We start from the raw sequence: 288,358 nt of genomic DNA, 5'->3' as shown, positions 1-288,358 counted from the left end.
CTCCTTCATGTGTCTGTGGTCAGCTTCAGGCTGGTGAAGCAGCTCTGTCTGTCTTCCAGCTAGAACTCTCCCCCTGTGTCTTCTACCATCCAGCAGGCTAGCCTGGGCTGGTTCACAGGGCAGTGGTAGTTCCAAGAAAGCAAGAAACAGCACATGTGGCCTCTTGAGGTTTAGATTTGGAATGGTCAAAGATCACATCATATTAGCCACAGTAAGTCATGAAAGCAACCAGATACAAGGAGTGAGAAAAGAAACTCCATTTCTGATTATTGGAAGAGCTATATAAAGTCACATTGCAAACAAAGTGTGTGGATACAGGAATGTCATTAATTCGGGTAATCAGTGTAACCCGCCACATCTCCCCTCACTCCTGTGACTCAGAAATATCTCCTTCTTTCAGTTCCCTGAACATTTACCTTAATTCAAACCCTTACCACTTTTAATGTGGACAATAATAGTAACCACCTATGTGGTCTCCCTCTCTCATAAAATGTACCCGTTTGGTCTACACTTTTACAATATATAGCAAATCATGACACAGTCCTATATCAAAATTTTGATGACTTAGAGATGGAACCCACATTGCTTCCTGTGGCATTCAGAGTCCTTCACTGTCTTCTTTTCTATTCATGTTTCCAATCAATTTCACCCCCTCATATCCTGCACTGCAGCTCACTTGTAACCTCTAATCACCCCTCAGGTAAGCTGAGATGAATACCTTCAGATCATCTGCCCAGAACCCCTTTCCTAGGAAGTGGCTCACTTATTCCAGCAGGGATTATAAGAACTGTGTTGATGCAACTTGGACCAAGTCCTCTGGCCACAGCTGATGTGTTCAAAGATAAACATATATATCAAGACAGCCCAATGAGAGTCAGAGTCCCTTCCTTGAAATTTTTGGAATTTGGCCCGTAGGAAGAATTAAGTGAATCTGTAGTTTAGGCTGTAAATTGAGGGGCACTCTTACCATTGGAGTCTTTTGTTCAACTTATCCTGGAGCAGTTTCCCTGGCTTGGTTAGTAAACCATATATTTTGGATTTTATGAGACAATTTTTTCCCTCTTTATCTAACTTTATTTTTTCTTTTTTGGTCACTTTGTAATAAGAAGAGTACTGAGTGGTACTAAGATCCTATATTTTTGCCCTCTATTCTATGCCTTTGTTTTGTGTTTTTGTTGTTGTTGTTGTTTGTTTGTTTGTTTTTGAGACAGGGTCTCACACACTGTCACCCAGGCTAGAGTGCAATGATGCAATCTCGGTTCACTGTAATCTCCGCCTCCTGGTTGCAAGTGATTCTCCTCCCTCAGCCTCCCGAGTAGCTGGGATTACAGGCATGCACCACCATGCCCCACTAATTTTTGTATTTTTAGTAGAGATGAGGTTTTGCCATGTTGGCCAGGTTGGTCTTGAACTCCTGGCCTCATGTGATCTTCCCGCCTGGGCCTCCTGAGTGCTGTTTAATAAAATCCTCCTTGTGGAGTTCATGTGAGAATTAAAGAAATAACATGCAGAAAGTGTTACAGGCGTGAGCTACTGCTCCCGACCCCTCTATGCCTTTATTCAACTCAAAGAGGCTCCCTTCTCCCACCCTGCTGGTCTCACTCACTCTTCAGGGTCTGGTGCAGATGGCGGCTCCTCCATGACAACTCCCTGCTTTCCTAGCACAGCTGCACCATCGCTCCCTCTGCAAGACTCCAGAACTCTGCTGCTTCTGTTAGCGAGCTTCCCACTGTCTAGGTATAGAGTGTTAGCTGTATCTTTCTCCTCATCAATTATGTCATCCATTTATTACTTATTATACATCTTAGCTTAAGTTCCCACAGAAGGGAGAACCAAGACAAGGACCCTGTTGACGTAAATTTTTGGAAGGCAATCAGGTGGGAGGAAACACAAGAGTGAGAAAGGAGGAAAACCTGACAAGGACGTGTGGATGCGGGCACCACGGTGGGAAACAGATCGGATTTGTCTGCGGCCCGGGAGGAGCATTCAGACTACCTCCAGGAATTGTACCCCTGAGGCGGAGTGGGAGAAAAGCTTACGTAGGTGCATCTATATCCTGTTTGTGCCATCGTGCCTGTCAGTGAGTTTTTTCCAATATGCGCAGCACCAGAGAGATCCTGAAGTAGCAAATGGAAGAAATACTGTGCATTCTTGGGATATGAGTTACCAGTCTGAAGTAAGTAGAAGCTTGCAGGAAACTGTACACTACCATCAAAGCCAAAAGGAGAGGCCGAGAGAATGTGGGTCAAGACCTGAGCACTGTCTGGTACAGTCCACCTCATACAGCACTCAGATCTGTTTACTATGTTAAATCCAGTGCAGGACTGAGCCTGCAAGGTGATAGTCAGCTACGATCTTAGGAAAAGTCTTTGTACACCAACCTTAGTTGAACAAGCTAAAGGCCCCACTGCTAATGCTGGGTCTGAAGCCATAATTGATTTCTATTTTCTCCCCCATCTGCCACACATTACAGGCGCACTTTCAAATTCACCATTTCTGTTGCATGATGAAGGGGTGCTACTACTCCTGCTTACCTTAAGGCTTTCTGAATTTGACAATCCTGCTTCCTGATGGGCAGCTCCACTCACATGGTCATTTAAGTCCTGTGGTTAGTTTCTCAACCTCTAGTAGGTCCTAGTAGCACATCAGGAACTGCTTTTTCAAATGGCAAACAGTTCCTGACACAGGAGGCATGGTCTTGCTCAAGAACCTTAGTGGTCTGAGCTATGATTCTTGAACTGGGGCTTCCGAGAGACTTCAAATTATATGCCCTGGAAATGTCTAGTACCATTGAGTCTGCTGGATCACATGGCCTAATAAGAAATCTTACTCAATAATCTGGAACTGTTACACCACTTGAAACTAGGAGTTTCTGAGCCAGGCAATAAACAAGGCATTGCAGTCCTCACAAGTGTGGTCACTGCTGACTCCCAGTTTCAATGAGGGCTCCATAGGCTGGCGTACAATCCATATGCTTTCTTTCCAGAGACCTTACTAGTGGATTGAATGTGAGATAGATGGTAGGGAAGATTATCTCTGCATCCTTTATATTTTGATGGTAATATTAACACTGTAATTCGCCCAGAATTTGACATTGTTTCTGATTTATTCTTGTAGATACATAAAGGTTATGATTTCATGAACTTCCTCTTGGAGAGAAGTTTCAGGGGGTTCCAGTTCTGGGGGAAAATCTTAAGAGCATTCACTTCTCCATACAAAAAGAGAGAGGAAGCCATAGCCTCTGAGCATCATAAACAAAGGGGGAAGTGCAGCCTCCTTCTGATCTCATCCTACTTCTCATCTTGAACTCAGACCTATAGGCCAGTGCTTGGGAGGAGGTTCCATTTTGCAGAGACTATGATATGGGGGTAGGGACAAGAGGTATCTATATATTGAGCTTTGACTAAATCATTATCCTAAGCAATTCTCTCATTTCAAAGCTTCGGTAAATTATTTTTTACAAGAAGTGAACAATTGAATTCACCTTTGGAGCAGACCATTCTTTGTTGTAGGAAAAGTACCTTGCAGATGGGAAAAGAGGAGCATCGTCCTTCAGACTTGCCCTTCCTTGCTGCTCATAGGTATGCGTGCATAGAACAAAGGTCCCCTCTCAAGTGAAGAGTTTAAGATGCTCTGGATCCTAGCAGCTAACTGAATTTGTATGAAAAGCCACTTGTATTGAGGGCAGAGCTGAAAGTCTACAATGTGTGTTTCCTAGAGAGAATGTTCTTCTCTATATGGCTTTTAGAATTGAATTTTCTAATTTGTTCCTAGTGAGGTGTGTGTGTCTGTGTGTAATCTTTTCTTCATGTACATAAGGAACTGAGCCCCTGAAGATGCAGGAATGGCACGAGTGCCTGACCAGCAGCTCCAGGTATAATAGAATCTGCAATTTACCCATATTAGGTTGCTGATGCCCTATATATGGTAAAATAGAGTCAAGCAATTCCAAGATGAAGATCACCAGCTAGGAGCCTTGTACTGCTTTGGGACAACTAGATTCTGATGGGACTATCCTGCTGGAAGATGCAGTACAAAGCCAACCCACACGAGGAGGGGGATGCGGGGTTTCCAAGTGGCAGTGGGCTTTCTCTAGAAAGAGCAAATCTGAAAACAGGGGAGATATGTCTGCAGGCAGATCTTATAGCAGGAAAAAAGAACTTGACCCCATGGAGGGACAGAGATGTTCTCAATGTCTCTCTGAGATAATGTGGGAAAAAGCCTGACTTCTGCTTAGTGGCATGGGCCAGGAGTGGTCATAAGGCACTAAATACAGGACCAGTCCCTGGGGAGAGGCTCTGACAGCAGAATATGAAAGTGGCTTTATCCGGTGTAAATGCCTCTGAATTGCCATTCCTTTGTGTTATGCGCAAGCCTGCAGGCAGGTTCTGCTAAACCTCTCAGAATCACAGACTTGGGATGGTGGCAGAAAGAAGAACATCCTCCCTTCTCCCCAAGAGGCACTGACTAAGCAATGAGGGTGCATCTGGGACTGCAGTGTCCTATATTCACAAGCGATGAGGATGTGTCCGTAACTGCAATGTCCTATAGAGATGAGCAATGAGAGTGCCTCCGAAACTGCAGTGTCCTACAGGGACAAGCCATGAGGGTGCGTCTGGAACTGCAGTGTCCTATAGAGACGAGCAATAAGGGTGTGTCTGGACCTGCAGTGTCCTGTGGAGACAGGCAATGAGGGTGTTTCTGGAACTGCAGTGTCCTATAGAGACAAGCAATGAGGGTGCTTCTGAAAGTGCAGTGTCCTATAGAGACGCCATCACAACACCAGTGAGTGGGAGATGCTTACCCCAGTTGGGAATGAGATAGAGCTACAGTGGGAAAACACCCAGGGACTCTCAAACATACAGGAGGAAAGGACTCTGCAAAGAAGGGATGGGGCAGGAAGGAACTCCTCCATCCCTCCAGTGGGGCCACAGGAGCTGCAGGGATTGGATTTTCTTCTTTTCCCTTCGAAGTATTTAACAGTCCAACTCAATTCATTACCAGGCTGATCTCTCCTTTTAAGTCACCTGAAACACAGGAAGCCAGAAAATTCCTCCAGAGCTATCTGATGTGTGCTGTTACCATCTTTTAGTTGAAAAAGGAATAATGAAACCCACATCTTCATAAACTTAAGTCGTATTTTTCACCCTTTCCATCTCCCTTTACCCTGTTTACTAGAGAAATTGAATCTGAGCTGAGATTTTAATTAAAAATCTCATAATAACATACAAAATCCAGAAGATAAGGAAATTGAATTTTAAATATGGATTCTTTTTCTTTCTCTTCCTTTCCACATTTCCTGTTTGGCATGTACAAAGTTTATTAGAACAAAAGGAGACAGAAAAACTTTTGGCATAAAAATGAACGATGCTGCAGAAGGTTTATTTTGGTGTTGGGAATCTCATTGCCTTTAATTCAGCAACCGAGACCCAGACCAGGGGCTGGGCACCCCCTCCTAAACCTGGGAGTTTGGAGACCCCCAGGCCACTCACAGCTTGCTAAATAAATGACAGTCCATGCCAGAAGCTGAATACCTCAGAGGGTCGGGGAGGGTAGGGGTGTGACACGGGGATTAAATGGACTAAAGTCTTTAATAGAGAGGGAAAGAAAGAGATTCCAGGGAGGAGAAGCTCTTCTGACAAGTAAAAATTTTCCTCCATTCACCTTAAATCTGACAGACTAACAGTAACGTTGTTTGATTATGGGATGTACAATCCCCTTATTCCATGATAGGGAGTGTAAGACTGCAGTTGCAGAAGAAAGAATAAAAATAAATCTCCCATAATCCCAGCACGTTGGGAGACCAAGGTAGGAAGATTGCTTGGAGCCAGGACTTTGAGACCAGCTGGGGCAATAAATGGAGACCCTCTCTCTCTCTCTCAAAAAAATTAATAATAATTAAAATTGGCCAAGCATGGTAGCATGTGCCTATAGCTCCAGCTACTTGGGAGGCTAAGGATAGAGGATCACTTGAGCCCAGGAGTTTGAGACTGCAGTGAGCTATGATCATGCCACTCTGCTTGCTCCAGCCTTGGTGACAGAGCAAGATACCATCTCTTAAAAAATTTAAATTTTTAACGTTTATAAATGATGCTTATTACTTTGGTTACACAAAAATTTTTAAAAAGCAAAAATGATACTATATTTCAGTTTCATAGAAAATTCCAGTATATTATCAAATTATTGAGAATAAAAGACTCTTAATCCCTCATTTTACATCCATAGCTCAATAATTCCTTCAGGTATCTGGAACGAGAAGCCTTAGAAGTTGGGAACACTGACCTCCTGTTGACATTTTCTGGTGTTGTCATAAGCCAATTCATGGAGGGTATCGTCAGAAGATTTTAAAATCTCCAGTGGCAATCCCTGATATAAAGAACCATAAGAGTAGTACAGAAAACATTATTCAATAACATGTGTTAAAGCATGGTAAGGTAGACTTTATTCAGGACCTTCGCCATCGATATAGGGGCCACCTCAGTAGAATCTTGCAGTGAGGGATCTTGCAGTGGCTCAACTCTGAATACAGCGTAAGCAAGTGGGAATTTATAGAAAGGAACACTGTAGGGGCCAGTGGATAAAAAATTACTAAAAGGAAACATTGGGGTACAGGGATTCTGGCTAAACTGGATTCTTACTGAAGACATGTCAGAGTTTTCAGGTATCACCTGGGGGTTGGAGGAGGATGAGGAACCTGATCAGATATTGAAGATGATCACATATCAAGGACTGGGGTTGGGGTGGTATATTCTTGCTTAATTAAACAGGGTTCTCTGCTAAAATTGGATTTTACAAGGAAGTGAACAGATAGGCCTAGGAGAAGATTCAAAAGCCTGACTAATGTTTGGCCAAAGAATCTTTATCAGTAGGTTAGCATTTCCATGGGGTATTGAGAGGAAACAATAAGAAAAGCTGACAACATTTTAAAGCTTGATATTGTGAATTCAGAAGGACATGTTGGTGTGTGTTTGCTTAAACAACCTTGTTAGGAAAATAATTTGAGGAAGTTCTTACACAAAACACAGCAAGACAAAAAATAAAAATACATTTTAAAAACTGAGGCAAAGAGAAAATAGGCTGGAAGAAGAAGACGAAAACAAAATTTTAAAAAGTCATCAAGCAGAAAAGCATGCTGTGAAATTCTACATGATTATTCCAGTTGGGCCACAAACTTGCTTCTTAGCAGAATGCACTAATTTTGGGAAGGCATATAGGCCAGGCTTAAAATTAGCTTTTGGGTTCATTTCCATGCAATGGGTAAAGCTAGATGAAAACTTTATTCATTTGAGAAGCGATCTGTCCCTGGGAGAAAGAGCCACATATGTTTTTCCTTAAAAAATTTTTTTTTAACTTTAGTTTTTATTTGATCTGGGGGGTATCCATGAAAAAAACGTCTAAGCCAGTTTGATGTATTGTAGATGGAGCATTCATTATTCACTCAACAATGATGTGTTGAGCACCTATTATTTCCCAAGATCCAGGTCAGGTGCTGGGGGATAAACGCACAAATAGCCAAGCTCACTACCCACATGAAGCTAGGGGAGCCAGACAAGCCAAAGGCTGATGACTCAGCAGGGGTATTTCCCTACAGTCTGGTATGGGTGTGCGGAGTCAGGGCACCCTATAACGTGGGGAGGGGGATGTCTCCCTGCAGTGTGGTGTAAGTGTGCAGAGTTGGGGTACCCTGTAATGAGGGGAAGGGTGGCGGGGGAAAGGACAGTCCCAAAGAGGTAGAAACTGATATTCCTTTGGCCTCTGTGGATTTCATTCATTCATTCATTCTTTATTCATTCATTCAACAACACCAGAAAGTGACAGAGCCACAATTCCCTGAATCTCACAGTCAACTGACACATCTTGGCACTTCGTGCCTTTCTAATTCTTTCATGTCCTCATTCCCACTACACCTGCAATCACAGAGAAGTTGGCAGTCTTACATATTTCCATTCTAAGAGTGATTTTTATTAGATAATTTTTACTCCTCCAACAAAAGCAATTTTGCATCTGTCCCACTATCTGCTATTGTGGTATTACCATATACCATAAAGGGAAAAATGTCAGATTAGAAAGCGTCCTGGAACCTGCGAGCAGAGAATGTTCATTCAGGTCTTCCCCTAGGCCCTCCAACCATCAGCCCCCACTGAGTTCCTGGCTGACAGCCACACCCTCTGCTAAACATGTGAGTTGGCTGTCTTGGATATTCTAGCCTGGTTGAGCCCTCTTGTGACGGCAGCCCCAGCTGGCACCATGGAGAAGGACCATCCTGTTGAGTTCAGTCATACCATGGAATGTAGAGAGGGAATGAAATGGTTGTTTTAAGCCTCTGTGTTTTGGGGTGGTTACATCACACTAGATCATTGAAATAACTAGAGTTTGCCATGTTCTTTGTCTCCCACTTGTCCTTGTATAATGCTGGCAAAGACATTCAGAGAATTCCCATTGACCCTCCTAAGGACTTGAATGTCCATAGCAAGGGTTGGGTGCTGAGGATCCCAACCCTTCCAATGTTCTGCCTTCTGTGCAGAAGTAGAGGAAATACTACTGCCTTTGACACTGGGGCTCCATGGTAATTCTGCATCAACCCAGAGTCTCACCAAGTCAGTCTTACTCAGAGACTGCTTTCAACTCTCTCTCCAACAGGACTCAAAATTAGTCCAAGGGGATTGTAGTGGTTGCCGTCTGTGCCCTGCTGAATGTCTTGTGGCACATATGGCAAATTCCAACTGCCAATATGTGGGCAGATGGATTTTTCTAGGACTTCAGAAGGCTGTTCTGCCCAGTGCTTATTGGGGTTTGGTGCATAAATATCCCAGGTCCCTCTCCCCTAGAGTAAAATAATGCAGAAGCATATGTTCTGTATCATTTTCCAGAGCTTGCCCATGAGATTTAGCTCCAGTGCCTGCTATGGTATTTGGCTTTAAAATTCAGCCTTTAGTGGCTTGCTTCTCTTTGGAAACCCAAAGAAAGTCCCTCATGTGAGACAGATGCCATTCTGTTTCTGTCTAAAGCTTCTCCACACCTTAGCACACATAAATTGATTTAACTTTGAATAAACTAATAGATACTTACCTACACATAAGATACTTACCAGCTCAGTAAATTCAGCGACTGAATTCCAATTTCTTCATTTGTATAACGGATGCCTAAAGATATTTACCAGCTCAATAAAGCCTCTGTGTTTTGGGGTGGTTACATAGCAATAGATCATTGAAATAACTAGAGTTTATTAATAGCTATTATGCAAGCTATTCTGAGGTTACTTGTAAGCCTCCATTAAAGCCCCTAACACTCTCTCCACCATGTAGCAGGTGTTCAAAGAAAGGACTGTATATAGATTAAGTACTTACTATAGTACTAATGCATTGTGAGCATTATACATATATTAAGTCATTATCTTTATAACAGCCCTCCCAGGTAGATTTTTTTTTTTTTTTTTTTTTTTTTTTTTTTTTTGGAGACAGGGTCTTGCTTTGGCACACAGGCTGGGGTGCAGTGGTACAATCATGGCTCACCGCTCCCTCAACCTCCCAGGCTCAAACAATTCTCCCAATTATCCTCCCAAGTAGCTGGAACTACGGTCACGTGCCACTATGCCCAGCTAAATATTGAATTTTTTTTGTAGAGATGGGTTTTTGCCATGTTGCACAGGCTGATCTTGAACACCTGGGCTCGAGTGGTCTGGTTACTTTGGCCTCCAAAGTGCTAGGATTACAGGTGTAAGCCATTGCACCTGGATTAAGGTAGCTATTATTATCATCTCTGTTCCATAGATGAATAAGAGGAGGCTAAGAGAAATGATGTATCACCCCATGGCCACACAGCCAGTGGTAGAGCTGGGATATGAACCCAGGTTATATGACTCCAGAGCCCATTCAGGTAAGCACAGTGCCAAGCTACTGCTTACCACAGTGTAACTATTAGCTATTAAAAGAAATAAATGGACTCTAGGCTTTAAATGCACTTTAGATGCAGTCAAAATATTAAAATTCAAAAGTAAAAGGACAAACTACTGTTTTGTTAAATTGATCTATTATTTAGCTATCTAGCTATGTAAACTCATCCCAAAAATGACTTAGAGTCTTTTCTGAGTAAGCCCAAAAGCCAAGGATAGAAAGTGTGGAATGACAAACCTTGGGTCATTATATAGAAAAGCTTTCTAATGGTCAAAAATGTTCAACAACAAGACAAACTGCTTGAGCAATTTCTGGATCCCTAAGAGCATTCAAGCTGATGTTACAATCACTTCTCCTGATGTCGTGGAGGGGTTTTGTGCATCCAATCATGGTTAAACTAGGAGACATTTAAGGCCATTCCCCGAGATTCAGCAAGTCAAATTAGTTGGTACTTATTACTTTAGAGTAGGAAACTGTTTATTGTGTATTTTCATGAGATACTACCACCTCTAATGTGGATCTTATCTTTCTGCACATCTTCCTTCCACCCTCCCTTTCTTGCATGATTGTTATGAATAAGAAAAGATGCCTGTGACAGGCAAGTGTGGTGGGGCTAGCAGAGGGCAGCTGTTAGGACGAAACATGGATGCTCATTTCTATGTATTGACCACATAGTGGCCGATGGTGTGCTAAACCTTTGATGAATGATCCCTTTTGCTTTCTCCCAAGAGCCCTCTGAGGTAGGATTCTTATCCCGATGAGGTAAGAGCATTGAGGCCAAGAGAGGTGCCCAAAGTCATGTCAATGGTGGTGCCACATCTGCCCGATTTCAGAGCCCTTTCTCCTCCCTCTAGGAAGCCTCTCTCAACAGAGAACTGTTAGGCAGCATGAATTGATTGTTATCCACTGCTCACCACGATGCTGCACCTATTCTAAAATAATCTCTCCTGAGTTTTGCTAAGAACAACAGGAGTGACTTAATTGAAAGGAAGGGCATTTAGAGGTTAGAGAAGGTTGTCATTTTGTTCTTTGATTGTCAGCTCCTAAAACATACACACAATTAGTGAACTCACTAAAAGCATTGCTTCTTGGATTGTTTTTTTCCTGGATCCCACTGAAATTATGATTGTTTTACAATAACTGCTACTGTGACACAAATTACCTTTAGCAAACATCACACATGCTTAATACTTTAACCACGTGGAGGGGCTGCCTGTAGAACACCCCAACCAGGGGGAGGTTGCCAATCACAGCATGGGCTTCAAAAGTGAAGCAAACTCTTTCCCTTTGAGCATCAAGTACAGACTTACCCAGGTGAACTTCTCTTGAAATCAAACTATAGATTGACATGCAACTTAAAAATATTAGCTAGACAGGTTTTTTAAATATTTCATTTTTGTGAGGGTTGTTTTTGGTTTTGTTTTGTTTTGTTTGCGTTTTGCCAAAGAAGTCTTTGCTTTGTAAATGATTTTGCTTGATGTTCTTCAAATTGCAGCTCTGCAAAACAGTGCAAAAATTCTAGACTGAGATGTAGCAACACTAGTTGCCAAAGCTAACCTTATGCAAGGCATTTAACTTATTTGGACCTCATTTCTGAAGGAAAAAAGGGAGGAGGGGGAGAAGAGGAAGACAAGTGAAGAAGAGAGAGGAGTAAAGGAAGATGGAGACAAGGATATAAGGGGGGAGGAAGACGAAAAAGAAAGCGAAGGACAAGAAAAAGGAGAGAAAGAAGTGGAAGGTAAAAGGAAGAAAACATCAAGGAATTGACTATACACTATACACCTCAGGCCCTCCTACATCCAGAGGTCTGTGATTCTCTAATAGCATACAAGATTTATTTCCTGTATCCGATTGACACACACAATTTTAGGTGCCACATCTGTCATTGAACACAGGGTCATGCAAATGAGTCACATGGTAATATGGCTATCAACCTCAAAACTTGCTCCCATGTGGACCACAGCAGATCTATAATATCTGACCTAGAATTGTGGTAGCTGGAAGCAGTTGCATAGTATGTAAAACCAATGTAAAAACCTCCTGTTGCAAGGGCATCAGGCTTGGCCATGAGCTTGGCTGTGGGCAGTAGGACAAAGATGCAAGTGATGTCCACCACTGCTTTCTGAACCTCCTGGGCCTTGGCACCTGCTCCTTTCCTGCTGCCCAGGAATGACTGTCCCTTCATCCTGGTCCCAGAGCAAAGACGAAAGTAAGAGAGCAGCAGCCAGAACACGGTCTGAACTGACCCAGGAGGGACAGACTTCAAGAGTGAGAAACAAACCTTGTTGTTGTAAGCCACTCTGAGTGGGGCTTGTTTGTTTCTACAGACTTATGGTGTTATTCCAGGAACTACTAGTCACAGGGAACCTCAGGGCTGGGGGCAAGTGAGGAGAAATCACATGCTGTAAGAAGTGGCGGGATCCAATACTCCTCCAATCTCACTTCAATTGATGCCCAGCTTAGAGCTTCCAGCTCCCACTGAGCTGGTTCCTGCCTGCATACTCTTACTCTAGGTCTCTCTCTCTCTCTCTAAATAAGCTTGCCCAGCCTCCCCTTAGTTTCTGATCCTGCCAGCAGGGAGAAGCCAAACCGCACTTTCTCCCAGTGGCTCTGTTCTCAGTTCTAGACCTCTAAAGAATATAGAGGAGAACTTTCAGGTTGAACTGTGAACTCCTCTGTGGCACAAAGGACTTGCCTGAGCATTGTGCTGAGAGACTCAACTAAATTCCAGGCTGGCTTCCACATGCACTAAACCTAAACCGTGTCTTAAAGGTTTCAATTGAAACCAAGGTTTCTTGGCCATGCTGAGTCTTTACTCAAGAAAATGCAAGGCAGCCAAACCACAAGATGTACGTACGTTGTCCCAAAGCACATTGCCATACCATTTCCAGTATTTTTCCCACTAACCCTCCTTCTACAATCCTCTATTTACCCCCCACCCTTTTTTTTTTTTTTTTTTTTTTTTTTTTTGAGACAGAGTCTTACTCTGTCGCCCATGCTGAATTGCAGTGGCATGATCTCGGCTCACTGCAACCTCCAGTTCTGGGTTTCAGGTGATTGTCCTGCCTCAGCCTCCTGAGTAGCTGGAATTACAGGCACCCACCACCACGCCCAGCTAATTTTTGTATTTTTAGTAGAGATGGGGTTTCACTATTTTGGCCAGACTGGTCTCGAACTCCTGACCCCAGGTGATCCACCTCCTCAGCCTCCCAAAGTACTGGGATTGCAGGCATGAGCCACCATACCCGCCGATTCCCCTTTTTTTTTTTTTTTTTTTACTTTCCATAGCTGCTTTTTGTTCTCTTTTGTTCTCCCTTTACAAAGCTCAGTCACCTTTGTCTTAGTTGGACTTGAGCTCAGTTTATAGTAGAGTCTGTCTCTCCTACTGCAGTTATTTAAATAAAACCCATCTTTCCACCTTTAACAGCTGTCCAGTATGTTTCTCTTTGACATCAAAGACCCCTGATGGGCACCCCCATCGAGTATCTTCCATTTCTAGGAACTCACACTAGAAGTTTCCATTTCTTCCCTGAAAGTGTCTTCTTTCCATCAGTGTACACCACCGCCTGGCATGTGAACTCCTTCCTAAACTGGCCCCTCTGCTGACCTTCCTGACTCATTCCAACTGCCTGCCTTTGCATCTGACATGTTCTCTGCCTATGGCGCCCCTGTAGATGTGTAGCATCTAACCTGGTCTTGGAATCAAGGGTGTTAACCTGGGGAAGGAAACAACCAAGCTGAGCCTTAACACCTGACAAGGAACTAACTGTGGAATAGGTCAATGGAAGGAGATGCACGTATCCCAGGCAGAAGCAACAGCTGGAGGAAGGTCAGGAGGCAAGAAAACAATGCATGCAGGCAGGAAAATGTTAAGACATTCTAAGAGAGGCCAGGGAGGAAGTGAGACTGTAGGGTTGAGCTAGGCCAGAGCCACAGGAGGTCTTTAAGCAGGGAAAAGTCAGATGAGAGGTTTGGAAAGCTCAAAGGGCAGTGCGGAGGGAAACATTCATCTTATTTACTTCTCACTACCCAACACTTAGCGGAGTTCTTTTCCAGTTATTCCTTAGCTTGTTAGCAAATGTCTAAACACTAACATTTGACCAAGGGCTTAGTCCATGCCTCATACTTTGCTAGGTGCTCCATTAACACCTTATTTTATGTTCAAAATGAGCCTAAGGGAGAGTTATTGTACTTATCTTCATTCCACAGAGGAAAAGCTGATGCATAACTTGGTCCCCTAATCTACACAAGGTTGAAGAGTAAGAAAGTAGTAAAGCTGGGGTCAGACCAGCTGGGGTCCAGTTTAAAGCACGCACAGTCCCAAACACTGTTAAGAGCCTAGTGTTCTTCACACTCCCTGAATAAAAGTCACCTGGGGGCTTTGTTTAATTTACAGATTACCAGGAGGTCTCACCTGGGGTCCCAGCAGTCTGCCACTTTGTACTAGTCTGTTAGTTAGTGCAAGAGCTCCAGGTGATTCTTGTTAACAGGGAAGTTTGGAAAACATCGGGTAATAATATCTGTTGAAGTGAACCACCTGGGTGAGAAATGACAGTGCAGAGAAGGATTGAGGAGATGTGTGCGTCCTGGCAGAGGACAAGAGGAGAGCAGAGGGAAATTAGGACCTCTCTGAGTGTCGATGCAACCTCCCAGGCCCCTCCAGGATCTAAGAGGCAGGTAAGAGCTATCACGCCCAAGTCATTACCACAAACATCCAGAACCTCAGCCAGAAAGATGCGGTAAGACCTGGGTACCCCTCAGCAGCAAGGAGCCTTCTGAGACCCTTCCCTGGTGTACAGACCTCATGTAAGCTGAGCCATTTCTGCTGAGGCCATGCACTCTTAAGTTCTTCCTGGCATAATCAAGCTCACCACCCACAGCTATCGGGGGTGTTTCTCACATCTGGCCTGACCTTCTCCTGAAGGTAGCCCCAATCTTCCCCCACTGCATCATCCCTGGACATCAAAAAGCATCCTGAGATTGCTGGGAATTGACTGATTTCCAACCCAACCTCCAGCCCCCACCCCACCTGGGCTAGCAGCCCATTCTGCTTATTATTTCCATAGTAACTACCACCTACATAGCAATCATCTGCATCTCCTCACTGGATACAGAGCTCTCTGATGGCAGGAGCTGGATCTTCTAGCTTTCTCTTCCCAGCCACTGGTACATTTCGTACTAAGCTTTCAATTGGCATGTGTGGCATGAATTCAAGTAATGAATGAACGCAACCTACCTAGGTAGATAAAATTAAGTGTATCAAAGACCTAGAGCAGGTGTTGGCAAACTTGTACTGCGAGCAGCCAAATAGCAAACATTTTAGGCTTTGCCAGCCATATGGTCTCTGTCACAACTATTCAATTCTTCTGTTGTAATATGAAAGCAGCCGTAAATGATACACAGATGAATGGGTGTGTCAGGGTTCCAACAAAATTTACAAAACAGGCTGTGGGTTGGATCTGGTCCAAGGGCCATAGTTTGCCAACCCCCTGGCCTAACAATTGTCTCGTTAATTTGAACAAATTACCAACTTGTATGTTTTTGTGCAGTGTCCATCAGTTATGTTACTGAATTTATTAGACCTATAAGAATTACTGGATAGAGGATTAAATTAATTATCTCTAAAACAGGGACAAGGCCCATCCACTTCTACCTCTTAATTCAGCTTATGATACTTCTGCCTGAAAGAAAATGGTGTCACTCTATGCTTAACCAACATTGAGACTTCAGCCTTTCTCACAGACTTGGCCTTGGTTCACAGTTGAAGCTCTTAGCTTTCATCTCGACTCAGAAAAAAACCTTAGCCCAAGGCCTCAGCTCCAAGAAACCAAATCCCCTTTTCAACTCTAGCCCAGGCGCAGCCTACTCTCCATCACCATCAAAGGGGAGCTCAGGTGAATGTTGTCAAGAGGGGCAGACAGCAAATCTAAAGCACGAGCAGGGTGCCTGACACTGAAGGCTCTCCATTAATTTTCCCTTCCCTCCTTCTTTCTCCCACTGTCAGCTGGAGGAACATGTCACCTGCCGAGAAGATGGGCTGACTGGAGAGCAGCGGTGGCTGTTAGGCAAGGGCTCTTGGCATCCCTGGGAGAGTGACAAGGAATGTAACAAGCTCCAGATCGCACCTCCTTGTCCAACTGTTCCCACCAGATTGGCTTCTCTGAAAGATTCCCCAGGTAGGCAGCACAGGACAAAGAGATACCTCTGCGTTTTATTGCAATCATCCTCGGTCCTTGTCCTGCATTCTCCTCCTCCTGCATTCTCCTCATCGTTCCTTGTCCTGCATTCTCCTCCTCCTGCATTCTCCTCATCCTGCATTCTCATCTAACACTTGGCACTTCACACATTTTTCCTGGAGCCCTTTGACCTATTCCAGTGTTTCCAGATCCAGACCAATGCAGATCTGTGATGTTTCCACCAGTCCGAGGTGAAATGAAGGAATAAGAAAAGTGCCTGAGAGCCCTTTCCTATCGCCTCCTCCATTTAGTATATTCAATTCCAATTCTTGTCCTTCTGAGGACTTGTCAGAACCTTTAATTATATATTTATATTAATAGCTGTCTCCCTAGCAGTCTGCATTTTTCATGAAGAAAAGACCACGTTTGTTTTCATTTCTGAATGTCCAGTGTTAAGTGTGATTTTCACAATATATCCCAGCAGGCCTGGCATGGCAGGTCCCAATGATGGGGCATCACCATCGTGGTCAGCACACTGCACTGGTGTGTTCCAGCTGACTGTCAGCCTTGCCCAAAGCCAGGCATTGTGCTTGCTGTATACTAAGTGTAAAGTTTTTATGTATACTAAATATCAGCATCTTGGGGATGAATAAATGAATGTAGAAAGTTTTTCATAAAGCTTAGTCAATTTAAATAACTTTAAGACCATGTCCTTTCCACTTTCTGATGTGAAAATACTTTTCCTTTTAAAAATGACAGTAGTAATAGTTATTCTTTTAATATCCTATTTAGTAGAATAAAATTATTGGCAAATCATGTTGGTCCTAAAATCATTTTGATTCATCGCAAGTTCATCAAATCAAGGAGTCAGGAGCTTCTGCCTGACAATAGCTTTCATTATCATTATTATTAAGATACAATTCACATACCATGTATTCAAGGAGCTGCACAACCATCACCATTATTTAAATCTGGAACATTTACATCACCCCAGAAGAAACCTGGTACTATTAGTGATCAGTCCTGATTTCTACCCCTAACCCCTTCCTCTGACAACCACTAGTCTGTTTTCCGTCTCTTTAGATTTGTTTATTCTGGATATTTTATATAAATTGAATTATGTGCTACATGGCCTTTGTGTCTGGACTCTTTCAATTAGCAATATAAGTTTAAGGATCGTTCATGTTGTATCATGTACCAGTACTTTATTCCTTTTTACGGCTGGAAAATATTGCTTTTTATGGATATACCACATTTGTTTATCAATTGGGTTGTTTCAACCTTTCGGCTATTATGAACAATATTCTTGTGAACATTTATGCACAAGTTTTTATTAGAAGACTTATTCTAAATTCTTTTGAGTATATACCTAGAAATAGAATTGTTAGGTTATATGGTAATTGTATACTTAACAATTTGAAGAACTACCAAACTGTTTTCCAAAGTGGGTGCCCCACTTCACATTCCCACTAGCAATTAGGGAGTTCCAATTTCCCTACATTCTCGCTAGTACTTGTTATTGTCTGCCTATTTAGCCATCCTAGTGGGTGTGGGGTGCTATCACTGTGGTTTTGATTTACATTTCCCTAGTGGATACTGATGTTAAGTATCTTTTCACATGCTTGTTGACCATCAGTATATTTTCTTCAGAAAAAAATGTCTACTTAAATCATTTGCCCATTTTTTAACTGGGCTATTTGTCTCTCAGTTGTTGAGTTGTAAGAGTACGTTATGTATTCTGGATATTAGTCCCTTACCAAACCTGTGACTTGCAAATATCTTATTCCTTCCTATGGGTTATTTTTTAACCTTCTTGACAGTGTCCTTTGCACAAAAGTTTTTATGAAGTATAATTTACTGAGTTTTTTCTTTTTTCACTGTGTTTTTGGTACCATATCCAAAAATCGTTGCCTAATCCAAGATCACAAAGATTCGCACTTATGTCTTCATCTAAAAGTTTTATAGTTTTACATTTTGATCTGTGATTCATATTCAGTCTATGATGCATTTTGAGTTAATTTTTATATATGATGTGAGGTAGGAATTAAAATTTATTATTTTGTGTATAGATATTTAGTTATCCCTGCATCATTCATTTTTTGAAAAGACTATTATTTCCCCTATTGAATTATCTTGGCATTCTTGTCAAAAATTAATTGACCACAGATATGTAGGCTTATTGACATATTCTCAATTCTATTCCATTGATCTGTCTCTATCCTCATGCTAGGAAGGACCACATGGTCTTAACTACTATAGATTCATGGTAAGTTTTAAAGTCAAAATGTAAGTCCTTCAACTTTGTTTCTTTTCAAGATTGTTTTGGCTATTCTGGGAACATTGCATATCTTTGTGAATTTTAGGGTCAGCTCATCAATTTCTGAGACAATGATTCAGTCCATGATCTGTAGCAGTGTGTGAGGTAGCCTGACCAGAAGCCTGAGCTTGTCCCAAAGTCAGCTCATCTCTAGGAAAACTACAGGAAGGCTGGGGAAGCCTTAGCAAATGAAACCCCACACGGATAACATGGGGCTCCTAATCTTGAATTCCACTTTTTACAGAGCTTCTGATCCTTACATTTCCAGGGTTTCTACCCTTCCTGTGTCTTTGACCAAGGAAAAAATACCAGTGATTGTTAAAGAACCTTGCTACTATGGATACTCAGAGCATACCACGGTTGCCTATCCTGGCCCTCATTGTGCTATTATCATTGGTTAGTCTTTTTCTCATTTGGGAAACATGGCAGAGATAGAAACAAAGTTCTTTGTGGTGGTCATGACTGTTCTTCCCAAACAATGTTCTTCTCTGGGCTCTTGTAAATAGAAGTCACTCTGAATGTATGGTTGCATCCTCCCAAGGTCCCTGAATGCTTGTCTTCCTTCCAGGAGAATGAAAGACAGTTATGGCAAGGGTGGGGGTAGGGATGGGGGGAATCATGAATTCACCGAACATCAGCATTCAAAGATATTTTAAAAACTGGCCAGCTTGGGACTATAAATTGGGACAACTTAGACAGCCATTAACAATCTCTAATAAAGCATATGCATAAGCAATTCCTGGCCATCCACTTGTTAGTATACTTCCTGGAAAAAATGTTCCAATATAGACATAGAAGACACACACATAGAAGTTTATGGCTACAGGTTTTGTGAGAACACACGCATGAGAAGCTCTCTAACTGTCCTTCTATGAGGAAATATATCAGTGCCTTGTGGTCTTGTGGTGCAATGAAATACTACAAAGGTAAAACAAATGCACTGATACGCAAGTCAAGGCACAGGTATATTGAAGATGCACTGTTTAGAGAAAAACAGCAGATTACAGAAAAACACAGAAGAGGCTGTGCTGCTGACTTAGTTAGCTCAGCCTGCCCTAACAAAATACCATAGACTGGGTGACTTACACGGTAGAGATTTACTTTTTTCATGATTCAGGAAGCTGGAAGCACAAGTTCAGGGTGCCAGCATGGTCAGGTTCTGGTGAGGGCTGCCTTCCAGGCTTGCAGACAGCTGCCTTCTCACTGTGGGCTTACTTGGTCTTTCCTCAGTGTGTGTATGCAGAAAGAGAGAGAGAGCTATCAAAGTCTCTGGTGTCTCTTCTTATGAAGGCACTGATCCCATTCATGAGGGTTCCACCCTCATAACCAATCACTTCACAAAGGCCCCACCTCCTAATACCATCACAATGGGAATTTAGGCTTCAACATATGAATTTGGGGGGAAAACATGAAATCCATAACAATTGCCAATTCTGGCCTCCCACTAGGCAGAATGGAACCACGTGGGACTAAGGCACAGAGAAGGTCATTAGCTTGCCTATAGGCCCCAGTCAGCCTTCTCAACCCAGTCCAGTGCCTTCTCTGCCATATGCCATGTTGCTCTTCGCAGCCACATCCATTCCTGTCTGCCTCCATGATTATACTTATAAGAATCTGTGCTATTATAATTACTTTCTTCCATAGTGCCGCCCTCTACTCTCCCCACCCCAATTCTACTTGCTTTGGATTCCACCAGGATTTCTTTTACTCTGTATCTCCTATCTTATCCTCAGCAAGGAGACTTTCTTGGCCCTTGAGTTGTTTTTGAGTCCTTGTGTCTTCTCCAAAGAGCCGTTTACCCACATGTATTTATTTAGTCCACCAATGTGTGTTCAACATCTACTACATGCCAGATCCTCTGCCAGCTCTGGCCATTCATAAATAAGATGTGGTCTCAGCTCTAACAGTGTTTGAGGTTTAGTGGCAAGTAGATGTAAAACCCTTCCTATGTGCCAGACATTGCTATAAGTGCTTTCCAGAAACAAATTCAATTAATACATTATCAGTCCCATTTTATAGATAAGGCAACCAAGGCAACGAAGTTTAGGTAAACTCCTTGAGGTCACACAGCTATAAGTGGTACAGTCAGGATTTGAACACATGGAAGGTAGTGCCAGGGTCTAGACATGAAGAAAATAGGCATGTAAGCAAACAACGACAGGTCAGTGTGATGAAGACTGTGAGACCCACAGCTCAGTGGGCTATGGGAACCCAGAGAGGGAGAATGTTCAGGGAAGACCGCCTGGAGGAAGGGACCTTTGAGCTGAGTCATGAGGATGGTTAGAACTTAGCCAAGTGAATTAGACCATGTGTTTTCCAGACAAAAGAAAAACCACATGAAAACGTCACGGGATCCCTGTGGTGTTGCTCTTCCAGCTGGAAGCCTCTGTGGCCAGTGGTGTCTTTGCCCAAGTTTTGCTCAGGCCTACTGGGCTCAAGCCTGGCAGGCCCTGCTCAGCTTGTGCTACCACCCCAGATCCCACACATGCCAAGGACACAGAGCAGCAAGGGTTGCAGGAGCAAGCGAGTGTAGGGTCCAGCTACTGTGCACAGCCAGATGCACTGGCTGCTGTGGTGGGGCGGGCAGCTCCAGGTACCAGCACAGGCGCTGGCTCCATGCAAGGCTGCGGCTGGACCAGGGATACCAAAAATGGCTTACACTTCAGGTTCCAGGGAATGTGGTGGCACCCAAAAGTTTGAAGACATCAGGAACTGCAGAGCCCCAAAGTGGGTGTCACAGCTCTGGCTTGGGGAGACCCTAGGTCTGAGTTCCCAAAAGGGCCACAGCTCTTCTCTCCTTCTTGTTGCCTGTAACGTGGTGAGCAGGGAGGCATGTTTCAGCCCTATTTGTATTATAGCTCTTTCAGTCCTGCCATTTGAAAGGTCCTAAGTTCTTGTCCCACATCCAGGAAGAATGAGGTATATGGACAATTGGAGGATGAGCAAGGTGCAGAGATGCTTAGCTCTTTTCCACAGGCAGGTCATCCAGTGGAGTCTGCAGCCCTCAACAGAGACGATACCTGGAGTGGGTAGCGTCTATCCACAGGCAGGTCATCTTGACTTCTCTGCAGCTCTCAGCAGAGAGGAGACCTGAAGTGGGTAGCTCCTCTCTGCTGGCAGGTCGTCCTGGTAAGTGTATAGTTCTAAGCAGGGAGGAGACCCACCATGGGTAGCTCCTCTTTACAGGTTGTCCTATCATCTGTCCAAGGCTGGCTGAGTCCAGGGTTTTTGTGGGCTTCAGAAGAGAGGAAGTGCATGTTGATTGGCCCATGAGCAGCCATGGGCAGGCCAGAAAATAGCACCATAAGTTCTCACTCCAGTCTGTGGAACTGACAACCCAGTCCACAGGCGTCAGGCTGTCCCTGGCTTGAAAGTGGGGCTTCACTGGGGACCTACTCCTTTCTGCCTAGAAGGCTGTCTGCTTCCCGCCACCATCAACCTGCTGCCCATGGAGCCCAGGCTGTTCATACAGAGAGGCACCTGCAGGCCTGCACCAAACCGCCCTCAGCCCCACTCAGACCCCTCTCATGCTGGTCGGTGCCAAAGTCCAGAGAGAGCTGAGACAGCAGGGGACTGGCGTGTCTGCACTGCCCTGAGCGCACACACACCCAACTGGGTCATGACAGTGCTTGGGCTCAGCCTCAGCTTTGCTCCAAAATTAGAACAAGCACCAGAGCGGAAAGAGTTCAGGCAGTGAGAGCAGGCACTTACAAGCTTGCTGGGGGAGGTGAGGTTCCCGGGCCCCTGGGAGCACAGGGATGCCTGGGTCTGCAGCTGCGCCTGGGTGCCTGCAGCTGTGACTGGGAGGGTGGGACTCTTGACCCTTCAACTTGGAAGAGGGTGTGGCTCTCACCTGTTCCAGGCTTCCACCAGCTCCATGGAGCGTGCAGCCCTGGCTGTGCCTTCCCTACTACAACTGGAGTCTTCACAGAGGTCACTCCAGACAGGCTGCCACTGCCATCACAAAGAACCAGAGTGCCAAGGAGTAAGCTTGTTGGCGTCCTGTGAGATGTTTGGTGAGGCAAGACCAGGAGGATTGAGAGAAGAAACTGGTGGAGGGCAGACAGAAACCCAACATGTGATTGGTCCATTTCGTATCCTTGCCCTTCCTTTTTAAGGCAACATAATGTAGCTTAATGGCTAAGTGCCTGGGTTTTGAATCCAGAGATTGCTTGGGTTAAGATGTCAGCTCTAAAGCTTCTTTTTTTTTTTTTTTTTGCTGTTTTATTTTGCTTATTGATTTGTGGGAGTCTTTGATATATTTTGGAATCCCATTATTTTTCCTTTTTTTAATTTATTTTTTATTATTATTATACTTTAAGTTCTAGGGTACATGTGCATAACGTGCAGGTTTGTTACATATGTATACTTGTGCCATGTTGCTGTGCTGCACCCATCAACTCGTCAGCACCCATCAACTCGTCATTTACATCAGGTATAACTCCCAATGCAATCCCTCCCCCTTCCCCCCTCCCCATGATAGGCCCCAGTGTGTGATGTTCCCCTTCCCGAGTCCAAGTGATCTCATTGTTCAGTTCCCACCTATGAGTGAGAACATGAGGTGTTTAATTCGGATCTCATCATGTCTCGTTTCCTCATCTGTAAAATGAGAATAATGTTGTGCCTGCCTCACAGAATTGAGTTAAGAATTGAATAAGTTTGTACATATAAGTTAGTACACTGTCTTACAGCAGTGCTTTGGACCTGGTATGTGTTCTTTATCATCATCTTCATCATCATTATTTGTTCATTTATTTGTGGAGCACACTTACTGTGTTACAGGACCATGCAATTGGAGGATGGAGCTGTGGGGGGTAAGTCTTTAAGCTCATGCTTTCAGCTATTCTTGCCAGAAAGTGAACTCAAGGCTAGTGAGGGGGGACATGCTTCCAGCTTGTCACTTGGAGAAATGCGAAATGTCCCTACATGTCCCTTCCTGATGACAGCAGGCAAGGCCACTGCTGAAAGACAAGGACTTCTATTAACAAGAAGCACAAAGGAGCTCAGCATATTAACATTTGACTTTGCAGAAGGAAAGACAAGGGCATTGAGTGGGTCTCAGAGGCAGATACGACCTCAGAGGACCCTAGTGGGATCACAGCCAGTAGAGAGATGCTCTCCAGGGGCCTCTGGCAGCAGGCGACCCTGGGGCCCACAGAAAGGACCCCAGTGGTAATGATCAGAACATTATTATTATTGCTATTTTTGACAATTCGGTCCTAACTTACATACCTAGGATGTTTTACATTCAATGAGCACTTACATCTATTAGTTTATTTGAACATCACCATACCCATGCAAGTGAGCAGAAGCTGGTCTTATTTTTCCTATTTTATTGATTTGTAAACAGAGGGCCAGTTAAGTGAGGTGCTTAGTGGCAAACCTGGAATCCTAATCAAGACTCTCCACCTCTCAGGTCAAAGACCATTTTACCATAAATATATTCCTCCTCCTCACTGATTGTTACCGAAGAACCAGGCTAGTTTGGGGCCAACTTAAAGAGCAGAATGCACCATCCATGCCATTGACAGGAGCTGGCAGTGGCATGGCTGCTGCAGCCTGAGCACCCTCCCCTTGAGAGGCTGAAGGGAACAAGAAGTCCTACACACCACCACAGGAGGCGGCACTAGGTCGGGGGTTCCCAGACTTTGGAATCTGACGGATCAGTCCAATTTCAAAGAATATTCATAAGGTTCCCAAGTTTGTGTTTTGTAAGGTGAGAACACACACAAAGAAACAAATACTAAGAAAATCTCAACCATATAATATCCCAGAGAAAGAATATGTCAGCATTTCCTCCAAACCCCCCATAAAGGAGAAAGAATTCAATATGAGTTAAAGGATATTCCCTGCAAGATAGCAAAGTGAGGACCTTACACGGATGTACATCCCATTCATAGCTGCTATGTATGTTTGTACAGGTTGTGCACTGCACAACTCCAGTATTGGGGGTGCCATTCACTAGAATTCTCCCTATTTTGCCCTTTTTTTCCTCATTTTCCCATAGACCAGCAGAAATTCTTTTTTTTTTTTTTTTTTTTTTTTGAGAGATGGAGTCTTGCTCTGTCGCCCAGGTGAGAGTGCAGTGGTGTGATCTCAGCTCACTGCAACCTCCGCCTCCCAAGTTCGAGCAATTCTCCTTCCTCAGCCTCCCGAGTAGCTGGGACTACAGGAGCATGCCACCATGTCCGACTAATTTCTTTTGTATTTTAGTAGAGATGGGATTTCACTGTGTTGCCCAGGCTGGTCTCAAATTCCTGAGCTCAGGCAATCTGCCCAACTTGGCCTCCCACAGTGCTAGGATTACAGATGTGAGCCACCAAGCCCGGCCTGGAAATTCTTTTTAAGAGGTAAACTGGCAGGTTGGAATACCTTCTACCATGACAATTCTGTAATCTGCTATGCTCCAAGGGAATATAGAAACCATTTGGTCCAGAAACTTCAAGTTGTACTTCAAAAATCACAAGAGAATCCACCAGGTCTTTTCAGGGGCCACTTACTCTAAGTAGAGCACTAGTCCTTTTTGCCCGATAGCCTTGCACGCAAGCATTTGTTGAAGAAAGTATTTTGCAATAACACATTATTATTAACTGAAGTCCACATTTCACTCGATTTCCTTAGTTTTTACTTAATGACCTTTTTATCTTCCAGCATCCCCTTCACATCCTACCCTAGCCACATTTTAGTTGTCATGTCTCTTTATGCCCCGCTTGGCAGGACAGATTCTTAGACTTTCCCTGTTTGTAATGACCATGACAGTTTTGAAGAGTACTGGTCAGGCATTTTGTCCTTCAACTGGGACTTGTCTGATATTTTCCTCATGATTAGGCTGGTATTACGGGTTTTGAGGAGGAAGACTACAGAGGTAAACTGCCGTTTTCATCATGTGTCAGGGGTATATACTTTGAACATGACTTACCGCTGTCAATGCTGACCTTGATCACCTTGCTAAGGTAGTATTTGCCAGCTTTTTCCACTCTGGTCACTCTTTTTCCATACTTTCTTATTATACTCTTTGAAAGAAAGTCACTACGTGTAGTCTACACTTTAGAAGTGGGGTGTTACGCTCCATTTCCTTGAGGGCAGAATATCAATATAGATTACTTAGAATTCTCCTGCACTGAAAGTTTTTCTGTTCTCCCCCTATTTATTTATTTGTTTATTTATTTAATCATTTATTTTTATCAGTATGGACTCATTAATATTTACTTTATACTTTGGGTTATAATCCAGTAGTTTCTTCCTCCCTCCTTCTCTCTTTTCCTCCCTCGCTTCCTCCCCTCCTTCCTTTGCTTAAATTCTTCCAGCTTTGGTCACTGGGAACTCTTTCCGTGGGTTCCTGTGTCCCTTTGATAGATCCTCATCATTATGAACTCTTTTTTAACACTTTCTTGCTTTTTGTCATTGCAAAGTTTATATTGTATATTCACTGCCCAGTTGTGAATCAGCTGTTTCTCCAAGGAGCTCTGATTCCTTTTATTGGAGAATGGTGTTAGCAACCAAGATCTGGGCACTAGGTATGCTGTTGCAACCAGAGTGTTATTGCTTCTAGACCCTCTCAACTGACAAAAGGAATATATGTGTATATACATGTATATATAATATATATGTGTATGTGTATGTATACTGACCAATCTATATACACATATCCATAAATATTTCTAATATAGCCACCTGTATCTATATTAAACTAGACATGAGTTCATATGGATGTGTCCAACTTTATTCATCACTGCATCATTCTAGCCTCCAGTTATATTAATCTGTAACCTCCTACATCAACAGGGAAAAACTTGACTCCCTCTGCTCACCAGTCATTTACTTAATTGTTACATTCCAGTATTCATGATGGTGGTATCGGAATTGTGGACCTGTAACCTCATACGAAGTAACTTTACAACTAGAATTACAAACTACAAAATTACAACTAGAATATGATGTTTATGTGTAGTTGTTTTGCCTTTGGTCTTAACAGATTCCACTCATTTTTAAAGCATATTGGGTCACTAACTTTTTTCCCTGTCTCCTTCAGTGAGGTTGTCTCATATATTTGTGATACAGTTAGACTGTTTTGTCACATTCTTCCTTCCATCCTGTCATCTACTGACCTCCTGTTACTTGCATATATTAACGTTCACTTTTTGTGTGTTAAGTTCTGTGTGTTTTGACGAAAGCATAGTGTCATATATTCATCATTAAGATATCATACAGAATAGTTACACCACCCTTAAAAAAAACTCTCTGCTTTACCTATGCAACCCTCCCTTTTCCCTACCTTCCAAAACCCCAGGCAATCACTGATTCTTTAGCCTTCTCTGTAGATTTTCCTTTCCCAGAATGTCGTGTAATTGGAATCATAGAGTATATAGCCTTTCGGGCTGGCTTCATTCACAATATACATTTAAGCTTCCTCCATGTCATTCAAGCCTTGATGGTCTATTTCTTTTTATCACTAAATGATATTCCATTGTATGGCTCTATCACAGTTTGCTTATTCATCAACAAATGTCGTTCTATTGAAGAACAAGTTGACTGTTTCTAGCTTTTGTCAATCATGAATAAAGCTGCTACAAAGTTTCATGTGCAGGTTTTTAATGTGGATATATGTTTCCAGACAAATTGGGTTATTTTCCTAGGAGCACAGTTGCTAGATCAAATGGTAAGGTGAGATTGATCTTCACTTTATAAGAAACTGCCACAGTGGCCATATCATTTTGTATTCTCACTGGCAATGAGTGAGCCTTCTTGTTGCTCCACACCTTTGCCAGCCATTGGTATTGCCAACGTTTTTGGATTTTAAATAGACATGTAGAGCTCTCCATTGTTTGAATGTGTAATTCTCCAATGGTCAATGATGTTAAGCATCTTATCTTATGCTTCATTGCCATTTGTGTATCTTTTGATGAGGTGTATGTTTAGATCTTTTGCTTACTTTTTATTGTGGCAAAATATATGTAACATAAAATTACAATTCAATTATTTTAAGCGGACAGTTCACTGGCATTAAGTACATTCATAAAATTGTGCAACCATCACCAACATCCATCTCTAGTACATTTTCAATCTTCTAAAACTAAAACTGTGTCCAAGTGATCTCATTGTTCAGTTCCCACCTATGAGTGAGAACATGCGGTGTTTGGTTTTCTGTTCTTGTGATAGATTGCTAAGAATGATGGTTTCCAGCTGCATCCATGTCCCTACAAAGGACACAAACTCATCCTTTTTGATGGCTGCATAGTATTCCATGGTGTATATGTGCCACATTTTCTTAATCCAATCTGTCACTGATGGACTGAACAATGAGATCACTTGGACTCAGGAAGGGGAACATCACACACAGGGGCCTGTCATGGGGAGGGGGGAGGGGGGAGGGATTGCACTGGGAGTTATACCTGATGTAAATGACAAGTTGATGGGTGCAGCACACCAACATGGCACAAGTATACATATGTAACAAACCTGCACGTTATGCACATGTACCCTACAACTTAAAGTATAATAATAATAAATAAATTAAAAAAAAAAAAAAAAAAAACTAAAACTGTGTACTCATTTCACAATAACTCCCCACGTTCTCCTCACCATAGCATCTAGTAACCATGATTCTACTTTCTCTATGAATTTGACTACTCTATGAACTTCATATTAGTGGAATAATAAAATAATCTGTCACTCTGTGTCTGGCTCATTTCACTTAGCATATTGTCTTCAAAGTTCATGTTGTAGCACATGTCAGGATTTTCTTCCTTTTAAAGGCTTAATAATATTTTGTTAGATGTACAGAGCACATTTCGCTTTTTCACTCATTGTTCATAAACACTTGGGTTGCTTCTACATATTTGCTGTTGCAAATAATGCTACTGTGAACGTGGGTAGACAAATACCTCTCTGAGTGCCTGCCTTTTTTTTTTTTTTTTTTTTTTTTTTTGAGACGGAGTCTCACTCTGTAGCCCAGGCTGGAGTGCAGTGGCCGGATCTCGGTTCACTGCAAGCTCCACCTCCCGGGTTCACGCCATTCTCCTGCCTCAGCCTCCCGAGTAGCTGGGACGACAGGCGCCCGCCACCTCGCTCGGCTAATTTTTTGTATTTTTTAGTAGAGACGGGGTTTCACCGTGTTAGCCAGGATGGTCTCGATCTCCTGACCTCGTGATCCGCCCGTCTCGGCCTCCCAAAGTGCAGGGATTACAGGCTTGAGCCACCGCGCCCAGCCTGAGTGCCTGCTTTTAAATATTTTGAGTATATACCCAGAAGTGGAATTGCTGGATGATGTGGTAATTCTATATTTAATATTTGTGAGGAAGCATTATCCTGATTTCCGTAGTGGCTGTACCATTTTACATTCTCACCAATAGTATACAAGGTTTTTAATTTCTTCACATCCTTGCCAACACTTGTTATTTTCTGGTTTTATGGTTAGTAACCATCCCAATGGATGTGAGATAGTATCTCATTGTGGTTTTGATTTGAGTTTTTCTAATGATTAGTGATGCTGAGCATCTTTTCTTGTGCTTGTTAGCCAATTGCATGCTTTCTTTGAAGAAATATCTGTTTAAGTTCCTTACCCATGTTTTAACTGGGTTGGTTGGTTGTTGATGAATTGATTGCATATTTGTTTAAAAGTGCGTTGTTTTTATAATGGTGGCTTATAGAGTTCTTTGCATATTTTGGATATAAGTCGTTTATTAGATAGTGAGTTGTAAGTATTTTCTCCCGTTCTATGACTCGACTTTGGAATCTCTTAATAACTAACACAGAGCAGAATTATTTAATTTTAATAAAGTCCAGCTTATCAATTTATGTTCATGTATTATTCTTTTTGTATTGTATCTAAGAACACATCAACAAGCCCAAGTAAATGTAGATTTTCTCCAATGTTTTCTTCTAGAAATTTTATAGTTTTGCATTTATACTTCATTTTATTCTCCGTTTTGAATTTATTTTAGTGAAAGGTATAACATATGTCTAGGCTTATTTATTTTTTTATTTACTGGATATGAATACTCAATTCTTCCAGCACCATTGTTTGAAAAGACTGTCTTCTCTTCGTTGAATTGTCTCTACTCCTTTGTTGAAGATCAGTTGACTATATTTGTGTGATGCATTTCTGGACTCTATTCCTCTCTGTTGACTGATGTATCTCTTTCACCATTACCATGTTGTTTGATTAGTGTCACGCTATAGTATGTCTTGAAATTGGATTTTATTAGTCTTCCAACATTTTTTTCTTCTTTGTTATTTTGTTGACTATACTTGGTCAATGGCTTTCCATACATACTTTAGAATACTTTTATTGGTGTCTACAAAATACTTTGTTGGATTCTGATTAGACTCGAAATTATAGAACAAGTTGAGAAGAACTGACAGCTTAACAATATTGAATATTCCAATCTGGGAACACAAAATATCTCTCCATTTATGTAGACTTTTTTATTTCTTTCATAAATGTTTTGTCATTTTCCACATAGAGGTCTGGTACATTATACCTAAATATTTTAGTTTTGGGATGCTACTACAAATCATACTAATTTTAAATTTCAAAGTTCAATTGTTCAATATTGGTATATAAAAAAGCAGTTGACTTCTTGTGTTCATCTGTTTTCCAACAAACACAAACATGTTGTCTATGAATGAAAACAGTTTTGTTTATTTCTGCCCAAACTGCTATGTATTTTTTATTTATTTTCTTTTTTCTTTGGTTTTCCTTTCTTTGTTTGTTTTTCTTTGTCTTATTGCACTAGCTAGGATTTTTTGGTGTGATGTTGAGTAGAAGTGGTGAGAGAGGACGTCTTTGCCTGGTTTCTGATCTTAGGAGAAAACATCATTTCACTTCATTAAGTATGACGTTAGTTGTAGGCGTTTTGTGTGTTTCTTATTAAGTTGAATACATTTCCCTTTATTTCCAGTTTGCTGAGAGTATTATCATGAATGTGTATTGTCAAAAGGCTCTTCTGCATCAATTAATGTGATCATATTTTTCTTCTTTCACCTGTTGATATAGTGATTATATTGATTATTTTCAAATGTAGAGCCAGCTTTGCATATCTGGAATAAATCTCAGTTGGTCATGGCGTATAATTCTGTTTATCCGTTGTTGCATTTTATTTGCTAATATTTTGTTGAGAATTTTGTCATCTATGTTCATGAGAGATGTTAGTCTGTACTTCTCTTTTGTTGTACTTTCTTATTCTGGTTTTGGTATTAGGGCAATACCAATCTTATGGAATGAATTAGAAAATTTCTTTCTGTTTCTATTTTCTAGAAAATATCGTGAATAATTGGTATCATTTTTTCCTTAAACATTTATAGAAGTAACTGGTGAAATCATCCAATCCTGGTGCTTTTTTTTTTGAAAGTATATTAATTATTGACTCAAATTATCTAATAGATAAATATAGGCCTAGTCAGACTATCTATTTCTCTTTTGGTAGTTTCTGTCTTTTCAAGAAATTGGTCTATTTCACCTAAATCATCAAGAAAAGATTCATAATATTTGTTATCCTTTAGCATCAAATTAGTAGTGATGACTTTCCTTTCTTTCTGATATTGGTGATTTGTGTCTTCTCTCTTTTTCTAAAAACTTGGTTAACCTGGATAGAGGTTTATTGATTTTATTGATATTTTCAAATAACCAGCATTTTTTCTATTGTTTTCCTGCTTTCAATTTTATTGATTTTTGTTCTAATTTTTATTATTTACTTCATTCTGCTTTAAGCTTAAATTGCTCTTCTTTCTCTAGTTTCTTATGGTGGAGAACTTAGATTTTTTTAAATCTTAAATTTCTCTTTTTTTCTAATATATGCATATAATGTTATAAATTTCTCTTGCAGCACTGCTTTTACTGCACCAATTTCTGATAAGTTGTATTTTCATTTTTATTTAGTTCAACATATTCCTTTAAAATTTTTCTTCAGATTAGGAGAGCTCTCAAGGTGAGGGCATTCTAGGTTATGGGCACAGCCTGGCAAGGAGAAGTGAGAGAATGTGCCATGTTTATAAAACACAAATTTACTTTGTATGACAGCAATAAAATATGGGAGAGGTGCCCAACAAGGAGAAAGACTTCAGAAGTGAGAGGACAGATCATGAACACCCTCATGTATCATGATATAAAGTTCAGATTTTATCTCAGAAGTAATGGAGAACCAAACATCTACTTATTAGTTTTGAATGTAGATGCTACACTTTTATCAGAGCTCTATGTTGTCACGTATAATTTTTATCGTCCAGCATCTAATCAGTGTAGCTTATGAAGGACAATGGTCACAGTACCCTGGTATCAGGGAAATGTGGAATGCTAGTCCCTCATATACTACAGAAGCCTAAGCAAAGGAAACAGAATATGTTCCTCCTCCCCTAGACTATACCAGGTCGTCCAGCTATACACAGTCTACTCCAGAATTTCCCCTTACATAATGTGCATCAGCATTTTTTACATCTGTCTTCCCTCACTGAGAATTTGAATGAGAGTGCAGTGGATCCTGACTTTTCTTCTTTAGCATTTCCAATGACAGAGCAAAATTCTAATTGCCTGTATTAAATCCCTTCCTGCTCAGAATACCTGTAGGCATTTATCTTTTCTTGAAACACTTCTGGTTTCAGCATTTGATACAGCATTTGGCTCCAAGAAACAGGACATCTGATGTGAGTTAGATTTGAAGGTGGTAATGGCCCCATCTCCAGTGGAGAATCAAATGTTGGGAGTGTTTGGCTAATATTGGCTGTTTGACAAAGCATTACGAAAACAAATTGTGCTCAGGGGACCATTAGCTGGTTCATAAGCAAAAATAAAAGGGATAGGATACAGAAATATGGGACCTTGAAGGATCAGAAAACTTGATTTATTCTAAACAGGAATCAAATGGCAGAAAATATGATTGAGAAAATCTTTGATCTAAATAGGCAAACAAGAAAAGAAACCAAACTTTGCAACAAAGATCAGATTAAGAATGTGGCCTGTTCACATAACTCTTGATAGTCTCAGTGAACTATGAAGTTGAGAGAGAAAGGCACAGGGAGGAGGAAGCAAAGAAATAAGGTAAGCTTGAAAAATACATCCAGGAAAGATCTTTGGGTGTGGTGATTGGCACGTGGAACTGATTGGAAGCAGAAAGTTTAGAAGCTGACTAAGATTTGGGGAGGATTGTATTATCAAAGAAAACACAAATCTAGACAAAATAATCCTTAACAATGTGATAATTTAAAAACCATTAAAGCAAACCATTGAACCTCCAACCTTCCTTAAGCAAAGAGCAAGCTCCAAACATTATACAGCCCCCAAGAAGAGCTTCTTCTCAATAGCTGCTTCACATGTACTCCTGGAAGATAACAAGCAAGGAAAAAGCTCCTGGAGAGTTAAGTCAGGACCATTGAGGAGAACGAACATGGTAGTTCTACTGAAAGAGCAGAATAAAAGTCTAGGCAATCCACAATCTGCTAGGGCAAGAAAGCTTCACAATGTCTGCACTGCATTGCAGGATTTCCACCCTGCTATGGTCCAACGACTGATATAAGCCTTCTTTTCTCTCCTTTTATGAATGGAAGACTTCACTGTGTAATATCTATCTCTGTGGCATCGTTGTACATGAGGAGAAAGAAATAATTAGTAATTTTAGTTTATAAGTCCCCAGATCTTTAAGATCTTCTGTGTGGTCTTCCATGCTGTCTTTCTCTTTCCTACCTGCAGGCTGGAAGTTAACACCCGGGGTGCCCTTGAGAATCTCGCACTGCATGTGGCAGTACCCATTAACCTGGGTCCCTGAATGACCATGTGGAACAAAGCCTTCTGCTGATCTACACTACAGGTGATATGAGAGATAAATATTTATTGTTTTAGGATATAAAAATTATGAAGTTGTTTCTTACAGCAACTGGGGGTAATTACCCTGATTAATAAATACATTGAGCAACTATCTAAAGTCATGCAACAACTCAGAAAAACATAAGCCCTGAGCCCAGGTCTCTTGATCCTAGACCACTAAGTTTTCTACTCTTGGACTGTGTCTTGTGCTGAATCTAAAGTGACAGGGAGCTCACTCCCTCAAGGCCCATCTTTATTCACTAGAATAATGGCATGGTCCTGTTGTTTTTCAGCTGGCCAATCTTGTCTAGGTTAGTGAGCATGATGGAGGCATCGTCTGCTGACCCAATTTCTTTCCCTCTCCTGTGTTGGAAGATTTTATGAAGGACTGTAACTACACAATCACCCTCCTCCTTTATGAGCTTAGACAACATTTCCCCCTTTTTTTATTACATTGACAGTCCTTGCTTGCCAAGGCACTTTTATGACTGTGGGAGCGATTGCCTCACTCTTGAGAAACTCGGGAATATCCCTCAGTGCTTCATATACCTTGTCACAATATTTTTAACAGCAATTCTTCTTGTGTTTCTCTGTGAGAACCTCTCACCAGCATCTCCCCTGACAACACTGTAAGGGGCTGGAGGGCTCTGGCAGCCAGCATTGCCGTTCTTGCAGCAGCAGCAGCAGCAGCAGCAGCAGCAATAGCTATTTCCCAGGGCTGCATCCATACCCAGCCTCTCTGCTGTCTTAAACTTGCCACCCATGGTCTCCTCCTGAATGTAAAGGCTTGAGGTTGGAGTTTGGGGCTTTCTTTGCATGGGAAGGGAAAAGAAATGCATCATCCTGAAATAGAATGTGAGGTTCAGAGAAACAAGTACAAATGCACATCCTTCTATGGAGGTTACTAGTAGCCATTATATTAATAGCAAGCATTTGTTTCCAAAGTACTTTCATATGTAACCAATTTCTACCTGGTACAACAGTGTGGGGATGGGGACATTATAATTTGGTGCGTGATCTTCAAGACTCAGACCTTATTGGTCACCTGGGGAAGACTCTGCCACCTCCACCATCACCCCCACTTTATTTAGATGCCTTTTTCTCCCATAGTACCCAATGCTTATCTCTCTTACAATATGTATCTGTTTTGAGAACAAAGAAGCCATTCATCTCTAAATCTCAAACACCTTAACCAGTGTCCGACTCATAGAGAGCAATCAATATTCATTAATCCAACATTGATTGAGCACCTACTATATGCCAGGTTCTGAACCAGGCATGAATGATACAGGGTGAATAACACACACAAAGCACCTGATCTCAAGGAGGTTTAATTCATGGGGGAAGATATATAAGAAAGATGTTTTAAAAAGTAAACAAGAAGGAGCATGTCTAGGAGTGACAACTGTCATGGAGACAATATGATGGCAATGGTCAATGGTGAATGGGCAAGGAGGGGAAACTTGGTGGGTAAGGAGCCTCTTTAAGGGAAGATATGCGAACTGGACACAGAATGAAGGGAAAGAGGGAGCAGGAAAGATGTAGGTAAAGAAAAGTCCAGACAGAGGGAACAGCCAAAATCCTTGCTGCATTAGAGGAACAGCATGGACAATGTTGCCAGGTTGGAATGAGCCTCAGTAGATGAAGCTAGACAAGCAGCTGGGGACCAGGCCATGCCAGGAGCCATGAGCTATCATTCCGAGAACAAAAAGAAGCCATTGCAGGGTTCAAGCAGGGGAGCATCATGATTTGGCTCGTGTTTTTAGAATGATCCCTCTAGACTGCTGGATGGGGAGTGGAGGGCAGTGTTAAGAGTGGCCACAGGAACACCAGAGAGGAGTCTGTGGCTCCCAGCAGGTGCTGAGGGTTTGGATGAAGGTATGGGGTGGGACTGAGATGTGTTTTCAAGGCAGAGCTTCCCAGAGCACAGTATCCTGCTGAGATGGAGATAATCCAACCCCAAGCACTCGATGACATTTGTAAAGCATCTGCTACACGGCAAATGCTTTATATTCGTTATTTCATCCTTGCGTTTATATAACATTTATGGATCATCCTAGAGGTCAGGCACTGGGAAGTAGAAATTATTATCTCTATTTCAATACTTGGGAAACTCCGTGTCAGGCAGAGATGTAGCCAAAGCCCCTGAACTGGAAACAGGATACAGGTCTAGCTCCAGTGTCCATGCCATTTCAATTACACGAAACTATATTCCCTCCTACAGTTCTCAGGGAGGTAGAAACTCCCGGGGCCTTATCTCCTTCCTAAAATCACTATAACTATGAAGAGTAATCCTACCTGACATTCCCTGAACACTTACTATGTAGTGGGCTGTGCGCCCGGAGAATGAGGTACATCATCTCATTTAACTCTTGACAAGCCTGTGCCGAGAGGATGGAACTGAGGATCAGAGAGCTAATTAATTTGTCCAAGGTCACTCAGAAGTGACCTTGCAGAATAGTAACAATGCAGAATATTGGCTAGTAACACAGAAAATTACTTAGTAGTAGAAACAGATTTTAAAACCCAGCTCTGTTGGGCTCTTTGCCATCATGATTTTCTGTCTCCAGTGATACACAAATAGCATTTGTATTGCTCCCTGCTCTGTGGTGCTTTCTCAGAAATCACAGCAACTCCTGTAGGAGTTATTAAGGTTGATGCAAAAGTCATTGCGGTTTTTGCCATGACTTTTAATAGACTGTGGGCCAGCTCAGGCTCAGGCAACCAAAGGACCTAGAGACATGGGGAGGCAGGGCTGACACAGATGCCCACCCAGGCTCCCGCTTGTCCCTCTGTCTTGTTTTCAGAAGTAAAGCAGAAACACAGCCCAGGGTTTATCCATGTGGGTCAACTTTCAACAAGCACATCAAAGCACCTGAAAATATATCCCAGACAGATCTTTTCAGGCTTACATAGGAGAACCACCCCTGAAAATATTGACAACATTGCCAATGAAAGTGTCGAGCCACTTTTGCTAGTGACCCAGGACTAAAACTTTTTTTCTTCTTTGCCTAGAACGGCATCCCCTTCATCTGTCTTACATTGTAATCAGATACAACCTTGATAGAATGAAAGCAGAGGTCACACTGAACAAACTGCTACTTTACGTGCTCGGAAAAAGGCTCTTTTGTAACAGGGAAATTACAACATTTCTATAGAGGGATTTTTCTTAAAAGGACAGGCTGCTTTGTTCAAATGGTGCTGATTTCAGCACTCTGAAGAGATGGCCCTTCCAGACTGTCGACCTGCTGAAATTTGTGGGGTTCCTTTTGTTTGCAGAAACTTGCATATATTACAGGCAGTGTATTGAAACAGAAATTGTAAACCATTGTTAGGCAATGTTTTGATTGTCCAAAAAGTCAGATGAAATATAAACTGGTTCCCACTTTACAGTTTGCTTAGTGTCAGACATCATATGGGCATGTATAAAATAGAGATCAACAGATCTCTGTTGGTTCTGAGTTACACTTTTTGTCTGCAATCATGTTGATCCTCTTAAAAAGAGAGTCAATATTTTTAAGCAATAGTGTTTTAGATCATAGTATTAGACTTGCATTTAAAAGGAAAACAACAGGGTATATACCCAAAAAAAAGGAAATCAGTATATCAGAGAAATAGCTACATGCGTGTGTTTGTTGCTGCACTGTTTACAATAGCTAAGATTTAGAAGCAGCATAAGTATCCATTAAGAGATGATAGGACAAAAGAAATGTGGTACGCATACACAGTGGAGAGCTATCCAGTCATAAAAAAGAATGAGATCCAGCTATTTGCAACAACATATATGGAACTGGAGATCATTATGTTAAGCATAATAAGCTAGGCACAGAAAGACAAGCATCACGTGCTCTCACTTATTTGTGGGATCTAAAAATCAAAACAATTAGAGTTCATGAACATAGACAGTAGAAGGATGGTTTCCAGAGGCTGAGAAGGGTAGTGGGAGGCTGCAGGGGAGGTGGGGATGGTTAATGGGCACCAAAAAAAAAAAAAAAAAAAAAAAACTAAATAAGACCTACTATTTAATAGAACAATAGGATGACTAAAGTCAATAATAACTTAATTGCACATTTTAAAATAACTTAAAGAGTGTAATTGGATTGTTTGTAACTCAAAGGATAAATGCTTGAGGAGATGGACACCCCATTCTCCATGAAGGGCCTATGTCACATTGCATACCTGTATCAAAACTTCTCAGGTACCCCATAAATATATACACCTGCTAGGTACCCAGGACAATTAAAAATTAAAAACATAAATTAACACATGGTAAATAGGAACATTTAAAAATGTTTACAAAAGAAAAACAATAACAATAACAGCATAACCAAACTCCTGAGTAATGTGACGCTTCCTATTCTGTACAGGAGGAAGGGAAATGTAACTTAGAACTTTGCAATCAGCTGGAGCCAGGCCAACATTTGTGAAATCATATTGCAAATCCAAGTGTGAAAATGCGAGATGTGTTTGAGCTAAAAAACAAGGCTTTGTGTCAATCGAAATGCCACACATGTCATGTCTCAACATGTAACGCTATCAAAAATTAAGCAAAGTGTTTCATTTTCCCGGTGTCAATTTTAACACCTAAAAATATTTTTGGCATTGTAATTACTGTTTTCTTTCCATTAGACCTTCTGTGAGTAGGAATGTTTTGTCTACAATTCTAATAATCACTTACACTTTTCGTGAGCAGATTTATTGCTTCATTAAACCTAATTATTTATAGCTAATAATAAAAGTTTTACCAAACCTAGTAAACCTCACAATTTGTGCTTCGAAAGTGTTTGTTTCTCAGCCCCTTAATATGTTATGAATGAAATCAGTATTGTCATTTTTCACAGATTGACTATACGTGTGTTTAGGTAAAATGAGACTTCTAATCTCCTCTTGCAGGTATTAAAAAAGAGGGAATTCAACTATAATATTCTTTAATTTGATTTACGGTGCAGAATGTTTTGTAATGTAAGTCTAGGTGAGGAGGAGCTGCACTCTCTTTAGTTTCATTAGTCCATTGTATTACTTGCTAAGAAACAGGGTAAAAGTTTCATTAATAGAAAAATTATGAATGTCTTCTGTGCACCAGACCATAGTAAAGAGGACAGATTCAATCCTGGAGGTAGCAAGATGAGTTTGATCTCAGATCTGCCAGGAAAGACCTACCTATAGCCAAGAGAAAGAGCACCCCTACTACATCCACATTGCAATGCAGCCTGGATTTGCATGACGAATAAATGTGCATCATGTTAAGCCACTGAACTTTCTGGGTTTATGCATGACTGCAGCAGAGCCTAGCCTGTTCTAAGAGATACTTACTTCTCCAGGTTGTCATGTGTATCAAATGAGATACACACATAGAATGTCTAGGGCACTGCCCAACATCTTGTATGTGCTCCTCAAATGATTCTCCCCTTCATCTAACCCATACCTGAGTTGGGTCATAAGAATCGATGAAGATAGAAAGGCTCACCCGTGGCCCAAGTGGCATGTGCTTTTTGCCTTGCCTCTCTGAATGTCATGATAGCCCAGAAAATGTTACAGAGCCTACGTGGCCATATGCAAATGACATGAGACTGCCAGGTTTATAGCAAATTATAATAGACCTCTTGGGTTAACTAAGGTAGCCCTGGTCTGAAAGATTGGAGAGCATTTTGATGAATATATATGAAGAGATTTTTTTTTCTCTCCCTGTCAGGCCTTCTGTAGCTGAGATAATAAACATTTGAAGCTGCCTGGGCCATTAATCAGATATGACATTTAATGGAGTTGGGATCACAGGTCAGCCTGGTGCTGGCTGTGGGCAGAGACAGTCCATGAGTTCCTACGAGACCACTTGTTCAGAGTCAGGAGCTAATTCCAATTACCCCAGGAGGAAATCGATTGTTTATTTCTGGACACTAAGGGTAGAGTGCTGGATTCAAGTTCCTTTTCTGCCTTAACCAGCTGTGTCCTTTGGGAGGATCTCCTCTCTCTAGGACTCCCTTTCCTCCCTGGTACATAGGTGGATGGGAACAGAGAGCACTTTGTACGATTCATGCAGCAACAGCAGAATCCACTTTTCAAGCAAAATCATTATGCATAAATTTAACATAAAAAATGTAAAAGTAGAAATGTTTAGATTGAAATAGGAACAAGGATGGGGAGATACTCCCAACAGCCACCTCAACAGGCCCCAGGCAGCTCCACAGCAGCCCTTCCTCTGCAGGATTAGGTTTAAAAATTTCAGGCATGGATCATCTCTCGGGTTTTTTTGAGCTCTACTGCTCTGTGACTTTCGCTGTTTTTTTTCCACACCGTTTACTGCGAGGTTTCTGCCCACAGTGGGGGCCTTTCACAGTCTGCTCTCATGCTTCTCGCTTTGCAACAGTCTGTCTTGGGTTTTCCTCAAACCAAGTTGGGTTCCTTTTCTTTATGTTTTTGTTTTGTTTTGTTTTGTTTTTGTTTTTGTTTTTGTTTGTGTTTTTTTGTTTGTTTTTTTGACAGAGTCTTGCTCTGTCACCCAGGCTGGAGTGCAGAAGCACGATCCTGGCTCACTGCAACCTCCACCTCCCGGTTCAGGCAATTCTCCTGCCTCAGCCTCCGGAGTAGCAGGGAGTACAGGCGACCGCTACCATGGCCAGCTCATTTTTGTATTTTTAGTAGAGACGGGGTTTCATCATGTTGGCCAGGCTGGTCTCAAACTCCTGATCTCAGGTGATTCCCCCGCCCAACTCAACCTCCCAAGGGTTCCTTTTCTTTTAAGGAACTGGAAAGAGGTCGTTCAACAACTCTAAAGCCGCATGTATCCCTGAGGCTCTCCCCTTCTCTCTTTCCCTACCTTGGAGAAACAAAGAAGATAATAATATGAACCATTTCCTATGTGTTTACAGGACTGTGTTTTACGTAAATAATTTAAAAGTCTTTATTCAGCTTAAGAATATGGAAAATAACGAAGGCAGGTGAGCCCACCCCTCTTCACCTGCAAGAGGGTCCCCAGAAAACCCCCAGAGTGAACCCCCTCCAGGTGTCATCGCCAGCCTTTCTCTCTGAGCCCTCTCGCCTGCAGCCCGCCTGCATCCCCTCTCTCTCCTGCTGCTCCAAATCTGACTGCCTCCCTCTGGATGTTGCTTTAGCTGCAGTCGGCTTCGCTCTCACTTTCCACTTTGCTCTTCCAGCACTGGCTCTGCTCTGTATGGGGTGATTGCACCCCATGCCTGCAGAAAGCAGGAACCTGGTGTCCCGCTCCTCCTTGACACAGTAGGAGACTCTGACCCCACTCCAAACTCATCCTGGGCACCACATCAGTTGAGTATTCTTGTAGCACAGCCTCCAGGCCCCAAAACTCCATCCTGCTCTGAGCTCTCCCAGTTACAGAGCTGCCCCATCCTTCCTGTCTGGTAGGACATATATGCAGTCTCCACCTCCCCGACTTTGAACTCTGTATACAGTCAGTCTTTCTCATCCTCCACCTCTGATGATAAGCCTTTGAAAGTGTTCGATAACCCCCCTCCTCCAACTTCAACTGTAATACCTGAGGGGAAGCCCTTGCCTGGCTCTCCCTGATTCTGTCTAGAAGAAAGTGGGAGAATAGAAGGAAGAAGAGAACGTGGAAAAGGTGGCTTTAAAGTGTCTTGTAGCCCTTGAGATGTGAATCTTACACCCTCCTATTCCCCTAAAGGGAAATGGGAACAAAGAAGAGGACAAGTTAGTGGGTAAATAAAACAACAACAGTAATTCTAATAATTGCTAAAACATATAGTGTTTATTTTGTGCCAAGCATTCTAGTCTCACTTGTTTGCCATTGGATCCTTACGACATTGCAGAAAGCACTGCTGTGATTCCCAAAGACGTTATTTTTTTCAGTGTGATGTAGTGAGGTCTAGTGTGAGCAAAACATAGATTCAAATTCAGCTCTGTCATATTTTAGTCTTTTCACTGAAACAAGTCATTTCATTTCTCTAAGCCTCAGTTCTCTCACATGTACAATGGGAATAAGAATGGTGTGTGTCTCACAGGATAGCATGAGGGTCAAAGAAGATTTGCCCATAAATGCTTAGCACAGAACAGGACATAATCCCACCACACTGGCTTTTTTCTTTATTCAGAAGGTATTCAAAGTGAGCATTACAGCAATTAACACACCTAAGTGACAAGGTTAAAAGATAGGGGTTAAATGAAAAGCTCAATATTTTCTCCAAACCATATGGATCCCAATTCATTCATTCATTCATTCATGCATTCATTCATTCATGCATTCATTCATTCATGCATTCATTCATTCATGCATTAATTCATTCATTAAATAGATACTTTTTGAGCACCATCTGTGCTTTAAGCACTGTTTTAGGTAGGTTCTAGGAATACAACAATGAACAAGACAGTCAAGCCCCTACTTTTATGGTGCTTATATCTAGTAAGGTAAACTGATAATAAACAAGTAAAAAGAATATGTTAAGCATTTTGAAGTAGGTTCAGCAGGGACTATTTAATGTATCTCCATATGCCAATACACGCATGAGCACACATATACATGCACACACATGCACATAGCACATGTGCATTCCCAGTCACAGGCACACTTGGATGCAAACTCACACCCACACATCTTTGCCTGTGTGCTCTTTCAGTGCCTCCTTTTACATTATCTTTACTCTACTAGGCCGGAGAAATCCATTGCCTTAGGGAGGATTAGGAGACTTATAGCAGTAATACTGAGAAAGCATCTATATGGAACTTTTGATTTCCAAAATAGTCACCCAGAGTATGCAGAGACTGGAGATGTCAGGCAAGACTTCTCCCACCAGAGAAGAAGTGGGATACTTTCTATAGCGGAAGAAGGCAGAGAGCTCTGTGGGTCTTCATCCAGGAAGGAGATGCTACCTGGGTCTCTGAAAATCAGCCCCAACACTCAGTGCTGGAGCCTCAGCCATAAGATGGGGTGATGCTGCATAATCCCTGTGTCGGTGAGGGCTCCTCTTCTCTACCATGCTCACATTAAAGCTGGATTGGTAAGCAGCAGGAAAAGAGTGAAGCGTGTGGAGGGGTGGCCCTGAGATGCAGCTCCAATCTTCCCATTTCTAGGAGATGCAGAAGCTTCCATGTACCCTGGTGGAGGGACTGGACAGTGAGGTCCTGAGGGTACAGTGGACAGTCAGAGGCCTGAAGCTGGAAGGGGAGCCACTGAGAGCTGGGATATCATGGCTAGAGTAAAGGGTCGTCTCTACCTAGAGTGGAAAGTCACTGAAAGGTTCCAGTAAGGAAATTATATGATCCAACGCATATTTTTAAAAAGTTGCCTCTGGTGATGTGTAAATAATACTGTAGGGGAACAAGAGTGCAGTGGGGATTTGTCAGAAGGCACGCCTCATGCAAGGGGCGTGGCCATAGCCACACAGCTAACAGCTGAGGCTGGAGCAGCTGGAGGCCTTCGGGTGTCTCTGGCGCTGTGGAGTCTCTCCATATGTCTTTTCCAGCATGACAGCTTCAGGGTCACCAGGAATGTGTGTATCAGTCCAGTACTCCAGGTTGTGCCATAGGCGAGTAAGTCAGGTGGGAGTTGCATCACTTTTCTATCCTAGCCCTGGAAGCATCACTTCTGTTCTTCAGAAGCAAAGTATTAAGGCCAGCCCATATTCAAAGGGAGTGTCTTCATCCATTTGTGCTGCTATAACAAAACAGCTTAGACTGGGTAATTTATAAGCAATATAAATGTATTTCTTCCAGTTCTGGAAGCTGGGAAGTCCAAGATCAAGGCGCTGGCAGTGTCGGTGTCTGGTGAGGGCTTGTTCTCTACTTCCAAGATGGTGCCTCTTGCTGCATCCTCACATGGCCGGAGGGGCAACGCTGTGTCTCCTGTGGCAGAAGGGCAGAAGGACAAAAGGAGGCCTCGCTAGGTCTCTCCAGCCCTTTCATAATGTCCCTAGCTCTGTCCATGAGGACTGAGCCCTCACAGTCTCATCCCCTCCCAAAGGCTTCACCTCTTAATACTGCTGCATCGGGGATTAGGCTTCAACATGAACTTAGTAACAGGGAGATGCCACCTCTTGTGAAGTCTATAGAAGCAGCACATAGATATGGCCATGTGAGAACTTGGCTACCTTAAGACTGCCACGCTGGAGAGGCCAAGTATCGACATTCCAGTGAAGACGCTAGGTGAGCCCGGCTTCCAGCTATCCCACTGAGGCACCAGATGTGTGAACCCCCAGCCATCCTGGACCCTCTAGAACAGCCCGTCTACCAATGGAATGTACCAAAGTCATGTGGAAGACATATCAGCTGAGTCCTGCTCAAATTTCTGGGCCACAAAATTATAAAATTAAATGATGGTTGTTTTAAGTCATTAAGGTTTTGAATAGTCTGTTACACAAGAGATAACTGTAGTGCTGGGGAAAATCCATTATTTGGAGGCAAAGAATGGTTGGGAAGAGAGAATCAAGCATTCATTTGTAGAACTGTCAGGCTTGAAGTTAATGATATTGTCAACAAGGCAGTTGAAGAGGTGAGGCTGGAGCTGTAGGGAAAGGCTGTATAAGTGTCGGGGGCGGCTATGATTCAGTGGGGAAGCACTGACTTGCACACTTGATAGAAACTCTTGGATCCAGTTCAGTCACTCATTCATACATTCATTTACGGTGTAGACCTGGATGAGGTATTTCACCTTCTCATTCTCACTTTCCTCATTTGGAAAATGAAGAGTTCTTCTGCACATGTGAACCAATACTACCTGTATAAAAGCACTCAATAGACTGGGTACAGTGACTCATGGCTGGAATCCCAGCATTTCAGAGACCAAGGAAGGAGGATTGTTTGAGGTCAGGAGTTCAAGACCAGCCTTGGCAACATCATGAGACCACCTCCCCCACCACCACCATGACCCCATCTTTTTGAAAAATTAAAAAATCGCCTGTAATCCCAGCTTCTTGGGAGGCTGAGGCAGGAAAATCGCTTGAACCCAAGAGGTGGAGGTTGCAGTGAGCCAAGATCACGACACTGCATTCCAGCCTGGCGGCAGAGCTAGACTCTTGCTCAAAAAAAAAAAAAAAAAAAATTACTCAGGCATGGAGGTGACACATGCCTGCAGTCCCAGCTACTCAGGAGGCTGAGGCGGGAGGAACACGTGGGCTCAGGAGGTTGAGGCTACAGTGACCTGTGATCACACCACTGCACTCCAGCCTGGATGTCAAAGTGAGGCCTTGTCTCTAAAACAAACAAAGAAAAAGCACCCAAAAGAACCTCTTTCCCTAGGCCTTCCCTCTAAGACACAAGAAACAGCCTAAACCAAAGCCCTATATGAGGATGGAAACCCTCATATCCCCCTGTGGTATTAATGAAGTAGGAAATATGGCTATTTATATTGTCATTGTCCAGGATAATACCTTGAAAAGGACAATGTCTTAAAATAAAGTGTAATTTCTAAATAAAAAAAAAATTTAAACATCCAGGTCTCAGGTGACTCTCCCATCTCGTGAAAACAAGCAGGAAGCCCACGTTATTATTTTCTTCTTTACTCAAAACATCGAGAAAAAAGAAATCCTTCTTTTCCCTTTTTAGTCTTGAACCACATTCACATCCCTGCCTCCCTTGGAGACTTTTCTTCAGCTGCAATTTACAAATGTGAAAAGCTCCCCTCCAACCCCGATCCGAGACAGACTTTATTTAGGAATAAGAAGGAAGGAGGGCCCTGCTGTGTCCTCCTTTTGTCTCGGTCTTCTTTCCTCTCACTCGGGTGACACAGAAAGAGAAGGAAAATTACGCATCATCGAGGAAGGCCCTGAATGTAAGACAAAACAAACATACTACAACCAAAACTGGGGTCAGAGGCTTGCTTTCCAAATTGGGTCTTGGGGGTGGGTGGAAATCGAGGGAGCTGCTCTACTGAAATTTGCTCTGGCTTCTGGGAGCCACGTATCCTGTCTAACATCCCTGCCCCCCGCCACTCCCCACCACCAGACAAAAGAATTTCTCTTGTAGAAAAACAAGATCATAAGACCATAATTGTTTGATTTTTTTGTTGTTGTTTTCCCTAAGTAAAACATGGTAAGTGTATGTGAATGTATTTGGGGAAAGGGAGATTTGGCTGGAGGGTGCAGGAGTCTGGAGGTGTATGCTAATTGCATGTTCTCTATTAAATCCTCCAGGTCCCTAAAGCTCCCTCCTCCCTGGCAGAACATCACAGAGGTCTCAGAGGCTGCTTTGAGGCTTTTGCAGAGGCTGGAAGACAACCCTTTGGAGTTCAGGTATGATGATCACTGAGCTTTATTCTGGCCCCACTGTGATGGGCTATGCCACTCAGCCTGCCTTCTCCTGGAGAGAAAGGTGCTGATTACAGGCGGCAGGGTGGGGACAGCACGGCAGGTGGGCCAGAAGCTCTGGCCCGAGCTAGATTTGGACCTAGAGGGCTGCTCGCAAATGAGCTCAAGCCTTGCATGCGCCTCTCAGCTACCAGCGTGGACTGTTAGGGGCTTTTTGAAGTAAGACAAATATATCTCCTAGCAGCCTGGGATGGAGGAGACAAGGGAACAAAGACTGAAGTGACAAGGCACAAAGTGAACAGCTGCTCCTGCTGGTTTGGCAAAAGGAAGGGTGGAGAGGTTTAGGGAAAGATACGCTCTGAGCCTTAAAGACACCATCAGGGAGCGTGGTCTTCCCACAGCCATGGTTCACGGAGGTATGGCAGTGTAGGGTCGAAGGGACCTTCCAGGCAGCTTGCACAAGCCTCTCCTCCTCCAAGGATGGAATCTCCCTGCCACCCACACTGCCACGTCTCTGTTCAATTCCTTCATGAAGGGCAACAATGCCTCCCGGACACACACCCCATATTTCCAAGGCTCTGACAGTTTCGTCCTCCTCATGCACCCTTCAGACAGGCACCCTCCCGACAGGCACCCTCCCCACCTTCCTCCTGCCACTCTGTCGCTCCCGCCGACCACCATAATGCTATACCATGCTTGGTTTTGAGGGGTGAGCTGCTAATGGGAATGAGTGTGTCTTGTATCATGACTAGGAGGAAAGCATCCCCATGTGGTATCCAGAGGCTGGAGTTTAGCCCAGCTCCCCCCGGCTCTGCAACTATAGGAAAGTTGCTCCCCGGGTTTGAACCTTAGTTATCCATCTATAATGATGGGATGACCTGGGTGATCTTTGAGTGCCCTTGTCCCTCCAGCCCCAGTGATTCTGTCTCCCTGGTACCATGATCACAAACTGGATATTAGGCTGATGGGTTTGACCCAGAGTGACCCCTCTGATGCCGGTAGGCTTGGTGTTTAAGGCACATTTAAAGTATTACTCTAGGAGGGTGCAGCACATCATAGAGAAAATAGGAAGTAATTCATCAGAAAACAAAAGCTGTGAGCTCTGGAGACAGAGAGTAAGGGCTGTGTTCATTTCTTCTTGCTGCTATGACAAATAACCACAAACTTAGAGGCCTAAAACAACACGCCTTTACTCTCTTACAATTCTGGAGGTCAGAAGTCCAAAACGGGTCTCACTGGCCAAAGTCAAGCCATTGGCACGACTGTGTTCCTTCTGCGGGTTCTAGGGAAGCGACCATCTCATCCTTCCAGCTCCTCAAGAGGCCTCCTGCACACCTTGGCTCATAGCAGCTTCCCTCACCTTCAAACCAGCAGTGTGATACCTTCCAATTGCTCTCTGACTCGGACAATCACTCTCAGACCTCCCTCTCTACATTTAAAGGATCCTTGTGATTACATTGGGCCCTCCCAGATAATCCAAGATAACTTATTTATTTTAAGGTCAGGTGATTAGCAATCATGACTCACCAAGCCTCCACAATTGCATGAGCCAATTCCTTAAAATAAATCTCCAGATAGATAGATAGATAGATAGACAGACAGACAGACAGACAGGTAGGTAGGTAGGTAGGTAGGTAGATAGGTAGGTAGGTAGGTAGGTAGGTAGGTAGGTAGGTAGATAGATAGATAGATAGATAGATAGATAGATAGATAGATAGATAGATAAACAGGTAGGTAGATAGACAGACAGACAGACAGATAGATAAATAGATAGATAGATAAACAGGTAGATAGATAGACAGACAGACAGACAGATAGATAAACAGGTAGGTAGGTAGGTAGGTAGATAGATAGATAAACAGGTAGGTAGGTAGTTAGATAGATAGATAAACAGGTAGATAGATAGATAGATAGATAGATAGATAGATAGATAGATAGATAGATAGATACATAGATAAACAGATAGATAGATAGAGAGAGAGAGAGAGAGAGAGAGATAGATAGATAGATAGATAGATAGATAGATAGATAGATAGATAGATAGATAGAGATAGATAAACAGGTAGATAGATAGATAGATAGATAGATAGATAGATAGATAGATAGATACATAGATAAACAGATAGATAGATAGATAGAGAGAGAGAGAGAGAGAGAGATAGATAGATAGATAGATAGATAGATAGATAGATAGATAGATAGATAGATAGAGATAGATAAACAGGTAGATAGATAGATAGATAAACAGGTTGGTAGGTAGGTAGGTAGATAGATAGATAGATAGATAGATAGATAGATACACACACACGCACACACACACATACACACACACACCCTATTGGTTCTGCCTCTCTGGAGAGCACTGGCTAATAGAGACTCCCCCAAATGTATTATAATTCATTGTCTGATATCTGTATTCCTCATTAGATTGTAACTTCCATGTGGCAGAAAGCAGGGTCTGTTTTGCTCAGTCTGAAGCACACCGGCTACCAGTCAGCATCTGCCATGACTCACAGCTCCATGAGTTATGATGCTTTCTTCGATGCTGCAGGTTGGATGCAGGTTCACTCTTATATGTGTTTCCACATTTAAAGATCCAGACAATGGCAGAGATGTATAATCCTCTTACAGGGGAAAAAGCAAGTAATTGAGAAAAATACAATCTACACTATGTAGGATAGTGCCTGACATGAATATTATTTATTGAATAGTTGTATAGAAGAACTGCCTCTATAAAAGAGGAAGGAGTTGGGAAGGATTGGGTAGGCCCTGTATATTACCATCTCTTCTAATCTTCCTAACAAGTTTTCCAGGAAGGACTTGTAATTTCTATTTTGCAAACGAAGCAACTGTGGGCTAGAGTGAAAATTAAATCCAGTTCTCTCTGGCTCTAGCATCCAGACTCTTCATCTAATCTTTTTACCTGGAAGAATTATTAGGAGGATAAAGCATGGCAAAATGTTGTCTTAAAGGACTGACATTTACTATATAAGCACAAATTATCATTAGCAGTGGAAAGTTTGATTAATATGAATATGGACTACAAAAACAGTAAAAAGCTGATTGATTAAAATTTTCAGGTCCTTTATATCTTTTGAATGTAAAGAAATGTTTGAAGTGAGAGCTAGAATCCAGGTTTCTCCTCCATCCAGGTCCTTTCCTACCACATCTCTCTAGGCCAAAGCTTCTTTTTCCTATGGCAACATGGAGTAGTTGACATGTAACTGGCAAAAATTGCATTTGCTTTTCACTGTCTACTAGGATAAGAGAGGCAATGATCCAGTAATCCAATTGCCAAGTGCCAATTTCATTTGAGATAATTGCTGATAAAATCAGAAAGAAAACTTCAGCAAATCTGAAAACAGATTATGGCAGAATTCAGTGGCACAATGGGCTGATATTAAATATTGTTTTATTGCTTGGGATCAGACTTCATATTGAATCTAGATGAACACTGGGCCACAGGATTTGGATTAAAGTCAGGCAAAGCCAGGTCTCCTCTTATTTAGGTTATTTGGATTCTGAGTTGGAAGCAGATTCCTAAAGCAACCTTACCTGTTTCCACCTCAAGCTCACAACCATTACAGATTTGGATTCAAGAATAGCTTGGCCTGAAATTGCAGTAATCTCACTGTCTGTGCCACTTATGTACTCATGTCATCACTCCTAGCCTCATGTCCCAGGAGGTGGATTTTACTTTCTTCATATAACTGCTGAGAATTTGATTCTTGCTCAAGTTCACATTGATAGTAAGGGACAGAGCTAGAATTCAAACCTAGGTGGTTTTAAGGGACTTGATCTCCCCATTGGACCACACTGCCTCTTAATACGTCTGAATGATGGTAGTCGTATCATATAATTAAGGGTCAAAAATCTACCTTGGATAAGCCTATTTAGCTTTCTACTATGATTAGTTTAATTTTATTACTGCCACAGTCCGCTTCATAAATGCAGCACAGAAAAAGCCGAATGTAATTAAAATAACTAACTATTGAAACAGATGTGCATCTGCAAAGCTGAGCGCAAATTGAATTTTTAAGCAACATATCGTATTTTATATGCAAAAAATCTCCATTAATTTGTTCATTCAACAAACATTTATTAGTGTCTTGATGCCAGCAGTCACTTTAATAGACCCTGGGAACACAGAGATGAATGTGACTCTGTATCTGTTTTGAGAAGCAGATACTTAAGTGAAGGGTGATGACCAAAGAAATCACGTGATGACAAGCCTCCTCCTTAGTCACTCCTCTCCTTTCCACCCAACACCACCCCTCTCACTAAGGCTTCTATCCCAGGGCCATCTGCAGTTCTTTCCTGCTCTCTGGCTGTGCCCATCCACAGTCCTGAGACTGTGGCTCTGTGAGCTTATTCTTCTCCCCTCTGCAAGGGTCCAGGTTAATTCTAAGCATCAGTACTGGCTTCTCTGCTCACGTGACCCAGAGAGACCTGGATGCAGTAGAGTCAGACATATTTCTGCTACTTCCCTTGCCTCATGGAAATCCAGCACTTGCCTGTGCAATTTCTGCAAAGTCTAGGAGGCTCTCTTTCTCAGAGCTTCTTTAGCCTTTTAGGCTCTTATTTTATGCGCTGTTTCTGTCCTACATTATGCTGACTTCAACATGAAAGCAATCTCATTCCTAATTTCTGCATGCATGCACGCACATGCACACATGTGTACACACAGCACACCATATGCTCGCATTTGCACAAATACATGCACACACAAGCACACACACTATGATGGATACTTTTAGGTGTCAACTTGACTGGGCTAAAGGGTGCCCAGATAGTTGGTAAAACATTGTTTCTGGATATGTCTGTGGGAGTGTTTCTTAAAAAGATTAGCATTTGAACCAGTAGAGTGAGTAAAGAAGGTCTGCCCTCAATAATGTGGGTGGGCAACATGTAATTCATGGAAGCCACAGATAGAATAAAAAGGCAGAGGAGGCCGGGCACGGTGGCTCAAGCCTGTAATCCTAGCACTTTGGGAGGCCGAGATGGGCGGATCACAAGGTCAGGAGATCAAGACCATCCTGGCTAACACGGTGAAACCCCGTCTCTACTAAAAAAATACAAAAAACTAGCCGGGCGAGGTGGCGGGCGCCTGTAGTCCCAGCTACTTGGGAGGCTGAGGCAGGAAAATGGCGTAAACCCAGGAGGCGGAGCTTGCAGTGAGCTGAGATCCGGTCGCTGCACTCCAGCCTGGGTGACAGAGCGAGACTCCGTCTCAACAACAACAACAACAACAACAAAAAAGGCAGAGGAATGACAAATTACCTTTCTCTCTCCTTGTGCTGGGACAATCACCTTGTCCTACCATTGGACACTGGAGCTCTTCAGGACTTCAGACTCTGAGATTTCCACCAGTGGCTACCAGGTTCTCAGGCCTTTGGCTTCAGACTGAATTACACCATCAACTTCCCTGGGTTTCCAGCTTACAAATGTTATACATGAGACTTCTTGACCTCCATAATTGTGTAAGCCGATTCCCATAATCTATCTTCTCTTCTGTATCTCTCTGATACATTCTGTTGGTTCTGTTTCTCTGGAGAACCCTCACTAATAAATGCACACACACACACACACACACACACACACACACATCACTTACAATAAGCATTCATGAATTTGGTAAACTTTACTGAAGATTTGGTGCACAGGTACAGGAGGTGGGGATAGCATCGCACACCACAGAGCTCCCAGCTATCTTATTTTCCCACCTGTCCTCCTTCCTGCCATCTCTGCTCCCTACTATTCCCCCCAGGATTGTCTTGGGGTACTCCGGATTCTTCTTTCCTTTACACAAAATAATTCAGCTCCCATCACCTGCATGTCCTTACATACCTACCCTGTCAAACTCACCAAGCAGAGCAAAAGGCCTTCCGCGTAACGCTTTCACCTTCTATACACAGCTCTTGTAATTTTAGCTTAAAAAACTTGTTTTTCTACATGCTGCACTTGTGAATTCATTCACTTAGCAAATTCACTGAGCACTTACTCTGTGCTAACACTGTGCAGGGACAGTGAGATGCAGAAGTCAGAGGGCCACTCAGCACCTGCTTGCTCTCAAGGAGCCCATTGCCTGGCAATTACAGCACTCAACTGCCTTGGTTAGTTTATCACAGGAAGGGGCATTAGGCATCCCAGAACTTTCCACAACCAAGTTGCTGCCCTCATCACAGCCTGACCTTCAGCACAGCTTTCCCCCTACACTCCTCTTTCTGCTTCCGGGTGAAGGAGTCCTTGGGGGTCCTCAGAATGGCTGGCAGGTGCTCCAGACGTACACTGAGCAGGCTGAAGGTGGGGGCCAGAGGAAAGAAGAAGCAGACAAGTGTTGGCACCTGGAGGTTCTTCCCTAGACAATGAGACAGATTGGTGGAGAGAGTGACAGGGTATCCTGGAGGAGGCAGGGAGGCAGACAGCCTCAGGAAACCCATTACCAAGAAGCAGACCAAAGGCCACAGTGGAAGTATCAGGCAGCCCAGCCTTGGGAGAGGAAGGGAGGCAGAGGAGCAAGGGCCGCTGACTGGGTAGGGCTGAGCCACAAATCTGTGCACCTTCCCTCTGCATAGCACACAGGGCCTCTCCCATCATTCATGCTCATTCTTGGAACAGAGGAGGACTGCAGATGGCATTTCGTGGTTTTAAGGATACTTTGGGGAACCATTTGGAAAATAAATTAAGCATCGCAATGGGAAAAATCACTCCAGAATCAATTCGGATTTGGACCTTCCTAGAATGGACTTCTGAAAGGAGGACCTGAAGATTCTTTCTAAGAGGACAAAGCTGCTGTTTGTGAAGAGAGAAAACTTTAGGAAACTTCCAGGGGAGCCAGGTAGGAAGCAAGTCATGGCTTCTGGGCCCGGGGAGGAGAAAGCAGACTGAGTCATTGTCCTCCAGGAAGATGTAAACCTGCACACACTGATCCCTGCATGTAGGGATGGAGAGCAATGTTAACGGCCAACTTAGCGACTGTTAGCACACCTTCTGTGAATTAACCCATTTAATACCCACAGCAACCTATAAGACAGGCCTGGGGTCATGGTACAAAGGGAGACCCTTACCCCTTTTTCATCCTTACTCTGTCTCTATCATGAGGGGGCAGACACTCAATGCATGGACTGTCTAGTCACAAGTCGAAGCTCAGTCCAGAAACCTGTCACAATCAGCAGCCCCTTGGACACCTTGCAGGCCTAGGAGTGTCATGGCACTGTCTGCCCTGCGAAGGACAGGCCAGGGAAGAAACCGTGTGGGCCCTACAAGGCCATGGGTTAGAGGCTACTTAGGCCAGAAATTCCCAAGTTCCTCACACCTACAACGTGGTGTGGCAGCGGGTATGGAGGATGCCAGTGAAATGTGCCCCCAGTCCCCAGAGAAGGGTGTGGCTGGAGGAGGCCAGAACAAAGCTCTCCAGAACATGGCCTAGGCTGCCCTGATCTAAGGCAGTACAGCTTGTTATCATTAGCTCCATTCTCACAGATGAAGAAACCAAGGCCCCAGAAGGTCAAATAACTTGTGCAAGGTGAGGGAGCTACGAGGAGGCAGAGGTAGGATTTGAATGCAGGCGGTCTGACTGACTCTTACAGATGGCTCCCCCTGCCTCCCCAAACCTCAAGGCTCACGATAAGTGTGTGTGTTTTATTAATTTTGGGGGTTACATAGTAGGTGTAGATATTTATGGGGTACGTGAGATATTTTGATACAGGCTTTTAATGCATAATAATCACATCGAGGTAAGTGGAGTATCCATCACCTCAAGTATTTGTCCTTTCTTTGCATTAAAAACAATCAATTAGACTTTTTTAGTTATTTTAAAATGTACAATAAATTATCGTTGACTGTAGCCACCTGTTGTGCTATCAAATAGTAGGTCTTGCTCATTCTTTCTAGATTTTTGTACCTATGCACCATCCCTCCTTCCCCCCAACCCACTATCCTTTCCAGCCTCAAATAACCATCCTTCTACTCTCTATATCCATGAGTTCAATTGCTTTAATTTTTGCCTCCCACAAATAAGTGAGAACACGTGAAATTTGTCTCCTTGTGCCTGGTTTATTTCACTTAACATAATCATCTCCAGTTTTATCCAGGTTGTTGCAAATGACAGAATCTCATTATATTTTATGGCTGCATAGTTCTCCATTGTGTATCTATACCACATTTTACTTATCTGTTCACCTGTTGATGGACACTTAGATTGCTTCCAAATCTTGAATATTGTGAATAGTGCTGAAATAAGCATGGGAGTGCCGATTTCTCTTTAATGTATTGATTTTGCCTCTTTTGGGTATATACTCAGCAGTGTGATTGCTGAATCTTACGGTAGCTCTATTTTTAGTTTTTTGAGGATCCTCCAACTGTTCTGCATAGGGGTTATATGCACTTACATTCCCACCAACGGTGCATGAAGGTTCTCTTTTCTTCACATTCTGGCCAGCATTTGTTTTTGCCTGACATTTGGATGAAAGCCATCTTAACTGGGGTGAGATGATACGGCATGGTAGTTTTGATTTGCATTTCCCTGATGATCAATGATGTTAAGCACCTTCTTATATACCTGTTGGCCATTTGTACGTCTTCTTTCGAGAAATGTCTGAACCGAAACCACCCACCAAAGTGAAAATGTCTTTGAAATGTCAAGTTTTATTTAAAAAACGTAAAGTTTGCACACTAGACCAAAATATCCCAGTGTTTGCTTTAACTTAACAATTATGTGACATTCATTAATATTGAACACAACCCATACTCCAGGATGGCTTTCTGTGCTGTGCTGTGTCCTGCCCAACTTGCTGCTAAGCTCTCCCAGTTGAGAGAATCACAATGAGTGACGGAGGTCCACTGAGGGTGTAGGGCAACTTGATTAGACGTCTCTTTTGAATTAAAAATTTTTTTCTCTTGGATTATCTACACTGATAAAATTAGCCATCAACTTCCTCTGTTTTGAGGAGCATACACCAATTGGCTTTTGCCCACAAATTTTTATTCTTCAGTCCTTTATGAGGCCACCTCAATGAGCTATGGCATGAAACATTTGAGCATCAAGATTTCCTGGGAGGTCACTGTATTTGTTTGACTCTATCCCTTACCACTTTACCAACTAATGGAAGTAAAGCCTAAGGCAAGTGGCCTGGAGGCCTAGGAACCCAGTCCCCTCCTGTCTCCGATATTCATGGTGACCTCAATCTGAATCCATTTCCTCTCATGCCCTTCCTTGACCCACTTCCTTAACCTAGAGCTGAGATATATTTCCATCTAGAATCCTGAATCTCCAATGTTACCCCTCTCCCTGGGTTTTAGGACCTAGTCTGTGCCAGGACACCTTTCCTGATTTCTTTGTCAACCCAGAAACAGCTGTTGTGGTGGATGGTCTTCAGGACGATCTCCATCAGTGTCCTTCCCCCATATGTGCGTGCAGCTTCTCACATCAAGCGATGCTGTTTCATACCCATCTTCTTGAATGTAGCCGGTGGTGCTGCCATGAACATGGGTGCATAATACCTGTTAGAGTCCCTGCTTTCAACTCTTGGGGTTATTACCCAGAGGTAGAATTGCTGGATCATATGTTACTGACAGGTTGTTTCTATACGAAATTAAAAACAGTAATAATGTAGTCAATCATTTTAAATATAGTCCTTCCACAGGACTGAGAGGCTGCAGCAGGGGCTTGACTCTCATCAGCCAGTGAGGGTCCCTCTCCTGTCCAAGGAAGTCCCTGATCCCTTAGGGTGGAATATTAGACAGCTATTACCTACAATGTTTACGTAGTCTTTAGTGATACAGGAAAATGCTTATTCTCCATAAAGTATAAAAAACAATAAAAACTGTGTGCATTTGGCCTGACTGGGACAGGAATCTCTCTTATGCCCACCTGTTTTTCAGGGAGGGTGTCCCACTCATTGGTCAGATTCCAGGCAGGTGATTCACTGCACCCTGCAGGTCAGGACATGAGTGTGACCCTGTTTCTTCTCTCTCTCTCTTTCTCTCTCTCTCTCTGTCTAAATGGGCTCTTGCTCCCTCTCCTCTTTTACATCCACAGTAGAAGCAGTAAGAGGTGCTCTTTCCTGGACTTACAGGTGATGGTCAAGAGGTGATAAGATTGGCAGTCTGGTTTGGGGGTGGGGTGGTAGAAACCCATTAGACTCCTACTTGAGGCCACCTGGCTTAGCTTATTTTATCAGAGTGCTTTGCTTTGGGGGCTGGAGCCTACATCACCGGGCAATCAAATCTCACATTTAGTTTTGCCTCACACTGTTTCCTATGTGTATGTCTCCCTGTGGATTTTGTGTATATGTCTTGTGTTTCTCGTGTATATGTCTCCCTGTGGATCTCACTGGAAGGATGCCTCTGGCCTGGACTAAGATTCCAATGTGCCTGTACTCCTCAGCCATAATATCATCTTAGTGCCTTGGAAAAGCACCCCAAGCCCAGCCTTATTCCTTTATGCAAAAACATGTGTATTGAGCACTTACCATGTGACAAGTGCTGGGAATGCATCAGAGAACAAAGGTGAAAACTGCTAGCCTCATTTTAGGGGAGAGGGAAGACACTTGATGGCAAGATGAAAAGGTAAATTATATATTATGTTATAAGGTGAAAAACGCTAGTAGGTGTGATGAAAATAAAGCAGGGCAGCGGGACAGGGTTCAGTTTTAACTGGAGTGTCCAGGAATGGCATGACCCGGAAGATGACATTTCAGCAAAGATTCAAAAGAGGTAAGCCCAGGCCAAATGAGCTGTGGCTAAGAATCCCTGAGGACAGAAGGCAGGTTCTGTGCAAATGCGGGGAGCAGGACAGTGCCAGATGTCTGGGCCAGGAAGAGAATGGAGGGCCAGGCCAGGAAGGGCCCGCAGGTTTTTTTCAGGACTGTGGCCTTGACTCCCAGTGAGGTGGGACCCATTGGAAGCGAACCCAGTCTGAGGTCTGTTTGCAAAGGTGCCCCCTGGCTTGCAGAGTTGAAGAAATGATCCGGGGAGCAAGGTGAAGAGCAGAACAGTTCAGAGACCAGCAATTCCTGAGAGTCTACAGTGAGGTCATGAGGCATAGTTGACTCTAGATTAATTTTGAAAGTAAAGGCAACATGGTTTTTGATGCATTCGGTGTGGAGTGTGAGAGAAAAAGAGTTTTCAGCCTGTGCAATGGAAAATGGACTCATCCTTGAACTGAGATGGAAAGAATTGTGAAGGGGCAGGGTTAGAGGGCAATTCCCTCATACTTCATCCTAAATAACGTCATTGTTATTTACAGGGGTACTGTTTTGGAATTGGAATTGGGCTCTGCCTGTTAGTAATGGTATAAGCATGGTCAAATCATGTAACCTCTTGAGGCTCCGTTTCCTCACCCCTCACCGGTACAATGGCAATAATAGTAACTACCTTACAGGCTTGTTATGCAGACTGGCCGTCACTTGGTAAAGTACCTTGCGTGGTGCCTAACACACAGGGCATGTTTGATTGATGTTAGCTGAATGAACGCTTGAATAAAAGAATGAGTGAATGAGTGAAATGCCTATGGACATGATAATTAAGTAGGAAAGGCGAGAATGTGAAAATTAAGCAGGAAAGGCCAGAATTATGTACACTGTGTGTTCATTCATTGCTTTTTCTACTGTGCATTTAAAAACACAAGAAATTTGTAGGCAGCTGTGATTCCTACTTCGGCCAGCATTCTGCAAAAAGGTGCACTGCTTTGGTGGTAGATTTTAAAACCTGTAAGAAAATGGGAAAGCAGTTGGGGACTTTCTCGTCCTACCTTATTTGGCGATGAGCCAGGAAGACAAGGCAGCAATTGTTTTTTTATTTCTTAACCAATGTTCCAGACAGAGAAAGCAGGCTGTTGGATTCAAGTGTTTTACTCTTCTTCTCATTGGCATCCTGGGCAGTCTGCAGCTGGTCCAGTTTGTTACCAAATAATGAGATGGATTAAATTATCTACTGGAACATAACAGGTTACTTGCTTAAGGGACAGAGCCCTGTTTTTAGTTTTTTCTTCTATCCCACATAGCAGCAAACCTGAGCAGGTAGAGTAGGTGCTTAACAAATACACACATGGACTTTGGTTCATTTAGCAACCACATGTCAGGGAACAATGCCAAGCCTTGGAGTTATAACTCAGAATGTCACCCTCCAGGCGGTGGAGGTGTTAATGTTCTTTCTGATTGTAAACAGGTAATGGGCACCTGTTACGTGTCTGACCCTACAGGAGACCTGATTATGATGTCATCTCAAACCTTCACAGCAATCCAATGAAGTATTATTATTAATTTATTTTTAGGATGAAGAGACAGAGGCTATGAGAATTAGATGATTTGCCCACAGTCCCACCATGGCTGTGAATCGAAGTCAGTATATGAACTTATGCCAGCCTGACAATTTTCATGATATCATGAAAAGAAAAGCCTCACGCCCCCTTGAATAAATATTTAATCACCAGCCTGATGAGTACAGTGGGACCAGGCTCAAATTCCTTAGTTCTCATCTAGCAAGTCTGGGTTTAGTTCAGTTCAATTGGCTTTCTTATTTAAGCAACTAGAGGGCACCAGGAGCTGTTCCATGCACTGTGCACACACGAGGAAGAGAATAAGCCCCATCTATGGCTGATGTCGTGTCTGGGTGAGTGGGAACCCCAGTGTCAAGCTGAGTCCCGCAGGGGCTCTGCCAGCTCCGAGTGGTACAGAAGAGACAGAGGTGGCGATGGTTTGCCAGGCTCCCTATTCCCATTTCCGCCAAAAATGTTGAGATGTTTTGATATTTTGGGTGAGAGGGAAATGGATAGAAAAATGAAGAGACAGAGGGAAGAAAAGAAGAAACGAACAATAAAAGGAAGGAAGGAAGAAGGGAAGGAAGAAGGAAGGAAGGAAGAAGGGAATGAAAGAAGGAAGAAGGAAGGAAGAAGGAAGGAAAGAAGGAAAGAAGGAAGGAAGGAAGCAAGGAGGAAGGGAAGGGAAGGAAAGAAGGAAGGAAGGGAGAGAGGAAGGGAGGGAGCAAGGAACAAACGAGGGAAGGAAGGAGGGAAGGAAAGAAAGAACACAGGAAAGAAGGAAGGAAGAAGGGAAGGAAAGAAGGAACAAAGGAAAGAAGGAAGGGAGGGAGGGAAGAAGGAAGGAAGGAAGGAAGGAAGGAAGGAAGGAAGGAAGGAAGGAAAAATGTGAGTTACTTCTATCAGATAATTTCTGTTCAATTTAAAACAAAACCTTAGGTACAAAGAACAAAACCACCACGGTGAAAACTCAGAGAACAGTTAGAAGAGGAAGACTGTATTCAGGGATTTGAGACACATTCCAGAGATAACTAAAATTGTATTACGAGGACTCTGCCTGTTTTAAAGATTTCTTCGCAGCCATGTACCATAGAGGGGAAAAAAATGGGATCAGATGCAGGATGGGAAAGCACTTTGTATTAGAAAAATAATGATGTTGATACTCTTCAACAGATCTTTAAGCAATTTGTTTCTTTGCTTAATTAATTGTAGATTGCAGAGAACTCATTCTGTGACAAGACTGTTCAATTGACATGAATACCTAAGGAAATATAGATTATTTTATACAATTTCAGAAATGTCATCTATTAGATGTTGATTATATAGATATTAAAACAAGTGTGGATTATTTGGCCATATTTTTCTTTCCTTGAAATTTTATCCTCATGGTCTTCAATCAATTGTTTTGTTCTGTGTTTCTACCTGGTAACACAAAACTCCTTTTCAAAGTTAAATTATGCTGTGGAAGAAGAATGCAGTTTTCAAATATTATAACAAAACATATGTGAGCTAAATAAATATGTATGTATTTAGAATAAAAATAATTCCCAATTGTTTTTGGGATAGTGAATGAAATCACCATCGTTTTTTGTCAATGATTCATAATGGAATCAGAATAAAGGAAAATATTCAGAGGGTGTCTATTTTAACAGATTTAATAAAATAAGCTCATAGACTGTTGGAGGTAGGAAGACCTTAGAAATAACCTTATTCCATATTCCATCGTTTTGAAGATGAAGCAATTAAGCAAGAGAGGCCCGTGACAATGAGTCACAAGGTCTTAGGCCTCCAGTGAGGTAGGTGGAGGACTCACGACAAAGGGTTCTCCCTCTAGCCTGTCCCTTTCCTGAGCATCTGAGTTAAATGGGCCACCCACTGTTCTTCATTCGGAGTATTTATCACCACTTCTCATTTCCATCTTGATGTGTGAGATTATTTGTTTCATCTATGTCTTCCTTAGGGAGAAGCACTGGGAGGATTGCATGAAGCCACAGCCATTTCCCTGTTGCTCCTCAGGCCAGGCACATGGTGCTCAATGATTGTTGAAGAGATAATTGAATGAATGACTGAGACACATTCTGATCATAGTAGAGGCAGAGATGATAACCTGAATTTTCTGAATACCAGTTATGGGAAGAAGAAAAATAACAGCTTTTTGGCTCCACATAGATTTCACTTTTATTCAAATGGACATGATTTTTTTTTTTTTTTTTTTACATAATTGGTTTTCTAGATCTGACACATAACAAACTATTAAGTACTTTCACATTCTCTTTCACACTTGGAGCTGCAAAAGCTCTGAAACTTGATCCTTCTCATGAGTACAGGAAAGTATACCATGTATTTAAAGCCTTCCCCACCTCCACCACCTTAAAAATTCTCCAGATAATAGCTATAGGCATTTTTTTTCTAAATGCTAAAACTGATTATTCATAACTAGTTTCTCTTTTCTTTTGCATTTTAAACTACCACAGCTCAGAACAAATCAGCCCAGTATGAATTTGTTGGACATGAAATGCAGGCAGATGGCTTAAGTCACTTATATTAAAATGTATTTTTTGAACCTATTAATGGAAATACTTGCCACAAATTCAAGGCTACAACAGTGATGAGTCATTTGTTCATCTGTTCAGCTAACAGTTACTGAGAGCATCTGGGCTCTGGCCTCCAGGAAAGGACAGCCCAGTAAAGGCGATGGTTGAGTGAGCAGCAGGCGGCCATGCCATGAGGAAGCCCAAAGCTCTGGCAGCCCAGTGGAGGGGCACTGCCTCCAGGAAGGGCATGGCAACAAGAGGAGGAACAAGTACAAGTGTGAGGGAGCCACAGGAGGGAGGAGGGGAGTGTGGTGTCTCTTGGGGGACAGGAAAAATGAACCTTTAGAAGGGAGAACAAGGGCAGAAAAATGTGGCTGTCCCAGACCCTGGAGTACAAGCATGAAGCAGACAAGCTATAAATGCGGCTATATTAGTCTGTTTTCACGCGGCTGATAAAGACATACCCGAGACTGGGTACTTAATAAAGAAAAAGAGGTTTAATGGACTCACAATTCCACGTGACTGGGGAGGACTCACAATCACAGTGGAAGGCGAAGGGAGAACAAAGGCACATCTTACACGGCAGCATGTGAAGAGAGAATGAGAGCCAAGAGAAAGGAGAAACCCCTTATAAGATCATCAGATCTCATGAGACTTATTCATACCACGAGAACAGTATGAGGGAAACTGCCCTCATGATTCAATGATCTCCCACTGGGTCCCTCCCACAACATGTGGGAGTTATAGGAGCTACAATTCAAGGTGAGATTTGGGTGGGGACACAGCCAAACCATATCAGTAACTCATAGTCCAGGGGCTAAGAGACAAGTCAACAGACAATTACATTATAATAAGATGAAAGCTTTGTCTGGGGAATTTCAGGGAATTAGCCCATATCTAGGAGGGGCTCCATGGAGTGATGAGGAGAGGTCATGGTCATACATAGACCCTGCTCAAATGAGCAGTTACGTGAACTCAGGAAGTCTTACGATGGGCCTGGGAAGACAGGCTATGAATACATATAGGGGTAATTCTCAGAAGGAAAAGTTTCACCATTTAGTGCAATGCCTCATTGACTGAGAAGCTGAAAAAGCTTTGGGTTCAATTTCTTTATCTGTGAAACAGGAATGATAATATCCTTTGAAAGACGCTACACAAAAATCTTATTTCCAGTACTGTCCCAGACCCCAGCCCAACCCCAACATTCCTAATGTTTTGGCCTCTTGACATCTTCTCAGCTTTCTTCTCAGAAATGTGTCTTAATTCTTGTTTCAGAAAACATGTCTTCTTCAGGAGAAGTACTGTTTTAGCTCAGAGGTTATTCAGGTATTACTTCCAGCTGTGAGGAATCAGTGCAATGCACTTGTGCTGGAATCACTGGAATTGTCTCTCCTCCTCTCCCTTGCCTCTCATGCAGTGTCATCAGGACTTGACAATTTACCAAGTCCCCAGACCTGTACAATGCACAGAGGGAGATAAAGGAAAAAGAATAAAAGAGGAGGGAAAAAGGAAAAGGACAGAAGGGAAGGGAAGGAGGGAGGGAGGCAGGTGCAATTTCAGTCCCTTGAACAGGTAAATCTTTCATAAATTAATAAAAAGAGATCTAAGACTAAGAGTGGCTAAGGTCACTTTCAGATCACTTCAGATTTCTGTGGCCTGGAGCAATCCAGTACTTTTCTGAAAGAAGTGAAAACTAATCAAGAATAAGATTGAGCACAGTATGTGTAGGAGACTGAGCACATAGGAGAATGCCCTCTCCTGAAGGAGTCCATGCATGGGCCAGGGACACAGGAAACAGGCTGGGACACTCTGGGCAACCAACTCCTCAGGGATGCATGGGCAGCCCCATCACTGAACAAGTTAGCGCAGGCTCAGGTCTCAGAAAAGAACGGAATGGAGAAAAACAGAATCCTCTTTACTGAGATATTGTGAGAACATTCATGAAAAAGGCCTGGGTTAGAAGAAGTGGTCCACCCACTTGTTAGCTACTGTGATGATTCTGGATTTGACTGGTGAAGTGGGCAGGACCCAGGGTTTGGTGTTAGATCTGCATGGCTCTGAAGCCCCTTGACTTACTGGTTATGTGTGTGGTCTCAGGAGGCAATCGTTAATTTTGGAGAATGCTTAGCATAGAAGAGCAGATGGACAGATAGAGAGCACCCCATGATTTGTTAAATGCCTACTGTGTGAGAGACTTGGTGCTTGGTGACTTATATGAGTTATTTTATTTAAAATCTTCTACATTGATAATGTTCTCTCTGTTATTGCTATCCCTCATTTTTATATAATGAACACTGTAGTTTTCATTTTGTAGATGAGGAAACTGAGCCTCAGAGAGGTGACATGACTGGCTGGAGGACACACAGTCAGAGAGCTGCAGAGGTGTTGGAACCAGAACTGTCTGTCCCGGAGACCGACTTTGCTCTGCCACATCTCAGACTTTTCCCTCGCCCTCTGCTGGCCATCATGGTCAATTCCTTCACATCTTAATGGTTCCCTCGTCAGAGGGCCTTTTCCTCAGCACTCCACCTAATTTTGAGATGTTCCCTGAATCATCTTTATCACTGCACTTGGTCTTTCCCTTTCAAAGAACTTATTACAATCAACAACTCTACATTCCTTTGTTACCATAATAAAAATATGAAACTAGTATTTATTAAAGATGGATATCATCCTATTATTCTAAGCACTTTTCTTTTTTTTTTTTTTTTTTTTTTTTTTGAGACGGAGTCTCGCTCGGTCGCCCAGGCTGGAGTGCAGTGGCGCGATCTCGGCTCACTGCAAGCTCCGCCTCCCGGGTTCACGCCATTCTCCTGCCTCAGCCTCCCGAGTAGCTGGGACTACAGGCGCCCACAAACCGCGCCCGGCTAATTTTTTGTATTTTTAGTAGAGACGGGGTTTCACCGTGGTCTCGATCTCCTGACCTTGTGATCCGCCCGCCTCGGCCTCCCAAAGTGCTGGGATTACAGGCGTGAGCCACCGCGCCCGGCTAAGCACTTTTCTTGTATTATCTCCTTATATTTCACATCAGTCTTATGAGGCGAGCTCTTAGCAACTGAAATGTTAGTTTATTTCATTCCATAACAATGCTGTGAAGATGACACTGATATTTTCATTTTTAAGATAATGGACCTGGGACACAAGAGGCTAAGTAACTCCCTCAAGGCCATGAAGCTAGTAAGTAGTAGGTATGCCCCTCCACTAGATTCTATGCTTTTTGAGGGCAGGAACCCTGTTCCAAAGCCTGAAATAGTAGCAGGCACATCACAGACAGTCAGTAAACACTGGAGTCAATACAGAGATGAGTACCAAGGGAAAAGAACACAAAAGTTACGACGCTAGCGATGAGATTTTTTCTAGTGCTCAGAAACAGTTGCTGTATCTCTGACTACACTGATTTATTACACTGATTTACTGAGCTTTGTAAGTGCCCAGGTACTGGCTTAGGTGCTGCAATCTGGGGAGCAGTGTAGGTGTGTGTACTTGTGTGCATGTGCACATGTACTCATGTATGTGTATCTGTGTGTAAATGCATGCATGCATGCATGCATGTGCATGTATGATAGGCTGATAGGTTAAGGTTGTGGAATATATGTTGACTCTTAGGTCAAACATTTTGAAGTTCTGACAGAGGGACCAGAACTTGAAACTATATAAGCCTGTGCTGCCCCCCAGGAGAGAGACCAGCCAAGGAAGGCACTGTTTTCCTGGTGCAAAGAAGAGAGTTATGTGGCAGAAGGAAATGATGGAAATGGGTTAATAGCCAGAGTCAGAGGAATATTAAATTTTAATGCTATGAGCAGAAGGGAGCCATTCCAGGCTATGGAGCATCCATTCAATTCATTTATGATACATTCCCCCAAACCCAAAGATCTATGTGGCTAGAGTAATATTAGAAGAAATTGTCAAAGTAGGCAGGACCAAATCGCACAGGGCCTTCCTGGCTCAATAAAGAGTTTGGTCTTCATCTAAACCAACAGCACTGGAGACCCCGGGAGGGTTTTAAGTGAGGATGAAATAACCAGACTTGCATTTTTAAAGATCAGTCTTGGTACAGTGTAGATAACAGACAAGAGGGAGGCCAGAGGGCATGAGACCAGTGAGAGGACTGTGGAGAAGAGAGAGTAGGGAGAGAGAAGTGCAATGAATCCCAAAATATTTAGAAGGAAAAGCAACAGGAAATGTTGACAGTCACCTTGGGGGTGAAGGGGAGGGAGTGGTATTCAGGTTTCTGGAATAATGGAGAGGCCATTCATTGAGATAGAGAACACTGAAAGAGAATAAGAGTTGGAGACTAGGGGAAGAAGAATAACAGCTATTTGTAAGAGGATGGATAACTATTTTATGAAAGGTAGAGATACAAAAGCAAAAACAAGACCACAGCAATCCTTTAATCAGGGATTTTGTTTGTTCTAAGGGGTCTAAGGCTAAATGGAGGGGCTTGTTATAAGAGCAAACTTGACATCTTGGAGAAACGATTCAATGACTGACCATGACAGCTCTCCCCACACAGCCTCAGGTTCTCGGCTAATTTTAAAAGTCTGTCTAGAAGCAAATTTTCCAGAATTAGGTGTATCTCTGTGGCCTTTGCTTGAAGTAAATTGTTCTCATGTCATTAAAACTTAACAGCTTCTTCAATAGAAGTGGCATTATTTCTTCGGAACATAACGTTTTATTCCTCCCTATGTTTTAGAAAATCTAGAAAATAAATCAGTGCAAGAGCAATTTCTGGAGATTTTTTTCTTTACCTACTTTATACAGTCTGTTTGATTTGATGAGAAGCTTAATTTTATTCAAGGGGATATGAGCTTACAGGCAATCCCAATATTTTTGTGAAGTCGATATTCACCATTGAGGAAACTGAGGCTTAGAAAAGTTGTCACTTGCTAAAGGTTATCACATGACTTGGCATTGAAAAGCTGAGCTCCAAAGTCTGCATTTCCTGGTATGCCTCCGAGGAAGCGGCCCTTTTGTTCAAAGTAGAGCAGTAGAGACTTCTTTCTGATTAGCACAGGAAGGAAACACTGCCGCACATTGCTTGGTTAGGAAAACAAACAAACCCTGACGCATGTTTGGCTTCGAACTTGTTGGTGCTTGACTAACTGATGCCTTCTGTGAAATTCAGTCTCCAAAATTAGATGTTTTTTAGACTTTCTCCATATTCATAGACGTTCAAAGATGAAAGGTAGAAGGAAACCACTCCCATTTACTAAGTAACTGCTATATGCCTATAGGAATATTTGACTAGGAATTATTATCCCCATTTTATAGATGAGAAAATGGAGGCCCAAAGAAATGTGGAATAACTTGACCAAGTCATACAAACAAGCCAGTAAAGAGGGAGCAAGAATTTCATTCCAGTTGGCTAATTCTATTATCCCTTGATCAGGAAATATTGGCAAGGCTTTGTTTTGTCTATGAGAGTTTTAAAAAATCAAATTATTCTCAGGCTATAGAATGCTAACAGTGGATTTGAGTGACTCGTATCAATGTATGGCCTCTTGATTTTGCTGACTTAAGCATTTTCTATCTTTATCCTGGACAGACAAGCACAGTTTTTGTTTGATCTCAGCACCCAAGAAAGGACAGTACTCAGACCAGCACTGAACACTAGGGAAATCAATTGGACAAAATTTGTTTACTGAACTGAGATTTCTCTATTCATGTAATAAATCTTTGTACAGCATTTACTATATGGCTTGTCCTGTTTCGAGCACTTTCAAACATACTAAATTCATCTTCACTGAGGATGAGGTAGGTGCCATTGTAATCCTCTTTGTACAGGTGAGGAAACTGAGGCACAGAGATGTTAGGTAACTAGCTCAAAATCACACCGCTAGAGTGAAGCTGGCTCCTTAGTTAGGATCTTAACTGCTATGCTAGGCAGCCCTATACTTGGATGAAACCCAGTTATTTCTTGGGCAGAGGCGTCGGGGCTGCAGCTTTTGTGCTTTCCCTCATCTGAGGACTGTGCGCCACCATCCATGGGCCCTACTGTATCCTTTGTTCCTGCTCCGATGCCCCAAACACTTGCTTGTATTGGATCTAACAGGGCAAAGGAAGAAGTTCTCTCAGAGTTCAACAGGGCGCTGTCCATGTGCTCAGTGCTGATCAGGCCTCACATTTCCCTTAAAGGAAAGAGGAAGGGAGTTCAACAGGTATTGAGCACACACTGCGTGCAGCTCGGTGCTTTACATGTAACTGGGGACATTGAGTGTTGGCCAGTGCCACACACTGTCCCAATTACTTGTCATGTCATTGAACATTTAATTCTCACAATCATGTTACATGGTGAGGACAATTTCTCTTTGTTTTGTGGATAAGGAAACTGAGATACAAAAGATTAAGTAATTAGCCCAAGGACACAGAGCCTAAAAATGGCAGAGCTGGGATTTGAACCCACAAATGCTACCTTGAGAACATGAGCTCCTAGCCATTATGCCTACAGCTTCCACAGGGTTTCAGAGGCATAGAAAACACATCACTTTAATGTTCACAACTACCTAGCGAGGTGACCACTTTTCCTCCTGTAATACTGATTGGAGAGCTTGGTTCAGAGTGGCCTGTTAACCTGTCTTAGCTCACATGATGAGTTAATGAGAGAGGCATGGAGTGAAATTCCGGGACAGCCCAGAACCTGTGATCTGTCTGTGGCACCAGGATGCCTCTCTGTCTCTGGCTTCTCAACCAGAAGCCACGTGTATGCATAACCTGAAAGAGGATATCAAACACTGCAGGGAGAAAACATAATTAACCAGAGTAGAAATCCAGTAAGCCAGTGCCAGATATTTAAGGTAAAATTATTTATTACAGCACATTGCAAAGGGGTTTGGTCTTCTTTGCCTCCTCTAGATCTACTCTCCACCTTTTTCAACTTCAGTCTCTACCCTGAGAGGTTTACCTTTACGGAATAGATCAGTTGGGCTCCCCAATCCCTGACTTCAGTTCCAACTCAGCCAGTGGGAGGCATTCGCAGGAGATCAGAGGATAGAAGAGTGAGGTCAGGGTGTTTAGTGCCTTGGCTCCTTCCTGGATCTGCCCCTGTTCAACAGGGCTAGTGTCTTCCATATTCAGCTACAGTTCCTGCTGGAGGCCTGCTCCCACCTCCACAGCTCTCTCAGGTTCTGACATCTGCTCTTTCCTGGCCTCTTCAGGCACAGGATGAGAAGGTCTCCCACTGGCGGCCTAGACGGCCAAACTCTTTCCTTTGTATCTCTTTGCCCTGCCCACACCTTATAAATAGCTGTTTATGAAACTTTCTTTAATGACTCCTTTTGAGTGCACCATTTCCTTCCTGCCAAGATTCTGACCAATATATGAAATAATAGGATACAGGAAAGAAAACACAAAACTCACTGTAGCATGATAAGAAAAAACCCAGAGGCCAGGCACAGTGGCTCACATCTGTAATCCCAGCACTTTGGGAGGCCGAGGCAGGCAGATCACGAAGTGAAGAGATTGAGACCATCCTGGCCAACATGGTGAAATCCCGTCTCTACTAAAAACACAAAAATTAGCTTGGTGTGGTGGCAGGTGCCTGTAGTCCCAGCAACTGGGGAGGCTGGGGCAGGAGAATCGCTTGAACCCAGGAGGTGGAGGTTGCAGTGAGCCGAGATCACGCCACTGCACTCCAGCCTGGTGACTGGGTGAGATGCTGTCTCAAAAAAAAAAAAAAAAGAAAACCCTCAGAAAAGTTTTTTTGGAAACTATGTGCTGGGGGAAACTAAGCATTTTGCGTGCATTCGTTCATCTTACCCTCACAACTGGCCTATGAAATGGTCATAATATTGATCCCGCTGTGAGGCTTAGGTTTTCAGTAACTCTCCAAAAGGAAACAAGACCATATCTAGGTGATACTGAGGTTCATAGTGCATCTGTTCCTGCTCATCAATGAGCAGAGGCATAGTGGGGAGACGAGAGCACAGGAAGTCAGCATCGCAAGACAGACCTCCAAGCTACAGCTGAGCGCATGGAAACATCTTTGGTGTCTGTAAGAAACGAAGGGCCACAACAGGGGGCGCACACCTGCCTTCCATCTAGTCTCCCTCCTGGTTGCTTACAGCTAGTCCCCATCCAGCACTAACTTGAGCCACAGCTTCTCCCTCAGCGCCACAAAGGAGGGACTTCCTGCTCACGCCACACCTTGTTCTGCCTAGAAGACTCTACTTCTTCCTAGTATCCAGAGTCCACTCAGAAAGGCAGTCCAGTCCTCCTGCCCTCCCTTTCCTGTCTGTTCTGATTCCCTGGATCACACCTGGCTGAACTGTAAGATGCGATGCAGGAAAGGGAGTTTTGTTTCCTTCAACCAGCAAAAAAATGCACAACCCTACTGTTTTATTTCTTTAAAGATTGTTTGTGAGTGCCTCCTCCAGATCATCTGAGAGTTTGATGGTAGTTGTGTAGTAATAGAGCCAGGAGTTGAAGTGGTCATGATAATTGCAGATGCCACCTCCGATAGAGGCTGTCAGTTGCTTCCTAAACATCAATTATCCTCTATTCCTTACTGAGGAACGCTGCTTTTGTTGGAGGATGTGATGTGCCCAGGGAAAACACCATAGTGACCAGTTCTGCCCCTTGCAAATAAGGGTGTTCATGTGTGATATAGTTTGGTTAATGATACTTAAGCAAAAGCCATTTGATGAGGCTTCCAACAAAGCATCCTATCAGCTGCACAGACTCAACAGGTGCTGAGAATTTTCCCTTTAGCTCTTTCCCTTTTCCTTACTCCTGCCTGGAATCAGGTCATGATGCCCAGGGTGGAATGAACACAGCCCATTTTGGCCCCCTAAGGTTGATGAAGCAGAAAGATTGCAGCGGCCTGGCATACTTAGGACATCTTGTAGCTGCTGCCCCAGGCCTGGGCAGCCTACTCTGGGACTTCATGGGGAGGAAGCTAAGACAAGGGTGAGCCTACTTGGTTAAGTACTTACAGCTGGGGTTTCTAATCCACCTCCCAGAATATCTTCTTCTGACTCTGTACTGCCCAATCCCACAGCCACCAGCCACATGTGGCTAATGAGCATTTGGATTGGGGCTGTCACTAGTGAATAACTGGTTTTCATGTTATTTTAATTAATTAAAGTTAAATTTTAAAATGGAAGCAGTGGAAGAATTTTTTTTTTCACACAATTTTATAGTTTGGATAAAATTTAGGTGTCGAAAATGTTACACTGGATTGACATGTACTGTAGGTGCAAACTACACATCAGATTTCAAAGACTTAGTCAATATAAGCAAGAATGTAAAATATCATTAATATTTTAAAGTTATTGATCACATATTGAAACAGCATTCTGGATATATTGGATTAAATAACCTTATTGAAACTAACTTCATCTGTTTCTTTTCACATTGCCAACTGGCTTCTAGAAAATTTAAATTTACACGTGTGGCCCACATTATTTTTGGACAGTGCTGCTCTACTGATGCTGCACCCGTTCTGTGCCCCTGGAGTGTCAGGCTCTGTGATGAACACTTTAAACACGTTCAGCTCATGGAGGTCCTAAAGTAACTGTTTGCACGGGAGGGGGTAATATTGCCTTCATTTCGCAAGTGCAGAAAGAGAGGCCCAAAGAGGCTGCCTTGCCCCAAAGCTCCCAGATCATTAGGGGCAGGCCCACGGCGGTGTCAGACTCCTTAACTTGTGGGCTCAACCGCACAAGGGTAACTTACTCTTGAACTGTGCCCAGATCATGATAATTTCTACATCTAAGTTGCTGCTGCTTGCAGACCAACAAGTATGGCTACAAAGACTGAGAATTTGCTCTCAGGATAAGATTTGCCAGAGGAAGCTGGAGCATTCCACATGCCAGCTGTCATCAGAGGCATGATAAAGTCGATCGAGGTTGCCCAGGTATAACCAGTAACCCCTATCTCTCCAGTAACAACAAGCAATAGATTTTGAGGCATTCTGTGTCACCTTGGTATAAATCCAGACATGGTGGTGGATGAGGGCTGATATTAGTGGAAAGGCTAGTGCTACACTAGAGAGATGCCAAAGAATGAAATTCACGGACCTGTTCAGCAAGTCTGCAGTTGAGTCACCAACAAAAGTCAACTTTAATTTTGAGAAAAAAATGTTTCTCTTGTAATTCAATGATCTAACTTAAGTCCACAATCTCAGCTTTATGTCCATTCTTTTTCCATAGCCCATTTGTAAGTTTGTTTCTTCCTTTCTTAAGAAAAACAGAAGCCCAAGCTGGCATTTTTATATGAGACCTGGATGTCTTCACATTTGCAGTGGACACTAAACACTTTATCACCCCCTCGGTAGCTGTTCGGACACGAAGGCTAACTTGCCACTGACAGAAATATTTTGTTTCTGATTATTTTGCCAAACTGAGGTATGTGTGGTTTTGCTGTAAAACATTCTACTAACGTGGACAGAATTGTTTTGTGTGTATCTCTATGCATCTTGACGAGAAATAGTGGGCTAGGAGATGGACACAGATATTTTTACTACTGTGGCAATAATGTTTTACATTTCGACAACGCTTTCCAAATCACAGCATCTTCCAAAGCACTAGAGGTGGTGATAACTTGATGCATTGTTGAAATACAGCAAGTACTTTGGCACTCCAGCATCACATATAACCTTTTAGACCAGGAAGCAAAGGATGGAGGGTTTCTGTTGCATTGAGAAAAATAATAAAACACATTTCTGTGATGGTTATGTCCAAGAGCTTAGAGCACTTTTCAGGGTTTTCTCTGCAAATCTTTATTGTTCTCATCAGACCTCAATAAAATAGGAAAGAACAACTGCTATTAGCTACCCTTTACAAGCTCAGAAATAGGGACAGAGAAAGCTTTGGATTCTGAAAAGATTACCCAGTCAGGCAGTGATGGGGTCAGATATGGACCCTGTCACCACCTCCTGTATACAGGATGGCCAGCTGACCCTGGACACACCAATTCATGTTATTTTCCATTATTACTTTTTGTAGTTATATTTGAAACAGAGAAAGACTTCACATTGAGAAACATCCCTCCTTTAAGCTTGTCTTATTGTTTTCTCTCTGTCCTCCCATACATCTTTCTTTAATCTTCCGTTTTTTCTCTTGCCTTCTTTTTCTCCATCACACTTTTCTTTCTCCCCCACCTTTTCTTTGTCTTTTTCCTTTTTCACTGTCTTCCACATAAGATCATCTTTCACCATCCTCCTTCCTAGGATGGAGTTGCAGTCCTATCTGGGGTTTTCTTCTCAAACCCAAGCGGTTATCAATCCCAACGCACACTTTGTAGGGCATGTGTTTCCACATGTGGCCACTAGGGGGTGTGTGCACAATATCTGTGTGTGTGGTTTATTTTTATTAAAAAAAAAATTTTTTTTTTAAGCTGCAGAAAGATAGCCAGGATGGCTCGATTCTCTTGTCAAAGAAGACAGCTGGCGAGAGAAATTGAAGTTTCCATCCACCAAATACTAAGAGGAGGGTATAGATTTGCAGGGCAGATGGATATAGACAGAAAAACAGGTGTCTTCAGATATGTGAGTGGGATTGAAGGTCTGATTCTACCCATTCTCACACTGGGTGGAGTGTGTGTGTGTGTGTGTGTGTGTGTGTGTGTGTGTATACGCATGCAAGCATGTGTCCAATTCTCCACTTACTACCTCTGGGTCACTTAAACCTTCTGAGTAACAGTTTCCTCATCTCTAAAAAGTGGTGGCTTGTGACTACCTGAATGCAGGAGGATTTTGGAGCTTGTTTGAGTAAAATACAAGAGAGCCACTCACAGACCAACTAGTCCTTGGTGAAGGCACTCCAGATCCACACTGGGCTTTGAACTGTGTGAAGCCTCCAAACTTTGAAGAGTTGCTTTGTGTCCTCCCCAACTTGTGTCAAGGCTTTTCAGCCACAGTTACAAGGTTTGAAAAAGTATTTCCTGCTGTAACTGACTGGAGTCAGGGCTCAGAGTGAACACTCTTGGTGTCTTTCTCCCTGATACATAAAGGACTGATTTCTAGGTAAGGATGTGCCATCTTTTGGTGCCTGTCTTACATGACAAATGCACTGGCCTCAGATGGCTGGGTAGCAGTGCTGTTCCGGGACTGCATTTTAGGAGACACAGATCCAGAATGAATGCTGAGTGCTTGCTGTGAACTGACCTCTGGACCAGGCACTGGGGCTGGGCAGCTGAGCAGGCTCTGGGGACAGTGTGAAGGTAAAGGGGTCCACAGATGACCAGGACCAGATGTCAAGTGTGAACAGGAGCACAAACAATGCTACTGGAGCGGAGAGGATGGAGAATGGAAAAGCTTTAAAATGCATGTGGTGCCTATGTGAGCTTAATCCTTCAGTTTCAACCTCAAAATGATCTTGTGAGGAGGACAGTAAGCAGGGCAGCTGGGGCCGAGCTGAGGTCTCTCTGGCCTTTGGTGCAGTTGGATTAGGACTTCACAGAACGGCATTGCAGAGGTCTGGAGTAACTGGGACAGGATTCACCCTTCTTAAACAAAAGGAAGAGGAAGCTTGTAGTGTGAGCAGCTGTCCTGTGCAAATATGAAAACTTCCTCATAGACACGCTCCCTACATTTTTTGTCACCTCTGATGACATTGAGTTGCTGCAGCTGTCTGACTTATTGCAGTTAGTGTCATAAAGGCCAGGGACTTGTCTGTCTCTCCCCAGGAGTCAGTAAGTGGGGGAAGAGGAGGCAGGTGTGGATTCTGGCAGACAGTGCCATGGTGGTGGGCTGGGACTACAGGGACTTGCTGTGTTTTCTGAGATGGCCCAGTGTCACTGGGTGGGGTGGGTTTGGGAAGTACCCTTGTGTCTCTGGGGCTGAGAGGCTAGTCCCAGACCTGGACGGGAGAAGAAAGAGCAGCCACAGTTCCTCATTGCAGTGCGGGGCTTCCAGTCCAGACCTGGGCGTCTGGTCAGTCTAACCACAGACTCTGCAGATGGAGTACGCAGCCCCAGTGCCCTGGCCTTACAGGCCTTTGGAGAAGTCTGTTCTGTCCATGGCTATGTCCCCGGTACCCAGAGCAGTCTCTGCCCATAGTATGTGTTCAGTGAGTACTGGTGTATTCTAGAGAGACCTTCCTACGGCCTGGAAGCCGAAAGACCTGAGTGTGAGTACCACCTGCAGCTGCTTGTGGGAAAATCACCACCTTTCCCAAGACCTGATTTCTCCTTTTCAAAAGGGTCAGAGGGTTAGTGCCTGCAGGGCGGTGATCACATGAAGATCAGCAGAGTGTGCAGCACGGCGTGGAGGTGCCCCACAGCCAGGTTGGTGGGTGGGGACAATTTCCTGAGCATCTCACAGAGACATTCATCTCCCTCCTCCCTGGAGGACCCCGCATGGGCACTCACAGCGCTTGGCACCTGCCCTCTTGGAAGCTTCTCGGAGAAGGAGGGTCTGGAGCAGAAGATTCAGTGCCCTTGCTGTCAGTTTCCCAGTGCATAGCCCTCCTCCACAGCTGTTGGCGGACTGACTCTGCCAGCTCAGATCAGGGAGGGAGGAAGAGCCAGTCGGGAGTGTCCCAGATTGCTACCTGGGAAGGCAGAACCAGGAAGGGAGAGAAAGAAGGGTCAGAGAGTCAGGTGGGCCTGGGATCCCCGCTGACAGCTGTGGAGCCTTAAGCAAGGTAGTATTAAACTGCCCCAGGCCTCAGTTTCCTTCTTTGTAAGTGGTGATAAATAGAATTTTCCTTACAGGGTGTTGAGAGAACCATAGCGAATCCGAAGTCGTAAACACAGGGCTGGCACTTAATAAAAACAGTGACTCCTCAAGGTCTGGACTGTCACCGGGGCAGATGGTCTGAATGGAAGACGCAGAGTGAGAAGAGCTGTTGAGAAGAGAGAGTCTAAGTGTTCCGATGAAGCTGCTGGACATCCAGGCCCCATTCTCCTCTTCTAGCCTCATCCCAGACATTCTCCGTCCCCTTTTGCCCCTTTACAAGCAGCTGTCAGGGAACCCTACCATAGAATGTAAGTCCTATGACACAGGAATATAAGCCAGAGGTGTATGCTTCCCTTCAGTTGTAAAAGGAAAAGACATTGTCCTATGAGTCCCTCCTGTTGCCCTGCAGGACTACTGGCATAACCCTGGTTTTGGGGGTGTGGACTGGGAAGCTCAGGTTCCAAGTTAATTAACCAAGCGGCATAGTGAGGCAGGTAGCAGCCAGGATGCAGCCATCCACACTCCTGCCCTTCTGGGTGAGGGTGGTTTGGGAAGTGCCCTTTTTGTCTCTGGGGCTGAGAGGCCAGTCACAGACCTGGAATTGAGAAGAGCAGCCACAAGCAGCCTACAAGTCTGATGCTGGGACCAAGTCAGAAACAGAGGTGCGACGGTCACAGGTCCTTCACTCAGTTGGCCGGGCTGGGGCGAAGCACCATGTCCAGCAGCGAGGAGTCCACAGATGGGTGTTTGCCCAGCGTCCCTGGAGTTACAGTTGAAGCGAAGGCGAGGGAGGCTCAGAAGGCCCAGAGGATAGCCCTGCAGCAGGGAAAAACCCAAAGCAAAGATCAGCTCAGCATTTCTGATACACGGGATGCTGTTTTGGGTATTTCATTATGAGTTAACATATTTGTTCTCACGAACTTCTTACGAAATAGGTTCTGTTGTCATCTCCACTTGACAGATGAGGACCCTGAGGTGAAGAAACTTGCCCAAGGTCACAGCTAGTGAGCAGCACAGCCATGATTCCAAATCCAGGCTGTTTAATCCCAGAGGCCTTGCTTTTAACTGTGTCATTTTTCTGCTTCTTGCAAGTTGAGACTAAAGAGAGACATGAGGAAGACTCTTACTGGGGACTCTGAAAAGGCACCTTACCCGGGGAGGGGAGGAGTGGGGCCTTGAGAGTGAGGGCAATTGAGTACTGGGGCTGGGACTTAGAGCTTCCAAGATTTCTACCACCTCCCACTCCCTTCGAGGTTTGTAAAGCCGCCTCCATTTGCACTGGGAGGGCGGGGGCTGCCTGGGGGAGTGTGGGGATTGTCCTCAGGCCATTGGCTGAAAGTGGCATGCCACTGACTTACTCCTCCAAGAGACATTTCCAGTACCCTCCATCCCTGCCCCCTGTATGACACGCTGGGGACGTTCCCCCTCAAAAACAAAACTCAAGCTCTGTCCCTGATGTTCATGGTCTACTGAAAACAGAATTACAGCTGACTGTGAATGACCTCTGACCGAACTGGGGGGGACACAGAGAAGTGACTTGCTTTGCCAGGGAGGTCCTGATAGGCTGTCCAGGGAAGGTGACATTGAGGCTGGGACTTGAGCTGGGTGTTTGAAGGCAGGAAAAACGTCAGGGCAAGGACTGAAGTCCTTGGCCTTCCTGGGGGACGTTTATTCCACATGCCTCGGGAAATATGAAATGGCCTGGGAGCGCATTTGCTGGGGGTTGGGGGTGGGCGGAAGGGGACAGAGGGCATTGCCACCGACAGGCGGGGCGTCCCAGGGCCTCTCCCCGGGAGCGGATGAGCTCAGACGCGGCTCACTCAGCTGTGTCCAGGCACAGCCGGTTTATGACCTAAGAGAATGACAACCCAGGAGCAAGTCGGGATGACAAAGACGCCCAGAAGGACACGCGCTTTTATGTAACAGACCTCTGAGCTGGCGGATCGCAGGAGGTTGGCCCTCTGAGCTCAGGAGAGGAGAAAGTACGGCGCCCCTGCCTTACTCTCTTGTGAATACGAGGGGACAGCAACGCGACATAACTTAAAGAAGTCCACGGAGCTTTAGAGAGCAGGACGGTCCCGCTGCTTTTCCTCAGAGCGCGGCTGGGGCGAACTGGGGCGCCCTTCCCAGCTCCAGCTCGACCCTTGTCCCCTCTTCCCAGGATCACTCGCTGGGTGACCTTGGGCGAGCCACTTGACCTCTCTGAGCCCCAGTTTCCCAGTCCGTGCATCTGGAAGGCTGTAAGAGGGTCGTGGGGCTCCCCACTCGACCCTCAGGGCCAAAGGTGGGCGCCAGGCAAGCGGGAGAGGCCCTTGAAGCACCCCTTCTCGCAGACGCCCGGTTAGTCCCGACGGGCGCGCAGCCGAGAGCGGCCCCAGGAGGCGGCGCGCGGTGGGGCGGTGGGCGCCAGTGCGCAGGCGCGGGGCGGCGGGGCGGGGCAGGGCGGCGGGCGTGGGGCGGGGCCGGGCGGGGGCGGAGCCGGGCGGGGCGGGCGGGGCGGGGCGGGGCGGGGCGGCGGCAGGCGCTGGGCGCTCGGCGCGGCGGCTCAGAGTGCGCGGGGAGGCGCGCGGCGTGTAGGTCGCAGCTGTGGCTCGGGCGCTGGCAGGTGCTGGCGGGACTGGCGGGGATCTTCGTGGACTGCCTCAGGGGCGCCGAGCGCGCCGCCAGCCCGACCCGAGGGCCCGCCTAACCGCGCCGCCCGCGCCCGCTCCTCCTTGGCCCGCGCCCGGAGCGCGGGGGCCGCCGGCGCTGGGCACTCGGCGGCCACCGGGGATCGGGGCTCAGCGGCCGGTTCCCGCCCCCGTGCCGCCGCCGCCGCCTCCTCCCAGCCGACTGCCCGGCTTGGCCGCAGCCGCCGCGTCTGGCCCCCGGGTCCGCGCCGCTGGGGGCGCGGGCGGAGTCGGGGGTTGCCTGGCGCCGCCGCCCGTGCGCCTGGAGTCCACGTCCCGGGCCCGGCGGCCGGCGAGCATGGAGGAGAAGTACCTACCCGAGCTGATGGCGGAGAAGGACTCCCTGGACCCCTCCTTCACGCACGCCCTGCGCCTGGTGAACCAAGGTGAGGCGCCGGCCGTTAACTGCCGGCCGGCGGCGGTTGGGGGCCGGGTGGAAACGCGGGGGCCCGGGGGGCGCCTCCGTGCGCTCTGCTGTCAGCGGACGCGGCGGAGACGGAGGCCCGAATGGCCCCCGGGGGCGTTTGCACGGGGACCTGGGAGGCTGTGGGACACCTAGGGGAAGACCCCGATGTGAATTTTGGGGACTCGGAAAGGAAGGAGAAGGCTGGGGCGCGTGGGTGAGACTTGAAGGAAATCTTTGGGGACTCGGAGACACCCAGGGGAAACTTCTGGGTAGGGGACAGCGACCATCTGGGGGCTTTGTTGGGGACGAGGTTGAATTATCTCATGGGAGGGGAGCGTGTTAGACTCGGGAAGTAGGGTGTTTGGATTGTCTGAGGTACTGGAGAAAAAGCTGGAGGAAAATGGAAGGACTTGAGGGACTGAAATGCAGAAGAGGCGAAGGGAACAGGTGCTTGGATTGTTAGCGAAGTTTGGGGACCTTGGAAGAGGGTTGGGGTCAGACCCCAGCACCTGAGAGGAGAGACGCTCCGTGGTCCCAGGGGAGGAGCCCAGTTCACCCTCCCAGCCCTTTGTCTCTCGTGTGTCCAGGCTCCAGCAGCCCTGGCGGGGCAGTCAGCCCTCCCCGGGGTGGGGTGGGCAGCCCATGCCAAGCCTTGCAGGCTGGCCCTTGGAGAAGTCAGTAGGGGAGAGGAGGCCGGCAAAAGAGCACCCTTCTGGGGGGCGTTGGGTTGGGTGGCCCTCATTGGTGGCTGGCTTGAGGTTTGGAACGGTGGTGAAGGGAGTCCTTGCCGTTTTCACACGACTCTAGCCAGCTCAGGGTATGAAGGGTCCTAGGAAGTACTGCCAGACAGGGATACAGGGGTATCTGGAGGCACGCCTACCCGGGACCCTGTTCCCCTGGCTTTCTCCTCCTGTGGCTTCCTGAATCATCTGCTGGGATGCACGGTAAATTAAGCCTTCCTTCCCGGGAGCAGTCTCCTACTTTTCCTGGAATATGTATTTCAGATGAAGATGGGTGTGGGGGCAATTGGTCTGTCTTTTCTCTGGGAAATGGCAGCAACATGATCTGGTCAGATCTGTTACCTTTTGCAGGAATTACTGTGCACTGATAGTCTGTGGTTCCCTGGATGAATCGGATCTGCTGCTCTCAGTGCTCGCCCTGGCTCTTTTATTGTTGGAAGTGAAAGATGAGGCAGACATATTCTATTTGTATATAGATACCTATATTTTAAAACAGTGACCTCCACTATTTGCCTGTTTCAGCCAGTTCTTCAGAGTAGGGTGTGTGTGTAGTCGACCGATGGTGGTAGAGAGACTCTTACGGTCTCCAAGAATTTAAGAATATTTGAATTGATGAACAGAAATAGGCTTATGGAGCTCCCCCATTTTATTTTAATTGCAGGCTTATTTTTATTTCTTTAATAAAATGGGCTTGTGAAAAAGTAATGGGCATGCATTACTAAATAAAAGAAAAGAATTTCCTAAGTTTGATTTCTGTGCCCTCTGAACAGTTCTGCAGTTGAGTTTGTACTCCTTGCGCCTGATGATTTACATGTATCTTTTATTGCCTGCTGGGCTGTCGTCTCTGTGAAAGAAATTTCTTTGTACATTGCATGAGATCCGTGGAATTGGAAATATTCTGGACTGTGGACTCAAGTGCATTTTTCCTAATAGAGAGGCCGAATCAAAGTTAGGTTGTACTTAATTAAGGAACAGTTAAACTAAAAGTGTAGTGTGTTATCTTATTTTTAAAAGTCAGAATGATTTTCTCTGTCATGTTGCCATAGTATTGTGTTGCTAAAACGTCCAAAATTCTTTTGGATTCTGTGTTTTTACTAGTGTTAATGGCTTCCAGTTACTTGAAGCAGATATTTACTGGGGATATGTTGCCATTTAGTGTTTTTTAGATGTTAAACTTGATAAACTTACTTTTCGTAAAAGTAATTCTTGTAAGAAGTATATTTCTCACACGTGAAGGAAGGAGGAGGTGCTGCTCAGAAGCTTGTCTTACTGTTAGATTACTTCAGACTGAAACATTTTTCTCTTAAATCACAGGCTGATACTCAGAATGTAAAGCTTTATCACTTAAAACATTAATTACACTCTTACGTAGGTCCAAAATTACAAGTGTTTTAAATCTGAAGCTACATGATTGTGAGGAAGCTTTGATTTTAAATCCAACCATCTTGTTATGGGCTATATGAAAGCGTTTTTTCTTAATTTCGTTGTATTTGTGTTTGCCTCTAATGCAACTGTGTTTTCAGCAGTTATTCACATTGAAGTTGGTATTTCGGCACTAAATTGTAGAGTAGGCCAGCATGGGGAACCGTAGCGTGCCATGTAATAGATACATTTTATGATATCTCTAAACTCTAACAAGGCCTTATGTTTGCATAGTATTTTAAAGTTTCCAAGGCACTAGTTTCGTCCTCACACTTGCATTCCAGTAAGGCAGATGTTCATGTTTTCTCTTTTCAGGGAGGGAACTGAGGATCCCAGCCATCTAAGCTTGTGGGCAACTGAGATTTAATTTGAACTCTCAGGTCTTCTGTCTCTGAAGATATTGTTCTTTCTTATTTTGCCTTCCTAAAATGTTGAAATGAAATACTTCTCACTTGCTAACTTCAAACCCTGCAGAAATCAATATGATTAGTATGATTGTTTCCAACTGACAATGTATAGGAAATAATATATATCCTTTAGGAAGTTTATCCTGATTTTTCCAAAAAGTTTCTGTCTGCACTTGCCTTCTTTGCAGAAGCAAACATTTATGGTAGATTTATCTTCCAGGATTTTGATGCTGAGGCCAAGAGGCACTTTTGAATTAAAGCCCTCCTGTGACCATTATATTAGTTTAATAATCAATGCATTATGATAATGAAACAGTTTATAGATGAGGTGTAGTCGTCCTTTAAAAATTCAATATTCGTAAAGATTGATCAACTTCCTAACTGAATTACTCTTTTTCTTTGTTGAGCTAGAATGACAATAAGAGATATACTCCTGTCTGGTATACATTGGCTTTTATGTTTTTTCCAGACTTGTGTTTCATGGTGGGCACTGATTGCTGATTTTATTTTCATTTTACAAGGATAACTGGTTCTCCTCCTCCACCTCCTAAATGAATTCGTTTCCCGAATATTTATTTATTTATTTTTTTGAGACGAAGTCTCACTCTGTTGCCCAGGCTGGAGTGCAGTGATGTGATCTAGGCTCCCCGCAACCTCTGCCTCCTGGGTTCATGTGATTCTTCTGCCTCAGCCTCCCAAGTAGCTGGGACTACAGGTGCTTGCTACCTTGCCTGGTTAATTTTTGTATTTTTAGTAGAGACAGGGTTTCACTGTGTTGGCTAGGCTGGTCTCGAACTCCTGACCTCATGATCTGCCTGCCTCAGCCTCCCAAAGTGCTGGGATTACAGATGTAAGCCACCGCTTGTGGCCTCTGAATTTGTTTCTCTAACAAAATTAGTGGTTAATGTTTATTTGATGTTAAAACTCAGTCAAAGAAAATAGGCTTTGGGATCCCACTCCGGACCCCCACTTAGTGCCTGTAGGGTGAATTGACATTGCAGTTCTTGCCAAGCAGAGGTTAATTGGAGATGAAAGTAGTGCTGCATGTTTTATATTTGCTAGTAGGGGATGTGCTGACTCTTACTAAAGAAACATCTTTAGAAATGTCTTATGCATTATAATTTAATCCAAGTCTCTGATATTAGTTTGGATGGTTTTCAATACAAGCCAAGTAACCATTAAATAAGATTACATAATGCTGTATTTTTAATTATCTGATATAATGTATGGATTGGTGGCTGGCTCACTGCCAAGTTACATTTAGTTGTCGTTGATTGCAAGAGAAAGTGGAGCAGAGGATTCAAGATTAAGGTGGTCCAGATTTGTGTCTAGGTTGATAAAAGTTTTTTGTTCGTATGTCAAAATGTTTTTTATATCAATTTCTCAAATATTACAACTCTTAGCATTACTTAGAATAAATGTGGGGGATAAAAATACATTAAGGAAGGATTATTACTTTACTCTTTATACACCTCTTTGTAATCCACAAAACCCAGTGGCTTAAAACTTGATTTTTGGGGACCTGTTTTGGAAAACATTTCGGATTTGCTTGAATGTCACAGACTTGTAAAGTGAGAGAGTAAGAATGAGAATTGCAGAATTGTATTTAGGTATGGTGCCTTCATGCTGTAGTTTGTGATTTTCTGTTTTCTCCAAAGGAGGTTGTGATTATTTAGTTTTTAGTTTTGTATTGTTTTTCTTTGTGTTATCAGGTTTTTTTTGTTTTGTTTTATAAGAAAATGCAATCCCTCAGTATTAGATATGCCATGTCTTGAGTTTTATGCAGTGTATTGTGATTAAAAGTGACCCAGTGATTGGGAGGTGCAGGGTTTTGGTACTGGACATTAGTAACAGGCTTCTAGAGAACCTGCCATGCCGGTTATCTGTGTTGGGTCCTAGGGGTAGGGAGGAAAAACAGTCTGCACTGGTGGGAAGCTCCTGCTCTCCTCTGTGTGCGTTTGAGAATGAGTTTTCAGTTTGTAGATGCCCTCTTTGCTAAGGGACATCCTAGTCCTTCAAATATGCTGAACTATTTAGTGATTGGATGGCTTAGATTTACTATTAATAAATCAGCCTGTGGACATTTTTGAGGCACTTGTTGGTACTGGGTCATGTTTGTAATCTTGATACTACTAACAGCTCAGAGATGGAGAGGTTATTAGCCCAGGTTTTCAGTTGTAGAAACCAAGATTCTGACAACTAAAGTGACTTGCCCATGGTGACATGCTTCCGGTAATAAAATGTCAGAGTGAAGGGTCAAGCTTTGTTCTTTTACAAGTTCGTTGTTCTTTTTACCATGTCCTACTGACTCTCAGAGGTCTAAAGGGCTAAGTTACTGGTCAACCTGTGGTGGTATAATTAGTGAATGACAGGAGGAGAATGAAAACCCTGGCTTTTTTAATGTGCAGTTTGTTTTTTCTCTAGCCTGTGCTGAATGGAAAGATAAATTATATAGCATCCATTTTCATACTTCATTCTTCACATTCCTGCCCTAAGATAAATCCTCTGACCTTTTTCAAAATGGGTTGGATTGCCTATTTTCTGGTGTCACTTAACACCTGGTGCTCTTAGGGTGTGATCCTCGTCACACTGCTTTGTTTGGATCTTTGTCTTTCCTGGTAAAGAGTGAGTTCCTCGGAAGGCAGGGCCTGGCCTTTCCTCTGTATCTTCAGCACCTAGCATAAGTCTCAGCACGGGGCCCTGGAAACTCCTGTCTTAATTTCAGTGTCATGTGTTAATTATCATTAAGGGGAGCAGAATCAGAAAGTATATTTGGAATTTAGCAGTCAGTAAAGAGCTTTGCTGCTATGGCTTTAGAGGACCTGAATTGGAGGTGGGGATGAAGTCATCAGTTCTGCCCGTATCAATGAAAGAAGGTTCTAAGTGAAATGCAGGGTTGAACAAGCAGAAAAACATCCCAGTGCTCTTTAAATGTGGTTGCACAGTAGGGATCCTTCTCTAACAGATAATGAAAAGATGTTGTCAGATCTGCTTTGAATCAGATGTTTGTTTACTTTTATTCTTCAGGAAGTTATGAAATCACTGCACTCTCATCAATTCGCTCTCCTTCTCTAAACTCCTAATGATATTTCTGATGACAGATTAAAAACAGAATTTTGGAAGCCCTAGTCACATGCCAAAGAAGGTTTCTTACCTGAGAGAGTTATTCTGCAGTTTCAGATGCCGAAGGGAAACTCAGAAAGCCAGAGGAGCGATTGAAATCGCAAATTGAACGCCAGCAGCAACTTTGATATCAAAAGCCCCATTTGCCTGTTGTCACCAGTCCCACTGAGTGAAGATAGAATGACTTGTATCTTCTACCAGAACAATAGAAGGAGAGTGTTTCTTGGCATTGGGGATGATGGTTATTGTAAAAGCCACCAAATTGAGAGCTCTTCTGTGCCAGCTGCTTTCTGTGCATTCTCTCTCATCCCCACAAGATCTTGCAAGGTAGGAGGTTTTATTCCCTGCATGCCTCCTTTATTTTTTTTTCAAATGAGGCCTCTAAGGCTCAAAAACACTAAGTAACTTGCCCAGTCAAGGTGCACAGCTTGTAAGTAGTCAGGCTGAAATTTTAAATCAAGTCTGCAGTGTTTTGATAAGATACTTTAAGAAAAGAGATAAAAGGACAGAATTCAACATTGTTGTTTTTAAATAAAAGTTTCATTATAGCAGAAGCCTCTTAGGAATTTCCCTTGGTGATGAATTTTTAAAAGAGGTTGCTGAAAATGTGTTTTACCAAAAAGGCGAGCTCCCTTTTTTCCCTCCTGTGCTCTCCGGCAGTGTTTTCCAGTCTTCAGCAGGCGTTCAAAGTAAGGATCTTTAAATATGTATCTATTTCCGTGACCAAAAAGAAAATAGAAAAGCATTCCGTATAGAAAGCAAGTGAAATTCTTGCTGAAGTTCTGTCTCTTGAAGGCGCCTCCTAGAGGTGCAGTGCTCTTTGTATTTTAATACTTTGTTTATCACAAAAACAGTTGAGAGTATGATATCAGGGATTTATAGTCAGTCTACGGTATACTTGTGAATTCTTCATTCTCTAAAAATAAGTTCATAAAAGAAAAAAAGGTATTCCCACAGATACTGCTTTTTGACTTTCTGGAAGGGGGGCATATGTTTAAATATACTTGCCCTGCAATTGCTAATAATAGTAGCTACCATTTATCAAGAGCCTTTTCTGGTTTACATGCTTTATGTATGTTATTGCATTGAATTCGTTTAACAGTCTTAAAAGAGTAAGTCATTTTACCTTATTTTATAGATGAGAGAACTGAGGTCAGGAAGGTCACTTAATTTGCCTAAATAGCTAGTAACTGGTCAATCAGGATTCAGATCCTTGTCTGCCCAACACTATGACACTATGTAGGGCACCTGTTAGCACCAGATAGAGGTGGAAGCTTTGATTATGTCTTGTTTTTCATGTTTTACTTTTGTGGGGAATTTGGATTATGCAGCTCTTCAAATTAAATGCCTAGTATTGGACCTGGGCGAGCAGGGCAGGTTGCATACCATACAGAGGGCACACAGGGGCATGGCAAAATGGCATAGGAACTTTCTGACCAGTGGTAACATCTGGTGGGTGGCATTTACTTGGGAAACAGTGTTATTCAACAAGGAATGAGCTGGTGCAGAAAGAGCCGTGTGATTAGGAGAAGTGACAGCTTTCTAGTCTGTAACCCCCTGCAAGTTACTTTATTTCTCACAGCCTAAGTTTCCCCATCTGTGAAATTGGGGACCTTATGCCTTCTTTGTAGGGTTGCTATTGTAGACATGAGTACAGTGTCTAACACATAGTAGGTGCTTAATAAACGTTACTTGCTATTTTTATAAAATGTTCTGAGACAGATGTTTGAGTATTGGCGTCACTTTTCAGATATATTGTATATAATAAAAATTAAATACATAAATCATCTACTTTCATTTCTTAGGGTAATTTTATGTTGTTAGAATTATTTTAGTTTTCCAATCCAGGAAATATTGAAGGAGAAATTCAGTCTTTAGGAAGCTTCTTTCATTAATATCATGCACAAAATTAGCAGCAGCTCTGATTGATTTTTATTATGCTATTCAAGACACAGCACCTGAAGCTTAAATTAACAAATGAAGCTTCCATAAACAGTTTTATGACTGCATATCTTAAAACATGTCTGGACACCTAGCAGCCTCTCTCCACAAGCACAAGGTACCTTACTCTGAATTGGTAAGCTGTAAATTTCCATAATTTTTTTTACATTTCCATAATTTTTCACCAATCAGCCCCTGCTGCTATTTTAAGGATTTTAAAAGGTGTTCCTAGCATATTATTGATGTTCTTCCTTGGTATGATAAAGGGCAAGAGTATGTGAGGGAACCCTTTTAAATGTCTCTTTTCGATATATAGCTTACACTTGGGGTCACTGTTGATTTGAGCTCCCATGGGAGAAAATATAGAAATTATGACAAAGATAAGGGGCAGTTTTCATTTTCATCATTTTTCCTTGTTCTTTCTCTACTTCGTTTGTGCGGTTTGTGCTCTGCTTTTTTTCCACTAGATGGCGCTCCACATAGCGAGGTTACCCACTTTCTTTCACACTGGTAGCTATTTCTGAACTGAAATGAGTCTTGATCAATAAACGTGCATTGCTTTTGATTTTCATGCATTGGCATTTTTCATATTCCTAATATCTTAAGAGGCATACTTGCTAATCAATATTTGCAGAAAGCCATGCCTTTTTTTTGTAGCCACTGTTGCTGAAATGCCTAAAGGTATGCCTGGCACTGTAGCTAGGTTCTTCACACATTTCTTCATTTAATCCGTGATTACCACATGAATATAGTTTTGTTGTTCTCATTTTACAGGTAAGAAATGGAGGTTAGAGGGATTTATAACTTGTTCAAGGTCACAAAGCTAACTTACATTATAGGGTCAGTGGACCCTAAAGAAAAATATACTCCAAAAGCATTAAATTGAAAGCTTTTGTCAAATAACTTGTTAGGGTAGTCTGACTTATTGTTACTGGCCATTGTAATATGTTTATTTTGGGGAAAAATTAGACTCACGGTTAATTTGCTTTGGAGTATATAAATCAAATTCCCAATCTAATTTGTATAAGAAAGCACACAATAGTAACAAGAGATTTGTCAGTCGGTGTGGAAATTTCTGCTTCCTCTTGCCTTCTGTTTACTGACTTGAGTGGCTGAGACTTGATGAGTACTAGGTATAAAATATGGGAAGAATTTTGGACAAAGCCAGGCTTCCTGTTTTAGTAACTTTTAGGAGGGCTGAATACTGTTAACGAGTCCCCAGTACTTAAAAAATTTATACTTTCATTTTATGCATTTATTCAACACATATTTGTTGAATTGCTAAGTTGACCTGTGTGTTCTGGACCATGACTTTACCTCACTGAGCCTCTATTCTCTCATCTGCACATGGCAGGCAGGATGCCACCTCAGCGGTTGTCATACATTTTAAAATAACTAAAAGAGTATACTTAGATTGTTTGTAACAGAAAGGATAAATGCTTGAGGTGATGGCTACTCCATTTCCCTGATGTGATTATTATGCATTGCATGCCTGTATCAGACTGTCTCATGTACCCCATAAATATGTACACCTACTGTGTGCCCCCGCAATTAAAAATAAAAATTAAAAAAGATTGAATGACAATGGTTTTGTATTTGATTATTTTCACTCTAATTTTTTAACATAGAATATATTCGTTGTATCTAAGATGAGATTATTACACATATATTTCTGTTACTCTTGTATCATCTTTTACAAATGAATACTTAAATACCTTGGCATGTATTGACTAAAAATAAGGACTTTCCCTTTCATAACTGTCGTACAATGATCCAAATTAGGAAGTTTAACAACCACACAGTGCTGTTATCTCATCTACAGTTCACATGCTGATGGCACCAGTTGTTCTGGTTTTGTCTTTTACAGGACCCAAGTCAAGATCACACATTGTGTAGTGTCAGGCCTCTTTAGTGTTTCAGTTCGCAGTAGCTGCGTTGTCTGCCTTTGCCTTTCGTGATAGGCTTTTTGGAAAACTTTATGTTTTTGGAAAACAAAAAACTCTACAAGGCCAGTTTTTTGTAGAATGCGTCTCCATTTAGGTTGTCTGATGTTTCCTTAAAATTAGATTTGTGTCACACACTGTCTTGGCAGGAATGCCACCGAAGTGATGGTGGGTCTTCTCAGTCCCTCGTACCCGGGCACACAATGTCTGTGTCATTATTGGTGAAAAGTTCGATCCTTGGTTAAGGTGGTGCCAGTTTTCTCCTCTGTAAAGTTACTACTTTCATTTGGTCATTAATTAATACTTCTGTGCGGAGATACTTTGAGACTATGTAAATAAATATCCTGCTCCTCATTAAACTCTCCCTCACAAATTTTAGATCCATTAACATTTTTTACCTGAATTATTACTATGATGGTTGTAAAATGGTAATTTTCTCACAGTCATTCCATCTACATTTTTTGGTTGATATTCTACTGAAAAGGAATCTTTTCTGCTCCTTCTTTCTCCCTCTTTCTCTTTTTCAGTTGCTCTCTTCCTCTTATTCAGTCGTATCTGTCTTCTAAATTCATGCATTTTTCTTTAATTTGGTGGGTTATAATCCTTTACTATCACTGTGTAAATTGAAGCTCAAATTGTTTAAGATTTGGCCTTTGGGAGCCCTTTGCTCTGGCTCCTGGGTCCATTTGAGAGGATCATCCTCTAGGTTGGCTTAGTATTTTTTTCATCTCTGTAACAGCAACTTGTTCCATGCTCATCTTGTTCTTGCTCTGCCCTAGCCCTCAAATGAGCCATTTTCCCCAAAGGTGCCCTGGTTTCTTTTAGTGTGGAATGTTGTTTAGAAGCCAAGATCTGGAGTGCTGGTGGTCATTGCTCTCAGGCTCTTTCAGCGGACAGCTGGGAAGTAGATACCTGTCTGTGGCTGTACCTTCATTGTCTTTATGCTAAACTCTACGCCTAGGGCCGCAAACTTTTTCTGTAAAGGCTAAAGAGTCAATAGTTTGTGGGCTGTGCATTCTGCTCAACCTCTGCTGTTGTAGCAGAAAGGCAGCCATAGACAGTATGTACATGAGTGAGAATAGTTGTGTTATGATAAAACTTTATTTATAAAAACAGGCAGTGTGCTGGATTTGGCCACGGGCTGTGGTCTGCTTACCCTTCCCTGCTCTCAGCAGAGAAACTAGGGGACCGGCTTTATTACCAAATTTGGTAAAATTCATTTGTACCCGTGCTTTCCAAAATAGGGGCACAATAAAAGTTATTTGCATGAATTAATTAATGAAAATTGTGGGCTCTTTCTATTGCAAACCTCTCATGGCTCTTTTGGACATCAGTGTCTTATGACTTGTCAATTTGTTCAGGTCCTTATTTAAAGATGAGAGGCTTTTAAAAACATAATGTGCACAATATGCAAAGTAATACTGAGAAAAATGATTTTATAAACTCGTGAGGGTATTTTTCTTGTCATGATGAAATAGTTACCTTTCCTTAATGAAAGCATATATCAAGGCATAGCCATACTGCACACAGAGCACATGTGGCCCCTGCTTTGGTCTGGCATCGCTGCATTCTGCGTAGGCTAAGCTGAGAGGCAAGACTCCAGCACCAATCAATTGGGTGAAAAATTTCAAAATTATACCCCTTTTATTGTCTCAGAATAGATTTGTTTCTTCACAGTTTTCTTTTGTAATTTATTGCTCTAATTCATTCAGAAAAGGATTTGATTACAGCAGTGACAAATCAGGGAGTGATCTCTGATCATTCTCAGAGGAGAGTATGCCATTAGGAAGGACCACCTATTGTTTTTTGTTATTTTTTGCGGTGAGTCTCGCTTTTTCGCCCAGGCTGGAATGCAATGGTGCGATCTTGGCTCACTGCAACGTCTGCCTCCCGGGTTCAAGCAGTTCTCCTTCCTCAGCCTCCCCAGTGGGCGGGATTACAGGCATGTGCCACCATTCCCGGCTAATTTTTGTATTTTTAGTAGAGACAGGGTTTTACCCTGTTGGCCAGGCTGGTCTCAAACTCCTGACCTCAAGTGATCCACCTGCCTTTGGCCTCCCAAAATACTGGGATTACAGGCGTGAGCCCCTGCGCCCAGCCAGGACCACCTATTGTTAGTGCACAGAGACAGCCATCAAGGTGATGTTTGACACTGGAAAGAAACCAAGCGCTAGAGTACATCACAGCCGATAGCAGCAGCTTGAGCATAAAGATGGAGGTTCATTCAATTTAAAGTGTCTCTGATGACTCTAAAATAAATTAAGCTTTAATTACTGCTTAAATTTTTATTTAATTTCAAAAATTCAAAAGTCGATTTTAAAGCTGTTGGTGCGTAGCTTCTTTGGTGTTCAGCAGGCGATTCGTCTTACTCTCCGTGAGAAGCAGCATGAGGTTCTGCTTGCTCCTTTCTCTGGAATCCAAAGGAGTGGTTTAACGTTCTGGGTCACAGAACAATCCTGGGATCTGTGGAGCGTCCTAGTGTGCTGATAAAGGAAACCGAGCAGGCTTCTTTCCTCCCGTGGCTTTTATCTTCTGCGTCTTGAAGTGCCTTATAAGGTTTTGATTAAACAAGTTTTACTGTTTTTTTTTTTTTTTTGTTGTTTCAACGTGAAAAGTGCTAAAGTGTCTCTTTCTCTCTTAGACTCATGAGGCATGTCTTGTTTTTGACATGCCGCCCATCGTTTGGTGTACCACCCATTCAGAACCAACAGCGATAATCCCCTGCCCTGTGTTACGCGGTTTCTAATAGCTTCAGAGAATAAGGAGACAAAAAAAGAAAGTCATGCCATTAACAGTTGATTGATTGTATTCTGGATTGTATTTTTCTCATCCCTTTTTCCCCCTTGGTCAGGGTTTTGCTGCTTCTTGTTTTTCTTTTTTCCCCCCGAGACAGATTCTTGCTCTGTCACCCAGGCTGGAGTGCGATGATGTGATCTCGGCTCACTGCAACCTCCACCTCCCAAGTTCAAGTGATTCTCCTGCCTCAGCCTCCCAAGTAGCTGGGATTACCGGTGCCCACCAGCACGCCCAGCTAATTTTTGTAGTTTTAGTAGAGACGAAGTTTCACCATGTTGGCCAGACTGGTCTTGAACTCCTGAGCTCAAGTGATCTGCCTGCCTCGGCCTCTGAAAGTGCTGGGATTACAGGCATAAGCCACCCCGCCCAGCTGGGTTTTGCTTCTTAAATGGGTAAAGGATGTGCTGCTACCCGTGGAAATAGTTGACTTGAATAGCTTCAGTTTCTTCATCTGTAAAATGGTCATGAGAGAGTCTGTGTAGCATGTCTGGTGTATCTGTAGGTACTCAAAAGTTAATTAGGCGAGCAGGACAAGTTTCTTGTTTTCTTCCTTCATGGAGCCCAGCATGGAATACTAGGCGCAGAGTTGACACTTACTGTGTACTCCTTGAAATGTTAACTGAGAAGATGCATGTGAATTCTTGGCTCACCTGTCTTAGGTCGGCACCATGTTACTTCTAATAAAAGGTCCATGGCAGAAAGTAGTCTTTTAGGTTTGGAGAGTGAACATTAAGGCAAAAGAGTAGCATAATGTATTCAGGCTTCAGACTTTTAGACCCTTTCAGGAAATCACTATTTAGACTTTTGGGGGAAACACCCCTAAGAGAAGACTGGTTGGGTGTCTGTTTCTCCACAGTCTTTCCCACTGGATTGGAGGAGTTGCTGTTATTTCTCCCCTTACTCAGTAAGGATCACATACTTAGACTGGGCTAAGTGCTGGGATGCAGAGCAAGGTAATACTTTATTCCTGCTTAAAGAGTGTTCAGCTCAGTGGGGAAGTGGCCAAATTAAAAGACATTTATACTGTGGGGTGGAAGGGCTGTAATAAAGACAAGTGCACACGGCACTATGGTGCTGCATAGCAGCTGTTATTCCAATTTAGTGAAGGAGTGGGGACTTGTGTGTGACTCCTCACGTAGTGGTAGAAACATCCTGGGCTCCAGACTGTGATGGAACTAATGCAAGTTTGCTTCTCAGAGTCTCTCCGTTTAGTGTTAAACCATGGCATCTCTGAGCTCTCAGGGCTCCCTGTCTGGCTTACAGTGTACAGTGAATGCATTCCTGTTCTCTTCGCTCGCTCTCTGTGTGCCAGCTCCTAGTGTAGTACCGTCCTCTGTGCATGCAACATTGCATTTATCACTCTGCGATCGTGATGATTGGGTGGGAGTTCTTTCTCCATGAGAATCCAACCGCCTTACAAGCAGGGAATCTGACTCATTACCTTTGATTCCTTCTCCAGTGCTCGCTGCGCGGTGCCTGGGAGATAGTGGGCACTCAGTAAGTGTGTGTAGAATGAATAGCCGGTTGGTCGCAGCTTCCTCATTATGGATGACAGCAATGAATTCATTCTTTCAGAATGCAAGTGAAAGAAGATTGAAAAAGTGTTTTCTCTTTATTAGAGCTTCTGGATACTGATTTTGAGAAGAGATCTGCCATTTTTCAGATAGGTGTACCAGGAGTGTTCACTCTATGGCAGTGTAGGCACTAGCCTTGACTCTGGGACTCAGAGTTAATTGGAGGTACCCCTCTGTCATGGGAGTTATTAGGCCCAGGTACATACCTTCACCGCTCTAAACTCCAAGTGTTTACTTTGTAAAACAGGCACGATTCTACCTCCCAGACACATGGTGAGGATTAGTGACCTGCGACAAGATGGTGCCTCCTAGACTCCAGACTCTAGAGAGCTGGGGCATTTATCCTTGCTGGGCCTCCAGTGCCCAGAGCTGTGTCTGAAATGCAATAGACACACTGTGTTTGTTGAATGGATGAGGTAGGTGAAAGCTCTTCCTAGCAGTCTTATTTGGAGGATAAGGCAAGTGCAGGAATTTGTGGAGAAATGGGACTAGAGGATTAGATAGGGACTAGAATGAAGGGCCTCACACATAGCTAAGGAGTACGGATTTTTAAGGTTCTGGATCACAGTTGAAGGATGTCATGCAGGAGAATGGCGTGCTTAACTCTGTTTTAGATGGATCATTTGTGGGTACTGAACAGAGAGGTTGAAACGTTTTGTATTATGTGAGTTCAGAATTGCATGTGGTCTTTCTGGACATGAGCCTTACTAAAATGCATTGCCGTGTATTTGAAGTTGTGGCTGAGGATGGGATCACTCAGGGAGTGTGTGTAATCAAAAGGGAAAGGACAGGGGAGGGATCCTTGTGGCTGTATCACTATTGAAAGGTTGGCCAAAGGAAAAGAATCCCTCAGTTCTTCCTTTCCTTGCTTACTTAGGGTGACTAACTTAATAAAAAGTTTACTGAATTGTGTAAATTACACTTAAAATTGTTTATTTGAAAAGCTTTTTTTTTTTTTGTGATGCATTTTTTAAGTAGGAATCTTAAAACTCATTACTGTCAGTGATGCTTACCTATATGCTTCCTGAGCCCTAAGCTGATTGACAATTTGGAGGAGAGACCTTTGGTACAGACAGCTCAGCAAGTGTGGTGGAGTAGCTGGTGTGTCACAGGCTCCTCCGTCCAGAAAGCTTCCTGGCTGCTCTTCATTGGTGACCATGTGGCTTCCAAATTGTCTTCGACTTGGTTCACACTTTCCCAGCACATTTTCCATTTAGGTGATGCGCTTTGTGTCTTCCCATCCGTACCAGCATATGCATGCTGAAATTGCTGTTTTTGTTCTGAATGTTTTTGGTTAGTCTTGCTACTTCTTCTTGTAGTGGTTAGATTTAGATCTTCATGTTCTGAATATGAATCCTGTCACTTGATAGGGTCTAGGTCATGCCTCGGGGATACTCTGAGGATATATGTGGAGTGCAGAGACAGCATTCTAGACAGGTACACACTTTTTTTATTAATGACCTTTGGCCACAACCTTTGATGTATAAATTGCTAGATTTCCCTAGCTCCTTTCATTGGGGATTTGGACAGGAGCAGTCTCACTTCTCTGCTTCAGGCTGCCTTTCTCTTGGGTTGCACTTCAGTTCTTATTTATTTACTGTTTTTGAGTGGACCATAGGGGCCTCATCCAAAATGGGTAGAGCTCAGGGACTTTCTTATTGCAATGGCCACATGGTAAAAATGGGCTGAAAAAAGAGAGTTCCAGAAGAAAAGCCCAGAAAAGGTCCCCTCTTCAGAAGACAGCCTTTAAGCCTCTTGCTTACTGCATGGAAGCTCCACCTTCTTTTTTTTTTTTTTTTTTTTTTTTTTTAATTTTTATACTTTAAGTTCTAGGGTACATGTGCATAACGTGCAGGTTTGTTACATATGTGTACTTGTGCCATGTTGGTGTGCTGCACCCATCAACTCATCAGCACCCATCAACTCGTCATTTACATCAGATATAACTCCCAATGCAATCCCTCTCCCCTCCCCCCTCCCCATAATAGGCCCCGGTGTGTGATGTTCCCCTTCCCGAGTCCAAGTGATCTCATTGTTCAGTTCCCACCTCTGAGTGAGCAGTGTTTGGTTTTCTGCTCTTGTGATAGTTTGCTGAGAATGATGGTTTCCAGCTGCATCCATGTCCCTACAAAGGACACGAACTCATCCTTTTTTATGGCTGCATAGTATTCCATGGTGTATATGTGCCACATTTTCTTAATCCAATCTGTCACTGATGGACATTTGGGTCAATTCCAAGTCTTTGCTATTGTGAATAGTGCTGCAATGAGCATACGTGTGCATGTGTGTTTATAGCAGCATGATTTATAATCCTTTGGGTATATACCCAGCAATGGGATGGCTGGGTCATATGGTACATCTAGTTCTAGACCCTTGAGGAATCGCCATACTGTTTTCCATAATGGTTGAACTAGTTTACAATCCCACCAACAGTGTAAAAGTGTTCCTATTTCTCCACATCCTCTCCAGCACCTGTTGTTTCCTGACTTTTTAATGATTGCCATTCTAACTGGTGTGAGATAGTATCTCATTGTGGTTTTGATTTGCATTTCTCTGATGGCCAGTGATGACAAGCATTTTTTCATGTGTCTATTGGCTGTATGCATGTCTTCTTTTGAGAAATGTCTGTTCATATCCTTTGCCCACTTTTTGATGGGGTTGTTTGTTTTTTTCTTGTAAATTTGTTTGAGTTCTTTGTAGGTTCTGGATATTAGCCCTTTGTCAGATGAGTAGATTGCAAAAATTTTCTCCCATTCTGTAGATTGCCTGTTCACTCTGATGGTAGTTTCTTTTGCTGTGCAGAAGCTCTTTGGTTTAATTAGATCCCATTTGTCTATTTTGGCCTTTGTTACTGCTGCTTTTGGTGTTTTAGACATGAAGTTCTTGCCCATGCCTATGTCCTGAATGGTGTTACCTAGGTTTTCTTCTAGGGTTTTTATGGTTTTAGGTCTAACATTTAAGTCTTTAATCCATCTTGAATTAATTTTCGTATAAGGAGTAAGGAAAGGATCCAGTTTCAGCTTTCTACTTATGGCTAGCCAATTTTCCCAGCACCATTTATTAAATAGGGAATCCTTTCCCCATTTCTTGTTTTTGTCAGGTTTGTCAAAGATCAGATGGTGGCCGGGCGCGGTGGCTCAAGCCTGTAATCCCAGCACTTTGGGAGGCCGAGACGGGCGGATCACGAGGTCAGGAGATCGAGACCATCCTGGTTAACACGGTGAAACCCCGTCTCTACTAAAAAATACAAAAAACTAGCCGGGCGAGGTGGCGGGCGCCTGTAGTCCCAGCTACTCGGGAGGCTGAGGCAGGAGAATGGCGTGAACCCGGGAGGTGGAGCTTGCAGTGAGCTGAGATCCGGCCACTGCACTCCAGCCTGGGTGACAGAGCGAGACTCCGTCTCAAAAAAAAAAAAAAAAAGATCAGATGGCTGTAGATGTGTGGTGTTATTTCTGAGGGCTCTGTTCTGTTCCATTGGTCTATATCTCTGTTTTGGTACCAGTACCATGCTGTTTTGGTTACTGTAACCTTGTAGTATAGTTTGAAGTCAGGTAGCGTGGTGCCTCCAGCTTTGTTTTGTTGACTTAGGATTGTCTTGGCAATGCGAGCTCGTTTTTGGTTCCATATGAACTTTAAAGTAGTTTTTTCCAATTTTGTGAAGAAAGTCATTGGTAGCTTGATGGGGATGGCATTGAATCTATAAATTACCTTGGGCAGTATGGCCATTTTCACGATATTGATTCTTCCTATCCATGAACATGGTATGTTCTTCCATTTGTTTGTGTCCTCTTTTATTTCACTGAGCAGTGGTTTGTAGTTCTCCTTGAAGAGGTCCTTTACATCCCTTGTAAGTTGAATTCCTAGGTATTTTATTCTCTTTGAAGCAATTGTGAATGGAAGTTCATTCCTGATTTGGCTCTCTGTTTGTCTGTTACTGGTGTATAAGAATGCTTGTGATTTTTGCACATTAATTTTGTATCCTGAGACTTTGCTGAAGTTGCTTACCAGCTTAAGGAGATTTTGTGCTGAGATGATGGGATTTTCTAAATATACAATCATGTCATCTGCAAACAGGGACAATTTGACTTCTTCTTTTCCTAACTGAATACCTTTGATTTCTTTCTCTTGCCTGATTGCCCTAGCCAGAACTTCCAACACTATGTTGAATAGAAGTGGTGAGAGAGGGCATTCCTGTCTTGTGCCAGTTTTCAAAGGGAATGCTTCCAGTTTTTGCCCATTCAGTATGATATTGGCTGTGGGTTTGTCATAAATAGCTCTTATTATTTTGAGATACGTCCCATCAATACCGAGTTTATTGAGAGTTTTTAGCATGAAGGGCTGTTGAATTTTGTCAAAGGCCTTTTCTGCATCTATTGAGATAATCATGTGGTTTTTGTCTTTGGTTCTGTTTATATGCTGGATTAAGTTTATTGATTTGCATATGTTGAACCAGCCTTGCATCCCAGGGATGAAGCCCACTTGATCATGGTGGATAAGCTTTTTGATGTGCTGCTGGATTCGGTTTGCCAGTATTTTACTGAGGATTTTTGCATCAATGTTCATCAGGGATATTGGTCTAAAATTCTCTTTTTTTGTTGTGTCTCTGCCAGGCTTTGGTATCAGGATGATGTTGGCCTCATAAAATGAGTTAGGGAGGATTCCCTCTTTTTCTATTGATTGGAATAGTTTCAGAAGGAATGGTACCAACTCCTCCTTGTACCTCTGGTAGAATTCAGCTGTGAATCCATCTGGTCCTGGACTTTTTCTGGTTGGTAGGCTATTAATTATTGCCTTAATTTCAGAGGCTGTTATTGGTCTATTCAGGGATTCAACTTCTTCCTGGTTTAGTCTTGGGAGAGTGTAAGTGTCCAGGAAATTATCCATTTCTTCTAGATTTTCTAGTTTGTTTGCGTAGAGGTGTTTATAGTATTCTCTGATGGTAGTTTGTATTTCTGTGGGATCGGTGGTGATATCCCCTTTATCATTTTTTATTGTGTCTATTTGATTCTTCTCTCTTCTTTATTAGTCTTGTTAGCGGTCTGTCAATTTTGTTGATCTTTTCAAAAAACCAACTCCTGGATTCATTGATTTTTTTGGAGGGTTTTTTGTGTCTCTATCTCCTTCAGTTCTGTTCTGATCTTAGTTATTTCTTGCCTTCTGCTAGGAAACTATACCTTCTAGGACTCAGGCCCGGTCTGATCTTCCGGAGGAGTCGGAGGAGTCCATGAGAATGGGCACCATTTTGCTCGCTGCTGTTGATGTTGCAGTTTTGAGAGAACAGCAGGATCCTTGTTGTCCTCTAGAGACTTGAGTCTATCACTGACATTTTTTCCGTTCCTTTGCTCATAGACCATACCAGAAATTAGTGATGTGTCCGTTCATCGTTCACAGTCTCATAGTTCATTTCATTCACTTTAAAGACAATTTCTGTGTTAGTAACCTGTAAAAGACCCCTTTCCAGAAAAGTTTTGCCATCTGTTTGAAAAAAAAAAAAAAAAAAAAACTTTATAAACTTTCCCAAGTATCTGGGTTTGGATTCCTTATTTGGACAGAAAATGTTGGCCCCAACTCATATCATATTTACATAAAGAAAGCAGTATTTCTTCTGATTAAACCCAATCCTAATATTCACAAGAGATTTCATATCACAGACTTTGCCTTGAAGCCTGACACATGCAGTATGCCTCAATTGAACCAGATGCCCGGTGGAAGTATGTAGTATGTCTTATTTAGTTTCTAAGGATGCAGATTTCATTTGAGTTGACTGATTCTCCTAAACTCAGGTACTTCTATGCTATTTGCTATCTCTTATTTAATACTATTGCCCAAAATGTTAATGAGCCAGTTTATATTGTTTAATATTCTCTAAATTCTTTATGGCCAGGCCTTGAAATCAAGTACTCTTAAGAAGATCACTCATTCAATTTAGTCTAATAAGAAGTGATATTCTTAAGAGATTTTATTTTAGGATGAGGTGTATCTGTGTAGAAAAAAAATGCCTTTTGTTTTTTCAAGTTTCAGATTCAAATGTTCTTTGAGATCTATTTGAAATAAGATGGAAAAATGAAATGAGAGTATATTGGTTTTCTATGACTGCCATAACAAATTGTTACAAATTTGGTGGCTTTATGACCACAGGGTCCTGGAGCTCAGAAGTCCACATGGCTCCCACTGGGCTCACGTGAAGGTATGGGCGCTGCTGTGCTTTTTTCTGGAGGCCTCAGGAGAGTGTGCCCAAGCTTTTCCAGCTCTGGAGGCTGCTCATATTCCTCAGCTTGTGGCCCCTTCCTCTGACTTCATAGCCAGCAACTCAAGGCTGAATGTTTCCACTCTGCCATCTCTCCGCTCCTCTCTGTTCCACCTTTCTTTTCCATTTGTAAGGTCCTTTGTGCTGACATCGGACTTACCCGGATAATCCTGGATAGTCTCCCTATCTTAAGGCTGGGTGGTTACCTGCCTTAGCTCCATCTGCAGCCCTAATTCCCCTTTGCTGTGCAACTTAACATTTACAGCTTCTGGAGGTTAGTATATGGATGTCTGTGGGCAGCCATTATTCTGCCTACCACAGAGGTATGACTGTGTGTGGCAAAAAACTGATGTTTATCAAGTACCTAGTGTATCTTCAGCCTGTTTTGTTTTGTTTTGTTTTGTTTTGTTTGAGATGGGAGTTCTGCTCTTTTGCCCAGGCTGGAATGAAGTAGTGTGATCTCGGCTCACTGCAACTTCCACCCCCTGGGGTCAAGCAATTCTCCTGCCCCAGCCTCCTGAGTAGCTCAGATTACAGGAGGCCACCTCCACGCCTGGCTAATTTTTGTATTTTTAGTAGAGGCAGGGTTTCACTATGTTGGCCAGGCTGATCTGGAACTCCTGACCGCAAATGATCCACCCTCCTCAGGCTCCCAAAGTGCTAGGATTACAGGCATGAGCCACCACGCCCGGCCTTCAGCCTGGTTTTAAATCTCAAATTATACATCAGGGGTCCTAGAGACATTAAGTGACTTGTCATTGTCACATAATTATTAATAATAATGATCTGTGATTTGTTGAGTTCTTGCTAAGTGTCAGATTCTATGCCAAGAGATTTACAGGCCATATTTTTCGCAACCTCAGTATACCCCTCTTAGATGCATGACATAAATTCCATTTTATAAGTGAGAATGCAGGCTCTTCGGGAAGTTGTGACTGATGCAGTGTCACATGGCTAGCTGATAACTGAAAGCTTTGGACTTCATCAGTCTGATTCCCAAACCCATGCTGTTTCTACTAAATTACAGTAGATTAAAATGCAAGGGGCTTATGGAGTTACTTTGTCTTGCCTCCCACATCACAGTACAGTCTTATCTGGATGATCTGTGTAGTATTCAGAGTGCCTGTCAGGGTATTTGTCAGGTTATTTGGTGTCATATGTCAAAATGACCAGGTAGTTAATTAATTGACTTGACAAATTTTCTTTGTGTTCCTTCCATCTTCCTACTTTTTTTTTTTTTTTTTTTTTTTTTTTTGAGACAGTCTCTCACTCTGTCACCCAGGCTGGAGTGCAGTGGTGCGATCTAGGCTCGCTGCAACCTCTGCCTCCTGGGTTCAAGAGATTCTTCTGCTTCAGCCCCCTAAGTAGCTGGGATTACAGGTGCACACCACCATGCCCAGCTAATTTTTGTATTTTCAGTAGAGATGGGATTTCACCATGTTGGTTAAGCTGGTCTTGAACTCCTGACCTCGTGATCCACCTGCCTTGGCCTCCCAAAGTGCTGGGATTACAGGCATGAGCCACCGTGCCTGGCCCCCGTTTTTATGAATGAGAATGTTTTGTGTTCCTCTTTAACTGCCGCATTTGTTTTTCCCCCAAACAGTGTCTTCTGATCTTAATACACTGCAGTTTGGGAAATGGAAATCAGTGTCCTTGCACTTGCTTTTCCTTCTGCCTTTTCTGTGCTAGGTGCCTTATATTAGCTAATGCTCCTTTTAGGTAATAACACTATTACCATTGAGTAGATGGGGAAACTGAGCATCAGAAAGGCTAACTAACTCTCAGAGTTATGTAGTATGTGGTGAAGCAAGAACTTCAGTTTGTGTCCATTTGGTTTCAAGGCTCCATAGCTCATGGCCTCAAAAACTTTTCACATTAGGTGGATGAAAAATATATAAAAATAGACAGGATAAAAAAGGTAAATGACATTGAAAGATGGGAATAGAGGAAATGTTGAAAGCATAGTAGCTATTTGCCAAGTGAATTATACCAGCAATTGATATAGTAGAAGTTTAGAAGAGAAAGATTATTTTAGACTGTGGTCATTGTTGATGGCTTATGAAAGAGATTATTAATTTCCATAAAATTTATTCTGGAATATTCATAATCAGAAATAAAATATGTAATAATGACAGTGATAACTACTATTTATTGCACATGCAATTCCAGAATCTATTTTCCAGATCTTTTCATACATTATTGAATCTTTGCAATAATGTATATATGTTATATATATAGATAAATAGATACAGCCATATATATAGATAATAATTATCTTAGAGATAGATTTTGTTTCATAGATAATGAAACTAAGCCTTAGAAGTTAAACCTTAGTGTTTACTAATATGTAGCAGAGCAAGATTAAAACTGAGCTCTTTTTTATTTTTATTTTTTATTATACTTTAAGTTCTAGGGTATGTGTGCACAACGTGCAGATTTGTTACACATGTATACATGTGCCATGTTGGTGTGCTGCACCCATTAACTCAGCCATTTACATTAGGTGTATCTCCTAACGCTATCCCCCCTGCCCCCACCCCACGACAGGCTCCAGTGTCTAATGTTCCCCACCATGTGTCCAAGTGTTCTTATTGTTCAGTTCCCACCTATGAGTGAGAACACGTGGTGTTTGGTTTTCTGTCGTTGCGATAGTGTGCTCAGAATGATGGTTTCCAGCTTCATCCATGTCACTACAAAGGACATGAGCTCACCCTTTTTTATGGCTGCATAGTATTCCATGGTGTATATGTGCCACATTTTCTTAATCCAGTCTGTCATTGATGGACATTTGTGTTGGTTCCAAGTCTTCGCTATTGTGCATAGTGCTGCAATAAACATACGTGTGCATGTGTCTTTATAGCAGCATGATTTATAATCCTTTGGGTATATACCCAGTAATGGGATGGCTGAGTCAAATGGTATTTCTGGTTCTAGATCCTTGAGGAATCACCACACTGTCTTCCGCAATGGTTGAACTGGTTTACAGCCCCACCAACAGTGTAAAAGTGTTCCTATTTCTCCACATCCTCTCCAGCACCTGTTGTTTCCTGGCTTTTTAATGATCGCTATTCTAACTGGTGTGAGATGGTATCTCATTGTGGTTTTTTGATTTGCATTTATTTGATGGCCAGTGATGATGAGCATTTTTTTCATGTATCTGTTGGCTGCATAAATGTCTTCTTTTGACAAGTGTCTGTTCATATCCTTAGCCCACTTTTTGGTGAGGTTGTTTGATTTTTCTTGTAAATTTGTTTAAGTTCTTTGTAGATTCTGGATATTAGCCCTTTGTCAGATGGGTAGATTGTAAAAATTTTCTCCCATTCTGTAGGTTGCCTGTTCACTCTGATGGTAGTTTCTTTCACTGTGCAGAAGCTCTTCAGTTTAATTAGATCTCATTTGTCAACTTTGGCTTTTGTTGCCATTGCTTTTGGTGTTTTAGTCGTGAAGTCTTTGCCCATACCTATGTCCTGAATGGCATTGCCTAGGTTTTCTTCTAGGGTTTTTATGGTTTTAGGTCTAGCATTTAAGTCTTTAATCCATCTAGGCCTTCGACAAAATTCAACAGCCCTTCATGCTAAAAACTTTCAATGAACCAGGTATTGATGGGATGTATCTCAAAATAATAAGAGCTATTTATGACAGACTCACAACCAATATCATAATAAATGGGCAAAAACTGGAAGCATTCCCTTTGAAAACTGGCACAAGACAGGAATGCCCTCTCTCACCACTCCTATTCAACATACTGTTGGAAGTTCTGGCCAGGGCAATCAGGCAGGAGAAAGAAATAAAGGATATTCAATTAGGAAAAGAGGAAGTCAAATTGTCCTTGTTTGCAGATGACATGATCGTATGTTTAGAAAACCCCATCGTCTCAACCCAAAATCTCAAGCTGATAAGCAACTTCAGCAGTCTCAGGAAACAAAATCAATGTGCAAGAATCACAAGCATTCCTATACACCAATAACAGACAAACAGAGAGCCAAATCATGAGTGAACTCCCATTCACAATTGCTTCAAAGAGAATAAAATACCTAGGAATCCAACTTACAAGGGATATAAAGGACCTCTTCAAGGAGAACTACAAACCGCTGCTTAACGAAATAAAAGAGGACACAAACAAATGGAAGAACATTCCATGCTCATGGATAAGAAGAATCAATATCGTGAAAATGGCCATACTGTCCAAGGTAATTTATAGATTCAATGCCATTCCCATCAAGCTACCAGTGATTTTCTTCACAAAATTGGAAAAAACTACTTTCAAGTTCATATGGAACTGAAAAAGAACCTGCATTGCCAAGACAAACCTAAACCAAAAGAACGAAGCTGGGGGCATCATGCTACCTGACTTCGAAGTATGCTACAAGGCTACAGTAATCAAAACAGCATGGTACTGGTACCAAAACAGAGATATAGACCAATGGAACAGAACAGAACTCTCAGAAATAACACCACGCATCTACGACCATGTGATCTTTGACAAACCTGACAAAAACCAGAAATGGGGAAAGGATTCCCTATTTAATGAATGGTACAGGGAAAACTGGCTAGCCATATGTAGGAAGCTGAAACTGTATCCCTTCCTTACGCCTGAGCTCTGTTTTTACTTCAAACCCTGTGCTCTTTTTGCTGTGCTGTAAAAGATGTAGTTTATTTACAGATTTTTGCTTCAGTTCTGAATATTCAACGTGGTCACTTGAAATAATTTCATAAAATAATGGAAAAATATAGAGAAAGAAACAAAGTTTCTGACATAAATAAACAGATGTAAAGAATGCTCAGAGAACACAAATATACATATTTAAAAGTAAGGCTAAAATGTTCTTGCCTAATAATGAACCTGATCAGCTTAGTGACATGAAACGAACTAGGACTTGATTCAGTGATTGTTTCCATTGATGTCTGCAGTAGGATGAATTATGGCCCCTAAACATGTCCTTATCCATTCCCCACAGTTTGTGAGTGTTACTTTACATGGTACAAGGTGCTTTGCAGAAATGATGAAAAATCTTGAGATCAAGAGATTATCCTGGATCATTTGGATGGACCTGTTATCACAGTGGTCTTTATAAGAAGGATGTGCGGGAGTCAGAGTCAGACAGAAGGCAGTATCACAACAAAAACAGATGGGTATGATATGGCCACAAGCCATGGATGCTGCCATTTTCAGAACAGGGATACCCTGTTCTGATGTGTCCTCAGTATCTGTCCATGGCTTGTAAGGAACCTGGTGCACAGCAGGAGGGGAGCAGCTGGTGAGTGAGCATTACCACCTGAGCGCTGCCTCCTGTCAGATCAGCACCAGCATTAGAGTCTCTTAGGAGTGCAAACCCTGTTGTGAACTGCACGTGAGGGATCTAGGTTGCATACTCCTTATGAGAATCTAATCCCCCTGCACTCCTGTCTATGGAAAAATTGTCTTCCATAAAACTGATCCCAGACACCAAAAAAGGTTGGGAACTGCTGTTCTAGGAGATGGGAAGGACAAGGAAAAGGATTGGAGCCTCTAGAAGGAATGCTGCCTTACATACCCATTTTAGATTTCTGGCCTCCAGAACTGTAAGATAATAAATACATTTTTCTTATTGTGTTAAACCACTAAATTTGTAATAATTTGTTACAGTGACAACAGGAAGCTAACAGAATGACCTTAAATAATTATGAACTTTTTAATAATATGGTTGGAGACTTCAGTGCCCCACTTTGAATAATGTATACAACAACTAGGAGACTTCAATGCCCCACTTTGAATAATGTATACAACAACTAGGTAGAAAATTAGTAAGGAAATAGTAGACTTGAATAACATTGTAAGCCAACTAGACTCAACAGACACCTGTAGAATCTGCCCCCCGGTAACCACAGGAAGTGCATTTTTCTCAAGTGCACATGAGGTGTTCTCCAGGATGGACCACATGCCAGTTCATAGAACAAGCCTTGGTGAGTTTTAAAGGATTGAAATGATGCAAAAGATATTTTCCAACTACAGTAGAATGGGATTAAGAATCAATAACAGTGGCCGGGCGCGGTGGCTCAAGCCTGTAATCCCAGCACTTTGGGAGGCCGAGACGGGCGGATCACGAGGTCAGGAGATCGAGACCATCCTGGCTAACACGGTGAAACCCCGTCTCTACTAAAAAATACAAAAAACTAGCCGGGCGAGGTGGCGGGCGCCTGTAGTCCCAGCTACTCGGGAGGCTGAGGCAGGAGGATGGCGTAAACCCGGGAGGCAGAGCTTGTAGTGAGCCGAGATCCGGCCACTGCACTCCAGCCTGGGAGACACAGCGAGACTCTGTCTCAAAAAAAAAAAAAAAAAAAAAGAAAAAGGAATCAATAACAAAGACATTTGGGAAATTCAAAAATATGTGGAAATTAACAAACTCCAAAATAACCAGTGAGCCAAAAAAGAACTCATAAGTGAAATTAGAAAATATTTCGACATAAATGAAAATGAAGACACTACATGTCAAGACTTAAGAGATGCAGCAAAGCAGTACTTAGAGGAAAAGCCATATATTAAAAATAAAGGTAAATCTCAAATCAGTTACCTAACCTTCCATCTTAAGACACTGGAGAGTAAATGTGAAATAAGTAGAATGAAGGAAATAACACAGGTTAGAATGGAAATTAATCAAATAAAAGAAATAGAAAATTAATAGAGAAAAGTCAACAAACCGAAAGTTGGTTCTTTGAAAAGATCAACGAAATTAACAAAACTTTAGCTACACTGACTAAAAAGAAAAGAGAGAAGACTTATGTTCTGTAGATGTCTGTTAAGTGTGAAATTAGGAATGAAAACAGAGGATATTCCTACTGACCTGATGGATACAGAAAAGATTGTAAGGAATACTATGCACAATTATATGCTTATAAATTAGATACCTTAGATGAAATGGACAGATTTCTTGAAAGAAATAACTGAAACTTGAAAATCTGAATATACTGGTTTATAAATTGAATTGATAAACAACAAAAAACCTACTCACTGGAGCCGGGATCCAGGTGCTTCACTGGTCAGTCCTAGCAAACATTTAAGGAATAATTCTTAATTCTTCACAAACTCGTTCAAAAATCACAAGAGGAGGGATTGCTTCTGTCTTAGTCCTTTGGCATGCTATACCAAAATTTATTAGACTGAGTAATTCATAAGCAACAAAAATGTATTGCTCAGAGTTCTGGAGGGTGCAAAGTCCGAGATTAAGGTGCTGAGAAATTGTGTCTGGGGAGTTCCTCTTCCTCATGAATGGCGCCTTCTGTGTGTCCTCGCATGGTAGAAGAGTGAAAGGGCAAACAGATGCTCACAAGCCTCTGTTGGCACTAATCCCATTCATAAGGGCAGAGCCCTTCTGACTTAATCACCTCTGAAAGGCCCTACCTCTTTATACCATCACCTTGCGAGTCAAGTTTCAACATATGAATTTTGGGGGGACACGAACTTTTAGATCAAAGAAGCTTCCCAACTCATTCTTTGAGGCCATTATAACCCTGGGTCCCAAGTCAGAAAAAGACATCACAAGAAAACTACACATCAGTATCTCTTATGAATTTAGATGACATCATCTTCAAAAAAATATAAGCAAACCAAATCTCAGGACACATAAAAAGGGAGGATTATGCACCATGATCATGTGGAATTTATCCTTGGAATGCAAGGTTGGGTTAGTATTCAAAAATCAATTAATAGAATACCTCATATCAAAAGAATAAAGGACATAAACCTCATAATCGTTTCAGTGGATAAAGAAAAAATTCTGATCCCTTTCATGATTAAAAAAAAAAAAAAAAAAAAACCCAACAAATTAGGAATAGAAAGGAACTCCTAAAAGCTGATAAAGTACAATATATGAAAACCCACAAGTAACATTATATTTGTGAAAGGATCAGGAAGAAAGCAAAGATGTTGTCTTTACCACTTCTATTCCACATTGTTTTGGAGAGTCTAGTCAGGGCAGTTGGGCAAGAAAATAAAAGGCATACAGATTGGAAAGGAAGAGGTAAAACTAAGTATTTGTAGATGGTAATCTTGTGTGTAGAAAACAAGGAATCCACTAAAAAAACTACTCAAAACTCATTAATTTTAGGACATTTCTTCTTCCCCCTCCCCTTTGTATTTAAATTTAAAAGGGAATATTTCTTCTTATCAATAATAAATGTAGTATATACTTTACTGGCTTATAAGTTTCCAAGATTCTTGTCTGTTTTGTAGAACCCTGTATAAATACCATCTATATAAATGCCTAGTATATAGAAGACACTCTTTTCATACTTGAATCAATGCTTATTATAGAAAAAAAAAAGTGGAAGATGTAAAAAAAGTAGAAAGGAAAAGAGAAATGTTCTCCCCGTAAAGCAATCAATTGAGATAACTATTGATTATATTTTAGACAGTTTTCTTCAGTTTCATTCTCCATATGGAATTTTGTATTTTTTAAGTTTAATATTCTGTCATAGTCATTTTCTTAAGTTGTCAGAAAGTTGTGAATACTGTTTTTCATAACGGTGTAGTAATCCATGTTACATATGTCATCATATTGTTAACTGATTCTTCACTAATGAGCATTTCCAGTTTGAGAATGATTAATAATCCTGATTTGTCTGTCATCTTTGCACTCTGTCCATCTCTGTTCTTCACTGGCTTCCTAACTACCAGCATTCTTCTTCTTCCTTTTTAGATTTGCAGTTTAAAAGGTAGCAATGCAACAAGCAAATCCAAATAAGTCATTCTTTTGTTTAAAAATTTTTCGTTGGGTTGTCGGATTAGATCTTCAAGATAATTGTTTTAGGATGGTATTCACTGCCCTGCTTACCTGTCCAGTCTTATTTCTGCCACTCCTCTCTGACCCTGAGGTTACAGTCATGCTGGATTATTTGTCTGATTCATGAAAGCCAGGATATGTATATATTTTTTTTAATGTAAGGCTTCTGTGTACTGTTTTTTTATTTGTTTGTTTAAAATCACAGGTGCTTTTTTATCTTATGTGCATAATATCAACTCATATTCTTATAGACTCAGTTCAGGTGTCATCACCTACAGGAAACTACTTTGTCAACCACTTTAAATGATGGCTTGGGTATTCACTTCTGATCTCTTAGAGCATGCTGCATACCTCTGTCATAGCCTCTGTCACACTGGATTGGAATCTTCTTTATGTCTCCCCTGTAGACGGTATGCTTTGGGAAGGCAGGGACGGTGTATCCACGGTGCTTGAAACAAAATAGGTCTTCCATAAACATGTATTCAGTAAACGCTGCAGCGAAGCTCTTTGTACACAAGTCTACTGGGCAAATAATTTCTTTAGGAGAGCTTTTTAGAAGTTGAATAACTAGGTCAAAGTTAATCAACATTTTAAAGGTTCTTGACTTACATCGTCAACTAATGTTGTCAAATTGATTTATAGATGAGTTGTACTAGTTACACTCTGCCATCATTGCATGTGAGCACTTAAGTGGCGCCTTCTAAATCATATTTTGTGGTAAGATCTGTTACGGTAATTGGTGCTGTCACTGCTTGGGCCATGGCTGTTTAGGAAGATACCAAGTAGAAAGCATTTGGCAGGCTCGCAGCCTGTCACCGTTTATGAGTGCTTGATAATGGGAACAAAATGTGCCAAACTAGAAAACTGAAGGCTTGGTTTTCCATTTCCCATCCTGGTGTTTGGTTGCCTTTCAAATATAATTTGTTGTTCCTTGATACCGTTAAATGGGCAGAGAGCTTTCTTTGGCACTCAGCATAATGATCTAAACAGTAATAGGCACACTGCCAGAATAAATGCTTTTCAGAACTTGGAAAAGCTGTTGGAGAAGCACTTCTTTCTGGTTTTCTTCTGGGGTTTGCGAAGTTAATAAAAGATGTCATGAATGTCACTGGAAAGTATATTTATGTATAACCTCAGAGTTGCTGATTGGGCTGATGAGCTTACAGTGGCTAAAGTTGTCTATAGGCAGAAAGAAAAAGAATTCACAATGATGTATGCAGTCTTTGGATTTGCATTTGATAAAACCTGGAGTAGGATTACAGAGCATTTCCCAGTGTTGCCCTGGGAAATGGTAAATGGTTGGTTTTTTTCTTTTTTAAGCCTTAGTACTAGAAAAGAGTGGGAGGGTAGAATGAGCTCTTGGTTACCAGACTGGTTTCTAGAAGAAACCTCATGTCCTCTGACATAGTTCTTTATCAGTTACATGCTCAGATTGTCCTTATGCTTCTGCAGACCCAAATGTACCTACATGTCATCTTTTTTCCCAGTCTCCATTTACTTTCTGGAGTTTTTGGACATGCGTGTATGCTGGGGTGGGTGAGAGATGGCATTAGAGACAGGAAGTTTGCTGTTTGAGATTATGATTTCATTGTTTGGACAAGGGGTCTGATAGAGTGGATATAAAATGGGCTCTGCAGCTATTAACTGTGAGGATTTGGGCAAGTTAGTCTACCTCTGCAGCACTTTGCACCTCTGAAAAGTTGACTAACATCACCTAGTAGGTAGTAGGGATGTTGGGAGGTGCGTGTGAACGTCAGTGGCAGTAAATGAAGTATTTGTGAAGCACCTTATGAAATTAGCGCCTGGCCAGTAGTAAGTTTCCAACAAATGTTAATTCCTTTATTTTTCGTAAGGCTATTTCCATCAGAACATCTAGGAAGTAAGTATGTGCATTAAATAACAGGTAGTGCTTTGTTGTTCTCATGCTTATTCCTGGAGACAGTATCATTATTTGTTTTTTGTCATTCTCCCTTAGCATTTCTAGACATCAAGTATCTTTTTTCCCTGCCCCACTCCTCTCTCTGTATCTCTTTTGCAGTATAAAGAAAGGTCAAAACTGAAGGGTTTTCTCTGTCGAATTGTATTTATTAATTAAATACTCTTTGCAACTGGCTGATATTTGAAAGTTGCTGATTATATTTATGGACTCTTTTCTTTTACATTAAACATGTGGCACAATGGTCTGACCTGTCTGAAAATATCTTCTTCTCAAACCAGTAATTATTACAGTTGCATTGTTGTGTGCACTGAACCCAAAGCATGATGGATTGTGGCAAGTAAATCCATTCTGCTGCCGTTAGTGGTGTGTTGTTGTTTGTAACTACCCATGCTGGCTGTCATCGCCATCAGATTGGGTGTAGTAAGATGTTGTCATGGTGGCTGTGGAGAAAATGGAGGGAATGTCCTGCACTTCGGAATCTGAAGCTAATTAGTCTTTGGAACTAAATAGTATAAAGCATAGACTTCAGATTCGTACTCTGAGTTTGCATTATTCTTTACTTTTCCTTTATGAACAGAGGAGGACATTCATGTCATGAGGGTATCATATCCTTATGATAGAGGATATTTGTGTGATGAGGGCATCAGCCTTAGGTGCCTGGTTCTGTCCCTTGCCTGGCTTTCTGCTCCCCATCTGCTGTCTCTTGCCGGGCTGAGCTTACTCTTCCAGATTTGGAGATACTTGGAGTATTTGATGCTTGAACCTGTCATGACCTGCTCTTTCTCTCTCCCTATCTAGGGCTGTTGGGACTGTCTGTTTCTGGGCCTGGACAGGACATTTTTAGATATGTTTAGAGCATAAATGAAGAATTCCCATTGGTTTTGATGTAAGATGACTTTGAATGTTCACTATTTTTGGAAGACAGGATTGCATGGTGATGAAGGTGAGGCCGCTGGAATTGGACCGCTTAGGTTTGGGTTTGTCTTATCCCTGTGGCTTACTAGCTGTAGGTCTTGGGGGAAGTAATTTAACCCCTCACTACCTAAATTTCCTCAGTAAATTAGAGTTAAAATGTGGAATAGGTAAAAAATAACCACTGCAAAGAGTTAATGTGAAGTAATATGCTAACATATGTAAAGCACTGAGAAATAAAAATAAAACCCTAAGCCACCTACCTGACTGAGCAGACCTCTCTTGGCCAAGGGGACCCTAGAAAAACTTCAAAAACTAAGTTTCCCAGCCAAGATAAGATGGAAGGCTGATCATGCCTTAGTACACTCCCTTCCTCACCATCGCTGGACCTTCTTCCCTGAGAGTTAAACAGGAACCAGCCCTGGAAAATGAAGAGTGGAAGACTTTGGCCGACCCACTGCCTGACACCTGGGCTAGGCTGCTCCTCTCCGCCAGCTGGGTCTGGCAGCTACCTGGTTGTGGTTACAGAGCTTCCCTCCTGAGACCTGACCGTTGCCATGAACTGGCTCTGGCCAGTTTCCAGAGGTTGCACACAACCTGCCTCTGTGTCTAAAATTTCACCTTTGGACATTTAGAGCCTAATTTTACTGCATTTTAATGTTAAGTCTCTACCGCAAAGTGAACATGGCATTTATGTAACGTGTATGTTTGTTCATTACACATATGTGACTCCCTTTTCATGAATATTCACAGCTCCTCCTATAAGCTGTTAAATGTGTATGTTTGGCCAACTTGCTTAGCATAAAACTTCTGTCATTGCCTCTCTTCTTCAAAGTCCTGCTTTAGATTTCAGCCAGAGGCTCAGCCTGCAGGTTGCAACCCTTAGAAAGTTCTCCTTTCCAAATTTATATATTTTAAGTTGACAATATTTATTGCCTGAGAGGTAGTAACATTTATTAAATGCTAGCTATTATTATTATGATTATTTTATAGATGTTATTTTTCAAGTGCTGTGCCAACTGGGGAGCACACGAAGGTAAGAAATAGCTCCTGGCTTCAGAAACTGCAGTTGATCAGGATGTGTACAGTGGCACTGTGCACAGTGTAATAAATGCTGTGTACAGAAAAACGCTCTCTCTCTATCTCAATTATCCTCCTTACTCCGTTCAGTTTTCTTCAGTGCGCTCCTTTGCCATCTGACACATGATCCATTTATCATGTCTGTCCCCACTACAATATCAACTCTGTATAAACAGCACTTTGTTTATTGCTATATCCTAGCACCTACAGCGGTGACTGACATGAAAGAGACATTCAATACAAGATATTGAATGAATGCATATTGAAAGTGCTCTGGGAAGAGAAAACAATACATTAATGAGGATGAGACAAGAAAAAGGACAGAGAATGGTAGTTTTTAAGTTAGGCCTTACAGGCTGAGTAAGAGTTTGCCAGGTATCTACGTGGGGGAGAAGGACGTTCAGCCAGAAGAGCTAAGGTTTAGAGATCAAGTGTGACAGTCTTTGGCATGAGTGAGGGGAACGGGGCACACATGTTGTCACATCAGATCATTTGAGGGCTGGTTTTCCTGGATATTCATTTTTCTATTTGATTCCTTTTTGTCAATCCCATGTTCTCATCTAAGTTCTTGCTTATTGCAGGAATTTTTTTTATATGATAGCTTTATTTTTCTATGTGAAGTTAGTTTGCAAAATACCAGCTATTCCTCAGTGATATAATCAAGCACAAATAGGACTAAATAATGATGATAAAGATAATGGTGATGATGATGATGATGGCGTTTGCAAAGTCCTTCACAGTGCCTTCACCCAAGCATTTTCACCTGTTACTTCATTTTAGCCTCCTAGTAGCACTGTGAGGTATGCAGGATTGATTGGCATCCCAAGTTTTTATATATATATACATATATTTTATTTTTCTGGGGCCTCAAAATACAATGTTTACAAAGATACACCAGGTAAGAATCCTTTTAATACTACCGAGGGCCTTCGCTCCCGTCTGGTGTCTTTGTTGTTGGTGTTGGGCAGTAAAGCAGTCTGGACCAGAGGCACAGAGCACCATGCCAGAGACTCCATTTGGGTTCCCACTCAGCTTTCTGAGAGTGGCTGTCTGCCCCGGCCATGAGGTAGTAGTTCTTGTGGATACCATAGTACTAGATAGTTGTCTCAAGGAAAGTATCAAATAGAATGCTGATAATTATTTGGCAAAATTCAGGGATCCCTATGATACAGTAATATAAGATAATGGATATGAAAGTACTTTAGGTAGTAGATTATGCTGATTAGATACACAGCATTATTAGCGCTAGGTATGTGGATTGTAGTACTTAGCTCTGTTTTTTATTTTCTTAGCTGAACTTTGTGTTTCTTAAAATGCATTTCACATTTACTTTATGATAGTAATTCAAATACTTATATATCTGTGGAACTAATCAAGATAGTGACAGGTTTATGTCTGGAGAAAGAGGTAAGATATGTTAAAGAAATCGGGAAGCAAAAAATGAATATTGAGATATGTGTTCTACTTCCAAGTTAATCTTTGTATATGGTGAGGATCAAAATTCATATACACACACACACACACACACATTCATTTAACAAATGGTTTCCTCTAAGACCATTTGCTAAATGAATGTATTTTCTCCACTGAATGCCTCTCTGTCAAAAATCGATTGACCATGAGTGTGGGTCTAATTCTGAACACCATTCTGTTCTGTTCCTCTGTTTGTTTTTCCTTAAGCCAGTACCAAGTTATATTGATTATTAGAGCATCTTAGTAAGTTCTTGAAATCAAGTGGTGCAGGTTCTTCAAGTTCGTTTTTGTTTTTCAAAATTTTCCTCCCTGTTTACATAAGCACCTTGTATGCAGGATCCTTTTGCACATGTATATGTGTTTTAGTATCAGCTTACTGATTTCTGCAAAAACAGTCTACTATGCTTTTGATAGGGATTGTATTAAATTTATAAATCAGTTTTGGAAGAAATGATATCTTAACAATATTGAGTCTTCTGATCCATGGACAGAATGTCTTTATTATTTACATCTTTTTAAATTTCTACCAGCAATGTTTTGTGGTTTTCAATGCATAGGTCTTACACACATTTTATTAAATTTATCCCTATTTCATATTTTTTGATGCTATTGGAATTTTTTTTTTTTTTTTTTTTTTTTTTTTTTTGAGATGGAGTCTCGCTCTGTCGCCCAGGCTGGAGTGCAGTGGCGCGATCTCGGCTCACTGCAAGCTCCTCCTCCTGGGTTCACGCCATTCTTCTGCCTCAGCCTCCCGAGTAGCTGGGACTATGGGTTTGTTGTAGACTCCTTGGGATTTTCTAGATAATTTTGTCTGTGAATAGAGACAGGGTTTTTTTTTTTCTCTCCCAAATCTGAATTACTTTTATATTTCTCTTTCTTCTCTTATCATACTGGCTAGGACCCTATTACAGTGTAGAGTAGATATGGTAAAAGAAGACATTCTTTCTTTTTTTCTGATCACAGGGAAAAATCATCCAATCTTTCATCATTAATTGTGATATGTGTAGGTTTTTCATAGATGTTCTTTATTAGGTTGAAGAAGTTTCTTTTTATTCCTGTTTTGCTGCACGTTTTTATGATAATAGTTGTTTAATATTTTAAAATACTTTGCTGCATCTCTTCAGTTGATGATATAGTTTTATTGGTCTGTTAATGTAGTGAATTACATTGAATATTGTTCAGTGTTCAGTCAGTCACCTACTTGGGGTGAGCCACAGTAGGTGATCATGTATTATCCTGTTTAAATATTGCTAGATTTCAATTTGTTAAAAACTTAGTAATAACTTTTTCATCTTTATGAGGAATGGTGGTATGTAGTTTTCTTTTTCTTGTAAAACTTTTGTGATTTTGGTATTAGGCTAATAAATTGAGTTGGGAAGTATTCACTCTTTATTCTGGAAAAGTTTGTGTACAGTTGTTATCATTCTACCTTACATGTGTGATAGAGTTCACCAGTGAAGCCATTGGGCCTAGAGTTTTCTTTGAGAAAAGCTTTTAAGCTATGAATTTAGTTTCTCATATATAGAAGGCCTATTCATGCTATTTTTTCCTTTTTGAGTGAGCTTTGGTAGTTTAAGGAAATAATCTCATGTGAATTATCATATTTATTGGTGCATAGCTATTAATAATATTCTCTTATTCTTACAATGAATGTAGGATCTGTGGTGGTGTCACTGTTATTCCTGATACTATTAATTATTTACTCTTTTTTTTCTTAATCGGTCTGGCCAGAGGCTTATCAATTTTATTGAGCTTTCCAAAGGATCAACTTTTGGTTTTCTTATTTTTTCCAATATTTTGTATTTGTAATTTCATTGTTATCTGCTTGTTATTTTTTCCTCCTGTTTCTTGAGCTTGATATACTGGTTTCTTCAGTTGACAGCTTAGATCATTGAACTGAACCATTTGTATCAATGCAGGATCCTCAGCAAGCTGGTTTTCTGCCCTTCCTCCAGAGGCAGATAACCTTTAGTGTTGGTGCCGTATGTGTGTGTAGGCTAAGTTTTAAAATCTTCCACAGTGGGTTCAAGAGAATGTCTTCTCATCCCCTCCACCATCACCATTCTCTCACCCAGGTGACCTATGGCTTTGGTTCCAACCGTTTGGCTGGAACCTGTGGAGGTGGAGGAAGGCATTGATTGTGAGGGTTACTTACTTTGCCCTGGGGGTAGATGGTGTTTGCTTTGTTTGAGAGAGGGTCTGTGATAATGCAAGCAGAGTTTTTTGTTGTTTTTTTATCTAACCTCCACTTGTACCACCTAGAGGAACTCAATCTTAAGTCCCCTTCTCCCCTAGTCTTGCTTGTGAGCATCCAAGTGGAATTCTGTGGAAAATGCTGGAGAATGACTGTTTTCTCCCTGGTGTTTTAAACTATTTACAGGAGCCCACATTTAGCCTCTGAGGATTTGATAAAAATTTGATTGTTCTTCCTGCTTTCTTTTGTAGCTGCCACTTCTGTGCTCTGCTACAGATGAAGCATTTCTTAGGTCTCATCTCTCTTTGGAGGGGCTTTAGAATTGAACTCACCTGTTTTTGTGACTGTAGCTCTCTGATGAGCTCAAGAATTATTTTGTCAATTATCCAACTTTTTGTCATTATTATGGGGCAAGCTATGTTCTCTTGCTGTTTTCTAAATCCTAAGGAGAAGTTGAATCAGCCTGCTAGGCTTTTAAATGCAAGCAGTTAATTACCTTTAGGACTCAGAGGAATAGCTGAATTAGAGGTAGAGGAAATATATCATGACAAGAATTAATTATATCAGGCAGAACATGATATCAGTGAGAAGATGATGTTTTCTCCTTCATGAATTTGTGCCAGGAAACTGCACCTTTACTCCCACTTCACCCTAGTTTCTGTTGGTCCTTTGCAATTTCTTATTTCACTTACCGTATTCCACCATGATTTTTTTCTTTACAAGTTTGTTGAAGCTACCCCAAATCTGAATTCCTAAAGGTTAGGGGCTTATTTTAATCATTGTTTCCCTAGCTGCAGTTTAGTGCCAGATCTATGGGCCATCACTGGATGGATAGGTAGATAACCGGAGTGAGAAGAGCAGTGAAGAGTAGAGGTGAGTTAGGAGTGGATAGGAAGAGCTGATCTTGGCCTCTCCGGAGGTGGTTAGAGAATTGGGGGAATGAATCTCTGAGATGGAAGTAGTTACTTGGGTTTTAAGTGTAGATATGTGGCATTTTTAATATTTTAGAAAGTGTAGTTTAGGCAAGTAAATATTCCTTTTGAAATGTAAATACGTGCTACAGAGATATGTGTTCCCTTCTAGGGAAGTAAAAGTAGACTCTGCAGATGAGCCAAGGGCTGTGTTGGAGATAGAGCACACTGAATCCTTGAGCTGAGGGGCACATTTAACTACAGCTGGAGAGATATATGGGCACGGATCTAGTATGAGAAAGCAGAAGTAGGAAGGAAAACTGTAGAGAGAGGGAAAGGTCATGCAAAAAAAAAAAATAGCAAAAGATAATCAGTGACTTGAAGAAAACTCTTCAGAAGCATTTTTTTTTTTTTTTTTTTTTGAGACAGAGTCTTGCTCTGATGCGCAGGCTGGAGTGCAATGGTATGATCTCGGCTCACTGCAGCCTCTGCCTCCTGGGTTCCAGCAATTCTCCTGCCTCAACCTCCCAAGTAGCTGGGATTATAGGTGCATGCCTTCTCGCCCAGCTAATTTTTGTGTTTTCAGTAGAGATGGGTTTTCGCCATGTTGGCCAGGCTGGTCTCGAACTGCTGACCTCAGGCGACCCTCCTGCCTTGGCCTCCCAAAGTACTAGGGTTACAGGTGTGAACCACCACACCCGGCACAAGCATTTTTTAAGATAAGTAATAGGGGTTTGAAAAAAAAAAAATCTGTAAATATCCACGAGGCTGAACATGAAGGAGACTACTTAATAGGCAGGTGGCTGCCTTGGCAATTTCTTAACTTAAACTTCCATATCCTGATATATATATATTTATTGCTATGTGATCAACTACCTCAAACAAAGTGGTTTAAAACAGTGTGGTGTTAACCCAACTGGGCCGGATACTCAGCATGGCTCATCCTATGGCTGCTTGTCAGCTGGTAGACAGTGGCTGGGAACCCAACTGGGAGCTTAGCTGGAGTTCTTGGCTGGCTAGCTTGCCTATTGCTTGCCCGTAGCTTGCCCATAGCCTTATCATGGCTTGGGCTTCTTAGAGCACAGGGGCACAGTTCACAGAGGGACTGTTCCAAGGTGAGCAATCAAGACGCTAAGACAGAATCGAAATGCATCTTATGACCTAGATAAGGAAGCCCCAGAATGCTACTTCTTTTGGTTTGGTCAGTCAGTAAAGTCAGCCCAGACTGAAGAGGAAGTGAATTAGACACCTCTGTCCTTGGGAGGAGTAACAGTGGGAAGTTGGGACCATCTTTGTCATTTGAATGGTGATGAGTGCAAACAAGATTTCACTCTTTCACAAGGCATGCTGGCCTTGAGAGCCCAGTGGTATTGTCCAGTTTGAATATCGCCACTTCATTCCTGGACAGCTCTGAGTGCCAGTTGAGTCAGAAAATCAGCTATGCTGTTAACAGTGGATATGTCGGAAATGCTCTGGCCGTCCTAAAGGCAGGTTTAGAAGAGTATTTCTGACGAGGAGATTGTGTCTTACGACCTCAGCAGCCCCTGCTTGCATGTCTTTTTTGCCTCTTCATCGCTACATTTTAATGGCTGTTTCCAAGGCCTTTAGGGTTTGTAAATGTTTCTTTTCTGCATGAATTCAGCCTTATTACCTTTTATCACAAGCATCCCAAGCATCTCTTGTGGTCTCTTACTAATAGGAAGTGGCATACCAGAAAACTCTTTTCTTGGGTATGAAGGGGAGTCACAGGCACAATTTATAAGGTTATTAGGACAAAAAAGGAATATATCAAAATAAGTTGATAATGTTTTACTATAAATGCCTAAAACAGGAGACATTTATTCATGTCTTCCATATATCAAGCACTGTGCTTAGGAGGTGCTCTTTATGCACTTAAGTTATTTAATTTTTTTCAGTAACCATGGTATGTAAATAATATTTTCCCTTTTACAAATGAATAAAGTGTTAACCAAGTGAGTAAGTTACCTATCTGAGGTCATAAAAAGCTAGAAATTGGACATTCTGTTTGTATTATTCCATTTGACTTCTCAAAAATACATTCTTATTCTGTTAATAATTGGGCCACTGTTAGAGGATTTACATGTGATAATGGGAAGCAGTGCTATCCTTTTACACTTAATCACCGTGGCATTATTGTGCCTTCCTTCCTTGATGCTGCCCTGTGAACCTAGGTTGGTGGCTTGATTCTTAAGCTAATGTGTTCATTAAAGGATGATGCATGACTCTATATGAAGGGGATGTACGGGTTAGAAGATGTTCTCAACCTCAGAGATGAAAAAATATACAGTTGTATCTATATTGCACTGCTCCAAGGAATTGAAGCTTTAATACATAAAACACACTTTCCTTGGGGATTCTTTTGGGGACGATAAATAAGAGAGCTTTTTAGCTTTAATTAAAGAATGCCTCAGCAGCAGTCTTCTAAGTGGTTCAACCACCGTACTGCATTACTTCTCACGAGGCAAGCCATCCTCCCTAGGGTGGCCAGAATGATCTTTTATCAACCAGACCTGATCACATAATTCTTGTGTTGAAAACTTTTCAAGAGATCTTAGTTTACATATCCTTTCTTCGATGTGAAGTGGACTGAATTGAGCCCGTCTGCTGATAGATTTCATAGCCTTGCCTACGCACCTGTCAGAACATTCATTAACCTTTGCTGTAATTGTCTCCCTAATGGCGTCCTTCCCTGCCTGCTTTGTTTCTTGAGCATCAAAACTTTGTTTTTCTTGTTTCTGGAAGAATTCTGCAGCCAGTATATAGTCTCCAAAATGTTAGAGGCATTCAGTAAATAAATGAATGAAAATGATTTCAAGTAATGGTGAAAAGTTGTTTTTTCTTCTTTTTTTTTTAAAAAATATAATTACGTATGCATAGATTAATCATTTGTCATCTAAAATATGTTAAATATATGCTCTGAAATATGGAGGATGCAGAATTAAGAAAGCCATTGTTCTGGCCCCCATGCACACAATCAAGTGTGGAGACAGCACTAATACCTGTGGTAAGCGTTGTGGAAGCATTGCGCAAATGTACCTGTCATGGACAGAACTGGGTATTGTTTTAAACAAATCTGCATTACTGTACATTTGAGTTAGATCCATTTCAGAGTGGTTTTGCTCATTTTATATACCCTTAGAATTGACTGACTTAATATTTCTCATACCCTGCAACCACAGGTCAGTTTTGGTGCCTATTCTAGTGGGCAGGGACCTGATTATACAGGTAAAAGAGGTGGAACATGGCAAAGAACATGAGAGAGTGCAGTTGTGGTTGGGAAGGGTAGATATTTTCAGTGTCTTTTTTTGGTGTCATTGTGATGTGCATACGGGAAATATAATGACAATAAATATAGGTAATAGTATCTACTGACTATCAGGCATTGTTTATATTTGTTTTCTGTTTTAGCTCCTTACAACAGTCCTGCATGTTAAGCATATTATTATGTATATTTTGCCAATAAAGAAACAGAATGTCAGAAATTAATTTTGCTAAACTTCCGTGGCTGCTAAGTGGTGAAGCTGTAATTTAAATCCTCTTCTGCCTATTCTTGAGTCAGTCTTTCTCCTCATCCACCTTAATGCTAATAAAACTCCTGATAGACTTGGCTATGTGTGTGTATGTTCTTTTATCTATACAAAATGCAAATTGCAACCCTTTTCTTATCTGGAACTTGGTCTCTCATTTTAATTTCCTCTTTTTGGAGATATAAAATCTTAGATATGGGATATAACCCGCAGGCAGCCTTTTTGTATGACACATTATCTACACCTCTCAGTTTGTTCTTTCACTGCATTTTTTAAGTTATTCATTTTCACTCTAGAAACATCAGAATGTTTGAAAGGTATTTATCTTATTTACTTTCTCTTCCTGAGTTTTTAACCCTGCCAGGAGGAAGGAGGTTGCTCTGAATTTTTATTTGATCAACGAGACTTTTTATATCATGTAACAATGAAAACTATTTTTAAGCAATTCCATTTTTCCATTATCTGGTCATTCCTGTGCCAGAATTCTTACCCCCTTCTAACCCCACAAAATTAAAAATAAAATATAAAATTGTTTTGTGACATTTAAAATAAAGTTTCCAGTTGTTAGCCTGTAACAGTTACAGTTACAGTTTACAGTTGCAAGTTTATAGGAGTTAAAACTATATAATGGCTACAGTTACCTTCAGGACTTTAAAATGGAAAATCATGTTTTTCTGTTTAGTGATTTTTCATCTCATTAATTATTTGAAGAAAGTATATCACTCATCCCAGAAAATCACTGCAACTGCTGATAGACTTAGCCTCAAAAACATGGATTTCAAGAGGAGAAGAAAGTTTAGCACAGAGGTCAGAGGTCAGCGAGAGAAAATTTAGTTCATTATGAGGTGCCATAAACCAGGATTTGGTAGTTTGGTTCTTTATTTTTTTAACTAAAGTGGTTAGAAGTAATAGAGTGGAGCACATACTGTGCTTCATACTGTTTCTTTTAAAGTTTTTTGTTTCCAAAGAATAGAAACTGACTTTGGCCAAATAACAAAACAAATTTATCAGAAGGATTTGAGGAAGTCCTAGGGCTGATGGAAGATGGTGGAAGTAGGTTTTTAAATGGGCGAGAACAGAGGCCACTCTGAAGAGGAATTATATGGAAAGGAAGCGGAAGTTCACCGTACTCTCTTAACGGAAGGCGGTTAGGCAGTTAGCTCTTAACTATAGGCCTTGGCTGGGCTGGGTAGGAAGAGGCAGGGAGCTCTGAAGATACTTCCTAGAAGAAATGAAAAATAAAACTCAGAAAACTTGTGGTTTAGTTAAGGTCACTCAACTAGTTTATGCCAAAACCAAAAGAGATCTCACATCTGCTGATGGTTTTAAGATTCTTTTATGTTTTCATTTCTTCATCCGGTACTTGCCACGCTCCAGGCGCTCTGCTGAGGGCTGGCATTTTAGCCACAAGTAAGACAGATCTAAACAATTTATGGTAAATGCTACTTTTGAAAGATGAGTAAAATGATGAACTAGGAATTAATGGAACCTTATATTTATCGTGCTTGAATTAAATATTCTCACTATTCTCACTAAAGAATGTGGTGACCATTGCTTTAGCCAAAAACATGAAGCTTTAATCAGATACAGATTCAGTACCTACTTGTTCCACTTAATTTGATAGGGAAAAAAGACCCTCTTGCATTTGTCTCCCTCCTTTGAAGACTAATTAAGATGGTATATTGAAAATTGCCTCAACTGTTTGCTGTTTGGTAGGCTCTCAATAAATGCTGGTTCCCATCTCCTCCTGTCTTTAAACCATAGCCAGAACAGTTTATGATTGAAAGAGATTTAACTTATAAAAACAAACAGAAGCAAACTAGCTGAATTCTGAGCTCTTTTTCTTTATTCTGTTATGTTTTCTTGGAATTTAAGGTCTTCGAACATATCCAGTTGGCGGCCCTTCAGCATGCATAAAGGCGGGATGCTTTGGCGTTCAGACTTTTAAAAGGCTGTGTAAAATACCAGTCATGATATGGTTCATGTTTTAGACAGTTTTTTTTCTTTTAGCATATTGTTTCTATGAGCTGCAAAAATTATTTCCTGAAGAATCAAATGTAGCTATTTGTCTGACAAGCAAGAAACTTAAAAGGTATCAAAGAATGCTTAACATATCTGAATACATTTGAAAGAACATGAATTAATTCAACAGATTTGAGCTGAAAGTAAGATTAGAGAAAAAGAAACATAAAGTCATACCATATTTTTTACTCATTCTTTAGTAAGATTTATAACTTTTACCAGTTATCCGAAAATGTAGCTTATCAATTTTTTTTCTCTATCTTGCAGAAAAGTTTGAGCGTAGGGATTTTTTGTTGTTCTTCTTCTTTCATAGATATCATATAGTAGAATTTTCTTTAATGTTTTACATTTAGTCTCAGAGAAGTCTTGTCCTTGCAAAATGACCTTGTAATCACAAGAAGACGTTTTCAGATGTTATTGCATAGTAATTCTTACTTTTTGCACTCTTCAGTCCTTGGCCTTATAATGTATGAATTCTTTCACTGAATTCACACTGTCACATCTTACACTCTTTGCACGCATTATTGAAGCCTTTTAATTTGCCTCACTCTGCTAGCATCGGTAATTGCAAGACCTGTAGAAGATTTTAAAACCACTTTAAAAAATACATATATTTTTATTCCTGAATAGTCTTGTTGTGATATTGTTGTTTGTTAAAGTTGTTTAACCTTAATAATATTAATAGCATTTGACACTAAGTCATCAGAACAGAACAGTCATGGGGCATTGCTGTTAGGTGCAGTTTTGTCTCTTTTGGAGCTATGAATCTTCCTGCTACTGCCCTATATAAATGTCTCCCTAGACTTCCCAGTTCTATCATAAAGGAACTTAGCATAGCATTAAAAGTCCTTCCCAATCTGTCTACCTTTTCAGCTTTATCACCAGATACTCTCCCCTTGTACCTTTATGTTTTTGTCACACTGCTGTTCTGTATTCTTTGAGAACATGGATATATCTATGAAGTTTTGCCAATGCTGTTCCCTATGCATAGGATACCCCTCCACGTATCCAAGCCCATTTGTTTGGGCTCTACTAAAATACTACTCATTCTGGAGTTTCCCTTGATTTTTTGACCTAGAAGTGTTTGTCTTCTATATATAGTAATATTTTATTTGTACTTTTTATAAAGTGCTTATGATTTATACTTTACGTTGTGAGTATCCACATGCAGTCTTTATTAAATCTATGTTTCTTGAGAATAGGGTCGGCATCATATTACACAGTAGCATAACTACCATTTATTGAGCTCAGGGATGCCTGTCTCCAAAGTCCATGTGTGCTTTTTCCATCCCATCGAGCTGCTGCTTAGAATTATTATGTATCAGGGAACATTGACAGCATGTGGTAGGCACTCAATAAATTCTGTTCAATGACAGAATAAATGTCTCAATTTCGGTGGCATCTTTTTCACTTCCTTTTTGGTTTTTAGGTATATTCCAGATGTATTCTGTAGTAACCTCTAGCCACATGAGGCAATTTAGGTTTAAATTAATCACAATGAAGTAAAACTAAGAATTCAGGTCTTCGGTCACACTAGCCACCTTTCAAGAGCTCACTGGCAGTGCATGTGGCCAGTGGCTGCTATATTTGGCTGCACAGAAATAGAGCATTTCTGTGATCATAGAAAGTTATTTCGGACAGTGCTGGTCTTCATGTGTTGATCGCCATGACGGTCATCACTGCACATCTGTGGTATGACTGTGTGATGTACTTTTAGGACAGGAATAACATAGTAGACAAAAGCATCATACAGAAATATACCTGTATATAATATCATAAAACATTTTCAATGTTAGGTTGTTCCAGAAGTACATTTTTCTGTAGACCTTGGGCACATGCACAGTTCTGTTAACTGCTTTAGGGAAACTGCTTTATCCAGTTGCTACTGTCACGGCACTGTGGAGGGAAGCCAATATATTTTTTCCCTGAAGCTTTGAGCTCTCTTAAGCTAGCCAGACTACAAAAGGCCTAACTCTATAGCCCTGGTTTAGTTGGAAAGCTTCCCGGTAATGACCCTTGTTCTGTAACTGACATCTGAGGATTAGACGTGGCCTCCTGGGTTGGAATTGCCTTGGGACCTTTGAAATGGCCACACTGATGTAGGAGTAGCTCTTTCAGGTTCTGAAAGGTTAGGTTGTTTCTTTTCCCCTATGTTCCCATTTAGTGCCACCTCAGCTAGTGAGGTAGTAGGTGATCTTCACGTTACCGATGCAAAACTGAGTCTCGGAGAGGTTAAGTAACTCACCCAAATAAACCCAAAGTATAAGTTATGATAGAAGAGTTCTGGAACCTCCAACTTGTTACCATGTCCATACCCTTCTCAATGGTAGGACTGCCACAATTGATTGGTTTTCTGAGTCAAGAGAATTTGAAGTTACTATAGTGATACTTTAATCTTTTTTGTGATCAGCATATTTAATTCTAGTTATATTCATATTTAAATTTTTATTACCTCTTATTAACTCTCATAAATATGCAGAAGTGGAGGGGGCAGTAAGTTAGAGTTTGTTATATGTGGTTTCCAGACATGACACTTGAGGTGTGCTGTTAATCACAACTCTAGAGGTAGACCTCAGTCTGCCTGAGTGATAGTCAAGAGGACCGAGAGCCTTCTGACTAGCTTTTTGCTTTTTTTCTCAGTGTCATACTGTATGTAAGTGCTGACTTGTGATTTGAACTTATGTTTTTATTAGTTTTTATTACTTCAAGTCTCACTAAATTAAGCTCCTCTTTCCATATCATTATTAATTTCAACTCTTGTACTGCAGGTGTCAAAAGCTAGACAGTTGTGCTTGTCTGGAGGCTGTAGGTTAATATGCTTTTCTGGGAGTGCCATAAGCAAAAACAGGTGACAAAATAGCTCGATTAAACAGTCACTTAGGGCTATTTTTGTGTTTTCCTCTAAGGAACATAATTTTACATTCATTTTATGCCTCCTGTTTTGGCTTCATTTGTTCCCAAGCTTGAAATCATGCAATTTAAAGAACTTGGCTGGTTGTAGCATTTGTATGTAATACCTGTAATACAGTTTCTTTGTCAGAGGCATAATTAACAATATGATTTGTACATCTACTGCCTTCTGGTATTCACAACACAGTTTGTAAACTTAATTAGTTCTTGGAATAGCAAATGTTTTGAAGATGATAAACACTTTCCCTCTGAATAATGTGTTGAATGGTTATATATTCATAGAAATTTACTCTGTGCTACTCAGATTAGAATGCGGATAGGTATGCTTCTTCAGGTAAACATCACCTGCAGTTGCATATTCCCAGATTAGATTGTCTTCCTGTACTTTTCACAGGGGAAATCAGACATTTAGCTCGGATAATTTAGCCTCCAGGAATATTCATTATGGCTTCATTGTATAGAGAACATCTATGCTAATGTCATTACATAGATGCCATTTTCTCAAACTTTGATGGTGATCATGATGATATATAGTAGGGGAGGAGTGGGTAATAACCAGGCACACCATTATAGCAGTACGTCACTTATTCTCTGTTCTCAGCTCTTCAAGATGTAGTTGAGACCAAAGAAGTAAGCAAGAAAGCAGTCTCAGCAGCTCAGAGATGCTGCAAAACAAATATGCTGATGCCCAGGAAAGCTTGTCTCGCGTTTTCTTTAGGACCTTATTACCATCAGTACATCACAGTTCTGAAAAAGTTTAGCTATTTGGTTTTCCAAAAAGCAATATTGAAGTAGAGGGAACAAATTAGAAAGACCTCAGTGCCATTATATTAGTGATTTTCAACCCTAGGAGTTGGGGATGGGTTATACATGCCTGCGTTTTACCCCGTTTTTATGCATAGAGGAACTAGAGCTCAGTGAGGCCAAGTGATTTGCCAGAGGTTCTCTAGTGCTGAGGCTTGGTCTGTCCTCCAAAACCTTGGTGTGTCTACCACTTCCCTGCCCTGCTTGTGGTCCCTTGGGACCCTTGAGGGATCTCCTTCAGGCCTAGCATACTAACTGGCACGTTGTACTTAAGACCTCCCACCTGCTATGATTCCCAGGTACTTTCCACTAGACTTCAGAAATTTACCAAGAGGGTATATCTATCAGGTAAACAGAAATCATGCCAGGTATTTTAGCAGAGAAGATTGAATAGCAGGAATGGGTTAGACACGTTCTGGTTGACCCAAAAAGCAAATGGGGAGTACTGAAGCAACACAGAAATAGTAAAGAAAGGTTAGCAACAAGCCATCACCCTCGAGGCTGGAAGAGCAAAATAAGTAATTTGGAGGAAGTGGGACCGAGACCCTTTTAGTATTGTTACCTCAGGAGCTTGAAGAGGGTCCTCACAGGGCTGGGACTCAGACCTCTGAGAAATGGGTCCTGGCTTGCTGAGGGAGGTATGGTAAGCATGGTTCTGGGAATGCAGGGTAAAAAAATCGCTGTAACTGCTAGACTTTAGAACCATCACTGGTCTGCTGCCAGGAACTGGAAACACAGTGGGAAGGAATAAGCCCCCTACCTCACATGCCCAATTGGCAGACCTTATAGGTTCTGCCACTGGCAGAGGAGAAATGAGGTCTTCAGAATCTCTACCCAGCATTCCAGGACAGCGTATAGGCAGGTAGGTGTGGAGCTAAGAGACCATAGCTTAATAACTGGCATAGATGGCTTGTTTGTGGAAATGAAAGATGACTTCCACTTTTGTTAATTCAAACCTTGGATATTCTTAAACATTCATCAAGTCTCACCATGCTTTTTCATGAAGAATATCATTTATTCACTTGTATTCATTCAACAAAAATTTCAGAATGTGTGTTCTATTCAAGGTGCAGAACTAGCGACTGGGGATAAGATGATGAATAACTGTGTTAGTCATCATCTAGTCTAAGAAGCTAGTCTAAGATAGTCAGCAGGACAGATGATAAAAATGTGTGTAACTCTCAGGGTTGAAAGGAACCTCCAAGTCCAACCTTCCATCAGATGATTGGATCCTTCGTTCTGTAACGTTCCTTTTTTTTTTTTTTTTTTTTTTTGAGATGGTGTCTCACTCTGTCACCCAGGCTGGAGTGCAATGGCGCTATCTCAGCTCACTGCAACCTCTGCCTCCCAGGTTCAAGCAATTCTCCTGCCTCAGCCTCCCAAGTAGCTGGGACTACAGGCGCCTGCCACCACACCTGGCTAATTTTTGTATTTTTTGTGGAAACGGGGTTTCACCATATTGGCCAGACTGGTCTCGAACTCCTGACCTTGTGATCCACCCACCTCGGCCTCCCGAAGTGCTCTAATTACAGGCGTGAGCCACCGTGCCCAGCTGAACTTATAAATATTTTAAAGACGGTTCGTTCCATCTTTGGTCAAATTTATTGTTAGAATCTTCAACTCAGTAATTTGTACTGGACCTCTTTTCTCTATAATTTCTATCTTTGGTCCTAATTGTACCATTGGTTTTTTTTTTACTGACAGATCTAACTCTTTCTTTTATGTAATATACAAAACTATTTGTATTATAAGTTTTATTCTTTCCTGAATCATCTATCCTGTAGGATAAACATTTTCATTTGTTTTAGCTGGCTTTCCTAGGCAGTGCTCTTCAACTTTTTTCTATTATTACCTCTCTTGTGGAGTCTTTGTAGACATCTTTGTTCCTAATTATCTGCCCACCCCAAATAAATAGTGAGACTGCAGATATATTCTGTATTTGTTTAGGTATCATGGACCTTTGGTGAGCTGGCAACCATAGTTCCCGTAATTACTGGCAAATTCTTCAAACGAATCTAATGGAATACTTTTCTAGATTCCTGGCCATGTTATCAGTCTTAGTGTTACTATCTGAGCTACTCATGTGTAATATAGATCATCAAATTATTCCACCTCCTATTTTTAAGATGAGAATAGAAGACAGTCAGATATCCATCTAAGATACTTTCTGTTAGTTTTAGTCAAAGTAAAGGTCTGTATTTATTCTTTGATTCTGTCTCATTTGCCCAGACAGGCCGTGTGAAATGACTAGTAATCTGTAAATTTAGCCTTAAAGTAGATCAGTCAGTTTTCAGTAGATTTGGCAAGTGGAACCCTCTAAATGCGTAATTTTTTAACTAAACACTTTATGGTCAAAGGACAAAATGAAAACAAATGCCATTGACCGGCCGTGGTGTACTTACTTATTTTTTTAACGAAATACCTACATATTTTTAATGTGTAACTTGCTTCAGAATGTGAATGTCTATATTTAACTTGACAACAACATCCCTTAAAGGAAACCCCCAGTGGGAATGTCCACTGTGAAGAGAGAGCATCTGACTCCAGGCGGAGCAATATGTAACATGTGACTGAAGAGTGACCTAGTATGCATAACACTCCCTGTCTTTAAACTGGCATGAGAAGACAGGTCTCATTTTCAGTAATTCTATGGCTCTATGCTGAGTTACTTCATTTCCACAGAGGCTGTGACTATTAAAGTCAGTGCAAATTGATTTTTCATCAGTGTCTTAATTTCCTATCATGATTAAATCTGAGTGACAGGATGTATATTTCTGCTGTAATTGTATTTTGCCTTTAAAAAGTGTTTTATGCCTGTTTGGCCGTTTTCAGGTGGCTTAGAAAAACACTGAGTATGAGTAGAATTCTTTATATAAAATTGACCCCCTTTTAATGTCATCATACGAAAAATATGATTTAATGTCTTAAGGTTCTTTTCCCACCCTCAATTTACTCTGAGCCTTTACTGTGTAAGTAGGGACTGGTTTAGAAACTGATGTAAAAATGTATGGACATAGAATGATAAATCCTACTTTGAATTTATTTTAAATAGTGTCAGTGTATTATTGTAAATCTAACCAATAGAAAATATTCATTTGTAGTTCTATCAGATTTGAAAGTAATAGAGAATAAGATGCTTGTATTATATGGTTGTTATAGAATATCATTAGTACAGTCATATTTCTATCTCAAAGTGTGATAATGCCAGCGGGATAAATGAGAAAGACATTGAATCTTCACACAAAGGAAACGGGTTTTATAATGAGTGCGGTCTGAACAGAACTAATCTCTTTCTTGGATCATTACTTCACCTAATCATAAAACCTTTTTTAATTCAAATCCTTGCAGGATTCTAATTGGTGACCTCTGGAGCCTGATAATTGTTTAAGGTAGCTGGTCTTTTGAAGTATACTTAATGATGTTTGCAATTAAAAGTGAGAAATGTGATTTAACCCATAGGTGTAACTAAAAATGTAGATTTTCCTTTTTCAATCTTTAATAGTTATTCCCCTCCCCTCCTTCCCAAAGTTAGTGACTTAAGTCATTACTAACTTGAATTAGTCCAGTGCACTGGTTACCTCATTTATTCTATGGATTTATTGTTTATTTGATAAATGCATTGGGTTATATTAAGAGTAATCCTCAATTATTCAGAATAGCTAAGGGACTGGTGTGTTTGGGAAGACAGGAACTCCTAGTCTCTTTTTTTCTATGTTATATACCTTCCTCCTTGTCATTTTTGATTTAAGTAAAAACTTAGCCAGTCTTTCTAGCCAGTTTCAGTAAATATTTATTTCAGAACTTTCCTGACTACCAGATAAAAATGAGTCATTAGAAGAGAAATTCACCAGTATTCACCACTGGGACCAATAAATCTGTAGGTGAACCTCAATCTCAGTCATTTGTCATCCTCACCACTGTACATGATAGCATGATATAATTTAGTTTGTACTATTGTACATTTATGATGTTTTTGAGTTCCTCTTTTACATATCTTAGTAAATGGAGTCATTAAATGAATACAGTTGGCTATCCCGATAGAATTCCGTATATTTATTGGAGGTCAAACTTAATTTGTTTCATTGACTTGTTTCTTGGAGGATTTCATTTTGTTTTGAAGCCAGCATTTTGTAATTTGGTATCTGGGGAAACAAGCAAAACCTTTGAGAGTTGGACAGTGCTGGAACTGAACTTTAGTTCTGCCATTTATTAGGTGTGGGAAAAAGGAAGTGGTAATTTCTGTCCCAGCACTCTGAGAAGTTATGAGGACTGAATGTTTATAAAGCCTCCAGTATAGTGTCTAAATATGATAATGATTCAACTTGTTAGATTCCTTCCACCAGTTTTAGGGAACATCCCATCTTCAATTTCTACTCTTTGGTCCTTATTGTTTTACAATTTTAACAAACCTATGAAATTTATGAATTTGTTTAAAATTGTTAGAATACAGTACCAAAATCCAATAACCTACTCACTTGTGAAGACCTTTGAGTACTTCCCCTTGTTTAAGGGATACATTTTTATCTCCTTGAGGCATTGAATGACTATGTCTTGTCTTTGTGTTTCTCTTCCATGTCATCATGCCTTTCATTTCGTGAATGACTACATATAATTAAGGAGAAATTAATATGACAAATGCTACACTGGTAGCATTTGTTTTCTTAAGAATTTTATAAAATGTTAATTCTGAGTAGCGTTTGGAATTTTTAAATGTATCTAGATTTGGTTCTCTGGAATCATTTTGGTGTCACAAATTTTTCTTGAAATCCATTCTATAAGGTAAGAGCTGTTGAGAGATAAACTTAGGTACACTGAAATTTTCTTTTTCCTGTTTTTTTGTTTGTTTCTTTCTTTTTTGTTTTGTTTTGTTTTTTGTTTTCCTTGAAGACCTGAGTCTCTCTCTTTGTCCAGGCTGGAGCGCAGTGGTGCAGGCATAGGTCACTACAGCCTTGACCTTCTGGGCTCAAACAATTCTCCTGCCTCAGCTTCCAGAGTAGCTGGGACTACAGGCATGCCTAATTATTTGTATTTTTTGTAGAGACATTGTCCAGGCCATCTTGAACTCCTGGGATCAAGTGCTTCTCTTTCCTTAGTCTCTCCAAGTACCGTCATTACAGGTGTTAGCCACAGGGCCTGGCTCGGCACAGTCAAACTGTAATACCTTTATTTGAGCAGACGTGAATTGGGCAGCATCGGAGCTCAAGTGGTTCAGGGTTTCACCAAAGGAGAGTGAGGGCAGAACTTTCATAAAATGTTTGTAGAAGCAAGACAAAGAAAATATTTGGTTGGTTAAAGTGGAAAGTCCTTAGTTAGAGGATAGTTGATGGTGCTTTTTTTGAGACAGAGTCTCGCTCTGTTGCCCAGGCTGGAGTGTAGTGGCATAATCTCGGGTCACTGCAACCTCCACCTCCTGGGTTCAAGTGATTCTCCTGCCTCAGCCTCCTGAGTAGCTGGGACTACAGGCACCTGCCATCACGCCCAGCTAATTTTTGTATTTTTAGTAGAGACGGGATTTCACTATGTTGGCCAAGATGGTCTCGATCTCCTGACCTAATGACCCACCCGCCTTGTCCTCCCATAGTTCTGGGATTACAAGCTTGAGCCACTGCACCTGGCCAGTTGATGGTTTTTGATTGGTAGTCTCTAGTTCCAGGTTAGTTGGTGGTTTCTCATTGGTTAAGCTTAAGTATTCTCTTCCTAGTCTGTGGTCATTCACTCTGAGTTGGGTTTCAGTTTGCTTCCATATGAACCCAAGGCTCTGGAGCCATCTCAGTGTACTGGGTTCTCCTCCCCCCTGCCCCACGTTTTTTTTTTTTTTTTTTAACAGTATAAATAAACCATCACAAATTAGGAATTGTATTTTAAATAGACCTATATTTGCTTTGTGTGTTGTAGTTTCAAAGTACTTTCATAGACATTTGTTTTGATACCTGTAATAACTTGGTGAGTTTCCCCAAAATGTAATAATCCAAAATGTTTTTTCTCACTCCAAATCAAGATCTCTCTGCTACAGTAATACTAAGAAAGTAGAGGAAGTATGGACATAGGAATCAGATAACCTGGGGCTGGAATCCTGAATCTCTTGTTGGATGTGGGACTCTAGCTCAGTCACTGGATGTCTATAAATAGTCATCTCCTTTCTGTAAAAGAACATTGTATCTACTTTGCAGCAGTGTTACACATTGACTACTTGGAAGATAGTCATTACATAAATTCCAGCTGCTGCTATCATGGTAATATTTTCGTTAATTAGCCGTGGTGGGTAGAATTAATTAATTTATCCTCCCCTCCATCCTCATTATTATTCTTTCTTTTCCTCCTGTCTTCCTTTTTGGAAATTTGACTGTCATTTTCTCGTGTGTATGTTTTAATCTTATGTGTTGTATGTATATTTAAGGACATTTTACATACAAATATTTGCTTTGTGCTTATAAAAATCAGTTTTCCAAGCATTTGTAATATTTAGAGTATCGAGTGGTTTCTTTCTCTCTAGATGGTATGTTTATGTGTATTTATGATGAGCTTATTTGTCCTTATTAGACAGTGATATGTATCTACTCTGCTGTGTCATTTGTTTATGGACTATTTGCAAGATTAGGCGCTGTATGAATCAATCTCGTTTGGGTAGTTACAGTGTGTTCAACTCTGGTTTGAATGTAACGGGTATTCAGTTAGGTTTGGATTGCTTAAATAAAACAATTCTTTAGTGAAAACATTCATCATGTTGAAGGTTAAAAAATTGCTTTTCAGATTAGCAGCTACAGTAACATTTTAGTAATTTGTCCAATAGAATTTACAATGGCTGTAATTACTCTTTATATTTCTTTTAAAAACAATTCAGATACTCCAGCTGGACTGTTGTACTACTTTGAAATAGATTTCTGAATGTTGAGCATCTTATATGAGCTTCTCATTTTATTATAGATTCAGGCCAATGCCTGTCCTGTAATTAAACTTTACACAAGAGTTAAGATGTTTGGAAAAGTGGGTGGGGGATAACTCTATTAACTTTATTAATTTCCACACCAGTACGTCATTGTGCAGGCTGATTTGAATTATTCAGCTATTTTCTGACCGTTTTGTGAACTTCTATTAATAGCTCTTAAAAACAAGTTACAGTTTTTAGAAGAGCACTTTTCAGCAGTGACTGCTAGCTAGCTCTTTACACACTCATTATACTCCTTTAAATTATTTTAAACATTCATTCATTCTTTCATTTAGTCAACCATTTAGTAACCTTTTGTGCAGCCCTTATCCTAAGTCACTATACTAGAGTGTTAGGACATAACAAAAATGAATAAATAGATGTTCTTAACCTTCCATGAGCTTACCATTTTGTTGTCGGGCACAGAAAGTGTGAACAATGAGTATATGAAAATCTATTCTGTTGTGGTACAAGTTTTATACAGCAAAACAGGTCATTGTGAAGGATGTTATCAATTCATCTGTGGGGTGAAGGGAATGTTGATGTTTTCATTAAGAGCTGGACACAGACTTGCATTTCTGGGTTGCTTCATAAAGTTAAATTAGATAAAATCTCACCCCTCAAGAACCTACTGTCTAGTATAGGCATGTGCAGTATTTGGCAAATGCCTATATAGAACTTAACTGGACTAGGTATTGTTGTTCTTTGCAAATATTAAATTATTTAATCCTCATAAAAACCCTATGGGGCAGGTGCTGTTATTTCTACATTTCTTTGATGAGGAAATTGTGACTTAGATTAAGTTACTTTCTGACAGCCAATATAATTAAGTACCATAGCAGGGATTCAAACTCAAGCAGTTGGAATCTGGCTGCATTATTTCCAAGACTCTTACTCTCTGAGGTTTTATGTTTTAGGTTTTTTACTGACAAAGTTCTTCTTATTACTTAGCAGTTAAGAACTCAACAATCAGCAGTGTTCAAAAGGTGCCTTGCATGCAGAAAGTGGACCCCTTTGCCATTATTTTTATCACTTCAGTTTTTGGGGCCAGAGCATCAATTTTTACCTTAACTTAAAACCATGGAAATTGACCAGTTACATTAACCATGCAAGACCTTAGAGTATTTTTTTATTTAATCATCTTAGGCTTCAGCAACTAAAGAGCTACAGTCATGTCTCCTCTTCCCCTCTTTTTTTTTTTTTTTCTTCATCTACTTTATGCAAAGATAGCTTCTGTTTGACTCCTTTGTACTCACTTAACTCTGTAATTTGCTTATTTTGACATTAGTGGAATTTATATTTTCATTTGGATTTGGACCTAGAACTGTCCCTGATGTCACACAAAATTCCTTCAGCTATTCCTTTAAGTCCACTTTGAGAGTTCACTAAAGATCACCAGTACTGACGTTCTGAAAGTTCAAGCTGTTCTCTATACATCGAAGCAGTGCTTCCCACAGGATCACTTGGCTGTGGGAGAATAAAGTGAAGGGGTAAGCAGATGTGGCTACATTAAGAACATCCAGTGCTGGTGATTTACAGCTTTAGAACATTTTCACATCTCACTTCAGGAAAGAAGGAAAAAAGAGATTAAAGGGTATAGTCTTTACTTATTCACAATAGCTAAGAGGTGGAAACACTCCAAATGTCTGTCAACCAATGAATGGATAAACAAAATGTGTTATATAGCTACAGTGGAATGTTATTCCGCCTTAAAAAGTAAGAAAATACTGCCACGTGCTGCCCCATGGATGAACCTTGAGGGCATTATGCTAAGTGAAATAAGCCAAGCATGGAAAGACAAATACTGTATGATTCCTCTTATATGACACAGCTAAGCAGTCACATTTATATAAACAAAATAGAATGGTGGTTACCAAGGGCTGGAGGGGAGGGAAAATGGGGAGTAGTTTAATGTGCATAGGGTTTCGCTTGTGTGAGACAGAAAAGTTCTGGACATCTGTTGCACAACAGTGTGGATGGACTGAACAGCACACTTAAAAATGGTTAAGACTATAAAGTTTGTGTTTTTTATAACAATTTAAAAAAAAAAGTCAGATATATCTAGATTTGAATTCTGACTGTGCTAATTAGCTCTCTAACCTTTGCAAACTTCTTAACCATTTCAGTCCTCAGGATCTCACTCTGTAAAATGCAGGCGACAGATCATATATTTGTTAGGATAAAGAGATAATTTAAGTCAAACACACAACCCTGTACTTCACGAGTCATCAACAAAATAATAATTATTATTTAATTACTACTGGTATAAGTGACCTCTAAAATAATTTTCATTCTTTTTCAATATTTTGCTGTGTAAATTTATGTGTGGTGAGCTCAGATGGGTACTTTTGTATGTAATGGAAGTATTAGAAACTCCTTTTAAAGATTCCTTGTGTTTACTAAAGATGAAGGGTTGGAGTTTTGTTGTTTTGTTGTTGTTGTTTTTGCCTTATCAGGTCCTCCTTCCACCCTTCGCTACTCTGCTCTGTGCCCAGAGGCTGATAAGCGTGGTACAAAGCCAGTATCATAGATATATTTACCCTCTGGCTTTGAGCTGGGTTAAGAGCTATCCACTAGTGGTCAGTAGCAGAAGCTTGGCAGGAGGGAGAAGTGAGCTCAGAGTATATATTTGCTTTGGCCCTTCCTGCTGTGTCACCACAAATTAACCGCTTTCCTGTGTGCAGTCTGTAGCCCCATCAGGCTACCCTATTAGTCTCTTTTCCTTGTCCTTTCCTGTCCCCTGCATGCCATTTTAGATGGGTAAAATGTTCACATGCTTCAGAGATTTAAAGCAATGCAAGAAGAGATGCAATGAAAAGTATTTCTGTATCCCGTCTACTTTGTTCTCTCCATGCCAAATAGATAACTAGTTTCTTATACCATCTTTTGTTGCTTAACCACAGGGATTTGTGTTCTGAGAAATGCATCCTTAGATGATTTTGTTGTTGCGGACCATCATAGATAGCTCTTACACACACCTAGATGGTGCAGCCTGCTGTACACATAGGCTAGGTGATATAGCCTGTTGCTACTAGGCTACAAACCTAGACAGCATGTTGCAAAGCCAGAGTATATGTTACCATACTGAGTACTGTAAGCAGTTGTAACACAGTGGTAAGTATTTTGTGTATCTAAACACAGAAAAAGCACAATAAAAATACAGTACAAAAGATAAAACATGGAATACTTGCATAGGACACTTACCATGAGTGGAGCTTGTGGATCTGAAAGTTGCTCTGGGTGAGTCAGTGGTTGAGTGATGAGTGAATATGAAGGACTGGATCATTACTGCACCCTTTTATATATCTGGCAGCATGGAAGGTTTGTTTACACTATCATTGCCACAGACATGTAATGCTTTGTGCTGTGAGGTTACCACAGCTGAACCATTACTAGGCAGTAGGAATTTTTCAGCTTCATTGTAATCTTACAAGACCACTGTCATATATGTTGACTGTAACGTCGTCACATGGTGTGTAACTGTTTATCAATAGGGAGATATTTTCTTTGTGCATATAAGTAAATTAAACATTTTTTTCCTTACATTGTGTGTGTTTGTGTGTAAGTAAACAGCGCATTTGGTACCGATATTTGACTATCAGAACATGAAGTTTCCTCATTTTGTGCAGTAACTACATGCTATTTTATTCTAGGGTGTGCTCTAACCTACTTACCCAGCTCCTGCTGATAGGCATTTAGGTGGTTCCCAGTGTTTTGATACTAAAGACAATGCTGTAGTGGATAATTTTGTGTGTAATATTCCGCATCTATCTAAGTATATACGTAGGTTAAATTTCTAGAAATGAAGTTGCTAGAACAAAGGAAAAATAATAATCTGTGTGTTTGATTATATGAGAGAAATGAAGCTACTTTAAAAATTTTACATTACTAAAATGTTTATATTGGAAACTTTACTCATTTAAATCCAGAGATTTTTAAGCTATTTTTAGAAGATTAGTGGACTTTAGTATATCTTGTACATTAAAAAGGAAAAGAGGCCATTGCTTAGGAAGTTCTGTACTAGACCAAAGCAAAACAAATGAACAAACAAAAACAATATAGATATTATTACTGAAAACAAGAATTCTTCAGTGAGAGAAGTTTGGTGTGTATGGTTTGAAAACATAGCATTTTAATCCCCTACATTATCTAAAACCTTAATCACACATTTGCTTATTATTTCTGAGCTAGGAGATGGTATTGGTACATTAAGCTGTTTGGTACCAAATGTAATCTGGGGATTAGTGAAAGTCAAATCCCCTATGCATTTGTCCTTGAAAATCTGATTGGGTTTTCTCTATTGGTGGCCTCTCTTTGCTACAGTTAACTAGAGGGTCACATCCATCTTGGTGGCTCTCAAGCATCTTTCCTCCCTCAGGGAGGATGAGAGGGGAGGTAGCAGAGGTTTTTGAATATGCAACTCGCAGTTAGGGACAAGCATAAATCCTTGAGACAGCTGTCTCAAGATTTCATGGATAATTTTGTACAATTCTCCATTTTTGTGCATTATGTACAATTCTCCATTTTGTGTACTTCTGGATTTCAAAGAAAACATTAAGCTACTTATAATCCTCAAGTAGAAAATAAAAATTGTTGATTGAACAGCATCTACTGAAAACAGTAAAAGTTTCAACCAGTTTTGAGTTATATATTGGAAGGCACCAGGGCCTGAGGAAAGTACAGCAGTCATGATTTAAACCAGGTCTGTTTGACTCTAGCGATGGGCTCAGGGCTCTTTGTGTTGTTGTGTGGTGCTTTAGGCCCATTAAATGCAAACCTACATGCTTCTGATATGGCATCAGGCTTAAAAAATTTTTAAAAAAACCTTAAACAGTAAAATATTCCAACACCATTCAAAATTTGAGATAGAAACAGTGTGTTCTAGCAACTTAAGATTTGTAGGACGCCGTGTATATGTAGAGAGGAAATTAGATATTTTATATAGATTTTCTTTCATTTTCCTTTTTAAAATCATCAATGATCTTAAACTGTAATATGTGATAAAATACATAATTCCTGATTTTTAAAAACTTATCTATATGATTTTCTTACGTCAAAATGTTAAATAACACTGATACAAGGAAGAACGTGGAATTCTGAATTTGTGGATTTAAATATTGTGCATCTGGTATGAGTTTTCAACAATTACTAAACTGCTTTGTTATTCGAAAAGAAAGGAGACAGTTGAATCTATTTTGACACACATACACATACCTTACAAAAAAAATATTTTAGGACGTTTCAGTGTACCTGATTTTGTTGAATCTTCTAACTATGCCAAAGGTATTTCTAATTATTGCATAAATAGATAATGAAAGATGGGATTTATTTTCTTCTAATTAAAGTTGAAGTCATGAATTGTTATACTCGGAGCAGCTGATGTGAGACTTACTGCTCTTTACTGAAGAAAACAAAACCAATGTAGCTCATTTATACCATTGGTGCTACAATTTTCAAACTGTGTGTGTGTGTGTCTATTCTTAGAAAATTTCTGAAAGAGTATATAAAAATAGTTGATTATAATTATTTCTGGAGTTGAAGTGATAGGAGAAACCTTAAAAAAATTTTATATCTTGTCATATTGTTTTAAATTTTTGTTTTAAATTTTTACCATGTGCATGTATTATTTTTATAGAAAAAAATCAATAAAAATTAAAGGTACCCTTGTATTTCTGTGTTTATTTTCCATTACAGATTCCACTTAGAATTAATTTTTCAGGATCAAAACATAGTGTAGTACAAGAAAGCAAACAAAATGACTAATTCATTTATTTGGTGACTTAGTCTTTTTCTCTTCTTGGAAGCTTTGATTAGAAGCTGCAGATATAATTTGCTGTTTTCTCTTAGCCATCCTTTTCTTATCTTCAGTTTCTACCCTGCTTCCTTCCGTCTCCCCCACCACATCACTGTTAATCTCTATTGTATAGTGTCTTCATATACTAACCAATTCTCTGATGCCAGCTGTGTATCCAATAATTCAATTCTGAAGCTAACTGCAGGGGTTAGCATCAGGCCTCCTCCCCTCCCCACAGATCAAGGACTTAATCCCATAAGACTGCCCCCACTTCAGATGCCAGCCACAGTATAATGCCCAGGCTACCCAGATTTCTGCCTGACTACAAATTTGGAGGTTCCAGGAGCCTCCCTCAGGTTTGATAATTTGCTATAATGACTCACAGAACTCAGGAAAGCACCTTGCTTACTATTAGTGACCAAAGTTTCATCAAGGAGTGAGAGGCTTTGTCAGCATTTGTAAGTCACACAAGATCCTAAGGTTTTAGAACCGAATCATTGGATATTCTAGTTCCCTTTTCTCATTTTAAACATGAAGAACCCGCATCCTAACTGATGTACCTTTTTCTAATGGCAAAGACAGTTATTAGCAGATCTGAATGAGAGTCTTAGAATTTTTATGTCCCATTTAGTGTCCTTTAAATTGTAATAATTCTTTGTTGCTCATTCAAAACCTTTGTTTAATAGACAATAATTTAGTTAGAAATGGGAGGCTGCATGGCATGATGGAGTGAAAGCTCCTCAGTGGAATTATGAAGCCCATTGGCTGCTTCAGGCCCGAAGCTTCCAGCTTTAAATAAATCTTTCATTTATCCCAAGATACTGTGAACATCTTTCTTACTTTTGGTTCGATATGACATACAAAGTGGTGGGAGAGACTGTACAGGCACCTTGTCTTTGGAGTCGAACAAACCTGAGGGTGAATCTTACCTTTGCCATTTATTGTGAAGTCACCTCTTTGAAACTCCACTTTGTCATCTGTTTTGAGGATTGAATTATGTAATGAATGTGAGTTATCTTGTCCAGGGATGGCATATTAATATGTGCCATCTTAAATGTTAAGATGAAATCATCATAACGAGTAGAGCAAAGAGCATTAGTAAAGACATTAGCATGTAGTTGATATGTGTCATATGAACATTCTGAAGTGTTCCTAGCTTAAGCAAAATGGATAAATATGTGTATTCCTTTGTACAACTGATGCTGTCTTTGATACCTTCTCCAGACTGCTGTTTATCCTTCTCTGAACCTGGGTGTCTATTGGTTGGTCCCTAGAGGTGACAGTTCACGTACTCATTCATTCATCAGTCATGCAAGCGCCTAATTTTGTATCTCTTGTACAACCAAATACTGTGCGCCGTAGGGTGAATTAAACTTTATGCTAAAATTTTCTAGGATCTGGAACTTGCTTAGTTGAAGATGTTTATGAGTGAATAAATAGATTTTACCTGAGAGAAATGTATGTTCTAATGGGAGAGGTAGCACATTTTTTTTTCCGTCTAAGGGTGGTAGTAGAGTTGCACGTAAAGTGCTTTGTGAGTATCAAGGTGAGAGTGATTGATTCTTCTGTTCTTGCCACCCCATTGAGGAAACACTTGCACAGAAAATGAGATTTAATGTGGTTGAGTCTCGAAAGGAGATGAAGATGAAATCATCGTAACAAGTAGAGCAAAGAGCATTAGTAAAGACTTTGACATATAGTTGATATGTGTCATATGTAAGGAGGGAAGATTTGACTGGGGAGGTGGGCTACTGGAAGGTTGTGTAGGGTGTTTAATGCCATCACAGAATCAGTTCGTAGTTGTAGAAGCCTTGAAAAGCCAGGCAAGATTGATAAATAGGGATGTTTCAGCGCTTTGCATCACTGAACTGTGAATACTTATGGCTTTTCTTCTTTATTTGATCAGCCTTATCTAGGGATCCAGAAGACCCGAAGTAACGTATTTTTGTGTTTGTTATCTGGTCTATTGTTCTCCTCTGTTGGTATGAGCAGTTGAGATTTGACTTTGTGGAGCCATCATACAGCATCTATTCCATTTATGAAGAATCACTGATAAAACAGGAAATGTACTTGAAAACAGTTGCCACAATTTAATAGTCCATACTTCAGTAGTAGTTGATTTCATGCCACAACAGAGCTAACCAGAACACCCAACCCCTGCATTTCAGAGTAATACACTTCATGGTTATCTTTTTGCCTCCACAGAAATAGAAAAGTTTCAAAAAGGAGAAGGCAAGGATGAAGAAAAGTACATCGATGTGGTGATTAATAAGAACATGAAGCTGGGACAGAAAGTGTTAATTCCTGTAAAACAGTTCCCTAAGGTAAGACAGTGAGGTCTACACTGCTGATATTTTAACCTGAATCAAAGGGGAGCAGGTGTTTAATTTGTATCCCGTTTGGTGTTTTTAGAGATGTGTTTCCTCTTAGCATCCCCCTACACACACTTTTAAAGTTAATTAAACACTTAGTAAATTTAGTTATTCTATCTTTTCCCTTTAACTTTAGTGTGAGTTACAGAGTCCTGAAAATCTATCCTTTTGAGTCAAACTAGCAGTGTGACTTTGGCAAACCTGGTCAGCTTTTTTCCACTTCAGTTTCCGCATTTGTAATATGAGGTTGGATGATTTAAAATTAAATGAGATAATCTGTGTTAAATGCTTGGTACATAAAGGTCCCACAATATCATTGTTTATATTTTATTTAAATCCTATTTTTCCTTTGTTTTTCTTCTGAATGTTCATGTACCTGATTCTTGCATGCTGTTGTGTATATTAGGAGTTCATTTCTTCTTATTGATGAATAATAATCTGTTACCTGAATATATCATTGTTGTTTATCCGTATGTCCAGGCACTTTTAATTTTTCGGTTATTATAAATTAAATTGCTGTGAACACTTTTATACACGTGGTTTCTTTTTTTTTTTTTTTTTTTTTTTTCTTTTTTTTTTAACGTTGTATTTTGTTTTAAGTTCCGGGATACATGTGTAGGACTTGCAGGTTTATTACATAGGGAAATGTGTGCCATGATGGTTTGCCCCATCTCCTGGGTATTAAGCCCCACATGCATTAGCTGTTATTCCTGTTGCTCTCCCTCCCCCCACCCCCACGACAGGCCCCAGTGTGTGTTGTTCCCCTCCTTGTGTCCATGTGTTCTCATTGTTTAGCTCCCACTTATAAGTGAGAATATGTGGTGTTTGCTTTTCTGTTCCTGTGTTAGTTTTCTGAGGATAATGGCTTTCAGCTCCATCCATGTCCCTGCAAAGGACATGATCTCGTTCCTCTTTAGGGCTGCATAGTATTCCATAGTGTATATGTACCACATTTTCTTTATCCAGCCTGTCCTTGATAGGGATTTGGGTTGATTCCATGTCTTTGCTATTTGTACAAGTTGTTTCATAACCAGATATGTTTGTAACTCTTTATTAAATACCCAGTACTGAAAATTGTTGTATATTTAGTATTATAAGAAATTATCATACTTTTTTCCAAAACACTTATACTTTGTAACATTTCTACAAACAATGTATGCAGGTTGTGGTTGTGGCCGCCTCATACCCCCATCAGTATTTGGTGCTGTCAGCCTTTTTTATTTTAGCTATTTTGATGGTATATTGGTATCTTCCTGTGGTATGAAGTTGCATTTCCCTTATGATTGATGATTTTGTGCAATTTTTCATATCCTTACTGGCTATTCGTGTATTTGAATCTTGAAATCTTTGCCAACTTCAAGAAAATGTTAGAGTTCTTTATAAGTTATAAAGATACTCTTCTGTATTTTCTCTAAAAGTGTTATTGTAGCTTTTACTTTTAGGTCTATGATGTATCTCAAATGCATTTTTGTATATGGTATGAGAGAGAGGCTCAAGTTCATCTTTTTTCCCATATGGTTATCTAGTTTTTCTTGCACTATTTGTTGAAAGATGTTTCTCTCCACTGATTCTTTTGGTGCCTTTGATGAGAAAATCAGGTGAGCATATAAATGGGGGTATATTTCTAAGCTTTCAGTTCACTTCATTTAATGTATTTATGGATCCTTATGCCAGTACCACACTGTCTTGATTACTATAGGTTTTTACATAGTGAGACATGAGTTTAGGTAATATAGTTCCTTCGCCTTTGTCCTTCTTTTTCAGGATTACTTAGATATTTTAGATCCTTTACAATTACATATAAATTTAAGAATTTCTTTGTTAATTACTACAAAGCCATCTGCTGGGATTAGAATTGCAATTGCATTGCATCTGTTGAGCAATTTGTGGGAGATTTGACATCTTAACGATATTGAGTCTTCCATTTAATTTCTATCAACAGCATTTTGTACTTTTTAAGGTAGGAGTTTTGTATATCTTTTGTTAAACTTATTCCTAAATATTTTGTGTTTTTTTTTGACACTATCGTAAATTGAGTATTTTTAAATTTCTATTTTCCAGTTTTTTTCTAATATAAAATTTTGTATACTAACCATGACTTCTGCTACCTTGCTAAATTTAAATTCACTTTTTCTAGTAAGTTGTTTTGTAGATTTCTTAGGATTTGTCATACACATCATTATATCGCTTAAACAGTTTACTTCTCCCTTTCCAGTTTTTATGCATCTTATTATTTTACTTGCATTATTTTGGCTAATATCTCCAGTATAATGCTGAAGGCAAATGAGCAGAGTAGAAATTATTCCTGTTTCTAATCAAGGAGGAAAACATGCAGTTATTTTAGCATTAAGAGCAATATTAGTTACAAGGTTTTTTTGGTAGATTTCATTTGTTGGGTAGAGGAAGTTCCCTTCTACTTCAGTTTTACTCAGAGTTCTGATCCTCAGTGGGTGGTAAATTTTTTTCAATGCTCTTTCTACATCTATTGAAATAAACACAAGGTGTTTCTCTACACTGTTTATATGGTAGATTTTAATGATCGATTTTGAAAACTAAAACCTTCTTTGTATTCTTGGGTTAAACCCTACTTAATAGTGATACATTATCTGTTTTATATAGTGCTGGATTCAGTTGCATCTTATGTTAATGAGTGATACTGACCTATACCTTTTTTTTTGAGGCAGAGTCTCGCTCTGTTGCCCAGGCTGTAGTGCAGTCACGCAATCTTGACTTACTGCAACCTCCACCTCCTCGGTTCAAGTGATTCTCATGCCCCAGTCTCCCGAGTAGCTGGGATTACAGGCATGCACCACCACGCCTGTCTAACATTTGTATTTTTGGTAGAGATGAGGTTTCTCCATGTTGACCAGGCTGGCCTCATGTGATTTGCCTGTCTCTACCTCCCAAAGTGCTGGGATTACAGGCAGGAGCCAGCACTCCCAGCCTGACCTGTACATTTTTTAGAGTAATAGTTTTGTCAGATTTTAGTGTTAGTCTTATGCTGGTTTCATAAAATGACTGGATAAGTGTTTCTTTCCATTTTCTCAGAGAACATATATCAGATTAGTGTTACTTATTCGTAAATATTTGATAGAAGTCACCAGTGAAGCAATCTGGGCCTGGAGTTTGATGATGAATTCAATATCTTTGATAAGACACTAGACAGATTTCCTATGACATCTTTTGTGAAAAATTTGTTTTTAAAAGGACTTGTACATTTTATCATAATATTTCAGTTACTACTTCAATCATTTTTCTGATCCTTTCTCCTCTCATTCTTTTGAGATTTCTGTTACACATATGTTCAGCCTTTTGTCACTCTCACAAAGGTTTCTGTGGCTCTGTTTTTTTTTTTTCCCTGTCCTTCAGATTTTATAACTTTTACTGGTGTATCTTAAATTCATGATTCATTTCTGTCTTCATTTTGCTGTTAACCCACCAAGTAATTTTTTTATATCAGGAATCGTAATCATCTGTTGGAATCATATACACATGTATGTGTGTAAAAATATTTTTTTCTCTGTTGGAATTTTCTATTTTTTAATTCATTGCAAGTATTATTTTCCTCTGTCACTGAGTATGGTTAAATAGGTCCTTGAACATCTCTGTCTACTAATTTCTGAGTCTTCTAAATCTTGGCCATCTTAGATTTATTTTGCACTGGGAGTCTTTTATCTTGATGAAGAGTCATATTGCTTCAGTCCTCTGCATCTTGAGTAATTTTGGATTGTATGCTGGCTATTGTGAATGTACGTTGTAGAAACCTTGGATTCTGTTTCTTTCTTTGGAAGAATGTTGATATTTTTGTTTTAGCAGCTAATTAACTTGGTTGGATTTAGGGTATAAACTGTGTGTCTATTGGGCAGGAGTTCAAGTCTTAGTTTGCCTTTTTGTGTTTAATTTCTGTCATATGATTCAGGGGCCAGCCAGAGATTTTGGAAGATTTTATACATAGTATTTGGTGATCTGCAACTCTGATTGTCTTTTCTAGTATTCCTCCCTCACTTTTCAGCGCTATAGTTTTCTCAATCTCTGCCACTAAGGCCAAAAGCTCTAAAATGAGTAAATTCACCCCAGGGTATTTCCTTTGCTGAAGTCATAGCTTTCTTTCAGAATCCGCCTGTTTTCGATCAGTCTTCAGCGCTTCAGATAGTTAACTTTTATATTTTGCTGTGAGTTTAGGAGTTTACAGTTGATATTTATAGGTGGGCAGCCTGTTAGGAATGTACTCAGCCATACCTGCAGAACTCGGGGAAATATATGTGTCTTGTAAACAGAAAATTACATTATGAACATTTCATAGACAGGCTTATTACTCAAACATGACTGGTGGAAATCTTTGTATATTGATTCTTTATGATCCATATGGCCTGTATACTTAATATGCAATAGATACAAAGTTGACCAGATTATAGACCCTGTCTTTAAGTAGTTCATAGTCTAGTTGATGATGATTAACCTGAAACTAATACTTTGTTGTCTCCAAGTTTGTAAATGAAATAAAATAAAGTGCAGTCATGTGCTGCATAGTGATTTCAGTCAATGATGGACTGCATATATGATGGTGGTCCCATAAGATTATAGTACTGTATTTTTGCTGTATCTTTTCGATGTTTAGAAATACAAATATTTACCATTGTGTGACAATTGCTTATAGTACTTAGTACAGTAGCGTGAGGAACAGGTTTGTAGCCTAGGAACAATATGCTATACCATATAGCCTAGGTATACAGTAAGATATGCCATCTAGGTTTGTGTAAGTATACTCTTTGATGTTTGCACAATGAGGAAATCATCTGACAATGCATTTCTCAGAACGTGTTCACATCATTATTGACTCATAACATCAATAAAGTATATGAAATAAAATCTCAAATATTGTTTTTCACTGTCGGCTTTGAGGTAATGAAAGAAAAATTATAATTTCTGTGTTTGAGATTAGAGTCTATTTCAAGTACTTAATAATGTCTGAAGTAGACCATTTAGAAGTCTACTGCTTTCAGGATACTGAAAAACAGTATTTCTGCTTAGCATAATGGAGCATACAAGTTTAAAGCCAGCCCTGTTTCAAGCTAATGTAGCACTGCAATCAATCCTAAGAAGTTTTCATGCTTGTGTCAGTTAATAGAATGAACTGGAGGAAACGAACAGGATATACCCCTCTGTAATAGCTGTGAGTAGAGAACAGTGTAGTGTGGAATTAATGCTGATGGTACACTTCCAGCTTATGGGGCAAGAGAGAACTACTGTTTGTGAAACTCCATCTGATAAAGTGATTTCTATTAATTGAATAATATCTATTCCCTTAATGAACCATTTTCAACACTCTTTCAATGACACAGCATTGGACACATGAATCATTTAGTGTTCAGACCTTAATGTATATTCACTCTCTTGAGTTATGTATCTGAGCATGTAAAGGGTGAAATTCTAAATGCTGTTTTATGAATTTTTTGGAAGTTTTTTTAAGAAGCTATGGAAATTGTTCTCCATGGGTTTTTTGCAGATAAACCTTAACCTCTGGTGCTGATCAGTGCCAGCTTGGAACATGGCGGATGCAGCTGGAAACCATCATTCTTAGCAAACTATCACAAGAACAGAAAACCAAACACCGCATGTTCTCACTCATAGGTGGGAACTGAACAATGAGATCACTTGGACTCGGGAAGGGGAACATCACACACCGGGACCTATCATGGGGAGGGGGGAGGGGGGAGGGGGGAGGGATTGCATTGGGAGTGATACCTGATGTAAATGACGAGTTGATGGGTGCTGACGAGTTGATGAGTGCAGCACAGCAACATGGCACAAGTATACATATGTAACAAACCTGCACGTTATGCACATGTACCCTAGAACTTAAAGTATAATAATAATTTAAAAATAAATAAATAAAAAAAATAAAAATAAATGCCAAATCAACATTGGAACAAGGTACCCTGTCTTTGAGGACCTACAGATACATTACGGTTTAGGGTTTACATTTATTTTTTTTCCACTGGTTCATCCGACAGTGGATCCGCTCTGTCTATACCTAGCATTTATTGAGGGTCTTCTCTGAGCCAGACATTGTTCTGGGAAAATAGAAGTGATTAAGTCATGGTCTTTGGGCTCAAAAAACTGCCAGTTTTTTGGTGAATGCAGATGAATAAGTTAATATTAATAAAACAGGGGGCGCTGAAAGGACAGAGAGGAGGGTCCTGGTGATAGGCTCAGAGAAGGCTGCTCTAAGGAGGTTGTCACTAATGAGGCTGGCTGGCTGGGGTCAGAAGTGAGACAGTGAAATTGAAGGGTGGCGACTGAGGAGCACTATATTGAAGCACAGAAGGCATTTGGGAAATTCCAAGCCAATTTATTTGACTAGACAGATTTTTATAGAAGACATAAATTAAGTGGTAAGGGAGCAGAATGTGGATGGCATTGGCCAAAGGTCCTGTGAAGTTAAAGTAGAGAATGACATTTGAACTGTTGTAGACGATGAGGCTCCTCCAGGTGCTTAATGATGGCAGACTATTTCAGGAGAGGGAATGCCACATGCATAGTCATGCTGGGGTGAAAGAATGCTTATGGACCATTTTAAAAAGTGAGTTGGAATATGACATTAAATACATTATATCTCTATGCATAATGCTGTGTTTTAAGTGTCTATGCTATATTATTAAGTGAAAAAAGAAAAGAAGATACAGAAAATACAGGATCCAAGTTGGAGAATTATTTGGAAAAAGCGAACCAGAATCTTAATAGCAGTTATTTTCTGGAGGATAGGTTTTTGTGATATTTTTCTACTTTACATGTTTCTGTACGTGAATGTTTTAATAACTTAGTGTAACCTTTATTAAGATAAAAAAGATTTCAATTTTTTGGGGAAAAATGTGCCTGAGATTTTTACTCAGGAGGTATTTTTGTACTGTGATTGTGATTTTCGAGGTTTGGTGTGCTATGTTATGTCTATAAGTTTAAATTAGGTTTATTAAATTTATTAATTTGATAATTGTTCTTTTAGCCTCTAAGCATTCAAATCTGTATACATACTATTTGCAGTAACTTTGTCTTAACCAGCAAAAGTTTCTAACGTTAAAAGTTTTTCTATAATCTGAATGTTGGGAATGTGATGTATTTGTTCTCCTCATATAAATGGTTAAGTTAAGGATCTTTGAGATATAAAACACGTCTGTTCCTGAAGTTTCAGGGAAACTGCCTTTTTTGAAGTGGGCTTGCATTTTTTCCTTGTACTATAGTATGTCATAGACAATTTAAAACCCCTTAAATTACCACTTGGTAGAAGCCTGTTCCATGGAAATCATCATGGATTTACAGATTTCCTAGGATAGTAAATATTTTACAGTCATAGACATATGTTAAATGTTGCCATTTTTGTTGCTCCTGATTGATTTTCAGAGACATAATATTTTTTCAGATAATTTGTGTGAAAATGATTTTTGATGTTCATTTGATAATTTACCTCTAGAAATAAAGTGATAATGTACATGTATGCTAGTTTTTTGTATCCACAGTGCCAAAACTAATCTGGTTGTCTTAGACCATTGCGCTGCTATAGCAAAATACTGAGACTGGGTCATTTATAAAGAACAGAAATTTATTTCTTACATTTCTGGAGGCTGGGAAATCTAAGATCAAGCCACTTGCATTTGGTGTGTGGTGGGGGCCCTCTTGCTGCCTCCTAGCACCGTAGAAGGCAGAAGAGCAAAAAGAACCTCAGCTAATTACCTTAGCCCTTTTAAAAGGCTTGAATCCATTCATGGGGGCAGAGTCCTCATGACTTCAGCACTTCCCAAAAGGCTCTACCTCTTAATTACCCCCAAAGGGGCCATTTTCAACATGAATTGGAGGGGAAACATTCAAACCATAGCAGCTGGCTAGTTGGGATTTTGAATCTTGTTGACGTCAAGGCAGCCTGATATTAAAAATAATCACGTAAGGATACATTTATTTACTGTGAGTCACTCCTGGTATTCATTAAATCTTGGGCCTATGATAAAGTAGAAAGGCCACTATGGATTATATAAATGTAGAGAAACTGATTGGCCCATAATGGCCATTGTTTTATGATGGATGGTTCCCTTCTACTTTCTCATTTTGTCAACCCACGTCTTGTAGTGGGAACTGGAAGGAAAAGAACCGGTAAGCGGCAGCAGGAAGAGTAAATCTTCAGAAGGTACGTTTGTCCTGTTCTCACAGGCTCTGGACTTGGGTCTTGCGACACAGCCCCTGTCTGTGAGAATTGGGAAGTTATTTAGGTTGGTATTTACAAATATGACAGCATTTCAGACATATTGTGGAGGGAATTTAAATCTTAACGTTTGCTCTCCTTACAGTGCTTGATTATTGAGGCAGAAAGCAACACTTGAACTTAAATTTGATAAGTGAAATCCAAAAACAGCCAGGCATATACTGAGGGGTTCCTGAAATAATGTAGTGATATTGTTTGGGGGCATATTATTATCATTGGTGTTATTTTCCTGAGCCAATGAATAATTAAAAATTTGATTATAATCCTTATATATAAGCCCCTGAAATTTTTATTACATTTAAAAGACTAGAAACAGTCTATTACATGTTATTACATGTACGTTGGTCACAAAGCAGTAAATTTAGAAATTAAAGTGTGTGATGAATTTTGTTATATTTAACTCTTTAATTACGTCTCTGCTTACTTTGAGGTACATCATAGAAGATACATCTCTATGCCTATTGCTGAGCCAAAAAGTAAAAATATTGTTAGTGCTTTAGCAATGTACTGCTGGGCTTATGTATCTTGGATATTACTATACTGATTATTTTGGCTCTGGGCTCCATAAGGATCACCAAATTGTACCAACTTGAACATTGCGTGACTGTACTGGTACTGGAGATAGGAAATGTGAACAGAACATAATCCCTCTTTTCTAGGATGCAGTCTTTTGGAGGAAAATATTCATGCTGAGGCAAAAATTCATGCTGTAGACTGAACTATAAATTTCCATTAAAAGAAATAATATGTAATTACATGAAAAATGGACACATAATACAAAGGCAGACTGAGAATCATGATTATAGAGAAAGAAATCAGGCTTATGAGCTAGCCCGACCTGTGCTTTCTGGCACTGGGTGTGTCACCTGTCTCTGTTCCCGACTGTTAGACCAAATGGCCACAGGACACTTCCACTTGGATATCCCACAGACATCTTAGAGATTTGCCATGTCCATATCTCAACTTCATACCTCCTCTTCTTGGCCAACCTTGACTTTTTCCTGTGTTCTTTACTTGAGTAAATGACAGACAGCACATGTATTTGAGTGCCCATTACAGATACCAGAACATAATTTTTGCCTACACACTTCTCCCTCATTGACCTGCTTGCCTCCATCCTTCAGATACCATTCATTTACTTTCTAAATGAATTACCATCTATCTCTCTTTACATTTCATTTCACTCCTTAATTAGAACACTGTTACCCCTTACCCTATCTATTGCAATAGATTATTTGCTGTATCAGTTTCTTGCCTTTGATTTTAAATCTTCCATTTAATTCTCCCACTTGCAGCCTGACTTTTGCAGTCTGGGATTTTCTGGATTAACGATTTCATGTTTATGGGCTTCATAGCTTGTCCTCCACACACTTCCTCCTGGAATATCCAACCTTGAGCAAATGCAGATAGCAAGTGTGTAAGATAGCTTATTTCAGATTGTATATTACTTGTGTGTGCCTGTGGGTGTATGTCTATGTTTATTTTGCTCATATTATATTCTGGAAAAGTCGCTTGTACACTTCATTGATCTTTAGCATTACTAACATCTAAATAAATTGGGCTGTTTATCATTTAGAAATAGATATTAGGTTAAAATTACAGTCAATGGAGCAACACCAAATAATCTCAACCACTACTAATAATACCTAGTGATCTATAGTTGGAAAATTAATATATTTAAGTAATAGTATTTATAACTGTAATATATTGTAATATCTGCAACAACAACAAAAAATCAATAAAAACCTTATTGAATAGTGCCATTCAATCTGGAGGAAAATAAGCTTTAACTCCACAAGTATTTATTGAGAAACCATTATATAGGAAAAATGATTAATTAAATGTGGGGTCCTACTTACTCTCCAGTAATTCATAATCTAATAGGGGAAATGATAAATTTTACTAAATAATACAGGATAAAGATTGATTTAATATTATAAAAGTAGAGGCACAGCATGGAATTTAAAGAAGTGATGGAGAGTTATTTCTAGAGAAATAATTATGGATGAAATTAAATTTAGTCTTTAAGAATAAATTCAGGACATTAACAGACATGAGGAAGAAGGGTAGAATAACTGTCGGGCTAGAATGACTTCATTATGGGAAATAGTGGATCATAACATTTGTTTAAATCATAAGGAATATATTCTGGAATGCCTTCAGTGCTTTACTTGGGCATGGAATTGTATATATCTAGATGAGAACCCTGAAATATTTGTGATATTGAAATAAACAAACACCTAAACACAAGTTTGGAATGACTTACTCTTAGGACGTTAAAATGCCCATGTAAAAAGTGATTGTTATTTTCAGGGGTGATTATCAGAATCTTGAAAATGATTTTGCAATGCTAAGCTCAACTCAGCAACTATGCTAAGAAACAAGGGTTTTGTTTCTGAGGAGGCTACTCCATTTCATGTGAATGCCATGGTGCGAAGTCCATTGTTAGGTTTACTATTGTTTAGAGTTTGGCATTTACTACACTGATATAATTCAAATGAGATCAGAATCCTGAATACCAAGAATGGTAATTTATTTAAGTAATCATTATGTTAGTGGTCAAGATTAAACTTAAAATGTCCCATTGAGCTAATAAAGGTATTGATCTGTTCTTTCATTTCAAGAGAATAAAGGGAAAATAAACCTTGTTTGTTCTCCCTTTGTATTTTTGTCCTTGGGCAGAAAACAGGTAAGTGTAGATTACACACTAAAGATGTTCTTTGACAGTTTTTGTTCTCCCCAGTAAAGTATAGAAAGCGAGTCCTTGGGTGGTGTTCTCCAAAGAGGGGTGCATGCTTTCTAATACAATTAGGTGCTGGGAAAATACAGTAGAACTTCTATTTACGTGTAGACTTCTGTTTATGTGTGTGTACACACACGGAATGGTTTTCTGTGTGCGAGACATTATTCTAAGCACTTTACTATTAACTTATTTAATCTTTATAATGTGGGATAGACATTATTATTTCCTGTTAACATATGAAAAACATGGAAGAACGCAGAAGAGAAGTTGAGTAACTTGCTAAAAGTTACTACGTAGCAGGTACTTGAATCCTAGAAGTCTGACTCCAGAGCGTATGCTCTTCAGAAATTAAACTTTATTAATATTTAGTGCAGGGATTAATACAGTACCCTTACATGACTCATCTAAGTCGAGTTATATGCACTTTGAGACAGTATCCTGAAGTGAAAGGGGGTATTCCACAATGGATCTCACAAGGATATTAGTATTAGATAAACAATATAAATGTATTTTGCTAGATGAGGGTCTGAAGTAGAATGTAAAAAGGAGGATATAAAGAATTTTCTAAAAAAAAATTTAGAGACAGTATAAGATACAGACAGTTCTCGACTTACATTGGTTCAACTTAGGATTTTTTCACTTTATGATGATGTGAAAACAAAACACCATTTAGTAATTCATTTGCTTCGAGTGTACTGGGGCATACAGCTATTCATATGTGCCTGGTTGCAGGTTTATGGGTTATATTAGCTAGGTTTAATTAAACATGTCCTCCAGTGGGCAAATATTACTGCAAAAGACACTGTTAATTAAAGGTTGTTGATAAATACAATCTAAATTAGTGAGAAAACCACAGAGCTGATACTTCTTTTGTGCCTAGTACAACTCAGCCTTATAAAAAAATTAAAAACAACTATGATCCAGTTGGATATGACAAGAACAGTCTTCTCAATCGGAACTATTTCTCTATGTATAGTAGTGTTAATGATGAATCTCTTGGCCTAGGTAAGTATTGCAGTATTAACCAGTGATAGGACAAGCATATGATTTTTAGATAGATAAATATGTGTGTGTATACACACACGGTACCCACTGAAGGAGCAAAGGTGTAAATGTGGGTGGGGATAATTCTTACATTGCCTAACTTAACTTTACTGTGGAATATTTGAGGTAATAACCTATAGGTAGTGTTTACATTTGCTGTCACCATGGGATGTACTGATGGACCTGCTTTCTGGCCTTCTTCCTTTCTCACAGTTTCTTAGCTGTTAAACTGATTTGCGATATATACCGATCCTCAGCTTACAGTGGGGTTTTTGCCCAATAAGCCCCTTGTAGGTTAAAAATATTATAAGTCAAAAATATATTTGACACACCTAAGCTACTGAACATCAAAGCTTAGCCTAGCCTGCCTTAAATATGCTGGGAACACTCAACATTAGTCCTATAGTTGGGCAAAATCATTTAACACAAAGCCTATTTTATAATAAAGTCTTGGATATCTCATGTAATTTATCAAATACTGAACTGAAATTGAAAAACCAGAATGGTTGTATGGATACTGGAAATAAAGTTTCCTACTGCACATGTTTTGTTTTCACACTGTCATAAAGTCAAAAAAATCCTAAGTTGAACCATTGTAAGTCGAGAACTGTCTGTATCTTGTACTGTATCCAAACTGTTTTTTAAAAAATTCTCTATATCCTCCTTTTTACTTTCTACTTTAGACCCACCTCTAGAGAAATAAATTTACATTGTTTATCTAATACTAATATCCTTTATTTTACAGTTCTTCTCGGGTGTCTTTTTAAACATTTTTAAATAAACACTTAGAACTTAAGCTCAATTACAAGTCCTTGTTGGCCAGTTAGACCCCATATACCAAACATGTGCTTCCTTTCGTTTCTGCCTGTGTAGTATATTCTAGGTTTTGTTTTAATTAACGTCTTGGGTAGTGATTAATACTTTTTGGGCATTAATTTCAGTTGGCATTTGTCATTCACTTCTGTATGCATGAAATACCTCTTGCCTGTCGTAAGTTAGTGCTGTTCTAGACAGTCATTGAGGCACAAAGGTGAGTAAGACAGGGTTTCTGCGCTCAGAGAAATCACCACCTTGCTTCCCAACTTAGGAAAAAGAAGGTGGCAGGCAGGTAGCTCGCCAGGCCTTAGAAAAGACCGTAATGTTTGAGGGTATTAAAATTTGACTTTTTGATCAGTGATGCTTTGTCATTTTTATCAGTGGTGTAGTGTACATATTGTGCTCTGCCCCCATGACCACACATGCAAGCTTTCAGGCCCTGCGTGGTGCCCTTCCTGGAGTTTGTCTGACTCTGCATCTCGCTTACCTGATTGCACGCAGCAGAACTGACACAATGCCAGTTCCAAGCCTGAGCTTTAAGAAAGACTTCTAGCTTCTGCTTTTCTCATCTTGGAAATCAGACACCATGGACAAACCTATCATGCTGAGGCTACCATGGTAAGCGGAAGCTTAAGATACTTAGGTGAAGAGTCAGGCAAACCAGCAGGAATCGAGTCTCCCCTGACAGCCACCACTAACTCATGAGCCTGTCTGCCCCCAACAGTGCCGAAGTTGATGAATTGTGAGCAAATAAATAAGACAGTTATTTTTCAAGATCATTCAATTTGGAAGTAGTTTCTTATGTAGTAGTGGATAACCAAGATAGCCTTAAAGTGGAACTTTTCTGTCCCTAATATTCTCATTGCCAAGTCAGTTAAGGTTGTGTGAAAATCATGTAGTTTATACCTGTTACTTGCAAATAGGGACTCATAATTTCTGTAGAATATAGTTTGTTCTGAAAAAAGTTTTGATGTCTTTAATTGAATATAACATTATGGTCTTTATGGGATAGAATATTTATTATATATTTGTATGTGTGTTAGGCCAAGAAGTTTAACTCAATTGCAAAATACTGTATTAGAAATTTTCTTTTTTTATCCTATGGGTCACTTAATTTTGCAGAATGTGACTTTTCTTTTTAAATACCAGAAGGTATCCGAGTCCATTTGTGCTGCTGCCATAAAATACTTGAGACTGGGGAATGTATAAAGCACATAAATTTATGTTCTCACAGTTCTGGAGGCTGGGAAGTTCAAGGTCAAGGCACTGGCAGGTTTACTGTGTGGCGAGGGCATGGTCTCTGCTTCTAAGATGGTGCCTTCAACACCGATTCCTCCTGAAGATTAGGCTTTTGTTCAGGAGAAGGATATAGGATAGGTGGGTCTGGGCGGATTTCACCAATCCCTTATCCCCCACTGGCTCCCCAGAGGAAGTGGTTTCTTTATTCTCTTTGACTTTCTCTGTGAGTGCCTGGGGGCTAGGAGGGATTTTTTGCAGAAAAAGCTTTTAAGAAGGTTTCAACTTTTCTAATTGGGTGGTTTCCAGGGCTTCATACTCTCATGTTAGCCCACCCCAGATGAGCAAATGCTTGAGTTTTATTCCTCCCTGTAGATGCCTGGACAGAGATACCTACAGGGAGAAATAATTTTTGCCCAGGGACTTCAGTGTTAATTTGCTTTCTGTCCAGGTTTTTTTTTTTTTTTTTATAATTGTTTAAAGGGTGGATATGACGTTCCTTCCAACTCTGTACGTCTGAACTGAATGTGCAGTTCTTGGAGCGCAGCAGTTTTGAGAAGCTGAAAAAAATCCCGAATGGCTAAAATTAAAAGCAGAAATGTGTTGAGGCTAGAGAGGTGAGCCAGAGCTTGCTCCGGGAGGGCTTTTCACAGCAGTAGCAAAACATTGGCACTCAGGTTCACAGGACAGTCACATCGTTGTATTTTAAGCAGAGATGTAATATGGGCAACTTGTGTTTTAAAAAGACCTTTCTGTTGATTGAAGGAAATGGAAGTGGATACAGAGAAAAGACTCTGCAGTGGTCCAGGGAGAGGAGATGAGGGCCTAGACTAGGGTGGTTGTGGTAGGACTGAAGAAAATGGACAAGTTTAAGAGATGTTTCGGAGGTAAAATCATTAACATATAACTAATTAGATCATTAAGATGTATTAAACGCCCTCTCTCTTCATGTTGGAGAGAGAAAGCAGTGAACACACAGGCCTAGTCAGCGCCTTCATGCAGTAGGTGGCAGGCTTCAGGCCTGAGTGCTGCAAAGACGGTGGCTCCATTTGCTGGGCTAAGGGACTCTGGAAGAAGAGCATGTTTGAAGCTTTGGTGGCGGAGTTTCCAAATTCAGTGTTGAGTGTTGTGTTAGAGGTCAGTAAAATAGCCCTTTATTATACTAATCAACTTTTTGGTGAGCACTCAGTTACAGGAAACCTTTTAATGGGGACCATGACATGTTCTTGAGATTTAGTTGTTTATGAAATGACAGCTTAACTGTAATTGCTCCCCACGGAACAGTGTCATGTCACAAATATAGTTTAGATCAATTAAAGCCAGTTCGGAAAGGCATTAGGTCTTTGCCAGTGAATAATATAATTAATGTAGCTTATACATCATGCAGTGAAACTCAAATATAGTTACTATATGTTGTTATACCATCTTCATAATCACTCAAAAACCAACTCAGGGTATGTGACTTTTCCTGATTAGTGGAAACAAGCAGTTCAGCTAATCTTTAATGGAGAAAATAATGGGACTTTGGATGGTTTGTGTTTAAAAATGTAACATTTGTGTGTCTGTGAGAGATACAATAATTGACATCCGGAGAAAAATTATTAGGAATTATAATTTGCAAATTAGTAAAATGATAATTTCCATGTAAGTGAACAAATAAAATTATTAATAAATGAATATTTATTAATATTAATAATGAATATGTATTAATGGACAAATTAGATTATTTATACAAATGAATGTTAAAATGTATTTTCTTATTTCTTACTGTCTTGCAGATATAGTTTTAAAATAAAAAGCAAATCAGGACATGGATAAGGAGAGACTATTTGAAAAGGTGATTGCAAGAGCACAGAAAGAGACTATGGGCAATAGGGAGAGGGGTTATTAAAAAGGGAGAAAGACCTGACCGTGAAAACTGTAAGTTACATCTCAGGAATCAGGCAGAAAAGGGCTTTCCTTTCTTGGGTGAAGTGCTTGAGGCCAGAACAGTGTGGGGCAGTGGGATGAATGGGTGGCAGTCGCAGGATGGGACGGTGATCAGACAACACTACCCCTTTGGCTTTTTTTCCAAAAGGTCCTTCAGGTAGAGCTTGTCTGCTGGTTCAGACTGAAGATGGGTCAAAGTTCAGGGGTCTGAAGAAAGGAGAGAAGTGGAAGCAAAGTTTAACTAACTCAGGATATGTCTTTTTCTGATTGATCAGTGGAAACAAACAGTTCAGCTAATTTTTGAGGGCAAAATAATGGAAATGTTGAGGGTTTGTGTCTGTTCTTGCTGTAGGTAAATAAAGGATCATCTGTGAGTCTTATCTAAGTCATGTGGGTAAGAGTGGTCCTTTGCAACAAGCACTTTCCAGAAACACAAAAGGGTGGGAAGATTTCTTAATCATCACTGTTTTTAGGTGCACAGGGCTGCTCAGGTAAAATTCAACATTGTCACAGCGCTTAGCACTTTATCTGATATTTTAATCTTCATAATAACCCTGAAATGTAGTGACTTTTATAAGCCACACCTGGAAATTATGAAACTGAAGGCTAGAAATGCTAAGAAACCACTGTGTTCACATTGCTGATAAGATGGGGGCACTGTGTGATGACACCCCTTCAGAACCCATAGCAAGTGGACATCAGGAGGTGTTATGGGACTAATGGCAAATAAGAGAACTGTGCTGCTTTCATTGTTTATTGTTTGTGTCATCCAGAAAGTCCAAAATACATACTCAGTCCATCTGTTGGTGAGGCCTTTTCTTGTTGCGAGTACTGTGACTAGCTTGAAGGATTTTTTCTTAAAAAAACAAGAAGCAACAACAAATAAAACCTACCTTAGGGTATCATATGGAATGCATGGAGGAATTGAACTTGCAAATGGAGAAGATAGTAATAAGGACTTTAAGCCTAGGAAATTGTCTGTGGCTTTTCCCTCTAGCAGTATTTCTTACCCGGGCCACAACTGACATTTTAAACAGGACACTTCTGTGAAGGGCGGGACCATCTATTTCTGATGTCCGACATTATAGGCCTTTGCCCGTAAGTCCCAGTAGTGACCCTAGCCATTGTGACAACCGAATAAACATGCTAAATATTTCCACATGTCCCACAGGAAGGTGATGCAACATCTGCAGTTTGAGAACCTGACGGAGCAACCAAGCACATTACCACTATTGTGACTCAGCTCTCAGGACGTTCAGTAGCCACATAATTAGTTCTAAATTTCAGAATCTCTTGACTTCCGGTCAAAGACCAATTCTGTGGCTGATCTGGGTGGCCTGGGCCAGGTCATGCCATTTTCAGTGTGGTGGCTCCCTTGGTAGCCTTGTCCCACTTGCCATAGGTTCTGAAGGGGCGGCAGTTCCAGAGAAGGTGGGTCTTGTTCAGATAAAATTGTATATATCCACAACAGTTAAATTCATCTATTTATTACTTACTAATTTGGCATCAAGTATACACAATCTGCTGGCTGCTCTCGTGGGTGATTTTCATATACTTTCTTATTTAATTCATGCAACCTGCACCCGCAGTAGGTAGTATGATCTGTGTTTTGTGGATGAAAAGTCTGAGATTCGGGAGGGTTAATTTGACTGGGGAGATTGAACTAACTTGACAGGGAGATAATGGTTGAACCAACCGAGTTAAGAGGAAAAAGAAGGGAAAATAAAAGTGTTTCTGGTTGTCACAGTATTCATTTATATGCTTTTTGTGAACAAAACACTAACAGAAGTGGAAAAAATAAACCCCTAAAGGTATATAAAAGTCATATAAAATGCTTTTTCTTTTTGCCTAGAATGCTGTCAAGTGACCTTTAATCAATCATATCTCTCTGTGGACTTCAGATTCTTCCATATAAAATTAGATGTTTGGATTGATTTCTAAAGCCTCTTAATTTTTATCACTTGGGAACTATTTGACCACTTAAGATGCAAGATAATTATGACTATCTGACTATCAAAATTTATTTTTGCTCCCTTTTTGAAACCTCTTAAAATAAATATAAATGAAATAAAAAGGCATAAATTTATGAAGATCACAAGAATGGGAGAGTGAGACAATAGGCAAATGATGTCTATAAAATTTTGGTGCTTGCAAAATAGATAGATAAATGGTAATGGAGACCAGAGAAAGCAGAACCCTGAGCTGGCAGGCGGAGAAGAATTCAACCAGAAACATGTTCATTACTGTGGGAAAACTCAAGAGCCCTCAGGAATTGTAGATAGCAATTATGGTAAAGGTGGATTTATGGAGTAGAGCTGACAAGAGTAGACTTGGTTGAAAGGTATAAGAAGTAGTTAGATCACAAGATGTTCTCATCTTATAAAACCAGGCATCTGCCCCTCCACACTCTAGCAAAAGACCAGAGGTTTCTTGAAGAGGTCGAATTGGAGAACTGTGAGGCTCTAAGACACAGACAGATACAACTGAGGATGAGGGTGAGATGTCACACTGAAAATGAGGGAATTGTTTCCTTTAAAAGTATGTGTGCTTAGTGATGGGATTCCCAGTATTCTGGCAGCTGGACTTAACACCTCCTCTTAAAAGGTTGAGGAGTCTCTCTTCAGGGAAGTGCCTCACCCAAGTGAAAAGAAATATAGATACTGATATTTCAGTAGCTCTTGATAAAATAACTCAGCTGCCATATTTACAGTGAAGACTACTCTTGCCAAGTCCCATGTATGAAAACAGAACTTCCAGTCAGCAATCCTGAATTTTCAAGAACAGATAGTAGAGGATTACCAGACATCTGATAAAATCCCATAAAAGAGAAAGGGACCAGCTCACAAAATGAGGAAGGGGAGACTCTTGGAAGAAGCAGGTACTTTAAACTCCAAGGTGGGGACAGGCTGCTGTCATTAATATCTTCAGAAAGGATGAGAAATGTCATTGTTTCCACAAAATATAAACAAAACACCATAAAGAAGAAACAGCTATAAGACAGTCTTATTCATAGTTAAACATTTGATAGCAAAAATGAAGGAATCAATAGGTATATAGGAAATGTAGTTAAATTCTCCAGAAAGTAAAACAGACACAAATAATAAAAAAGAAATTTAGAGATAGCAATCCATCTCAGGATGTCCAAGGTCCAAATAATAGAATTGTCAGAAAGATAATAAAAGTGAATGGGGATCTAGAATCAGGTGGGATTATATGGTCAGTACCCAGTCCCACGTGATTCTTGCTCCCATTTACTCCACTTTTTCCACCCTGTAGTAGTATTCGACTTTGTAAACTCTGCAAGTATAACTTTTATATTTAAAAATATTTTACTGAAAATGACATTTTAATAAGCAAAAAATAATTACATGCAAAGATTAAAAATATATATTTGAGTTTTGGTTGAAGACCAATAAAATTAAAAGTGGGAAGGAAAAAATACCATTTAGATTTTTTAAAATGATAAGTACTTTTTTCAGGAAAATTACTTCAATTGCCATAGTTAGGTAAATTGAGGAACAATTTTCTCTTAGAAACAGCAGCGCAGCAGTGGCATGGATCGCAGAAGAAGTGGCTGCTCTGTGAGTTTGTAATCAAGCATCTTGCCAAGGCGAACAGCTTCCTCCCTGCTGATTTTCTATTTGGAAGCAAGAAGTAGTCATGATTTACCTTAATTATAGCAAGGCTTTTAAAAATTGTGTGAAATTCCTGATTATTTATTTATTTTTTTATTCAAGATGTATGTATTGAGTGTCTGTTATCTGGCAAGCATTGTTTTAAACAGTGTTTATATTGACTGACTTAATCATCAGAACAGCCCTATGAAGTCAGGTCTTGTTGTCATTCCTGTTTTACAGATGAAGAAACTGAGGTATAGACAGGTTAGGTAACTTGCCCAGGGTCACTCAGCTGGCAAACAGAAAAGGCTAGGTTTTAAATCATGGTAGTCTGGTTACAGAAGGCATACCCTTAATTAATTCACTACTATTCTGCTTGTTGAATAAGGAACCCCAGACACCTAAGGTTAAATAAATGGCCCACATTACCCATAGCTAGTTATTTTAGAAGCAATAAATTTTGTTGTAAAGCTTCCATTAGCCACCAAATGCTTAAGAACTCATCTAGGCCAGTCCTCTCACTGATTGAGTAACCAGATCTAAGGGCTGACCAGGTAGAAGAACCAGGTATTCCACAGTGACCGGTGTAGTGCATTTAGAGACACCTGCTGTCATTTTTTCTCACCTATGTTCTCATCCTGTAAGTGTTCATTCATGGTGATATTCAACGTGTGCTGAAACAGGATAGCAACCAAGGAATTCTGGGAAATTAGCTTCATTCACAGTTGTGGAATGTAGCCATCACTGAAATAAATATAAAGAAATATATCAGGGTTTTTTATTTTACGTTTAGCCCCGTTTTATGTGGTTTGTGGGAAACATATTTTGATGCATATAGCAGGAACTTCAAATATTTGCCATTAATCAGTGATGTGTAGAACACTACAGTGTTTCTTAATGTTCAAGATTAGGAAATTTCCTTCAGATATAAATGCTACAAATTTGGTCGTTTATTTTTCCTAGTTCAACTTTGTGGGGAAACTTCTGGGTCCACGTGGCAATTCTCTGAAGCGTTTACAAGAAGAAACCTTGACAAAAATGTCCATCCTTGGGAAAGGTTCCATGAGAGACAAGGCCAAGGTAATATTAATTATAGAAAATGGCTAAGTTGTGAGTTATGTTATATTATGTACTCTTATATTGTCCACTGTATTCATATATAGTTACATAAGGGGATTTATTTGTGATACTGTTTAGAAAATTGGGTCCCTCTGGTCAGCTTCAGAATATGTAGTAACTTAAACCTGCATCTATAACATTTATAGTCATACATTAAATAAAAGCATAATACTTAAAGTTTTGATTGCAGTTGTAATATGTCACCTTGTAGGAAGTAAGATAACATTAAAATTATCGTGAAAAGAAATAAAAGCTATCTATAGTCTCATCGTTACTGTTTGCATTTTAGATTAGTGTTTTTGGAGTCTTTTTTTCTGTGCAGACATTACATATAGTTGAGTTTATAATGTATATACTTTTATTATTTTTGCTTTTTATTTGATATTGTATGCATTTTAGAATGTTATTAAAATTGATTTTAAGTGTTTTAGTAATTGCTTATTGTTCTAACACATAATTGTTCTACTTAGATGTATTCACATTAATAGTCATTTTTTTAACCAGCTAAAAATACTATTATTTTTATTGATCATTTTCTTAAATATGCCAATTCTGAAAGGAATTTTCTCATATCATAATGTGTGTCACTTACATTGTTTTCTAAAGACACATGTTGTTTTCTCATTATTAAAAGATTTACTGAGAATCAGATCCACATTGAGCGATCATATACCGTGAAATGTTGAACAGTGATTTTTTTAAACACAGATGATTTCAACGCAATCCAACATCCTCACAAAAAGACTATCTAAATAATAGCTTTTATAATAAAAATGGCCAGTATTTGTTTATTGAACTGCCACTGTGAGTCAGGCACTGTGTGAAACATTTTACATGTGTTCCTTCATGTTATCCTTGGAAAAATGGTGGGAGATAATATTTTCCTCATTTTACCTGTAAGGAAACTGAGATTCAGAGAATTTGAGTGTATTATCTGGGTTAACTTGAGAAATTTTTTGTTTTCGACTAACATACCCATGGTTTTCTGATACCAGCACCCATATATTTTCGACAGCAATGGAAAACATGACATGTATCAGATTTTTATGGGGTACTGTTTAAAAATACAGATTCCCCTACCTCTACTTGTTTAGGGTAGAGCCTCAAAATGAATTTCAGTAGGTGTTTGAAATGATTCCAGTGCATGGCCTGGTTTTTTTAATTACTCACTAAATATTACTGTCTTAAATTATGACTTCAATTCCCTGACTCATCTATTCTGGCAGTAGGAGAAAATGAAAACATATATTTGGCCAGTTGGTCAGAAATTACATGTGTATTTTGCAGGAAAGTTCTCTACCCTTGCTGATATCTTAGTTCATGCTCTAATAAGGCCACCTGGTAATGCACGATATGAGCAGTGAAACCCACAAGCAGGATTCCAGTGTCCCACTTACTTAGTTTGTTACTAAGGGGGTTGGTCGGAACCACTGCTTGGTCAGAAGCAGTGTTTTGTAGCATACAGTGGTAGTAATCAGGGCATCCACCAAGAATTTTACAGGTAGAAGGGAAACAAGGCAAAGCTTTATCTGGATTGTATGCCCAAGTTAGCAGCAAGTGCCTGACTACCCATATAATAAAAGGGATCCTAAATATTATCAGCTTGGTGTCAAGGCTTGGTGGGCCTTCCAGATTATATTGTCATATCAAGGTTCTCTGTTGTTGGCATATTGGACACACAGCATGTCAATAGCCAGTCATCCTTTTTGACGGGATCTGTATTATGAAGTAATGCAACTTCCCTCCCAGCCACCGTGGCCATTTTGCTGATGAGCACCTTGAGTTGCATGGAGACTACTGGGGAATAAGGTGCTCTAGCATCTGCTGCAATGAGTCCTCTTGACTACCTGGCTGAATGCCTGCTCTGCATTTGCATGGGACACCCTGTTTTTACATGTTTGGCCCGCTTTTCCAGATCATTTATCACCTATTCACTGATTCTTTCATTTTTATGTCTTTGGGAATCAATATGGTGATTCTGCAAGTGGCTGATTGTGTATATTTTATCAAGATCCTCGGGAACCAGGGAGGGGAGTAGCATACATTGTGGATTTAGAATCCACTGAACCCACTGTCAGTGCACTGGCACCACAAGTCTCCTTACCTTCTAATCTTGTAAGCCCCACTCTGCTTGGTGGCCCTCAGGGGAGTGGCGTTAGGTCAGAATCAGTTCTGTTAATTCTCAAACTGGCTAAGTGTTTCCTCTCCTTGGTGTAAAGTCACTCTAGTAAAATGTCCCTGATGCTTGCTGGGATCTGAGATTCAGAGAATTTGAATATATTATCTGGGTTTATTAGAGAAATTCATTGTTTTGGGAGGACTAGGAGGAAGCTCACACACTAGGAAATATAGTTACTGTATGCAAGCAGCCTTTTCCCTGGGTTTAACATAGCTCTCTTGTTCTCTGCATGTTTGATTAAGCAGAGATTGATCGTAGGCCAGGAGATGATAAGGAGGAGGAGTAGTGAAGTGTGAGAATTGTCATTTCCCTTCAAGGAACTACCTCAGCTGTGTAAGCAACATGGGAAAAGGATCACCAGACAGGCTTTTGCCTTGTGGAAGGCTCTGTGGCATTTCACTATTGGAGTACTCAAAGTTGTATGAATCCTCTCAAATGTCAGTTTGTTCTCAGGTTTAATTTATTCTTAGGTTTTTGCTGTTATCCAGACAGTGTCCTGAGTCTCACATAAGAGATGGCTGGGCATCTGCATTTTTATTCAGCTGCACACGGACTTGAACTCTGCATCTGTTTGTTGACCCCATCAACCTGTGGCTGCAAACAGTGCACTCTAGCTTGCTTCTGGCTCTTTGGGCCTGAACTGATAACAGTGTAAAGCCCCCAGTCTGTCATTTTCTCTCTCAACTCTTTTCCATCAGCTTTGTCTACCTCTTGCCTACCTGTACTCCCCTCCCCATTTTGTCCCATACTGTGCTGTAGCCTCTGTCACGTGATCCATCAGTCATTCTTTAAAAGCATTTTACTGAGGGTGACCACAGATCATCATTTAAGTGACAGGTTTGCAACTTAAATGGATACTGGCCAGTCACGGTGGCTCACGCCTGCAATCCCACCACTTTGGGAGGCCAAGGCGGGGGGATCACCTGAGGTCAGGAGTTCGAGACCAGCCTGGCCAACATGGTGAAACCCCATCTTTACTAAAAATATAAAAATTAGCCAGGCATGGTGGTACACGCCTGTAATCTCAGCCACTCCAGAGGCTGAGACAGGAGAATTGCTTGAACCCAGGAAGCGGAGGTTGCAGTTAGCCGAGATTGAGCCATTGCACTCAAACCTGGGTGAAAAAGCGAGACTCTGTCTCCAAAACCAAAACAACAACAACAACAACAACAAAAAAAACAAGATTATACTAGTATCCCATCTGCTGTATTATCGTCACTGCCTGAATTCTTGAATATTGATTTCAGTTGATCCTTTTTACTAGTTTTAGTTTTCAGAAGTTATCTGTTAATATGTTTATTTCTAAAGAGATTCCCTTATTATTTTAATCTCATCCTTTCAGATTTTAAAAGTGTTCACTATTTAAAATCTAATGTGAATATAATTTATCTTCTGCATTTATTCGCTACGTTTATGAAATTATGGGGGTCATTACTGATGTATATCAGTTGGTTACATAGCATAATAATCATGACAATGCTCTGGTCTGTTGAGCCTTCAGTTTGTGCCAAACTTCGTGCGGGATGTTTTGCCTACATCGTCTATGCTATACAATAATAGAATAAATAAAATGATAGTTATATAATAATTATCATTACTACATTTATCATTTACTGAGTGCTTATTAGGTGCAAGGCTTCATCCTAAAGACGTTTTGTTTGCTAACTCCTTTATTACCATAACAGCCTTCTGAGATAAGTACTATACTGTTATTTTCCCCACTTAAAAATCACCCCTTTAAGATGAGGGTAATGTAACCTGCCCAAGTCATACAATAAATGTTGGATTAGGGGTTTAATGCAGAATTTCAGCATCTATGTGTTTCTCCAAATAACACATTGCCTCTCATCATTAATCTGTAGAGTGGTTTGGTAATAACTCCTCTGTCTGTGGAATTGTGCCATGGCTACAGCTATGATAAGAAAGCCTCCCTGTCCAGCTTAAGTTTGTGATAGAAATAAAAATGCTTGAATAAGAATGAACAATTAAAATCATTATTTTGGTACTCTATTAGAAAAGGATAAATGTTTGTTTCAATAATTTGTGCTTTCAGAGATGAATCGCTGTACGTAGAATCCAATTTTTAAAACTTGAGCCATGAGAGAGATTCAGATCAGATGGTTGAAATATTCTGATTAGAACAATGAAGAGTTGGCGTAAGATAATGGTTTTTATAGTCAAAACAAATTTCAAAGGAAATTTATAGACTATTGTGGCAGCTTATATTTACATACATTCCCTTATGTTTTTTCCTTTCATTCAGTTTCTGGCATACTTCTATTAATATGATGGAAGCTAGCATGTATTGGTGCCTACTGTATGTTAGGCAGTGTACTAGGTAGTGTATACACTGTCTCCTTTCACCAGCATTTGTATAAAGCTGTCCCTTGTGTTCTCAGTAGTTCTGCATTAACATACATGTGCTACCAATAAACAGATTTTGCAAATTAAGTATTGGATTACATAGAGTCTGTCTAAACTCACATGGCTAGGACCAGCATAGCTGAGATGAAAGTGTAGCTGAGTAAATCCCATGCTCATCTCCGGCTCTGTCTATTAGTCTTTCTTTTCTTCGTAAGAGTTCAAATAGTCAAGTCACAGAAGTTGAATCCTTCAAGGGTGAAGTCAAGGCTTATGTGCCTCTAGCATTTCATCATTGGCCTCTTGCTTAGTTGTGAAATTAAAAGGTGGTATTGCCAGGAATTCCTGGGGTTCCCTTGGTTATGGGATAGCCTTTTTGAGAGACTAGAAAGATTTCTTATCTTTTGGAAATTAGTCTCAGATTTCTGTTAATCTTAATCTGTCTGATATTAACATTGGAAACAAAGATTAATGGAAGACCCAGATTCTGAAATGAGGACCTAACATTGAAGGTTAGTTAGGAAAAGGGAGAGGAGCAAAATCAGGAGTTCCTTAACAATCTGTTTTTTCTCCTCCTAGTTTTCCTCCTACATTTCATTATGGAAACAAAGATTAAAAACTTTTGTCATAATTGTGTAAAATAATGTAATAAAGTCTTTCATTTTGTTTTATTCACTGTTTTATTCTCAGAATATAGTGCTTGGTATGTAGAAATGTTTTTTGAATGAATATGTGAACGAGCAAATTGACATAGCAATGAATGAATGTTTAATCATTCATTCAACAAATCTTTGTTGAACATCTGTATACCAAGCACTTTTCTAGACATGGAAAATGCATCACTAAGCAAAGCAGTCACAGTGTCTGCTCCATGGTAATCACTTTTTACTAAGAGAAAATAGACATGTTTTTTAAAATAAGATATTTCAGATAGTGGTAAGTGCCTTGTACCAGCATCACAGACACACATAGCCAGTGTAGAAGTGAGCACGTGAGCTCAGCCAGGTTGAGCAGCACAAAGGAAGCATGGGCAGCTGCTGCTGAGGGCTGAGCCAAGGAGACTGGAGAAGGTGAAGACAGCCTAGCAGTGGAAGTGAGCAGATGATGGAGCTCCTACAAGTCAGCATCTGGAGTGGGATGTTATTCCAGCAGCAGGAGGAAGCCTTTGGAGTGTGTGTAAAAGCCTGGGAATATCAGGATCACATTTGTAGCTTAAACCTTCTTTTCTAGAGTGGTGTCTACTGTTTTGTGAATTTTCTGTGACAACCGCACGCCAAATGGATTGTTTTTATTTTGGGGGATTAGTTTTTATTTACTTATTTTTTTATTTTTTCATTTCTTACAATGACACATTTTTGAATGTGATTTCTTTTTTCTTTTTTCCAGGAAGAAGAGTTGAGGAAAAGTGGAGAAGCAAAGTACTTCCATCTCAATGATGATCTCCATGTTCTCATTGAAGTGTTTGCCCCACCTGCAGAAGCTTATGCCAGGATGGGACATGCTTTGGAAGAAATCAAAAAGTTCCTCATCCCTGTTAGTACAATTTTTCTTGATTGTTAACTTGTACTTTAAAGTCTTTGCTTTAATCCTTGATAATTCTTGTCTGTAACTGTTATTTGCGTAGCTCCTTTTCCGCTGAAAAGCTGTATGGGCATCACCTCACGTAGACCTTACAGTGTCCCTGTGAATTACTGGGCATCATTCCTTCTTTATATATGAGGTGTTGGAATTTCAGGAAGATTCAATAATATGGCCAAGGTTACATAGCTAAAAAACTTGCATAGCACAATCCCTAGTTCAGGTTTTGAAACACTTTTCCTACGATTTTATGTGACACTTTGCAAATTTTTTGTTCTCCAACACAAAACCGTTAGTGCCTTCTGCGTGCCATGCACGGTGCTTGGTGTTGGCATGCAGACTTGAATAAAAGCAGTCCCTGCCCTCGTTTAGTATAATATATTATGTAATTTAGAGGGAAAGAGAAACATCAATAGATGATTTCAGTACAACATGATAAATATAGTAACAGACATAACCATAATGAGCACAGAGGGCATGGGCTATTTAGCTAGCTTCTGCCAAGTATTTTGGATGTTTTGTTAAAAATTGACTATCTGTTTTAACCCTTGCAGACACCTTGACATTGCTAAGGATGTGACAATTTAAAGGGAATACATCTCTACCTCTGTTACAAAAATTGATTTAAGTCTTTTGTGTGATTTGTATGCTCTTGATAAAAGGACTTTTTATGTCATTTGCATGCTCTTGGTAAAAAGAATCATAAAGTATTCAACACTTTGGCGCTGCAGACTATTTTAGAGAAACTGACACATCTGTCAAATAGTTCTCTGGATAAGACTGTCTTTGGTCATCCTAGGCTAGTTTGGTGGATTGACTTACATACTACAGCACTTGTACTGTGATTATACTATGTGTGAGGAAAACAATTGTTATATTTATAGGCAAAGGATATTTAAATCACTTTTGCCTTTAAAAAGCCAGGACATGGAATTGCATTAAGTATGTAATAACCTGGGAACTGAAATGGCTAGTATTTTCTTTAGTTCCTATGAGCAAATATGACAATCTATTTCTTCATTTAGTTTAAAAACAAAATTTCTAAGGGCTTCGCTATGTGATAGGCAGGTGTGAACTAATAAAATACATGATCTCTCATGGAGTTTCATGGCAAAGTCAGATATGAATCAGTTTTTCATACAAATGACTACGAAACTGAAACCCTGACAAGACCACAGCTAAGGAGAGGTGTATGTTTTGGTGATGATGCAGTGTGGCGCAGGCAGTGCGTCTCTAGCCAGGTGAGACAGATTCTCTTTTCCACAGATGGCTGCAGTAGCACCTTTTATCCCGTGACCCCTACAGTCCTTCCCCGGGGTAGACTCTAATTTCCCTCACACCGAATCTGGGCTGGCCAAAAGAATCTTCACCTACTGAAGGTCACCAAGATTTTCTGTTTTCTTTAAATGTTTTTCAGTATTCTCTCACTTAAAATCCATTTTGAGTTAATTTGTTTATTTCAGGTCTCTAAATTTATGTTTTTCTGGATGAATATCCAGTTTTCCTAGCACCATATGTTGAAAAGACAATCATTTCCTCATTCAGTACCTTAGTACCATTGTTGAAAATTTACTAAACATAAATGTAAAGGTTTATTTCTGCACTCTCAAATTCTTTTTCATTGATTTGTATGCCTACTCTTAATGCCAGTAGCATGCTCTTAATTACTTTAGCTTTAAGTAAATCTGGAAATCTAGGTTGTGTAAATTGTCCAACTTTGTTCTTTTTCAAACATTTTTTTTACTTTTCTGGCTTCTTAGCATTTTTATATATGTTTTAGGATCAGCTTCTTAATTTCTGTTTAAAAAAAAAAAAAGCTGGCTGGGATTTGATACATATTATATTGAATCTATAGATCAGTTTGGGGATAATTTTCATCTTAACAATTTTGAGTTTTCCAATCCAGGAACATGAAATGTTTCTTCACTTTTAAAAAAGATATTACAAAATGTTTCTCAATAGTGTTTTATCGTTTTCAGGGTATCAGCCTTTTCCTTTCCTTTGCAAAATTGATTTGTAAATATTGTATACTTTTTGATACTATTGTGAGTGCAATTTTTAAAATTTCATTTTCAGATGGTTACTAGTGTATAGAAATACACTTGAGTTCTGTATATTGATTTTGTATCTTGTGATCTTGCCGTGTTCATTAGTTACAGTGTGGTGTTTTTAAATAGAATCATTACAATGATTAAGTGGAATCCTAATTAGTGGAATACAGGAGCATGTCATCTGTGAATAAAGACGACTTAACTAGCTCCTTTCCAATATGGATGCCTTTAATTTTTTTTAATGTAATGTTGTTATTCTCTTCTATTCCATTCCACTCCATTCCGTTCCTTATCACACTGACTAGAACCATCAGTGCAGTGTTGTTTCTAAAACTAGGGGGGAAAGCATTCAGCCTTTCACCGTTGGCTGTAGGTTTTTTTATTGCTGCTCTTTGTCATGTTGAGGAAGTTCTCTTATATTTCTCATTATTGAGAGTTTTTATCCTGAATAAATGTATAAATATGGGTATTGAATTTTGCAAATGTTTTTCCTCCTGAGATGATTGTGTGGTTTTATTCTCCTTTATTTTGTGAATAATAGTGTATTACGTTAGTTGATTTCAGATTTGAAGCCACATTTGCATTCCAAGGATAATTCCCACTTGGTCATAGCATGTAGTATTCTTTATGTGTTGCTAGATACGGTTTACTAATAGTTTGTTAAGGATTTTTGCATCTGTAATTATGAGGGACATTAGTTTGTAGCACAGTATTTTTCTGGAGTCTTTTATATTAACTTACACTATTTTGGGTGCCCTTCATTTCTTCCTGTGGATAGAGTTGCCATATGGTGTTATTTCTTTTCAGCCTGAAGGCTTTTCTTTAGACTTTCCTGTAACCTAGGTCTGCTAGCAAAAAGTCTTTTGTTTTTCTGGGAATGTCTTTATTTCACCTACATCCAAAAAAAATAGATAATATAATTATTGATTGATAGTTTTTGTTTTTTGTTTCTCCAGCACTTTGAATATGCTGCTTTGGTACCTTCTGACCTCTGTTATTTTTGATGAGAAGAGTCATTAATCATTTTACTGTTCTCCTGTGTATAATCTGTTGTTTTTCTCTTGCTGCTGTCAAGATTTTTTTCTGCCTCTGGTTGTCAGCAATTTGGGTGTGATGTACACGTTTATCCTATTTGTTGGCTAAGCTTTGTGCATCTATAGGTTTATGTTTTTCATTAAATGTGGAAAGTTTTCAGCTATTTAAACTTTTTCTGCCTTTCTACCCCCCACCACACCCCCTAATTATAGTTACATGTATGTTGATACACATGCTGGTGTCTCATGGATTTCTGACATTCAAGATTTTTCATCCTTTTTTCTCCATGTACCTCACTCTGGATAATTTTAATGGACCAGTCTTCAAGTTAACTAATTCTTCTGCCAGCTCATAGCTGTTATTGAACTCCTCTAGTGAATTTTTCATTGCGGGTAATATGCTTTTTAAATTTTCTTGTGTTGCAAGTCCAACATCTGGGCCCTCTCCAATACAGTTTCTTTGTACTGCTTTTCTCCCCCGAGTATGGGTCACGTTTTCCTGTTTCTTTGCATGTTTCTTAGTTTTTTGCTGAAAAGTCTATATTTTCAATAACATATTATAGCAAACCTGTAATCTGATTCGTTTTCTTCCCAGAGGGGTTTTTGTTGCAGACAGTTTTGTGTGTGTGTGTGTTCTATTTCCTTAATAATTTAGTTGGAATAAATTTGCAGCCTGTCTTCCTCATAGTTACAGCTAATAATATCTCTGTTAATGTGTTTTGTTGTTGTTGTTTTGTTTTGTTGCTTTTATTTTTAAACCTGGCCTGCTAGGGATGTTGTCTGTGTCAGCACTGCTTAGTGGACAGCCAATGGGAGCTCATGTTCACACAACTGTGTTAGTGAGGTTTCCATCCTCTAATGATGGAGCTGTGCATGTACATAGGGGAGTGGATCCAAGAAGACTCTCGTCATGTCCACCCTGGCTTATCTGTTGCTCTGGGATTCCTCCTGTCTCCCCTGCATATATGTGTACTCGCCTTCAGGAAAGGTTGTATGGAGAGCTTTGCCTCATTCTCTTCTTGCTGCCCATGCACATAGCCTTCCATCCAGCCAGAGGAGTGTGGCGAGCTTTTCAAGACTGTCTCATTTCCTGAATCTCTGTCCAATTTCTGGCTAGCCTGATGGTCAGTTTCTTGACGCCACCCAAGACGGCAATACTAGATGCATCCTTTGGCAAGCCGGCCAGACTCATTTTTCTTACTTGAAATGTAGCACTTTTTAATGAATAAATACATTGTATTTTCAGTTTACTGTGTACCTTTAGTCAGTTTTCAACTCCTAAAATGGTTACTTTGAACCATTTCCTCAGTTTTTATTTTGCTTTTTGTGGGAGAGGCTTTGCTGAGCTCCTCCCTTAGCTGTACCAGAAGTGGCATGTCCTATTAGTACCTTTTGTTTTTAACTTAGGTGATTTTGGACCTTGTTCCTATGAGCATATGCAGTTTTATTTCATTCTTTTTAATGTCTGCATAATATTTTGTTATATGCATGTTCCAGAGTTTATTTAATTGGCCCTCAAATAATGAACATTGAGGTTACTTCTTATAGATCACAATACAAACAGTGATCCTAGGATTAACCTTGGACATAACTGTTGGCATATTTTGGCAAATATATCTGAAGAGTAAATTCCTAACAGAGAACCCACTGAATTTCTATGAGTTACTTTTAATCACTTCATTTAAAAACTTTTTCTCCGTTCTTCAGGCTAACATATATTTGAATAGATTCTAAGCTCACTGGATAGTCAAGTCCTGCTTACACATATTTAATCAAAATTTTAATGGCTTTTCCGCTCTTTACAATTCATGATGGTGTTAATATTAATGTTGTAATAGTTTCACTTTTCAGATGGGGAGTTAAAAATGATAATTTAAAATGCAAAATTACAAAAATAAGTTAGTCTGTAAGCTACTATGAATGATTTGCATTCTCTACTAATTTAAAAGCATTTTTTCAAAGACCAAGAAAATTCTAACTATAATGGTAATATCAGCAGGGTCCATTTGACACCAGGAGAAAGTCACCTAGAATTTTAAAAAATTGTCTAAAATCACATAGCTGTTAAGTTCAGTTGGTTAAATTTAGGCTTAACCTCAGATGTGATTGATTCAAATTCCATATTTCTTAAATGTAGTTTTTCAAAGATGGTATTTTAAATGGACGTTATAGTTTTTGTGATACTGTTATAATCACCTAACCTTACTTAGAACAATATTTTTTAATGTTGTTTCTGAATAGGGCTTCGACTGTGTTCTTTTTGCATGAATCTATTTTTAACTTCATACAATTTAGTATTACACCTCCTAACTTTTCAGCAGGTCAAATATTTACCATTTACATAGCACATTATATTTAGAGCTTTACAAATCACTTATTTAGAATGTGCTTTACAAAGTATGTGTTAATCTTCACACATTTTCATTAAAATGGCTGGTAACATACTAATAGGCTTATTTTAGAGAGGTCGAAATAATGATGGAAAGAACCAGATGCTTCCCCTGAGGTCACAATACCTGAAATAAGTCAGGGAAGTAATTTATATTTACAGTAAAGTATTGACTCCATTCTTAATTTTCCCTGTCAATCACAGTGACTTGTATTGGTCGTCATTTGCCTTCTCTTCTTCCTGCTTTGCAAGTGTTAGCTGATTATGATTTTAACTTTCTTTTTGACTGATGTTCATATTTTTTTTAATTCCAGAATGCCTTCTACTACAAGTTTCAAGTCATTTTTTTGCATTCTGCTTTTGAAAAGAGGTAGTATTTTTAAAATAAATTTCCTGAATTTCTTTCAGGTTTTTAATTCTAAATAATAAATAATGCAGGAATCTGTCTCCTCTAAATCTTCTATTTACACTCTTATTTGCTCATGTTTCTTCTGTCTTAAAATCCTCTGCTCCTCCCTGAAAACTATGATCTTCTCTCTTATTTTCATTGTGCCCATACAGCTGGAAGCAGCTGCCTGCCTTTACTTCTCTGGCTTACTGCTGTTTATTATTTATTCCACTGAAACGGATTCCATCTCTACCTTTCACCCAAACCACTGTTTCTGACAGTAGTGGCTTTACTGTTAATGAATCCCATGAAATTAGGACTTCTGAGAAGTGTCTGTTCATATCCTTTGCCCATTTTTTGATGGGGTTGTTCGCTTTTTTCTTGTAAGTTTGTTTAAGTTCTTTGTAGATTTTGGATATTAGCCCTTTAGTTCTCATCCTGAGGCAGCACTTCTTGTAATGAACTTACTATTTCCTTTTTGATCCTTTAGACCTGAACTTTCCCTTCTTTGTAAAATAGATTACGTTTACATTTACCCATGTCTTAGTTGATGATTGTTGAATGGAGTTCAGGGTGCTAAGGAAGCAGGAGAAATCAAGGATGACCCCTAGAGTTTCTTAGTTGAATCTTTGGATGATAATGTAAGATGAAAGGAGAAGAGCAAATTTTCAGGAATAAGATTATGTGTTCAATTCTGAAAATGTTGAATTTCACAACTTGTATAATTTTCTATTGGAAATGTGCAAAAAGCCTGTGTCCTGTGGTTCTTAAGTACATGAAGGCTATCCTGTTGTACGTATATATATCCTTCATCTTTGCTAGATTGAAGTCCCTGGGTGCTGGGCTATTGCTTAATTCCTCTTTGTTTCTCTGTTACTTGGTTCATTATAGGTAATCAATACCTGCTAGTTGAATTGAGTTGCAAATAACAACACCTATATATCAGTTTTATGATATTTTAATTTTATTATAAATGTCTCAGTTGCGAAGTATGCCCAGAGAAAGGTTAGTGGCTGATTATAGAAAATTTTAGCTTGAGGAAAAAATGCTATAGTTTTTTTTTCTTCCTTTTTTACAAAAATTTATTATCACATTTTTATTTTAGCAATTTTTATTTTATTGTTTTGTAAATTGATTCAACTATTTTCCTAACCCTTTTTTTCTATTAAGAATTACTTGCTTTTTGTTCTAAATATTTTTGTATTTCTAATATGAAGTGAATTTTGCTATCTTCTGTCTTTTGTGTAGGACTATAATGATGAGATCAGGCAAGCACAGCTCCAGGAATTAACATATTTGAATGGTGGTTCAGAAAATGCAGATGTTCCAGTGGTTCGAGGGAAACCCACCTTGCGTACAAGAGGTGTACCAGCCCCAGCAATAACCAGGTAAGCGTAATTTGTTTTTAGGTTAACATACCGTTGCAGCAGTTTTAATATTTTCTTTATTAGTAGCCAAAAACAGTTCTATCTGAATAAAACTTGTATTCATGTGGGCATAGTGGCACATGCCTGTAGTCCCAGCTACTCGGGAATCTGAGGCTGGGAGTTCAAGGCCATGGTATGCTATGATAGTGCCTGTGAATAGCTGCTGCACTCCAACGTGGGCAATGTGGTGAGACCCCCATCACTTTAAAAATCATAATCATAACTTTTTTAAGTCTATAGTCAAACAATGTGATGTCATATTAAGGGGATTTACTTTGGAGTGAGATGTTCCTGGGCTTAAATATAACCTGTGACATTTATTATCTGATGATTCTAGGTGAATATTATTATTCACTATAATATTAATTTTTTTAAATGAGACTTGTTTTTTATGTAAGTAATGGCATTGATACGAAGATTGGGCCAGTAGTCACTTGTGTTTTGCCATTGAGTAAACCATCAGGCTACTTCACTGCCACATCACCAATCCTAAGCACAGTGTCAGACACCAAGTCAGTGTCCACATGCTTGTTGCCATTTTATTCACTCTAAATGCTCTGTGGTATCTGTAAATTCCTGAGCTGGTCTAGGCACACACATTTTTTATTTCTGTCCTTGGATTGGTGATTAATGTTAATGGGAAAAATGTTTTAAAGAAATCGTAAATCTGACATGACTATCTCAAATTTAATTGAGAATTATTTTTAATTTTTCAATCTTTGAAGTCAGTGGAAAGAAGTAATGCAGATTTTTCAATTAAACTAATGACTGTGGATAAATTTTTATTTTAGATAGAATTCTGCATGAAATAATTTAAAATAGCATCTTGTACATCTCTAAGTTTATTTGGGAGAATAAAAGTCACTTCCTCAATTTGCATTGCTGATCAGAGCAATGTCAGAGCAGTTATGCAAGAAACATAGGTAGGGAGATGATCTCTACTAATTAAAAGAGCTAATAGTAATAGGGTTGCTACTGATGATTTTATGAGATAATTTATGTAGGTACTCAGTAAATGGTAAATCTCTTTCATTTCTATTTTTTATACCATTAAATTTACTTGAAATCTTAAGAACTTACTTACCTGCTTCATTAGTTTCATGTGGCTGCTGTGACAAATTACCACAGATTTTTCTTGGCTGAAAGTGATAGAAATATAGTCTCTGATCGTTTTGGAGGCCAGATACCAAAATCACTGTCACTAGGCCAAAGTCAAGGTGTTGGCAAAGTCGTTCTCCCTCTGGAGGCTCTAGGGGAGATTCCTTTCCTTGTCTCTTCCAGTTTCTGATGACTACAACATTCCTTGATTTGTAGGCACATCGCTTTAGCCTCTCCATCCTCACACGGCCTTCTCCTCTTATATCTATAATCTCCTTCTGCCTGCCTTTTACAAGGAGACATGTGATTATATTTAGAGCACACCAGGGTAATCCCATCTCAAGATCTAAATCACATCTGTAAAATTTATTTTTATAGATAAGGTAACGTAACTAGATAAGGTAACCTTATTTAGAAATTTTTTTTCTAAATAAGGTTCCTGGGATTAGGACAGGATAATTTTGAGTGGCCTACTAGTCTAGTTAGTTTTATCTTTGTTGTGATGGGAGCTTGTACATTTACAAGCCAAATACAACAAAATTTATTTTATTTTGTTTATTTATTTATTTTTTGAGATGGAGTGTTGCCCTGTCACCCAGGCTGGAGTGCAGTGGCACTATCTTGGCTTACTGCAGCCTCCGCCTCCTGGGTTCAAGTAATTATCCTGCCTCAACCTCCCAAGCAGCTGGGATTACAGGCATCTGCCACCACTCCTGGCTTTTTTTTTTTTTTTTTTTTTTTTGTATTTTTAATAGAGACGGGGTTTCACTGTGTTGGCCAGGCTGGTCTCTAACTCCTGACCTCGTGATCTGCCTGCCTTGGCCTCCCAAAGTGCTGGGATTACAGGCGTGACCCACCGCACCCGGCCAACAAAATACATTTTTAAAACTCTTCTGAAAGTCTCCAAACTTATTACATTACTGGTTTATGTTTGTTTGTTTATTTGTAGATGCAGGTAAATAGTATGGTTCATAGTGGCCAGGTGCATTATTGGTGCCATAGCAGATAGCAAACCTCCCAATCAAGGCATTGTCTCTTAGCTCTTTGAAATAATAGAGACTGAAGCATCTGTCCTCAAATCTCACCCAAAAAGTGAACAGAAAATACATATAGATAAGTAAAAAGAGAAACAGACCAGGCACAGTGGCTCATGCCTGTGATCCCAGTGCTTTGGGAGACCAAGGCCAGAGGATTGATTGATGACAGGAGTTTAAGAGCAGCCTGGGCAACATAGCCAGACCCCATCTCTACAAAAATAAAAATAAGCTAAAAAGAGAAACAGAAGTCTCCCAGAAATGACATTTATATGTCAGCATTCCAGTCTTCTTAGTGAAATGTAGATAAAAAGATTTCTCTGTATATATATATATACACACACACACTTTATTTTTAGTGATATATATATATATGTATCTATATATATAACTATGAACACTATATGTAGTATTCATCATAAGAAATTATTTACCTGGTATATTAGTTTCCTGTGGCTGCTGTATATAACTTTATACAAGTAAGATTAGTACACAGAAAAGTGCATGTTGCATTTATTTTATATATATATACATATCTTTATATATGTGTGTATGTAATAAAATTAACCCAGTGATATTTCACTTAAGATTAAATTACTCTTACATATACCTTTTTGCAGAATACCAGCACAGAATGAATATCCCCTCCAGAATAGAGTGTAGAGAATCGAGCATACCCACTGCTGTTGTTTAGGGGGTATTGCATTCCTTACACTAGATCTGCCATTTTTACTGAATATGATTTATAATTCAGTTGTCAGTTTCTAAATTAAGTTGTTGAAAATGTTATGAACAGATGAGGAAGACAGAAGCGTTTTTTTGTTGATTTTGAATGCAATACCTGGACAGATACTTCCATCTGCACAGATGAAAACCCATCCCTTGTGATTACAGTATATGCATTGCTTGTCATTTAATGCTGTTTTAATGTCTTGATGGTTAATATTCTGTGATAGCATTATTTTTCAGTTCAAATTTTAGACCCTGGTTTCAGTTCGTGGTGGAGTAATGGCTGGTTCAGTGTCAGAGTTAAATGCCTTTATTTGTGTACTTATGGTTGCCACCTGTGTACTTGAAATCATAAGCAGCTCATATGCTAGGCACCAGCAGGGCACTGAACACACAACCCACTTTCTTCCCTTCATGTGATTATGGTCTTCCTCGGTCCCAAATCCTTTAAACACCTTGTTTCTACAGTACAATGTTTATATTCATACAGCAGGAATTCAAAGCCTTCTCGTACATTTTTTCCTCAAATCTTTTCTACAGTTTAGTCTTTACTGATTATTTTGCCATATTTCCTGTGCATTTAACCAACCCTGTACATTTAACAACCTACCCTTTATGAAACAAAGGGTAGAAGCTTTGTTTCATAAAGTTGGTGCTTGTATTTTTCTATATCTTTGCTCACTTGTTTCTCTGCCTTGCCTTTTTAAAATCATTATTACCTTCAAGTCCGAATTGACAACTAATTTTAACAAACACTTATGTTGCTGCTACTATTGATTGAGTACTTTTCTAAGCACTTTAGAGATATCAACTAAGTTATGCCTCATCACAGTCCGACGTGGTGGGCACTGTTTTGTTAACATCACCATTTTAAAAATGAGGACAGTGAGACCAGGGAGGTAAATTATTTGCCCAAAGTCATGCAGCTAGTGATTGGTAGAGCCGGGTGGAATCCAGGCCATCTGCTTTCATACTCCAAACCTCCTCTGTGATTGGTCCTTCCCTTGTGTTTTGATCCGAATAAATAATAAGTTTTTTTTTTCCCCCATTCCCTTACTGTAATTCTCCCAGATAATTTTCATTCTAGCACTTCTATTGTGTTTTCATTATGGCTCATGATCACACTTTTAATACAAGATGAAAAGACTTAAATAGTCATGCACCACGAAATGACGTTTTTGGTCAAGGATGGACTGGATATGTAACAGTGGTCCCATAAGATTATAATAGAACTGAAAAGTCCCCATTGCCTAGTGACGGTGATGATCTTGATTCTGTGTAGTCCTAGGCTATGGGCTAATGTGTGTTTGTATCTTAATTGCATACAAAAACAGCTTAAAAATAATAAAAAAAAAAAAAAAGTTAACAGAAGAATACTGATAGAATAAAGATATAAAGAAAATATTTTTGTACCGATTCACAGTGTTTGTGTTTTAAGCCAAGTGTTGCTAGAAAAGAGGCAAAAAGTTAAAAAAAAAATTAAAGTTGACAAATTTTTAAAAATACAGTAAGCTAAGCGTAATTTATTATTGAAGAAAGGAAAACATTTTAAAAATAAATTTTGTATAGTCCAAGTTTATAATGTTTATAAAGTCTACGGTAGTGTCCTAGGCCTTCACATTCACTTGTCACTCACTCACTGACTCACCCAGACCAACTTCCAGTCCTGCAAGTTCCACTCATGGTAAGTGCCCTATCTAGGTGTACCATTCTCCATCTTTTATATTGTCATGTCTCCATCTTTTATTGTGTCTCCACTGTACCTTTTCTGTGTTTAGATATGTGCAGATACACAAACACCTATCACTGTGTCGTAGTCACAGACAGTATTCAGTATAATAACATACTGAACAAGTCTGTAGCCAAGGAGCAGTAGGCTGTATCATATAGCCTAGGCATGGAGTAGGCTATGCCACCTAGGTTTGTGTAAGTGCACTCTGTGATGTTTGTACGATGATGAGATCACCTAAGGAGCTGTTCCTTAGAAGGTATCCTCATAGCTGAGCGACTATATTTATTTACTCCTTTTTTTCGTGAAATCACATGCGGTAACTAACGATAGGTGGTAACTAATGCCAAACTAATATAGTGCATAGAATAAAACTAAGGTAAAAATAAATTGATGAGCAAATTAGGGTAGAAAATTACAAAAACCCAAGGGTAAGGTCAGTATACAAAAACGTACGTATTACAACATTCCATAGTGTTGGCAGAATTGGTCTTGAAATGATACTTTGAGTTGCCTTGTGGCTAAAGATGAGGGAAATATGGCTACAGAATCCAGTGTCTAAATGTCCAAAACCAGTCACAATACATACAAAAGAAAAACATACTTGTTGCAGCCTACGAATTTCTACTTAAGACTTGTGAGAAAAATCTCCAATGAATAGCCATAAATTGGCCTTCATATGATGTGATAATATCTTTAATGGCATTCCTTTTTGCCATGTTCAGTTCTTTAGTACATCATTTTTATTTTGCCTTTAAATCCTCAAGTCATTTTTTTCTTTAATCATCTCTGCCGTCCTTCCTAGTCTAATCCACACTACTCTTCCATTTTCAGTCCCAATGACTTTTTCAAATTAAATGTGATCTTATGTTTTCCATCCTTAAAATCCTTCAGTGACTCCTTTCCAGTTAGAAAAGAATCCACACTTCCTCACATGCACTTACCTGATCCAGCACTTGGCACTCTCCTCCCCTTTCTTTTTTTTTTTTTTTTTTTTTTTTTTTTGTTGTTGTTGTTGTTGTTGTTGAGACGGAGTCTCGCTCTGTCACCCAGGCTGGAGGGCAGTGGCCGGATTTCAGCTCACTGCAAGCTCCGCCTCCCAGGTTCACGCCATTCTCCTGCCTCAGCCTCTGGAGTAGCTGGGACTACAGGCGCCCGCCACCTCGCCCGGCTAGTTTTTTGTATTTTTTTTAGTAGAGACGGGGTTTCACCGGGTTAGCCAGGATGGTCTCGATCTCCTGACCTTGTGATCCGCCCATCTCGGCCTCCCAAAGTGCTGGGATTACAGGCTTGAGCCACCGTGCCCGGCCTCCTCCCCTTTCTGACTCTTATCTTATTCCACTTTTCCTTTGTCTTAACTCCAGCCTTACTGGTCTCCTTTCTTTTGCTCCTTAAATAGCCCAAGCTCATTTCTTTCCCAAATCCTTCACATTTACTCTCCCTCTGCTTGGAGGCTTTGTCTCCAGGTGTCTGGCCACCTCCCTCTCAGCATTGCATCCTCAGCCTACACCGGCACCTGGTCAGAGAAGCCCTTGCCGAGCGCTCAGTGTGAAGGGGCCATCCTCTCAGCCAGAAGCTGGCTCAGAACTCCCTGTCCTGGTGGCGTCGTATCATTGGTCAAGCCGATTTACCTTATTTATTCACTTTGTCGTTGTTATTCCTTATGGGTAATGCAAATCCATAAAGGCCAATGTGTCCCTAGTACCTTGCATATGGTAATTGCTCAGTAAACAATAATGTGAATAAAGTGCTATAGCACATTCTTTAGCCTCTTTCTGATCAAGTGTTGACCACGGGAAATATTCTTTTGCTAATGCTGATCTTATTTGCCGCAGGACTGGGTGTGTCAAGGTACTGGTTTTGTCTGACTCAACAGTTGTGAGCCCTCCAGGATGCCGCTTTCTGTTCCTCTCTTAACACTCGGTGGCTTCTGTGCTGCTTTTCCATTGGCCTTTGCTCTGGCTGTTCTGGCCCTTTCTTCCACGTAGGAGCAGTCCCGTGTCCCCACATTTGATACCAGAAGCAGCAAGAAGAAACTTGAACAAAGGAGATTATGCCCTCTTTCTAAGTAATAAGTGCGTGTTCACAGATACTGGTGCTTAATGTAGTGGTTTTGTTTTAAGTGAGAACATTAGACTAACCAAGTCACCCAGGGTCGTTTATCAGTTTTCATCAAATTGGGGAAATTTTCAGCTACTGTTTCTTCAGATATTTTACTTGCCCCTTTCCCTGTTTCCATACTATGGGAACTGTCAGCTTAAGATAATCCTTTATAGTTTCTTTTCAGCATTAGATCATATGTTACTGATTTTCATGATGTCACATCTTTGTGACGCTGATACTTTACCGGCTGCTGTGATAAACAATAAACATTATCTGAAAGTAAGTGTGGGTCAAGAAATGAGAGTAACAGTGTCCCATCTGATCCCACAGTTTGAGAAGTTACGAAGTTACGTAGCACCCAATATGCATAATAATTGCTGTTATTTAATAATGAAGTAAAATATTTCCTTTCAATTATAATACATATTGTAAAATAATATGTGTTATTTTTCAAACAGCTGCAATGTTGAGAAATAAATGTGTAAGTTGTTTGGTACTCACAATTTAATTACCAAATTTGTTCCTTATTGGTTTGGCCTGGGGTAAATATCATGAAAAACTTACTGAAACACTAAGGACATTGTGAACCGAGAAACTTCGGGAAAGTGTCTTTATGATATTGTCCTACAGGCTGAGTCTCTGCTCATTTTTCGTTATTTTTTTGTCTGTTTTCCAGACTGGTCTATGTCTTGACCTAGCCTCAAAGTTCACCGCCTCCTTCCTTTGTATTTTGAAGCCAATCCAATGATATTTTCATTTCAGATCCTTTATATTTTCAGATATAAAATTTTCATTTGATTTTTAATAGTTTTTATTTGTCTGCTGAGATTTTGTATCTTTTCGTTCATTACCAGGATATTTTCTTTTGTAATCAGACCCAGGTTTGGCTGCTGGCTGCTCAAAAGTCAAACACAAGAGACAAACACAGGAGGTGAGGGTTGATGGGAAGAAAAGCAGGTGTCATTAGAGAGCCAACAAATTGAGAAGATGATGAACTAGCATTCTAAATTTTAAAATTTACCTGGGGGTTTTTAAAGGGAAACGTGGTGTGGGACACCCGTGGGAGTGCTGCAGAGTTCAGGGGCTGCGAGTCTTGTTCCAGTGGCTGTCGTGGGTACTCGCCCACCTGGAGGCCTAGCTGGTGTCACCTTGACTTCAGACCAGTGGCGGTGGACTAATTGTTTGTGACTCCTGCTGAGTGGGAGGATTCCACAGGGGCTTCTTGCCTGCTTTAAGATTTGCCTCTGGAATTTCTTAAGCAAGGACATAATTTCATAAGCATGCATTGCCAGAGGGGAGTTTCTATAGAGGGAAAGAATGAAGAGGTGAGAGGAGAGGGAAGGAAGAAAAGTGGATGATTTTTAAAACTGAGATCCCTGGTTGTACTTTTATACGTTATAAATTTTGAGAGTTTTGTTTAATTCCTTGTCTGCTAATTAATCTGGTTATGTTGGAGTAAATATCGTGCTTTGAAAACTCCGGAATTTGCTATATTCCTCCAAACAGTGTTGCTTTTATTTTATTTTTTAGACTGTTTAAGTAGATAGCTTGATTGAACTCCAACTGCACACTGCATCCCTTGGTAAGCAGCTAAAATCTCAGACGAGCTCCTTCGTCCTTTTCAGGGATACTTGCAGTCTGCCCTGTGCGTTTGTGGTTCGGTTGTCACTGGAGAGTTGGTGAGAGTTCATACATACAATCCGTGGCTCCCTATCTCTGGCTGTCTTCCTTCTACACTTCCTTCCTCACTTTCCAGCAGCTGTGGTTGCTGGAAACTTTGGCCTGTGATTCATCCAGTGCAAAGACTCAGAGTTTTCCATTGGAGTCTTAGCTGCTCAGCATGACCCCTGCAGCCTGTCCTCATTGGAAACATCATAAGAAGTCACTTCATTCAGTTACCTTTCTTCAAGTGTCATAACCCTTTGGAATCTACCTAGTCATTACCCAGTAACTTCAAGTAATTGCTTTTTGTATTTTATCCAAAGTTTAGTTTTTTGCCCAAGGTTTGATTTGGTTGGAGCTTATGTTATTATACCAGAAGTAGAACCTTGTGTGTTTTGAGAAAACACGTGTGCCAGAAATTTCATATGTGTGGCTAATGCCTTACAACAGCCATGTATAAGCTAAATATTATTATCTCTATTTTATAGATGATGAAAGTCGACTATAAATGTAGAGTTATTCATCTTCTTCAAGTGTTAGGCAGTTAGTTGTTAGTGGAGTCCAGATTAGTATCTAACTCCCTCAATTGAGTTGTTGCTCTCCTACATTTCCTCTGTAGTTTCATATTTGAAAAATAATATTCCGAATGTTTGCTGAATATGCTAAATTTCTTATTAGCAGGCATTCTCTCTGAATATAAATGTAACATTAAAGTTGAAGTTCTTCACATTAGAGCAGGAACTTACTTGATTTTTTAATGTTGAAATGTTATAATAAGGCAAAGCCAAAGTATTATAATAATATCTTCATAATTCAGTCAAACACGGTAAATTCAAGACTCCCAAGAATATAAAACTAGAAACAGTAGAGGATGAAATAAATCAGTTGATGAAAGAAATGCCGAGATAGAGAGGAATTAACAACGAAGCCTTCATTATTAAAGTTGTATTTTGGGTGGGCACCGTGACTCAGACATGTAATCCCAGCACTTAGGGAGGCCAGGGTGGGAAGATCACTTGAGCTCGTGAGTTTGTGACCAGCGTGGGCTATATAGTGAAACCTTATCATTACCAAAAAAAAAAAAAATTTTAAAAATCAGCCGAATGTGGTGGCACATGCCTATAGTCACAGCTTTTCAGGAGGCTGAGGTCACAGCTACTCAGGAGGGAGGATCGCTTGAGCCCAGGAAGCAGAGGTTGTGGTGAGCCGAGATGGTTTTAAAAACAAAAAGGTCTGTTTGAATATTCAAACCTAGTAGTACATCATCAGTTGTACTTAATCCAGACATGCATATTACAAAGCCAGTGCTTTGGCTGGTAGAGCAATAAATAGTTAATAGAAGAAACAGTCACATTTACTTTTGCTAAATAAAACAGCACAGATCCTTTAATGGACCCCAAGTGGTGGCAGTCTTCATTGACTGCATAATTACTCCTGAACACCTCTGAATTAACTGCCTGCATATTAACACCCTTGGACACACCTATTGCAGCTGACTGTAGTTGGAGTTGACCACTTGTCAGGAGGATGAGGAACTGTGTTAACGGCTGTGCCAAGAGCATTTAAGCTATTCCCTTGGGATTATTAATAGCACTGTTAACAGTGGTTTGGGTCAGAAAACTCTGGGTGCAACAGAGTAAAACTCCATCCTAGATATAGAGAATAAAGAGGTTCTCAGATGTGGAAAACACGTCAGTTCACACTTGCGTAAGCACTTCCTGAAGCCCTCAGAGGAGAGATTGCATCAGACATTTTCATTAGTATATTTCCCTTCTGTTTAATTATTGAAATGTACTATTTCCAAAAGTATGGAGTAACTCCAGTTTGGGCACTATACATCTTTTCTGAGCATCTACCACCCCGTGCTGTACTCTGCTGTTACTAGGACCATATGGCAGTGCAATTACTAAGTCTGTTAATCTCCAGACTAGCTTGGCCTTATAGTAGAGGGGGAATGTGCCTTTTGCCCTTTGTATTGTTGGGTCCAAGCACAGTATTGAAATTCAGCATGTGCTCAATAAATATTCACTGAAATAATAAGTGAAGATCAGGTTTTTAAAAATCTAAGAAATCTGTAATTGCTTCTATGTCAGGATTACATTTACCACCACCACCCCAATGCCACAGGTTATATGTTCCATGTGGTCTTCCCATTACCCATAACACTAAGAGCAAAGTACTATGAATTTAGCCTTGGACCAAATACATGTTTAACAGTTTAATTTGCATGCTTATTACTTGCTGGAATTTAAAAAATTTCTTTTTTTGCCCCTGAAGGGTAGTAGCACATAGAAAAGAGAGCTTTAGAATCAGATCTAAATTCAAATGTCACTACCACTACTACTTAAGTGGCACAGGAAAGCTCCTTCTCTACACTTTAGTCAGATGGGGGCAGCACTGCCAATATTACAGGTTTCCCCTGAGTAGTCAAAGCATGCCCTGTGTAACATGGTTACAGCCTTACTTGCCACACACATCCAGAGCCCCAAACAAAAGCTGCTTCCCGTCTTCCATTTCCCTCATCCAACTTTGATTTGAAGAATATTAAAATATTTTAATTCCTTATGCTATCTCCATTCTGGATATTATATATTTTCTTTAAAAATTTCAAAGCCTAAAACCATAACACTGTTATACAATAAAAACTTTAAGCGTGATTGGCTGCTAAAATTGAATTTATTCTAAAAAATAGGGTAACTCACTGGTTTTCAATATAGAACTTTTTCAAAAAATAGCTAATCAAGAACCTCACTTTCAGAGATGCTTATTCATGTACCCTCCTTTTCCCTAAATTCCACTAAATGAGTGAAAAAAAGGTTTTAAAAACTATAAATGTACTGGAAATTATTAAAATAGTAAATGTAAGACATTTCTGGAAGAGAAAAAGTGATGGGACTAAAATGGACAAGAAACATCAGAGAAGAATGCATTATAAAAGGCTGCCAGGGAGTTAAGAGTGTTAAAAAGAAGCCCAAAAGAAACTCTGAACTAACAGAATAAGCATGGAGAAAAGAATTAAAATGAAAAGTAAACAAATATACATAGCTGTCAAATCCAGATATAAAAATTCTGCAGAACTAGTGAAAGTAATAAACGTGCTCTCTGAAACAATCAATAGAAACCTCTGTTTCTTACAATAATTTAAGAGGTTGAAGAAGATTGACCGGTCATCTGAATTTTTAGGAATTCTCCTTTCCAGTATACATTTGCTGACCAGCTTTTGAGTGATCATTTTCCTGTGCTCTGCTCTTGCCTCCCCCTGTAACTGGTGCCTAAATTTTATAGCCAGTTTTGTCTACAAAGCAGCCTTTCATTATCAGTTTATATTGAAGGACCATGTTAAAATCTGGGGCTTAGATTTTTTTAACCTCACATTTAAAAAATTTTGTGTTTATATTAGTTTGTTTAAACAATGGTGTCTTCCAAATTTTATGAGACAATTGACGTTTACTGTTTGGAAAACTAAACCAATCACCATTAGGAGCCCTGTAGTTTAAAAAAAAAAAAAAAGCAATAATGCCTCGACCGTTTTTATTCATAGTTGGTTTCATTTAACAAATAGAATATTTTAGAAAGAAGTTTTCTGAAATTCATAAATTATTTCAGCTTTTGAAATATAATGCAGTACTTAAGAAATACCAAACCTGTATGTAATTCTGATGTATACTGAAATGAAGATTTAGAATCATTAACTCTAGGCCGTGAGATAAAGAAATGCACATTTCAGGATTCAAAATACATAGAAAAATTAGGGTTAAATTGGCTACTATAAAATTACTGGGCAGACTGGCAAGATAATTATATAATTATCATTAAGGAAAAAAACTTTAGGTAAGCACCAAAATTAAACCGCAACATCAAATTCACCACAAGTTTTTCTAAGTTTGGATAGTCTTAAGATACAGACTAACTTGAGAGTTAGTAATTTGAAATTATAACAAAAATTGAACAGTTACAGAAAAGTTATACTTTCCTTCCTTGTAATTTCCTGGAAAGAAAAAAAAAAATGTTTAACCTACTGTGGAACATGTGACTCTACTTAGAAGGTGAGCCTCATGGTCTCTGGGCGGCACTCCCATCTTGGTTACCGTTACATTCCCACTGCCCACAACGGGGCCTGCAGCACAGCAGCCTCCCAGGGCAGGTTCTGTGGTGGAGGGAGGGATGAAGGAGTGAATGTTCTGTAGGAGGCCTTGCTCAGTGCAGAGTGCCAGGCTGCAAAGACCTTGTTTCCTGTTCCCCCTCACCCAGCCTGGCCCCTACTGTCTTTCTACTCCTAACACCAAATCCAAGTCCATACAATTTTTTAAGAAGAAAGAAAGAAAGAAAAAAAAACCTCTCTGCCTCTTATTTTATTTAAAAAGATAGTTTTTGGCTATAATCTTTAATGATCTGTGATTCTTACAAGACAGCCTTACAGGGCAATTCTGTGTCTGTTGATTATGAATTTATATCTATATATATGTAGACTAGAAGGCAGAATGCACTTATTCTGGCAAAACTTTCTTTTATGCATACACATTTTAGGAATTTAATATTGTGTTATTTTGATAGTATAAAAATAAATGTCCTTAACTCCACTGCCATTTGGAATGTTTAAAGCCTTCCATTAAAAAAAAAAAAAAAAAAAAATCTTTATTTTTAGAGTCATAAACACCAAAGTGTTATATGATATTATCTTTAAAATTGATTAAGAATATTATAGATGCTAAAGATTATCTTCATAACTGAAAATGATGTACTTTCCTTCTATAGTATATGAAGTTATGAGAAGTTTTATTAGGAAAACTGAATAGTTAATATTAGGGCCATAAATGTTTTACCAGAGTATGGTATGATTTATATTAATGTACCAATCAATATTGAAAAGTCCTTTTTTTTTTAAGGAAAGAGTAGATATAGGAAAATGGTAATGTATTTCCTAACTGGATAAAATTATGGAAATTTTAAATAAAAAATACTCCATTGGAATGTTATTTAAATTGCTTGTTTCTCTACTGGGTTTACTGCTCAGGCGATTCTCCTGCCCAGTCACCTTCCTCTCCTTCCTTCCAGCTCTGTGCCTACTGGGTAGTCTGTGCATTTAATCCCAACTGGGCTTAAGTACCCCATTACCCCACATCTGGCATGAGTACCCCACATCTCAGACAGAAAACTGGAGGACTTACCATAGAAATGAGTTTCTCTGCTTTTCCTTGCTGTGAGGTCCACCGAATTCCTTCTACTGAAATCAGCCTTCAGTATTCAATTACTTTTGATTAAAGCACTTTCTGATGGTGTGTTAATGAGCAGCCACACTGGAGCTGATGGAGGGGAGACAAAAAGGGGAAAATCTTTGGTTTCTTTTAAAATCACTTTCATAGGCTTTGAGAAGATAATAACAGAGGCAAATAGTGTTACAAACTGGGTAAGACAAGAACTTGTAGTTGAAATGCTAGCCAGGGATGAACAGGCAAGAAATGCAACTAGGCACAGATTCTCTCAGTTACAGCTCGGCCAGCACTTTTACATGTCCTGTGCAACATAAAGCTGGAGAAATGTTCTGAGCCTGCTGTAGACATCAATGCCAACGGGAGGCAGGTTGACACCTAGCTGGCCAACTGATTTTTTCCTAAAGTTTAAACAAGATCCACTAATGAGCTAAGACAGTTTAGGGCAAAAGGAATCCAGTGAGTATGTTCATGTACTGTGACTCTCTCTTCCCCACCACACTTTGGTTTTTCAGAAGTTTTAATAGTTTTATTCAAAACCTCTTTGAAAATCATCTGTTTCTGATGCTAGGTCATTAATATCACAGATTTTCCTTAAATCGCTTTTGTGAGAATTGAAGTTACAGCGATGTGGAAGTCATTATATTTACCTGAGTAGGTCTAGAGTTTAAGAGGGGAAAATCAGAGACAAATAACTATAACAGAGTGGTATAAATAGAGGAACAGAGACATGAAGAAAAGAGTGCCATGAAAATGCAAACAAGGATGCAAGTAATTCTGCAGGGGGAGAGCCGATATGAACAAACAGAAGAAATCAGATGGGATAGTGCTGGCGGGAAGTCATCCCAGTTAAGGGTGCAAAGGCTTGGAGGCAGCAAAGAAGTGAGGCATTCGAGGCTGGGGATTAGATTGGGGGAACTCTGGCATTGGGGAAGCCAGAGTATCCAGAGTCACCCCTGACTCTTACTCACTATGTGACCTTGGGGAGCTTGGGGGTTACTTCTCTGTAAGCCATAGTTGCCTCTTCAATAAAATGGAGATAGAAAAATAAGCACACACTTCCAAATCCTACTTAATTTTTAAAATTTCCTTTTCAAGGAATCAAACTGTACCATGATTCCTTTTTTGATTACTCAAAATAATTTGACACTAAAAACTGAATTCCTGTAGCACAGATATTTGATCAGTCCCTCAACAGAACTGTAGGCAAATTACTTCTCTCTCTTAAACTTCTCTATTATCAAATGGATCATTGTTTCCAGAGAGGAAGGAAATTTTTGCTGCATAGTTCCAAAAGGCAATAGAGCCGATAGTTAGAAATGACAGAGAAAGATTTTTGTTTTTAAATGAAGGAAAAAAGTAAAAGCGTGATGAAAATCAGAATTGGAAGACAGTGGGTGATACAGCTTCAAAATAAGTAAGGAGCTCTGATCAGAGACTTCACTGGATACAAAGAGACGAAAAATAGCTCTCTTGGACTTAAGAATGTACTTCCTTATACACTGTCTTATTGGTCAACAATTTTACCAATAACCAGCTAGTAACTTTTAAAATTGTAACTTGTAAAGTGCCTTGGATTTCTTTTATACTCTATGCAATGTAGGATAAGGAAGCAGTTGCTCAATTAGTATTTTTTTTTTTAATTGCGTTGAAGATTGGATGAAACACAGAAGAAAGAAAAGAAATGACCAATAACCTGCTTCATAAAAGGGCTACAACCTCTGGATCTAAGACTCAGCCCATCAAAAGATGGTTTGCAGACAACCAGCAGCAGCGCTTGAGAGCCTGTTAGAAAAGCAGAATGTAAACCCCAGCCTGGCCTAGCACAAGGTCCTCAGGCGCTGTGGATGCACAGGAACGTGTGAGATGCGCTGCCCTAGAACCACATTTTGGGTGGTCTCTAGAGTGGCTCATAGTAAGAGCTGCCAACATCATCTCTTTCAAAAGTTTTAGTCTCCATCAGCTCTGACAGTTTCTTCCCTGTGTTCTGAGAGACTGTAACTGTAGGCTGTTTCGCTTTTTCCTTTTGTCAGCCTTCTCATTTGCATAGCAACCTTAGGCAAGGAAAACCCTCTTAGAATGATTAAACTTTACTCTCAGAAAAGCAGTCTCACAGAAATGAAGCAAGATTGTCAAATGTGTTAGGAATGTTATAGGAAAGATACAGTTGCCCCTCAGGTGCTTATTGCTTCAGGACACAGATCTCAAATGGATCTCTAGGCAGGTTTTTCTCACTGTGACCCCTGATGGAAGACTAAGGCCCTGTCACTGGATCTTGCAGGCCCCACTCTGTAGTCAGCATGAGTCCTGCTCCATCTGAGTGAACCCCAGAAGTCAGCTGTATTTTCCCAGGTCACCAAGTTAGCAATGCTGGAGCTCGCTTAAGCAGTCAAGGCCTCTGCCACTGAATTCATTGTTTTACCTGCTGTACTTGACTGCTTCTCAAAAAATTTGTAGACAAAAGCCAAACAATTTAGTATGTGTTTACAAACTCTTATCAGACGACCTTACTGTTGCTAAATGTGTAAAATGAGAACTGACATGAGTTGTACTTTCCGTCTCCTTTGCTCATCTTTCACTAAAGCCAAAAGCAAAGTATCAGGACAGAGTAGAAGCAGAAGTCGGTGTACTAATTACCACTTACTACATGCCTGTTTTCGGCTAGGCACTTTATATACCCAGGGTGTAAACATCGCAGCTCTTCTGCCGGAGGATTTATTAACTCCAGTTTACAGATAGGAAAACTGAGGCTTAAAGATCAAATGACAGAATTACATTTGAGTATTAATGTGTAGGAACTCAAAGTATATGCTTTTTCATTACATCTTAAAACTTTGTATTAATCTGTGAACTAAATAATTCGTTTCTGAGTAACTGTTTTTTTATTTTACTTTATTTTAATATTTATTTTATTTTTTTTTTTTTTTTTTTTTTTTTTTTTTTTTTTTTTTTTTTTTTTGCTATTTGTTCATTCAACACATTCTTACAGTGGCAGCTCACTACAAAAGCCTTCCTGGATTTTTTCCATGAGTTTCAAGACCAGAAACTGGGTCACCCTGCTGGAAAACCCCAAACAGAAAGAGTTACTGCATTGTAGTCTATCCATTAATCTGCTTTCAAAACTGTGTGCAGATGTTTTATCTTTTTGCTCTTCTCTTACACCCAGTTTGTGGTACCCTATTCCTATCAATTTGGAATCTACTTTTCTGTTTTTAAAAAAAGTGTCATTGATTATCAAGTTCTTGCTAATAGATGCTTTTTCTCTTCTCATCCCCATGTTATCAATCCAGCTGTTCAGCCTTGCCCTGAATGTTATTTGTAGCACTCAGTGAAAACTTTGTGATAAGACAGGATTCTTGTGTTAGCACGTCACCTCCACCCTGCCTTTCTTCCACCAGTGTCATCTAAAGCATTGTTCATGCTATTGCTGCTTAATACCACTCCTGTGGAATTTCAGCACTTAAAAAACTAATTTTCAAAATGTCTTTTATAGATAAGTGTCCAGAACAATTAGATGTATATCAAATGACTTTCTAAAATTCCATAGCAGATAAAAATACCTTAGTGTGATTTCATACACCAGTGGGACATAACCAACAATGTCAATGATTGTGGAAGAGAAGTGTGGGCTTCTTGAATATATAAATGTATGTCTTCCAATTTGATGAGAGGCATATATTTACATATTCAAAAAGCATATTGAATATTTTGTAATTCATATAGTACCTTGGATGGCAATCATGGATATTGGATAAGGAAACAGGAAGCCTTAATTAGTTTATATATACACTAATTAATGAAAATGTCATGAAGGAGTTAGACATACTATAGCTACAAACTACTCTGTCCTCTAATCGTGTTGAAGATTTTTCTAGATACATATACTGGAGATACACAAAGATGAGTAAGACACTATAGAAGTTATATCATCATTACAGTTCAGAGTGATTGTAGTTTAAATAAACTTGACTTTTATTGAGTCAGTAAAAATTCAAAACACTTTATATGCATTGTCTCATGTTTCTCTCCTAATAACACAAAAGTGGGCTCTATATTTAGCCTCATTTCACAGTTGAGGAAACTGATGTGGAAAGTTCAGACTCTTGATTAGTTTAAGTGCTAACTGGCAGGTAGATGTTAAGCTAGTAAGTACATGAGGAATTGAATCCAAATCTGATTCCAGTGTTTTTGCTCATGGCGACTATTTTTACTGTACCAATTTTTATGGTCTAGGATTTTAAACAAAAAACCTAATTTACAATAGTCATTAAAGGGTTACCTGAGGGTGAGATGAAGAAAAAGTGTTTTTTTTTTTTTCTTTTTTACTGCATTAGACATGTTAAGATTAGGTTTAACTGCTGATATCAAATACACCTGTAGTGGCTTAACCCAGTAGAAATATCACGTCCTTCTCCTGCCCCACTTAAAACCTGTGCAGCAGTGCCACGCTGCCCTTCCCCAGCTCCACAGAGTTTGTGACTGTGCTTTTCTTAGCCTTTCACTTTTTCCTTCAAGCCTGCTGACCCTTACAAACATGTCTGCAGGAAGAAAAGAGTGAAAGAGAAGAGAGAATGCCAACTATGTAGTTCTAAAGAGCTTCCCATAAATCTCAGTGCTGATTAATATCTTATTGGCCAGAATTGTATTACAGGCCCCCATAGCTGCAAGAAAGCTGTAAAATTGAGATTTTTTTTAATGTACTTAATATTTTAGAAAAGTTTTAGCTTTACAGAAAGATTGAGAAAGTAGTACAGAGAGTTTTCCTATATCCTTCTTGTGATTTTTCTTTGTTATTAACATCTTACATTATTAGCATGGCTCACTTATTTCAGTTTATGAACCAATATTGACATATTGTTAACTATATTATTGACAGTATTGGTACAGTATTAACTATAGTCCATATCAGGTTTCCTTAATTTTTACCTAGCGTCATTTTTCTGTTCCAGAATCCCCAGAATACAACATCACGTTGAGTTGTCCTGTCTCCTTGGGCTCCTCTTGGCTGTGACAGTTTCTTAGACTTGTTTGTTTTGATGATATTAACAGTTTTGAGGAGTACTAATCAGGTTTTTTCTAAGATGTTTCTCAATGGGGATTTTTCAGATTTTTTTTCATCATTAACCTGGGATTATGAGTTTGGGGAACTAAAACCACAGAAGTAAAATGCCATGTTTGCGGCATCATATCAAGTATACATACTGTCCACGTGACTTATGCTCATGTTGCCTTGATCATGTAGCCGAGGTCATGCTTGTCAAGTTTCTCCACTGTCAAATTCCTCATTTTTCTTTCTTTCCTTACTATATCCTTTAAAAGGAAGTCACTATGGGGAACCCCTAATTAAGAAATGGGGAATTACAATTCACTTCACCTAGGTGGAGTATCTGCAAAAATTATCTGGAAGATTTGTCCCTTCTCCCCTGTGTATCTATTGATTGATTCAGTCATTTCTATCAGTGTGGACTCATGGATATTAATTTTATACATTGTGATACAATTCGGTACCACTGTCTTTTCTTGCTCAGATTGTCTCAGCTTTGGCCATTGGGAGTTCTTTCAGTTGGCTTTGACACACACCCGTAATTTGTGGGTTTTATTCTTTTCTTTCTTTTTTTTTTTTTTAAGCACTTTCTTTCTGGCACTACACGTTGCTCCAGACTAGTCTTATATATTTCTACCTCCAGTCCTAAAATCAATCATTTCTCCAAGAAGCTGGGGTTCCATTTATTGGAGTATGGTATTAGAAAGCAAGATCAGGGTGCTGGTTCTGCTTGTTGTTTCTGGGATGTGCTGAGGTCTGTTCTTTCTCAGCTGACATAGAATGGACATATATGTGTATGTACTAACCTATTTATATACACGTATTTATGCATATTTCTTTATTTAACCATCTGTAAATATAGTAAACTAAACATGAGTTCATACTGATGTCTCTGATTTTAATCTGTTTGCACATTGACCATTATAGCCTCTTCCCTTTTCTTATCACTCCACTCCAACTTGAGAAGCTGGCTCCCACCATTCTTTTATTTAGTTATTGTGTTCCAGGATACATGTACAGTGATATCAGAATGGTTAACCTGTACTCACACTTCTTCCTGTAGAAAATAACTTCATCAACTAGAACAGTGCTTATTTACTTTTTTTTTTTTTTTGCCTTTAGTCTGACAGACTTATCTCATTTCCAAGTTTACTTTTCTTCAACCCCTTCAATAAGGTTGTTTTCATGTGCTTTAATCTAGTTAAAATGTTCGTTCACATTCAGCATTGCATCCTGAGAGTCTCCTACTTCCTCAGTAATATTGTGGTTTTTAGTGTGCAAACATGAAAATTCACTCTCTGTGCTGTGAAGTTCTTTGGGTTTTGACAAATGCTTTGTGTCATGTATTCACTGTCATTTTGGTATCATGCAGAATAGTTTTATCACCCTAAACTCTAGTCATTCAACCTTCCCTCCACCCCTTAACCTGTGTTAACTACTGATTTTTTTTTTTAACCGTCTCTCTAGTTTTAGTATTTTCAGTATGTCATATAGTTGAAAAGCATACATTATATAGCCTTTCCAGAGTGGCTTCTTTCACTTAGAAATGTGCATTTAAGATTTATTCCTAGTTTTTGTGGATTTTTAGCTCATTTCTTTCTACTGCTGAATCATTTTCTATTGTATGCATGTAACCCAGTTTGCTTATCTTTTCATCTATCGAAGGGCATCTTGGTTGCTGTGAATAAAGCTGCTATAAACATTTATGTGCAAGTTTTTATGTAGGCATAAGTTTTCAGATCCATTGGGTAAAAACCTAGGAATACAACTGCTAGATTGCACAATAAGGCTATGTTTAGCTTTGCAAGAAATCGCCAAACTGTCTTTCTAAGTGGCTATATACTATGTTGTGTTCCAGGCAGGAATGAAAGTTTATGTTTTTCATATCCTCCCCAACACTTGGTATATTCAGTTATTTATTTTAGTCATTTTAATACGTGCGAAGTGGTATCTCACTTTTGTTTTAGTTTGAATTCTCTAGTGACAAATGATATTGAACATCTTTATTTGGTTATCTGCCATCTGTAAATCTTCTTTGGTTAGCTGTCTGTTCAAGTATTTTGCCTGCTTTTTAAGTGGGCCATTTGCTTTCTCATTGTTGAGTTATAAAAGTTTTTTCTGTGTTTTGGATACAAATCCTTCATCAGCTAACATGTTTCCCAAATATTTTCTTCCTTTCTGTAGCTTGTCTCTTTATCTTTTAATAGTGTCCTACGCAAAGCAGAAGTCTATAATTTTAATAAAGTTGAACTTACCAATTTTTCTTTCAAGGACTTTTTTTGATGTTGTATCTAAAAACTCTTCACCAAACTAATATAATACAGATTTTCTTCTATGCTTTCTTCTATAAGTTTTATATTTCATATTTGGTTTTAAGATACATTTTGAGTTGATTTTTGTGAAAGATGTAAGGTCTGTGTCTAGGTGTCTACGTTTTTTTTTTTTTTTTAATTTGTTGATATTCACTTGTTCCTATATCATTTGTTGAAAAAAACATTTTCCATTGAATTGTCTTTGCTCCTTTGTCAGTAATCAGTTGACTATATTTCTGAGGGTCAGTTTCTGGGCTTTGTATTTTGTTCCATTGATCTGTGTCTTTTTTTTTCGCAAATACAATGCTGTATTGATTGTAGCTTTATAATAAGTCTTGAAATTATATATTATGAGTCTTCTAACATTGTTTTTCTTCTCAGTATTGTGTTGTCTGTTCTGGGTCTTTTGCCTTGCCATGTGTACTTTAGAAAATGTTTGTCAGTATCTAAAAATGTATCACTTGCTGGGATTTTGATTGGGATTGCATTGAATCTGTAGATTAGTTGGGAAGAACTGGCATCCTAACAATATTATGACCATGAACATGGATGTTACTACCTTGAGTTCTTCCATCAGAGTTTTGTAGTTTTCTACAAAGGAATGCTGTACATGTTTTATTAAATTTGTACCAAAACATGCAATTTTTTTGTGGCTTCAGTAAATGTTTTTGTGTTCTTAATCTAAATTCCAACTGTTTATTGCTGGTATGTAGGAAAGCATTTGACTAGTAACCTTTTACTCCTTGTTTTACTAGCTTATTAAGTATAGGAGTAGGTGTGGGGTTTGGGGGGTTTTTTGGACTATTTGGGGGGATATTTTTACGTAGTCAATGATGTCACCTGTGAACAAAGAAGTTTTACTTTTTTCTTCAAAATCTGTGTAAGTTTTATTTACTTTTCTTGTCCTATTGATGTAGGTGGGACTTACAGTATAGTGTTGAATAGTAGTTGTGAGAGTAGACATCCTTGCCTTGTTCCCAATCTTAAGGGGAACGCATTCAGTTTCTCACAATTCAGTATGTTGTAGGTTTGCTGTACATGTTCCGTTTTCTCTTGAGACAGTCTCACTCTATCACCCAGGCTGGAGTGCATCTAGGTGTCGCCATCTAGGCTCACTGCAGCCTCTGCCTCCCAGGTTCAAGTAATTCTCATGCCTCAGCCTTAGTCGCTGGGATTACAGGCATATTCCACCATGCCTGGCTAATTTTTGTCTTTTTTCAGTAGAGACGGGGTTTCACCATGTTGGTCATGCTGGTCTGGAACTCCTGATCTCAAGTGATCCACCTACCTTGGGCTGACAAAGTGCTGGGATTACAGGTGTGAGCCACCACTCCTGCCCGATGTTCTTTTTCAACTTGCGGAAATTTTCTGAAAGTTGTTATAAATGAGTGTCGCCGTTGGCCGCATCCTTTTTCTGCTCTATTTATATGATCACATTATTTTTCTACTTTAGCCTTGTTGATGTGGTAGACTACGTTGATTTTCTAATATTAAATCAACCTTATGTACCTGGAATAAATCCTACTTGGTTATGGTGTATAATTCTTTTAACACATTATAGAATGGAGTTTACTAATATTTTTAAGAATTTTTCTACCTGTGTTCACGAGAGCTGCTGATTTCTAGTTCTTCACTTTAGACTCTCTTTATCCATATTGGTTATGGGGAGGCCTTGTTCTTGTTCCCCCTCAGACCATATGTCTCATCCTAAGCAGGTCACTGAGCAGTTGGGCTGGCCCCATCTCTGGCCAGTTGTAGCCTCTGAGGGTGATTAAGTATTTTTGAGGGATACTTCCTTTGTCAGGTCCCAACCAGTGCTCAAGAACAGGCTGGGGACAGTCACCACTGGCCTCCCTGGCTGGCCCAGACTGGTCCCAGCCTCTGACGAGTAATGTAGAAATACTTTTAAGGAGGCACTTCCAATGACCAGCCCCACAGATTGAGTTAGGAAGTGTTCCCTCTGCTTTTATTTTTTGGACAAGATTATAGAGAACTGGTATCATTTCATTCTTTAATATTTGATAGAATTGATTGAAACCGTATGGAGTTGATGCTTTCTTTTTTGGAAGGTTATTAACTATTGATTAAATTTATTTAATAGACATAAGCCCATTCAGATTATTTAATTCTTTTTGTGTTGGTCATTATGAATCAGAATCAGTCACATTCATGTAAGTTAAAAAATGTGTGAGCTTGGAGTTGTTCATAGTATTTCTTCATTATTCTTTTTTTGAGACAGAGTCTGTCGCCCAGGCTGGAGTACAGTGGTGTAATCCTGGTTCACTGCAACCTCAGCCTCTTGGGTTCAAGTGATTCTCATTCCTCAGCCTCCCAAGTAGCTGGGACTATAGGCACACGCCACTGTGCCCAGCTAATTTTTGTATTTTTAGTAGAGATGGGGTTTTGCCATGTTGACCAGGCTGGTCTTGAACTCTTGACCTCAGGTCATCTACCTGCCTTGGCCTCCCAAAGTGCTGAGATTACAGGCCTGAGCCATCACACCTGGCCGAAACCCTCTTCATTTCTGATACTGGTGTTTGGGCTTTTTTTTTTTTTTTTTCTCTTATTTAGCCTGTCTAGAGGTTTATCAATTTTATCAGTCTTTTCAAAGTCCAGCTTTGAGTTTTGATAATTTGCTATTTTTGGAAAATGAGTCTTTAACTGCGTGTTTGCTATCCCAGACACACTGAAAGAGGAGGAAGCTGGTCTGTAGGCAGCCAGCCCTGCCAGCTACAGTTCTCGCTGGAGGGCCTTGTCCAGATGAGGTGCATCATACTGTGTCTGTATTCTCTGGGGTAGCCACACTTTTCTGTCCTTATATTTTCTCGGGTTTTTGCTTCTGTGGAGCCATCGTTGATAGAAACACCTCCTTCGTTGCTGACTTGAAGTCTCATGATTTACATTAGAAATACATGAATGTGTTGAATTCTACCTCAGAAAATGCCTGTGTTTACTTAACTTAATGTTGTTTTATTACCATGTAGTTGATACATTATTCAGGAAAGTACATTTTATTCTTCTCTCTCTGATGGAATTGTAGCATATATTTTGGCCTCTGACTTTGCTCACAGCTGTTCTGGGACAGTTTTAAAATCTCTAAGCCTCAGTTTCCTTGTCCTGATATAAGCAAGAAAAGGCACACTTCATAGTGTGGGAATGGAGTTTGGGTGTAATCCTGGCATGGCATCGTATAGAAGTCTTGGGTGCATGTGGCTTCTCCAAATATCACAGTTTCCTACTCTGTGTACTGACCAGAGATTGACTCCAGACTTCTTCTATATTGTTGCTAGACGAACTGCCTAAATGACTTAATTTCCTTTTGTAGATACCTGTTTCATGTTTGGTTTAGTTCTTTGCTCCTTATTCCTTTTTACAAAAATATAGAACTTTGATTTTGTTTCTGAGGTATAAATATATGTGAATAACAGAATGTTAGAGACTATGATAGATATGGCTAATTTGACCCTCTTGGTTACAGGGGAAGGGGAGGAGTTACAACACGGCCCGTTGGAGTTGTAGTACCACGAGGGACGCCAACTCCCAGAGGAGTCCTGTCCACCCGAGGGCCAGTGAGTCGGGGAAGAGGACTTCTCACTCCCAGAGCAAGAGGAGTCCCCCCAACTGGGTACAGACCTCCACCGCCACCCCCAACACAAGAGACTTATGGAGAATATGTAAGTGAAGGTGTCAGACAACACCTTGTTGATCAGATTGACTTAATCCAGACTTAGCACTGGATATTGTACCCACATACCCTCCCTCACTTTGTTTTGGTTCTTGAGTATTATACTTTGGTTCAGTAAATATTTATTGAGTGCTAAAGAAGTACTTAATACTAGAGGTATAAAAATGGCCTGATCTTTTTCATCAAGTAGTTTAAGGTATGGAAGAGGAATTTGGGTGGTGGGGAGGTGTAAGACTAAGGTTCAGGAGACATATTTTCAAGCCCTTATAAGAGTTTAATATAACATTCTTCTATATTTCACTCCTGAATCCTTAAGTCATTTAAAAAATAATTGCCTGTGTATACCAAGATGGTTTCACCCTCAACTATTTCCTTTTAAACTACGCTACTGAGTATGGATTCTTAGTGGAAATTCTTTTCAGTGAAGAAAACAAAAGTTCTCTATTTTCAATTAGTGCAAATCAGTTTTTCATTTATCATTCAGTGATTCTTTGATATATTTCATAGACTGACTTAACATAAGAGAGAATTATAACCGCAAAAGTTGAGGGGGAACGGAATTCTTTGGTGTCCTCATTTACCATAAATGAAGAAAATAAGAAGCAATGGATAGGTGATTCATATTAATAATTAAAATTGTTAAAGTAAGAGTATATGAACTGTTGTCAATGAAAGGGAAGCAGTAACAATGATCAAATGCAAGAACCAGTAGGTTTTCATGTTTTACTTTAGGAGAGATCTCTTGCTAGGTGCTCTGTGCCTCTTTGGATAGTTTCTAGAAGGTTACAGTAATCCCCTGGGCCTCAGACAACCTCTTCAACCTCATCTGTGTGGCCACTGGTAAGATCAAAGTCTTTGTCTTGGACATGTTTAAGGTTTCGTAATTCCCTGAACATTCTGTGTCATCTTAGTCTTCCAGACCTTTGCTCATACTGCCTCCTCAGCCTAGAGTGATCTTCTCATGTTTCATTTGACTCTCTCCTTGTGTCCTTCTAGACTTAGGTCAACCATTGCTAGGGAAATTTAGAGGTGGTAATAGCCAACCTATTGAGCATTACTACAGTTCTTACATTTCTCTCTCCCACCTAGCTCGTGAACCTCTGGAAGGGCAGGAATGAATAGCTTTTATCTCTTTATACTTGGGAGAGAGTGCATACTGGGAACTCACTGAATTATATTTTAACAAATCCCATAAAAGTTTTACAAGTTTGTTATTCAGTCGAGGAAGGATGTGGTTTCTCTCTTTTCTTTGATTTCCTTACAGTTAGAAGTGTTCCTACTTCCTAATATTCTCACTAGTTGACAATAATAATTATGCCTCAGCTCTTCCATAAATGCTGAGTCTCCTGAAAGTAGCAGAGACTATAAAGGAGAGGAAATCTTAAATTCCTTTTAGGTAGGCCTAGTGTCTGTTCGTTTCCACTTTGGCTTACATTTATTTCTCTTAGGTTTAGATTTAATACAGATGTGGTTGGATGATGTAGAAGAGATTGCCAGGCAGGTTGTGTGGGAAACCTGGATCCTATACCCCATTTTACCATAAATTTCAATATCAGGTAGGCAAGATATTTAACTTTTTGGGCTTCATCATCCACTTATTTCAGAAAGAATGATTGCCTCCATTACATGTATTCATCTTTCTATTCAATAAAGATTGGATTTCTACCATGTGAGCCAGACACACATGTTGCCTGCCTCAGCATGTATACTGTAATTATTAGAGTCTGGAGATAAGTTATATAGATTGATAAAACTAAAAAATTCTTGAAAGGTAAAAGTCCGAAGGAGGAAAAGTAAAAGCAAGAGACATTCAAGACATTTGGGTTTGCTGCTTGTACTTTTGATTTTTTTATTTTTATTTATTTTTTATTTTTTTTTTGTAAATGATAGGAAAGGCATTAAAACAATTGAATTGAGAAGTATTCTGTAGGATTAATTTACTCCCTTTCCATCTGCTACCAAGGATAATGGGATAGTGGCCCTGTAGAAGATTATCTATGTCTTTCCAGACCAGACAAAGGTTTAAGAGCTCTAAAGGAAAAAGTCAACCTTCATTGTTTGATTCCCACACTCACTGATGCCTGGCACTCTTCCAGGCACTGACTGTTACTGCAGCTGTGATTTCAACACAGAGCCGGTGCTCTTTCTGTCACATGGTAGTATAGACTTCAAATAACTGATGGCCACATCCACAAGTGTTCTAATTTGGCCAGACTGCAGCATTTGCAATTTTATCAACTTCATACAATAACAAGTCTTGCATACATAAAACAGCTCTGTGCTTTCCAGGTGTGCTTTGGGTGGTGTAGTGGGACACCAAAGAAAAAGAAATACCATTGGCCGGGTGCGGTGGCTCACGCCTGTAATCCCAGCACTTTGGGAGGCCGAGGCGGGCGGATCACAAGGTCAGGAGATCGAGACCACGGTGAAACCCCGTCTCTACTAAAAAAAAAATACAAAAAATTAGCCGGGCGCGGTTGTGGGCGCCTGTAGTCCCAGCTACTCGGGAGGCTGAGGCAGGAGAATGGCGTGAACCCAGGAGGCGGAGCTTGCAGTGAGCCGAGATCACGCCACTGCACTCCAGCCTGGGCGACAGAAGAAATACCATCATGAGTGCACCTCCTTCCCCGAGTTGAATTACCGTCCTGAGGGGTTCAGATTACAAATGTTATAGCTTTCCCACTTAATTTAGCATCTATTATTCCTGGCATTGCCTTTTAAGATGACTAGTCAAGAGGAAAGATTTTCCTCATTTAGCCTAGCATTTTGTAAGCTGCCTTGGCACAGTTATAGTGAAGCTTCAGTGGCTTTTTCAGTATAGTAAAAGCTTCACTGTATATAACAAACTTTGCTGGTACTTGGTATAAGGAGTAGATAAAGCCCTTCAGCTCGCTTACAGTGGCTTGCCGTCACTAGCACTGCCTCGCAGGTATACCCTTTTGACCTCATCTTCCTCCGCTGACCCAGTTTTAAATGAGTTTTGTAGTTCCAACTTTTCTAATGTAGCTTGCAGCCTCTAGCATAACTTCAGACATTGGCCATTGGTCTCAACTGAAATCCTAAAGATTACTCACCCATCCCGCTTAGTTTTACAACATGGTAGGGGGAGTGGGAAGTAAACTCTTCTTAAAAAGTTTTTTTTATGTTGGGCTCGGTGCGATGGCTCACGCTTATAATCCTAGCACTTTCGGAGGCCAAGGTGGGCACATAACTTGAGGTCAGGAGTTCAAGACCAGTGTGGCCAACATAGTGAAACCTCATCTCTACAAAAGAAAAAAAAAAAGAAAAATTAGCCAGGTGTAGTGGTGCGCACCTGTAATCCCACCTACTTGGGAGGCTGAGGTGGGAGAATCGCTTGAACCCAGGAGGTGGAGGTTGCAGTGAGTTGTGATCAACCTCCACTGCACCCCAGCCTGGGTAACAGCGAGACTCCATCTCAAAAAAAAAAAAAAAATTTGTGTCTTTGTTTCTAGGATTTTAGATAGGGTGGGTATATTATAAGATACCCAACTTAGAAAACCAAGAAACTGTAACACAAATAAATGGTTATTCATTCTTGTATCAAATGGGAAAGTTGACCATCTTTGAGTATACTAAAATTATTACATGGAACTAGAACATCATAAATTAGATTCTAAATTCCATGAGGGTAGGCACTCTCCACCTTCCTCCCCTACCTTCCAACCACCACACTTCACCTTTTTATTCCCAATAACTAGTATATGATGTCTGGCACATAGTAGGTCTTTAGTAAGTATTTACTGAATGAATGAATGGTCCCAAGACAGTTTTTAAAAATTGTCTCCTGTGGAGAACCCACCACAGATGTGTTCTGTGTGACTTTTCAGTTTTATTCACATAGCAATTTATATGTAACATAGTATTTAGCATATCGCAAGTTACTAGTAAAAGCATGTGATGGGAAGAAATATGATAGTATTTGAAAAAATAACTTTCCTAAGGTACTGTTGTCTTCTAGCGCTGGACAGGTAGTCATAGGTTACAAATGAATGAGATTAATTTTGTTAGCTCCTAAAGGAAACAGAAAAACCTACTGTAAGTCTCATCACAGTATAAAAAGGGGCTTTCAAGAAGGATGTAATATTTGATGAGAAACTGCTCTCCACAAGGCACTTTGATATACGTCACATTTTCCTTAGAACCACCTACTGTGATCTCTATTGTACAAATGAGACTTTAAGGTCAGGGAAGTTAAGTGCCTTGCCCAAAGTCACAGGACTGGTAAAGAAGGAGCAGATTCAGGATTCCAAGTTCAACGCCTATGTTCTGTCTTGAAAAACCAGTACTTTAAAAAACAAAACCAAAAAATCAGTGTTCCCACTAGCCAAGATTATAAATAAATATCTTCATCTTTGGAGAAAGTGTAACAGATGCTGTGTGTTCCCTTCATCAATGCCAGCAAATGCCGTGAAAGGGATTATAGGACACTGAACGAAATAACCTCTGTGTTCCTTGTGATTCAGTAATTCCCTGGTTTTAAGCTACCCAAAGTAGGTAAATGGAAATGAACTGTTAGGAAGAAAGGGATGATGTTCGGATTAAAAAGAAATGAACACGTGAACAAAGCACTGCTAATACATTTATTGGCAAAAATAAGAATAACACTTTCATTTAAGAATTTCACAACATCTGTATCTCTGAAAAGGGCTTGTCATTTCTTTGGAACTCAGAAACGTAATTTTTAAAAATCTCCTTGGAATGTATCCAGTGATAAAGGTTTGATTTCTATACAATGTGTTTGGCTATATCAAACCAACTCAGTTTACTTTTCATCAACTTTCATTTAAAATTTACTATCCGAGGCCATTATTTCCAGAATAAAAGATGAAAAAAGATCACAACAGTGGTTTACTTAAACAAAATGAGGAATATTCTATTTTTTTAAATCCTGCCACAATAGCTGCATTTTTCAGAAAGTATGCATTTCAGTCTTTAAGATACTCAGTGATTTTCAGATTATGTGTACTGCAAGTATTCTGATACAGTTTTAGGCCCAAGAAAAACTTAGCCGTATCTGTTCTAATTATTTTTACTTATATTATGCCTATTTTAGAAAGTGTACTGCTTTATTAGCCAAAGTGAGAAAACTTGATAATTTACAGGTATTTCCTTGTAAAATGTGCCTATTGAAATTCGTCTGCTATTTCTCAAGGTGAGTTGGTGAAGATATTTGATCATTTATATTGTCATCTGAGCCAACAGTTCTTCATTGGAGTCACTGTAACAAAATATTCCCTGAGTGTGCTTCATTGAGATGAACACCTGTTAGCAAATAAATCAATTTGACTCTGATTATTATTACAAGAATACGTATGACACAGTAGCCATTTGAGTAGGATAGACTAGCCATTGGTAACACCAAATCCATCTCTCAATAATTCTCCTTTTCAGAATAACGCTCAAACAAGATAATTTAACATGGTTAACTTTTTCCCAAAATGAAGAAAATAGATAATGGATGTTTTTTCAGTCATTTAAGTATAAATTTGGGACCTTCTGGTCTATTTTTAACTTAGTAAACTTAGATATAATTACAGTAACTCCTCATCTCTTTTTGGAGAACAAAAAGTACATTTTTTCCAAAATAACATTGATTTATTATTTATGTCCAAATAATGAAATAACTGACAAATTAAGATAACCCAGTACACATTCAGTGAGAGCGCTTTGATAATTTAAAGTGCTGGTGTCATTACACAGAAAAGCATGCCTGGTGTGTCCTGGCAGAGCCCAATTTACATATGAATTTCTAAAGTGAAACCATTTTTTATAAATTGTTTTAGGGTCAACATGCAAAGAAAATACACAATCTGAATAAATTAGCATCCCCCTAACACTCAGTATGGTAGTTTTATTTATTATCTATGTAAGACCTTTTTCATTTCTATTACTTTACCTAAACAGTTGCATGTTATTAGCTACTGAAAGGAAAACTATTTCCTCTTTACTGCTGCTCTCAATACTTCACTTTTGCACTGTATGTATGTGTTGTGTTCAGTTCTCTGCAGACATCGACTGTGTGTCCTACAGTTTAATTCTGAAACCAATTACCAGGAGTTAGCACAGACCCTACAGTTAAAGGCTTAGTCCCACTTGAGATGCCAGTTGCAACTGATGGGCCCCCAGGTTACTCACAACTTGTGTCTGACTTAGATGGAAATTAGAGATTCCCACAACCCCTTTCTCATGTTTGATAATTTGTTAGAACGGCTCAGAACTCAGGAAAGTAGTGTACTTACTATTGCTAATTTGTTATGAAAGAATACAGGTCAGGAACAGTCTTATGGAAGAGACACATAGGTCAAGGTGTTGGGGAGGGCATTCCATGCCCTCTCCAGGCAGCCAGCCTCCGGAAGCCACCTCCGTGTCTTCAACCAGCCTGGAGGCACTCCAAACCCCTTCAGTTGGAGTTTTTAATGGAGGCATCACTACATAAATGTAATTGATTAAATCATTGGCCATTAGCGATTGACTCAATCTCCAGCCCCCTCCCCTCCCTGGACGTGAGAGATGGGGCAGCAAGTTTCAACCCTTTAATCACACAGATGGTTCCCTTGACAGCCAGCCACCTCTCCTCTATCCTTAGGGACTTTCTGGAAGTCATCTTATTGATGTAAACTCTTCTGTGATTGAAAGGGACTTGCTATGAGTAGCAAAAGGCCCTTCTTTCACCTTTATTGCTCTTATCACTTAGAGACTTCCAGGGGTTTTAGTAACTGTGAGCCAGGAGCTGTAGAAGACAATCAAACTATATATGTCTTGCTATATCATAGTATCAAAACTACCAAATCTAAATTTCTAACTCTGGTATCATCTGTTCACGGTCCCTTCTCCCTGAATGCCCTATAAGCACTTTGAAAGCTGTGATATAGACCAACACAACGGGCCTCTTTCTTCCCCAGAGTTTCTTGTTAAGATGAATGACACTACCATACAACCAGACTCCCAAGGTCTAATTCTTTCATCTTCCTTCTCTGTATTCAAATAGCTACCAAGTCTTTTCACTTGTTCCTCATGAATAGCTGTTTGATTTCAAGCTCATCTGCATTGCCGCTGGTTTTGTTACGATGCTCTTCTTGTTCACTGTTTTATTCCTAGCACCTAACATATAGTAGTCACTTAATAAATACTGGTAGTTTGGATGGATGGATGCACAACAGACAGAGGTTGTCATAGCCTCCTCAGTTGCACCTTTGCTTGTAGTCTTGCTCCAGCTCATTCCTTTCCTTAAATAATGTATTCTTCATACTACTTCCAGTGTACTTTCTAATATCTAACATTGAATATGCTACTGCCCTCCATCTCCCCCCACAAGGAAGAGAACTAGTTGAAAATTTTAGAAGGATCTTAGTCTCTTCAGGATAAACTTGAGACTCGTCTGCATTGTGTTTAAGGGCCTTCCTGAGGCCGTTCATTCTCCTGTTGACTAACTGACTGTCATTTTGCATTCAGTCTATCCCAATTGCAGTCCCTTAAACATAGCAGGAACTGTAAACTGTCTGTTTTCCTGAGCTCTTGGCTCTCTTTGAATGCGCTTTCTTGTTTTGTCCATGCCAACTCTGTTTACTATTTGTAGTCCTTGATCGTGGAGCCTTCTGGACCTAATCAAGCATAGTTAGCAGCATCTTTCATGTCCCTTTAACAAGTTGTACCCACTTCTGTGTTTACTTACTTGTCCTCGTCCTCAGTAGACTGTGGGATCCTTTAGGGAAGAAACTGTGTCTTTGTTTTATCTTAGTATACCCAGTCTATCACAGGACCTGACATTTTGGAGATACTAAGTAAATGTGTGGAGGATGGATAACATGGCCTTTGTCAATGCCAACTAATTCCGTGTCATGCCATGTGTTATGTCTACTTTTCAGCACACTTAGTGAAATAAAATTGAATATCTTAAACAAGTTTTAGCAGACATAACATGGTCCACTTTGTGAACTGGTAAGTATGAAAGACAATGCAATTTAATATAAAGATTATTATTCTGAGAGGCAAAATACAGTCATGTATCCCTTAACAACAGAGTTAAATTCTGAGAAATGCATCATTAGGCAGTTTCATCATTGTGTGAACACCGTAGAGTGTTCTTAGACCATCTTAGATGGTAGAGTCCACTACCCGCCTAGGCTCTATGCTTTTGGGAACAAACGTGTACAGCATGTTACTGTACTGAATGCTGTAGACAGTTGCTACACATGTGGCATTTATGTCTGTAAACATATCTAAACATAGAAAAGACACAGTAAAAATGTGGTATTATAATCTATGGCTCCACTGTCCTATATGTGGTCCATAGTGACCAAAATGTCGTTATGTGGTGTGTGGCTGTACTTGGTTTCTAACCTCCCTTCTCTTCAGAGTGACCGTCTGTTGTGTTTTCATGCACACTATTTAAGCTTTCTGGGCCTGAATTTTCTTTTAATCTGCAAAACAGTGGTGATGATACATAGATAGCGGTTAGTCTAAATGACATTCTTAACCTCTTTCCAACTTAAAAAGTCTGCAGTGGATTGAGTATTTTTGTCAAAACTTTGTTTCCACTCTCACCCTAAAGATGGTTTTTGAAATAAAAATTGTGTTTTCATCAAATAGAAACCTTTAATTGAAAAGTAAGTTACGGAATAAACAAATACATGTTTTAATGATGGTAGAAACAAGCTAAAAGTGAGTAGCTGTGAGCCTTTTGAATTCTAAAACATCTTGAAAAGTGTTTTACAAAATGAGATTTAAAAAATACAGACTTGCCATCCCTTAAGATGTATAAACTAAAATTGCCTTAGGAATTCTAATCATGCTATTTTCTAACTCATTTAATTATGATTGCATCAGCTCTCTATTCATAAGAAGTACTTATTATTCACTAATATCTCTTGATATCTCAATGTTGTGTAATCAATTCTAAGCATTTGAGGCTGAGCTGATGGGTTAATCACCTTTAAAGGTAAGTATGCTAGAGCATTTTAAATGTAGTCATACAAGCTTGTAAGAATACAGAACCTGTTTTCTTCGGCAGATATTTTTTGTTCTTTGATTATCTAACTATAAGATGTTTGTTGAACAGAGCGTGGAATCGTCCTTAAATCGTCTCCTGAGTCATGGTAGTGCCTACTTAAGAGAGTCACTAGGTACCTTTTCAAAGTCACACAGCCTATTAGGGCAGAGCTAGAATTCGAAGGCCAGCGTTCTGGCTCTAGATGTATTCTAACGGAGAAGCTAACAAATGGGAAAAATTATTTAATCTCTTTGGACATAAAAGTTATTATACAGAATTTTGGACAAGCGATACATGATTAAGGAATAATTGGTTTTACCAATCCTTCTGCAACTACTGCAGGATATGTTATTTCCTCATAGGACAGCTGCCATTGGTTAACTTAATCCAGGTTTAAAGAGTCAAAGAGATAGTTTTGAATAGGAGCAGAAATCTAAACCTCCTGTTGTACAAGCAGGCCTGCCTTGTCTGTGTGTTCCCCAGTGTCATGACTCACTAAGGCTGTGTAAGATGAAAGTTGTCTTGAAGAAACCACTGTTGCTACCATAAATGGTGCCCTCATCTGTACATGGGAATAGAGGGACCACTGTTTTCTCTTTGTGATAAGAATAAACTCTTCTGAAATTTTGATGACTAGGAACATCAATGAAGGTCTTTAGGGGAAACAAAATGTATTTTTTAGTATACATGTTGTTATTTAATGTGGATTTTATTTAAGGACTCAAGGAAGTAATCCTTCTCACTTTTTTTAGAAAGCTAGAGCTCACCTGAAGCTTTAACTGTATGACTAGTTTGGAGATTTTTGTAGAGACGAGAGTTGTACTGACGGCAAATTTCCCCAATGCAGTGACTACTCACATAATATTTGACAGTTAACTAATCTCAAAACTGCTTCAATTATCTTGTTTTCCACAGTGAGAAATTTAATTAAAACAGTACAGATTGTGAAAAGGTTATTTATGAAAATGCATTTTAAATGGAATTGAAAAGCCTAGGGACACCTTTTTATTTTAGATAAAAAGATGAAGGTTCTATAATTTTTCATATTCATTTTACCAGAAGCCAGGGTAAAAGCAGTGTGCAATTTACTTGAAATGTCTATCAGAAGCCTCACAAATCAATCTTTTGCCTAAATTGCTTGAAAGGTTGACTTATTTTAGAAATGTAAGACTTTAGGAAATAAGTTCAGATTTAAAACTTCCGAGTGTGGAAGGTTTTTTTTGGTTTTGGTTTTTTTTCTTCCTACTTTAAAACAACAACCAAACACCTTATCAAGGTAGCGGAAAGCTCTAAAGTGAAAATGTCATTAAGGCATGGAAAGCAAATTTTGCTGTCATAATCAGGCTTGCCCGTCCAAGTTTGTTGAGCTATGATGGTTTTATTTGAGCTGATGTGACAGATGTAACATATTCCTCCGGTGAATTAGGGCAGAGGCAGGGAAAGGAACTTGTGAACCAATGAATTTTCTGCAAGAACCTGCCACGTTAGTTTTACACCAGCATTCATAGAACACGGTCTCTGCCTTTAAGTAGATTAGAGTCTAAGAAGGAACATAGTGTTGGGGAGGAAAAATAATTTTCTCTCTACCTTCTGAGTTCTTAGCTGGAATGCACCCAAAAGAAAAATAAGTTTTTTGACATGCATATTTTATATATATGTGAGAGATACTCAGGGAATTAGTAAATCTCAAAGAGGTGGCTTAGAACTCTGGTTCATATAGCATCTTCCGTAAGGAACAGTAAATTTTTGCAGAAATGACTAGATAGACAAAGGCAAAGGACTGTAAGTCTCTAGGGAGAGCAAATTCTGGAAAGGTAAATAAATGGAAGTTTGTTATGTAGATTCCTCTGTTGGCATCTCAGGCTAATAAGGGTCCAGAGTTATCTTTGTGAGCCTCAGTGTCTTACTCCTGTAATCCCAGCACTTTGGGAGGCCGGAGTTGGAAGATTGCTTGAGGCCAGGAGTTCAAGACCAGGCTGGGCAGCATATTGAGACCCTGTCTCTGCAAAATTAAAATAAATTTAACAAAATAAACTTGTTTTTGGTGATCAACCTTGGTCCCTCCTGGTAGAAAGGGGAGGAGGGAAACCTTTACCTTTATAAATTTATGTCTTGCTTTGATGCAGATATAAGAGGGCAGAGAGCTTTTTTAATCTGCTGATTCTCAATTAGCTTCAGCTCAAAATAATCTTTATGCTAAAGTGGCATATTTTGGGTTGGCATGCCTGATCTCCTGCAGTAGTTATCACCCTCACTTTGAATTCTTTCATAATTACTTGTGTATTTTAGTTGGTCAGTCTGTTATTTGGATCCACAAGTATACATCTTATTTAAGGTACTTATCTTAGAGTAATGTAAGTACTCTTTTATTTTTCTGATTACTTTCCATTATAGTCTAAGTTATTAATGGTAGGTAGGAGCCATGCCTTTTGATCTACAGGACCCAGTATATAGTAAATACTCAATGTTACATTTCTTTCTTTTTCGGTTGAGACAGGTCTTGTTCTGTCACCTAAGCTGGAGTGCAGTGGCGCAGTTACAACTCACTGCAGTCTCAGCGTCCGGGACTCAAGCGATCCTCTGCCTCAGCATCCTGAGCAGCTGGCACCCCATGTGTGCCACTGTGCCCGGCTAATTTTCTTATTTTTTATAGAGACAAGGTCTCACTTTGTTACCCAGAATGGTCTCAGACTCCTGGCCTCAAGCAACCCTCCTGCCTTGGCTTCCACAAGTGCTGGGATTACAGGTGTGAGCCACTGTGCCCAGCCTGGATTTCCTGATGCAGAGACAAAACAGTTAAGCTTGAGAATTAGAACACCTATAATTGACATGTACAAAGAATAGGGAGGAACAAACAGGAGAGAGAACTGCTTGATGGAATGTGGTAAGCACTTAGAGGAGATAACATTTAAACCAAACGGGAAGGGGATGAGTAGCATTCAGGTAGGAGGAACCAAGAGGTCTCCCTGCGCAGACTCTATGTGATATTTAAAGGTGTAGACACAGGGAGAATCTTAGTGTGCTTCAGTCAGCCAGAAGAATTTTGGTGATGTCCATTATTGATGAGGTTTATTATCATCTTTATCTTTATACATTTTTATTCTATTAATTCTGTTTATAGGTAGAATAGAGTGTGAGGTATATAACAGGATGTGGAATCAGGACCGTAGTGGTTAAAAGTAAATAAAATAAAAAAGCAGATTTAAAATAGAACCACGTTGTCGGGCTGGGTGACAGAAGTGGAAGGCCAGCTGGCCATCGTGATGTGTTCTTATAGTGTGGCATTATCCTGGAGAGTTCATTACAGTACAGGGTCTGGCCCTCAATTTTATAGGGCCAGGCAGTGTATCATAGGAGTTAAAAGCAAAGTTGGGAGCCAGACTGACTTTACAGTCCTTGACCTGTCTTTAATTGCTGTGTGACCTTACTCAGATTGCTTAACTGTTCTGTGCCTCAGTTGCTAATTCAAAGACGGAAATACTCGGGCTTATCACATGAGATTGTTAGGTTATAAAGATGAGGTAAGTTATCTTGTGGAAAGTACTTGATACCTGACCCATAAAAGGTGGTATATAAGTATTTTATTGTTGTTGGCGCAGAAATCTAGTTCTTCAGTTTACCAGTGTAGCTCAGTCTTTCAGGGCATACTCTTGCTGTATGTTAGACAGTAATATATAAAAATTATAATATCCAGTACTATTCACATGTGCTAGAATGACTAAAATTAAAAAGGTACTTTAAATTGTGGACTGGGATGTGGCATAGTAGGAACTCTGATGCACTGCTGTGGGAATGTACAGTGCTGCAGCCACTTTGGAAAATTGTCTGGTACATTTGGCTGTCTGTCATGAGCACAGCCCTCCCCAGGACCTAGCAGTCCTGCTTCTGGGTAATTCCTCACCAGAGATGCATATGTAGGTGCACTGGAAGAGTGTGTAAGAATCCTGTAGGCAAAACCTAGAAAGAAGCAAAATGTCTATCAATAGTAAAATGGATGAACAAATTATAGTGTAATAATTTAGTGTTTTAAAGCAGTAAGAATAAATCAAGTGTTGCTACACACAACATCGGTGAATCTCACATAATAATGAAGGAAAAATGGCACAAAATAGTAGATATTCTGATTTCATTTATATAAAGCTCAAAGCAGGCAAAATTCATTGATGGTGCTGAGAGTCAGGATGGTGGTTACTTTCGTGGGAAGATGGTGATTCAGAGGGAACAAGGGCAGCTTCTGGCAACTGTTGATGTTCCATTTCTGGATCTGAGCATCAGTTACTTTTTTACTCCTGCTGTGTAGCTTGGTTGTACTCAGTTGGTAAGAATTCACAAAGCTGTGTACTTAGGATTTGTACCTTTTTATGACTTATTTTATGCTTGAATAAAAAGTTTAAAAATATGACCAATTTGTGAGTTAAGAGAATTGATAAGACTAAATAGACCAGCTGCTCTTATTTAGAACAGAGTAACACATCTTCCTTCAAGCAGATCTGTTATTAGACCACGTGGTAATCTGACAGTTCCTCAGTAAGTCTAAAAGCAGAGCAGAGAATAATCTTAATGCAAATTTTATACAACTCTGATAGCCTGTTCTTAACATTTTCCCTGTACAGAAGCCTCTGCACTTTGAATTACACGTGCCTTTTGGTGGGCCAGGAGCCATTTCCCCTTCACAGTGGGACTAAAGACACTTGGCATCTCTCATCTGGCCCATCATTCAAAGAGGGGCTGTTGTTCTTCTCAAGGAAGAACCCTTGGAAGAGTGAATGAATCAGTATAAATCCATGACTAATGAAACGCTCACCCCGTGCCAGGCACTGGGAACACAGTGGTAGACAGGCAGATGAAGCCCTTGTTCTCGTGGAGACTCAGTTCTGCTGGGAGACATGGACAATAATACATATTGGGTATTGATGAAAGTCAGCTTCCAGACTCTTGCTGAGCATGACTACAAAAGGTGAAAGAAACAATCAACAAATAAACAAAAAATTCTTAGAAGGCATGGAAGCTAAAATGGTTAAAAAATAATAATAACTGGGCCAACAGCTTGAAGGAAAATGAAAATGAAAGGCAGTTTTCCTCTGAATCACGTAGTATGAAAAATGACTGGTGTGACTGTTTCCTCAACTCTCTTAAGAATGGCACATAACTAGTATCATTCTAGATACAGAGGAAAGACATTGATTCATTTTATACACAGTGGATGTCTTAGGACATCAGATTTCGTTCTCTGGTGGAACCCTGGTGAGAAAGACTGCTATGAGCTTCTGCCAGTTTCTAAAGAAGGTAGGTGAGAATGTGAACTGAGTCTTAAAAGAAACCTAGAGCCCAGAGAAGTTTTTAAAAATGGGCCTTAAGGGTCCACCCCACTTAGGTGAAGGGACTGATAAATCCCCTTTGCTGTGGAATGGATCCCAGAGAAGCTGTACTTCCAGAGAACACACTGATACTCAGCTTCCAATCATAGCAGTCCTTTGTGGGACTAAGGTTAACCTAGACTTGCCAATTCTATTCTGAAGAAATATAGCAACATAGTCCTGAAATTATTTTTTTCATGTGTAATTGCTGATATTCAATAAAAAATTACAGGCATACAAGAAGGTACTATAATAAAAAACTAAGGAAAAGTACAGAAGTAGACACAGTGGACTCAGATAGCAGATATTAACTATACTCAATTATAAAAAAGGAATTAAAAAATAAATTTGATGATTTAAACTGAACTGGAATGTATAGAAAAATAGACATTTTGTAACTGAAAAGAACTACATGGATAGGTTCAGTAGCAGATTAGACAGAGCTGGAGAAAGAACTGGTGTGCTGGAAGTTAGATCAGCAAAGCATGAAGAGACTGGACCACATGGAAAGGACCCTGAGCACAGAGTCTCTCATGGCCACCTTGCTCGTTTAAAGCCCAGAGGTTCCACGTGGTCTGGTCCCTACACCTCTCTCCCAGCTCACTCCACTTTTACTTCTTGTCTTACTCTATTCCTGCTGCTATAGCAAAATTATAATATTAATAAACTATAATAATGAGATGTAATTAGATACCTTAGATGGATAATTTATAGAAGAAATGTATTCTCACATTTTTGGAGGCTGTGTAGTCCAAGATCAAGACACCTGCAGATTAAATGGTGAAGGCTTGCTCTCTGATTCATTGATGGTGCCTCTTGCAGTGTCCTCACAGGGCGGATGGACAAAATGGATGGCAGGGACTGGAGGGTCAGGCAGCTCTCTGAAGCCTGTCACGAAGGCATTAAACCAGTTCATAAGAGTAGAGCCTGCATGTCTTAAGCACTTTCCAAGAGGCCCAACTTCTTAATTCCACCACAATGGACATTAAGTTTCAACATAAATGTTGAAAGTACACAAACATGCAAACCACAGCACTCCTCTGCCTCATGGCCTTTATGCTTGCTGTTCATTCTATCTGAAATACTCTCCCACTAGTCCCCTAAAATCCGTGTGACCAGCTCCCTCATGGCTTTCACATTTGTATTCAAAGTCTCTTATCTGAAAGGACCTCTCTGGCCACAGTGTCTAAACTCTCAAACCTCCCCAACACTCTCATTGTCTTATATACCATATATTTTGATTGGTTTTGTTTATCTGCTTCCCCATGAGGACAAAGATTTTCATTTTGTTTTGTTGGTGATGGATGCTATGTCCCCAGTGCTCAGCACAGTGCCTGACACATAGTCAGCATTCAGCAACATCTGCTTCCCAGGATAGATGGAAAGATGTCCATAAAAATCTGTAGCATGATGCAAGGTTAATATGGATCCAATGAAATTTAGTTATTCCCCCTTTTTCCTATCTTTGTGGAATTTCTGGTTTAATTTCATTTTCTTTAATTTTTAAATTTACAGTTAGTTTTCCCTTCACTTGTTCGTAGGATTTCTGACTTCATTGTTATTTTGTTTTTCTGTCAGTGTATTTTTCAGCACCTTGACAAATTAAACAAATGAAATTCTATCTCAGTTGGATATGAACTAAGAGAAGAGATCCTATGAATGATTGACACAGACATATTTTAAAAGGCTATATTCAGATGTGGATAGAATGGCAGCTAATCTTGGTCAGTCATTACCTAAAATCCAAAGTAGTTAATACAAGTATTTGCAGGATGGAAATGTAGACATCACATTTTAGAGAAAGTTTTAAGAATTCATCTTATTCTATAAAAGTCAAATACCTGGATAGCTTTGATTTTTCTCTGGTCTGAAAGCTTGAGACCGTTAAAAGGAATAGGTCTTTAGCTAAAAAAAAATACTACGTTTATTAGGTATGAACTGTGCCAAACAATTTTCATAAGTATTTTTTGGCTAATCTTCCCACAACCATTGGCTACAACCAGGAGGTATATTATGATTACCATTTTGCAAATTTTGAAATTGGGCTTCAGAGAGATTAGTGACTTCCCCAAAGCCACACAGCTAGTAAGTAGCAGATCTGGAATTTGAACATAGTCATCAGACTCCAAAGACTGATGCAAAGAAGTTGTATTGTCTAGAAGTCACGTAATATTTTCCTCACAGCCCTAAAGTAAACAACTGGGCATGTGATTTAATTCTTAAATGATGACTTATTTAAATGATAGGAGAAAGATTCTTATTTAGAATTGTTAATATGGTAATTTTTATCTTTAGTTGACTTTGTGATGTGCTCATAGTCTACTTAATGCGTCTCAGAGGTGATACTACATCAACCCGGATACTGTTACCCAGAACCCCAGTGAAAACTGAATTTCTGAAAAGACTGTTTTCAGTTAATGTTTGTTCTTTAAACTCAATCAAATTATAAGACTAAGCTTTTAGCACTGTGTTTTATATGAAAACTTTTTCCATGTTGAAGTGACCAGTTTCCCAATTAAAGTGAGATGTCAGATAGCGTAATTACATTCTTTTAAAACGACTCAAAACTGAAACAGTATTTTAAAAATCACTTTTTTAAATTCATCTGTTCATTTAAAATGATTTTTTCCAGGTTTACATGTGATTTTACTTGTAACAGAAATAGAATTAAATAGGTCATACTGTTTCCTTTACTCTGGAAAATCTCTTCTTTTCAAAGCAAGATTTCTCTGGTGTTTGTCCATGTGTCGGTTTGAGTTTTATAGGTCAGGAATGACAAATGAAGAATCTCCACCTGTGTAAGAACACACCTTCCCTTCCTGTAGCCTGGCATCCGCCAAGCAGACAGCTCACCACTGGCATCTGCCAAGCAGACAGCTCACCACTGGCATCCGCCAAGCAGACAGCTCACCACTGGCATCCGCCAAGCAGACAGCTCGCCACTGCCGGCTCAGTGCCGTTTCTAAGCTGAAAAGTCAGATTTGATGAATAAGCAAGTCTTTTTAATGAGGCAAACATTATTTATGTTTATAATACTAATTTCTCATCCATGTTTGTTCAGTTTTTAATAATGTTCTGATTTCAGAAGTAGAATACAGAGTTCCATAGGCAATTTTCTGCTGAGGGCAGGGAATCTAAGACTGATACTTAATGTTTGACAGAAAATGATATAGGTGAGTTCTTGTCATCAAATTTTACAGTATTGTAATACTGCATTTTATTATACAGTATCTCCTCAAGTTGCATTTTTCTTAAAGAAGCACTTAACTACATTTCCTGCCACTTGTCATTAATTAGTTCTTTTTGTCATTTGTTCAACAAACGTGACCACATGCCTCCTATGTGCTAGACACTGGGAATACAAGAGAAAAGGTCTGCTTTTTACCCTTAAGGACCTTACAGACTTACTAGTCTATAACTGTATGCAAAGAAATTACAGGAGCTGTGAATATACAAGTTATTAGTTATCATGGACGCAGGAAGGAGAGAGGGATAATTCAGCCTGCGTTCTTCTTGCTGCTCACCAAAAAGGTGATGTCAGAGGAAACAGCCCGTGCAGAGGAATTGCGGGTGAAAGGACACAGCTGCTGCAGGGTCATCGCGCAGGTGCTGAGGCCCACAGCACCAAGCAGCAGTGGCAGGCGCCTCCCCGGGTGAGTTACTGTGGGCAGAACTGTGAGAGGCTTAGGAATTTGTTCTTTCTCTTGTATCTTTGTTTATTAGTTAATCTCCCCCTATTGTTCTCAGGACAAAGGAGTGCGGAATGGAGATTTTAAGCAGGCAGGGAAGCAGTACAAGTGAGGATTTGCATTCTAGGTGTATAATTTTGGAGGAATGTTTAGATAAGGAAGCATTAGAAATCCAGGATCAGTTAGGGTCTCTGACTAGTCCAGTTGAAGAATTCTGAATGATTCTGATGAATCTAATAATTCTGAATGAAATGATTCACATTAGGAATGTAGAGGAAGGGGGGATGGGTGTAAGAGAGATTTAGGGAGATTAAAAATAGACTCATTGGCTAGTTGGATGACAATGGGATGGTAAAGCAGAAAGCATTGATTTTCTCCAGATGTTAATGCCTTCCTAGTTGTGTGTGGACTGATGGATTCTCACCACAGTATTAGAGAGCTCTTGTATCTCCAGCACTGCCTTGCTCACAAGTGCATGGCCTGATTTTTAAAGTGCAAGGAAAGGGATAAAACATCTTTGCAGTATATTTTGACAACATAGGGGTGCGGTATGTATGTATGTATTTGAGATAAGGTCTTGCTTGGTCATCCAGACTGGAATGCAGCGGCATGGTCTTGGCCCTGCGCGGCCTTGGTCTGCAGCCTCCGCCTCCCGGGCTCAAGCAATCCTTCCACCACAGCCTCTTGAGGAGCTGGGAATACAGGTGCCCATCACCATGCCTGGCTAAGTTTTGTGTTTTTTTAGTGGAGACAAGATTTCTCCGTGTTGCCAAGACTGGTCTCAAACTCCTGGACTCAAACAATCCGCCCACCTCAGCCTTCCAAAGTGCTAGGATTAGTAAAGGAGCTTTATTAAGCTTCTTCCAGAGGAAATTCCTTAGATTGCTTATAACTTTAAACTGCCAGATTTCCTCACTTTTGGTCATCTGATGAATGGCTAGAGGCTCTGGGGATATATGGACCAGCTGAGGAAAATTCAGGAAAGAGGTGAGAGGACTAAACAAAGAAGAATTTGGCCTGCTTTGCCTCTAGAGACATTCAGTCCAGCAATGTAATGATCATCTTTTAAGTCGTCATTCTGTTCCAGGCACTGTTGCTACTCTGTGCCTGGTGTGGTAGTGTGAAAGAATTAATAAGACACAATCCATATTCAGAAAGGTAGGTGAGGCAAAAGCAAGGCATATCCTATGCAGCCCAGTAATAGAAGTATATATGTTAGGTCCATTGTTGGCGTAACAAAGGTGTCATAGACGGTTTTCATGGGATTGAGAAGTTATAACAGAATTGGAAGCTCTCATTTTAACTTCACCTTGAAAAATTCACTAGACAGAGAGGGCAGGCCAGAGACTCATAGGAAACAGCACATGAAGTAGAAATAGTCATTGCATGGGAGGCACAGAACACATTGCAGAAAAATGAGTCTGACATGTAGACTGGGGCTTGTCACAATGGGGTTCTCTAGGAGCAAATATGGAAATGTGAAAAATTACACAAAAATTTCAAATATAAAGAAAATCTTTCAGCATATCTGAGCAGTGCCAGCAGTGAAGCATAGTGAGTTCCTCATCCCAGGTCTTGGCAAGCTTTTCAAGAATAGATTCTAAGCTTAGATGTGTGCTTGATCTAAATCTTGGACATCCCCTTCTATACTTTGATTCCACTCAATTATCTGTTGAATCATAGCAAATAATGCATTCACTTTTTTTAAATTTCTATCTTAGCCTCAGAAACATCTACTGAAGAATTTTATAATACAAAACTATGTAAATAAGAAAAAATGAGCAACCAGTGGTTCAGAACACTGGAAGAAGATGGGAGCGTTAGGGAAAAAAGGGAGGCCTGCTAAACCCTCAGATCACCCAGTCCTCAGACAAAAAAAATCTTAAGGTTTAGAGGCTGTTACCTAGCTCCACTACTCTCTACTCTTCCTCATTTTAATCATTTGCTGAATCATTTGTTTATTGGTTAATCCCCCTTCACTGTTGTTCTCAGCCAGTGACCTCTTCTCCTTCCTTGTGGTAAAAATAGTAGATGTTCAACAAGAATTCCCTGTGCTCTCTGCCTGGAAACTTGGACACTGATTTGCAGTCACACTCAGCTTTTCCTCCTTTTCTCCTGTTGCAGTCTGCTTCATGCTTCCCTGTGTGTTTCAAGTGTTGTCCACTGAACAAATAATACTCGTCATAATGGAAGTACAAAATATTCACCAGCATGGCCAAATCAAACTGCGAAATCCTCCTGAATGAAATCTTGTGAAAATTGCAAATTTAATCTCTTAATATCTTCAGTGTAAAAATATCAAAGTCAGTAATTCAAAGACCTAAACAGTTTGAAAATTCAAATAAATTGCTAGTATTGTAATATCTGACAGAATAATTGAGTAAGGAATGAGTGTCATAACTGTAGGATTAAAACAGTATACTGCTTAATATTTTATTTTTTATAATTCTAATCATTTACAATCTTGATTCTTCAAATAAGCACAGAAATAGAATTATTTATTTGAAGAAGCATATTCTTTTCAAACTAACATTACTAAAGAAACCATGATCTTTCATTTTGCCAAACTGTATGCACAATGCGGTGACCTAGTTTGCAAGTTTCAACCTTCATCTTCACCCTTTCTGTTTCATGCCCACACACCAAGAGATATTTCATAAACACAACATGAATGATGTCATCCAAATTCAAATCCTTATTCCTTAACTTGGTCCTTCATGAGCTAATGTTTAATTTTCTGGGTCTCCTCTTCCATTTGCACCATACAGAGGAACCATAACAAGCTATTTGATTCCTTGAATGAGCTTAGTTCTTGTCTTCCTGTACCTCCATTGTTTTGCACCTGCTGTTCGTTCTGCCTAATACTAATTTTTAATCACTATTTTAATGGCAACTTCTACTTTCTGTAGTTTGAAACTAATTTCTAGCATTGATACACCTGGGAAAATTTCTTCCACTTTCTCTTTCCTAACTGGGCTGGTCTATCCCACCTCAGTGCTTACCCTTGACTCAGCAGTTGACTTGTAGAATTATAGTTATCTCTTTAGTTGTCTGTCATCTGTCTCCCACTACTTACTAGACTCCTTTCCAACCATAGTGTCTAGCAGAGTGCCAGAAATGGCATGGGTGCTAAGTGATGAAGGTTTAATTTAATCAAATTTTCCTTCCATTAGGAGCTTCCAGCTTCTTTTAATTCATAAGAATTATTTGTAATGTCTGCATTTTGCTACTTACCTAATAACCAAAATCATCTCAAAGTATTTGTTTGTTGTCTGATAGCTTTCTCTTCCTTGATTAATTATTGGAAGATCATAGTGGAATTAGTAATCTACCTTTAGCTACTATGAAGAACACTGGCTTGCAAATTGTGTTATAATCATATTCATGACTTCTATTATTCCTCTGCCTCCATTTAATGACTATCATTTTATATTATACATTGTCATCAAAGTACAAAACATATAGCTCTTTGACAAATATTCAGTTGCTCTTTTCTAAAAAAGGTGTTTTTAAATATTAGTGATCATATGTAAATAAATTATTTCTTACTCCTACAAAGACAGCACCATCCTTCATATTAATATTTGTTTTACAAAGTTGAAAACTTTATAATACCACACTATTTTGATTACTGTAGCTTTATAGTAAATTTTGATCAGGGAAGACTTATGGTCTGTCCTGAAGAATGTGTCATGTGCAGTGGAGAAGAATGTGTATTCTGCTTCTTTTGAGTAGAGTGCTCTATAAATGTCTGTTAGGTATAATTGATTTGTATTGTTGTTCAAATGTTTTTTTTTCTTTTTGGGCCTTCTTTCTAGGTATTCTACTTATTACTGAAAGTGTATTAATGAAGTACCCAACTATTATTGTTGAATTTTCTATTTCTCCGTTTCATTCTGGTAGTTTTGCTTCATGTATTTTGAAGCTCTGTTGTTACGTGTATGTTTATATATACGCATATGTGTTTATAATTATTTTACTTTCTTGATGGATTGATCTTTTTATCATTTTTCAAAATGTCGTTTTTCTCTAATAACAATTTTTGTCTTAAAGTCTCTTGTCTAATGTTAGTATTATAGCTACTGTAGCACTCTTTTAGTTACTATTTTTGTGGAATATCTTCTTCCATACTTTTCCTTTCAACCTGTTTTTATGTTTGAACCTAAAGTGTGTCTCTTGTAGACAGCATGTGGTTGGATCATTTTTTCCATGATGCTAATTTCTGCCTTTTAGTAGGTGTGTTTAATCCTTTTACACTTAATGTAATTACTGATAATGTAGGATTTATACCTGCCATCTTGCCATTTGTTTTCTACATGTTTTAGGTCTTTTCTTGTACCTTACTTCATTCTTTTGTGTTAAATGTTTTCTTTTTATTCACTGCACTACTTTATTTGTTGTTTCTTTTTCTACATTCTTATTTTCAAATTATTTGTATTGCTTTCTCATAATTAAACCAACACAAAAATGCTCTTTAATAGCTCCATTCTCTCCACTCATTTTTGTCTTATTACTGTCATACAAATTACATCTTTATACATTGCGTACCCATCAACATGGATTTATAATTATTTCTTCATGTATTTGTCTTTTAAATCAGATAGAAGGAAAAGAGTAAGAAATGTTTTTAAAAGTTTATACTATCTTTTATATTTACTTAAGAATTTACCAATGTTGTTTTGCTATTGTTGTTGTGGTTTTTTTTTTTTTAATGTGGAGTCAAATGACCTTTGTCTTAATTTCTCCTTCATTTTTGAAGGATAGCTTTGCTGGATGGAGAAATTTTAGTTAACAATCTTTTTTTTTTTTTTCTTGTTAATATGACTTCCCGTTGTCTTCTGGCCTTTATGGTTTTTGTTAGAAATCAGCTGCTAATATTATAAAAATCTCTTGAATGTGATAAGTTGCTTCTCTCTTTCTACTTTCAAGATTCTTTGTCTTTGTCTTTCAGCAGTTTGACAATACCCATGTCTACATTTGGGTCTTTGAGTTTATCCTTTTTGGAGATTATTGAGCTTCTTGGATGTGTAGATTACAGTTTTCATTAAATTTTGGAAGTTTTCAGCCATTGTTTCTCTATTAAAATAATCTACTCACGTTTTTTCCTTTGGATCTCTCAGTATGTATATGCTCATATATGTTCATACATTTGATGCTATCCCATAGGTCTCTGATACTCTGTTCATTCATCTTTTTTTCTCTTCCTCAGACTGGATTTTCTCAACTCATCCATCTTCAAGATGACTAACTTTTTTCTTCATCCTAATTCTATCTGCTGATGAGCTTCTAAAATGAGTATTTTACTTTAGTTATTGTACTTTGCAACTTAAGAATTTATTTTGATTATTTTTTATGTTTTCTATATCTGTATTATTTGTTTGATGAGACACTGTTCTTAAACTTTAGTTGGTTAGAAAGGCTATTATTTAATTCCTTGACTACACAACTATCGCCTTGTATACCAAAATCCACACATAATCAAGTTTCATAATGAGCCCTGCAGAACATATATATTTGAAAAGTTGGTTTTCCATATATATGAGTTTCACATTCTATGAATACTGTATTTTTTAGTTGGAAAAAAACCTGCACTAAATGAACCCACACAATTCAAATATGTGTTGTTCAAGTGTCAACTGTATTGAAAATAACCAAATTAAAAGTCTTTAGTAAGTCCAATGTCTCAGCTTCCTCAGGGACTGTTTCTATTGACTGCTTTTTTTCTTGTGTAGGGACATACTTTTGTGGGTTTTTTTGCATGTCTCAATTTTTTGTTGTTTAAAACTGAACATTTAATGTGTAAACTCTGGAGATAAATTTTTTCCAGGGTTTCTTGTTTGTTTTTGTTATTTGTTTAGTGCCTTTTCTAAACTAATCTTATAAAGTCTCTATTTCTTGTGTGTTGCTGTTGAAGTCTCCTCTGTGTTAGTTTACTAGTCAGCTAATGATTGGGCAGAGATTTTAGTAAATGCCTGGAAACTTTCTAATCTTTGCCAAGGGCGTCTGGGTGAATATTGGGACTCATGCTTAACCTCAAGGTCAGCCAGAAGAGAGAGCTCAGAGCGCTATCAGGTCTTTTCTGGGCATGGATGTGGTACTGTGAATGGTCCCAGCCTTCTAGATTGCCAGGAATAATTCAGAGCTTTACAAGGCCTGTTTTGAACACCTCATTCCCTACTTTTCTTTTGAAGGTTTTTGATTAGCCCATTGTTTGCTCAGTTTTTCTTCACTACCTCAGGCAACAGAAATGTCAAACAATTGCCTCTAAGTATTTTGTTCAGATACCCTGAGGAAAAAGGCATTTTGCAAGGGGTGAAGTCTGAGTCAGGTCAAATGAAGAAGACAGTGGGCTAGGAATGGGGTTTTGTCAGAATTCCAGCCTTGTTCTGCCCCCTCTAGCAGCATCCAGACTCCTGGTGATTGTGGCTGTTGGTTTTCAAGGTTCCTGCAGAGTTGGGGAGTGGGGCATGGGAATAAAACAAGTTAGAAGAGCACAAAGCTCACTGTTCTTACCAGGATTCAGCCATTTAAAAAAAAAGAAAAAAGACAACATTTTCTAGATCTCTGCAATCTTTTGGTTAATTTCCAGGGTTCTGAAAATGGCGATTCTAACCATTTTTACCAATTGTTCTTTCTTGGCTTTTGTAGAGAGAATGTGTGGAGGTTCTTCACCGTTTTCACTAAAGTCCCTCCTATATTTTTCTTTGCATTATAAGTAGACATATAATTAAATGCTAGCTGAATTAATGGAAATTCACTAAAAGCAGAATGCTTCTTTCTTTTTAGAAACTTCTCTGAATGTTTTTGTACTTCTCCTATTATGTTTTAGGACTATGATGATGGATATGGCACTGCTTATGATGAACAGAGTTATGATTCCTATGATAACAGCTATAGCACCCCAGCCCAAAGGTAAGAGTCAGTCTTTATTACCAGACCCCACAGCAGAAATCATTCCCTTCCACATTCGTATATTCTGGGAAAAGTATGGCAGTCAGCTAGAGAGGTTAATTTGGCTTGCCCTCTTTTTGTATGTGTTTAAATGGAGAAGCCAGATCTGTTCTAGCAACCAGCTTGTATTACCCTACCCAAGTTTACCGTAATGTTAGAGAAATCAGGCTTGGGAAATAAAAACTGAAATTTTAGTCTAAAAATTTGACTTAAATGTTCAGTATATTTTGAGGAGGAACAATGGCCTCAAAGTCTGTGACTCTTTAGTCTTAAGGCCCAAAGTTACATTGGAACTGTGTAAGTATCCTACATTGTCAGTGCCTGGAGAAGAAACTATCAAAAGTCTTGTTTCCTATTCATAGAACATTTCAATTTCTAAGTAGTAACTCTCCTGTTTTCTAACAACTTCATACTCCTACCTGTGAATAATGACTTAGCTGTAATTTATTTTCCAAGGAAATATTTACCCACAAATAAGTAAATGTTACCAGAGGCAAAACAGAGCTTCATATTACCTCTTCTGTTAATATTACCTTGATGTTCATTGATACATAAAATTAGTGTTTCTTATGTTGAGAATGTTGTCCTAAATACGTGGAAACCTTTTGTTTTATGTTTTAAATTCTAAGTGGAAGATAAAGGTAGACATATACACAAAACAAAATATTGGCTTTAGAGTGATTCTGAAGCATAAGAAAATATGGACTATGAGGCGATTTTGATGAAACACAAATTCACTTTTGAACTCGTCCAGTGCCAGTCAAGCTTTGAACACATAGGTTCTCTTATTTGTTAACTCTGGTCCTGAGGTAGATAGGGATATAAAAAAAAACTTTTGTTTTTGCTCATACTGTTATGCCCAGACTGTTTGTTCCCCAAAGAAGACCACCAGAGTCCAGAGTCAAAGCCAAGCGGCAAGGATCTTTACTACAAGTTCGAACTTGGTCCCTCCTTTACACAGTATACAAGAGGGCCCTGAACAATGCGAGCGTTTGCTTTTTATAGCCCGAAAGTTGTAGGGGAACAAAGAAATTCTTTTGGCTCCTGCGCTTTCAGTAACCTTGAACGGCTGTCCCCTTATCGGAGACTTTCCAGGTGGTGTTTATACTGGGCTCAGGGAGTTTGAGAGATATATGGTGGTGGGATGGGAGGATGGGATGTGTTTGTGCTAGGCTCAGGGAGTTTTGAGCCCGGGGCTGAGGAATGTGCCCAGCTCCTTTCATTCCCCCCTTCTCTTCAGGTATCTTTAGAGCCAATCTTGGGTCTTATAAGTCTGATTCTGTTTCAGCGTTTACAGGTTGGTATTGGGCTCTGAGGACCATGAGTTGTACAGTGTTAAATCTTTCTTTAACAAATTGTAAAATTCTGTTAACAACACAAGGTCCTACGGTAAGCAGAAATAGTAGACTTAGCAGGGGTCCAAGGAAGGGGGCTAACAGAGAAAACATAGAGGAATTCTACCATTGGTCTGCAGCTGAAGCAAACTGCCGAGTTTTTACTTCAGTGCTTAACTTGCGTAACTGTTGGACCCGGTCCTCTACAAGTCCTGATTCATTTATGTAGAAACAACAGTCTTCTTTTAGAAATATACATGTACCACCTTTTTCTGCAGTGAGTAGGTCTAGGGCTCTCCGGTTCTGCAAGGTTACCTGAGCTAGGGACGTGAGCTGCCGCTGAAGGGAGGCAAGGGACTCAGCCGACTCCTCTATAGCAACGGCAAATTGTTGGTACAACTTGTTACTTTCTATGAGGGTGTGACCTAGGGCTCCCCCCGCCAGTCCGGCCGCAATGAAGGATGTGGTGAGGGAGATTCCTGCAATGAGGGGGAGAAATATGGCTCGTGCAGGTCTTGGTCTAGGGTCTGGGTGAATAACAGCACTAGTCCAGTTACCGGTATACCCTAGGAACTCGCCAGCAGTTAGTAGAGTCAACCGGGGAATTAATGTGACAGGGAGACACAGTAGGTTATTAACAGAAGGACTAGGTAGGTTCTTAGATAAGGTTCTATTACACCAGAAGAATATGCCTGATGGAGCCCTTAAGGTGATATTAGGGGGCGTTGCAGTGATGCTGCAGAGGCTGGAATTGGTTCCTGAGAAACAGTAGGGAAACTTTTCCTGACTGGGGTTTAGGTATAGGGGCACGTTCAGGATAGGAGCATACGAGAGGTTTCGGAGGTTGTTAGCTTGGGCAAAGGTAGAGGATCCCCATGGCAGAGGGACAGTGGTTAGCGGTGGACGCCCTAGAGTGGCGCACAGAAAGCAGCCAGACAGGCTATGAAGTCCTGTAAGGTTAGCAAGTTCTAGTCCTTCTTGTAATAACTTTAACCAGGAGAAAGGACGTAAGTCTTGTGTTAGTCTGTTTTCTTGTTGTTGGATATTCCCGTGGACCAGGGGCAGTACTTGCACTAGGCCTCGCCACAGATAGAGGTGACTGCTAGGCCATGTGGAGGAGGGGGAGTAGTATACAGCCCCATGTTGAGGTGTGGTCCAGCGGGAGTTCCAGGGGTCTCTAACTATTCATGTATATGAAAAGTCTTTATCCCGTCTACGACGGAAGGGCCATTTAGGGTCTAACTGTTTTCTCTCTCCCCAATAACGGGGTCTATGGATGTTACAATAGTTATAAGGACAGCCGGCATTTTGGTGCTACCAGTAGTGTTTACAATTGTATTTAGTCTGATCAAACTCAAAGCATATTATTGGTGTCATAGGTTTGGCTATTTGAAAACCAGTAAAATTTAGTAGAATTGGGCTGTTGCACCCTGAGGAAGGGCAATCAGCACTGGCCAATAATTTTCCGGGCTTATGAGGTTGCCCAGGGTGGGTTCGGTTTTCATAAAGCCAGAATCTCCAGACAAAGGGATTATGAGCTGGTTTTGTGATTTCCCCAGCGGCCACTAGGGCGACTAACGTTAGGGTTAGACTACCTAACTGCATGTTTGCAGTGAGTTATGCTGCCGGCGCAGGGTGAGTTTTAAGGGGTTGTTTCTAGCTCTGTCCACAGTCCACGCGTCCAGTGTTTCAGCCGCCGCCGTGATTGGTCCCAGAAGATCGGAGGTTGGGTCCACTGGCTTGACGTGGGTGTAGTGGATCTACGATGCGATGCCTTCTACCTTCAGGGTGGTGGGTGTGGTTAGGAGTACCTGGAGTGGTCTTTTCCACCTGGGTTCTAGGGTCTCTTGTCGGTGTCGCTTGACCAGGACCCAGTCTCCCGGCTGGTACGGATGGGGTGTCGGCGGGGGACCGGTCTCATATAGTTCTTTCAGCTTGGGCCAGATTTCTTGATGAATTTTCTGCAAGGCCGTATTTTCCTGGCTTTATCTCAGTAAAATCTACTTTCTAGTAGATACCGGGCCTGGTTCCCCTGAGCCTTGTTCCTATTGCAGCCTGGGATTGGGGATAGGCGTTGTTAAGCTGGCAGACTTTGCAACTTGTCACGATGTTGCTGGCCATCTCGGCTGTATGTCTGAATTTGAGCTTAGAGCGTTTGATCAGGTCTATCATCCGCCGAGCACCCAGGTGGGTGGTTCGGTGGATGTGTTCTAACACTTGTTGTCCTAATTTTTCTGGTAGGATGGTTTGGTCATTAGTATCAGTCCACTACCCATTCTGGATCTGTTTCAGGGGAAGCTTGTCAATCCACTGGAGATCTTGTTCTGAATAATCAGGGAAATATGGCAAGTCCCGGGGGCCCGGGTCAGGGAGCTGGAGTGCAAGGAGTTGGCTGGGAGCCTTTGCTACCTTTCTTGTAGTTTGGTCCGCCAGAAAGTTGCCTTGAGCAGTTGGAGTAGTTAGTTTTTGATGCCCTGGGCAATGCACAATGGCTAACTTTTCTGGCCTCTATAGGGCTGTTAGCAGGGCTAGGATTTCTTGCTTGTTTTTTATCTCTTTTCTTTTAGCCGTCAGTAACCCCCGCTCCCTGTAAATGGCCCCATGTATATGCGCTGTTGCAAAAGCATATCAGCTGTCTGTATATACCGTCAGCTTTTTCCCCGCCCCTAAGGTAAGAGCTTGGGTGAGCGCTATCAATTCGGCCTTCTGGGCCGATGTCCCTGGGGGCAGGGGTTCCGCCCAGATTACCTCAGTCTCTGAAGTCACTGCCGCTCCAGCGTACCTCTGGCCCTGATGCATGAAGCTGCTCCCATCAGTGAACCAGACGAAGTCGGCGTCAGGAAGTGGGCGATCTTGCAGGTCTTCTCGAACTCCGTGCACCTGAGCTAGTATCTCGGTGTAGTCGTGGAGTGGGGCGTCCAGGTCCGGGTTGGGCAGCAGCGAGGCAGGGTTTAAGGTCGTTGGGGGCAGGAAAGTTATCCCAGGTCTTCATGGAGGGCCTCATTGAACAGGGTAGGAGAGTTTTTGAATCCTTGCGGCAGTCTGGTCCATGTCAGTTGGCCACTTATGCCCTTATCAGGGTCATTCCACTCGAAGGCGAAGAGCTTTTGGCTCTGAGGGGCTAAAGGCAAACTGAAGAAAGCATCTTTTAAATCTAAAACAGTGTACCATTGATGTTTAGGGTTTAGGGTACTCAGGAGGGTATATGGGTTAGGTACAGTTGGATGTATGTCCACAACCCTCTTATTGATTTTTTTTTAAGTCTTGTACAGGTCTGTATTTTCCACTATTAGGTTTTTGTACCGGCAACAATGGAGTATTCCAGGGTGAGTGACATGAGCGGAGGACCCCTTGGTCAAGGAGCCGGCGGATATGCGGGGCAATTCCTTTCTTGGCCTCTAGGGGCATCAGGTATTGGCGTACCCGCACGGGGTCTGCCCCAGGTTTAAGTTCAACAAATAAAGCAGGACGGTGTTTTGCTAGTCCTAAGCCCCCCGTTTCCGCCCAAGCTTCTGGATATTGCTGGAGCCAGGTTGCTATGTCCTGGTCAGGGGCCGTTTGCTCCTGGTGGAGCCGGTACTCATCTTCCAGGGTTATAGTTAGGACGGACATGGGTTGATTGTGGGAGTTGGTCACGATGGGCCCCTCAGGGAGGAAATGGATCTGTGCTCCTATTTTAGTTAGCAGGTCTCTCCCTAATAGGGGACAGGGGCTCTCAGGGATAACCAGGAAAGAATGGGTTACATTCTTGGCTCCGAGGTTTACTGTTCTTTGTGTTGTCTATGGGTATTTTTTAACTCCTGTGGCCCCTTGTACCCACGAGGACCTGGAGGATAATTTTCTATTAGTTTTAATTAAGACTGAGTGCTGTGCTCCCGTATTGACCAAGAACTGGACCGGGGACCCCTCCACTTGCAAAGTTACCCTAGGTTCGGGGAGGGGATCCAAACCCCGTCTTCCCTAGTCTTCATCTTGAGTGACTAGTACGGGTGTAGACCTAGGGGGTCCCTGTCCTCGTTGTTTCTTTTTGGGGCAGTCTCTTACCCAGTGGCCAGCCTCCTTGCAGTAGGCACATTGGTCTTTTTTCAGATTATTATGCCTTGGGGGGCCGCCTGGGTTGGGTGTACTCTGGCTGTAGATGCTCTTTCTGTACTACTGCTGCCAGGACCTTGGTCATTTTTTCAGTGGCCTTAAATTGCCTTTCTTCTGGAGTATCTCTGTTATTGTAAACCCGCTGGGCTATCTGAAGGAGGTCCTGAATCCGCTTTCCTTCCAAGTCTTCTAATTTCTGGAGTTTTCTTTTAATATCTGGGGCTGCCTGATTTACGAATGACATTACAACAGCTGCCTGACTTCCTGGAGCCTCTGGATCTATGGGGGTGTACTGTCTAAAAGCTTCCATTAATTTTTCTAAGTAGGTGGCTGGGCTCTCTGTCTTTTCTTGCAGAATAGAATATACTTTAGCCAAATTAGTGGGTTTGCGAGCAGCTGCCCGGAGACCTGCCATTAGAGTCTGGCGATAAAGGCGTAGCCGTCCCCTACCTTCTGCCGTGTTGTAGTCCCATGCCGGCCTGGTCAGAGGAAAGGTCGCGTTTATGAGGTCGGGGTTGGCAGTCGGTTGACCGTTGTCCCCCGGGACCAGCTTTCTAGCTTCTACCTGTATTTTCTCTCGCTCCTCCGTGGTAAACAAGATTCGGAGGAGCTGCTGACAATCGTCCCAAGTGGGCTGGTGGGTGAACATGACACTATCCAGTAAAGCCAGTAGATCTTTGGGGTTGTCTGAAAACCGAGCACTCTGAGTTTTCCAGTTATACAGATTACTGGTGGAGAATGGCCAGTACTGGAGCCTGGGGATTCCTGTGTCATCTGGGGGTCCTATTTCCCGGAGGGGTAAAGCCACCGTGGAGTCAGGCGGCTGGGGGGGGGCTAGTCCGCGAAGTACACCTTTGCGTCCGCCCTGCCGACCCCTCAAAGTTACTTTCCCTTTTAGCAGGCCCGTGAGTGCCGGCTGCCTCCCCTCCGCCTGCTCTCTCCTGCTCTTTCATTCGCGTGCGCTCTCTTTCTCTCTGTCATCCCGTGTCCTTTCTCCTTCACACTCAGTCTCTTTTTCTTTCTGTCTCTCTCTCTGACTCTCCACGTCTGCCGTTTCCTCCCCTTTCTCTTTCCGATTTCCCTTCTCACTTTCTCCCTCTCCCATCTCTTATGGTCTCTCTCTCACTCATTCTCTCCCTCTCCTGTCTCTTATGGTCTCTCTCTCACTCATCTCTCCCTCTCCCCAGTCTCACTTTCTGTGTCTCTTTTTGTAAAGGAATGTGGGTTAGAATCCCTGTAAAGGAAATCTGCACCAGAAGCCGGGAGCCCGCCGGAAGCCAGGAGCCCGGGGACCGGGGCCGCAGGCGCGGCGCCGAAAGCCGGGAGCCCGGGGACTGGGGCTGGAAGCGCGGCGCCGGAAGCCGGGAGCCCGGGGACCGGGGCCGCGAGCGTGGCGCCGGAAGCGCGCGCCGGAAGCCAGGAGCCCGGGGACCGGGCCGGGAGCGCGGCGCCGGAAGCCGGGAGCCCGGGGACCGGGGCAATTCAGACAGCGAGCGCGCACCCGGGGACCGGGGCAATTCAGACAGCGAGCGCGCACCCGGGGACCGGGGCAATTCAGACAGCGAGCACGCACCCGGGGACCGGGGCAATTCAGACAGCGAGCGCGCACCCGGGGACCGGGGTCAGATTCAGCTGTTGCCCGGATCGCGAACGCGCTCCGGCAACTCAGATCGCAATTTAAATCAGAAGAGAGCCAGGGGACGTCTCCCACCGGTCTCCACTGGCTGTCCTATAGCGCGTCCGCCAGGACTGTGCCAGCTTCAGTTTCAGACCTCGCGAGTCACAGATTCAGATTCAGAACAGACACTCAGACACAGACAGACAAACGGAGACGAGCCAGCTCACCTATCAGTAGATCGATCTTAGCAGATCCGTTGACCAGGGGTCTGGTGGGCTTGGGGAATCCCGGACGGGCCCCCAGATGTTATGCCCAGACTGTTTGTTCCCCAAAGAAGACCACCAGAGTCCAGAGTCAAAGCCAAGCGGCAAGGATCTTTACTACAAGTTCGAACTTGGTCCCTCCTTTACACAGTATACAAGAGGGCCCTGAACAATGCGAGCGTTTGCTTTTTATAGCCCGAAAGTTGTAGGGGAACAAAGAAATTCTTTTGGCTCCTGCGCTTTCAGTAACCTTGAACGGCTGTCCCCTTATCGGAGACTTTCCAGGTGGTGTTTATACTGGGCTCAGGGAGTTTGAGAGATATATGGTGGTGGGATGGGAGGATGGGATGTGTTTGTGCTAGGCTCAGGGAGTTTTGAGCCCGGGGCTGAGGAATGTGCCCAGCTCCTTTCAATACCAAATTTTATTCTTCTATAACTTGTAAGTATTGAGTAGCCTTTGAACTTTGACTCTCAACTGGTCTTTGTTGGTGGAAGCCTGTATATCGTATTTGTACCCTTTAGTGTGTTGAGGGTAGACCTAACACTTACATAGCCCAGACCGGCATGTGGTAAATGCTTGATAAGACTTTGTATACACCATCTCATTTGAGTATCCCAGCAACTTTATGAAGTATATGGCATTGTTTTCATTGTATACATGAAGAAAAGGGGCACAGAATTAAGTAATTTGCCAGAAATCATACAGTAAGTGGAAAGATGAAATTCTAAGTCAGATATTCTAACTCAAAGATTTGTACCCTTTATAAATACGTCCTTCTCAGATTTTGTTTAAAAACATAAATATCCACAGATATTTCAATATGTAGTCTAAATATCCTAGCAAAGCAAGTCTCCCATCCCCACATTTGCTGAGTGAATACTGTATTCCTGGCACTGTTTCCATAAATTTTATAAGGCCTTACAGTCTAGGTTGTTTGAACACATCAGTCCTGACAACAGTACTCTAAAGCTGATAGTATTGCTGTAGATGAGGAGATCAGATAACCAAGAGTTTCTGGTGCTTGCTTGTGACCAAACAGCTGATAAAATGGTAACAGGTGTGTGACTGCCAAGTGCATATTCTTAACCCTGGTACATTCGTGTGAGAGGCTCACTGCTCGTTTCTGTTAGTTCTGTTCCCATATCTGTTATGGGATTGATATACAGTTATGCGTCATTTAACGACTGGGATATGATCTGAGAAATGTGTCTTTAGGCAATTTTGTCATTGTGTGAACATCATAGAGTGTACTTACACACCTACATGATATAGCCTGCTACACATCTGGGCTGTATGGTCTACCTGCACAGCATGTTACTATAGTGAATACTGCAGGCAGTGGACATACAGTGGTATTTCTGTATCTAAACATGTGTAAACATAGAAAAACTTCAGTAAAAATATGGTATAAAAGATAAAAAGTGGTATACCCATATAGGGCACTTACCATGAATGCAGCTTGAAGGACTGGAAGTTGCTCTTGGGTGAGTCAGTGAGTGAGTGGTGAGTGCCTGTGAAGGCCTAGGACATTACCATGCACCACTGCAGGCTTTATAAACACTAAACACTTAGGCTACACTCAATTCATTAAAAAGTTTCTTTCTTCTATAATAAATTAACCTTAGTTCCTGTAACTTCTTTACATTATAAACTTGCAGTTTTTATTAATTTTTGACTCTTGTAATAATACTTAGCTTAAAACACAAATGCATTGTACAACTGTACAAATATATTTCCTTTCTTCATATCCTTATTCTATATACTTTTATCGATTTTAATTTTTTTTTTTTTTTTTTTTTTACTTTGTAAACTTTTCTTTTCTCCCCTCTGTCGCCCAGGCTGGAATGCAGTGGCGTGATCTCAGTTCAGTGCAACCTCCTCCTCCCAGGTTTAAGGAATTCTTGTGCCTCAGCCTCCGGAGTAGCTGGGATTACAGGCATGTGCCACCATGCTTGTCTGATTTTTGTATTTGTAGTAGAGATGGGGTTTCACCCCGTTGCTCAGGCTGATCTTGAACCCCTGGGCTCAAGCAGTCTGCCCACCTTGGCCTGCAAAAGAACTGGGATTAGAGGCGTGAGCCACCACACCAAGACTACCTTTTTTTAAAATTAAAAACAAAGACATAAATACGCACATTTGCTAGACTTACCCAGGGTCAGGATCATTGAATAGGTGACAGGAATTTCTCAGCACCATTATGATATCATAGCGCCACCGCTGTATCTGCAGTCTGTTGTTGACTGAGACGTTGTTAGCACATGGCTCTATTCAGTGTGGTGGACTTTAAATGCAAGCATGTTTTTTTGCTTGAACTGTATCACAGTATAGTGATGTTTATGGTTCGATTCATTCTGTGGAGAAAAGAGAAGCGACTTTATGTTAAGTAATGTGTTTCAGATACTATGCTAATGTTTTTGTATTTGATTTCAGTAGATCTTCACAGGCATCAACCCAGTCCTATACAATAAATATAGTTTCCTCCAGTTAATAGATGTAGAAACCAAGATGTAACTTTTTTTATGAAGTATATTTACAGTACAAGATTATAGTCCCTGTGATCTTTTACTTTTTGATATTTGATATAAAGAACCAAACTTAAAGCATTTGCCCTATTAAATGCTGTGATCTGTCAAGGAGAGTGATATCAAAATGTGACTGCGGGTAAACTGATAGATCACTAAGGGGAGCTAGCGTTTATTTAGAGCCTGCTCTAAATCAGGCATGGAATTTGATCTGTTACTTATTTGTCTTGTTTTAATACAAATAACAACAGCAAGAGTTAATATACGTGATGAAACTGAGGCTCAGAGAGGTAGATGACTAATCCCAAATGTAGACCCAGGTTTTTAAAGCTCATGGTCGTTCTACTTTAAGCTCTGATTATATATTTATATGATAGATGACAAGCATTTATTCTTTGGTTATTTATTCAGTCAGTGTTTATTGAATGTCCATTTTGTGCTAGGCGTTATACTTGATGCTTGGAATACAAAGATTAATATTAAGATGGAGACTCTATCCTTGAAAAGCTTATTGGCTAGAAAGAAACATATAAATACTTTAAAACAGTGTAATATTCTAATTATTGTGAGAGGAGAAATTCATTGTTTCCATAAGAAGACTAAGCTAAATTCTGATTGGGAATACTGCAGACATTTACCTGAGAAAGTGAAGGATAAGTAGTAGTCAGCAGGTGACAAACAGGGAAGGGCAGTTCACAGATAAGGCTAGCAAGTCACAGAGGTATGGAACAGGAAGTTTTGTGTGGCGACTACACATAATTGTGTAGGGCTGGAATATGTGGTGCACAGGAGCTGTGGTGAGAGGGCCGCAGGAGGAGTGAGGGCATGTTTCCTCCACGAGGAGCTGAGACAGTGCCATCGACGAGTTACATGTAAAGGTATGATGTGTTTATACTTGAATTTAGAGGATTAATTAGATGACAGTTGTGAAGGTTGGATTGGCAGATGGTGCAGAGACTAATTAAGATACTGGTATGTTATAAATTATAAGCCCTTTAAATATCAGGAAAGATTCACTAAAAGAAGCATCTTTTGTGACAGCCAATCTACCTTCTTTGAAGTGATCTTTTCTTTGCTACAGCTTGTCTTACCTGAAGGAGTACAGAGAACTCTGTGAGAAGTGCTCACATGGACAAATGCAGAAGCCACTGCTAGATACTCTTGAATGTTCATTTAATCCTCAACATGTCAGATAAACATCTGTCCCTTTTAAAGAAGAAAACAATGGCTCACACAATTAGATAACTTGCTTCAGATTGTACAGTTTACACAAAGGAGACAAACTTTGAACTGAGGTCTGACTGTAAGTATATATTAGTATCTTTTCCACTGCAGCACTCTTAGCTTACACTAAATAGCTGCTCTGCTATAAATTGAAAGGAAGCAGCTGTATATAGCATGGGGTGAAGAAATGGTTCTATGCACCATATTGGTTTACTGCGGCTGCCATAATAAAATACTGCAGTCTTGTTGAGTCCCCTCTGCTGGGCTTGCAGATGGCTGCCTTCTCTCCGTGTCCTCACATGCTCTTTTATCTGTACACTCACATTTCTGGTGTCTCTTTTTGTATCCAAATTTTCTTTTCTTTGAAGGACACCAGTCAGATTGGATTAGAACCCACCCTAAAGGCCTCATTTCAATTTAAATCAGCTCTTTAAAGGCATTGTCTCCAAAGATGGTCAAAGTCTGAGGTACTAGATTTAGGGTTTCAATATATGAGTTTGAGAAGGCAGGGTACACAATTCAGCACGTAAAATGCACATACTCTAACACCAGTTTAAGCACAACACTGCATGTTTCAGAATTAGGAACCTGGTATGAACCAGTTAGGATAGCAGATTTTCAGATCATCCCCAGTATGAAATAGTAGATATTAACAAGAAAATCATCACGGCCATCATCTTAGTATTTCCTGAGTGCTTGGCATTATTTCATCTACTTTACATAAATTGTCTCCCCTCTCTGCATCCCCTTCGATATTGCTAAATTCAAGTTTAAAAATGTCATTCCCAATTCAGAGAAGTGAAGTTCCTTATTCAAACTCACAAGGCCAAGCAGCAGCACAAAGAAATCACCTTGGTGCCAAAACATTCTATTTTGTGCTTTCTCCATTGCCTTTCAGCTCTCCTTTTGTCATGGTTTTGATTACAGTTGCTGGGACTAATTCCTGTTTATATTTCCCTTATACAGTATTCAAAAATCTAATACTTTGTGATGCTTTAAAATCTCTTAGGAATTATGCTTCAATATGAACTAGAACTTTTGCCTTATCAAATTTGGACAACCTTAAGCAAATAGGGAATTTAATTTGTATTAAATATACATATTAAAGTTGTAGGCTTAGACTAGTGAAATTAAGAAATTTGTTTTTCCAGTTTTACATTAGATCCTTTCAGTGAATAGCATTTACTGCCACTGCTGTCCAGGAGCACCCAGTTTTCATATGCACTGGTAGGCAGTGCCATGTAGCACTTGATGTCTAATCAAACGTGTCTTGATTTTGACAATTCAGGTTCCGTAAGATTCATTTCATACATAAATAGTTCTCTCAATTCAGAATTTGAAACCATGTGCTATGCTACAGTTATAGTTCAGTATTAGTGAGGAATTCTTCACTTGGCCTCCTTTTAGAGTACAAAGCTGTTCTGCAAATGTTCTTTGACATTTTGTGTGGTAGGAGAGAGCACAGAGCAGAGGTAACAGCTGCTCAGTCCCGTGTGGCAGCCACTAGACATGGAGCTGTGGACCCTTGACCCGTGGCCGGTCCAGATTGAGATGTGCTGGAAGTGTAAAATTCACACCACATTCCAGAGATTTCATATGAAAAAAAGAATGTTAAAAAAATTATTAAAATTAATTTCACCTATTTCTTTTTACTTTTTTACATGTGGCTACTAGGAAACTCTCTAATACAGTGTCTTCTCATAGGCAGCACTGAGTTAAATGATTCTGGTTGTGTCTGTCTCTGGCACATACTCACTTAGGGGCAAGCAAGACAGTCCACAAGCCACAGAGAGAGAACTGGAAAGCAGCACCTCCTATTCCTACTTTTTAAATGCCTATTTTAATGTTTTACATGTTATTTAAAATATAACTTAGTAATATTATAGCATGCATAAGCACATTACAGTTACAAGTTCAAAAACATTTTTATTTATGCCGATGTATTATCAGAAACGGAGGCTGGGGCCACAGTGGTTAAGAGTCTGACAGACCTATGGTCAGATGCCAACTTTAACATTTACTGGCTCTGTGATTTGGGGTGAGTTATTTAACCTTTCGAAGCCTGGGTAGCCTCCATTTATAAAATGTGTAACTGTGTCTACTTGTGAGAAAAGTGTGAAAAGATTCTTGTTTACAGGCCGGCCTGAAGGCTGAAAGAGACGGAAAAGCGTGCAGTCTTTGTAAACGGTGTGGAGGGAAGTCTGGTGTCCACTCCGTTGTCTCTGCTTGAGGACTGAATGAGATGGTTTGCATGGGGAGGTAGCACAGTGAGCCCGAGTTCCTGCCATCCTTCTACAGCTCTAAATTCCTTCTGCTTGTTGTTTCACACAAGAGTCGACTAGGAAGAGCAGATTCTGGGAAACCTGCAAGGACTGTGCGAGCAAATGTTTTATAGTGAGAGAGGAAACCTTGCAAAGGGATTCTTCCCCTGTGGATGGTCAGTGTCAGTATTTCCTGTACGCTGAGAGTTGGGAAGGTCAACAGCCATATCCCACCTGAAAACAAAATTGAATAAGATAGCAAGGTGGCCTGGCTGCCGGTGAGGATGATCTGTTGTGTGGAAGGGATTCTTTCCGTAGTGACTTTTAAACTCCTGAAGTCCTCATTATTATGACACTGTTATATTACAGAAACAAGTTTCTCTTTGGAAGTTTTACAGATTAGGAATTTTTTCTCCCAATTTTCAAATACCTTGCATTCAAATCGGAGTACCAATGAGAATTCCTGTAAAAAATGCAGTGTAGTTCTGCTACATTTCCCCATTGGTTTTTGTAATGACCTTGTTAATGCTAACATTACAGTATAAAACAAAAGCATTGTTTGTATAACTTCACACATGTAATGAATAACAAGATTTTGACACAATTACTATGAAGAGACATATAAACTATTCTTTACAATATGGGAATTATTCTAATACACATTGGCTCAAAAATAGTTGTTGATTACTTCCTGTGGATACACAGCTTCTGAATAGCTAGTATAGTGAATCAAAACGGATGGGTGATAATGACCTCAGCCCTGAGAGCCCTTCCTCTGCCCCGACATGGTTTAAATCTGCACAGATACTTTTTCTGACTCCTGGAAACCCTTTGTAAATGTCTTTATTTTATTCTAAACTAAGTGGAATTAGTTTACATTTGATGTCTTATTTACAATCCTAATAATTATCATAATATGTTTACTCTGTGTTTTTGAGTAAGTATAAATTCTCCAAAGAACTATTTGGCTCCTATAGTGATGATCATTAACTAAATAAAACATAAAGGGTCTCGAAAAGTGCTAATAAAAATTTAGCATTATAAACTATCAACAAAAATACTTTAACACAGTACTATTAGACATCAACCAAAAACAAGAGATATCAACCCAAATTACCCCATAAACCTGTAAATACTTAATTCTCAGGTAAAAAAAAAAACAAAGAGTAGAGAGAGTGGTGAAAAAGTGCAACTACAACCCTGTAAAGAAAAAAAATTCTTCGGTGACGCTTGTTAAAGCGCAGTAAGGCAGACTTTATTCAGGACCACTGCAATAGATACCTGGACCACTGCAGTGGGACTGTGCAGTGGGGAAGAGAGACCAGGCTCCATTCTGTATCTAGCATGGACAAGTGGGAATTCATAGCCAAGAAGCCAGGCTGGGGTCAGGAGACAGAAAATTACTGAGAGGAAACATCAGTGGTAGGGGGGATTTTGGCTGAACCGACCTAACAGGATTCTTGCCAGAGGCAGTCCAGATTGGTCAGACATCCCCTCCCCTGGGGAGGATAAGGAACCCGATCAGATATTGGAGTGATCAGATATCATGGGTGGCGTGTTCTTGCTAAACTGACTCAGCAAGATTCTTTTTTAAAACTGGATTTTACAAGGAGCTGCACAGATGGGCCTAGGAGAAGGATCAGGAGGCTGACTAAAGTTTAGCCAAGCAGAGAATCTTTGTCAGCTCTGACAGGGAAAAGGGAAGGAACATCCCAAGACTGAGTGTTAGCATGTGTAAGTATTGCTACTCATTATGGTTATTATATATTGACCATCTGCTGTAGTGTATCAGACACACACACACACACATACACACAACCACCCTCTAATCTTAAACACACACACACACACACACACACCACCCTCTAATCTTAAACACACACACACACATACACACAACCACCCTCTAATCTTAATTTTAACCTTAAAAGGGGGATATTATCCTCAATTTATTATTGAGAAAACTGAGACTCAAGAGTTTGAGTGACACACTTAATGACATTATTGATTTCAAAGTCCATTTTCATTCCATTATACTAATGAGTAGTACGCATATCATTGACGTCTCACAATATGATTTCAGACGTTACATGGGCAGACTTCTTAAAAATTTTTAATGATTAGATTATAAAGTTATTGAAAGAGTGTGGTTAGCATATCAAACCCATGATTTTATGATTATTGCTATAATTCAGTGATGGCAAGTTTATTTAAAGTAAAAGAAAATTAACATGGAGAGTTAATATGAAGTCAAAAACAGGATAGGTGTGTATGTAGATGGCAAGTATACTGCATATCCTGAGAATTGTCCCTGAATGGCTAGGGTTTGGTGAATGCTACACTGAGCATTTGTGTCACCAGTCAGTGGACAACCTGAAACACTGCTCATACTGAAAATTTGATTAGATGAGTCCGAGAAGCAAGACTGAGCTTCTCACTAAGTTACAGTGTACTACCAAATTTAATGCCTTGATCATATTGAAAATAAGAAGTTTTGTATCTTCATCAGGAATATTTCTTTAGAATTAAACTAATAAAAAAGGAAAATGTTTCTCAAGATTCATTTACTTAACAAAGTTTGGAGGAATGAAATATCTATTGCGTACTTACCAAGTGTGAGTTACTATGTATCCAGGTGCTCTCATACATATTGTGTCATTTTATTCCTAAGAACTCCTGTAGGATTGTCATTCCTTAATTTTACAAAAGGAGTTGACATTCACAGAATTTGAGCTTGACCAAAGTCACAAAGCTAATTAATATCAGTTAGTCCTCATACTCTGTTCTCTTTGAGACCAAGCTTACGTTCTTTTGCCTAACTCAAAAGCAACTAGTAAGGGGGAAAAAAATGGGTTCCTATAAATGTAGAGAAGACCACCACATGGAATCTTCATGCATGATCTCCACAAGTGTATGACAACACGGTAGCAGGGCAAAGGCATGCTAGCGGCGATAAATCAATTGCCACTGTCACTTTACTCTTTAATGTTCTTGAGAACACATGAGATTTATCACTGAGGAATTGTAGAATAATGGTAGTAAATGAAAACAAAGTCCACCAGGGAGATGTACTACATCATTTGGATTTAGCGCTGCCATCTGCTTAATAGCATTGAGAAGACTACAGCAGTACTTATGATCAACCATTCATAGCAATGACAGATGCTGCGGAGAGTGAACATACCAGGGAAGCAGGTTCATTACTAAAATGTAGATTATGTGACAGGGTTTCTAAAAAGCACTTGTGTTGATGATCAAACCTCCAATTTTAAATCTGCACTGTAGAATTTTAAGTCTGTAAGATAGAGACCTACTCAAAAGTCTTCCCATGTTTTATTCCTCATGTTTCATACATTCTTAAAATGTATTTACTGATTTTTAAAAGAGTTTTTTTCCTACAAATCTTGCATATATAGTCTCTTTTTAGTGGAGGAGAATAATAACTTTTGTATAATTTCTGACTTTTAAAATGAGGTAGCATGATTGTGAGGAAAAAAAAAAAAGACAGTGGCTATAAATCCACAAAAGCTTGGGTTTGAATGTGAGCTCTACTACTTTCTTAGCTCTATGATGTTAAGTAGGTTACTTCTTTGAGTCTTTTCTCATCTGTAAAATGATAACTATTTGACTTACAACATTGTAATTAAGTGAGATAGCAGATGTAATATACATAATAGTTCAATAAATTTGCTATAGTAGCGTATAGTAGCTGCTTACCATTGTAAGCAAATATAGCCTGTTTAGCTACTTTTATTTTATTTTATTTTATTTTTTATTTATTTATTTATTTATTTATATTTTTTTTTGGAGATAGAGTCTTACTCTGTCACCCAGACTAGAATACAGTGGCACCATCTTTGCTTACTGCAACCTACACCTCCTAGGTTCAAGCAATTCTCCTGCCTCAGCCTCCCAAGTAGCTGGGACTACAGGAGTGCTCCACCATGCCCAGCTGATTTTTGTGTTTATAGTAGAGACAGGGTTTCATCATGTTGGCCAGGCTGGTCTCAAACTCTTGACCTCAAGTGACCTGCCTGTCTCAGCCTCCCAAAGTTCTCGGATTACAGGCGTTGAGCCACCACACCCAGCCAGTAGCTACTATTATTATACCATTTTATGGATGAGGAAATTGTGGCACAGAGACAGTTTAACTTCCCTGGACTCATGGAGAGTGAGTGCTGGAGCTGGCATGTGAACCCAGGCAATCTAAGCACTCTGCTATACTACGTCTCTATGTAACTGTTGTTATTATGAGTTTAAGTATTACATCCAGAAAATATTATAGTCTTTTCTGAGAACGTCTCCAGTCAATAAAATCCCAACAAATGATCTAAATAAAATTATGCATGCCATTTTTATACCTTATTTGTGCAATAAAAAGTTGTTAAAGGCTCATTTAATTTAGATTGTTGAGAGTCCTAAACTGTGTCAGAAGCACAGACTTGAGGACAGAGCTCAAAGTTACTTGTTGCAGGTTGACTTGTAATGGAGAATGTCGGTGCCTGAATTCCCCAGAGTCCATTCATACGTCATTGTTAGACTCACAACTTTAGAAACTGAAATAATATTCAGACATGGTGTGGATCATATTTTTTGCTTGTATTTGTCATCATGAAGGGATATGTTCCTTTTGGAAGGTAATTTATGAGTGTGCATCGAGAACCTTAAAAATATTTGTGACTTATGACCCAATATTTTTACAATAAGTGCCTGAACTTACAGTATAACAGTGACTGTCTGACAGTATGAATATATTTAAGAACTCTTTAATTGAAAAGAGTAAGCAATTTCTGGAAGAGTTCTGAGAAAGAGGAGGGTAGGGGATAAATTCAGTTTCTCACTTAACCTGTTGGGTAGACAGTGATGTAATTAATTTAAGTGGCAATGAGATTTAGGAAAAAGTCAATAAGTTCATTTGGGATGTGTTGAATTTAGGTTGTCCATAGAATTTTAACAAGTACATTAAATAATTGATATAAAAATAGTTTACATACTAATAAGTCATTATATCCATGGTAACTATATTTCTCTCCCAGTTTTTCTTTGTAATTACAAAATGTATTATTATGGTTAGATTTTTACCCCAATTTTAGTAAGTAACTGAGTTGTAGTTTTATTTTTTGTATTCTCTTTCATCGGTGTCTTAAAGTATGTGTACCCAGCGTTTTGACATGGTTAATCTCCCAGAAATTAGAGTAAGATAGTCAATTCCAAAGTATATTAAACAAGATAGAGTGGAAATATGATATGATTAGGAGTCAGGCAGACCTGACCTTTCCACTTAGCAGCTGTGTATGTGATCTTTCACTAACCCTCAATTTTCCCACCTACAAAACAAAGTGAGAGAATATACTTAAACAGTTTAGTATAGAACCTGGCCCATGGCACTCGGAATTTGTGATCGTGTTTTATTTTATGTGTCTGTCACTGCTGGGCATTTTGCTGCTGCTCAGTAAGTAGTACTGACTATGGGGAGATGATCATTGGCACCTTCGTTATCACCAGGTGATAGATTGCTTCCAGCTCACCTCATATCTGCTCATTTTCTGTGCAGAGTAGCACAGACCTAACTTGGAGCACACTGCAAGTGTAAAGGCATAAATGCTTTGCTTTTTTGTTGGTTGTTTCTTACTGTGATGCTTTTTTGTTCAGTGTTCTGGACCAAAAAGTAGACATACACATTAGAAAGTAGGAAAATAATCATTAAAACATCCATGTATTTCCTTTATCTGCCATTTATAAGGATTGCTGTACCACGTGAAAATGAATTTATGTTGTTTGTAAGTTTATAAAATAGAAGTATTTAATCCAATTGCAACCTTTTTGAAATGATTTATAAAAGGTATTAGATATAGTCTTAGACACTGCTAAATTTTAGAGACATTGGAAATAATAAATACATATAGGTACATAGCCCAACAAGACATCTTACATAGAGGGAAAAAACCTATGCATATTGTCTTAGCCAAAGTAATATAATTAAAACAGTGTCTCAATTAAGGCTGCATAAAGATGTAGTAAATTGAAGTGTGACCACGGGCAAGTTATTTAACCTGTGCTCTAGAGTAAAATGGGGATGACAATAATAGTACTGACCTCCTAGGGTTGTTGTAAATGTAAAGTTAAGCGAAATGGAAAGCATGTCATATATGGGAAGCATGTCACACATTGTAAAGGCTATCAATAGCTATCATTAAAGTTCCACAATTCTTTATCTAAAACTATTGAAGCTAAATATGTCTTACATTCCACTTTTTGGAATTTGGGGAAAACAATATGGGATACATACACATACCATATGTTAGTACAGCTCCAGTGGAGCCCTGTGTGTGCTTCTCCAGGATAATGATTGCCCCTTGGATTCTTTGAAGTTTATGGTCGGGGAAACTGATTACAAAGGAGTGTAAAGCGTATGTGGCAATTTGAAAAAGAAGGGGGTTGCTTAAGGGAAGTATGTGGCATTCAGCCTTGGCAGTTTCTAATCCCACCAAATATAGCAATATTGCTAGTGCTAGCAAGTTATTTTTAAATAGGGTGGATTAAATAATTGATACAAGACTGTTTCTTGTATTAGAAGTCATCACTTTAGCAAGGCCTTTTTTTTTTTTTTTTTTTTAATTGAGACAGGCTGGTATACAGTGGCATGATCTCCACCCACTGCAACCTCCACCTCCTAGGCTGAAGCTATTCTCCATCCTCAGCCTCCTGAGTAGCTGGACCACAGGCAAGAGATGGTGCCGCTGTCACTTTACTCTTTAATGTTCATACTCAGCTAATTTTCGTATTTTTTTAGAGACAGGGTTTTGCCATGTTCCCCAAGCTGGTCTTGAACTTTTGAGTGCAAAGCGATCTGTCCGCCTCAGCCTCCCAAATTGCTGGGATTACAGGTGTGAGCCACCACACCCGCTAGCAAAGCCCTTCCTGACTTGGCCCCAGTTCCTTCATCTCAGGTCACTCACTCATGTAATGTAACCTAATACTGAGTTTCTCGGTTATGGCTCATTTATACTTGTCTCAATTACCTATGAAAATGTGAAGTCTAACTTGTGAAAGTACATTGTCATCAAAATCTTCATGGCTACTTAGTTAATCTGACATATACCTTTTGAAGATATTGTGATTTTTAGAATTTTCTAAAACGGTGCAAACAGGACAATTTGCCTTTCTTTGTATTTTAGTCTTTGCCAGATTATTTGGAACAGAGCTACCAGTTTCTTGGATCAGTAGTTATATCATCCAACAACGGTTGGTGATTCTCCTCTCCTCACATCCCGTTCTTTAAGGCTTCTATGTTTCCACGGTGCTCTATGCTTGCTCTGTCCTCCAGCAGAACCTGCCGGACTGTTGAGAATCCATCTCCTTTTCATAAAGAGTCCCACAGTAGCAGGGACCCTTTTGTACTCATGTTTATATCACCAGCACCTAATGCAGTACTGATCAGAAAGGTGATCTGTGTGTGTTTTTCAGTTGAATTGATAACATGTAAGTCTGCATCTGTTGTAAACATTTCTTTATTAGAAACACAGTAAGAAATCTGGTACCATTGTAAGTCTAATGTGAAGATTGATGTAGTCTTCAACTCAGGCTACATAGAAGGTCACCTATGCAGCCTTAAAAAAAAAAAAAAGGGTGCCAAGAAAATCACCTGTTATTTTTTAATCTGAGTCTTGGTTTAGCACAGCTATCTATAAATTCTTTAAACTCTACAGATAATTCTGATAAGCAGCCAAAGGTTGAAAACTACTCTTCTTGAGTAATAAGTACTATATAAATTAGATAATATGTGTAAAGCACTTTGCACAGTGCCTACCAGAGAGTTGCTAAGGAAATACTTGTTTCTTCCAAAAATAAATTATTGGCCTTTTTATAATGTCTTCCATTCATTCATTCCCCAGACAACTATTGAGACCTGCGATGGGCCAAATTGTTCAAAAATACCTTATTCCAAAGGGAAATTTGAAGTTTTCTGTTCAGAATTTGAAGTTATGAATTCAAATGAAAGAAAATTGTAACTTTAAGAATGATAGAATACGTAAGACACACTTCTAACAGAAGGCTTTTGCAGATCTTACATCATCTTCTCAATGAAGCCTAATGTGCCCAACATACTTCAAACTGTTGCTATTCACATTTAAGCTCTGCAAGGGCAGGAATCTTCATCCTTTTTTGTTCATCAACACTTCTTAAGCACCTAAGATAGTGAGTTGTTGTTTAGTGGGTATATTCTAAACTGTCGTCAGAATAGATGGCCGTTCTACCAGGCAAACCAAAGGAGGTTTTTGTGCAGAAGAGCAAAAAAAAAAAACGTTCAGTGGTCCTGTTGACTTGGTGTGCACTGGTAGTGACCAGTTTTTCAGTGAGGCTGCAGCCTGCTGTGCCTAGGAAGGTAGGTGCACTAAGTGTCTATAGAAAGATCCATAGAGAACATTTTGTGATGGACCTTAATACCAGGCTCAGGAGTTCCACAGTTTTTTGTTTGTTTGTTTTGGTTTTTATCAATGAAGGTGCTCCCCATGCCCGTAACCTGCACACTGGTCCAAGTGAAGGTCACCGTGCTTGTGGAGCACCCGGACCTGGCTGCTGCTTGCCCACCTCCACTGCAGTCCTGAGCTATCATGTCTCCCTGCTGCAGCCCATGTGATTGTTTCCGTATAATTACATGCTCTCATAATACCCAGCAGTTTTCCATCATAACTGCAATTTTATATTGAAGTGATTATTTGATCAATGTCTGTCTTCTTTTTAAAATCTATTCACTGTCACCTCCCCCAGTGCCTGCCACAGTGCTGGAACATACGTAGTGCTCAATAAATGTTTATTGAATAAAATGTGGAGAGGTAGAATTTTACTTTACATCAGTAATTTTAAAACAAAGTAGGTATTCTTATTACATTTCTTATCTGATTAAAGTACTGTAAGTATCATAGTTTAAATGCTTTTAATGCCGCATATTTGAAGAGTGAGCCTGTATAATTTGATATGCAGATTGATGTAAGTTAGTGTGCCACCAGATTCCCCAGGAACACTAAAAACCATTTGCTGCCCTAACATTGTGTCAAAGGAAGATGCCGACAATCCCATAAAAAATCAAAAGGAATAATTATTTCACATGTGTAAATATTGCAGATCACAATCAGTATTTTCCTAAAGAGTAATGGATATGGCTTTGAAATCTGAATATCAAATGTGTTTATCAGAAATCTCCTCAAAAAGATACCTTAGTATACCAGATGGAAGGATTGGCTGCAAAAACAAATGCAAGATTAACAAATGATCCAGAGAAATACTGTAACCTGGCTCATAACATGTTGATGGACCATTTCTAATGGTATGGGAAGAGCCAAGGAATCCAATACCAAAAGATTCCATGCCTTGACTCCCAATGTAGTTGGACTTGGGGAATCAAAAACAGAAGTACAAAAAAAATAGGCTTAAGGAACCCAACCTTAATCTTGGTCTTTCCCCAAAGCTGTTGTATGGTTTTTGAACTTCTAAGCACATATTTCATTTGCGGCAGCCTTCCCAGCCTCCCTGTCACTTGGTAGCCAATCTCTGACCCCTTTTCTACTCTCCAGACGTTCCCTGGAACCTCAGTCTGTGGTAACAGTTCTTCTTCTTACACGTCCCCAGTATTTCAACCTGGTTTCTCAGTGTTAGGTTCCATGAAATTCTAATAAGTAGTTTCAATACTTCGTGCAAAGAATTGTCATTAAAATTACTCGTGATATCTAGTGACACTATCTATAATTGATAGTATTTTGTAAGTCATTCTTTGCCAGAAAAAAATAAGTGATAGGGATCTGTTTCCTTGTGTCTCTTCATAAGAAATCTTAGTTTTCTTGTTTGCGTTTCTGAGAAATTAATTGAAGTTTGAAATTAACTAACAAGCTACAGTAAAAATACTGAAGCTTGAGTCAAAAGACATGTCCGAATTTGAATCCTGACTGTCATTTATTGTGTGACCTTGAGTGAGCCGCACAGTAAACTTTATGCTTAACTAATAAAGTGAGTAGGCAAATTAATATTCACCTTCCTGAAAGTCAAATAAAATTATGAAGTGCAGAGTACTGAGCAAACAAAAGGAAACTGTTAGTTGTTGGTATTTCTTTAGGGTTGTGTCACCTAAGTTCCTTACTTTTTTTTATTTTTATTTTTATTTTTTTACTCTTGAAGTATAGAATTTTATTTAGAAACTGTTCAAAGTGAAAAAAAACCTTGTCAAGAAAGACCAAGTGGAAAATGGGTTCCCAATAAAATGGAATTTTAGGGCAATTAAAGTCTAAAAGGCCGCAAAAGAGAAACAGCACCACTGCCGTTTGAACCATGGCTAGTTACTCGCATTTTTTGGCATTGTTAATCACTGAGTCTGGTTTTCCTCTGAACTCCACACAGCACGCACTACACAGCAGTTTTATCGTATAACACTTGCTTTCTACACACATTTTTTGGCATTGTTAATCACTGAATCTGGGTTTCCTCTGAACTCCACACAGCACGCACTACACAACAATTTTATCATAGAACACTTGCCTTCTACACACATTTTAGGACAAGCTACCACCAGAAACTAATCAATATAGATACATCAGGGGCTAAACAATCTCAGTAGTGGGTGAGACACATTTTCCAGAATCCTGCAAATGAGGGAGCGTTAAGGAATGAAATATTTTAAATATTAATAATTAATTTAGACACGATACTATATTTTCTGCAAAAGAAAATTAACATTTAGCCACACACCAATGCATTTTATCTCCAAAGAAACTAGTGCACTGGCAAACTATTCAGATTACAGTGGAGAGCTGTGGACAGCAGATACCAAAAATACCCCAGCCTTGCAGATCCCAAGGTAACGATGGCTTTCACTGACCACTCCCTTTGCCAGAGGTCCAGAAAGAATTGCAGCATGGTCACCTGCCTGCTTCACTTCCAGCTCTAAGCAGCAAACTTCAGGGAACCAAAGAGGAGTCCCCCGTGAGCAAGGAGAGCAGAGAAGAGAAACGTGGTCAATGTAAACCTAAAAGACAGTAAAATGGGATACAATCCCCATTCAAATCCCAGAGATGTGGGGAAGTCCCCAAAAGTAGTTGTTAGATTAAAAATCTGGGCACACTTCACTTCCCCAAAAATGTAATACATAGAAATTTTGGGGATAACTGGAAAAACAGAGAAATACTTAATGAAAACCAAGCTCTTCAACTCGAACATCTCTATGTTGTGGGCTGAAACACATCCTCTCTTATCCAGGAAACAATGCCTCTTGCTTTTTAGCAAGGATGCAATTGACCAATGACACCAAGTGGCTTTACAGGACAACTTTTTAAATATTCATTTTAGACCAAAGCCTAGGCCTGTGAGGCTTCAAGCAGCCCTATAAGACCTGTGACAGCAGGTTCCAAAGGTTCCAAGGTCTGGCCCTTCCTTCCCAAACACAGTGTCAAACACAGTATCTCCTGTAATGTTACATTTTATATTTTGAAATATGGAAGCATATTTTAAATACTCTTAAGGCATTTATTTATTACAGCGTTCTCTGATTTCACATTAGCTTAAAAATTCAATTGAGCCTTTCCATTTCTCCACTGAGGTCGCCGCCTCAGCATGTTACATAACACCTTCTCCAGTACTCAGTGTGACCCGCATCTGCACGGTGAGCCCCACAGTCAGCCTCTTTGTGTCCGAGGTGAACCAGGTGAACCCTAAGAAGAGGCACTTTCTGCTTATGAAAAGAAACCAGCGAGTCCTCTAAGGATAATAAAAGGGAGTATTTTATAGTTAAGCACATGAAGTGAAGAATTCAGATGTTGCTCTGCTGGTCCAGGCTGTTAATACTCTTCTTGCTCCTCCTGTGGGCCTCCTTCATCAGATGTCCCTTCATCTGTGACATACGGAATGTCTGCAATCCTCTGCAATTCAGGGTCATTTTCCCCCGCGTTCTCCTGACAAATCAATTCAATGTTCCATAGCTTTCCAAAATAGAAATCCCTCCCTTTCTCCAAGTCTTCAACAGTAATTTTCAGTACGTTGACTGCTGCACCAACTCAGCTGCCTGTCGTCCCCGTTGCGCACACCGGGGTTCTTTCACACCACGCCAGGGCCAGCCTTAGGAGCCGCAGCAGTTCACTGTGTTGAGATGGGCCTCTGGGGAGCTGCACTGCTAGGACTGAGAGGTTTCTTGGGTTTATTCAGAGCTGGAGCAATGAGAGAGGGAGCCACTGCAAATTCTTGACCTTGTCTGGCAGCCACAGGGTCATAGTCTTTTTCCACCATAGTTTGCATCAGAAAACTTCTTGAACCGCTGAACAAATTCAAAATTTCGTGAAACTTTCCTTTTACTAATTTGTCCACAGGAATTATTTTGTCAACACCCATCCTCTTAAGACCTACTTGTAGTATTTTGAAGTTCTGGATGCACCCATGTTCTAGCTTAGCTTAGAATTTCACTTTCTTCAAGGCAATGGAACCAGGGAACAGCATGTCCATAAACTAACACTAGGCAGCCCCTGAGCATAACTCTTCAACTGCAGAGGCTAATTGATCCAGACCAGCATGTCATGTCCACTTAGGTTATCAGTGGTCACTGACGTTGAGTACACGTTCACTGCCATCTTTGACTCTCGACAGAACCCTGTCCACTGCCCGCACCCAGGTCCGGTTCCAGGTCCTTACTTTTTAGGCAACAATGAATGTTTGCTGAATAGATTGTATGACCACAAAAGTAAGGACTCTGAGGAACATTACTCATTTAAAAAGGACTTCTGCTTTAATATCATTAACAACAACTGTCCTTCATATAGGTATATAACACATTATTTCATTTAAACTTTACAACAGTCTTATGAAAGATTTTTTTTAACTTTTACAGATGAGAAATTGAATGAATTTTAAGCTGACAGAGAGTAAATGCTGAAGCCTAATTTCTGATATATGTTCGTTTGGCTTCAAAGCCTGGTTAACTATTCTATGCCATCTTCTAAAATGATTACAGTAAGATGGAGAAACCTGCTTAAACATGAAAACCCGAGTCTGTAAAAGTAAATATGGCATTGCACAGACCTCGCACATGGACGGCAGCACATGCTCTGTGAGCTGCACGCCCGGGCATTGCTGAGGCTTCCCGGAATGGTGGACTTGGGTGTGTTGGAGGAGGAAAGAGGCACAGTGGGAACTGAGGCATTTCTCATAAGGCAAACATTATTCTCCTTGTCTCCTTTTTCTTGGAATCTAATAAAAATTCATAATTTTTTTTCAATTCTGTAGAACCATCTGCAACCTTTTAAGCAACTTTGTCGTAGGAAGAGTAGCAGGACATTGTTGTTTCTGTTAAAATAAGAAAATAAGGTTAGCTATCTCTATATCGGAAAAATACAGGGATACTCACACACCTTATTTCCAAATGCATTGCTCTATTTTTTAGGGCTGGGTTAAACTATGAATTAATCATAAATTCAACCAAATTAGATGTTTTATTTTTCTCTCATGCAAGGATGTAATCGGCTCCAAGCTCATGTGACAGCTTTCTGTAGTTACTAAGAGTCCAGGCTGCTTCTGCCCTTCTCTTCCACACTCCTTCACCCTGGCTTCTATCCCAAGGCTCTTCTCATTCACAGTGGCTATTATACTTCCAGCTGCCAAGTTGAGGTTCAGTCAGGAAGCAGGGGGAAGAGTGGAAAGCCATGCCTCCTAGGTGAGTTGGTCTTCTGTTAGGAAATTTCCTAGAAGCTTCACTCCGTAAATTTTGCTTCTATCTCGTTGACTACTTCATCTGCAAAAGGAGTGATATGTTATCACTAGTGCCCAATCCCTAGCATTGTAAGGGATCTGTTGGTAAGAAAGAAGGTGAAGATGCATGTTAAACAGGCAACAATAAATGCCTCTTGGTTCTTCTAACATATAAATTAGGGATTTTTCTTTTAGATTTTTTTCCTTTTACTGAGATATAATGTACATACTGCAAAGAGCATAAATTCTTATTTATCTGAAAAAAAATAGTTCAGTGCACGTTAACATATGTATACACCCACGTAACCATGAGGAGAACTTTTCAGGCACCCCAGAAGTTTCTCTGGCTTTTTCTCTTAGATGTTGGTTATCAGTTATCTTACCTCTCGTCATCTCCTTTTGATTCTGAATTACATGGCTTTTTTTTTAAAGTACCCAAACATATCTCATATTATTCTGAGAATGTACTGATTGGCAGTTAAATTAGATGGTAGTGAAAAGCAGGTGGTGTTGAAAAAAATCTACACTTGGCTTTTAGAGTAACTAGACTTCTATCCTGATTCCATGCATTTCTAGCCATGTGACTTAGACAGGGTCTAAACTTTATGGCTCTGATGAGCTGCTTTCTTATTACTAACCCAGAATGAATGCTGCTGTTCTGCTTAGAATGATTTTTTTCTTCATCTTTGTCTGGCTTTTCTCTTAGTTGTCAGTTGAGGCATTTCTTCTTTCAGGAATCTCCCCATGTCCCCCAAAACTGGTTCAGGTATCCCACCTCCATGTTCCTGCAGAACTCTAGGTTTCTCGGTATCATCGTGTTCCATTTCCCTGTTGACACTTGTCTCACTTGTGCACTAGACTCAACATGGTTTATCACAAAGACCGAATCTTGTTTGCTGCTGCATTCCAAGGCCCAGCACATAGTGAGTGCTCTGTAAATATCTGCTGAACAGATGTTGAGTGAAAAAGATGGTCTCTGAACCTCCTAAATTCATACTAAGACTATTTCACAAAACACAGTAGACATGGTGAGAGCTTGTTTTCTTAAATGGCAGAAAAGTGTTGTTTTTAAACCTAAATTTATGAAATGGACATAACAGCTTTATTGCAACTTTATTTTAAAGATGAAAGATAAATTTTGTAAAATACATGGCTTATAATAGGTATTTCATAAGTGATATCTATTGTTAGTGTGATATTAAATTTTATTTGCATGTCTTTGTGTCTCGTGTGACTGTGAACTCATTGTCTCCACATGCCCATCACCTAGTGTCAGATAGTAGTAGTTGCAATAGGTCCATCTCTAAATCAGTCTTGCCAGAAACTTCCAGGGCACACGCTTCCTTATTGCTTGTTCTGAGTAATCTATCTTCCTGAGTCTTCTTACACAGAAGGTGGTACTCAAGCTTTGTGGAGAATAAAATAAGAGAAAAAGGATTCTGAGTGTCTCATGAGAGATTAAGGTTAAACACAAAGCAAGAACTTTCTGGCAGATCTGTTCGAGGGTATTACTGTGACAGGTTATTCAGGTTTCATCCCTAGAAGTCTTTGAAAGTGGAGAGATAATCATTTCTCTCAGATGATTAAGACAGTTTAGCCTGAAGGCCAGTAGATGGGCCACATGACCTCTGAAGGTCGATTTCTTCCCTTTGATTCAGCCAAGTACCAGTAAGTTCCTGCACTTTGTAGTGGAGATAAAGTTTAGAAGTATTTCACAGTAGAAAAGGGAAAGGACCAGCTGTAAAAGACAAAGTTCCTGTCTCCAATTCTCTGGCAAAGCTGTATTAGCATTTGAAATCCTTTTATTTGACAAAGTCATTGTTATATCTGAGTTTTTGCAAACTTAATTACAATAGGGTTAAGGATAATAGTCACCATTTATTTTGTACTGACTAAATGGCAGGCCAGTGACTAGTGTTTTGTGTAGGTGAACTCATTTAATTATTACTCGTTCATTATCAGCCTGGCTGTAAGACAGCTGCAGCAGGCACTTGGTGAGCAGAAAGTATAAGCCAGATTCCTTCATTCATTCATTCCTTCTATCAGTGTCTTTATTGAGCACCTTTTATGTCTGAAACACTTCAGAAGCTGGAACTCAAAAAATTTAGCTGCCTGCCCAAGCTTACCCTGCTTCTAAGTGGAAGAAGAGGATTCAAAACTCAGAGAGCCTTTAATCCATTCTCTGGGCTCTTAATCATTGCTGCATGCTAGGTCTCCATAATAATAATGGACTTTGTCCATAAAATGCTTTACAAACAATCGTCGTTGATCCTATAGCAGCCAGTGAAATAGCTAGAATGTGAGATGGAGAGGCATTGGATTGAGGTATGAAGAAATACTGAAGTTATCGATTGGGACATCTAGAATACTGTAGGACTGTTAGAACCCACGTTCTATGTCTGAGCTTGAATACTTCACCTGATAGGAAAGCAAATGCTCTAACCCCAGTATACTCAGTAACTCCTGTCAGGCTTCTGACTGTTTCATGGCAGCAGACTCCACCCAGATAGTAACTTCTGGAAGATTACGGAAAAGGCCAAGACAATGGGCAGAAACACCTCCGGAGGGAAAGCATTCTGCTGCTGGACCCTGTTAGGAGATGGTTTATGATAGGAGTGAAGAGATGAGAGACAAGCCACCAGCGTTTACAGCGACATGCCTGGGGGCAGGGAGGGAGTAAGGAATGTCTGGTAGGAAGGCTAGAAAACCTCCTGGAAGAGAACCTGGAACAAGTAATTGCCTATGGAGTCCCACCTGAGCTTTATGGAGCATCAATGCCTGTGCTTTCCTGAGGAAGGAGCCCTTGGGTCTGGAATTCCTGTGGTGGTCTGGGTTTCAGCAGACTGACTCCCTGGAGAGTATCTGGGTAGTGTAATATTGCTAATTTTGATAACATAAAACCTTGGTGTCAGAGAAATTGAGAAGAGCATTGTTGTATTTACACAGGCCTTTGTTCTAATCCTGGCTTCACCACTTACCAGCTGTGTGATTTTAAGTAAGTTTCTTAATTTACCAAACCTGCTTTTTTTTTCTGTTTTGTGAAATGGGGTAATATCTATCTGCAATGTGTTATAAAGTTTAATATATGTATGTATGTATACAGATGTGTTGCTTAACAATAGGGATACATTCTGATAAATGCATCCTTGGGTAATTTCATCACTGGGGTAACATCGAAGAGTGACTTACTACCCAGATGGGATAGCCTAATGCACACCTAGGCTGAATGATGCAGCCTCTTGCTTCTAGGCTACAGACCTGGACAGCATGTCATTGCACGGAATACTGTGGGCAGTGGCAACGGTGGTCAGTATCTGTGTATCTAAACCTATCTAAACATAGAAAAGATACAGTAAAAATACGGTATAAAAAAAGGTGGTACACCTGTGTAAGGCACTTACCATGAATGGAGCTTGAAGGACTGGAAGTTGCCGTAGGTGAGTCAGTGAGTGGGTGGTGAGTGACTGTGAAGGCCTGGGACATTGCTGTGCGCTATTGTAGACTTCATAGACATTGTATGCACAGGCTACGCTGCATGTATTAAAAAGTGTTTTTCGGCCGGGTGCAGTGGCTCACGCCTGTAATCCCAGCACTTTGGGAGGTCAAGGCGGGCGGATTGCCTGAGGTCAGTAGTTCAAGACCAGTCTGGCCAACATGGTGAAACCCCATCTCTACTAAAAATACAAAAAAATTAGCCGAGTGTGGTGGCATGTACCTGTAATCTCAGCTATTCAGGAGGCTGAGGTAGGGGAATTGCTTGAACTGGGGAGGTGGAGGTTGCGGTGAGCCAAGATCACGACACTGCACTCCAGCCTGGGCAACAGAGTGAGACTCCATCTCAAAAAAAAAAGTATTTTTCTTCAATAATAAATTAACAGCTTACTATAACTTTTTTACTTTATAAACTTTAATTTTTTAACTTTTTAACTCTTTCGTAACACTTAGCTTAAAACACAAACATATTGTACAACTGTGCAAAAATGTATCCTTATTTCATAAGCTTTTTCTGTTTTTAAACTAATTTTTTTAACTTTTTAAACATTTTTGTTAAAAACTGAGACAGACACACACTACGCAGTGTCAGGATCATCTACATCCTTATCTTCCACCTCCACATCTTGTGCCTCTGGAAGATCTTTAGGAACAGTAACATTCATGAAGCTGTCATCTCCTGGGATAAGGGTACCTTCTTCTGGTTACCTCCTGAAGGACCTGCCCGAGGCTGTTTTACAGATCAAGTAGAGATAACTAAAACAGCCTCAGGCAGGTCCTTCAGGAGGTAACCAGAAGTTATATTTTTTTCTTTTTAATAAGTAGAAGGAATATACTCTAAAGTAATGATAAGAAGTGTAATATGATAAATAGAAAACCACTGGCATAGTCCTTTAATTTTATTTTCAAGTATGATGCACCACCGTACCTAATTGTATGTGCTAGACTTTTATATGACTGGCAGCACAATAGATTTGTTTACACCACTGTCACCAACACAAGTAATGCATTGCATTATGATGCTACCACGCTACAACGATAGAAATATTTCAGCTCCATTATAATCTGAAGGGACTGCCCTGGTATATATGGTCTGGCATGGACTGAAACATCATTATGCGGTGCTTGATTGTTTATGTATACACATGCGCACACACTCCTCTACAAAACCCAATGCCAAAGTGTGAAAGAGTTCTCTCAACTCGCTGTCTTCGCTTGATCTTCTTTCACTTTCTCTTGAACTGGATCTTTTGGTCCCCACCCTGCTACTGAAACAACTCTGTTCAGATCCTCAGTGACCTCCTCTGAGCACCTTTGCCACACTTGATGAGGGATCCGTCCTTCCTTCTGAAGAGTCTTAGGCCCTCACCATCTCGGAGCCTCTGGGCTCCTCTCTCTCTGGCTGGGTGTTCTCCATCTCTTGCTAGACCCTCCTCTTCTTGCCCTCTGCATTCTGGAGTCAAGGGGACTCACTCCTTTGACCTCTTCTCCATTCGCTCTCTTCTCAGCGGTCTCACTGTCTCATGGTTTTAACAACCAAGAGCAATGATCATGACTCCCAGATTTATGTCTGCAAGTCACACCTGTCTTCTGATCCCTGGATTCTCTTTCCAGCAGCCTCCTCTCCAGAGGGGGGTCTCTCAAACCTAACGTGTCCCAAATCAAACTCCTGATCTCTCCATGCCCTGAAAGCTGTTGCTGCTATCCTCTTCCCTTTCTCTGTAAATGACAATTCTGGTTTTTTCTTGGAACCAAGAAAAATTTCCCATTTCACTCAACCAGGATTTTAAACACACACACATAAGAAATGAAAGCCTCTCAGTGACCTGCATGACCCTACATGGTCCACCTGCCTTCTTACTGATTCTGTGGCCCTATCTCTCCCTTGTCCTCTGCTCCATGTGCACTGCCTTCCTTTCTAGCCCTCAGCTGTACCGAGAATATATCCCCTGAAGGACTTTGACATTTAATAGTCCCTCTGCCCACAGTACTGTGCCCCCAGATAATATCTGCATATCTCCTCCAATTCCTTCAAATCTCAGCTCAGAGGATACCTTATTAGAGAGAGTTCTCTGACTACACCATAAAATTTCAATCTTAGTTCAGTTCTTCCAGTCTCTTAGCTGCTCTTCTTACTCTAAGTAGCACATATGATCATGCGACATATTATTTATACATATATATAAATGGTTTGTTGTCTGTCTTTCCCACTAAAGACAGCTCCCTGAAAGTAATGCATTTGTGTTGTTTCTTAAATGTTTTAAATAACTTGAATCCATGCATGAATGAATCAATGCATGCATGATATGATTGTCTCGTATTGTTTGATTTCATGCATGGCTACTGCCGAAGTTGGTAAGTGGCAGAACCAGGACTCGGCCTGGTCTCACTGGAGCAGTTGCTGTCTCTCCTGCACAGTGAGGTGTTCATGCCCTCACCTCCCACTGGGTGCTACAGAGACACTTAACAACAAGGCTGTGCTGCTGTGCACCCCAGTTTGCCTACAAATGCAAGGGTAAAATGGATAACTTTCTTCTAGAGCAATGGCAAGACTTAATAAGCCAGGTGAGTCCACTTTCCTTGTAGAATGCATAGAAATATCAGCTCATTTTAATGCCACAATAAGGTTCAGATTTTAATAGTCTCTGTTTTACAAAATAGAGTCTCTGTTTTACGAAGTACTATTAAATATTTAAATAAAACCAGTTTCATTGTTTTTTAAATTACTAATTTATAAGAGGAAAGGATCTGTTTTCTCAGCTATCATTTTAAAATTCTGTTTTGTCCCTGGGGGATAAATTTTCAGTTGTGATTTTTTTAAAGATTTTATTTTTACCACAGTCCTAGATTCACAGCAAAATTGAGAGGAAGGCAAGATTTCCCATAGACACCCTGCCTCTACACTTGCACAGCCTCCCTATTATCCACATCTACCACCAAAGTGGTATGTTCATTACAATCAGTGAACCTACATTGACACATGATCATCACCCAAAGTCCTTAGTTGACATTAGGGTTCACTGTTGGTGTTGTAGATTCTCTGGGTTAACACAAATGTATAATGTCATGTGTCCACCATTAGAGTATCACACAGAGTACTTTCACTGCCCTGGACATCCTCTGTGCTCTGCCCAGTCATTCCTCCCTCCCCTCAACCCCTGTCAGTTGATGACTCAGTTACATGTGTATACACTTGATATCAACCCATTTCTTAAAATAGGACTCTATTGTAAACTGGGGTTTTTTGTTAACTCTTAATTAAATGGGGAGCAGGAATGATTCCTCAAATTATTTTAAGTCCTACTTCCCACTGTTTTTCCCAAATCACATTTTATAGCTTGAGAAACGTGGTGAAATTATTTTTTGAGTTTGCCCTTGTTTTCTCTCCCCTGTCAGCACTGTGATGGATGTTCTCCTGAGCAGTGAAATGTCTAACAGTCAGGTTCACAATATCAACTCTGAAAGCTCTATAATTTAGAAAGCCAGACCTTCAATTTTTGTAAGCTGATAGGATTGCTGAGCTTTTCTCTTAGAGAGGGATTATCTGATTAAACTATAAATTTGGTTTGGCATTTTCAATGGAAAATTATTTAAATATTCCAATTATTGGCAAGTGAATGTGATTTTTAATTCCTAAAGAACATTATTTATTTGAAACTTGTTTGTTTCTCTTTTCTTACATGCTTGGCACTAGTAGATAAAACATGCTAGTTAGGGAACTGAAGCTATTCCCATGTTAAAACTGTTTGTAAGGATTTGAGGGTGATCTCTATATTTGCATTGCTGATGTGACATCCTAGTTCCTCTGACTTTTTGCTGTCTGCCCCAGAAGACAGAGCTTTGTAGTCATGGTATTATGTGAGATCTGAGACTAAGCATTTGTGACATTGGGCTCTGTCCTCTGGCTAACTAGTTAGTGAATACTTCCTCCCTTATTACTGCTGGACAAGGAGACAGTTTTCCAAATAAAAGAATCATTCTTCAGGCAAGCGTAATGCTCACTCTGCCGGCCTCCTAAAATTTACTGAAGCCATGTGTCCTAGGCCAGTGGTTCTGAAAGTTTTTGATCTCACCATCCCTGTATACTTCATGCTCTTAAAAACTAGTGAAGTACATTGGTGTGGTGTGGGGAAAAAAATTACTGAGAGCCACAACATGCTTTAGTGTATGTGGTTTATATATATTAATATTTATTACATTAGAAATTAAAACAGAAACATTTAAAAATATTTATCAGTCATTAAATGTGACAACCCATTGCTTGTAAATATAATCTGTTTTTATGAAATATCTCTATTTCCTTAAAAAAATGGTAAAAATTGTGGCTTCTCATTTATGCTTCTGCATTCCTTCTGATGTGGTATGTTGTTGTGATTGAAGTAGTTGGAACAACAGACATGTAGCTGGAAAGGGGAAAGTAGCCTTTTCAAATAATAGTCGCTATTCTTCTTTGATAGTACATCAAAACTTGGCAGGTAGTAGTGTTTGTTTGTTTGTTTGTTTGCTTGTTTGTGTGTTTTTGAGACGGAGTCTCGCTCATTGCCTAGGCTGGAGTGCAATGGCACGACCTCGGCTCACCGCAACCTCTGCCTCCCAGGTTCAAGTGATTCTCTTGCCTCAGCCTCCTGAGTAGCTGGGATTACAGGCATGCACCACCACGCCTGGCTAATTTTGTATTTTTAGTAGAGATGGGGCTTCACCACGTTAGCCAGACTGGTCTCCAACTCCCAACCTCAGGTGATCCACCTGCCTCAGTCTCCCAAAATGCTGGGATTACAGGCGTGAGCCACCGTGCCCAGCCCAGCAGGTAGTAGTTTCTTAAAGAATAGTTGTAATGTAGACTGTAAAACCATACCAGTAATCTTTTCATACTCTGTTACATTAAAATATCTTGGTCTCCATACACTTGATGGGTTTTTTGGCATCATGCATGGATCATTTGAAAAATGTCACTTCGCTAAGTTATGCGTATCTTCACAGTGCTGTGATACATTTCATTAGGCAATATCAAAACAGTCATATTATCACCACTGATCTCACAGAGATAAGTATTGACTTTGCCATCAGTTTACAGTAGCAAATACTGGTTTTCCAAAATTGCAGTTTCTACTGGAATGCTCAAATTCTGTCATTGGTAACCAAAACTGTCGGTTGTTTTCCTTAAGGTGACAGTTGAAAATGTGAACCAAATACCCAAGTCTGAGTAAGCCTAGTTCATTGCTGTGAGTTATTTCAGGTAACAATGATGTTTATGGAAAAGGCAGCTAGTTGACCTCACAATGTAAGGAATGGCCTCAGGTGCTTTTCCTTGAGATCACCCTTGTACTTCAGTGTGCCCCAGAATTGCTTTCAAGAGCACTTTTCCCATCATCATACAGAAGTTAAGATGTGTCTTTAATAGTTGAGATTTAATAAAATTAGTAAACATTTACTTCATCAAGGACATTCTTAAGTGAAAATGCCTTAAAGAAAAAGAATTATCATGCAGCTTGGTGCCACTGCCTTGACTTTTGGTCAATCACCAACAATTTTACCCATCACATAAAAGTTCGGTACAGTGGGCCGGGCGCGGTGGCTCAAGCCTGTAATCCCAGCACTTTGGGAGGCCGAGACGGGCGGATCACGAGGTCAGGAGATCGAGACCATCCTGGCTAACACAGTGAAACCCCGTCTCTACTAAAAAAAATACAAAAAACTAGCCGGGTGAGGTGGCGAGCGCCTGTAGTCCCAGCTACTCAGGAGGCTGAGGCAGGAGAATGGCGTAAACCCAGGAGGCGGAGCTTGCAGTGAGCAGAGATCCGGCCACCGCACTCCAGCCTGGGTGACAGAGCGAGACTCCGTCTCAAAAAAAAAAAAAAAAAAAAAAGTTCGGTACAGTGAAAAAGACAAGTAACATCTTAGTGTTATTCTGAAAACATTTTGACTTGATGAAACCCTGAAAGAGTTCATAGGTCACACTTTAGAAACCACTACCCTAGGCTATTTTGAAAAGTAAGATGCAGTAATGCTGTGGGAGAGGTGGACTTATGATGGATCCAGCAGCAAGAGAAGAATAAAGCAAACTGTCTGAAACATTTGACACCTCACGCAGCCTTCCCATCAAGGGACTGTCCTCACATTGTAAGCCCCTTGAGGGCAGAAATAGCATCATTGCCTCTAGTCCCATGGACAGCAGTCTGTGCATGCGAGGGACACCCCCACAGATGGGCTGAGCTTTTGCCTCACTCATCAGAACTGGCCCCGTCTGGCCTCGGAATTCTCAGGGTAAGAGGGACAGGCTAACAGTAATGTATTTACTCTGAACACATTTAACAAAACAAGACGAGAATGAAGTTACTGCTGTCTCTTTTCCCAGATTAAATGACAGTAGCCATAGCAGTGGCATTGCCCCAGTGGGAGCACTAGTGAACAAAGACCAAGGAAAAGCCAAAATTCAGCAAAGTTGTAGTCAGGTGACTGGACTTTGGCTGTAACTCCTTTTTTCACCCAACTTGCACAACCTAATTGTGGAACATATTATTCAATACCTTCCTGGGGAAATATTATTAAATGTTATAAAAGAACTATTGGATAAGTAAGGCTCTTATTGAAAGCAGACTGGAAATTTTTTAGTCATTTATCTTAAAGGAATTTAAAATCTTCAGTTATGTATGATAATGTGAAAACAAGAGTAGTCCCAAATTTTATTTTAAATATTACTTTTCATTTATTTTGCTTTATTTATAAAAAATTCCTAATGGTTAGTAGAAGAATTAAAGTCTCCTTCTAAATAGAAAGGAAATACTAAACTAGGTCAGTCTAGAGCAATTACCTGGATTATGCATGACTCTTTCTATTTTTCCAATCTCATAATAAGCATTTAGTAGGTGTTAGCTAAAGCCTTAAATTTTATCATAACAATTACAGATACAATTTTCCTTAAAGGAATGGGGCAAAATAATCAAGAAAAATTTTTGCATTAAATTTCAATAGTGCAGAACTTAGTAATGTGACTTCCGAAGGAATTTACTACCCCTTCGCCCACTCCCCCCAGATTGTCACAGACATGACAACAAAATATTATTATTACAGATGAGTCATTGAGACATGGACAAAGTTTGCAGTCCCAGTGTTTGTATGAGTCATTCATGGATCTCTTTTGGAATGCTGCTACGTGCTAGGTGTCAGCACTGTCCAGAACAAATATGAATGAGGTGTCATTCCTGTCTTCTGTCTCAGTTTTCTTTCCTGTAAAATTAAATAATATGTCTACCTCAAATAATATGTTTTGAGAATTAAAAGATTATCTAAGTGCATTGTAAACTAAAAAGGACTTTTAAAAAACAGTAGATTGAATCAAGAAGATGGACTAAGTGCCTATACCTGATCCACCCACCCCTCCTTTTTAAAATCCCATGAAGTGACAGAAACAAGTTTTGAAAGATTCCTGAGAAAGAGGAAGTAGATGAAACCAAACCTCTGAAAAAAACACAATCGGACGAAACCCCATTCGAGAGAAGGGTGCTGGAATGGTAGAGTGGCTTAGGGAAGATTTAACCAAACCACACCAATGGCTATAAAGGATAGAAAGAGGCTCAGGGTTTTCTCATAACTGATTGAAGAGCTGCCTGTGAAACAGCAAGGCTGGTCTGCCCTGCCTCCAACTCAGTGGTTCTGAGTGCAGGGTAATGGTGTTGGATCCCCGAGTAAAGCTGTAACAATGTGAGGCCAAACCTCGGGTAGTCCCACCCTCTGGAGGACCCAGGAGCCCCCAGAGACAAAGCATACGATACTGGCACATCCCACCCAATAGTATATTGTGTCCTTCTCCAGAGCCACCAGAAGAAGCCTATTTTAAATAAGGGGTAGCTTTTACAGACAAGCAAACTGAGCACCTCAAAAGCAAAAACTAACACATATCTAAAATTTACAAAGCATTTAAGAAACGTCATATTTAACAAACTGGAAAACACCTTGAGTAAACAGCTCACAGAATAGAAGATGATTATAAAATAAGTGACTAAATCTTAGATGGATAGGAAGACATAGCGTTCAGTTATAGAGTTGGGAATTTAGAAGTTAGTAGATGGCTTGCCGGGTGCCATGGCTCACGCCTGTAATCCCAGCACTTTGGGAGGCCCAGGCAGGCACATCACGAGGTCAGGAGATCAAGACCATCCTGGCCAACATGGTGAAACCCCTGTCTCTACTAAAAATACAAAAATTAGCTGGGCATGGTGGCACGTGCCTGTAGTCCCAGCTACTTGGACGGCTGAGGCAGGAGAATCGCTTGAACCCGGGAGGCAGAGGTTGCAGTGAGCCAAGAGCGCGCCACTGCACTCCAGCCTGGAACAGAGTGAGAGAGCGAGACTCCGTCTCGAAAAAAAAAAAAGAAGAAGAAGTAGCTAGTGAGGTAGGAAGCAAACCAGGAAGTATAACATCCTGGGAGCAAACCGAAGAAAGTTTATCAAGGAAGAGATGTAGTGATCAACTATGTCAGATAGTTACTGATCGGTCACATAACGTGTGGATGAGCACTGACCATTGAATTTAGTAACTTGAAGTTCAATGGTTAACTTGATAAGGGATAAAAAGTTTAAGAGGAATAATGGTGATGATTGCAATGAAGTTGAAAGGCTAACTGGTATAATCCTAGAAACTGAAAGAGAGGAAATCATAGAGAGTGGGATATATGAAGTTGAAGACTGAAGTGATTGCTAATGGCAAGATCCTAGAGTGCAACGTGGAGGGGATGGCTAAAGGAGGCCGGGTCAGTGGACAAGAGGAGCCAGAAAGTTGAGAGGCCTTCATGTTTGAAGGGTCATCTTCCCATATGCTGACATCACCAGGACTCAGGACAGTGATGCTGTTTAGAGATTGAAAGCTGGGTGTTTGTTCAGAGGAGTGAAGCACGATGGTCTGGAAATGGCAGAGGTGTCTGTACCTTAGGGGCGGGAGGGGTTAGCCAAAAAAAGGAAAAATACTCTCCTTTCCTCTAGGCCCATTGTATTCAGCCATTTTTGCAGTTGCTGTGAAGAAGTGCCTGAGGCTTGGTAATTTGTAATGAAAAGAGGTTTAATTGGCTTACAATTCTGCAGGCTGTACAGGGCTCAGGGAGCTGTTACTCATGGCAGAAGGCCAAGTGAGTGGGAGCAGAGAAAGAAGGGGGTGGCGCCACAGGCTTTTCAACAACCACATCTTGTGAACTGAGCAAGAACTCACTTATCACCAAGGGGATGGTGCTAAACCATTCATGAGGGGTCTGCCCCCATGATCCAGTCACCTCCCACCAAGCCCCACCTCCAACACCCTCCAACACGGGGGATTACATTTCCGCATGAGATTTGCAGGGGCACAAACATCAAACCACATCACCCAGTGACATCTCCGCTGTAGGAGTTAAAGAAAAAAGTGGAGAGGGTTGCTGGGGAAGAATTGTCATTAGAGGTAAATCAAGTTTTCGTTGAGCAAGAAACTTTCAAAGAAGAGATCGAGACTATATAAGGGATTTTTGCTAGTGATGGCCTAATGTGTTTCTTGCCCATTCTCATATTTGGCCTAATGTGTTTTCTTGCCTGTTATCAATGTTAAAAGTTGTATCCATAAATGAAGAGATTTTTAGTGTTTTTCTCCTTTGCCATATGTTGGGTTTTTAGTTTATCCTTGGGAAATAGGATACGTCTTTGGTTAATAGACATTTGAGGTAGACGAAATGAAATGCTGCGAAAGCAATTCAGACAGAACTGACAGGTATGAGAATGGGACCCAGCTGCTCCCAGCTCCTCGGCTTGATGACAGTCTTGCAATAAATAATCAGAAACTGGGTGAAATGATAGCAAATGTCAGTTTTAAAGTTTTCACTTGTCAAAACTAAGATTGTCTTATCACCAAACCATTGCAGGACCTAATCATGCTACCTTTTACCTTCCGTGCACTGAAAAACATTCTCTACCCTCGTTTTTATTATGCTGAACTATGTTATAGCACCTCACAGTAAATTTCCAGTCTATGGTTATGTTCATTACTGCTCACTTCATTTAATAAAGGAGGTTTAGTTTGGTCAGAAAGGAGTTGTTAACCCTTCTCTTTATTAGTCGCAGGATCTGTCATTTACAGTTCCAAGTTAAACAATCAGGAACTATCTCAGTCAAGGAAATCCCTTTCCGTGTTATGGTGAGGTCACTCATTTATCTGTGCAACAGAGATAAAATTCTCAAGAACATCAAGGTTGTATTTGTCTTAGGAGCCATTACGATCTAACTTCTGACCCTTGGAAAAAAGACTGAGGTTCATTTAATTTAGTGCTGAGTTTCCAAGAAGCATTTGCCAATTTATTTTCAACAAAATGAGAAATTATGTTGACTATGGTGGGGCGAGATGCTGTGAAAGAGCCATGGAGGATGTCAGAGCTGCCAGGAGACCTGAGCAGCGTCTAGACCAGCCCCTGATTTGGCAGATGCACAGGAAGACCCCCACATGGAAGCCGCCCTCCCAGGGTGGCACCGCGGGTGGAGGCCCAGGCCTGGACTGACAGCTGACAGACATTTTTGTCAACAGCTTTAATTGAGTCTCAATTTCAGTTCTCAAGACAAGAGAAATATTCTGTTAATACTTTAATAGCATTCTCATATTTAAAGCTATCATAAGTTAAGCAGGAAAGCAGTGTTTTTTTCTTTTGTTGTTAGTTTCTGCTGGTTTATTATCTTTTTGAATATAAAAATTGATCTGTTCTTTTTCAGTTCGTCCTCCTCTTCTCACCATAACTGTATATTATTCTGTGAGGGAAAATTGGGACTACAGAAAGGAAACCAGAGAGAGACTAAGGCAGTCCCAGATCACTATGATCATGTGGCAGCATGTTTCATGTGGGCCCGGCTTCTGTTTCTGAGCACGAGGAAGGATCATTAAAGCCCGAGGGAGGGCAAACAAGAGAAATTCTGGAAGAGCAAAAGGCCAAGCCAAAGTGGGAACCAATCCGATAAGGTGGCCACCCGTGGTGAGCAAAAGCCACCTGTAGCATTTGTGTTCAGCACATGGCAGTGGTAGTGTTCGGAGCTTTGAGTGTAGGTGCTGCCACTTATAAGTTATGTGACCCTGGGCAGATGGCTCAGCTTGGGCCTCAGCTGCCTCGTCTGTAAAAGCATAGAGTTTTTTTAGATTAGGTGAGCTCGTGCGCGTGAGAAGTTGTCAGTAGGGCAGTGGTGTGGCTCGCAATAGCTGCATTCCTCTCACACTCCTTTTCCTTCTAAATTGTTTTAGGAATGCCAGCCCTCAATTTGAAGACCATGTTTTAAAACTCTATAGCTACATGTACCTCTGTGGAAAAATTGCACATTGCTAGTTGGTATATTAGGTCAGCTATAGTAGGGACTATTCTGTAATGTGTTAAGCCAGCGGAGCTTAACACAGCACATTTCAGGTAACTTATTTTATACAGAGAGCTCAAATCAACCACCATGTTACACTGCATTTAATTAACTTGTAAGGGTATGATTAAGCCAGGATAACAAAGTGGGGCCTATGTTCTACGTGTAGAAGAAGTATTTTATCCTAAGGAATATTCTGGTCCAGGCATTTGTCTTTTATTTATTTATTTATTTTTCTGTGATGGAGTTTCGTTCTGTCGCCAGGCTGGAGTGCAGTGGCATGATCTCAGCTCACTGCAACCTCCGCCTCCTGGGTTCAAGCGATTCCCCTGCCTCAGCATCCTGAGTAGCTGGGACTACAGGTGCCACCATGTCCAGCTAATTTATATTTTTATATATATATATATATAGAGAGAGAGAGAGAGAGAGAGAGATATTATATAATATATATATAAAATATATATATATATATATTTAGTAGAGATGGGGTTTCACCATGTTGGCCAGGATGGTCTCTATCTTCTAGCCTGCCAAAGTGCTAGGATTACAGGCGTGAGCCACCGCACCCAGCCCAGTGCAGGCATTTTTCATCAATACTTACTATATTTGTTTGAACTGCTTGTAGACACCTACATTTTTCAACCTGTTTCCTGCCTCTGCTTTGCATATACTGTTTCTTCTGCCTGGAAGACCTTTGCTGTCATTGCCTCTGTCCATTCCTTCTCCACCTGTCTTCACCTTCACCCTCCTGTTCCTTCAGAACACGATGCAAGCACTGCATGCTCCAAGAAGCCATTGGTGACGCACTGGAGTGATGGAGGTGCCCCTTCTCCGTATACCCACTTAACATATGTAATGTGAGGGTCTCCTCCAGGCCAGAAGGGTGAGAACCAGGACATGCTGTCGTGGGAAACCAGCCTCACTCAGGGAGACTAGCAGGGTTCTGGAAGTGGCATTTAAGTTCAGGGCTTGAGTTGGAAGTAGCCTGGAGGAGAGGAGAGAAGGGCCTTCTAAGGGCAGAAGGAGTAGCAAATGTAAAAACTTATGCTCATATTTTGAGATAAAAAGGAACATAGCTCCATTGCTTACACTTTTCTCATAGGAATGGCCATGCTGCGCTGTAGTCATTGAATGTGATGATTAGTCTCTGGTGTCATTTTCCTGAGAAGGAAGACGTTGGGAAAAAGTCCGTGTGGGTGTGACCACAAGTCTGGCCTGTGTAGGCAAAGAGATTCAGCTATACCATTCTCCATGCAATTTAGGCTGACTTCTTAGCTCTTCTGGTCTGCGGTGTCCTTACCTGTCAAATGGGTATGGCAGTTTTACTCTCTGAGGCTGGGGGTGATGTGGGATCGCAGTGACTGGTGTTCAGTCGGCATTCACAGCATGCATCTGTGCTCCTCAGACTGTGACTTCCCTAGGTGTTAAACAGCTGAGCTGGATCGTTTTCCGTCTTGATTAGAAACCTCTTTATTGTATGAAATTGGGAGAATGGGGATGTTTCTTTTCATGACAGTCTAAGATAACAAATTCAGGATGGTTGTTTCCCTACAAAATTAAGTCAAGTGGGAAAGAGGAAAGCCTGAGAGGGTCCGTGGAAACTCTTTCTCAGATACACAGAATGGTTATTAGTAATCTAGACTTTTCACAAGTCTGTTCCTGTAAAAAATTATTCCTAGTTCAAATATATTGTATAGCTCTGTAGGCTGTTTTGCATCATCTGCAAAATGGCAGTGGTAACTCTTCTCTCTCGCTGTCAGTGATGGCCCCTTCCTCGTGCTCTCTCAAGGATGTTGTGCATTGGAACGTGGATTTGCCTGTACTTTGGAAAGATCCTTGGCCTCGTGTAACCAGACTTGTGACAAGATTGCAGAGACCCATTTCTCTGCTCTCCTGTCCCATGTGGCCATGGCTGCTGAGTCACCTTTCCTTTTCCTGGCAGTTTCTGGATGGTGATGCAGCAGTGCCGATGGAAGAAAACATTTCATCTGGGCATTTGTTTTTAATGTATTATAAGGTACAGCACCCACAATTCATGCAGCACCAAGTTCTCTGGTAGACGAGGGTGTAAGAAGAAATAAAGTCTTTGCCTTCTGTAAACATCCCATCTATTGGAAAGGAAGTGTTTACCTCCTCCCCCACTCCCACGGTGCCTTGCACAGGCCCAGCCCTAGCTCTTGGCACACTGGGCTAGAATTGTCCAAACACATCCTCCCTCTCTGCAGACTCCCAGTCTTCCCAGGTCAGGTCCTGTCTTTGTATTCCCTCGTGCACTTTTAGGCACTTACTGTGTGTTGGGTGGCCAATTGTTGTGGTTAAAATGTCAAAACATATTTATTATGCATTAAAATTAGGGAGCTAGACAAGGGGCCTTTGATAATCCTAAAGTTAACACTTCCGCTTTAGAACTTTGTGATCTCGGTCGGACTTCCTTTGAATGTTCAGTCCTGCCCTTCATTAGTTGTCTTTAAGTTTTACAGTACTTTATTGAATACTGTTGAAACTCACAGCCAGATGATTTTGTCCTTTGTTTTGTTTTGTTCACTGCAGTGGTGCTGATTACTATGATTACGGACATGGACTCAGTGAGGAGACTTACGATTCCTACGGTGAGTGACTGGCCAGAGCATGTGAAGAGAGGGAGGAGAGGTGGCCATAGAAAGACTTTAAAGATCTTAATGGGAAGAGATATTTATAAGGACATTTGGACTCTGAAACAGCAGCTTCCTGTCAATTCGTTTGTGCATATCTAGCTATTTTTAGAGGCTTCTTTATTATTTAAATATTTAAAGAGGACTAAAGACTTGGCAAAGATTGCATGAATCCAGATTCTGAACTTCAATTTTATGTTTGGGTTGATTGTCATGTGCTGATTTTCTCAGAGAGTAGTTTTTCAAACTGCAGACACTTGATAGCTGGGTCTTTTTGAAGTGTCTTTGTTTCTTGACAGCGAAGGGAAATGAAGCAATTGAGACTACAGCTATGAAGTGATTCTCCCACCTTCATCTTTATATTTTAATTCATTTCCAATCTCAAACCCTCTGAAAAAGATTACACTGGGAGTCATTTCATAAAGGTTACAAAAGCACTGAACCAAGGAGGAGATACAGGGTCTGTAAGCTTTACAGGACGGCAGCTAAACCCCTCTTAATTCAGTGGAGCTGGTAGAGATGCTGGGGACTTCATGTCCAAAGTCTCACTATGCAGAAGGATGACAGGTTTAATTAAAAGAATTGGCGGCAGCAACATAGCAGTAGTAAGAAGAGCCTTTGCCGCAGGGCAAGGAGATCAGAGAACGTGAAGCTTCAATCAGTTGCAAAGCTCTGATGAATCCCTGGACCTGGTGCAAGTGTATCAGGATTGTGGTTAAAGGATGTTAGGACATTTCTCTTAACAGAACTGAAAATCCATTTTCCGGTGTTAAACCTTTTGAAGTGCATTTTGTTGTATCACCTGCCCGAAGCTGTGATGATTGCACCTTGGATTTGTTTTTTGTTGTTGTTGTTGTTGTTTTCTGGTTATCCGCAACAAACACTTAAGAGAAATATGTTGGTTTGCTGAATGCAGGCTACTTAAATTGATGAAAGTTAGCTTGAGGGAATGATGTTGATTACATGTTTTGTATCAAAAGAAGAGGTCATTTTAAGCATTTTTCCTTCACAGCTTTTTAAATTGGTCTCTGTGGACACATGGCTTTTAAATTGCTGTATGTTGCAGCAGGGATGTTAACTGTTTGATGTCAAAGACTTATAGATAACTCATTAAAAGTTATCTTCAGGCTGAACAGGTGTTTAATTTCAGGAGATAAAGGTGATAGAATGTCCTTGGTTATTAATACCATTGTCCAGTACGGATTTAGCATTATGATGAATGAAATCTGACATTATGTCGTTAAATTTATTTCATATTCGTAAAGTGTTATTGAGAAGTGAAGTTCAACCCAATGCAACTTTCCTTCAGTCTTTCGGTGAAAGCGCCTATGAAAAGTGAGATCATGTTTCCCTTTCTCAGTCTGCCCCCTTCCCATTTTGCTCTCCAGTTTTCTTCTCCTTTGTCTTCACAGATGTGCATCTATGTTTTTTCTTTGTTTTTACTGTTGGAAAACATCTAAGTGATCCTTTTCCTGTTCTCTTTTTCACTCATAAATGTCCAGATGTTTAGCAAAAGGCAATTCTCTTTGCTACTTGAACTTGTAAACTGTTATTAAATCAGTAACGGAAAGGAAAGTCCTTGCAAAGTTGGTTGCCATTTCACATACAAGAACCGTTTTTCTTCTCATGCTGACAAATTTTGCAAGTGAGATGATTATTTTTCCTTGTGTTTGTAATTTATTTAAGTAAATTCCTTGTTTGTTTTTCTTTTCAGTACACCAGGTGTATATATTTTCAATATGACATGTACCTTTGGTTCAGGGCTAAGTTAGAGTCTGAAAAATGAAGCCTGTGGGATTCGTGGCAGCGATCTAATTGTGGTTCATCTTACTGATTGTAGGACAAGAAGAGTGGACTAACTCAAGACACAAGGCACCTTCAGCGAGGACAGCAAAGGGCGTCTACAGAGACCAGCCATATGGCAGATACTGATTGTACTGTCTGATGTTGTGAAATAGCCAATCTCCACCAGTCCTGTATACTGTTCAAAGTAATTTTTTTCTATGAACAATCCCTTTTTAAATAAATCAAAATGCTTAAAATCTGAATGGATGGAACTTAAAACTACTTTGTTGAAACATCAACCTGGGCAGAAAAAAAAAAAAAAAGACATGTAAAATTTTGTTATTTCCAGTCTGTATATGAAAAAATAGGTCATCAAAAGGAAAAAAAATAACTTTGATTAACTAGTGTTAAACAAAAAATAGGTTTACTAAATATGTTAATCTATTCTTTTAACATAAGCCTCACCTTTCATTTTAAAGGTTTCCATAGAATTTAGTTATTTGATCTTTCAGCCATATGCTAGTTTTTTTTTCTCTTGCCAACATGCGTAAAAAGGGAAGCCAATTACAAGTGCTAATAATGTGGTATTCTTTTGTAACTCAAGTCTTGAAATGTTCTGTAGTGTTAAGCAAAGTCTCCTCTTGCTTGATACTAAATAAACTTTTGAAAGAAATTTTGTGTGTGTGAGCTAACAATTTCATGGGTTTTTTTTATTTAAAAAGGCCTTCATAAATAGTTGTAAACAGGGAAAGAATTCATTTAACAATGCTTGTCATAAAAGGGTCACACTAAACATTGTACAACTTATTTTAAAAATGGTATAAAATTAAATGTACCATTATATACTCACCATAGACTTAAATGCTGTTTAAAGAGTCCAAATGGTATCGAGCTGCTTGAGTGGCACGTTAAACTACGCAAAACCAAATCTTGTTTAAAAACTGGTTTTAAAATAACTACTGGATTTTCTGAAAAAGATGTGATCAGTTTTCATCTTGTTGAGCGTTTTTTCACTAGTGCAACTTTGGATTTTTTATGAGAATTTTGGTACCTTAATGAACACCTCGCTCCATGCTGGAAGCACTAAGCACAAAGCTTTTAAAGACTTTCTGGCTTGACTAATTGAGGTCGCACTCGCCAAGGCTGAGGATGTGTAACCCTTAAACGGTCTTCATTTTCAAAGGTAAATAAATCAAATAAGATTTTTAATCTCACTTAATTTATCTTAATATAACTAATAAAACCAGGGAGATTACAACTTAGCAAGTTTCATTATCCATTTTAGAAAAGTTTTAAGATCACCTAAATTCTCATTTTAAAAAGTTTAATTTGTTTTAGTAATCTAAAAAGCCTTAGTTTAGTCAGTTTAATTGGGGCCAATTACTCCCTATTAAACAACTGTAAAACCTCATAACTAGTTATTTGTAATACATTATTTGGTTAGTAATTGAGGGCACTTCTTAAAACTGACAAATATTTAATAAAGTTATTCTTTAATCATTAAGCTTTTTTAATTGTAGATTACGTAAAATGTTTAATTTTTATTTCTTGGGGGATTTTTTTCTCTTTATTTTGAGTAAAAAGGTCTTTTCTTTTGTTAGGAAATGTCAGCCATCTTGGAATGTCACAGGAACTGGTTGAACACCTGAAGCAAACAAAGGTAAGTTTGCCTTTTTGTTCCAATTATCCTGAACTGTGTGGAAGATGAAGACAATTTCACGCTTATCTGAAGTCACATGGAAAATTTCCCCTGCTGATTTCCTAGTACAACACCAGTGATTATGTCAGATTAACTCCAAAAGTCAGAAAAGAAGCTTCCTGAATGTAAACAAGTCAGGCCCAGGAAGCTTCATTATAAGCGGCAGAGATTGGAGGCTCAAGTTCATCCTGGTATTTAAGTATTCAGATTACTTTCTTCAGAAAATATCTAGCAGTCTAGTCAATAGCATGAAAAAAATTTTCCAGATTATTCAGTAAAAAGAGCAGTTTGCCAAACTTAATATATAATATCTCAATTTTTGTTTTCTATCTGCATGCATAGGCAAAAAAAATTACACAAATATGCTGGAAATTTTTGACAGTATTTCTCTTAGTCTTGTGGAAGCATGGTTTTCTGTGCTTCGGAATTTTGTCTCTGTTTTTACTTCTTCTTGGTTTTTTTTCTAAAGCATCAAAAAATACTACTTAGGCCGTGATCTTCCAGAGGGTCTTACTTTTTCAGTGTTTGTATTTGAGCTCTGCCAGTAACTGTGACTTTGGGCAAGTCTCACTTTCTCTATCAGTTCAGTGAAAATGATGCTTATCCCATGCACTTGTTAGAATTAAGATAATATCGTCAGAGTGTTTTGTAAGCTGAAAGTGATACAATCATGTAAAGTTTAATTGTCAAAGTTGTATTTACATATTTAATATCTATGAAAAATATATGACCTTGGTTTTCCCTAATAGCCAAAATTAGCCTGAAATAATTAAATTACTTTTAGAAAGAAAATAATTCTCATCATTTTTGTGGACCAAACTAAGTTTATTGTATTTTCTTTATGTTTGTCTGTTTGGATTTTTGTTGTTGTTTGTTTTTCTCTTACACGGAATGAGAATGTCATGTCCCCCGCATCTCTGTAGTGTGTGATGTTACTGAAGTTTTTCACAACTTTTTTCTTTATTAAATAATTTTTTAAGGAGTTGGCATATAGAATAATAAATCCAGAATTATGGAGAGGTAGAGGGTCAATCCTCAGGTGCTCTTCAGAGTTAATTAATAGGAAATACTGTACAATTTTATACTTCTTGTCATTTTTTCAAAGCATCCATAACTTTATCAGACTGTAAAAAGGGATTGTGATCCAGAAAGGTCCAGATCACTATCAGACAGGAACTTTCCTACTCGGCCTTCGAGATCTTCTCTTATCTGGCTGATGCTCCACCAGACCTGATTTTTTTCTGTTTCCATGGGAAGACCCTGCTATAGATAAGCCTGTCTTCTCATGTCTCTAAGAGCACATTTCATTGTTCCCGAATTGCTTCCTTCTCGCCTTTGTTTTTGCCCCCGTGGAATTCATTTATTTTCTCATATGACAGCATCCATGGAACATGAGCTCCATACTGGGCACAACAGGGGCACTGGTCATACAAAGACTGATAAGACATGGAACCCTGTATTCAAATACTGCAAAACCAAATGGAGGTGACAGCCCATAACACACAACTTGCTGTCGCCTGTATCTTTGCATGAAGAAATCATACCCGTCCTTTAGAACTCAGCCCCATGCCCTCTCTTCCATGGTGTCCTTACCAGTTAAATCAGGCTGTGATCCCTCTGCCCTCTCTAAAGAGCATACTTGGTTTATATTTCCTTATTTTACTATTGGTATCATATGACTTACATTGGTTGTAAGTTGCCATAACAGCCAAGCATGTGCTTATCACTTTCTGTAAATTATTTTATTGAATCCTCACAGCCATAAGAAGGTATCATCTACATTTTAAAAAAGGAAGAAATTTAAGCTTCAGGAGGTGAATTTCACGCTTATGTTGCTCATGTACCTTATAACTGGTAGAGCCCCGATTTGAACCGATTGACTTTAATCCAGAGTCTTTGATCTTAACCATGTTGTTACAGTGTCATTCTTTATATTACAGTGGCACCTCCATTAGATTCAAGGCTCTTTAAGAGAAGGAGCCTTTAATTTTTGTTACCTTGTTTCCCAGAGAGTATCTCACACAAGGCTGAGCATCGTGAATGGTAACTGCCCCTTTCTCTCTCTCTTCCCTGCCCCTGCCCCAGATTCCTTCATGGAGTCTTTCACTGGTTTAGGTTCTGAATCTTCTTGTCTCAGGTATTCCAAGTCAAATCAGTATCAGTATTTACTCGGATATATCTCCTGAACACCTGCTGTGTTGCAGATGGCAGGAAGACAGTGATTAAGGACATCATTGTTGTCCTTGCAAGTGCCACACTCTACTGGGGAAACGGACAGAGACAACGTCTGCAGAGCTCTGACAGAGATACACGTGCTTTCTAGGCACATGGAAGGGAGATGTGTCACCCCGGCAGATTGGTCAGAGGTCACAGAAGGGGCCCAAAGAGATATTAAGACCAGTAGAAGATAACCACACAGGGCAGGTCCTCTCGGAGCATCCATACTTCTGCTCTGCCCTTCACCCACTTTGTGACCTTGAGTCAGTGACTTAACCTCTCTAAACAGGAGTCTAAACTGCAGGTTCCCCAGACAGTCGTGATACCTACCTTAGTATTGCTGTGAAGATTAAAAGCATGCCTGGCACAAATAAAGGTTAACAAATAAAAATAAACTCATTGGTTGCTGTATGTAAATATTTGCCATTATAAGAAAACATGATCATTGAGGAAACTTCAGGTATATTAGATCATTAGAGAAAGTAAGAGATGATGCTGGCTGGGTAGGAAAGGGACATGTAATGAAGGGTCTTGTAGGTTCTGCTAAGAAGCACAAATTCAGTGCAACCATTTTCAAGTGTAGTATCCTCTTTGCCTTTAAGCTTGACTTACTCCATTCCCTTGGGCAGATAGTGCCTCATTTAGTCTGTGTTCCAAAAAGAACTCTACAAACTTCTGTTTCCACTGGTCAGTGATTTTATAGCCAATCCGTGCCTTAAAAAATAGGTGCTCTCACTTTTTCATCCTCTTGTAACCATCTCTTCACATAGTTATTTGACAGTGTAAGGGTTTAGTAAGTGAATGGCATTGTCAGTGGTGATCAAGATGATTCCTGACAGGCAATGTTAGGAACGGTCAGCCCAGACCCAAAAAAACCCACACAATCGTGTGAACAGCACTACAATTTAGATAGTCTAGCTCTCTTGTTTAACTCAAAATTAAAGACTCTGGTCACTGTATACAGAGACAAGTTCCAGAATTTAAAACTAATGATTTGAAGAAAAAATAAAACTGTAGAGTCAAAAGTTAAATGAAAATATGAGACGTTTTATAGAATATGTGATAAATTTAAGAAATAAAGTGTATTGTTTTCTGCCAAACATTATCTACTATTTATATTGATATTCAGTGTTTTGTAGGGATAGAAAGGAAAAAATCCATACTTATTTTAAAAAAACAATCTATTTTATGCCTGATTCTATTTCTGATTGGGAAAGACTGCAGATCATTTTTCAGTCTGAATTTCACCCTCCCTTATCGATGGAAAATCCTGTCCGGTTGAAGTTGATTCTGACTGACATTCCTGTTTCAAGAATCTCTGTTGTATATTTTAGTGATTAGCACCCATTGCTGAAATCATTTTTCAGATCTTAATGTGATGAGTCCTTCAGTGACTTTCAGGATAAAACTCAGCCTCCTTGGCTCTGAACATCAAGCCCGGTGTGATTCTGCTGCTGGCCTCCCCAGCCGCCTGGAGCACAGCATGCTCTGACCCCACCCCACTGTGGTCCAGCGCTGATAGACTGAAAACCATCTAGAGCTTTCCTATCAGTGCCATTCTCCGCCCGAAGTCACAGTTCCTTACCCCACTCAAATAAATGAACACAAATGAATGAACACAACTCTCACCCAGCTCTTGGTCTAGCTAGTTGTTGCTGGCCTATCCAGACTTCCCAGTGGAACTTGAAGCATCCCCTCACCCTGGAGGCCCTCCCTAGCCCGCCATGTTCGCAGCTCTTCTGTGGACCCTCGTCTTACTCTATGAATTCTGCAGTACAGTATCCTGAGATTGGCTGTTGACCCTCCTTTCCTCCCACCAGATTGTCAACATCTTTAGTGCAGTTACCCTGTCTCACGCCTAGTAAGTGATAAATGAACAAGCCATCGGATGTCTGAGTGAATAAAGTGGATGTGGTAGCTCGGTGGCTGATAGTACAGTACGATGTACGAGGTCTGTTTGGCCTTATTAGATTAAGTTAGTCATCCTTACGTTTGAGGAGAACTTACCAGGTTATTAAGTTCTGTCCTGTGTGTTTATCTCATCTGAACCACCGCTGGCAGGATTTACGTGTCTGCTACCTAACACAGTTCCTAGTACCTAACAGACAGTCAAAACAAAGAGATAGAATAAACAAACAGGTACCACTGTGAAGTGTGCAGGGATGGTGGTGTTATCCTGAGGCTAGATTTCTGTTCTGCTTGTCGGTGGGTTTTTCTCCCTGACTGCAAGACTTGGAAGTTCCTTAAAGATAGAATAACCATGTCTTATTGGACTTGTACTTCTAAATACTAGCACACTGCCTGGCACATAGACATAGTGGGAACTGACAAGGTGTTCGGTGGGGAATGAACGAGTGAACAAATGAACCTATAATTCTTGAAACACTAACACTGAGCACTTTTCGGTACAGACAGTCGCTAATACATGTTCAGTAGAAACTGTACTTCAGATTTTGAATACGTATTTTTTCTGCAGCTAGCCATAGCAGTATGATACTCTTGCAATGCCAGGCACTGGCAGTGAGCCATTTTGTTTTTCACTTTGAGTACAGCATTCAGAAATTACTTGAGATATCAAACTTTATTATAAAATAGGCCTTGTGTTCGATGATTCAGCCCAACCATATGCAATGTTTAAGGTAGGCTAAGCTAAGCTATGATGTTTGGTAGGTTAAGTGTATCGTGTACATTTCCAACTTAATGTTTTTGACTTACAACGGGTTTACAGGACATAACCCCATCCTAAGATGAGGAGCATTTGTATTCATTTGTTTTCTTAGTGGAAGTGTGATGTTTCTCTAATCATTAGATTGTTTTCAATGATGAATGTGAAGTTGGAAAACCAAAATATGTCCTTTATTTAGTCGGTAATACATGTGCTTGGTACAAAATATACACACACAGTGGTCTTAATTCCCACCTTTACCCCCACACACCCACAGGCAACTCTCTGTAGTGATTTTCCTGTATCTTTCCCGAGATAGTCTGTGCGTAAGTAAAGCATTTTTTTTAAATTATCACTATTTTTTACATAGAAAACATTATACCATTTTCTCCCCCTCGTTTTACTTTGAAGTATGTCTTAGAGCTCATTTTCTGTTATTTTATACTAGAAAGTTACCTTTTTCTTTGTATTGGCTGAATAATATTTCTATGAAAGAGCCATAATCCAAACAACTACTGACAGAGATATAGTTAGTTTCTAACATTTTGCTCCCATTAAAGACAATGCAAGAAGCCATGTCTATAAACATCTGTGGAATGAATTGTTAAAGTAGACTTACTGGGATTTTATAGATGTTTCCCATAGAGATCATGGTGCATTTTAATATGCTTTTGTAAAAGAAACCTATCTAAATGCTGTATGTTTGCATTATGATCTACAAGATTAGCTCCTGTGGCCACTCCAGAAACTCATCTGCCCAAAAGTTGGTTTAAAATGGTCTTCTATACCCAGCATGACGTCTGGCATGTGGCAGGCTGGCTACTTGTGCGATTTAGCAAGGAGATGCAGGGCGTGCTGGGTCCAGTAAGGACACCTCCTGGACACTGGTCTGCGTCTTACGGGGAGAGCTGAAAGTCCTGTGACCCTTCCTCAGACTCCTGCTGGTCTCCTCGCATTCCTGGGGCTTATTTACATCAGCAAGTGTATTGTTAAGGGCTGGCCCATGGTGGGGCAGGCTTTGTGGGACTATGGTAGCCACACCAGGGTAGCAGGAGAGGCCTACAGGCTCTCTGAGGAAACAGACAGGATCTCCCCTGCACGGGCATTGCCCACCCTCTCCCCTTCTCTGGTTATCCAGATCCTGCCATTTCTTCAAGATCTTTTCTCTCTCAGCCAGAAGAACCTTCTCTTCTCTCCCCATGAGAACCCTGGCTGAGGGGACTCGATTGGCAGATGTCTCATTCTGACCTGCTGGTTGACAGTTTGGAGCTGTGTAAATGTCCTTCATCCCTAGTATGCTCCTTGAGGGTCACAGGTGTGTCTGTCAAATTTCATAAACCTTAAAGCATTCAGCACAAGCCATTCAAGAAATATTTATTGGTTGATGAAAGCAGTGCCCTCATCAGTAGATTTACTGTATTCAATGTGTAACTAAAAGATTCGCCTTTCAATCACAGTTTGCATCTGATTGATCCTACCAGTGCTGATGCTTTATGCAGGTGACACTGAGCTGCCCACTGTGTCCCTGGCGCTCTGCAGTAATAAAAGGCTAGAGAAGGGCAGAGATGGTGCAGAGGAGAAAGAGATGAACTTGCTCCGAGGACAAAGGAAGAAATAAAATCTGGAATTTTGAAAGTCGAAATCTTGCAAGCCAGGAAGGGAGGAGAAAATGTTAAGACATAATAAGCTAATACAGGTGGGAGAGGAGGATGTCAACCAAGACATGAAATGGCATCATTTGTTTTGGGAACATATAAGCAGCTGCTGGAATATAACGTGCTGGGAGAGAAATGAAAGAGATGCCTCCGGAGACATAGGAGGGGGCTGGGTCCTGTGGAGCCATCAGCGGTGTCCTGAGTTGTTTTCAGCACACTTTGTGGTATTGAACAGTTACCTAGGGCCTGGGACGTGTGACAGAGCCATGAGAAGTCAACATCACCACAGTGGCCATTTCTCCACTGCGATTGGGTGTTTTTTTTGTTTGTTTTTCTGATCACCAGCCAGTTTTTTAAATAACAGTTTTGTTTCGTATAGCACATCAAAAAAGGTTCTTTGGGGTTAGGTAATAAAATTTAAAATATATCTGAAAGTTCAGTCTCTTATCAGGTGACAAGAATGCAAGGACTCTGCCAGGGTGGACCCCTAGGAACTTATAGGTTAATATTTGAGATTTTATGTAAAACAAGGCGTTACCATTCTGAAATCACTCCATAAATACCATAATGGATAGTAGTGTAATCATCATTAAACCAGTTAATCATTCATCTGTCTTTACTTAACACAAATATTTTATGTCCTTAATGTGAATGATTGTGTTTTGCATTGTTTTCCATAAACATCCTTATTTCTATTAAGTGTCTACTTGCCTGTGTCCTCTAAACGCTGCCGTTCCCAAAAGTGCATATGGTTATTATTAATTTCTTGATATATACAAATATATTTCATTTTCCTCTCTTTCAGGAACTTTCCTTCTGTTTATGGACTGCTTAAGATAAGTCAACTCACCAACGTGCCTAGTCAGTAAATGAATCCACTTGGGAACTTGAAAAACATCTTAATTAATTTTTTGTTTGCATAATTTTGTGTTCTGTGACTTGTTTTTATTATATGGTATGCTTTTAATTTGGAGAACCTACTTTTTTGAAAAAAGGAAAGAAAATCTATCTTATTTTGTTGTCTCCCAATAACAAAAAGAGAATGATTTGTATAGTAGTTAATAAAGGCTGCCTATTGAAATCTCTTCTACTTTAAACCTAGAAAAACAAAGTCTTGTTATTTCAGCACAGCTCTAAATTGTGTACACTTGAAAACCGTGTACAGCTGCAACTCACTGCAAGAAGTCAAGATTCTACACATATTCCACATTTGAAAATGATTTATCCATCTCAGTTATGGACCAATAAATATGAAAGCATTATGCAAAAAGTATTCTGTCACATAAAAGGTTAATTATAAAGGCTTCTGCAGGAAGCAGAGTGGCACGGTCAGAATAGAAACGTGATTTTCATGCCTCAGTGTAATTTGTTATGGAACACAAAGGTCATAATCCCTGTGGACAGTATTATTCTGTTCATTCTCTTTTCGTCATTTACTAGTGCATTGTGATTTTAATTCAATACGCCCTGGGAGGATGTGTTTTATTTCTTCTCTTAGAAGCTCGCGCAACATGTTCCCTGGACTTGGAATTTCAAGAACTGTCTTGCACATTGTTAAATTGTCACTTTCTTGCCTCAAAGACACATTTTTTTGAGGCATTCACTTTTTACAGCATGCCATGTTTGGAGCATTGTGTTAACCACAGAATGACTTCAAATAGCTTAGCTTTTTCTTATCCTCATATGCATCCTAAGACATAATTCTTTTGTACCTTTTAAATGTGTCCAGTACACACTTCCCCATCTCAGAAACGCATGGAATACAAGCCCGTGTGTTCGAGCAGTGGCTCTCTGCAGCGAGTGGGCATGCGAGAGGGAAGGGTGTGTGTCTATCATGAGGGCGAGCTCAGGGGGGCTACAGACAGCGGGGGAGCAGCTTCGGGCACCCTTTGGTTCAGAGTTAATTTTAAACAAATAAGAACTTTAGAACATGAGCCAGACTACGGTAAACAGAAAAGAATTTGAACCTTCTTTTTGCTTGCATCCTTTTTACCTGCTGAATCACTAATACAAATCACAAATCTACCAGCAAAATCCCATGGATTCAAACCTTCTGGCTTACCTTCTCTCTGTCCCCTTCTCCTTGATCCCATTCCTACAACCTTAATTTTGGCTTATTTTACTGCCTACATTATTTAATTCATTAAGCACATTATTGAGAACTTAACTGCTGGGTACTGTCTTACATACTAGAGAGAGAGCAGAGAAAAAAAAAACAGAGGGGGTCTTACCCTGGAGAAGTTTAGATCCCCATGGCAGGGACAGGCCACACACCACGAGAATATCAGGTGCTGATGGAGCCATGGAGAAAATTAGACCGTGGTAACAGGAAGAGGGGCTAGACTTTAGTTTGAGTAGGCAAGGTAAACATTTTAGCAGGGACCATAAAAAGTAAAGAACTAAGCTCCATCAAGAGACTAGCAAGTGCAGAGGTCCTGAGGTGGGAGCGTGGTTGGGCACTTGAGGACCAGCAGCAAGAATGCCAGAGGAGAAGTAATGGAGTGAGCAAGGGACAAAGAATTAAATCAGTGGGATGGTTGGAGGCCAGAGAATAAAGGGCCAATGTTGAGCTTTAATGGGAGCTGTTGGGCAGATGGGAGGAGGAATTGACAAGCACAGGACTAGTGTGATCCAATGTGTATTTTAACAGAACCACTCTGGCAATGTCTGAGAATAGGCTATGGGGCAAGGTGGAGAGACCCATTGAAGGCCACTGCTATGAACGTAAGAAGGAATGCTAGCATAGTCCGGGGTGGTAGGGTGTAAGCACTGAGAACTGGCCAGACTTCAAGTGTATTTTGAAAAAGTAAAGCCAGTAAGATTTAGTGCACAGATGAGTTGTGAGATGGAAAATAAGTTGGATGATCCAAAGATTTGGGTCCAGAGGCGCTGGAAAACTAGAATTGCCTCTTTCTGAGATGGGGAGATTTTAGGAGGACAAGGTGATTATGTTGAGTTTTGAGATGCAGATCTGGAGGTGGGAGAGATCTCAGCTGGAGATAGCAATTTAAGAGCCATCAAAATGTAGATGTCATTTAAAGCTGTAGTTTGAGTGGCAATCAGAGAACAGACCCATGGAATGTCCATGACTTACAAGTCAGTGAGATGAAGAGGAACCAGAAAAGGAGACCAAGAAGGAGCTTTCGTGAAGGAAGAAGAGAACTTAATGCCCTGGAAGACAGCGGAAGAAAGGATTTCAGGCAAAGGGATGCGATCCTTTGCTGCAGATAGATAGGTCAAGAGAAATGAAGAGTGAAGATTGGACACACACAGTAATAACAGAAAAGTCACCGGTAGTCTTGATTTACTTCATAGAGCGAAGGCTTGGAACAGATTCAAGAAGAATGGGAGGAGAGGAATTAGTCTAGTCAACTCTTTCAAGGATCTTGCTTTAAGGAATTGTTGGAGAGGGGTGTAGAGTTGAGAGAAAAAGCTTTGAGCATGTAGGAGAGAGAAGTGAGGGTTGCTGGAAAGATGTCCATGAGCAAGTCTGTGCACATACATTATTCTGCACGCACAGCCTAGGTGGGTGCAGAAGCAGGAAGGTAGATAAGACGGCATAGCACGTGCACTCACCATGCCAATAGGTTCCACAGTTCTGCTGCTGCCAAAGCTGTATGACATAGACATTAAATGGTGCATGCTCCACCATGACCAAAATCCTTCAGAGCCTCCTACAGCTTCCAGGCTAACTTGCAGATTCCTTGGGTTATCATGCACGTTCCTTCATGATTTTCCTCCTACCTACCTCTTTAGCCTAAAATTTCCACTGTGGTAACTATCAGGTAAATTCTAACTTCTGTGCCATCTTGGCATTGCTATCTGTCATTTTATTCAAGATTTTCCTGGTCTCACTAGGATGAGTGATTTTCAACCAGAACATGGACATTTTATGTATTATGTTAGGAGGTTCTGGCTCATATTAGATGGCCTCCTTAGGGCTTTGGTGAGGGAAGGGAGGTGCTGCCTCATTCCTGCCAGGTGAAAGGAGAAACAGTCCAGGTTTCCCATTTGGCCTCTGTTGACAAGGGGAGGGGAAAGGAAGGCCTTCTTGTTACTGCTGGGTAGGTTCCAGGTCTTAAAAAGCTGCCACTGATACCAGCATGACTCCACTGGCATGATGTGTGGGGGTGCGACAGCCTCGTTACCACTGAGCAGTGGATGATAAAACTGACTCTCCACTACGCCTCTCTGACACCACCCCAGCTGGGAGGGAGTAGGGTGTCCCCTTACTGCCAGCTGGAGGTCCAAGTTTTTCCCAGTGTCCACTGACACTGTTGGGTGTCATTGCCACCAAGCCGACATGAAGGTCCTGGCTTTCTACTTGGCCTCTCTGGCACCAGGCGCTGTTCCACACCCACATGTATTCTTCACTAGAGCCCCTGGGGAGCTGCTTGTAGCTCTTCAGATTGGCTGATCTTTTTCACTTCTTCGCATACCTCCTTTTAGCTGGTCCACCTCACTCTTCTTCCTCTAACCCAGTGATACCCAGCTTTTTCGGGGCATGGCACATAAAGAAAATTATAATATATACAGAACTCTTTGGGGTGAGTGGAGGAGACCCAGAGCTTATGAACCGTAACCCAGCCCCAGGCTGCACCAGAAACTGAGGAAAATCCATGTTTTTGTACACCTTGCACCCATTCGCAGCACAGTGATTTGGAAGCTCCAAGATTTTAGCCAACTCATTCTTCAAGACTGAGCCCCAGAAACTCAAACCCACAACACCCCATACCTGTCATCGGACTATGTGAGAGTCATCCTCACGGTCTCTGTCCTCCCACTAGGCTTTACAAACCCTTGTCTTAGTCCCTTAGGGCTGCTATAACAGAATACCATAGAGTGGGTAACTTAGTAACAATAGAAATGTACTGCTCACAGTTCTGGAGGCTGGGAGTCCAAGGTGCCAGCAGATTCAGTGTCTGGTGAGGACTTGATCTCTGCTTCAAAGATGGCACCTTCTGTGTGTCCTCACATGGCAGAAGAGGACAAAAGGACGGGAGCCTCCGTGAACCTCTTTCATAAGGGCACTAATCCCATTCCTAAGGGCAGCCCTCATGACCTAATCACTCTTTTTTAATTTTTTTTTTTTAGACCAGGTCTTGCTTTTGTTCTGTCACCCAGGCTGATATGCAGTGGTGCAGTCATAGCTTGCTGTGGCCCTGAACTCCTCAGGTCCCACCTTTCAATACTATCACATTGGATACTAGGTTTCATCATATGAATCTGGGGGGACATCAACATTCAGACCACAGTATTCTACTACTGGGCCCCCAAAATTCATGTCCTCACATGTAAAATATATTCATCTCACTCCAGTGACCCCAAAAGTCTTAACTTTTTCCAGCACTAACTCCAGAGTCTGAAGTCCACAGTGTCATCTAAATCAGATATGGTTGAGACTCAAGGTACAATTTATTCTGATTCAAATTGCTCTCCAGCTGTGAAATCAAACGTGGTTCCAAAATACAATGGTGGGACAGGCATAGGATAGGCTGTTCCATTCCAAAAGGGAGAAACAGGAAAGAAGAAAGGGGATCCTGACCAAATCCAAAACCCAGCAGGGCAAATATTTGATCACAATAATATTTAACTCAAAGTCCTACATTCTGGACACTAGGGTGGGAGTTGGGCCTCCAAGGATCCACGGGGCTCTACCTCCATGGCTTTGCTGGGTGTAACCCACGTGGCAGCGCTCACAGTTTAGAGTCTCACGCTTGTGGCTTTCCCACTGGAGTTTCATATCGGTAACTACACCAGTCTAGGGTCTCCAGAGTGGCCCTGCTCCCACAGCTACACTAGGTATTGTATTAATGGGGGCTCTTTGCTGTGGTCCTGCCCCCACCCACAGTTCCACTAGGCACTACCACCTCCCAAGAGCTTCAGATGCCTTCAGGGTGATTCTTCCATTGTCTTGATGAAATGCACCAGGCTTTGCCCATTCATGCTAATCTCCTTACCAAGTTGTCTCTGTTACACCTTTTCTCAGGAACACATTTTCTTATTCTCTGCAGGCTGAGATTTCCAAATTTTTGTTCTGCTTCCCTTTGGATTATAAATTTCATCTTTAATTTGTTTCTTCTTGCATTTTACTATAAGCTGTCAAGAGAAGTCATGCCACACCCTCAATACTTTGCTTAGAAAGATTTCTTCTGCTAAATATACAATTTCGTCACTTGCAACTTCTACCTTCCGCAAAACACTGAGACATGAACACAATTCAGCCAAGTTCTTTTCCACTTTGTAACAAGGGTGGCCTTTTCTTTAGTTTCTAGTAACACATTCCTCATTTCTGTTTGAGACCATCAGAATGACCTTTTCCATCCATATTTCTATCAACATTCTATTCACAGTCGTTTAGGTAATCTCTAAAGAGGATTGAGGCCTCTACAGCTCTCCTCTTCTGAGCCCTGACCAGAATCACCCCTAAGTCTCCTGTCATGGCAGTGTACCTCAAAACTCTTCCAGCCTCTGCTCATTACCCAGTTCCAAAGCCACTTCACATTTTTAGGTAGTTGTTACAGCATTACTTCACTTTTTGGTACCAATTTTTGTCTTAGTTTGTTGGGGCTGCCGTAACAAAATACCTTAGGCTGGGTCGTTCATAAACAATAGAAATGTATTGCAGTTCTGGAGGCTGCGGAATCCAAGATCAAGGCACCAGCAGATTCTGTGTCTTGGTGAGGGCTGTTCTCTACTCAAAGATGGCACCTTCTTCGTGACCTAACATGGTAGGAGGGGACAAGGGAGCTCTCTCAAGTACCTTTCAGAAGGACACGAATCGTGTATGAGGATGGAGCCCTCATGACCTAATCACTTTACAAAGACCCCACCTCTGAATACTATCACTTTGGGTACTCCTGGCCCACAGCCTCTGGTGAGGTAGTAAACTGTCAACTGGGGCTGCAGTCATCTGAAGGCTTGGTGGGGGCTGGAGAATCCACTTGCAAATTCGACTTCCACTCACACGGCTATTGGCTGGATGTCCCCACTCCTTGCCACACAGACCTCTCTGGAGGCTGCCTGAGTGTCCTCATAGCACAACATCTGGCTTCCCCAGAGCAGGTGTTGCAAGGGAGGGAGAGTCCGCGAGTGAGGGACACACAAGACAGAAGCCACAGACTTTGATACTCTCATTTCAGAAGTGACTTCACGTCACTCCCACCACATGCGATTTGTTAAACCCCACTCCTGTGCCATGTAGGAGATCACTCCACGAGGGTGTGGATGCCCGGAGGCAGGACCACGGGGGACTGTCTTGGAGGCTGGCTCCCACCTGGGCAAGGTACATTACATCTCTGTGCCTTAGTGTCCTCACCTACAAAGTGAGGATAGTACTGCCTACCTCAAGGGGTTGCCAGAATTTAGTGATACGTGTGCCAAACCCTTAAAATGAGGCCTGACACAGGAAGCACTTAATATATATTGGCCATTTATATCAGGGTAATACTCCCCCACCACACACACACACACACACACACACAGAGCCAGTGTAGAATACGGAAGCCATCCTTTCCCCTCCCGCAGTTCTGCTGCTCCACAGACCATGCCGGATCCATGTCTTCCCCTCTCTCCTGCCTTAGCTGGGGGCCACATCATTTCTGCAAGATGACTGCAGCATCAGTGACACTCCTCAGGTGTCCACTCCAGTTGCCGTCCGTCTGTAATTTGCCCTTTATCCTGCCTTCTATTAATCTTTCTAAAGTGCAAATCATCTCCCTAACTGCTTATACCCTTTTAATTGCTTCCAGGGTAAAGCTCAAGCTCCCTGGCTTGGCGTTCATACCCTTCACCCTCTGGCCCAGCCTCCCTCTCCGCGCTGCTCCCTCCCCATATTCCATGCCCGCTGGACTCACTGTGTTCAAACGCTGCAGCTGGCCCCACACACTTCCATGGTCTGTTCTTTCCCACGGCGTGTCTGTTCTTTCCCACGGTGTCCAGTTCCTCCTCACCTGCAGTGTCACTCGATCCCGAAGGCTTCCCTGACCCTGTCAGAGATGTTCCTTCCTCCTCCAACATGTGCCCGGAGATAGTGGGTGGTTTCACGCTGCACGGAGGTGCCTGCCTTGTGTGTCTGCCCCTCCCCCAACCGAGCGCCTGGAACCTGGTTCTGGATGCCACAGCGTCCCCATCCCTTGCCTCTGCCTCCCTACGTACTTCCCCTTGTCCAGACATAAAGAAAGGTGGGAATCTTGCAGGTAGGAAGGTGTAGTGAGGAGCAGGGAACTTACACTTCTCAAGCACCTCCTAAGAGCCACTGAAGTCGGAACATCCTCCCAGAACCACATAAGGTGGGTGTGTGGAGCCTGAATTGGAAGATGGCAAAACAGATTGGTGATGAACAGCCCCCCGAAAATCTCACAGCCACTGCCTGTGGAGCTGAGGTCTAAGCCCCATGCTTGCCGGCCACTGCACAGTCTTCTAGGAGTGTTAGGCCATCAACAGCAGTGTAATCTAGACACATTTTTATAGCACGAAGGAGTACAGTTTTTATTAATTAACATCAGAAGACCACTGAGGAGAGAAATGCTTCCCGTGTTCCCTGAAGGCATTTAGATAATTTTACAAATGGAAGAAATGTTGCAGTTTCAGATAGTGGCAATGCTTACTCTCTGCTCTAAGTCCCTTTCAAAATCCCAAACTCTCGTGGCCAGTGAGGGGCCCATTAGGAACGGTCCATCCACATAGTCAGCTCACCAGGAAAACAGGGACATCCGCTAACGAGTGCAGCAAACTCAGAACTCTCTTCTACTAGGTTGCATTTTTGCTATTTAGGTATCTTGCTTTTGAGGTAACAGACAAATAGAGATACCGAGATAAAATAGGTACATACATAAAATTGAAAAGGCTTGGCATCCCTCTATGTGCCACACAGCAGAGGCTTTCTCTGGTTACCACATTGCAGGAGCTACTTTGGAGTGGTGGGATTCATGAACCCAGCATTTGCACTGGGGCTAGAAATGCAGTGTCTGCTTGCCGGCACCTTGCTGGCTGCTGCAGGAGCAGCTGCTGCTCGGGGTGTGGGGGGCCTGGCCTAACGTTCCCTATGGGCTGCAGGCTGCAGCTTCCTCCTGGCTGGCTGGCGTGCATGGATCCCCTTGGCGTGCCAGGAAGCCTTTTCCTTTTGGAAACTGCCCCTCCTTCTCTCACAGGTTCCCTTTTGTGTCCCCTCTTCCTGTCTTGACGCAGCAGCCGTGTAGTGCCTTCATTCACGCACTCGTACTGCAAGACCTCCTCTGTGCTGACACACCTCCCCTACGTCACACAGCTAGTGGGTGGCCCATCTTTGCAATGAATACCTGCCATAGCACTGGCCTTTTGTCTCCTCTAAGGCAGTGACCTCCAAGGGCAGGATGAGGACACTTACACACCAGCAGGAGCCGAGCGAAATGCTTGCTGAGGGAGACAATGTGTCCATGGCTTCTCCCCTTCCACCAGCGCGTGTGGCCAAGAATCCACCAGTGGCCGCTCCTCATGCCTGGCGCACCTGTTGAGCATTTGCCACCACATGTCATGCGAGTGAGTCATAGCCTGCCCGAAACTGCACTGTCTCTGCTGGGGCATTAGCCTCGATTTCCTTGGCTGGTTCCCATCTCCCTACCTGCTGCTTCCTGAGCCCTCGCCTGCCTGGCAATCTTCCTAGCCTTCTTCCCTCCAGAGGATTCCGGCCCCCTCTGGAGCTGCTTACCGGCCCTGGCTCAGCTGCCTGACAACAGGAACCGAGAGGCTGACCCCAGACACTCTTCCGCCAGTCTCTTCCAGTCTTTGGCCGCGTCAGTGTCAGATACAGAGTGTGTCCAGGCCGGCCTCAGATGTCCTGTTACTGGATTGGTTCTCCAGAGCCAGGCTATGCTTTCAACTTCTTTTCCCATCAGTCAGCGAAGCAGCGTGGAAGATCTCTCTGAGCCTCAGTCCTTTCATCTGTAAAATGGAGATACTTCATTACCTACCTTAGAACGTTATGGAGAGACTCTCAGAAGCCTGAGATTGGTAAAGGGGGGCCTTGGACAGTAGAAAAGTTTTACAGAAAACAGGCAACTGTGGCTCACCTGTTCATTCACCAAACACTGATGTGCACCTGCTGTGCGTCGGCCTGTGCTGGGTGCAGGAGATGTAGGGAGGAAAGACATACCCCATCTGAGCAGCTCACAGACTCAGAGGGAGGGAGAGAAGAGGGAAAGGTAGACAGGAGAGTCAAAGACACACATTTTAAAATCAGACAAAGAGCATTTAGCTCTCTAATCTAATGTGGTATGTCAGCTGAACAAAATTCAGGATGATTTCCTCAAACAAAATGCTGTGATGTGCTAATTTGTTCTCTACCCCTGACTTCCCCAAACCATGCCCCTGGGGAAGCAGCCTGAAGCTGTCAAGGGGAGATCAGCATCCCTGCCCAAAGAGAATTCATCCCTGTCACGAAAACACTGCAGACAAAGGGAATCGTCTCCTTCCCTTTATGGGCAGGAACCAGCTCCGTAAATTCATGGTTTCCAAAAATGTCAAAAGATGATCACAGAGGTAAGATCAGGAATCTTCAAAAACAGGAAGCAAAAGGCAGCACAGCCCAGGTAGCTGAGGCTCCTGCTACCGGGGCCTCTGGCCGGACAGCACCGTCTCTGAAGCATCCCTAGAGGAAGCTTAAAATCCAAGCCAGTTCCTGGAGCGCTGGGCAGCACAGGCCTCCGCCTGGGTACTCTAGGTTGGGAGGGATACAATGTTCATAATGGAAACCATGAGCTGTTTCACATGAAGAACACAGGCTGCATTAATCATTCTAAAGACCACACTGGCTTGATTGAGGTGAGCTGTTCCTTCCACCCCTTAATTCCTCCAGCTCAAACTAAACCGCTGCAACCGTATTACAGGATATTTATTTTCCCCAGATCTTTTTTTTTTCCTACACATCTATTATACTGAATAATTGAGGTCAAATTGTAGATACTTAAAAGAATTCTTTCCTATTCAACAGTATTAAACGGTATGTCTATTTCTCTGCTTCCACGTGGCCAAATTGTTGCTTTGGGGCCACACCGTGTTTTAGATTTCATTTATTGCCAAATAAACACACAAACGTCCAGCTTTCTGGCTTCTCTTGGGAGAGCGGATGATCTGCAACTGCAGCCCACCTTCCACGTGCTCGTGGGCAGCCGGGTGGTGGGCCGTGTGGCCAAGGCACAGCCCGGGGTCACCCCCGTTCTCTGTTACCCCCAGCCAGCCTGCTTCAGTTATTTGCTGGTAACTATTCAGCCTCATTTGCCATTTGCAGTTGACGTCCATGGCCCAAGCAGTGAGGCCTTGTCGTATA

The 288,358-nt window shown here is 40.3% G+C and overlaps 1 protein-coding gene, 1 long non-coding RNA gene and 1 pseudogene across 8 annotated transcripts; 1 reads left to right on the top strand and 2 right to left on the bottom strand.

Moving 5' to 3' along the window:
- Positions 1 to 67,870: 67,870 nt before the first annotated feature.
- On the bottom strand, positions 67,871 to 76,885 carry LOC126961335 (uncharacterized). Of its 5 annotated transcripts, none has more exons than XR_007728266.1 (5): positions 76,808 to 76,885; positions 74,417 to 74,637; positions 73,855 to 73,987; positions 73,512 to 73,693; positions 67,871 to 70,830 (listed from the first exon to the last, which is right to left on the bottom strand). It is a non-coding gene; the product is annotated as an uncharacterized LOC126961335 (long non-coding RNA). The 5 variants fall into 5 exon arrangements; XR_007728265.1 differs by lacking the exon at positions 67,871 to 70,830 and adding an exon at positions 74,743 to 74,919 and having other exon boundaries at positions 71,518 to 73,693; positions 76,808 to 76,876; XR_007728264.1 differs by lacking the exons at positions 67,871 to 70,830; positions 76,808 to 76,885 and adding exons at positions 74,743 to 74,919; positions 75,750 to 76,211 and having other exon boundaries at positions 71,518 to 73,693.
- On the top strand, positions 76,369 to 278,146 carry KHDRBS3 (KH RNA binding domain containing, signal transduction associated 3). Of its 3 annotated transcripts, XR_007728260.1 has the most exons (11): positions 76,375 to 76,876; positions 138,566 to 138,684; positions 159,332 to 159,448; positions 165,414 to 165,560; positions 172,716 to 172,855; positions 197,294 to 197,489; positions 222,386 to 222,468; positions 266,932 to 266,990; positions 268,873 to 269,022; positions 270,419 to 270,477; positions 277,859 to 278,146. XR_007728260.1 is itself a non-coding variant. In XM_050801567.1 (9 exons), exons 1-9 carry the CDS (start codon positions 76,789 to 76,791, stop codon positions 268,962 to 268,964), a joined length of 1,041 nt encoding a protein of 346 aa, XP_050657524.1. In that variant the 5' UTR covers positions 76,369 to 76,788; the 3' UTR covers positions 268,965 to 269,490. The 3 variants fall into 3 exon arrangements, 2 of the variants coding, with proteins under 2 accessions (XP_050657524.1, XP_050657525.1); XM_050801567.1 differs by lacking the exons at positions 270,419 to 270,477; positions 277,859 to 278,146 and having other exon boundaries at positions 76,369 to 76,876; positions 268,873 to 269,490; XM_050801568.1 differs by lacking the exons at positions 76,375 to 76,876; positions 270,419 to 270,477; positions 277,859 to 278,146 and adding an exon at positions 76,967 to 77,110 and having other exon boundaries at positions 268,873 to 269,490.
- Positions 247,648 to 248,430, bottom strand: LOC126961333 (microtubule-associated protein RP/EB family member 1-like; annotated as a pseudogene).
- Positions 278,147 to 288,358: the final 10,212 nt, after the last annotated feature.

Source organism: Macaca thibetana, chromosome 8 (assembly GCF_024542745.1).
Source record: "Macaca thibetana thibetana isolate TM-01 chromosome 8, ASM2454274v1, whole genome shotgun sequence".
Classification (NCBI taxonomy): domain Eukaryota; kingdom Metazoa; phylum Chordata; class Mammalia; order Primates; family Cercopithecidae; genus Macaca; species Macaca thibetana.
The sequence above is the reverse complement of the archived record's forward strand: the minus strand, read 5'-3'. Positions and strand labels throughout refer to the sequence as shown.

Excerpts from the sequence above, each read along its gene's own strand:
- KHDRBS3 (XM_050801567.1), top strand. The coding sequence starts at position 76,789 with ATGGAGGAGAAGTACCTACCCGAGCTGATGGCGGAGAAGGACTCCCTG. Across the intron at positions 76,877-138,565 it reads CCTGCGCCTGGTGAACCAAG|AAATAGAAAAGTTTCAAAAA; the intron begins GTGAGGCGCCGG and ends TTGCCTCCACAG. Across the intron at positions 138,685-159,331 it reads CTGTAAAACAGTTCCCTAAG|TTCAACTTTGTGGGGAAACT; the intron begins GTAAGACAGTGA and ends TATTTTTCCTAG.